General features: G+C 37.5%; 10 protein-coding genes and 1 long non-coding RNA gene across 52 annotated transcripts; 5 read left to right on the top strand and 6 right to left on the bottom strand.

Annotated features, from left to right (window-relative positions):
* The first annotated feature begins 4,806 nt into the window (after nucleotides 1–4,806).
* On the top strand, nucleotides 4,807–13,694 carry LOC125693667 (uncharacterized). The gene is made up of 3 exons (XR_007377204.1): nucleotides 4,807–6,082; nucleotides 10,362–10,411; nucleotides 13,537–13,694. It is a non-coding gene; the product is annotated as an uncharacterized LOC125693667 (long non-coding RNA).
* A 9,847-nt stretch (nucleotides 13,695–23,541) lies between these two features.
* Nucleotides 23,542–38,967, top strand: VCAM1 (vascular cell adhesion molecule 1). The gene is made up of 7 exons (XM_048943890.1): nucleotides 23,542–23,740; nucleotides 24,397–24,672; nucleotides 25,396–25,713; nucleotides 26,461–26,733; nucleotides 28,094–28,360; nucleotides 28,954–29,220; nucleotides 29,969–38,967. Exons 1-7 carry the CDS (start codon nucleotides 23,677–23,679, stop codon nucleotides 30,127–30,129), a joined length of 1,626 nt encoding a protein of 541 aa, XP_048799847.1. The 5' UTR covers nucleotides 23,542–23,676; the 3' UTR covers nucleotides 30,130–38,967.
* An 8,084-nt stretch (nucleotides 38,968–47,051) lies between these two features.
* DBT (dihydrolipoamide branched chain transacylase E2) lies at nucleotides 47,052–68,430 on the top strand. 6 transcript variants are annotated; one of them, XM_048943895.1, is made up of 11 exons: nucleotides 47,052–47,163; nucleotides 50,252–50,335; nucleotides 52,536–52,657; nucleotides 59,598–61,271; nucleotides 62,116–62,243; nucleotides 64,015–64,243; nucleotides 64,733–64,899; nucleotides 65,816–65,893; nucleotides 66,523–66,714; nucleotides 66,885–66,956; nucleotides 67,792–68,430. In XM_048943895.1, exons 4-11 carry the CDS (start codon nucleotides 60,995–60,997, stop codon nucleotides 67,957–67,959), a joined length of 1,311 nt encoding a protein of 436 aa, XP_048799852.1. In that variant the 5' UTR covers nucleotides 47,052–47,163; nucleotides 50,252–50,335; nucleotides 52,536–52,657; nucleotides 59,598–60,994; the 3' UTR covers nucleotides 67,960–68,430. The 6 variants fall into 6 exon arrangements, with proteins under 6 accessions (XP_048799852.1, XP_048799850.1, XP_048799851.1 ...); XM_048943893.1 differs by lacking the exons at nucleotides 47,052–47,163; nucleotides 50,252–50,335; nucleotides 52,536–52,657 and adding an exon at nucleotides 55,569–55,702 and having other exon boundaries at nucleotides 59,598–59,721; nucleotides 59,891–59,966; nucleotides 61,090–61,271; XM_048943894.1 differs by lacking the exons at nucleotides 47,052–47,163; nucleotides 50,252–50,335; nucleotides 52,536–52,657 and adding an exon at nucleotides 55,630–55,702 and having other exon boundaries at nucleotides 56,232–61,271.
* Nucleotides 47,157–55,085, bottom strand: RTCA (RNA 3'-terminal phosphate cyclase). The gene is made up of 11 exons (XM_048943904.1): nucleotides 54,927–55,085; nucleotides 54,750–54,850; nucleotides 53,170–53,313; nucleotides 51,556–51,679; nucleotides 51,056–51,114; nucleotides 50,400–50,541; nucleotides 49,108–49,232; nucleotides 48,900–48,958; nucleotides 48,206–48,300; nucleotides 47,687–47,791; nucleotides 47,157–47,322 (listed from the first exon to the last, which is right to left on the bottom strand). Exons 1-11 carry the CDS (start codon nucleotides 54,969–54,971, stop codon nucleotides 47,224–47,226), a joined length of 1,098 nt encoding a protein of 365 aa, XP_048799861.1. The 5' UTR covers nucleotides 54,972–55,085; the 3' UTR covers nucleotides 47,157–47,223.
* A 115-nt stretch (nucleotides 68,431–68,545) lies between the features above and the next one.
* On the top strand, nucleotides 68,546–81,105 carry LRRC39 (leucine rich repeat containing 39). Of its 4 annotated transcripts, XM_048943917.1 has the most exons (10): nucleotides 68,546–72,362; nucleotides 73,108–73,302; nucleotides 74,181–74,286; nucleotides 75,351–75,507; nucleotides 75,936–76,072; nucleotides 77,753–77,898; nucleotides 78,287–78,439; nucleotides 79,337–79,476; nucleotides 80,152–80,218; nucleotides 81,063–81,105. In XM_048943917.1, exons 2-9 carry the CDS (start codon nucleotides 73,178–73,180, stop codon nucleotides 80,214–80,216), a joined length of 1,029 nt encoding a protein of 342 aa, XP_048799874.1. In that variant the 5' UTR covers nucleotides 68,546–72,362; nucleotides 73,108–73,177; the 3' UTR covers nucleotides 80,217–80,218; nucleotides 81,063–81,105. The 4 variants fall into 4 exon arrangements, with proteins under 4 accessions (XP_048799874.1, XP_048799873.1, XP_048799876.1 ...); XM_048943916.1 differs by lacking the exon at nucleotides 81,063–81,105 and having other exon boundaries at nucleotides 80,152–80,264; XM_048943919.1 differs by lacking the exon at nucleotides 81,063–81,105 and having other exon boundaries at nucleotides 73,080–73,302; nucleotides 80,152–80,264.
* On the bottom strand, nucleotides 80,469–86,592 carry TRMT13 (tRNA methyltransferase 13 homolog). 2 transcript variants are annotated; one of them, XM_048943900.1, is made up of 11 exons: nucleotides 86,386–86,592; nucleotides 86,086–86,132; nucleotides 85,927–85,993; nucleotides 85,104–85,166; nucleotides 84,920–84,989; nucleotides 84,342–84,448; nucleotides 83,672–83,839; nucleotides 83,300–83,372; nucleotides 82,332–82,439; nucleotides 80,969–81,386; nucleotides 80,469–80,652 (listed from the first exon to the last, which is right to left on the bottom strand). In XM_048943900.1, exons 1-11 carry the CDS (start codon nucleotides 86,536–86,538, stop codon nucleotides 80,475–80,477), a joined length of 1,452 nt encoding a protein of 483 aa, XP_048799857.1. In that variant the 5' UTR covers nucleotides 86,539–86,592; the 3' UTR covers nucleotides 80,469–80,474. The 2 variants fall into 2 exon arrangements, with proteins under 2 accessions (XP_048799857.1, XP_048799858.1); XM_048943901.1 differs by having other exon boundaries at nucleotides 82,332–82,406.
* Nucleotides 86,585–99,326, top strand: SASS6 (SAS-6 centriolar assembly protein). 5 transcript variants are annotated; one of them, XM_048943876.1, is made up of 17 exons: nucleotides 86,603–86,695; nucleotides 87,727–87,787; nucleotides 89,471–89,550; nucleotides 90,547–90,651; nucleotides 91,463–91,634; nucleotides 92,531–92,608; nucleotides 93,328–93,447; nucleotides 93,539–93,730; nucleotides 93,938–94,132; nucleotides 94,493–94,582; nucleotides 94,658–94,837; nucleotides 95,449–95,530; nucleotides 95,703–95,812; nucleotides 96,620–96,742; nucleotides 97,013–97,104; nucleotides 97,546–97,637; nucleotides 97,738–99,326. In XM_048943876.1, exons 1-17 carry the CDS (start codon nucleotides 86,628–86,630, stop codon nucleotides 97,818–97,820), a joined length of 1,923 nt encoding a protein of 640 aa, XP_048799833.1. In that variant the 5' UTR covers nucleotides 86,603–86,627; the 3' UTR covers nucleotides 97,821–99,326. The 5 variants fall into 5 exon arrangements, with proteins under 5 accessions (XP_048799836.1, XP_048799833.1, XP_048799835.1 ...); XM_048943878.1 differs by having other exon boundaries at nucleotides 86,643–86,695; nucleotides 89,471–89,554; XM_048943877.1 differs by lacking the exon at nucleotides 86,603–86,695 and adding an exon at nucleotides 87,100–87,435.
* A 1,193-nt stretch (nucleotides 99,327–100,519) lies between these two features.
* MFSD14A (major facilitator superfamily domain containing 14A) lies at nucleotides 100,520–114,531 on the bottom strand. Of its 2 annotated transcripts, none has more exons than XM_048943891.1 (12): nucleotides 114,305–114,531; nucleotides 109,922–110,017; nucleotides 108,410–108,472; nucleotides 107,729–107,856; nucleotides 105,582–105,696; nucleotides 104,259–104,477; nucleotides 103,879–103,992; nucleotides 103,367–103,438; nucleotides 102,824–102,936; nucleotides 102,558–102,655; nucleotides 101,865–102,028; nucleotides 100,520–100,801 (listed from the first exon to the last, which is right to left on the bottom strand). In XM_048943891.1, the coding sequence occupies exons 1-12, from the start codon at nucleotides 114,389–114,391 to the stop codon at nucleotides 100,595–100,597; spliced, it is 1,476 nt and encodes a 491-aa protein (XP_048799848.1). In that variant the 5' UTR covers nucleotides 114,392–114,531; the 3' UTR covers nucleotides 100,520–100,594. The 2 variants fall into 2 exon arrangements, with proteins under 2 accessions (XP_048799848.1, XP_048799849.1); XM_048943892.1 differs by lacking the exon at nucleotides 114,305–114,531 and adding an exon at nucleotides 113,269–114,230.
* A 2,630-nt stretch (nucleotides 114,532–117,161) lies between these two features.
* Nucleotides 117,162–138,266, bottom strand: SLC35A3 (solute carrier family 35 member A3). 4 transcript variants are annotated; one of them, XM_048943913.1, is made up of 8 exons: nucleotides 138,139–138,266; nucleotides 128,154–128,358; nucleotides 126,978–127,132; nucleotides 126,774–126,896; nucleotides 125,480–125,651; nucleotides 123,775–123,893; nucleotides 123,156–123,289; nucleotides 117,162–121,093 (listed from the first exon to the last, which is right to left on the bottom strand). In XM_048943913.1, the coding sequence occupies exons 2-8, from the start codon at nucleotides 128,338–128,340 to the stop codon at nucleotides 121,003–121,005; spliced, it is 981 nt and encodes a 326-aa protein (XP_048799870.1). In that variant the 5' UTR covers nucleotides 128,341–128,358; nucleotides 138,139–138,266; the 3' UTR covers nucleotides 117,162–121,002. The 4 variants fall into 4 exon arrangements, with proteins under 4 accessions (XP_048799870.1, XP_048799871.1, XP_048799869.1 ...); XM_048943914.1 differs by lacking the exon at nucleotides 138,139–138,266 and adding an exon at nucleotides 138,017–138,132; XM_048943912.1 differs by lacking the exon at nucleotides 138,139–138,266 and adding an exon at nucleotides 133,594–134,855.
* Nucleotides 138,267–138,394: 128 nt separating this feature from the next.
* On the bottom strand, nucleotides 138,395–215,015 carry LOC125692836 (hornerin-like). 22 transcript variants are annotated; one of them, XM_048943845.1, is made up of 75 exons: nucleotides 214,107–215,015; nucleotides 187,100–187,295; nucleotides 184,588–184,724; nucleotides 184,305–184,396; nucleotides 183,936–184,044; nucleotides 183,279–183,305; nucleotides 182,898–182,936; nucleotides 182,092–182,136; nucleotides 180,694–180,735; nucleotides 179,348–179,389; nucleotides 178,404–178,439; nucleotides 177,695–177,730; nucleotides 176,602–176,640; nucleotides 175,882–175,899; nucleotides 175,312–175,347; nucleotides 174,793–174,834; nucleotides 173,951–173,992; nucleotides 173,625–173,654; nucleotides 173,290–173,325; nucleotides 172,074–172,109; nucleotides 169,751–169,792; nucleotides 169,424–169,453; nucleotides 169,119–169,154; nucleotides 168,558–168,599; nucleotides 167,317–167,349; nucleotides 166,133–166,156; nucleotides 165,847–165,885; nucleotides 165,691–165,729; nucleotides 165,255–165,290; nucleotides 164,943–164,978; nucleotides 164,788–164,823; nucleotides 164,631–164,666; nucleotides 164,424–164,459; nucleotides 164,260–164,295; nucleotides 164,110–164,145; nucleotides 163,951–163,989; nucleotides 163,571–163,615; nucleotides 163,039–163,068; nucleotides 161,742–161,777; nucleotides 161,077–161,118; nucleotides 160,840–160,881; nucleotides 160,038–160,079; nucleotides 159,492–159,533; nucleotides 158,113–158,154; nucleotides 157,971–158,009; nucleotides 157,547–157,588; nucleotides 157,408–157,446; nucleotides 157,017–157,058; nucleotides 156,882–156,920; nucleotides 156,304–156,342; nucleotides 156,116–156,160; nucleotides 155,551–155,592; nucleotides 154,758–154,796; nucleotides 154,082–154,120; nucleotides 153,339–153,377; nucleotides 153,044–153,082; nucleotides 152,713–152,751; nucleotides 152,441–152,476; nucleotides 151,693–151,722; nucleotides 150,916–150,957; nucleotides 149,154–149,192; nucleotides 148,536–148,574; nucleotides 147,529–147,567; nucleotides 147,204–147,242; nucleotides 146,775–146,813; nucleotides 146,025–146,063; nucleotides 145,137–145,172; nucleotides 144,390–144,419; nucleotides 143,749–143,784; nucleotides 143,197–143,235; nucleotides 142,077–142,115; nucleotides 141,619–141,657; nucleotides 140,446–140,478; nucleotides 139,799–139,828; nucleotides 138,396–139,261 (listed from the first exon to the last, which is right to left on the bottom strand). In XM_048943845.1, exons 2-75 carry the CDS (start codon nucleotides 187,293–187,295, stop codon nucleotides 139,163–139,165), a joined length of 3,222 nt encoding a protein of 1,073 aa, XP_048799802.1. In that variant the 5' UTR covers nucleotides 214,107–215,015; the 3' UTR covers nucleotides 138,396–139,162. The 22 variants fall into 22 exon arrangements, with proteins under 22 accessions (XP_048799812.1, XP_048799819.1, XP_048799802.1 ...); XM_048943847.1 differs by having other exon boundaries at nucleotides 168,558–168,596; XM_048943846.1 differs by lacking the exon at nucleotides 214,107–215,015 and adding an exon at nucleotides 191,486–191,548.
* Nucleotides 215,016–216,485: 1,470 nt separating this feature from the next.
* On the bottom strand, nucleotides 216,486–250,486 carry AGL (amylo-alpha-1, 6-glucosidase, 4-alpha-glucanotransferase). Of its 4 annotated transcripts, none has more exons than XM_048943843.1 (34): nucleotides 250,369–250,486; nucleotides 249,916–250,050; nucleotides 247,436–247,646; nucleotides 246,434–246,600; nucleotides 245,782–245,985; nucleotides 241,009–241,190; nucleotides 240,653–240,764; nucleotides 240,086–240,206; nucleotides 239,830–239,932; nucleotides 239,641–239,738; nucleotides 238,936–239,075; nucleotides 235,636–235,823; nucleotides 234,518–234,641; nucleotides 233,321–233,484; nucleotides 232,705–232,806; nucleotides 232,253–232,405; nucleotides 232,024–232,174; nucleotides 231,215–231,339; nucleotides 230,994–231,106; nucleotides 230,733–230,867; nucleotides 230,335–230,465; nucleotides 229,380–229,516; nucleotides 228,464–228,597; nucleotides 227,261–227,436; nucleotides 225,357–225,459; nucleotides 223,897–224,122; nucleotides 223,402–223,513; nucleotides 222,883–223,018; nucleotides 221,391–221,503; nucleotides 219,288–219,499; nucleotides 218,549–218,646; nucleotides 217,928–218,015; nucleotides 217,708–217,841; nucleotides 216,486–216,642 (listed from the first exon to the last, which is right to left on the bottom strand). In XM_048943843.1, exons 2-34 carry the CDS (start codon nucleotides 249,995–249,997, stop codon nucleotides 216,525–216,527), a joined length of 4,593 nt encoding a protein of 1,530 aa, XP_048799800.1. In that variant the 5' UTR covers nucleotides 249,998–250,050; nucleotides 250,369–250,486; the 3' UTR covers nucleotides 216,486–216,524. The 4 variants fall into 4 exon arrangements, with proteins under 4 accessions (XP_048799800.1, XP_048799797.1, XP_048799798.1 ...); XM_048943840.1 differs by lacking the exon at nucleotides 250,369–250,486 and adding an exon at nucleotides 250,155–250,277; XM_048943841.1 differs by lacking the exons at nucleotides 234,518–234,641; nucleotides 250,369–250,486 and adding exons at nucleotides 234,041–234,164; nucleotides 250,155–250,277.
* Nucleotides 250,487–251,581: the final 1,095 nt, after the last annotated feature.

The following is a 251,581-nucleotide window of genomic DNA, read 5'->3' as shown; positions in this document are numbered from 1 at the left end:
TACAGAGAAATCCATTACCCTAAAAAAGGTTCCTATTTCACACAGCTTGTTACAAGGAGTTACGGTAGATTATTTCATGCCTGCTTTGCAATTCTTGTTAAAAAGCCTTTGTTACTAATGGAAGAGGTACAGATTCCACCCTTCCTCCCCACTTGAGCAGAAAGAGTTTATTTTGTTTTTTCCTTTCTTGGCACGCCAGGGGATCTTTCAGATCTTTTCAAATATTGCTCCTTTGAGAACACAGATTCTTCTTTAAGAGACAGCTGCCTTCAGCCATGTGAAACGATTTAGTAATGTTGCCCCTGATGTCCTGCGAAGTTCGTGTTAGTATTGGTATGGGGCCAGAGCTTCAGCAGAGGCGTGGGTAGTTTGCCTAAGCATTGGTATGGATTTTGGTTTTCAACTTTGGAGGAAAGGAGTAAGATGTGTTCCAAAGCAAAACATACTTTGTCTCCCATTTAAGAATGAATTACCAGAGGAGTTTCTTGAGGAGCGCAGTGAGTAACTCTTCCCCCTTCTTCAGCCGTATGCCTACATAAATAACCAAGGCTATCTTGAAAGTTATATTAATGGCTCCCTGGGACTGGTCAAATGATTGCGCTCAGCACAGATACTGAGGTCAGGAAAAGAGAAGCTAGATGGCGCTGCGGTCCTGAGATCCGTGTGCTGCTGTCGGGGGAGCAAGATGAACCCGTGCAGATTTTCTGGTCTAAAAGCCAGGTATTGTCAAATACAGGGTCAGAATTCCTAAAATGGAAGAACATGATTTCCACTGAGGCAGTTATTTAGCTTTTGGTTTTTAACGTAGACAACAAGTTGAATTGCTTAGGAAACTTAAGATTAAGCATGTGGACAGGAAAGAGAAGACTGTGGGTGTAGATTGGCTTTAAGATTACCTACACAGGTAAAACTGTGAGAAATGTGTTGAGCACCATTCTGACGGCATTCCTTATGCTTATTATTTTAAGCAAATAGTTCTGCTCAAAGATGCAAGTAGGTATGAAAGAAGGTAAACTGTGTGCTGCATTGTGCAGTTAAGGAAAGACATCTGATGTGGTCTGGGAAATTGAAGGGGAAAAAATTAAATCCAGATCCACTTATAAAACTTTCCTTTGAATTTTTAAGAATGGAGATACAGAGACCTCCATTGCTAATTATAAATGTTGTACAAGTAAATATCTGGAGTAGTTACCGTGGGACAATCATTAATTTATCTTTAGATACATATATTTTCACTTTATTTGTTCATTCTTTTCACTATTTATAGAACAATTTCAAAATTAAGTTGCAGTCATTTTTAGTTAGGAAATGCACATCGTTCCTCCATTTATACTTTTATTAGTCAGACAAGAATATATTAATAAATTTGTCATTAAAATTCTAAGGCCAAGCAGAGCTTTGACCTCTTTACCGCTACTTTACCTCTGATTAGTATTTAGGGGTACAGTTGGGCAGAAAGAATGCCAAAGTTATTACAAAAATCAAAACACTTAAAGAAAAATATCCCTAAGCTCTGGAAATCTGAGGAGGTCTTATTTAATATTGAGCTTAGAGCGAGTCTCAGCAGTTGAAAATAAATAACATCCAGGCAGCCAGATAATTTTGAGTTTGTAGTGAAGCCAGCCTCCAGGCTTTGTCAACACTATTATGTTGATCAGCAGTGAGGGGGCCAGCACTGAGACACTGCTGTGTTTGAACTGAGTTCTTCTGCTATAGGAAAAGGTTGTGGGTTTTGTTGTTCTTGTTGTTTTGTTTTTGTTAGGGGTTTTTTTTTTGTTTGCTTGCTTGCTTGTTTTTGTATTTGTTTTTTTTTTTTTTTTTTTTTTTTTTTTAAGGAATTCAGTAGTTAATGTGCAAACATGCACCCGTAACAAAACATGCAATAAATGGCTGATGTAGTATTTTATCATGGCAGAAGGTAGCCATGGGATATTGTACTGTCCCTTCAGTGATAGTAAAGGTGTGGAAAGCTGCATAACAGATTTGGAAGTGCCAGAAATGCTTTGAAGTTAGTCAGTGGTAGAAAGGCCCTTGAGGAACTTCAAGGGAGCCTATAAAAAGGACAAGGAAGATGAAGTGAAAGGCTTAATAGAATGACAGAATTTTAACCCGTACACAACAGTAAGCTTTTCTACAAATAATACCAAGGACTACCAGCTTGAAGAGCAATGGTGCTGAGGAATAAGACTGAAGACAACAAAATGGAGTTGGAAGGAACAGAAGAACAAATCACCTTTTGAGTGTAACTGAGGTGGTAGATGTAACCGAGATGATTGCGGGGAGGCCACAGGAAGGAATTTCATAAGAGATGCTTCAGGGGAGGCTTAACAGGAGAGAATCATCTGTAAACAGAAGGTGTAGTATAGGAAATGGGTTAGTTTGTAGAAAGCCTGCAGAGAAGCAGATCCATATTAATTGGCTGTGAGTTTGGAAGTTTGAAGAACCAGGCTATGAGAGCAAATGTGTTCTTGAATAGCTTTCCCTTGGGCTAGCAGAGACCAAAATCCATTGCTTCAAGTGTGGCACTTTGCTTTAAAATAAATAAATGGATAAAGTGAAATGAATTCCAGAAGAACCATTTCTGAGATCTTCCTCCCATTTCAAAATCCAGTGAATTTACCACTGCCTACTCTATTGTGTATCTGATGATTCAGTTTGTTTTAGCCCCTGTGCTTACTATTAGTGTACTAGGAGGTCATATTGAAGTTTTAGGAGGAAAACTGATGTCTTCTGAAATGGCTAATGGGAGGGATTTAGGAAGAAAATTCAGAATAGATTATAACAGATTACAAAATCTTTTCCTTCTGCCAACAACATGTGAAAAACACCAGTTCTTGTGAGTGCCTTCTTGAAACCCCACAGACTTCCTGCTTTGCCCAGTGTTTGCACTGAATTGAACTGCCATCAATTGCACAGGCACATGAGCATCCTATGGTGATTGATATAATTCCTCCAGTGTTCATTAACACATGGCAGATTGTGAGTCTTGTTCTTAATTAAATACTGCTAATTTGTTAAAGACCATTATTGATTTTTTGGATTTCTTTTTAATCTTATGGGAATCACACAGTTTTCTCTTTCAAGAAGACTGTTCTGTGCAATGCCTTTTGAGAACTGACTTCAGGTTCAAGCCTTCAGAGGCACTAAGGAATGCAATAGTGCTAGTATATTTATAGCTGTAAGTTTTATGCTGTGCTGATTCAGCAATAAGAAGGGCCATTTGCAGAGTACAGTCTGACCTAACAATGCTTCTGTTATTTTCTTTTTTTGTCATTCAAATGCTTTCCTCCAAGAACTCAAGGAAACTCAGAGTTTTTCTTTCTTTTTTTTTTCTGGTGTATCAAATTGTTTTAAAGTAGTGCTGACGTTGGCTGAACCTTCTGCAGGTTCAGTCTCAAATGGATCAACTGAATGGAAGCCCAGAAGTTCTCTAATGCCTACTGTAAGTCAAGGGTCGTGTTGTATATGGGACAAAATACATGCATGGTGACAGGAAGCAGACTCTTCCCTATGTTTTAAATAGACAATAGAGGTCCAATGTCTAGTTATTGGTGATAGGAAAGTCTCCTTGTTCTGATTTCTGTTTCCTGTAACACTGTACATAGTACATCTCCTTCATGTTTGTTGGTATTATTTATATTTAATAAACATGTCATGCAGCAAATTCTTAAAAATAACTGTCAACTTTGTATTTGTTTTTGAGAAACTGCTGATGCTAAACAAAGTACTAATTTTGGATTGCAGCAACTACCCTAAAAAGTACACTCAGCAAGAAATCCCACGTGTTGTTTTTTTTTTAATTTAGTGTTATAGGTGAACAGAATTAAACAAGAGCTGATAAATTCAATGCATTTTACAACTGTGAGAATGCAAAAAAAAAAGTTCTAAAAATTGCTATGCTTTTAAATTTCTTACTTTGCATTGAAAGCTTCTCATTTTAGCTCACTGTCCTTGCACAAATTTATCCGCAAGATTGTTTGTCAAAGCAGCAAATTGGAAGGGGAAACAGCAACATATTTATAAAATACAAATAGTAGGATGGTTACATTTTGAATGCTGCCTATTTGGAGGAAATCCAAACAGGGGCCAGTGAAACAGAAGTGTGGCTTTGTGAGCCTTCTTGCATAGAGACCAAGGGAGTACATGAAAATGCTAACGTTTCAAAAGAGTGTTAATTGCTGTGAATTTGAGCAATTACTAATTATTATGAAAGTACCGTGATTGATAGTAGGAATGTGTTATAAATATGTAACATTGTAGTAGATGGGGTGTTGAAGAGGCTCCTTAGTTGGAGTAGTATTCTTCTACTTACTGATTCTGAGCACTGGTTATTGTAAATGCAACTTTATTGCAGTAGCAACTTTTAAAAATCACTTTTCTGCTTAAAAACCTCCTTCTGTTAATTTTTTTTTTGTTTAACATTTCTGGAAGATGCCAAATTGTGTTGCATTATATTTTTATTTTATTTGTTTTCTTTCAATACTCTGTCAATATTTGATATATTTTTATTTCCTTTGAAAATTAGAGGTTCGCAATGGTACTCAGTATTTCCCTGGATACTTTAACACAGTTGCAGTCATTCAGCTATGCCTTGTCTTCCAGGCTACTTCTGGAGGGAGCCAGGCTGCAGAGAAGAGTGAGAGCTGAGAACTATTTTTCTGCTTGCCTGTTTTGGATGCAGCCTTCGAGTCTACTACTGCAACTGTAGATAAACAGACACTTTGTGGAATGTCACATGTCTTTCTTTTCATCTTCCATTGAAACTTAATTTTGCTGGCTGTAGTAATAGCTTGTATGCACGTCTCCAGTCTGTCTGTCCAAGCATCTCTTTTCTTTACAGCTCTGAAATCAGCCACAGCTTCCTCAACTACCTGGAAGACGCCTTCCTATGAGCAGCAGCCTTCTTTCCAGGGCCTCAAAGTTCCCACTTGTTACTCACTTGTGTTTCACACTCTTTTTCTGTTTTCTCCTCAAGTCTAAGCTCTGAGTGGTTGCGTGCTCTGAACTACAGTATTTCTTTTGTGAGTCCAAGCATCTACAAACAGCTTTACTCCAACACAGGTGAGACCTAAGGAAAAAAGAAGAGAATGTTCCCTCATCAGTAGAACAAGCTGGAGAATGAGCCTCACCTCCACGTGTCTGCTTTGCTGTCTGCAGCATTTGGGTGAGGCAGGTGATAGCCTGGCCATTTTCTTTCAGTCTTACTGTATTCTTGAAAATAAAAGAAAAATTCTGACACTATGGAAGGGATGAACATCTCAAAGAGATTAGGTTTTTTTACTGGGAAAGAATAGTTAAATTATTTTTGGATTTTTGGAATAATACAGGCCCCTTCTGTAAACTTCTTTTTATCTCCACAAAACATCAGAAATTCATTTCTCTGTATTTCTAAACATTCCACTTCATCTGTGACTCTGATGTTAGTTTTATGTAAGTAAATTTATAACGCAGTAGTGGAGTGAAGAAGTGAAGATTTTCTTTTCCTCACTTCTACAAGGGTGATCCCAGTTTCAAACCTCAGTAAATATTTGTCTGCTCTTAGTTCATACAATCAAAACATATGTTCAGAATGATTAAGATGTGATTGATTTAGTAAAAAGCTAGCTAAAATTTTTTGCAGCAAGCCTGTAAGTTACTGAGAACCTGTGACTTCATTATTTAATGCTCCAACAACTGAGAGGAGTGTTTTACAGTATTTTTATAACCTCATGTAGACTTGCTTAGTGATACCATTGACTTCTCGCAAAGCTCTTTAGGCGTATATGAGCCTTTAGCATGTAATAAAATGAAACTAATTCCTTCACTGATTTTATTTGTTCTTTTTCTTTCCTTGTTCTCTCCTTCATTCTTTCGTGGGTTTTTTTTGTTTTTCTATAGAAGTTTTCATACTCGGCATCTTAGATTTTTTTTTGGTTCCAGTTTTCAGTCTCAGTTGGGAGGGCATTTCCAACAGGATTACTGAAAGAAAGAATAGTAGGAAATCTTAATCAACTTAACCATACTATTTTTGTGCTAATGAAGTAGCTGGAATGACAGGAGGAACTCAGCAGGAAGAGAACAATAGCATGTTTACGCAATACTGGTGAGTAATTTAAGACTAAATTTGGGAAGAATTTGGAAGCGAAGAGTTTGAGAATTCAGTACTGGAAGTTATAATAAATGTAAAAAGGTTAAATACCCTCCAATGCTATGCTACGAAATATAGTTATTTTACTATTTGTACCCATTGGAAGTCTTCCAGATACATCAATAGCAGCTTGGACCATTAATGGCTTATGAAAAAGTAGACAGCTGAGTGGTTTTGCTAACACTTCAAGTATAAGTGAGGAAAATTTTACAAAGGAGAAAGAGAGATTTTCGTCAAGCTGAGTGGGAGATTAGCTGCAATTCAAAATTTTGGAAGCTTACTTCTGGTAAGGCGCACTGGAAAAGAAACAAGGGTGTTGTTTCTGTGATCTTGAAAGGACTGGAAAAAGACACAAGATCAGTTATGCTAGCAGAAATTGTGAGAACCACTGGTGTAAAAAATGATCATTAAATTAAAAAACAAGTTTGGCAGAATTTAGAGAAAATAAATATGCAAATGGAATGTGCTGAAACACTAGTATAAGAAGTTGCAGATGGCTTCATAATTAAGGAGAAAGGTAGTCAAACTGCAATGCTGAAAATGAGGTGAAGAATTAAATACCAGCAGGAAGAGGTTTTGAATAACTATTAACTTCCTGATGAACGAAAGGAAATTTTAAAGATGAGAGCCCAGATACCTACAGCGACTCTTCTGCAAGAAACGTTCAGAAGTATGAGTGTGAATGTTAGCTCTTAAAAATGTTATATCAAAAGAGAATAGCCAAGATTTGGTATTACACAGACTTGCTAAGGATAGAATGACAGCTTGCCTTTATCATTTTAGCTTATTGCTGTTTCCTTTGACAAAAGTGCATTTGCTGGGAACCAGAGGCTGCTGAGGCATGCGATAAGTCAAGAAGGAAGTGGTAGTGGAGAAGTTCCTTTGAGCTTGAGAACAATTTTGTGTATATGGAGAAGTATATGCACGTGAGAAGTAGATCTTTCAAGTACTTTTCAAACAGGGCTTCCCCAATTTTAAACTTGCCAAATCAAATTGGGGCATTTGCCATTGCAGTGTTGAAAAACTACTTTGCAGAGGGACACCCCTCTTCCCAGGGGTATATTTCACTTTGTAGCTATCTTTTTGTAAGATTGTTGGTTTGTTTTAAATAAAAACAGGTTAAAATTTGCAGACGTGTGTTTTCAAGAACATCTTAATCCAGAAGGGACTTTGATAATACCAGTGTATTTTATGTAGAATTTGATGAAATACTGACTATGTCTTTTAAAAACTAATATAAGCAGGCTCGAGAAGTTGTGTTTTCAACTGTACTTGTAAAATGCTTATGTATACAGGCATTCATATGCATACAGAAAGATAATGACTCAAAGCTAGAAAATATATCTAAAACTTTCAGAAAATATGAAATGTGATGCTGAGAACTATCAGATTTTATTTAGAAGGCGATCCAAAATGATTACTAAGGAAAATGGTAGCACTAAAAACATAAAATTCAGCAGATTTATTAAGATGCTTTCAAAATAGTGTTTATTGATAGTTTCTCAAAGCCAAAAAGCTTCCATAGGGAAAAATACAGTAATTCCCATCAACCTGCTTGAATTCTTGTACTCTAAATTAGACAGTAAACAGGGGCAGATTAGGATTTATATATTTGAATCAAATTTAATCAACTTATTTATCTTTAGATCGTCACTAGTAGGTGGGGATGTGTGTTCTGGGAAGAATATAGGGATGCTGTCCAGATATGCAGGAGTGGAGTGAGGAAAGCCAAGGTGTGGATGGAATTGAACATGGCAAGAGATGTGGAAAAAAAAGAAGTGATTCTTTAGATACATAAGGCAGAAGAGGCAGGCAAAGGATAGTTTAGCTGCTCTGATAAATGAGAGGGAGAGCCGGCCTCCAATGGACATGGAGAAGGCTGAGGTACTTAAGTTCTTTGGCTCAGTCTTCATGGACAGTCCAGCGTCTCACACCTTTCATGTCCCTGAGCATCTAAGTGAGAGTCACGGGAGAAAAATCCCTCCCAGTGTAAGAGTGGAGCAAGGCCAAGACCACTTTATGAGGCTGAATGTGTACAAGTCTGTAGGGCCAGGTGCCACGTGTCCCTGTGTTGTGAAGGAACTGGCTGATGTGGTTGCCAAGCCACTCTCCATCATATTTGAAAAATCATAGCAGTCAGGCAAAGTCCCCTTTGGCTGGAAAAAGGGAAGCATCACTGCCTTAAAGAAAGGGAGAAAGTAAGACTCAGGGGACTGCAGGCTGGTTGAACCTCATGTCTGTGCCTTGGAAAATCATGGAGCAGATCCTCCTGAGAGAGTTGTTAAGGCAAGATGTGGAGATGATCTGGAACAGCCAGCACAGCTTCACTAAGAGCAGATCATGCCTGACCAATCTGGTGGCCTTCTGTGATGGAGTGACTGCGTCTGTGGAAAAGCAAAGGGCAACTGATGTCATCTACCTGGACTTGTGCCAAGCCTTCGACATGGTCTTGCACCACATCCTTATCTCTAAATTGGAGATATGTGGATTTGAAGGCTGGACTATTAGGTGGATAATTAATTGGCTGGGTTTTTGTAGCCAGAGGTTTTGTCAGTGTCTCTGCTTCCAAGTAGAGTCTGGTCATGAATGGTCATGAGTCCCCTAGAAGATCAGTCTCAGGACTGGTGCTCTTCAGCATTGTTATCAATAACACAGGCAGTGGAATTGAGTGTACCCCCAGCAAGTTTGCTGTTGATGCCAAGCTGAGTGGTGCAGTTGACCCAATAGGAAGGATGGACACCATCCATGGGGACCTGGACACTTGAAAAGTGAGCACATGAGAATCTAATGAGGTTTAACAAGACAATCCCAGATTGTATACAGACTTTGAGAAAAACTTGTTTAGAGCAGCCCTATGAAGAAGACTTGGGAATCCTGTTGGGAAAAAAAAGCTGAATATGGGCCAGCAGTGTGCTCTTGCGGCCAGAAGGCCAGCGGTACCCTGGGCTGCATCAAAAGAGGGGTAGCCAGCAGGGAGAGGGAGGTGATTGCTCCCTCTACTCTGCCTTTGTAAGGCCCCATTTGGAGTCCAAGCCTGCGGACCCTCATACAGGAAGAATGCGGAGCTGTTGGAGCAGGTCCAGAGGAGGGCTGCAGGGATGATCAAAGGGCTGGAGCACCTCTCCTGTGAAGAAAGGTTGAGGAAGTTGGGCTTCTTTAGCTTGGAGAAGAGAAAGCTCCGGGGAGACCTCATTGTGCCCTTCCAGTACTTGAAGGGAACTTAGAAGCAGGAAAGAGTCCGACTCTTTACATGGCCTGACAGTGATAGGACAAGCGAGAAGGACTTTAAATTAAGAGGGGAGATTTAGGTTAGATATTAGAAAGAAACGTTTTACTCTGAGGGTGGTGAGGTGATGGAACAGGTTGTCCAGAGAGGTTGTGGATGCTAGAGACATTCAAGGTCAGTTTGGATAGGACCTTGGGCAGCCTAATATAGTGGTTGGCAAACCTGCCTGTGGCAGAGTGTTTGGAACTAGATGTTCTTTAAGGTTCTTTCCAACATAAACCAGTCCATGATTCAGTGATTAAAGTATAAAGCAGCATAGCCCTAATGAAATTTCCTGCTATTTGAGGCTGCATTTTGAAAACCATTGTGTGAGGACTTTGAAAAGAAATGCAAAAATAAAATTGAAAGATTATAGAGTTTGAAACATATTGAGAACAGTTCTCTTAAACATTTTTATTTTACCCAAAGAAATTTCTGAGACCATTGAAAATTATCCTGAGAGCTTAGACAAAACCTGGGAAAGGTAGTATTTCCTAAAAACTTTGGAAAAAGTGTCTGTTCTCTTGGTTTCATAAAAGCCTGAGTCATTCTCTCTTTACCAGAGAGAGAAAATGGACTAAAACAAGAGATGTACTTTGGAAGGGACCATGAGACAGATTTTGTTTTAACAAGTCGTGTCAGTGCAGAATTTGAATATGTAATTTTTTTTTTTGTTGTTTCTACATATAGCTGTTGCTGTGGGAGTTTCTATGAAACAGTTTTTTTAGCAGTAGTCATATTCGCTAGATCAAGTTTGGAAGTACAAAGCACTTCCATTTTTATTACCAGTACTTGATCCATGACTAATTGCTGTTATCTTATGAGGCTGTGTTTCCGTAAATACACCTGTACGGTTTTAATGAGCATGTTGGAAGTCAAATGCTAACTTTGCATCTGAATGAACATACTCATCAACAGCTAGGAAATGAGTTCAATTTAATGATTTTTTTTTTTTTCTTTTAACCTCAGAAGTTTGGAATGCTATGCAGTGGAAATGAGAAGACAGGTCTTCTGTTCTGGTAAGTTCATATCAGCTTCTGATCTGGTGTGTACGCAATGGTCAATTTGCATAGAATTCATAGCTGCATGGCAGCTTAATTTCAGTGATTGAAAGAGTTTATAAACATGGCGTAGCCTGTAATAAGATGAATTTCATGAAGGCAAGCCCTCTAGTATTTATCAGTTGTTGAAGCCTTGGAAAACAGGGAGCTGGTTCAGAGTGGGGACTCCGAAAGCATCTACTGTTCTTTGACATGGTTCTCTGAGATGCCTCTGCTTCAATGACTGTCACGTAGACATTTGAAGTTCTATATCTTTCTTCCTCAATATTTTAATATTTTGCTGATGTTGATATAACAAACATACTTCTAACATTTTTGAAGCAGACATCAAAATTAAACAAAAACTTGGAAATTACATTAAGCAAGTTACTTGGAAAAATGTTTTCAAGAAAGATGAAAAACATGTTGCTCAAAAAAGCTGTACAAAAAGCCAGGACTAAAATTGTTCTTCTGGGCATTGACTATACATTACTTAGACTTATGTATAAATAATAATTGCCAAGGAATGCATGAGCAATCTCTTTGTGAATGCAGCATGACAGCAAGTTGACTTGCCCCCAAATGTGGCATTCTTCTAACTAAGAAACTTTAAGAAATTCTTAGGAACTGCTCCATTCCACGTACTATGGCATAGTATGGAGTCTTGAAACGTATGAGGTCTTGCAGAATGTGGAATTTTTTCCATATGTTTTGTTAACAAGTGTCATGCATGTATTTTACTAAAACCTATTTTTCTCATTGTGCTTCACATGAACAGTTCATTTTTAATTCCTGAAGCTCATGCTGTGGAATAGTACCAGATATACTGCATGTAATACCAGATATACTGCATGTACTTACGGCTGTCCCCAATCATTTTCTACTACTGTTACTTCAGTTACATTAGGCCTGGAAAATTTTTGTTCAGTTAGGGACGCAGAGTAAAGCTGACTAAAGTGACATATTTCATGAATTAGGAGAACAGATTGTAGCAGCCCTCTGCTGTGTAATAGTATTTAGTTTCCAACTGTCCTAATAATATTTTTCCTTTTAAAAGATACTTTAAATCTTATTTGTTCTTTATTACTTCAAGTGAAAAACATTACCTCCCTGGCCTTCTCAAATGGTTATGTTTAAGAAATATTGGAGGGAAACTTCCAATGACCTGTTGCATTGTTTTAACATTATTTTTTCCCAGCAAAGTCTGTTTCTCTTGGCAGTCATTCACAATTCTGCAGTTCTTCCAGAGGAAGGGAAGGCTTTATCTTCTTTGAAATGGTTTATAATAATATAACTTTACAGGACTCACGTGAAGAAAATCTCCTGAATGTTTGTATGGCCTAATCACTCTGATTATGTGTTTCTCTGTAGAGAAGGAAATACAAAAATGGCATTATGTCTTGATTGCCTTTATTTTTTTTTCTGAATGAGTACTATATCCATTATTATTAATTGGCTAGAATGTGAACTCCCAAAATGAATAACAGCATGACAGAGACTAAAATGCATTATGCGGGGAAAAAAAATCAATTGCATACATGCCTCTTACAGGTACATACACAACAATTATGTCGAAGACAAAGCAATATAAGCATGAATTATTATTTTATGTAATTGAAAATATTCTTCTAACAATTTCTTTTAGAGAAAATTGATACTGAGATTGAGCTGCCTATTTACTTTTATATGGGGTTTATTTGCCCTGTATCTGATATAATACTTCTGAATACTGGCAAAATTCAATGTGCTGGTACATTGGTTCGGCATTTTAGTTGTTTAGAAGGATTCCAGTAAAAATTGGAATGTCATATTGTTTTCTTATTGTTTGAAGGTAGGTCTTTTGTTTTTTGGTTTAGTTCATGTATGGTGAGTATTTTAATCCCAACATGAATAGAGACATATGTTTCCACTGAGCAAAGACAAACAGGGAGTTTCCATTGGAAACAGCACAGACTCCATTTGCATACACACCTACAAGCTGATGACACTGGCACTCAACAGTGAAGTGAAAAAAACATATTTATAAATGAGCATACAATTCAGTGAATCTGAGGTAATTTCAACTATAAATTTCTCGTCTTATGAGGAACAGGACCAATGAACTCATTGTTGTAGTGACCTGAGTTCCTCTTTCTTCCTGTATAATTTCTTAATGGTGAAAAAATAAACACAGACCTAGCACTTACTGTGACACTAGGAAATTAATCATTTATATTTGATGTAGCTTTAGTAGAAGATAACTTATGGGAGGTGGAAAGTCAGTAGTATAGATGTAAATCATTAAGTAAAAACTTACTCCAGAAGAAATTATAATATTTGAAGATTTAGGTGTATATATATATTTTAGTATATTATTATTCAGTACATGTGTGACTTAAACATTAACATCTGTGTAAGTCTCACATAATACAGAACATTTTTACAATATTAGGGCAGGGCTTATAGTAAGGGCATACTGTAAGGGGGAAAGAAAATCTTTGCAAAGGGATATAACATGATAGGATCAAACTGCAGATATAAACACCTAAGTGTAGGATATTTGCAGTATATCTGTTTACTTGTTGGCATCTGCATGGGAGCTCTCACAGTTATTCAAATTCAATAAAACTGTTCTAAATCCTGCTGCTAAATGTAGTGTATGTATGTTAAGTAAACAAAAGGAAAGCACAGCAAGAAAGCCCACAGTTGTTTCATGACAAGTGTTTTATCTTGTAGATTCTCATAAACATTAGGTTTCAATGTTATAAATATCACAGCATAGGTGAAATGAGGAAGATTATTTTTCTTATCTGAAGAGTAGCATGCATTATGCCTTTATCAGTGAGCATTCATCTCATTTCCAGTCAAGAGCTTCACATTTCCTTGTATTAATTGTGTTTTGATTTCATGTAATAATGCTCTATGACTACATGGTACATTTTAGTTGGGAAACTTTCAAGAAACTTCTTGTTTTTTTTCAAAGATAAAATGCTGGATTTTTTTTTCTTTTTTTTCCCACAAATACATATGCTCTTATGTTTACCACTCTTCCTATATATTGTCTACTCTGCATGGATTCTGACTTTTTTTTTCCTTTCCCTCCCCCACCCCCCCCGCTGTTGAAGGAAGAATATTTGCAATAAAATAACAACCTAAAGAAGGAAGTCATATCTCAAGTAACGGTACATGATATCCTGTGTGAATAAGGAAATTATTTGAAGCACTGCATGATAAACTTGGCCTTTTATGTGCAGTCTTCAGCATCCGCTGTTGACTATTACTCCGTGTTAGTAGAGCAATGGTAAGTACTGCTGATGTGGCAAACAATCTGCTCCTCAGGCAATTTTGCCTGAGTATGATATAGTCTGAGACCTGTGGGTCTTTCTGTCCAGGTGCAGTAAACTGATGTTCATTCTTTTCTGTCCCAAAGGAAGTGTGGAGGAGGGAAGATGGCCTTCCTTCCAAAGGATATTTGCCTTTGCCATAGCGATAGACAAAGCTAATGAATAAATCAGCAAGCAAGACAAAAAAAAAAAAAAAGACAAAAAAAAAAAAGAGAGAAAAAAAAAACCCAAACCACAAAAAGAAGTGTCAGAAAACTTATGGCAAAGGAAAAAACAATGAGAATATTGTATATGTCAGGACACTACTTGCCATTTTATAAACAATTTTCTTCCTATCCTTGTATATTTTACTTGGATATCCTGTTTCTTTCTTTATCCACTGTATGACATTAGGATTTCGAAAAGGGCTGAGTCCATAGTAAGGTTTTGCATATGATATAGTTGGAGAATGTGGAGATTTTTATGCTGAAGTTGGGAAATGTTTAAAAAGTGATAATAGTAAAATGGTAAATGATGTTTTTCTTCCAAGAATGGAAAAAAACCACATCATTAAAAAAAAAAAATTGTATGTGTTAGGGATGCACTATTTTCTGTATTTCCTTTGAAACTTTCTTGTATTTTGAGATCAGTGTTAACATGTGTCTTCAAGTTGTATTGCAAAGCTAGCTTTCACTGTTCAGATTTATTCTTTTAAGTATATTTATTATTTGTGATAAATTTTACAAACTTTTGTGCTATGGCAGAGATAGCCTTCTGAACTGCAGCTGTGCTTCATACTTGAGCATGGGCTTAGTGGTCGATTGCACCAGGAGGTCCCCTAAGAAATACTTAGCAATCTTGTTCCTTTTAACTTCAGTTATACAGATCCTTGGCACCAGAGTTGCTCTTCAGTTTTTCTCTGTCTGGTTTCTAATGGGAGTAAGAATGATGCTTTCAATTTTATGAAATCAGTAAGTCATTACACAATGAAAGGGGGGCAATGCGAAGTGCGGTAGCGTCTCTAAAAATTTTTTTATTTGAGTCCATTTGGGTTTTAGATTAGGCCAGAATGGAGTTCCAAGTAAGAAGATGACATGCTTAATTTTCTGAAAGCTTTCCTGCAGATATGGGTGACAGCAGTCAGCGTTATGCAGCATATAGTGTAAAGTCAGCAGAAGCTGCTACACAGAAGAAAGAGCTGAAATATGGATATAAGACTGTGCAGCAGCCTGGAAGTACTGTATTAGCAGCAGCTGATGGACAGTAAGGGTTTGGAAAGCAAAAGTTTGGCAGTCTCTGTAAAACTGAGATGCTCAGAAGAGGTAATTTGATGAAGATCAGTAGCATCCTAAATTCAGAAATGATAAAATTGTTTTGTAGTTGGGTGGAGAATAATTTTTTTATTGTAGGAGTGTAGAGGAGAGCTGTATAAAGTAGCAGCATTTTTTTTCCGACCTATTTACCTTATTTATAGTGTTCTGTGAAGCAATGCTAAGTGATTTCTGAGCAACAAACTGGAATTTGTTGGGAAAGATTTTAAGTTTTAAAGTAAGAAGATTCTCATGGTATTTGTTAGAATTTATTTTAGTGGACTTTCAAGTAACTTTCCATTGTCCAGAGTGTGGATATTTTGTGAAGATGTTAGTGACTGGTTAGTCTGGCATCTTCGCTTACATTAAGCAGAAGATTTTTCAGTATTTATTTCTCTGTAAAGTTCATGGCAAGAATGGTAGATTGCATTCCGCTTTAACAGTGACATTTTACAGCTGCCTTGGGCTCCCGGGCAATTATTCCTTGTTCATTTGGGAATCACAAAGCTGTTCTCACTTGTACTAAACACTTCTGTGTGTTGTAAACTGAGATGTGACAATGCAGGCTACACTCTCTTTCATTCCAGGCTCTTGAAATGCCGTATCCTTAACAGAGCTCTTCAATTAATCTAAACAGCTCTTTTTTGAGAGCCAGCAAGCAGTTAAAGGACAGATAAAACTGGAAGTTCTGTATCACATTACAATTCAGGCTTCCATAGTCTTTCACCTTCGTTGACCTTAAGAAAATGGCTATGAAACTGATTTAGATTGGTCATAATGAGATTACCAAGAAATTACAGTTGACTTCTTGCTTGATTTAATGTCTATTTCTTCTGATCAGATCCTACCAGGATTTCCAGTTATTCACAATGGTTTGTTTAATAGTTGTGTGCCAGAAAAGTCATGTGCAACACGTAATTTTGTCAGTGAAAGCACTGAAATTGATTGTCTGAGGTTTGGTGACTAAAAAAGCTTGGAAGTAAAAAGTGAATCTTCAATGTCTAAATGTGCATTACAAATCCTGGTGAAAGTAGGTGAATACCATAGCAGGAAATATGTTCATTAAAATGTTAATTTTTATAAGGAAGAGTAATAAAATCAAATATCAAGGTAAGTTTACAGGTGATTGAAAAACAAAACAAAACAAAAAACCCAACAACTTTAAAAGGAACATTATACAAAATATTCTTTTATCTCTATCATAATCTGAAACTCTGGTCAAAAATTAATGGTCTTTTTCAATTGTTGTCTACTCCTTTTGATTAGATTGCTAAGAGAGCAATGCTGGCACTCACACTGTAATATTAATGTGATGATCTGGTAGCTACTGGTAGATAGCCTTGCGACTGGTAGATAACCACCTTGCGATAAATTTCTGTTCATTCTTGTAGTCATTCGTTACTAGAAAATGCATCTGAAAAGTTATCTTCCTTTACATTAAATCTGAAAGCCTCATTTTGCTCAATAAATCTTATGAATTCCAATTTACAGGATAAAGGGAAATAATTTTTTCTTAATTTTTCTGTGGTCCTTATTTATTAATAGAATATGCTTCTATTTGCAAACTGTGTTTTCTGAACTCATAAGCTACAGCAGAATCCATACACTGACCTTAAAGTTAGAGTGAACATCTTTGTAGCACAAAATTCAATACAATCCTGGAACAAGACACCTGAGCAATGAGCAAAAAAACCAGTCAGCTGCTGGGTCTTGGCATGACATAAGATGGTTCCGTGTAATAAAATGTAGTAATAAGGATGATAGTTTTATATCAAATACTTTACATCAGTAATACAGAATCACAGAATCATATTATCCTTATAGTTGGAATGGATGTTTTAAAGGTCATCTAGTCCAACTTCCCTGCAATGAACAGGAAACTCTACAGCTAAATCAGGTTGCCCAGGGCTCTTCTCTTGTCCATTGATGCAGTGGCAGCATCATAAAAGACCACCAGGTTGATCAAAAGGGATTTGCCCTTAGTGAAGCCATGCTGGTTCTCCCATATCACCTCTCTATCTTCTCTGTGCCTCTGTTTAGCTTCCAGGAGGATCTGCTCCGTAATCTTTCCTGGCACAGAGGTGAGACTGATGGGACGATAGTTCCCAGGGTCATTCTTTTTACCTTTCTTAAAAATCAGTGTGGTATTATCTTTTTTCCAGTCACCAGGAACTTCACCTGATTGCCATGACTTCAAATATCATGGAGTGTGGCTTGGTGACCACATCAGCCAATTCTCCTAGGACTCTGGAATGCATGTAATCGGGACCTATAGACTTGTGGGTGGTTGTGGTTGTGAGCCTGATCTTTGCTTGCAGTGGGAGGGACGTTGCTTCCCCAGTCCCCTCCTGTCAAAGCAAACATTTGAGGGTTGTGTGGTAAGCAGTTATCAGAGAAGACAGAGGCAAAAAAGTTGTCTGTTGTTACCAACAATTGCTGGAGTATATTTCTTTTCAGTGTAAGATAGCTGTGCTGTATTCATTCACTATAATTTTCTCAAAATCTTAATGAATTAATCTTTGAACATGCCCCTGGAAACTCTTGTGCCCTGAAGTCACCTGGCTTCTGGTCTTTTTGTATTCAGGATATCACTCCAGAAAAATTGTGTAGGTCGAGCATTTGTCTGGAGTTGAACTACTGAAAGAGAGGTACTAATGTCTGTTGCTCATGCTTGAGTTGGTTGTAGTCAGAAACCAAACCAATGGAGACAAAATTTATCCAACAGTCATCTGTTCCTTATGAATTGGTATTTATATATTCTGGAAAATTTCAGGAGGGATCATCGTTTAAGAAGCATGGGAATGCTGAAAGTCAGATATTTCTCAAGTAAATTCAGCACAAAGCTTTATGCTGCCTGACAGCAATTTCAAATATGCATCACATTTCTCCAGTTGCCTCTCTTATCGCTAGAGAGCAATGTGGTCTGTGATAGAAGCTGACACAACTATGAAAGTCATTCTTGCTCAGTTTTCTATCTGAGACACGGATTTGAGCTTTGATACTTTGCCAAGTAATTGTCTTGAAAGGGAAAGTAAATTCAGAAGCTTGCATTCTTACTGTTGTCTATAAAAACTCAGCTGCCAGTGCTTTTTATCACTTGGCCAATCCTACATTAGGGTATTTCTTCCATGAAAGCGTTAACAAAGCAAGTAGCTAAGATGATGCTTACCTCTGGATAGAAAAGAGATAGTGTAAGTAACAAAACAGCATGTTGTTGATTTAGGATAGAGTGCATTCAGGAGCAAATAGGAAGAGTGCGGTATCCTTTACAGACTTGCAACTGGCTTTAAGTGTCATTTTGATACTGTATGTACACACAAACATATTTTATTATTGCAAATAGCAAATATTTCTCAGACATCTAACTTTTTGGCTCGATGAAAGTAAAAATCTGTTCATTTTTTCTTATTTCTATTTGGAGGGTTACTTAATATAGAACTTCCAGTCTATTTCTTGAGAGGGAAAAGTGGCTTTTTCTAGAAAAAAGAAATATATTTGTCAGTTAAATGCAAATAGATTTTGCATCCCCCATCATCTTTCTTACATGGAAGATTTGAGAATGATGATACTCAAATTCTGCAATGTAAAATCATTTAACTGTTTCTGACATCCATGTAATACTTCTATCTGTTAATGAGGCAATCTACTTGTAACTTCAAAGATAACATTTATGTAACATTGCAGCAAAAATGACACCTATACAGCTGAATGCAGCTCTTCAGAATGAGAACCATCATAAGAGAATAAAGAATAGTCTGTGATAGACAAGTTTCAAGATCAGCAGCAGCAGTGCAGCTATCAGTAGGCTGTCTAGGAGAGTCACAATTCTGAATTTATTTTTCATGTGTGCTATCTGGCCTCTGATCCAGCTAGAATGATCTGCTACAGGACTTGTTTTCATTCTCCTTTTCCTTTCTGGCTCCATAGGGACATAGATGTACCCTCATGACTGAGGAGCAAGGAAACGGGAAACAAGAAGTAACTGATTTCCATTTTTGCATTGTACAGTATGTACAAATGCTTTGGAGATGAGCTGCTGGCAAGTAATAACAAAGGTTGGTCGGAAGTTCTCCTCACCCTCTTCTTGATTAGCTTCATCTGATGATGTGAAATGTTGGCCTTAATGAAGTATGCAACAAATTTACTGGTATTGGGGTTTCACATGGAATGTTGAGAGAATTAAGTAACTCAGTCATGTTCTCTAAGTCTTTTCAGTTTACTTTCCATATCCTGGGTCCTACCCAGTGTCTGCACTTTGACCCAAATTCCTCTTTATTTCTTTACTCCGACCATGTTGAATAAATTTTGTCTGAAGAGTTGTGATTCCAGTAAGAGTAACTGACTTGATTGTATCTCAGCCTATTTGGCTCAAAATAAAAATAGGTTTGAGCTCTTGCATCAAAATTCACAAAAAGATTTTGAATACTCCAAATTTCATATTGAATCTGGCTCTTGATACACTTAATATTTGATATTAGAGCACATTTCAGGAAGAAAGCTTTTTTTTTTCCAACATATGTATTTATAAAGACAATAGAAGGTCAGCTACTGTAAGTGGTTTTAAAGGATATAAAATGGTTTCAGTTTTAGATCCAGTACCTCTCCAATGGTATATTCTTTTTTCAGAAATGAAACCTGGAATTTCCACAGCTTGTTTTTTCTTTTCTGCCAGCATGAACTAAGAAAAAAGTAGGGACTTTTTATTAGCTGTTATTTTTTTGATAATGAACTTTTTGCTCCTTCTGTGAAATGAAAGAGACAACGCCTCTGAGTAGAAGTAATAAATCAGCTATTTTGTTGCCTATGCAAGTTATCACACTTCTATATCACATTATCCAGCATTTTATTTGTATTCTGGGTGTCCTCAAATGCTGTGCAGTTAAACTAACCAAACAGGAAATGGCATGCTGGTGAACTGGTGCCTGAGAAAGATCAAGAAGGAAGTATATATAAAGTATTTCAGAAATTCCAGAGAAGAGAAAGAAACATGAGAAATCTTTCTTGTTTCTTTCTTTACCTTTTTTTTTTTCCCAATAGATGACAAGTTACATGTGGAGCACAATTTAAGATGTTATGTGGGTTACAGGATATGTTTGTCTGTGGTTAGAGGAAAGTTACAATACTGGAAGAAGACACAATCCCTCAAACAGACCTGCAGGTAGATCTCATCCTTCCCATCCAGGTGTGAAAATTATAGGGAGACAGTGATGCTCTCCTCCCCAGCTTGGGGCAATGCAGAAATTGTACTATTGTCAGGTGGTAAGAAAGAAGTGGAAGGGAGTTAGAGAAAGAAAAGGGTCAGGGAAGTGCTGAGACTGAAAAATCAGTGGGCACTGAGGAAGGAAAAACAGTATATGACACATGTAGCAGATTGCTGAGTTCATTGTGAACTGAAAAGCTGAGGCTAGCAGATTGTCTGCTGTATAGGGCAGCAATATTAATGCATGTACTCCACGTACGTGATTCCTCATTAAAGGTGCTTGGTAATAAATGTAAATATAACAAATATATTTCTGTGTTGGGGCCCTATGTAGAAGTAATTACTCCAGCAGTAGGTATTTTTAGGAGAAATCACAAAAAGTGACTCAAGATGCTTATATTGGGCTGAAGTGGCATAGACATTTTATTATGGGCATAGGAAATCGGTCTGATTAAGCCATTTTTCTTCTTCTTTTTTTTTTTTTAAATCCCCTCTGCCAGGAGAGCAGGACTGACCCTCTTTTCCATAGGTCCTTGGACATAAATCACAAAAAAATCACAGAAAGAATGGCAAAGGTTTTAAGATACCAAATTCTGCACGGCTTTTAGCCTTTCAGCTTTCAGAATAGCCTCTGGTGCAGGAGATATGAGAAAAGTAGCGAAGAGTGTTTGAAGTGTTAAGTAACTAAAATGTTGCATAATGCACATTTTGTTCGAATAGCTCATTTAAGTCGTCATGAAGTCATGGTTTCTTTTGTCTTTTGCGGAAATTAAGTAAAATTTATCTTAAATATTTAATAGGATTGCAGAAGTATTGAATTAAAGCAAATGCTTATCACAGTTCTGATTAATCACAGTTTTCTTTTACATTCCAGAGCAAGTCTAAGCTAAGTTTCAGTTTCCTGAAGGATGTTTGTATTTTCTGACACCAGGCCAAAAATGATGTGTGCAATATTTTCAAACTGCCTTCTGAGACAATTTTTTTTATCTTGGTTTGTCCACCAAAGCCTGAGAAAAGTCTCTTTTGATTGCTAGATATACTGGAAAGCATGTATTTACATTCCAGTGCTTAAGTCTTTTAATTTCTTGTGCCTTTAATAATTTTTTTTTTGTATTACTGGTTACATTCCAGCATTCACTATGCTCTGCATGCGTCAGAATTTCTTACAGTTGATCCTGTAATACTTGTAAATGTACCTCTATTTTTTATCACCAGCATTGTGCTCTGTGATGTTTGAATAAAAAGCTAGTTTATCTGAACTCTTGTAAATCCCTAAAATTTGTCAGCTGCTTTCTGTTTTTGGATGGGACAGCGAAGCGAATTCTGATTATATCTGAATATCTGATTTCCCATTTGCAAATTGATGCTCAAGATGGTACAGGCAACAGTAAGCGTATGTTCTTTTCAAAGTACTAAGGAGGCTCACATCTGAGATGGGGGAAAGAGCAAATTTTAAGAAATTTCTGAATGTCTTGGGGCATGTATATGTCCTTTAATATGTATGGTCTAATCTTGCTCTTACCTATACTGTTGAAGATAAATCTAACTACTCAGTATAGTGGGGATTCCAACTCCTGTAAAGTTAATGGCAGCTGTCCAGCTTCATTTAGTGGAAGCTGGAACAGAGATATTTCCTGTTCCGTGTTATCTGATGAAGGGTTTGATTGTAGTCTTTTCAACATGCGGATATTGCCTTCTATATTTGTATTTTCTTGTATCTAGAAACCAGCTTCCCAGAAACAGGGAAATTTTGCCTTTTCTCCCTCAGCTTAGATTGTGATTATTGAGCTGTTAAAACAGAGAGAGTGTTAAAAAAAGAGGAGTTTCAACTCTTATTTCTCTCTATCTGTGATTAAAAAGTAATTATTTGCCACTCAACTGGGAGAATGTGCTTCCTTTTAACAAAACCTGATATGTGAAGTGAAATTGCATTCTGTAGTTGCTGTTATCTACTCCAGACAGATTTTGTTGTTGTTGTTGTTTTTTCTGGATTTTATGAACAGTACTATCAGAACAGTGGTTTTCCTGTATTTCATGACAGTTTTGGGAATTATTTTTTTTCCTCTAATAACAACAATAATAATGATAATAAATTAATATCTTATGGGATAATCCATTGTGATAGTTTCAGCTTTAGTGAGTTTTGTTTAGGCTCTCTTAGCTGCTTCATATTTTCCTGTTTTATTTCTTTTAGGTAATTCTTTTGTTCATTTGTTTATTGCTTATATTGAGTACTTTTGTTGCTATTGATTATTATTGTTTTGGAGATATGTTTTCAGCCTGAGATTACAATTTTAACAGTTTTATAATTTTTCCTCAAATCATTACATCTGTTGTATGCGATTATGTTGTGTGTTTAAAAAAAAAAGAAAAGCTTATTATTTTACCTTATCTTTGAGAGAGACATAAACATAATAATCACAATGTGCTTTGCTGTTTCTATAACAGCTTGTACTGCCCAACCATCCTTTGAGGATGAAAATGTAGGGGCAGTTGCAGGACTTCTGTAGTTCTTTCTGGTCCTACTCTCCCCTGTATCTGATATTTTAGAGCTTGTATTAGATTTGACTGTAAAGTCTGCATGGCTCAAAAAATATTAGGTCAGTGTCATGCTAACTTTTCAGCAAGTAAATTTCTTGAGCACTGATGGCATTATTACTTCAGCCTTTATTTTTCCAATGTATTACTCATCTACAAAATAGCAAAAGAAAGCTATGCTCTTTTTAAAATCTGCTTCATGATGATATTTCTTAGATGTCAAATACAGTCAAACTATTATGCCAAGTGATTTTCCTAACACATTCTAAAAGCAAGGATGTTTTGCACTGAATTTCTTGCTGCTTTTATCTAAGTCTGAAGACTTCTGTTAGCTGACTCCATTTTTAGGGATTAAAAATACTTAGCAACATGAGTAACATCACCTCTGAGAGTGGTAGTAGTCTTCAAAGAAAATACTGTGTTAGGGAACATTATTCATAAGATAATATTGTGAACTCTCAAAGCAAACAGTCCTACGAAAATATTTGAACTGAAAGCAAATCTGAATAACATTTCCATCATATAGTCCCATTCAATTACTTATAATTACCCATATCCATTCTCATTATTAAATGTTTGCAGGATCAGATCTTCTCTTACTATTTTTAACTGTACTAAGAACTATATTACAAGTGTTAATATTTGTTATCCTGAACTTTAAATTTTGTATTTAGAAGAAAGGGGAAAAAAAAGCAGCAGAGGGCGCTGAGGCCACCACACTTGGATCTCTTCCTACTCTGGATTTCCCCGTGCAGGGATTTCCCACTCCACTGAAAGAAAAGCCTTTATAAGGAGCACATGCAGCAACTAACAGTTGCAGAGCAGCAGCCTCTCAGTGTACTTCTTTGCAGGAAAGAAAGCAAAGCTTTTGAATCCTAATAACAGCAATCATAAATGTTAAAACAGATGGGAAGAACAAGCCAAACTGTGGTAATTATTTTGTATGTATTAATAACTGGTAAGTTGGGGAGGTTTATTTGCTTCATTTACTTTCAATTTTTATTACATGTAAAGTGAACTACTGTTTTGTTGCTATTTCTCTTTGTTGCGTTTGCTTTTACATTTCAGTGAATACAATGCTAATTAAGTAGTTCTTTCAGAATGTCAAGAAGTTTATTTCTGGCATTTCTTTGTAGCTTTTCTCTGCACGGTCACTTTCTTGTAGAGTTCAACTAAAAGACTGTCTAGGAGACAACTGTATTACATAACTGCATGTTTAGTTTTTACTGTCATCTCTGACAGTATCAGTCAAGTTTGATACCAGATATTCTCTTGAAAGTTACTTATCATCCCTTCCCTTATTTTACAATAAGATCTGCCTGGTTAGAAAAGTTAGATTTTGCCTACAGTTCTATTTTCACTGGCCATATTGATTTATGCATTTCATGCAACAGAAGTGTCTTTTAGGGTCATCTCGGCTGTTAATTTAGGGGGAAAAAAAAAAGCAATTTTTATGGGATATTTTGAAGATATAAATCATTGTGCAATCTGTATTAGTTTAACTTCCACATAAATGTAAACTTGTAAAGTTGTGACCTGATATCACAGTAGGCCATGAGAAAACAAGAATTTTAACAGTGTTGCTGAATTTACGTATATTTCTCCTTGTTGTAGTTAAAGCTTTTGAAATGGAAGTTATACCAGCTGACAGAGTTGTTGCACAGATTGGAGAAACACTGATACTCACATGCAATACTACTGGCTGTGCATTACCAAAGTTTTCATGGAGAACCCAAATGGACTACCCCCTTGGAGGAAAAGTATACAACGACAAGACATACTCTACCTTAACTATGAGTCCAGTTAGTGCTGAAAATAATAATGATTATTTATGTACTGTCATCTGCAATAAAGAGAAAAAAGAGAAGAGTGTCAAAGTTGAACTTTACTGTAAGTAAAAATGCTCTTTAAGTAGTACTCATTTGCTAAATATTATATTTAAAAAATAAATGAATTTTTCCTAGATACTGTAGTTGGCAGTTGTCTGATAGTGCTAGGGTAAGGAGTCTGATATAACTCAACATACATTTCCTTGTAAAGATTCCTTTGTTTGTTTCTTCTCAGCCCCTGTCTGTTTAGCTTTTTACCCCGAAAATACTGTATATTCTCATTCTTCATAATACTTGAAAGCTTGAACATAGACTCCCCCAAATGTTTATAGAAGTCGAACAGAAAGAAACTGTGTGGTTTAGATGGACATAGATGGGAAACCTTCAAGTGCAGAGCACTTAATCAAAGTCTTGGCAGTATGCAGGGTTACAATTCAGATGTCTAAATTTGCCAGTATGAAAAAAGGGATGCTACTAGTGTATCTATCGTTACAGATCCCTCTGCGTATTTAGGTAACTGTGTCACTAATTAGGTGCCTTGCTGGATCTCATTAAATAATTTATGATCATATTCTAAAAAATTGTACAAATGCATTTCTTCTTAGTGTGTGAACTGCTATATATGTTCATATCAAGGTATATCTTGTTATAGAGTTGATATAAAGGTTGATATAAAGTTGTTATGCACCTTTAATCTTGAGTTGTTTAATGTCTGGACCCTGCTCTGATGTTGAGTCTAGGGCCCATCTCTGGTAGTCTAAAAAAGTGTGTTTTGTTCTTTTAGCTTTTCCCAGTGATCCTGTCATTAAGACCACTGCATCTTTAGTTGTTGGAGAAACTGCCACTGTCATCTGTAAAGTGCATGATGTGTTTCCTTCTGATCACCTGGAATTACTCCTAAAGAAAGAGGAACATATTCTTCATAGCAAAACTTTTGAAGGAGATGTCTGCACAAAAGCAGAAACCAAGACTGTGGCATACTCATTTAACCTCACGACTGAAGACAATGGTAAAGAGATTACTTGTGTGGCCAGATTACAAATTGCTGGTATGGACTTTGAGCCCAATGAAAGGTCGACTTCTTTGAAACTGAATGCAAACTGTAAGTGTTTTTTTTATTAGGGCTTTCATATCAAATAGTGTTTTATGCTATGTTTTGTGGAATGGATTTATGAGGTTTGTGCATTTGTAATTTGCATTTTGTATTTACATAATCTATTTTCTGGTATCTATATTTAGATGCAGAAATATCATAAGTAGGATATACCTTTTATTTATTAAATGTTATCTCTAAGCACGATCTTCTAACATCTTTGTGAAACAGATTGTGTTTTCAGGTTTGAAGCCTAGGCCATGTAAGTTAAATGGTTTTATTCAGCAACAGTTAGTGAGAAACCTGTGCACATTGCCTTAGATACCTACTGTTCAGAATTTAGGCTGTCCTGTAAGAATTCATCTGTCACTTTCTTACCTAGGGCTCTGGTACTCAGTCAGAAAGTAAGACCACAAGAACAACAACAATAATATCCAGATAACCAATTATTTTTAAAATTCCCTTGGTATGCTTGGCACTTTCAAGTTTGTAGCCCTAAGCAGTAGGGAGACAAGTGTAAGAGTAAATAGAAAAACAAGTTATTTGTATGCATTGTGCCTAGTTTAGCTTTCAAACCTACAAACTCAGTGTCTTATCACATCTGGAAAAATCATTCCACTGTGTTATTGGTATCCATATGATTCTTTTTTTTTCTTGGTAGTGCATGCAGTACAACTGTAGAGAAGTTAATGTTAAAGATGTGCATATCATTCTCCATTAACATGCTAACCTTATCTTTCTTCTGTTCTTTTCCAGTTGGTCCACAAAATACTTTCATTAGTGCATCTCCGGGAAACTTATCAATGGAAGGACACTCTCTGAAACTTACTTGTGTGACTGAGAGTAATCCACCAGCACAAGTATTTTGGAGAAAACATCTGGCAAAGGAAACCATTCAGCATTTCGTAGAAAACAATGTTCTTTCTATTCCTCATGCCCATTTCACTGACTCAGGACAGTATATCTGTGAAGTAATTAATCCTGTAACTAATAAAACTGAGAAAGCAACTGTGAACATTGTTATAGAAGGTATAAGGCTTGCATTTAACTATTATTCAGTAACTAGTTTGTGGCTGCATATTGAGTTGAAAGTTGCTGAAACACTGATAAATAGGAAATTATTGGCCTTTCCTTTTATGTTTTCAGGATTTAACTTTTGATTCATTGCTGTTCCTTATGGGCTATGGTTTTCATTTCTATGCTTAATTTTCAGATAATTCTCTACTGCTGTGCATGTGTGCTTCTATACTTTTACTACAAAGCAATACTCAAAGCGATTAAGGAACCTGAAGAAATAGTGCTCTGGGGGACAGTTATTCCCTTGAAATGCCAGTGTCCATAGCATAGATTTCATAGGGACATCTCAGTCCCCTGCTTTGGAAAATAATCAAAAGGATTATATTTTGTTGTTGTTGTTATCAGTGTTACTGCTCCTGTTTCTGTAGAGCCAAATGTTTCAGATAGAATCTGGACAAAAACTAAATGACCAAATACTTGGGTGAGCAGTTCCTGATATTTTTAAAACCCTCTAACTTTAGTTCTATTTTATCCTATGCAGAAATAAAGTAACCAATTATTTTAAGTGGTTGGGAACAGCTTATCGACACATCCCACATTGTTATTTCATTTCTCCCATACTTATTTTTACCACATAAAATTTAAAATAAACATAAAATCCGTAATTTAGAACCATCTCAGGTGGAAGGAGGAGAACTCTCTACTCACTATTATGCGTTATGTCCATTCTGTCAAATTTTCTCCTTAAAGCAATCTAAGGAGGGCTTTTTCCAGCAGAGCATTGTGTAGAAACATTTTTCTTGAACTGTTGTAGAAGGTTCAGTGAAGAGTTCTGCAATATTTGGAGCACATGCATAATAAGAGAAAATGGAGTCAAAGGATGGCCCTAGTGCCACTGATATTTAGGTAGCTTTAAATAATAAAGTGTGAAATCTTTAATACAGATAACTTCTATGAAACTGAATTTCTCTCACTCCTTTTAATGGCAAATGTATGCTTGAGGCAAAGAGGCTACGTAGAGGGGTGCCTGTATTCTCTACTGTTGGCATAGCATCCAGTTAAAAGCATACTATATAAACAGAAAATGCATTGTGAAGATTTTCTGTGGAGATTATATTGCATCTTTGTCTTTCTTTTCAGTTACTACTTTGTATCCTGTTCTTGCAGTTTCCATTCAGGTTATGCCAAGTGCTGACTCCTCAACCTATAATCAGTTACAGCAGACTTTCTTTTCAGTAGTAAGCATATTCTTTTGCTTTAGTCCTGCTGCTGCTGTGCTGCTGTTTATTGAATGACAACAGTAATGTTGTGTAGGTGTAAGGCTCATTTCTGGCACTAATCCATCTCTTTAACTTTTTTTTTTTCCTTGTAGCTCCACCAAAAAATACAACACTAACGGTTTTCCCATCGAGTTCAGTGAAAGAAGGAGAAAGTGTTACCATCTCTTGCACAGCCACAGGTGTCCCAGCTGTTCAGATTATCCTAGAAAAGAAAATAGGTGGTGTGATCACAACCCTTAAAACAGAAGATGGCAAATACACCATAGAGAAGGCTCAGCTAAAGGATGCAGGAAAATATGAGTGCACATTCACTAACAAATTTGGAAATCGTTCTCTAGATGTAGAACTTGATGTCAAAGGTCAGTTAAAATAACTATTGTATAGAGTTATTATTTTTTTTTTTAATGGATGAGATGACAATGAAATGTCTTTAAAAATACTGAGATGTGTTGCACAGATTCTTGTGTGATATTAGTAGTTATGAAAACTTCTGTCTCGAATTTCAGAGCACAAAATAATCGCTTTTCCCCCACTTTTCCCCCAGACTCTAAAACAGGATTTAAAATTGTGGAACCAAGTGGAAAGATACTATTTTAGGACTTTCTTTGCCTTTTGTATTTCTTTTCTATTGAGGGAGCACATCAACCTCTGGGTCTGTTGGTCTGTGTCCTTTCATGAACACAAATGATTGAACAGTGAGTTTCAAACCAGAGGTGAAGGCTCAATATTATGTAAAAGATAAGCAAAATACCCCACCAATTTATAAAATGCTATTTCTGTCAGCTGCTGTTGACTGTGCTCTTTTAAGGACAGCTGGTGACAGTCCAAAACTACGCACTTGGAGATTATAGCAAATCCATTAACTGGATTAGTGCTTTGTATATGCAAACTTCATTGGATTGTTTTGTTCTTTTTGCTTCCATTTGTTGCTAAACTTTATGTTTCTTGTCAGTTCCTCCTCAGAATGTTACTGTGTTAGTTTATCCATCGGAAAATGTTAAAGAAGGAGAAAATATCACAATTGTGTGCAGCACATACAGTAACCCACCATCACGGATGATCCTGAAAAAGGTTAATCAAGAGAAAGAAATAATTCTACCAGTAGCCAATGGAACCTTTACGCTCTACAATGTCACCAAAAATGATACAGGCAGATATTTGCTTGATGTTTTCAATGAGGTTGGAAGCAACATCAAAGTGATAGAGATAGCTGTTGTAGGTAGGTAAATCTATTGTCTGAACTTATTTTGTTTGTATGTTCTAGTAGATTTTGTGACAAAGTAGGCAAAACGAGTTCCCGGATAATTTTTGCACAAAAATATTGAAGTTAACCTAAGAAAAAACCCTAAACCAACAACAGGAAAAATAAAACAACACAAAAACATCACAACAAAATGAAACAAAAAAGAATTCAAATGAAATAACAGAGCAACTGATGAGGATCTGCTTTATTTCACCTTCATATAGTCTGGATGTTGTCTCTGTTACATTAGTTGGCGCTGCAGCTCTAGAAAAAAGTGGATTCTAACCATTTTCCTTTGCGTTTTGTGAACAGGGAGGCTAACCCAGAGAGATCTAAATATTGAGCTTGTTAAACATGATCTTCTCCTGAAGCATTATATTTCCAGGAGGTGGAAGTATCCTTACATTGTTTACTGGGTGAAATAGATAGTATTCTTTTGTTATTCTTCAGAAACTCCATGGTATTCTTCATTGATGATATTAAGTGTGTTTGAACTTGTATAGCATGTTCAAGACCCAGATTCTGGCTAAGAATTATAGTGGTACTGTGGAGTTATTAAAGAGTAGAGAAACAGGGAACAGGTTTTGAAATGTGCTCTGTGGAAGAAAACTGAAAAAATGTTCCAGTTAAGGTCACTAAAATAACTCTACTTTTAGTTACACATTAAAATTTGTGTAAAAACTGATTCATATAACTTTTTGTATCCTTTTGTCTTCATTTTCAGGAAAATTGGAAAAACCAGATCAAATTATGCACCTGATTATTGCATTCTCCTGTGTAACAGCAGTAGCTATACCTGTGGTTGCAATTTTGATCTACGTGTCAAGAAAAGCAAAGATAAATGGATCCTACAGTCTTGTTAAAGCATTGAGGCTGAAAGTGTGATTGTGTGAATATATGTCTAAATAGTTCATAATAAGCAATGTTATTTATTGTTGTAACTCTTTCTACGCCTATTCCAAAACATGGTAGCAAACAAGTGATTTGAGAACAGTACTGTGAAATAGCAAATGAAATTTTTGGGGGCTTTAAGAGGTATTTCAGAATTTAAATTAAAGGGAAGGTTAGCAGCCTGTCTTAGGAGTAGGTATAGCACTTCTGCATTGAAGCGTGCTAAACCTAGAGTTCCTTGGAGAACTAGGTTTGTACATAGTGTATAAATTGTTACAAATACAAATAAACTGAATTTCAGTTTGTAAAATTGCAGTCTCTGCAGCTGTACATAGACATGTTGTTAATTCAATAATATAAATAAGCGTTATTTGAACTTACTGATTAATAATATTTTATTTTGTATTATTCTAAAGATTGAATGTTTTTAATATAGTCTTTTTGCTTGTGGCAATGTTTGGAAAATGTTCTCTTCTCACTTATTTTGCTGTAAACTGTGTACCTTCAAAGAAATCACACAATCACTGGGTTATACACATCTGATTATTTTAAATTAACTTAAGACCTCAAGACTCATTTGTGAAGCATTGTATTTTAGTTAGTGAAACATTATTATAAATATTACAGAGGAAGGGGCTGGAATTATAAAATAGATAGTTTTAGGACAGCTGAAGCATTTTTATAAGAATTAGTCATTCATAAATCAGTGACAAAATTCTGCTGCTTCATACTGAACAAATTAGACCCTTTATTTTGAATGTAAGCTGCCAATAAGTATGCTTTAGAGATTTCCACTACAAAATACAGTGTGTTTCTTCTAAATCCCCATAGTGATTCTTGCTTAATATGTTGTCAGAATACCTGCTTTCATACTTTCGTGCTTTCATATCCAGAAATCACCTGCTGTGATTTTGTTAGTTGAAAATGTAGTTACTTTTTACCTGTGGACTTCCTCTGATATTTGTAAACTTAAAGAGATCTTGGCGTAGGTTAGTATTACTAAAGAGAAAGCTTGTGTAGTTCTTAAGCACATTTCTGTAGAAGGAGTTATTGAAAGCTTACTATCCTTAGCAAAAGCAAGTTCTAGAGTCATGGGAAGTCCTGAGGCAAGCAAAGCAAAGGCACAAGCAAAGCAGGCAACCTAAGCAGAGAGAGAATCTATATGACCTCAGCCATGGTGGTGGTTGTTTCCTGAAGCAATGTCCTTCTCAGGCTGCTCACTGTGGAAAACCAAGTCACTTGTCTGACAATCAGTGCCTGTGTGCATTACCCTCCTTCGTGCCTCTTTTCATCACATTCTCTTTCCAGTGCTGGGAAAATGCCTATGAAAATAGTAGGTCTTCTGTGCAGAGGCAAAGATGAGAGGGAATGAGAAGTGGAATTTAATGTTATTCTCTGCTTGCCAGCAGTACTGCTTTGACTCATGTGGTTAGTGATGTTCACTGAAGATAAAACTCTACAAGGTACAAAGCAGTATTAAGTGATCAGGCATTGAGGTGTTGGAGTACTTTTACCCCCAGCTGCCTGGAGCCACTATGTTAGGGCACAACAATGGGGTGCTGGCTGCTCCAAACTTGCATGAAAATGCAAGATCAGAAATACATATATGAAAGGAATTTCTCTGTGTTATTTACTATCTACAAATGGTAGCACCTGCCCCCAACAGCAAAACAAACAGATGTCTTTTGATAGCTAGCTGCAGGATGAGGTGGGGTACAAATCTCTGTGTCTTCTTCATAGCATCTTCAGAAGTGCTTTGTGAACAGTAAATCATTTCATGCAGGGTCCTGTGCTTCTCTTCAGTTGGAATGGGAGCTTCGGAAAGTGAGAGTGTAGTAGAAAAAGAGAAGTATGGACTTGGCTTGAAGGAACATGAGCTTGAAGTAGGAGGGTGAAGAAAAGATTGAAGACAGAGAAGGAGGAGAGCTTTGATGGGCTCATGACATAAATTTCTTGGAGGTAATCCCATGCAGGTTTATTCTAATGTAAGGCATATCTCTCTGCTGACTTGTGAGCAAACCAGAAAGTATGATTTTTTTCCCTGTATGAAACTTCAGTGCATACACATTTTGTCTCCTGGATATAATTCTTGTTGCTGGAAGACCTGGAGAAAAAAAAAAAAGAAAAAAAAAGAAAAAAAAAGAAAAAACGGCATAGGATGTTTCAGTTTGGAGAGAATTCTGAAGAAGGAGAGGATATGACTGAAGTTTTCTAAATTGTGAAAGCAGTTAATAGCAAACAACAAATGCAAAATTTGTTTGCTAACTCATATGATGCCAGGACTGCAGGACCTCTGGACAAGTGGGAGGCTGGTTTAACAGAAATAATTGAAGGCGCTTCTTAATGCTAAATAATTGGAAGCTGCTATTGCTGGAGATTGTGATGGAAGGCAGTATCAATTGGTGTAGAAGGGAAATGGCGAAAAAATTGAGAACTAAAGCTCAAACAAAGCTAAAACAAATACTAAAGGGAATAGGCAAACATTCCTCAGGCCGGTTTTTCATGCTGACCTTAAGCAGTCACTCATAGTCACTCAGTGCTGGAAACATACAGCCATGGTGGAATGATTGGTCAGACCCGGAAAAGTATTTCAGCCTTATGACTTTCTCTGAGAGGGCTTGAGTGAGGTCTGCTTGGGTGAGGGATTTATTAGCTCTTGTGCTGTTTTCCTCTCTTCTGTAGTCTCTGAGAAGGAATAAAAAGAGAAGAGTGGGAGAGAAATACGAATCATCTTGCAACAGCACTTCTGCACTTCTGTATTTTTTCCTGGAAATTCCCCTCAGGTTCCCAGTGTATTTGTGATTTAGATGCACATCTTTATGTCTACATGACTTGTCTGCCCCCTCAGAGTCTCTATACTTAATAGCCAATTATGTCAATAGGGGTTGAACTTTGATTTCAGTAGGCCAGTTTCCATAAACATGAAGTGAGTAAGCAGAGCTTGCAGTGCTCATTTTAGGAGAGGCTTCTCTTGTGTGGGCAGCAAACTTCCTCTCCTTGAAATTATTAGGAACCTTACCAGGGAATCTCCTCCTCTACAGCCTGATTTTTGGTATTTCCCAGTGTGTTTCTTCATTTGGGCAGCAGCTTGTTTTATGGGGGTTGAAAGTTCATTGTCAAGTAACTTAACTTTTTGTTGAAAATCACAGAAGGGTTGTTATTTCTCCCTGTGCTATCTCTCATCATGTGCAAAGCCTCTGCCCTGGCAAAAAGGCATAAACAACAGCTCCAGCCTAGCAAGTGCTTTCAGGAAGGGTCTCGGCTGCCTGGAAGTCTAGGTAAGAGCCCCTGCTATGGGGCTTGCTTTTATGACTGACAGAATAATCTGTAGAGCAGAGGACTGTGAGGTTCACTCAGGTTTTCCCTGTGCAGTTACTTTATAGCTTGTAGAGTTGCCTTTTACCCTGTTGGCCTGTGCTCAAACACACCAGTTGTCCATGTGTTTATCCCAGCAATACTGTGGGACAGTGCTAAATGTTACAGGTAAAATGAGTCTAGATATTTAAAAGTGATTACAAAATCTGATTCCCTATATCCAGTTTGAGACATGCTCCTTTTAAAATGTTCAAATTGAAAAAGGTAACTTTTTAAATGCTTTCAAATGATTTTGTAGATACACTGAAGGGAATGTTTAATTTCTCCCATGGCAGAGGTTTTAGTTCAATTTGTTATCTCTTTGATAAACTAAACAAATTGAGTTGCTATAAGCCTACCTTTCTTTACAAAGTTACTTCTGTGGTGAATAAATAATCCTCACGGTCTTTTCTAAATCCGCTCTACTACTTCAACATACCAATTAACACATTAGCAAAACAGCAGTATATGATCTTGAACACTCCTCCATTTTTTTAGATTGTAAATTTTTTTATTGTTCTTCCATATTTGTTAAGGGCTTACAGTGGTGGAGACTTACTTAGTATATTAGTTGTAACTTTTTTAGTTTATTATTTTAACTGTGTTGTAACCCTGTGACATGGCTACCAGTTAAGCCACAAAGCTCTTTGCTGTAGCTAGTGAAACTTAGTAAATTGAACTAGCTTTTTACATCCTCATGCCTTCTGGTGCACGTGGGAGAAGAAAAAAAAACCAAACCATAGCACTGCATACGTTAGCACTATTTCTAATGTGCAGCTGAAAAGAAAACTTCAGGCTTGAGGTATAATGGCATCATATCTTGACCTCTAGTGTATGGGCTTACCCTCCACAAATAGTAGTTTTCTTGCTTCAATATCAGAAATAAAAATAACATGGAAATAAGGCTGCTTACATTTTTTAAACTGACAATACTTAAAGAAAAAAAAAATGTAAAATTTAGAAATGTATTTTTCCCTCTGTTTATCCAAGTATTGTAACACTAAAGTGAGGTAAAATGGCATAATTCTTTCCAGTTGAATGATTCATTTAAGTACTCCTATCTGAAAAGCATACAGACATAAACATTTTAGGGAGATAATTTATTTTTGTAGTTAAACTCAATGAAAAGGGAAGAAAAAATCCTTCTCATATACAGCATGCAATACTGGCACCACATTGTTGTTCTGTCTTTTGTTCTAGTTTATAATCAAAATGGCCTTCATGCTGATAAATGAACAGGAATGGAGCAGATAGCAAGACTTTGTTTGTGTTGATTAAAGAACGTTGTTTCTTTTGAGAAATTGTGACGGTGTTGGCATAAACCACTCTTTCCAGGTTGTCTAAATTTAAGTAAGAAGCAAGAACATGGGAAAACAGTGCTCTTCGTACTTTGTCTACCAGCCAAAAAAGTAGTATAGCTGTAGAAGAAGCTAAAGAAACGTATAGGATATAAGAGAATTTAGTTCCATGTCTAAAGGGTGGTGGTGGTGGTATTTTGTTTTTTGTTGTTGTTGTTAGCAAAGCCCTCTTGTTCCACAGACAAGTGAATTGGATTGTGATCTAATGGATTATCCATCTGCTCAGTCTTGGGCATGATTGAATAGTGAAGTGAAAGTAAGTACTAGCTGAGACTGATGCAGGCTCATCCCCAAGGTTTCTGCCATTTTCTATGAACATGCACATTTGGAATCAGACCCAGGAAAGGAAGTGACAGAGCAATTCCAGAAAGAGACAGTCAAAGGGAAAATACATAAACTACGACATGGAGTCTAAGAGCAACCACACTAGGTCAAAGCAAGATATTTTAACCAGAAGTGGGTGGAAGTGAATGCCTAAAATGGCTGTGGAAACATGAAGTGTATAGTAACATCTTCTCCAAATGCACTCCACACTTCCAGCTCTTTTGAAACTCAGCCTTATTGAGTTTGCTTCTCTGCATTCAGTGATTCGCAGTGGATTTGTTTTCAGTTTGTTTGTTTTGCCTCTTGATATTATGAAAATTTGCAGCATCCATGGCATCCTTGCTTGTAAGGCAGTAAAACACCACTTTGCAGGGTTCAATGTCCTGTACTGATTATGTCTGAGAGTTTGGAGTTTCTGTTTTATATTTCGGTTTGTCATCTTTTCAAAATGGAGGAAAGCTAGAGAAAGTTTGTGCAGTCTTTCAACACTAAACTATCTAGATTTCTAGATAATGTCATGGACTTAAGAGAATGTAACATGAGGAACTCTGCACAGCATTGCTGCAAGCTGTCAACAGCGGGAGGGAGGGATTTGACAGTGATCCTGCAAAGTATAAGTGGAGGGCTGAATGTGCAATATCTATAAAGGAGTAATTCTCCATGCAGTCTGCATTGCCAATGACTGTAGTTAATGTAGTACAAAAGAGTAATCAGAATTACTTTCACATTTGAAGAATTCTCACTTAGATGTTTAACATTGAAATTGTTTTCTTAAAGCAAATGTAAGCATATTGGATAATTACTTTCAAAAATAAGGTAGCATTTTGTATGATTTATCAAAATGAGTACATGAGTACAATAAACCAACAGCATGCAGCAAAGATGAAACGAGCTCCTTTTGTTGGTGCCTGTTAAGAGCGTGTGATCAGAGCTCAAGTCTGTGACACTTGAAAAGATAAGGTGTCAATTCTGAATCACAAAATTAACATCCCTGCCTGTAGTTAAATGATGAATAACTCTTTTTAGTTGTATCTTTCTTGCAGTTAAACTGTCAAGCACAGAAATCTGGAAAGTGTGTGATTTGAGTGTCTATTAAAAAGATCCATCCTTAAGTTCCAATTTTCTCCTGGAAAGAGACAGAAATCTGCAGTCTAGAGAAATTGAATGTAGTGCTGTGTATCTTCTAGATCATCCTGAGATATATTCCATACAAGAATTGTACACTAAAGCATCTTAAATTTCATATAATATAAATTGTTGATGCAATTCTTGATGATTTTCTAGAAGATATGCTGTAGGATTTACTAACTTTAAAGGCGTCACAATTAGATTGAATTAAAATCATTGATTTTTTGGAGAATATACTGACTAAAGGTTTAAAAGCCAAAGTAGGGGAAACTTTGTGGCTATAGTAGGCCTACTTTTGCATGTCATTTAATCTATTTTGCAACTTGGAGTTTGTAATCTACTAGTATGTTTAAACACTCTCATCAGACAGATAAAAAACACATCTTGGAAGGGCAAAGTGTGTTTTCTGGTCTTATCGCAGTCTTTTTATATTCTTCCACTTACCAGGGCCTAGAGAGAACAGTGTGTTGTCTGCGGTGTACAATAAAAAGACAAGGCATTATATTCAAAAGATACAACAATGAAATTTCCAGTTTTATGTGAGCAACAAATTGTTCATGGTAAGGATGGGTCAGCACCCAGAATGCGTTACTCAGCAGCAGTAGGACTTCTGTCATTGAGGATTTCTGCAGTCAAACTGGATAAGACCAAGGGTGACTTAACGTAACTTTAAATTTAGCTTTGCTTTGAGCAGGGCTGTGGACTTGATGAGGTTCCTGTGGTCACCTCATCTTAATTTTTTCTGAAACTCTGTTACAGAGCCTTCATAAGTTAACTTTGCTTACTTCATAGTGAACAATGTAATTGCCATGCAGGATTAAAAAAACCCATTTGAACAGTTCTTTGTTAATAAGCAGCAACCAAAGTTTCTTAGAAGGATGTGAGAAGCACCCCTGCAGGCAGCCACAGGCTTAAAAGCCGTACGCTTTTAAGGTATTAAGCATCTTTATCTCTCCAATATAAATTGCTTAAGTTTAAGTCTGCAGGCATAAGACTCTCTTCTAAATCACTAGCATTGGACATTTGTCTAAATGTCCAGTCTCTTTATGACTCCTGCTAAAGTACTGTCCTCAATTGCTTCCTGTGCATAACAGAGTTTAATTACATACTTTGTAAGAAGTATTTCCTTTTGTCTGTTTAAGATACTTCTGTCCACTTGTTTCTGAGATGCAATACAGGGAGACAGTAGTTTGTAATCTGCCATTTTTCTACTGTTCATTAATGTATGCAATTCTGTCATTTTCTCAATGAAAAAAAAAACCAACCCACCACTAAAATATCTCTTTTGGGCATTTATGTTGAGAAATGCTTTTCATTTGTCAGTAATTTCTGTAACCCTCTTGAAAACTGTTAGTGTAACTTCACCTTTCATAGTTGATCATCAATCTGGTATTTAGTATTCTAAGTGAAGCCCCATCATTTTTTTACCTTAATGAAATAATAATTTTGTTTGTATTATTCTGCATCTCATTCTTTGTATAACCTCATGTTATGGGATATGGCTGTCTAACGTCAACGAAGTCCAGCTTATACCAAAAGAGGATATTTCATACTTCTCATCCCTGTTCACCTATGGTAGGTGAAACAGAAAGTTGGCTATTACTGAGTATTAATATCTCATGCTCCCAAACCTTTTATTTTTCTTTTCTGTTGGGCTCACTTTTAACTGGGTAAGATCCTGCATCCAACTTGACACGTGGTCTTGTTACTATCTGGGCAAGTGCAGCCAAGTTAGGGGTAGTGATGGTCAGCACAGTGGCAGAGACATCTCTCCCAAACGTGCAGCACTTCACAGTCTCTGAATTCAGCTACTCTTGGTTTTGTGACCTGTTTTTTTAACCACAGATGCACACTCAGCAGAGATCTTTACTGAGCTTAGAACAGTGCTTGTTAATTGCTTATTTAGTAAAATGCATGCTAATCTAATGGCAGATTTTATAAACTCATCTAAACAGTCAGTGTTCAGCATGTCACCCTGAAAAATTTTTTGTAGAAAATCAAAGGCAGTTAGCTTCTTTCTGCAAGTCTTTGATATTTATGAAGCCTGACCTGGATTTTCCAAGTTGACTGTAAAATATTTTCCACTTCCTTGAACATCTTGAATGTATTTGATATCCACACTTAGGACTTCCTTTAGAGTATCCTGGACTGAAAATTGTGTTCAAATGAGAAGCATTGAAGGTTGTCTTAACATTCTCTTAAATGTAAAGACCTGCACTGTATATATAAATTAAATTAAGATGTGATGATGGCTGTCTCTCTCCTACCATTTTTCTGTAGTTCTTGGCATCCGCATCCCTTTTAGGATGCTGTAAATGGCATTTAGGATTAGCTATCCATAAATCACCTGTGTTATCAGAAGCCAGTTAAAATATTTATTTATCACCATGGACTTTTGTATCAACTTTTATTGTGCGAGAAGGTCAGAATGCTTTGTTTTTATAAGAATTGAGCAAAAGGGAAAAGCTTTCTGATACTGATGCATTAGCGCTTTTACACTAGCACTAGCATTCCATATAGAAAACACCTTTTCTACTCCTCTCCTGTTTGAAAGTTCTCACTGTTCTGGATTACCTGTTTTGTAATCACAGCAGTAGCATTCCAGGTGCAGCCCTAAACTCCAGTGTGTACTTCTTTGTGTTACTGATATACCACTTCTTGAATGTGTTCTTCCTCAGCAATGGCATTAACTGAGAGACAAGCTGGATGGAATGACTGGATGCTGGGTACACAGGACTTACCCAAGGCTGTGAGCTTTGTCAGGATGGTTTAATGTTCGTTACCTCTGGAGAAAGCCTGCTGTTTGGATCCTGGTGCTTCTTCCAAGGATTTTGGTGAGTAGATCTAAAACTGTAGATAAAGGTGTTCCCTGAGTTACTTTCAGCAGTTTTGCTGTGTAAGTGAAACATACTGATGTGTCAGCAGCTTCCCAGCATTGTTTTGAAACAGCAAATTGGTTAAGAACACATGCTATTTCTGTCATCCTCTATTCACTCACTGTTCAACAACAAAACAGAAAATTAAAACAAATTGGGTCAAAACCTGTGACACAAGAACATAAATCTACAGATTGCTGCTGCTTGTCTTCCAACATCTTCTCATAAAGAAATTGCTTAGAAAATATTTTGCCTTTGATATCTAAATTCAGCTGTTTTAAACACACATCTGTGTAATATCTAAATTTTTAATGTCAGATGTATCCTCTTAGAGAAATGTGATAATAGTTTGAAATGTCAGCCATACTTGCAGCTATTTAATTCCCTGACTTAAATTTGGGTGTGTGTCACCACCAACAATACTATTATTATTTGTTTCCAAGATTAAATGGGGAAATAATGTCTCTATTTTCTTACAATTGCAAAGCTGTCCCAGAATAGTTTTTAAGGGATCCTGAAACGTAATTTTTGACTCGTATTTTCTAATGCACCTTTTAGAAATTGAACTCAATTTTCTTCTGTATCCTGTCTTGTAACATTGCTTTGTCTTTCAGACGTATAAAAAGCCTTCATTTCTGTAAATCATTTTTTAGGCATTGGGAGAAAGATGATGGGACAGAATAGTGCTCTTCCTCATGCAGTAGCAGTTTGAATGCAGACAGATAAAATATACTTAGGACTTTTTATGCTGGGAAAGAGAATTTTCTGAAAATTAAGAAAGTTTGATCAAGTTTTCTTTAGTCTGTTTTGTGTCTGTGTGTGTGTGCATGAATTTTGCGTGTCATGGTTTAATTGAAGGTCAGTCTTAATTTATGAGAGAAAAGCCAGTTGTGTTATCTCCCCAGATGAAGCTGGAAAACCTCTGTAATGTAATGCAAGTAATTTTGTGAAATTTCCATCAGAGATTCCTAGCTTCAGCAGTTTTTGGCATATTCTGAGCAACACTCTGTCACCTGTACAAGGAAAACTGAATGAAGAACATTCTACTTTGAAAGATGTCTATTGTCTATGGTCCAATAGTTGTTATGCTACAGACTGTGAGGTTGTTCCAAGCCTCCATAAGTTTCCACGTACACAGCGGGGATAGTTTTGCTAGAATGGTGTTTGACTGTGTGTTCTAGACTTTTTTATCTTGCTTGAGCCAGAACTCATACATCATGCACCTACACATTGAATCTCATTTTGTCTAAATTGGTTGAGCCAAAGACGTTCCAGGAGAAGTGACTCAGGCATGAAGACTGCCTGGCTCAAATGAAAATCCTATCCCTCTAGATTTTGTGGGTGCTACTGGCTCCAGACACTCAAGCACAGCTTGAGCAGAAATTCAAGCACAGCTGCAGCATGACATATGCAAGCATGATTTCCTTCAGTTTTATGTGGTTTAAACAACAAATCACTTGATACAGTATATAGATATATCTGTAGGAAAATGTTTTTCTCCTCTGTAAATGGAGAAATAAGGTGAAATCCCATATTGCAATATTTTTTCTATTTCATAACATATCATTTACCGTAGCTCTTTTTGGAAGCATAGGCTAGTGCTTCATTTCTGGGATTCTCTCTCTGTAGAAATGAGCCTCTGTCAGTTACACTATAGAAGAGGCTTGCAGAGATGTCCTTGGATGCTTTTAGCAGCAATTGTTGTAGTTTGCAGGAAGTAAAATAGTTTTGCAAGGACTAAGGCCAGCTGGAGCCAGTCTGCACTTCTAATTCTGCAGTTTAACAATACTATAACATTGTAATGCTTCAGTAAGCTGTTGTGAATGTGAAAGGAGGAAGAAGTTGCGAAATAAAGGTAAATTTGGGGAGACCATGAGAAAAAGCTCACAAAGCAGGAAATAAATTAAGTGAAAGCAATGTATAGCAGATAAAATAGAAAAAAAGAACTGAAAGTACAAAATGTGACTTTTTTTTTTTTTTTTTTAAGTTTGATCCTACTTGTCTTAATTTCACTGTTCTTCTGCAAGTGAGTCTGCAAACTGGAGATGCTTTAATCTCCAGCAAACGGGCAACCAGTTTTTCACTTCTTCTCAGGTTCACATTCTATAGCGAGTGATGCGAAGAAAGTGAATTGTGACTATGGAATGAGAATGAGAAATAAAGAAAGGAGTGTGCCTGAACGAGACCATAATTCACATCTACTACATTTTCAGAATCTTTGTAGTATGTTATAAGATCGCTGCATTTCTTTTTTCAGTTATCCTTATTCTTTTCTGCTGAATTTTGGACTTGTTTATCTTATCCATACTGCTGATGTATCCAGAGCTGGAAACAGTTTGTCAGTGAAACTGGAAATTGCACTTCTTGCAGTGACATAGTGGCAGAAGCAGCTTTAGAGGAGCAATTGGATTGCAGTGGCTGGCTTTGAGACCCAAACTCGTGAGGAGTGAGAGGACTGGGCTTGATCTTGAGGCTTTATTGTGAACCAGGAAACCAGATGAAGTCTTGCTAATTACTACTGAGCCCTAAGTAGGGAACAATAACTGGGTATGTTCAAAACTCAGTTCTTCCTGCAGTCCTGCAGGGACAACTGTCCATCCATTTGTGATCTTGTAATCTGTCAGACCATCAGCCTTTCCATCAGGATAGAAGGAAACTCTTTAAGATCAGGACAAGAAGTGGTAGGTTTTCTTAATTTCTCAATGTGCAAGTTAAAGCACTGTCTGGGAAATAGGAACTTCATGTTTAATTTCTTCCTCTGCCAGAAAGGATTTAAATAGATTTCCAGTCAGTAACCACTACCTATTTATCAGGCTGTGGAAGAGAAGCTCTCTTCTCTTTCTGCATAATTACAGGAACAGCATGGGCATTTATACAAAAGAAAGTTTCATTGGTCCTGTTTGAACATCATTAAATTATCACTGAAAACACACATCTAAATTCTGCCTAAATCTGAGTTTGAGCTTGTCTCCTGATTGAGGGGCAAAGCATTTGAGTTATACTTATTTTAGAGCATGTATTACATAATAAACAGGATACAGAAATCTGGCTTGCAGTCAGAGAACAATAAATCTTTTGATCCTGGAGGTCACTGTCTTCTGGGATGGAAGCAAACAAATGTGCCCACAAGCACAGTTTCAAAATTATTTGTGCTGACTAGCCAAAATATGTTAAAAGCAAACTAGTTCAAAATTGCACTGACCTTTTCTCTATGACAGTTCTTACCATTCTTTTGGTTACTGTTATTGCTTTTTGAAAGTACTAAGGATTAAATATATTTCTGATGTTATAAAGTGTTCTTATTTAGTATATGACTTTTGGAACTATGCTAACCAACTGATAATATTCTATTTCATTACGGCTTATCACATCTGTTTTCAGCTGTGTAGGTTTTGCAGCTGATCAAAAAAAAAAAAGCAAACCTTTAATCTGTTGATGTAGGCAGAAGTAAAATCGTAATGTCAGCATTTTCATACTTTGTAGGGTACCTCAGCTGTAGGGGACTGGGTCGCACTGCAATAGTTGCAAATCTCAATGGGAGCACCAGCAGCCACTTCTAAAAATGAGGCAATACAAGTGTGTACATATATGTATGTCTACGAATGCATTACATCAGCTGTCCTTCTGAAAGGTACAAACTCTTAAAAATTTTGCTTCAGTAGTACGCCAAGTTTGAAAACTTTGTTCCAGCTGTCATTAATGCGGTGAAGGAAATCAGCACACTGAATGATGTCATCAATTAGCCACATAGGTCTTTCCTTAGCCTTCCAGCAAAACCAGCATCTGAAACTGATATTTTCTTTTTTGCATTTGATCTTTTTTTAAAAAATTTAAGCAATTACAAACAAATAAATAATTAAAATTAGACAGTTGAGAATTATTTTCAGAGATTTTTACATTTTTTTAACATTATTTTTTACAGAAAGAGAAAAAAATGATAATATTGTTTAAGTTCAGAAGACAATTGTTGTGTAGCAAAATCACTGGTAAAGTTGAGTAGCTGCAGTTCTAAGTTCAGAGCTATAATGCAGGGGATAATAAAAAGATGAAAGGTTTGAATGGGTGGAAGGCCTGGGATTTGCTGGGTTTTGCAGAATGTAATTATTTTTTAATTCTTCCTTTGAGCTCATACTGTTCGGCTTAACTCTGGTTCTTCCTTTACTGTTTTACATCTGATTATTTGATTATGGAAGCAAACTCTCCCACATAGAAGAGAATGCTAGCAATCTTGTTCTGGTAAGAGGTATTTATACAGCAATACCAAATACTTAAACATAATGGGGCCGCGTGCTTATCCTTGTTTCTGATGTCTTGCCCACTGCCTAAGGTCTGTCAGCACATGTTGATATTCACTGCTCAGTATGGGGCCAGTGCTTTCCAGTGCTGCTTCAAAGTTACTTCTTTGACTTATTTGGATATTCTGTGAATTTAATAGCAATAAACTGAGAATCTATTCAGTTATTATCTGAAAGCAGAATTTTCAATTCAAAGTTTCCTGTTCTAGTAGATAACTTATCATCATAGGATTAGCATACTGGATTTGGAAAGCACTGAGCAGAAAGACTCTTGTGCAGAGGAGAGGCTATAAAACTACCAAGAGGCATCTGGGTGGTACAAAAACTGGAAATCATGCAGCTTATAGTGTGAGCTTCTCCATATTTTTACTCATTAAGGATTTATAGCTTTTAAGTGGACTTACCAGTAGGTTTCCTAAACTCAGGAACTTTGTTCCTGAATGTACCAATAAATACAGGATTAAAGGAAAAATTCTGGTTCTGTTTAATTTTACAGAAGGCTGTGCTCCTAGTTGTTTTAGCTCATCCCTTACAAACTTTTCTGCTGTCAAATATTAGGGAAAGTAGTAGCAATGCTTTTTGATTTACCTATCTTACTTGATTTTTAGGTACTAATTTTACCTCCTATTCTCTCTAATAATGAACATAATGATTTTCTGTGTTTACACTGACTTGTTTTTAATTCAAAAAGATGTAGCACCACCTTGACCCTGATGTCTTATATGAAGGGGTCCAAAACTGGATGCAGCATTTTCAACATGGCCTAGAAAACAGTAAGTACTTTACTAACATCTTAGCGAAGAGACTGAAATCATAAGCTCAGAAGTAGTTACCAGCTGAAATACATTTAAGGATATGAGAACACAAGGTTCAAAGATAGACTTCTTGACAGTAATAGAGTTCAGTCAGAACAGAGTGCAGTATTTTTCGGTTTGTTTGTTGTTATTTTTTGCTTTTTGTAACTGGCTGCATACGATGCCCTTAGTCTTCTGGCTTTGGTCTCTGCATGTCTCAGCATAGTGGCTTTCTCCGATTCTTGCACTCACCTAAACACAAGCCTCTTTCATGTAAATACACTACAGATACAGTCTGAAAGGATTAATCCTGTTTCCTCGTATATAGAACTTCTGAGTCATTGCCACCACTTGTTTAAGCATTATTAAATGTAAGCATCTCAGCTGTATCATAAACACCCACACTGAAGTTTTTATATAAGATTCTAATATGGCCTATTAGCATAAGAAAACCCATGCATATGTGTAGAGCAAGTGAAGCTGTGTCTCATCTCTTCCTGAACAAAAGGCTAATACATTCTTACAAGTGATTTAATTGACCTTATCCCTAAAAACAACATGATTATAGATTGATAGAAAGGAAAACTAAAAGGCTTCAAGTAATGCTCTTTAATCATTAGCTAATATTCATAAAGTGCAGGAAGTTTTAAAAAAATAGTTACCAACTGCATTTAATATGCCTTTCTGTATTAAGCAGCGATATATAACTGTCTATAATTAATTTTTTGTTTAATTTCCTCAGGGTTCTAGGGCTTACTGAAGCTTCCCTGTTCTCAGCTGCCAGACTGACCTGAGGATCTGAGTTTTTCTTGTAAAAGGGGAATTTTCTGAGTAAGGTAGAATTGATTATATTGTTTTCTTCTGAAAGAACTACTGGATACTGATAAATTGCTGTGCACACTTTTCTAATGTTTTCTGTAGCAGAAAGTAACTTCCTTTTAAGAAACAGTCCCTCAGCTTAAGAAAGAAAGAAACAAACAAAAATACTCCTCTTGCCACATTAAATGCCAACCGAGTGCAGTTAAACAGTGTTAACAAGTTGCCCATAAAGGCTGTTGCACCTTCAGCTTGCTAAATATTCAGAACTTGATTGGACAAGGCCCGGAACAACCCAGTTTAGCTTCAAAGTTAGCTTTGATTAGGATGCTGAATTAAATGACACCCAGCTATCCCTTCAGCTGGAATCTCTTCAGGAGAAGGAAAATCAGTCATCAAGTGCAGTAATTCTTTTGAATTAGGAAAACAGGTAAACAGAACAAACAAACAAGCACAGAAAACAACTCTGGGAGCTTTCCTCCACGGTTTTGGTTGTTTTTTTTTTGTTTGTTTGTTTGTGTTGTTTGCTTGTGTTTGTTTAAGATATGTTCTACATTCTTCCTAAAGAAAACACTGAAAATCAGCAGCACAGAGAAGTGATTCAGAGAAGTGCTCTTTTATGAACTAGGGTTGAGAATGTCAGACATAATTCAGTGGGTATCTGCTGCCCCCTTCAGACTATTCTTAGTAAAAACAATTTCCAGATAATATTTTTTAAATCAGAAATTAGTAACGATCATTTTCTGGACTTGAGTGTGGTGGGTAGAGGGGAAGAAATGTAAAAGTAAATAGATATTTAACTAGATTGTTGGTGAACATTTTCTTATACCAGTGGTGGTGAGGTTTTTTGAATTTTTGGGGGGGGGGTTCCACATTCATTCTAATAAGCAAGACAAATCTTAAGCAGCTGGGTTCAATAGTCACAACAGAAAAAAAGATCTTAGAGAAAAGACTGAAAGATGGGGGAAGCCTGGAAATCAATTCAAGCTTCTAGAATGTATTTATGTATTTCTGGTTAAGTCATTCTAACTTGGTGATTCAGTACTTCACATGCAAAACAAATGATGACCCATCTCTCTATCTTCCTTTTAATTCAGAATAAACTTTCTTAGCAAGAATCAAAGCCAGATTGGCAAAAGTTCTTCCTTGCTTAATTCCCAAGCAGAGGATAACACAACTGCGCGTTTACGCCTAAATACACTTGTATGTTCACTGGTGTGTAGAAACATGAATATGTGTACATATACACATAAACATATACAACAGTTCTCTAATCTCATCTGGAATTAAGTACTTTCATTAAGAAGAAACAATAGCTTGATGTAAATGTAAATCTATTACCACTAGTAAGCTAAAAGCAACAGTTGTACATAGAAGAACAGACCATATCATAGTTATTATTTTGTGTTTGTGATGTAACGTGGTACATTTTCTAAACTTGCCTGAGAAGTTCTTTTATAAAACTGATAAGAAGAGAATATGTAAAAGAAAATTTATGCATAGGGTATTCTTACACTACAAAGGAAAAGAAATTACATTCCTGTACAAGTAGTGTCTATCAGTCTCCTAGGAACACAACCTGCTGAGGTAACAGCAAAAATAAATACCAGGCTTTCATGTGCTGCTACTCCTTTATTATTTTCTCATACCCAATTTAAGCAAAATAGTTGAGAACAGAGCTACAGATTTGATAGTGCCCCTTATTCCACATACCTAACATAAAGGATCCAAAAGAATAAAGCGTACACATTTTAAAGGGGAAAGGATACATCATCTATGTATTTTCTCAAAACTGAAATAGTTATTCTCTATTTTGGTGAACCTGAATTCTTGAAGTTTCTAAGTGATGCACTCAGCTGCCCAAATACATACACTATATTCTGTTTGCTGTCCTGTCTGTACTCATTTTATTGATAATAGTAAAAAAGAAGTTTCCATTTCTTACACCGCAGATTTGCTCAGCACAGCAAGGGAAAACTTGCTATCATCCTTGAAGTTAAATCAAATTGGTTGGATGTGATAGAAGGATCCTACTGTTCACATGTTATATGTCCACTGAACTATAGTGCAATGCATTGCTGAGGTATGTTGAGTTTATTTTGCTTTCGAATCTTCCTTCTTTCCTCTTGTTTCTTTTTAGACTCTATAAGTTTGAGTTTATCAGCCCCATTCCTTGGCATTCAATGATGTAGGTATCTTTACTGGGATCTTCCTCTTCTGATTTTGTCACAGTAAATTTGGCCTAAAATAGCATTAGAAACACAAATCACAAATTCAGTTATACATAAGTTTAAATTTTCAACATCTGATGCCCAATGATCACTGTTTGTTTATGCATATTACAGATTGCACTGATTTCATTGAAAAAAATATATTACAGGAGTAGAAGTATCTAAACATTCTAAAGGCATTTAACTAAATATATTCAATTTCTACTGGCAAGCTCTTATATGAACATTGAAGCTGTTATTTTATCCGTGTTAGTCCTCCATGATGAAACTCAGTTCACAGTATCTGTTAAATACAGAGTGAATCTATACAACTGCACCCTTTTTAGTTACTGGATGACAACTGACAGGTGAAACTTCCTGAAGTTTTGGACTCACCTTTGTTAGCTGTTCTGCAAAGTGTATTGCAGTTTGAGTATGAAGTGTAACTGGTCCACTTTTCACTTTAGACACTCCCTTTGCTAATGCCATAAAAATGATCAGCTGAAAAGGGAATGAAATTCTTAAATGAAATTAGGCAAGCAAGATAAACAGCAATACTTCCTAGATATTTGGAATGCTAAATGGAAGCAAATTACTAACTCCTTCTTCCATAAATACTAAGATTTGCAGGAAGGGAAAATGTAAGGATGTGGCACAAAGCCAAAGCATCTGTGGTTGCTAAGGAGCATATGTATTGTATATGTATTTTGCTAGTTGTAGTGAAGTCTGCAACCAGAAACCTCTAAGACATCTGACTGTTCACTAATTCCACCACAGAAGGTCTGTGGAAATACAACCAAATTCTGAAATCTATGTGCCCTTCTTTCACTATTCAGACTTATGTTATTTTCAAGTAATATATATTTAAATGTTCTTGCTACTTCAAGGGAATGTGATGACATATATGATCCTTACTTGGTCTTGTAAAGAATCATCCACAGCTCCACCATGTTTAAGATTCTTAAGCAGTATCTCAGCTGCTTCAATGCCAACCTTGTCAGAATTTTTTCCTAATGGAAATCCAAGAAGTTAGGATGCTATCACTTATTTGTAACATGTTAAAAATACAGAGAAAAAAGCAAACAAACAAAATAAACACACCAACAACAGAAATTATCAACTTTTTAGAACTTATTTCCCTACTTTTGTCTCGAACATCCACTTGAAAAAACTCATGTCACATGATGATATACAGTGCATATCCCCTAAGCAGTGTGAAGCATGTAGCCAGCCACACTTAAAGTCAGATAGACTTTTTAGTCAAATCATTTAGATGAAAAGCACATCTGTTCCTTTAATTTGATAAACATCTAGATTCAGCACTGAACAAAACTTTCACAGGTAAATCACAGAGCATATGTATAAAGTCCAGAAGTATTTTCCACTTTTGTCACTAGGCAGAAGCAGCACAGAAGTACATTGATATGATACATGATGACACAATAATACATGATTTTATTTATAGCTGTTTGTTTTCACTGACCCTTTTTACAGAACAGCATCCACTTAAAAAACAACACTCAAAAGTATCAGATCTTGGAACAGGTTAACAACCTTAATATACTATTATACTTAAGTTAATTCTGAAACAGGCATACTTTGCTCTTACCTCTCCTGCCAAGTGATGACCCAGCTAACAAACAACCTGTTGAAGTCTCTGCAACAATGCTGAACAGAAAAAAACAGAATATGTATTAGGAACAAAATCACTCACATTACAATTTATTTATCAGATAATTAATCAAGATCTAGCTAATCAACCAGCAAAGTAACCAGCAAAGCTACATGTGTTAATAGGAATTATGAGCTCATCTTACATTATTCCACTTCCAGTCCCAAAGGCTTGATCATCAGGTTCTCGAACAGTCTGAATGTTAATGTAAAGATCTCTGATTTCTTTTCTGATGCATCTCACTGCTGCTGCTGACATATCTTTTGCCAGCTAAGAAGATAAAATGTAAAACCATAAATTAATTAAATGATGTAATGATAGCAATACTTTTTCATCATAAGCCTAATTATTAAAGTGGATCTTTTAATAAACAGACTAAAGAGAAAAACAAAGGATTGTTACAATATATCTACAGGCAAGCACTTAGCATCAGTTCTTCTGAGAATTTTTCCCACTGATAATGAATAAATGACAGATTACAGTGCTGTATATAGAAGCTCCAATAGCAGTAGAAATTTCAGTAATTCTTCTCCATATATATGGAGAAAGATTTAATTTAGTCTTGATTTTCTTAAGACCACAGACTGTATAAACAAATTAAATTAACAAAAACAACACAGCAAACTGACAACAATTACTATCCACAGGATATACTCTCTAACAGATAATGTATGAAATAACAATAAAAAATAACAACAAGGCGTGTGGGAGGAGATAAAGCTTATCCCATCCCTGCGATCCAGTGGGAGAAAAAGACTGTAGCCAATATTCATAGGGTTGGAGATCTTAAGATAAAACCACCACTCCGCAGCTCTTCAAAAAGTAACACCCTTTTCCTCTCCCTTCCTCTTGTGCTTCTGAGGCTGTATGTGGGAAGGAACCCTGAGGTGATCCCACTACTTATTCCCTGTAAACATAGACAGGATGGGAATAATGGAAAGAAGGGGTTCAAAGGATCAAATTTATCTGTTTTGTCTTTGGCTAACTTACCCTTAACTAGTTCTGCCTAATTCCATTAACAGTGCTTGAAATGACTGATTCTGTCTGACCTCTCTCTCTTATAATGCATTGTAGTTTACCCACAAATATATGAAAAGCTACTGATTGAGATTTAAGATAATCCACACAAAAGTGAATGATACATAGGTATAAAATGCCCTTCAATACATACTCAATATTTTTTAATAGTTATATGAAGGAAGTTGCTTATAGTGTTCTCCTATTTTAGCTGCTACTGCACTCCTAAGCAATAAGTCCTTTTTAGAAATGTCCAAAATTCTATTTTACAGCCTGATTAAATGAATCCATTTAATACAACTACTTGGCTTGCATGTGGAAGACTGCAGAATACAGGAACAGCAGAAGTATACAAGGTACATTACAATTTTGTATAGATTTATGAAGTTGAATACTACCAAGGCTATTATCAGCACTCACTTTTATAGGCAATGCTCCAGCAACAAATGCTCTTCCATATATCTTTGTCACGGTGCCACGTTCTGTTAAGTCTATTGGACTTAACTCTTTGACTGGTGACATCTGGACTACAACTTCACCACCTCCCTGAGGATAGTAGCCCCTATGTACAAACACGAATCAGACGTAATTAAATGCAAAGATCACAAGGAAACTAAGAAAACAGCTGGGAGTCTCCTCATAAATTTTATGACACATTTTTATGTTCTCTGCTACCATACATATGAATTTTGTTGGTGAGCCTTAGAACTGTTTATAATACAAATTTATTCTTTAATAGCATTATCTCATAGCACCTTATTAACCACCAAACACTAAATGAAACTGGCACCTCAGAAAAAGCTACATAATGGAGTGTCTCTTCAACATGCATTTCCCTTGAGGGGTAATTCATAGGGAACATTAAAACAGCAGCTGAAAATTCAACAGTGAAAAAAAAGACAAGAGAGAACTGTATCACATTCATCATACAGCGATGGTACACACAGGGGCAGCTAATATGCTGTAGTTAATGAATTATAAATTCATCCCACAGGTAGATTCAGGGCACCTTGTGTGCCTCCAGGCTCACACTGGTTCAGTAAGGCCCATTTCTGTCTCATGGCCCTGTAACTTACCTCTTTTTTACGTCACAATTAAATGTGAAATTAAACTTTTCAACTATTGGCTTGAAAACCTGAAATACAAGCAAATATAAAAACACAGAGTGAATCTCTTATGCACTACTGCATTCAGTCTTAAAAAAAAAAAAAAAAGAAAGAAAAAAAAAGTTCAAAACAAACATTTCAATTATGTTATTAAAAAAAAAGTTAATCTCATCCATGCAGCTTATTTGAAGATCCTTATGCTTTATTCAGAATAATATTTTGGATTAAAGGATTCTCTTATGGAAAGAGAAATTCCTAACAATTCACATTTAGTAAATAGCAAAAACAAAAATCTTTGTTTTGGAGTTCCATTATACACTGGTTGCTCTCAACATCCAATTCATACATAGTTTAATACTCTCATGCCTAATTGTGCAATTACAAGTTGAAGTAAGAGCAACAGAAGTACAAAAGTTACGCTGCATACACACACCTGAAAGATGCACCAAGCCAGAGAAATCTTTCCCTACCATGATTGTGTAGTCTATCTGAGGAGCCATCTCAGCGTTTGTCCCACCTTTAAAATGCAGTTCTGATGGGGAAGCAGCAAACAGCACACAGGGCATTGCTACCTGCATCAGCAGACACACGCTCCTAGAAGGAAAGATACTCAAATGTCACACATGTAGAATCCATGTAGAATCACAACGTGCCAAAGGCAAATAAATGACCTCACAGAGCATTTATGTATTTGATTTTTAACATTAACAATAACATTACATATTTAACATTTTAACATTATTTAACATTAATATTTTTAACATTATTATTTTTAACAAAGTAAACATATAATTGTTTAAAATTTGCTAAACTAAAACCTCATATCTCTAGCAACCCTGCATATAAAAGTTTTTGCTTTACAATAATTGTATCTTTAAAATAAAAGTAACATAGCTTACTTAGTATACTGACAGTACTGGGAAAATTGTAGGGTTAGATAGCAGGCAGTAAAACAAGAAGGCTTAAGCATAATTTTAACATTTTCATAATTATTTGGTTATAAAATATATAAAAACCTACCAAATTTCATAGAAGCTGGTCCACATCTCACAGAAGAGAATGCAGGGGCATAGAAAATATGCTTTGAAGTGCATGATTCCTTTATAATTGAATCCTCTATGTTACATATATAATAAAAAACCCCCTTCCAATGTATTTTCTAAAACTAAATTTGATCAACAAAATGAAAGTTATTTCTTAAACACACTCCAAATGTTTGTGAGCCATACTTTATTACACTAATCCTTCTGTATTGCTGCCTACTCCAGCCCTTCTGTGCTGTTTAAGACATAGAAAAGACATCAGCTCGGTTGTTTAAAGTGAAGCAGCTCAGAAACGTGTTTTTCTTAACTTAAAGGAAACTTTCACTTGTGTCTAACCTAGCTTATGCTTCCAAGTTCACACCAGTCTTCTTCCCTAGCTGAACTTATTCCACTAATTTTTGCAACAGGTTCCAAGAACAAATGATCCAACACAGAAATACGGAAGAAACACAGAGACAAAAAAAAAATAGTGGATGGAGCGTATTCCCAGATCCCAAACACCAGTATGCCCTATGGCACCATCATATGAGTAAGTACTACCTTTAAATTGACTTTATTAGATAAAGAGGATCAATTCAATATTATTGTATAATCAATAAATTAATATCAGTATATTTGTTCAACACCAGGTACGTAATGGTTTTACAATTTCATATTTGCAATTTCTAAGATACTGATCTAATTTGATGCATAGACTCAACAGTTGAAGTACAAATGTAAGAAAATAAGATATGTTTTTAAATGCACGGGCATCTGGTTTTTAGTTAACATTAATCAAGTGTTCGACTTATGTATCATTATAACTTCCACTTGTATGTTCTTTATTAATACACATCCTGCTTACAATACTGGTCCTTTGGCCACGCCACAGGTATCAGGTAGCAAAGATATGGCTCATCAACCATGTGTTAGTGTTCTTTTGTTCCTCACTCTTGTGAGATTTTTAAAGTTACCAAAACCTAATTTATCATGATTTTCAATGTTACCAAGAGCAATTAAGAGCAGTTACTTGCCAGTCATTATCCATGTACAAAGACGTACCCTGCTGTTTTGGTATCTGCTATGTGGGTTCCACCTTTGATCTTCCCAGGAGTGAAAGTTATTTCTGTTGAGCCAATTTCTCCGCCCTCCAGGTTCCCTTCACATAAATCTCGAACAATCTCCAATCCAGACAGATGCTGAGGCCTTAACATCACAAATACTAAGTTAAAGATTCATGCAAGCAGACTAAAGTGATGTTTACATTATTAAAAACAAAACAACAAAAACCAAAAACACCGAACATCAACTAATAAGCACAATCGTAGATTTCAAACAAAGATCAGAAATTCAGTCTGGTTCCTACAGTATTTCTCCTGATTTCACAGGTGCCAACAGGGCAGCATTCTGACCATTCTGGAATTTTTAGGATCCTAGTGGGAAGGATACATTAGAGTGGGTCAAGCCAGGCAGATGGGATGCAGGAGTCATTATCTTAATGGGATAAATGCTTGAAAAAGAAATATGGGATAATGGCAAATGGGATAATGGTGGCAATCCTGAACAGCCAAGCTCCATGCTAGGAAAGAGCTAGCAGTTCTACTGTGCATGCACTTCCATTTGTTTGAGTGGTTTAAATAGGAAGAAGAAGAAAAGAAAGAAAAAAAGCAACAATTTGTTGTTTGCTTTCCTTTTTCACTTGTGCACTATTTTGTTATGTTCTGAGGACACCACTAGGACTGTGAGGTATGATTTTGTTCAGTAGCTTCTAACTTTCTCCGGGCTATAGGCTGTTAAGAGACTACAGCAAATTACTAATTGACAGCTAAGCCTGCCTGAACATCTGGATTTCCTTTCACAAGCTCCATTGCAAAATAAACCAAAACCAAGCAAATGTATATACTGCCCTATGGACTGCTTTCAAGTATGTATAAAGCAGTAGCTTAACTAAGCAAGACTTCTTCAGTAAGCTCAAATTAACTGCCTCAGGGCACACGTATCTCCTGGATGTGTTCAAAGCCCAGTGATGTTAGTCAAGAAGCGTGAGAAAATAATGGAGTTAAAGAGGAGCAGTGGCCTATGAAGAAGGAGGTTGATTATTCAGTCAAGATGAGAAACACAACTAATGTGTCTGAAGTGTTTGGTGACATCAAAATGAGAACGACTGCTCTGGGACATACAGACAGCACATGTTTTTAACACAGAATGCCGTATCTCTGCAAGTCATGCCTCAGGGAGGCAATATATGATCTCAACTATACATTGCCTCAGATCATGCGAGCTGTTGGGCAACTTGGAGAACACTTCTCAGACCCGACGGGTGGGGCGCGTTCTGCCCTCCTGGCACAGCCGGCACCGGGGAGGTGCAGGTGCGCTGCCGGCACAGGGAGCGCGCGCAGGGCTGGCTGCGGGCGGCTCTCCTGGGACTCCTCCACACTCTGTCCTCCGTCCTGCCGAGGAAGCGAGCCACAAACAACGCTTTCTGACTGAAAAAGCCCTCTTAGAACATCGGAAATGCACCATTTCTGTCCTCGGAAGCGTTTCGGCGCTCAGACAAGGGGCGGCGGCGCCCCGGCCCGAGGACTGCCGCGCTCCTCCGGGACGGCCCGGGAGGCAGAGCGGGGGCCCGGCAGGGTCGTTACCTGAGGCCGGGCTGGCTCCTCCCGGCGCGGATGTGGCGCACCCTCAGCGGCAGGCCCAGCAGGCAGCTCAGCGCCGTGGACACTCGCAGGATCTGCCCGCCCTGCAAGGAACGACGCTCGTCAGGCACGGCAAGGCAAGGCACGGCCCGCCCGAGCCCAGCGCGGCCCGATGCTCACCCCCTCCATGATGCCGCCGTCTATCTCCACCCTGTCCCCGTCCATGGCTGGCAGCCAGCGGAGCCGTCTCTCGCGGAGGCCCCCGCCGTACAGACGGGATGCGGGCCGGGCCCGGAATACAGCGAGAGCGCAGCGGAGCAGCGCGCTCGTGGAAGCCAAGCGAATCGCGCCGCCGGGTGCCGGTGCCGGGTAGCGGCAGAGCAGGCGCAGAGCGGAGCCTCCCGCCCGCAGTGCGTTGGGGGCGGCACCGCCGCGTGAGGCGCCGCCGGGTCCCACCGCCCGGGCGCCGCGGGAGGGGCAGAAGCCTTCCCGCCCCGCTGCCGGGCCCTGCCTGGAGAAGACCTCTGCCCCGGGTTCGCGGCCTCCCGAAGCAGGAGTGCGGCCGGACCGTAGCCGTCACGTTTGCGAGAACTACGCGGAGGCCAATCGCGGGGCTCTGGGAGCGGCCGGCCCTCGCGCTACTTGCACTCCTCTGCCGCCGAGGCGCGCGGCCGTCGCTCCGTCAGCGGCTTTCCCACGGGACCCCGACAGGTGACGGCCTCCCGCCGCTCCCCGCGGGCGTGTCTCGGCCCCGAGGCGGCGCCGCCGCCGCCGCCCCGCACACAGCCGGGCTCCCGCCGCCGCCCCCCGGCCCGGCTGGTTGGCTGCGGCCGGCGTGGCCGCGCGCGGGTTGGCCGCTCGGTGGGAGGTGTGCGGGGCGTGGGGCTGCCTCTTCCCGGAGGAAGATGGCGGCCGTGACCGCTCTGAGGAGCAGCTGCAGGACCGCGGGGCGCCTGGTAAGGGTAGCGGGGGTCCTGCGGGTGCCGGCTCCGTTCGCCGGCGAAAGCGGTGCGCGGCGTCTGCGCCTCGCCTTCGTTGCGAGTCCCCGCCGCTTCCTACCGGCAGCGAGCGGCAGCCCCCCCTGTACGAACGCGGACAGCGCGGGGACCGGCGGCTCCCCTCAGCCGTGCCCCCGGCGCTGCCCGTGCCCCCGCTGCCCGTCAGCTCGCGAAGCTCGGCCTGATCCCCGCGGTGTCGGGCGTCGCTCATGCCCGCTTCCCCAGGGACTGCCCGCGTTCCCGCACCTCGATGTGTTCCCGCTGGCCGCGTTTCCTGCGAGAAGAGCCCGTGCCTCCCGTGACGGGCCGCTGCCATCCTCTTCTTGCGTTACCTCTCGGTCGTCCGACTATAGCACTGCCCAAACGTTTTGCTGCCTTGCGGCCGTGCATCAGTCCCTTGGTGTAGCGAGGGATCCTTGTATAGAAGGGGAAGCAGGCGTTTCCCCAGAATCCAGCAACCCACGTTCTTGTAAATTAAACTGTGCAGGTGCCTCACCGTGCTTCAGCATGTGAGTCCACTGGTTGTTCTTTTGGATGCTTATAATCTCTAGAGCACGTGCCATCGTGAAGACGTTATTCTTGTAATTACTGGATTTTTGGCTGTGAGTAACTTGCTTTAGAATTTGGAAATGGGAGCTTCTTTTTAGTTTTCTTCTTAGCCAAACCACCTGCTTTTGCATTCAGAGGGTCATTGTGATGAGATGAGAGTGTTCATCTTATCAGTGTGGATGCTGAACAGTGTACTTTGGAGTTGGCCGTTTATGGTAGGCATTTCCAGCAGCACATTGTGATTCTTGCTGAGCACCGGTTCTTGTGACCACCTACTGTGAAGCAGTGTTAACATCCAAGAAATCAGGATGGATGGTTATTGCAATTCTGAAATATTACATTTTTCCTCAGTATTCTTGCAAACCCTTTGAGTGGTGATGGGTGGGAGGATGGGCTGTGGAGGCGTTACATTGTGATGAGGGGAAGAAAGGAGCCTGAGGTTCTTGTGTTACGTGGTGAGGAGAGAACAGTGATCTGGAGAGTATAGCATGGTGGTGTTATGGAAGAGAGGAGGACATTGATTCAGCATATAGGTAACTATATAGTTGGAAGTGGAGAGTATTAGGCAGAACAAATCCAGTGTAAGTAAACAACTCGATATGGAGAGCAAGTCAAAATAGTTCTGTAGAAGATTATCTTTGATGTGGAATCATTGCTTCTGAGCACAATGTACACTGATGGCTGAAGTATGTCTGCGTGTCATAGAATCATAGAATCACCAAGGCTTGGAAAAGATCTACAAGATCATCCAGTCCAAACATCCACCTATCACCAATAGTTCTCAATAAACCATGTCTCTCAATGATATGTCTAAATGTGCCTTGAACACCACCAGGGTCAATGACTCCACCCCCTCTCTGGGCAGCCCATTCCAGCTTTCAGAGTGACATCCAACCTGAATCTCCCCTGGCACAACTTGAAGCCATTCCTTCTAATCCTATTGCTAGTTATGTGGAAGAAGAGGCCAACCCCCAGCTCACTGCAACCTCCCTTCAGGTAGTTACAGGGAGTGATAGCTTCTCCCCTGAGCTTCCTCCTATCCAGACTGACCAATCCCTGCTCCCTCAGTTGCTTCTCATAAGGCTTGTGCTCCAGACCCCTCACCAGCTTCGTTGCCCCTCTGTGGACGCTCTCCAGGGCCTCAATGTCTTTGTTGTAGTAAGGAGCCCAAAAATTGAATGCAGTACTTGAGGTACAGCCTCACCAGTGCTGAGTACAGAGGTACGATTACCTCCCTGCTCCTGCTAGCACTACTATTTCTGATACAAGCCAGGATGCTGTTGGCCTTCTTGGCCACCTGGGCACACTGCTGGCTCATGTTCAGCTGAGCATCAACCAGTATCCCCGGATCCATTTCCTCTTTGCTCTTCCAGCCACTCTGCCCCAAGCTTGTAATGTTGCCTGGCATTGCTATGGCCAAAGTGCAGGACCCAACACTTGGTCTTGTTGAACCTCATCCCTCTGGCTTCAGGCCAGTGATTATCTGACAGCTTCCATGCGTCTCATGCAACTTTCAGTCATTTTTTATAACAAATCTCTCATGTGAGCTGCTTAGTCAAAAAAGATCTGTAACAAAACTGACAATTCTATCAATTCTGTTAAGCTGTACACCCTTATAAAATGTAACACTGACAAGAAAGCTTTGACACACTTACACCTCTAAGCTGGAAGACAGCGGAGTGTTTTACCATGATTTTGGCATTGTATTTCAGCATTCAGAATAGGCAGAGACACAGATCACAATATTACTGAACTACTACAGTCAAGGGTGGACACTCCATCAAGTAATCCATCACCAGTATACTGTGTAACAACATTCTGTGCTGAGTCCTGCAGTCAGTTTTTAGGGTAAGCGATTAAGAAAAGCACAATAAACTTCTTCCCAAGGACACAACTCTGAGTGAACTAAGTGGGCAGCACCAATTATGCCCCGAAAGATTTACTGTTTGTTCATTATAGAAATGAGAAGAATATTTGCTCTAGATCAGAGGATGCAATCTTAGTAGCAGGCAGATGCAAAGTAACTCAGTATTACTGACTTTGCTGTGTCCTTTATGAGAGATTGTTTTGTGTAAATATTTGTTCCTAAAGGAAAGGTGATAGTAAGTATAACTATCAGTGCTAGATGGAATAATATAGAAAACATGTACATAGTCAATTCAGAATTGTACAGCTTTCAGGATAATCTGCACATTAAAAGTATAATATAAAATCAAATAGTTCAACAATGAGGGTTGAGTGGGAGGGGAATCAGCAAGTTTCATGCTCTGAAATTCTTTGAAGGGATATTTAAAAAGTAAGTTAAAATGAACTTTCCCATACAGGTGTCCTGTTTTCTGGCTCATCTGAGAAGATAATTTCTAAATTTTACAGTTTTGAGCTACTGGAGGTACACTGTAGCACCTGTTTTTTATTTTTTTTTTTAATCTCTAAATTAATTAGAGATAGTATCTACAGATCATTTGTTATTTTTATTAACTTGACATCACACAAGGCACCATAACACCAGAATTAAGTGAGATTTAAGAAATATTACTAAATAAGAAAGGGCATGAACTAACTTCTGATGAGATTAATGATAAAATGCTTGTTTATGTCAATGCAAGTGCTACTGCCTTTGTTTTGACCAAGATCACGACCAATTACATGTTTTAAAGCATACAGCTTTGTACCAAGAATCTTTCAGAAAATTCTGATGACCTTTGAAGTTGATTTCTGGATGAATATAATTACAATTGAAGTTACTTAAAGATGCTTATCTCCTTTACATTAACAGAATTAAAAGGATAACTGTGCCCTCTGTTGTGAATTTCCTTTCCCATATTTAATTCTGATCAGCTTTTGATTGGAATAAGAACTGGCAAAGAAAAACATGCTGATTTTTTTTTTCTTGCAGTCTACAGGACTCTACAGCATTCACACTGCATGAGAGTATTTCAGATGCCTAATGTAGTTGATATTATCTATGCTTTTTGTGTGTGTGTCTTGGCTGAACTACTTGTTTACAGAAACTATAGCAATTATGAATCTCTTATCAAATGTTGTAATGATTTTTGTTAATTTCTTATGCTGTTGTGGCTTTAATCTCCTATGTGTTGTGTTAGTAAAAGAAGTTAAAGACATGGCAAAGTTCATGCCAATTTAATGGTTATTATATATTCAGTAATATGCATTTTGATTGTATTTTCCTAAGAAGTTCTCCATAGAAATTACATGTTCTGATAACTACTGTTGCATCATTAATGCTAAGTGAACTCTGTCTTCTCAGCCTAACGTTTTAACACCTGAGACTTTTTTCCCCCAGGTTTGTGTTCACCACGTTAGATCGTGCAGCAGCATCCGCTTTATAAAATCAAAATATGCGTGCGTGTTTGACAAATCTGCCTTCAACTTTAGTCAGCAGCAGCGATTATTCAGAACATCTGCTGGTAATCTTTTTCATAATAAAATATTTCGATTTGCTCTTTTATGAATGTTATGTCAGTGGCTTGAATATAAATGGTATTTAACTATTTTTATTGTGTACGGTTTATTCTGTCTGATGTCTTACACTTAATATTAAGCAAGCTGACTTTCCTTGTTTTTTTGTTCTTTAAGTTTCAAGTGGCCAAATTGTCCAGTTTAAGCTTTCTGATATTGGAGAGGGTATTACAGAGGTGACTGTGAAAGAATGGTAAGCTCAGCTTCCTTAGAAATACATTAAGAAATCAGCAAGTAGTTTAAATACTATCTGTAATTATCAAGTATCAATAATTATTTCAGAGAGTATGTTTTCTATTGAAAGACTATTGAAGTCTTTCAAGTTTTGATTTCCACATTTTGAACCTTTGTATGTAGTGACCTTTACATTTTGTTTATTTGTAATCTGTTACATTTGGGAATAGAAAAGGTAAATGGCATGCCCTAACTGCACTTGTATGTAGGCTTTCTTTCAGTGATTACTGTTTTTAGAGGAGATCTAGGCTGAGCTTTAGAACATTAGAAGAAGTGACAATTCCAGAGAATCCACATGGTTTTGTCCTGTACCCCTTCTCCATTTACTTTCATAGAAAAATGTAAATTGTTCCTAGAAAGGCTGCAAGTAATAGTTTAAGCAAAATCAAAGTGTCAAGTAGAGAAAGACAGTGTTGGAATGCCTTGCTCTTTGTACAAATAGGATCATTAGGAGGCTTGGTTTGGAAGTTACCTTAAAGACTAGCTCTCACCCCCTGCTATGGGCAGGCAGGGCTGCCACCCACCAGATCAGGCTACACAGGGCCCTACCTAACTTGGCCTTGAATGCCTCCAGAGTTGGGGCATCTACAGCTTCTCTGGGCAGCCTGTGCCAGAGTGCCACCACACTGTGAGTAAGGAAGGTAAAATAGGAGAAATATTTCTTTGTATGGGAGATAGTTTCCCACTTCCAGATTTTTTTCTGCAACTGATTATATACTGGTCTTGACAACTTGAAACAGAGACCTTCTTCAGCTTCAAATCAAGTTAGTCTTTTTTTCTTTCTTTTTTCTTTTTTCTTTTTTGAGGTGGTTTATAATCTGTCACAAAAAAATTTTCTTAGCAGAAATAATAGTAAAAATTGTGTATGTGATTGTATTCTGAAATGTGTCATTTCACACAAGTGGTTTTGGAGCAATCTGGTGGAAAGTATATAGCAAATGTATCAGCTGTATTATCTGTCACTTTATCCAGAATGCATTTTGTATTATGAGGATACATCTAACTGAACTTAATCTAAAAAATACACACCATAGGTTTTTATTGTTATATTGTTTTATACTAGCATGTGTCTTTTCTCTTAGGTATATAAAAGAAGGTGATAGTGTTTCTCAGTTTGATAGCATCTGTGAAGTGCAAAGTGATAAAGCTTCTGTTACTATTACTAGTCGTTATGATGGCATCATTAGAAAACTCCATTACAATTTAGATGAAATAGCTTATGTTGGAAAACCACTTGTGGACATTGAAATTGATGCTTCGAAAGGTATCGTAAGCAGTTTTTCTCTTGCATATTTTGTGTTTGTCAGCTAGAGCACATTGCCCAGAACCATGTTCGCATGACTTTGGACATCCCAAAGGGGTGGGACTCCACAGACTCTTTAGGTAGCATGCCCCAGTGCTCAGTTACCCTCACAATGAAAACGTTTTTCCTGTGCACTGACAAAGCTTCCTGTGTTCCAGTTTGTGCCCAGGAGGTATTTCATCCTTACACTGGATGTTGCTGAAAGAGCTTAACTCTGTCTTCTTTACACTCTCTCTTCAAATATTTATAGGCTTTGATGAGATCCACCTATCTAATCAGAGGAACCATCTTTTTCTAGGCTAAACAGTCCCAGCTCTGTCACCCTTTTTTCATAGGAGGAATGCCCCAATCCCTTGATCATCTTTGTTGGCCCTTATCTGAACTCCCTCCATTACCTCCATCTCTCTCTTGTTCTGGGCCTGGGCTGGATACAGTACTTGAGATGTGACTCCACTAGAGCTGGGTAGAGGGAAAAGATCACCTTTCTCAGCCTGCTGGCAGCACTGCTCTAAACAGAGCCCTGGGTAGCGTTAGATACCTTTTCCAGAAAGACTTGTTGCTTACTCGTGTGCAGCCTTTCTTCTGAGAGGCCTATATTTAACTGCATTTGTCTAGAAACACCAAGATAGGTGTTTCTAGCTAATACTTCCTTTGTTAGTTTTTGTAAGAAATTTGAGACTTTGTTCTGCCTTTTTTTTTCAAGTGCCTATTTAACATGTACCTGAGATAGAAACTTTAAAGCAAATTCTGAAATTCAACAAGTATCTGTAACCTAATTAAATTAAACTTTTCTTCTTGCTTTCAGGTGTTGCTCCAGAAGAGGATGTTGTTGAAACACCAGCTATGTCTCATGAGGAACACACACACCAGGAGATAAAAGGTCACAAAACATTAGCAACGCCTGCAGTTCGTCGTCTTGCTATGGAAAACAATGTAAGTTTGCTGAATTACTTCTTGTCACATTTTATCCCTCTTTTATGTACCAGTTTGACTGACTGAGAGGATATGGATTAGAGGATAGTACAGTGAGGGATGTCTTGTTTTTGAATATATTTCAAATGTGTAAACACCATTGTAGAGATGGAGATAATTATGCTTTCTGATGATTATGGCAAGTTAGAAAAGAATTAGTGGGCTTAAAATGCAGCTATGTTACTTTCAGATGGTGGTTTCTAAAAAACAGTGGAAGTATTGGAATGGATCCGTAGGGCAGAGCAGGAAGTAGGGAAAAATTTAATCTCAGATTTAGCTACCATGCTCTGTTCTCCAGACTTATGTAAGAGCAAGTGATGGAATATATGGTCCTTTAAGGACTTTTCTAATTCTTTTTCTGTGTTAATCCTCTGTTTTTTGAAAGCTTATGGTGCATTTTTTTGCGAAAAATAAAACAGCAAATAGAGAAATTTAAATGTCAAATAACTCTCTTCAAATTAATACTTCATTATTGATCCTGTGATAACGAGGTAAGTAGTATTCACTGTTCTTCCTTTAAGTATGCAATTAAGATGTCTTATGAGCCTTTTAGGTGATTCAAACAATGTTGCATACCTAGTAAATCACAGAAGGTGACACCTGATGCTACAAAGGCAGATGGGTTCTTTAGAGATCCTGGGTAGAATGAAGATGCTACTAAGCTGTAATTACAATTAAAGCATTGCTAGTTCACCAAATTTTTGTAATTAGCGTAGCACAGATTTTATTTATTTATTGATTTATTAATAGTGTAGTGTACAGTTACTCAGTATTTGTTCTAATCACCTGGACCATATCAGGCCAAAATAATAATAGTTAGTATGCAATATAACAGTCACAATCTGGATTTGTAGAAGATGTAAAGGAATATGAGTCACTCCCTCCATCCTTGGAGGAAGCATACTGCAGTGGAGCTGTCCCTGAGCCCCAGGGTCACACATTTTGCTGTCCAGCAGTGGATCCATTCCAAATCCCCCCTTAAGACTTGCAGCTGCTTGATTTTACAGGCTGTGCTCTGTGTCCTGTTAAGCTTCCCTGTTCTGTGGTGGCTTTGTTGGGTTCATTTTGGGTGGTTGAGTGCCCAGGACCTTCAAGATGCCAATAGGGAGGGAAAAGTTGTCTAGCTACCTGCAGCCTTCAAAGTCAGTGAGGAGAGGGTGAGCAAGGACTAATACAAGACCCATTTGCTGTAATAGATACTGGATATTTGTCTCATAAAATGTTGTTGCGTTATGCTAACATTCTTTCGTAGAGCCTTTTGTGATAGGACAAGGGGAAGGAAATGCTTTCAAAATAGAAGAGAGGGGATTTAGATTAGATTTAAGGACAGATTTTTTTACAAATAAGAGTGGTGAGGCACTGGAACCTGGAACAGGTTGCCCAGACAGGTGATGGACGCCCTGTCTTTGGAGGCATTCAGAGTCAGGCTGGACCAGGCTCTGAGCAAATTATCTAGCCGTAGATGTCCCTTTTCTTTTTTTTTTTATTGTGGGGGAGTTGGGCTAGGTGGCCTTTATGGATCCTTTCCAACTCAAAAGATTCTGTGATTCCATGCTAACCATATTAACAGGGATTAGGAGCCAGGAGTTCTGGTTCCAGAAAGGGAAATAAAATGGCAGATATGTTGGATCAATAACCGTTAACCATATTTGATAGTATAGGAATACTTATATTGCTGTAAATATGTATATTGCTGTAAAGACAGTGTCATAATTTGTTACATACTTTTCAGATCAAATTGAGTGAAGTTATTGGAACAGGGAAAGATAACAGAATCCTGAAGGAAGACATTCTCAATTTTTTGGCCAAACAAACGGGAGCTATCCTACCTCCATCACCAAAGGCGTTGTCAAAATCAGAGACAGCGCCAACTGCTCCAAAGGACAGAGCGCGCAAAATTCCAACACCTGTTTCCAGACCCATTGTGTTTTCAGGAAAAGATAAAACCGAACCTATAACAGGTAAATCATCAAGTACAAAAATCTTGAGAAATTGTTTGCAGTGCACTGCTGGTGAATGTAACTCAATGAACGTTTGTCTCCATTTGATGGGAGTGTTTCAATTTATTATTTTAAGCGAGAAATAGGAAAACATGCTCTCTGCAAGAAGATGTTGCATAAAGTTATTATTTTCTGATATAATTGTTCCTATTTTGGGTGGATGAAGTTTGGATGCAAGTTGCGCTTGCTCATTTTTAACCCATGTTTCCTCGGATTTATTCTGAAACAGGTTGGAATTCAGAAACACTTGTGAATTTGTTACAGTTTGAGTCATCATGTAATTAGTTGTAAAGTTATTTCTTTCAGAGAAACAATAAAAGACACAGAGATAAGAAAAAATCTCATTGAAAGAGGAAAATAATAGATTTTAATTTTCAAATAATTGGAATTTCACTCTCAGTTCCAAGAAGTTAATTTTGTTCACGTAAGAAGTCAGTGAATATTTTCCAGGTTTTCACAAGGCAATGGTAAAGACTATGAGTGCTGCCTTAAAGATCCCTCACTTTGGTTATTGTGATGAGATTGACTTGACTCACCTTGTTCAGTTGCGAGAAGAGCTCAAACCTTTAGCACGAAGTCGTGGAATTAAGCTTTCCTTTATGCCTTTCTTCATTAAGGTAAGAAATGCAGCAGAACACCATATGGAGTACTAATGCAGATTTTACCAAAATCTTATGATAGATCATTGTTTTAAGTTTGGAGCACACAGATCACAAGAAAAACATCAGCTTTTCTTGTATAATGCATCGTTTATCAATTTACTGTTGGGACTGTAGTTAGGTTAGATAACATGGGAATGGAGAAAAAAGAGCAGATACAGCATGATGCAGTAAGTGAGTAAACATCACTGAGTGTGTAATTTAAACAAAACATATTTTAGAAACAATTGGTAGTTTTGATGACCTTCATTAAAATCAGTCTCACTTAAAATGCCATGTAAGTGTTGTTGCTGGTAGTGAATCCCTCAGATGAATGAATATGTTTATGTTGTTCAGGTGAATTGAACATATGCCTTCTCTGGTTCAAACATGTACTCATGTAGTTGTCATGGTTTCATTTCCAGTTGCTGTCATCACTGGAGGCTGAATGCATAGCTTAATCTAAAATTTCTGATAATGCTATTTCAACTGGAGTGTCAAGTACTTATTTTGCTCACTCTTTTTAGGGGGAATTACTGTTCCCTGCAATAACCAGCTGATTGGAGAGTTTAGAATGAAATTGCTGTGGAATATCCTAACTTTTTTCTTGGGTTATTGAATTCTAATTGTGGAACAGGAAGTAACTTGAGAAATTGATCATTACTTTTTGTATGTCTGTCTGACGTGTGTTTGTTTTTTATAAGTTTTTCCTTCTGTTACTGTGATCATAACAGAATATCAACATGCATAGGAGCATGTAGGAGAGTTGAAGCCACATTTGATTGCATCAAGGAAATCTAGATTATTAGCCTCATTTGTCTCCCAGTGTTCCTTATCCATGCACTTCTCTGAGTTGTTAAGTATAAGAATATATCTTTTTGTTTATGTTTAACAGGCAGCTTCTCTAGGATTATTGCAGTATCCCATTCTTAATGCTTCTTTGGATGAAAACTGTCAGAATGTCACTTACAAGGTTTGTAAACTTTTTGATAAAAGTTGTGAGCTGAAAACCCAAACTAACATTTGATGAGGGCTTTTCAGAATGTCTGAGGCAATGAATATAAAAACTGTGGTGGTGTGCTGGAAAAGAACTCAAGTATCCAGATACTGTCTCAGATTAAATTTCATTCAATATAGATTTTATTTCAGTGTGTTATTTAATTAAAGTCATTTTTTCACTTCAGCTTGCTCTCAAAAATGTGTATTACTACAGTGATTTCCTGTTTTCCCCCTGAAGATAGACCAAGCAATTGTAGTGGTAATATCTAAAATCCAAAGACAGTAATTTTTAGTAATGGCACAGTGACTCTGTTGTTTGGACTGTCAGCTATTATGTACTTAAATCATATTTTAAGCTCAGTTTTGATAAAACTCATTTAATTTTTGTACAAGGTGCTGGCCAAATACTTCTAGAAAGAAGTCTATTTTCTTAAGTGATGTGTATATATGTGTGTGTGTATATATTTACATATAGTTAGTAAAACTTCCTTTTGTGCTGTTTTATCAGTCTCACTCAGATGAATCCTTACATTGTCCTTCTAGCAAGTATGCATGTTGTGTTGACTGCTTCTGTTAATGTCTGGTTAATGAAACTTATTGTAGGCTTCACACAACATTGGAGTTGCTATGGACACAGAACAAGGTTTAATTGTCCCAAATGTGAAAAATGTTCAAGTCAGTAGTATCTTTGAGATTGCTTCTGAATTAAATCGCCTACAAGCCTTGGGCTCTGCCGGCCAGCTGGGAACAAATGACCTCACTGGGGGAACATTCACCCTTTCAAATATTGGCACAGTAAGTACAAGAAAAATGAGAACTTGCATCTGAAAACTGCATTTGAAGTGAACATCTTAATAAAAGTTTGATATGCAGAGAACAAAATGAGCAGTAATTCCTGCAAGAAGCTTTTCAAATAAGCGATACAATTATTTGTTAACTAGTGTCCCCGGCATTTTCTTTTTTAGATTGGTGGTACTTACGCCAAAGCAGTGATTCTACCTCCTGAAGTCGCTATTGGAGCACTTGGAAAGATACAGGTACACTGACTATCTCAGTAATATGTTTAACTCTAGGGAACTAAGGTTGTTTTCAGTGAAAATGTTCTTACGTGTTTCCTTGTTTTTAATATAAACTTGACTTCTTTCTGTTAAATAAGTGCCTTAAAAAACGTTGTGGTATTTTTAGATGGCTAAGCAGAGACACTGAAGTCTTTTATGCCAAAGTTTCAGCTTTTTCTCTAGAATTCTCTAACATTCACTCAGGTCTGTATTTAATCTTCTAGTTATTAGGAAACAACATAAACATTTTTTTGAAGTTTTTGCAACGTGGCAATAGCAGTCTTACTATGATTAAGGAGAAAACTTGAGACTTAAAGTATTTTGATAGTATTTAGCTTTATGAGCCAGATGGCTGAATCTATACAGAACTCTGTGGTCATGGCAGTTTCTTATTTTCTGAACTTTGGTATTTAACTATTTAATGCAGACATTTGAGATCAATGCTGGAAATGACATTAATATCAATTAAAAATACTTTTCACGTGTTCTTCCTATGAGCCTCATTTCAGGAATGCTTTAGCAAAACTGTCATTTTGAGCAGTAAAAGTGCAAGTAATTATTCAGGAGAAAGCTTCTGGGTCAGTGAAAGTTTTCACTACTTCTCTGTATCCAGGATGGTGGAAAGTGGATATCGCTGTTTATTATGTTGGTTCACAGAAACAGCATGGGAAGATCTTTCATTTCTGAATGACACTACTGCTGTCTGTCTGACTTAGCAAAATATTTGAATTTAGATTAACAATAAAAATGTGGTTTTGTTAAAGAAAATATGTAATATTTCTATTTTTATCTTACTCCTTTCACTGGTTTTTAGGTTCTTCCTCGATTTAATGGGAAAGGTGAAGTATTTAAAGCACAGATAATGAATGTGAGCTGGTCAGCTGATCACCGTATTATTGATGGAGCTACAATGGCCCGTTTTTCTAACCTCTGGAAATCTTATTTGGAGAACCCTGCTTCGATGCTGCTAGACCTTAAATAAAGGAAATCATGGCTAGAATATGCCTTTAAACTGTGTTAGACTGAATAACTACAAAAGCTGGCTTTGCTAGCACATGCCCTTTGCTACTCATATTATATAATAACTTTCTGTGGTTAAAAGTTCTCAACAGCTGATATCAGTCTATCAATTAATTGTTACTTCTTTTAATTAGTAGTGCTGTATTTTCTTCTACAGCAGGCTGTCAATAGGTCATGGCACAACTTCTGAACATGGTGATGTTTGATTGTCTTTATTTTGCCTTCTGTAATACATATGATTGTAAGACTGGTGTAAATGAATCACTGATCTACATCTGTCATATTTTTAAACAGGTTAACTCATTTTGAAGGTGAAAACGCACAGTTCTTCTTTGTTGGAAACACATTTATCTTAACAGATAATATCAAAATTTCCAAAAGAAGTTATGCAAAATTAAGTGCAAATAAAATGTCAATTATGCTTCTGCTGTAAGATGTCCAGAGAGCTTTTTGTTGTTTAACAGAGTTAAACTCTCAGGTTTAACTACTAGTCCACTTTTTCCTGGTATTACTTGCACAGGTACTTTATTAAATGATAAAGGGAGAGAGCATATTTATTCAAACATTGCTGATAACATTTACTGATAAATATCAGGGCCTTGAAACTCTCTAGGATATACCGTATTTTTATAGTCTGGAAGTAGTTACAGTCCTTAAATTCCACTATTTTTGTTTCTTAAAAAAAACATCTATTTGTAGAAAAGGAGGATCTCATTAGTTATTGTGACATTAAATAAGTCTGACAGCAAAGAAAATGTACTCTAGAAGTTTGCACCATCGTACATTATTGATGTTCATTTACCAGAACTTGACAGGTTAATCTGATACACCTAAGAATTAGTATTTAATAAAAATATTATGAGGAATAGCTGATACAAGGCAAAGAACGAAGAGGTTCAGGTTAATGTCTTCAGAACAGATTATAATAGTGCTGCTTTAAGGTAAACTTAAGAGATGATGAGGACTGTTGTGGTTATTTGGTAGGAGTTAGAAAATGGTTGAATATAAATGCCTTCTGAAAACATAAGCTTGAAACACGCACAAGAAAAAGCAGTTGTATGACCTTAAAAATGAATTTGCAAGTTTGACGTTTTCTCCTTTCTTTAGAAATATCAAAAACTGTCTTTACAGGAATATTCACCAGCGTTGTAGACCAAAGTAGCCTGATGTGTTTAGCTGTGAAGATGCAAGATGTAAGCTACTGGGGTAGAATCTCTGCTTCCTTGATGCTGAGACTGAGTGAGAGGAAAGGTGGTAATGTAGGTGGGGAGTATACATGTAAGGTGCTATTTGTAATCCTGTAGTGGTATAAGGTGCCTTTATGAAGTCACTTACTGAAGACTTTGACTAATATGTTGTGCATATCACCTATTTCATTTTTATCAGATTTATTTATTCCTAATAAATTTTCTCAAAGGCACAAATAATTGTAGTAATACTGTTTTTATATGTGAATTTATTTCATGCAGGTGATCCTGTACAGGTGGATACATCTTATTTTAAAGAACGTACTGCACTTGAGACTGCTAAAAGGGCACAGCCTAATGGCTACTCTCCTACAAGTCTGTTACTGTGGTAAGGGCTTAGTCTGAATTGTATTTTGTTTTAGTCTTATGGCCATATAAAAAATAAGTTGAGGAAACAAAAGCATATGATAGAAAGTGATAAAGATCTTGAAATATTTTAGAGAAGAATTTTACTCACAAAAGAAGCTTCAAATTTCTTCAACACTCAAAGACCTGGTAAAAGGAAAGATAAAATTCATTTTGGCTTAACTCTAATTATTTGTCTCTTTCAAGAGGGCAGAGCTTATATTTATATTTTAAAAATTAATTAATTAAAAATACTGGGGGTATTGAACCTCAACCAAAACTGAAAGAAGCAATACCTATACCAAAGAGGTCATTTTTACTTTTGCATAACTTTCTCCTTTGCTTCTAACACATCCCCCCTCAAACACAAAAAATGTGCCCTTGAAGATTAAAAACTATAGCAGTTACTGTCTGTTAAAATAGGAATGGGTGTTCATGTTTTAGTTTTTTATTTTTCATTGTTACTGTTGTGGTTTACTTTCCATTATGAAGTTTTGTGTGGTAATGATAGAATTTGAATCAAGCTGATAATGACTAAAAACGTTTTCTACTGTGACCAAATGAGTGCTATTTTTTAAGTTTTGTCTTCATATTTTATATCCTTACAGTGCAGTCCAGGTTGGAACAAGTCAGTTTTATGACTTCTGTTTCAACCAGTATCTTTATGATAATTGCTGCCTCTCTCTTTCTGTCTGAGTGAAGAAAAAGGTATTAAACATAAAAAATAATAACAAAGTTAAAATAGTCTGAATAGTCTGTCATTTGACTTCTAATACTTGTTTACTGTGACAGTTGTTCGCCTTTTATCTTCTCCAATGTCTCTTTGAAGAAATAGAATGTTAAAAATGTTTTATGATTGGAAGCATGTAAAAGGGAGTGGTGAGCAATAACCCCTCTGCATACCATGATAAAAATTACTCTTCTGCCTGGTCTTTGACAATTTACATGGGAATTCTTCATCATGAGCAAAAGCAATGAATAAAATACTTAATTATGTAACACTTCTTCTAGTTTAATTAATCACTGTTACTGATTAATAGCAGTTGTGCAGTACTAAGTATTTTCTGAAGCTCAGTTATCTTGCAGATAAACACTGAAAGAATAAAAAAAAATGCCCAAAGTAACTTACTTGTAGTTTTCATTATGAAGTACAATGAATTTGTTTTTATTCACTGCTATTAACTTTTATTGATCTTATAAGCAGTTTATGGGAGTCCAGTCATGTTCTGCAAACTAGGAAGACATTAAGAATGGTAAATGCCGGGGGTGTTGCAGAAGTGCCTCATGTGATACCTTCTATTCTCAGCATAGGCTAAAATTAGAACTAGAGTGACATTGCACTGGAGTCTGAGTGAGAGTTCCAAATGGTTTTGATAGTACAAGCAAAATTTGTACCTTACCTAGGCTCTTGCACAGAAAGCAATGAGTCATGGAAAATCTTTGAAAGCCAAATATTTGAGGTAAGTTGTTCCAAACTCTCTCAGGTGCTTGGAGGTGATTTTGGGGGGAATTACATGGTAGTAATTTGAGTAATTTGTGTTTATTTTATAGCCACCTTTGGGAATTCACTTCTTAATTGTCAGTGGCAATGTGATTGTTATGTTCTTATTGTTTGTCAAGAAAATATCAAGAAGATTTGGCAGTAACCCTGGTATTATATAATTAAATATCCTTGAAGGTAGAATCATATACTTAGGACCTTCCGTACTTCATGGTTCTAAAGCAGTGTTTTAGAATTGAATTATATGCTGTCCACTTTTTGCTGGGTGTAAGCTTTCACTAAGAATAAGTAATGATTGTGTGGTCTGAGATTGGCTTTAGCAGTGCATGTATGAACGAATTTGTAGAGATTGGAACCTTAATGTATCTTTTCTGTACAACATACTCAAAAGATTTGTAGTTTTCTATCTGAAAATGTCTGAACAACAGGTATGATTGATCAGGTAAATCACTTTTTCTCGATAGAAGACTAATTCTGAAAATAAGACATTTTAAATTGCAGCTGCTAATTGGAGCAAAAAGGCTCATATGGTGTTTTAGTCACTAGTGTTGCATGCTGGGATGAGGAATGGAAAGGTATTTACTAGGAGTACCACTGAAAAAGAAGTTAGTCTTTCAAAGTACAGCAATTAATTGTAATCATATTGATGCAGGGAAGGGAAATATGAAAAAATCTTCTAGTTACAGAGAAGAAAGGATTGAATCCCTAAAAAGGGATTGAATTCCCAATTGAGTGCCAGACAGCATTGTGCCACATTGTGGGATGCCTTTTGTATCACCTGTCAAATCCTGCCACTCTTCCTTAACAAGTAAAGAACGGTTAAGAATTCTTAGTATAGAAGTATTGGACCAGATTCTCTCTCCCTCTCTCTCTCTTTTTTTTTTTTTTTCCTTTGGGAGGGGTGTGGGGGATCAAGCTTTATAAGATGGTTTCATGCTGTCTTTAAAACAGGAATCAATCTTGACAATTTAAAATTAGTGTTTGCTTGGCTGTACCTTTTAAATTGATTTCAATACAATCAGACTTCACAAACAACCGTGTTAGCGAAAGACATGATAAACATAAAATGGCAGTAGAATGTTTTTTTGGAGGGTGTACTTATTGGGATAACAGAGTGTCTTTGCTGCTCTTCAGAAAATTATGTATTAATTATCTCCCTAAGGAAAAGATGATTTCAAAACATTAGCCTGATTTGATTTGGATCTTGACACTCGGGAGGTCTACAAGATGGCGAAAGAGATGTGAAGAGTATGAGAAGTCTTTTTTAAAAAGGTAATGCATTACTAACTGTACACTGTACTGTGAGAGATACTATTAAGAAAAATAATATGAATAAATGCACATGCTAACATGTTTTTAGCAATATATCAATTTCTCTGAAGTGCAAAATTCCTTTCATTGCAAGTATTTATACTACCCAGGATGCAACTCTAATGATTAATTACCTGGAGTCGCACAGAACACTAATTTCTTCCTGGAAGGGGAATTAATTCTTGTACCCACATTTAGTAATGATGGTTGTTCTCAGTCTACAATTGTAATGAACTGAAAGAAACAGTTGTTCTCAAGAAGAATGCAGAAGAGATTGTAAAAAGATCCTTCATACAGGTGCCTTTGGGAAAAAGAAGTTCAAAATTGTACATTCAAGTTAGTATTTAATTTGCTTCCCAAAATGAATGTTGAAATTCCTTATACTTTCTAATTATTTTTCTTTTGTCACTATTTATTTTAGTTGTGTCAACATCTTTGATAACAGTGCTATGGTTTAATGGTCTCCCATGGTAAATTCTCTAGATCATTGCATAATGATTTTGTTGAAAGCCAATTTTTGAAACTAATTTCCATTTTTAGTTGTTTACATTGTATTTTATTTCAGAAAATTTAACTGGGTATAATTATTTTGTACACAGAAAGCAATTGGTAATATTCTGTTAGCCCTACATTAACTATATTCAATGATATAATCAAGGAGATATGTCTGTATTTTAGTTTTCATGTCACTGCCCCCATGCGGTAGGTGATACAAGCACTAAGGCGCTGAAATTCACAGTTGGAGTCCTGTGATTGAACCTGAACATGTAAGAATCATGACTGAAACTGCTGTTTGCATTGGATCATTCACTGCTGTGAAGACACTTTGGGAAGTGAGAATACAGAAGATAAATGAAGAATTACGGAAAGAAAAGGAATTCAGAGAGAGGTCTGCAGGAAGGTAGGTAAACTGTAGATGATATGTGAAAACCTAGACTCTAAGTTACATTGCAGAAGACTGGAAGTAGTCTTTCCAAACTCATCCACAGTCTAATTCTTTAGTCTTTACTGCATAGAACTCCCACTGGTTAGAATCTGGCAATACGTTCAGGTCAATCGATCAGATGTGTTCTGTGATAAAAAATATTAGCATATACACTAAATCTAATTAACACTAGTTTTTTTATTCTCAATGGAAGCATTAACCTTTGTTTGGTCTTCTCTTCTGAGTAGCCAGCAATTTCACAAAATGTGAAGAAATTTAGCATTTTTGGAACCATTCCTCATTTGTGAGATGTTTGAAATGGAATAACAAATTCAGAAGTCACAAATGGAAAATAAAAGCAGAAAAAGAAGTGGGCTAATTATTAAAATTCTTGTTGTGTTGAATTAATAAAAAAAAAAATTCTTTGTTGAAAACAAAGCTAAAAGAATCTCTAGCTGATTGGCCTTGTTTGAGTGAACTTCTATTTGGTGGAACTGAGAGCTTTCTGTCCCACCACGAGATTGTTTCAAAATTTATGACTTTGGGACTGTCACTTTACATGAGTTTACCTTCTATTTCCTGGCTGCAGTGTGATGAAACTGAATAAAGTTTTATTTTCCTTTTGACTGTAAAACTAATCCATGCAGAACTGCAGATGAATAGAGTAACTATAACTCAGTCAAACATTACTTCATGTTCTTATCTTCCCTCAATTGATAATATAATTAACATTCAGAAACAATATTTTTACTCATTCAAAGTACCTGCCTCTTTGTTTTTCCAGTAATACAACGGTTGGTAATTATTGCCTTTATTTACAGCTGCACCACTAATAAATTTTCTTCCCTTTGTAGGTTACTGCTTGTCTGGGAGGAGAGAACCACTTTAGCAAAACTCAAAGAGAAAGTAGTTAATGAAGATGGAAGAGCAGTTTTAAGGATAGAGGAAGAAGAATGGAAGGTATTGTGTATAGGTATTAATATTGCTGAATGAAGACTGAATGACTTGATGCATTTGAAGACTGCTATTTACATCTTTACGCTCGCGGTTTGACTCTTTCTAATCATGACTACTTCTAATCATGAAATGCTCATGTTTTGCTTTGCCAACCATGAATTGAGGTACACTGTTGTGAGAATGTAAAAGCAAGCTGATTTTTTTTAGTTTCAAGTATTAAGCATTCCTCTGCAAAAATAAAGCCCAAAAGGCTTTCTTGCATTAGAAGTGATTTTACATTGCAAAATGTGAGTTTAATTAGGTACATCTTCGTTTTGTTAATGCACCCAAAGCACTGAAATATCTCACGATGAAAAACCTCTGTGCTTAGGTGCACAGATAGATTTTTTTATTGTTACTTACTTTCTGAGTGACAACGGGTGAGTTAGATTCTCAGATTCTCATTTCTAATGTGTGTAGGGAGTTGGCTAACTGTAGAATCAACAACAGAATGGGATCTAGCAGTGAGGACAAGTTACAGAGCTGGTAGTTTTATCAGTGCAGAAATGCAGGTGCCAGTTCGATGAAGAGAATTAGACTATGTTGAGGTCAGTAAGAGTTACAGCCCTGCCAGCAATACTCTGGTGTTCAATATAGGAAAGCTCTGGTTTTTGTTTGGAATTCGTAACTTGCAAAGACTGGAGTGTTTCTATCCTTCAGCTCTTAACAGAACAGGAAATGTTATTTAGATAATCATTTAAAGGCAACAATCCATTTAGAGCAGCTTCATCCTCAGTTATAAAGCCTGAAACCTTTCAAACAAATGGCAGTAGTTCAGATGTCTAAGTCCTGAAAGAGAACAGTCTGCAGATGAAAATGGTGGTTAGAATGACCCACACTGATAGAGTTCTTCTTTGGATGTTATTGTGGAGTTTGAGAAGAAGGAAATATTTATTATTATTATTATTTTTAAATCACAATACAAAATGTTAATGAGAAAACAAAAATCCTACCACCACTTTCTGACTAAACCCATATTCCTGTTTATTAAGCTGAATTTTTTTTTGGATTTATATTTCTTGTCTTAGACATTACCTTCCTGCTTATTGAAATTAGTCCATCTCCAAGAATGGCAGCTTCATAGAACTAGCTTGCAGAAAATTCCTCAGTTTGTTGGAAGATTTCACAATCTTGTTGTTCTCGATCTATCCCGGAATTCAATAGAAAGCATACCTAAAGAAATTGGTGAGCTGTACTTCATTTTGTTTTATATTGCTTTTCTAAGAAAATTAACGCTATACAAGCATGCAATTTCTTGGCATTTTAACTTCCTAAGTTTACAGCTGTGTAGTTAGAAAACATTACTTATATTTGGCACTTAGGTAGAGATCTTAAGGCCACCAATTCCCTATAAACTTTTTTTTTTTAAAGTTCAAGTTCTGAGTTCATGGCGCGAGTTGTTCTTTTCATAAGTTTCTGGATTTTCTGAAGTATTCATCTAGAATTCTGTACTAGAGTCCTGAAATCCTTTCATTTAAATTTTTATTTATTTATGTACTATGAGAACACAGAACTCTTCTATAGCATTACTAGGATAACAGAAAAACATTAATGCTCTATTTCAAATACAATAAATATTCATGTTCATTCTTTCTCATTTGTGCTCTCTGCAGGCCAGCTGACTGGCCTCCAAGAGCTGCTTCTCAGTTACAATAGAATAAAGTCTGTTCCTAAGGAAATAAGTAATTGCATCAGTCTGGAAAGATTGGAACTGGCTGTCAACAGGAATATCAGTGATCTTCCTCTGCAGGTTTTGACTATTCTGATTTATTTGTTTACTTATTTATTTTGTGATGTATATTTTGAATTTACTCTCTGTTCTTATATTTGCTTTAGTATTCTGATGTTATAACTGTTCCATATAAATGCACACATAAACAGTATTCATACCACTAATCCAACTGAAGACACATGACAATCCAACTACCTGAGTAGTTGCAAGAGCTAATCTTTGTCTAGATAAATGAGCATACAGGACAGCAATACACTTGATGTTAGTTTAGGCTGAAGATCTTCACTGATTGATTTACCCCACTGTGGATCTGATACCTTAGCACAGATGAGTTCACTTTTAAGGCTGAGAATGCAAGTTCGTGCCATTTGCCACCGTATAATTGAAAGCATCTTTACCTGGACTTCTAGCTATGAAAAGGTTTTGTGTGATTTAGACAACTGCCAATGTGCAAAAAGTTGAATTAATTTTGTTCTGAGAAGATGCTGAAAGCAATTAAATGAGAATAAAGCAATTGCTTATATACTGTTGAGATTTACTTTGGTCTAAAGTATATGTGAAAGAGACCTCCATCTCCAACTATTAGACCTCCTAGGTACAGAAATGTCAAGTACGTAACCATATTTGCTTCTTCTAGTGTATAAAAAACCACAGTAATGGAGCATTGCAAAATTAAGTCCAAGTGACAATATTCAACAAATCTTCAAATAAAAACATACATGATTAGTCAAAATGCAGAATTTACTAAATCTACGTGGATACAAGTGTAAGATTTAATATAGAGCAACAGCTCTTAAAGTAACAGCTCATAGTAAGCAATAGTAAGTACATAGTTCTTTCCTGTTGAGTTCATCATGTTGCAAACACCTGAGATATTTAGTGTAAATTTAGCTTGGTTCTGTGTACATGCAAGTACTTCATTTGGGCCAGATTTGCCATCAAACATCTTTTCATTGCCTGAAAATTAGAAAAAGCATTTGAATACATGATTCACCAAAGGACTGGGGTGTTGCAGCACTCATTGAGGCTGGGTTTAATTTTTAATGCCTTGCAGTACTAATGGACTTCACAACACTGAAAGTGTCTTAAGTTCCCTCCAAAATACCATCCATGCTATATGAACCACAAAAAACTAAATATTTGCATAATGAAATAGAGCAACTTGCATGGAGAAGCACCAGCTGAGCATAAAATACTAAAGACAGCGATCGTAGAACATAATCACAAACATTTATGTTGGAAAAGACCTTTAAGATCATTTAGTCCAACCCTTAACGTAGCCACTGCCAATTCAACCACTAAAACGTGTCCCTAAGTACCACATCTACACATCTTTTAAATAGCTCCAGGTGATGTCTTTAAAAATCCTTTCCTTATATTTGGGATGTATCTGCATTGTAGTCATGAATTCAGTGTCTCAGCATTTAGGGCGCTCACCCTAAATGAGACAAAGGTGATAAAGTGTAACCACCTGAACAGCTTCAAACCTACATCCCCAGCCTCCAGGTGAGTGCTGTAATTGTACACTGAAATTCAGTTAATGTATCTCAGAAACCATTCTGTGTTTACAAACTCCCAAATGTGTTTTAATGTTAAATTGTTAATTTTAATGTTAAATTTTCTTTTTTTCAGTAAACATGACATGAGTGCTGTAATGGAACATCAATACGAAGTTGTATTAAATCTCTTTCCTTTCAGCTAAGTGATTTAAAGAAGCTTTCACACATAGATTTGTGTATGAATCAGTTCACCACCATCCCTTCAGCTCTTCTGAACATGCCAAATTTAGAATGGTTAGATATGGGAGGAAATCGACTCCAGAAGCTTCCTGATGCTATTGACAGGTAAACACAGCTCAAAGCTCACATCAGTCTGAATAATACTGCATTGAAATTCTATTGGTTAAATCCTGTTTCAAAAGCTATTTCAATATTAACCTGATGGCAAAGTTAAGATTTATTAGCTTTTGTGTGTATTTGGTAAGTTAGAATAATTAATTTTGTAAATAAATAAATAGTACATGTACTGTTACCAAGTTCAATGTTTCTTGCTAATGACATTTTCAAGTAGCAGTTTAGATAGTTATCTTGGATATGGGATTTTCGTAGAGATTTTTATTATTCTTTATGTGAGTCCTTTATGTGGCTGTTAAAAATAATCAGTTTAGAAAATAAATCTTATCATTTATTCAAATTTTCTAAATCTTGACTGAGGAAATACCTACTTTTACAGAATGGAGAATCTCCATACTTTGTGGCTTCAAAGGAATGAAATTAACTCTTTGCCAGAAACCATTGTTAATATGAAAAATCTTAGTACTCTTGTTCTTAGCAACAACAAACTTAAGGATATTCCTTCTTGTATGACACACATGACAAATCTGAGGTAAGAAAAAGCAACAGAAATATAATTACCAGATAAGTTTTAAAGCCTCCCTTAAGTTGTGTATCATAGAGTGATGCTAGGGAAGTGGAAAAGGTGTGTTCATGGTTATACAGCATAATTAGAGATTCACAACATTTGAGAATCTGGTCAAGAAAGCTTTGAGAAGCACAATGCATTTGAAGAGTGTAAGCTATGATAGTTACACTCCCAAAGTTTAAGGAGACTAATACATTTCTGCACATCAGGGGCACGTAAGCTTGTATAAGCTTTAATTTGTAAAGAGAGGTCTGTAGGCTTTATGTATAGTCTCAGTTGTTCGTGGGTAATGGTAGCTATTGTGGGGTGTAATGGTTTGAGGGAGGACTCAGAGGTGACATTCTCTTAAGTAGGGAAATGTCTGTTTTATGGGGTTTATTTGGCCTCCTTCTTCCTACAGCTGTAAGAATATCATGGGCACACTGTAGTATTACCCTAAGGCAAGCATCATAAACGGTCAAGCCATGGTATACATGGAACAAACCATGGGAGTGGACTAAGAATAGACAGACATTGGGTGGACTTACCTTGCAGTGAGAACACAACATTTGCACACTTGTTCTAATCTGCTTATCTAATCTGGATTATGCTGACAACAAAGTGAAACCCATAAAATAAAATAATGAGAACTGCAACGTTTTCTCCCACAACTATCAGCTAGTTATTAGAATTCTTCTTCATTTAGTTATTTGATTCTGCTAGTGCGTTGGTGGTTTCAACTTAAGGCTCATAGCATCTGGAAAAATATCCATAAATTGTTTCTTTTGTTCCAAATATTGGCAGATAAATCTTAATTCAGTTTCAAAAGTTCTCTCTGGTCAAGATGTAATGCAAGCATAACCTTCTCCACTGACCTGACAGATTTGTCAACTTCAGAGACAACCCACTGGAGTTAGAGATAACACTCCCTCCATGTGAGAATACAGAAGAAGAGGAGCAACAGGAAATGTTCGGCATTGAATTCATGCACATGTATATCCAGGAGTCACTGAAGAAAACAGGTATGGTTTTTTGTTAATTCCAGTCCCCCTGGAGTGATGTAACAAAGGGAGGCTAAGCTGGGTAAAAAAAAACTAGAGTACATACACAAATGACACATGAAAAGCCTGGAGTAGTATTTTCCAAAGTCTGCAAGCTGAATTTAAGGAGGAAGGGAAGAATTCTGTCTCTCCCTGACAAAAACCCAGTCTCCTAAGCAAAGCAGCCCGTACACTTTCATCTCACTTCTAAATTGCTATGTCAAAAAACCCTGCTGCTAGTAATGTCAAAGGAAACAGATTAAATTTCTCTGCCTGCTTAATGGCTTCAGTAAAGGATCAAAATATGCACTTCTAAACAGATGTGCAGGTGGCAGCTTTAAAGAATTCCATCCACTGAAGATATAAAAACATTTTCTTTGATCTTCCATTCTGCATGTCTTGAAGGCTTAAAAATGCTCTTCAGAACCCTAAGCTAACTTTTTTCTTATCCACGTTTTATGAATGAATATTTAAATTAACAAGAATACATCAAGTGGTTTAAAAATAAGTTTTATTCTTTAATGAATGCTCCTAGAGCTGATGAAATAAGTACCTAAGAATACTTAAATAACTTAGGAGGAAATACAAAAGTATCCTAACCATCTAATTGGAAACAAATTATGTTAATTTCTCTTATTTTAACCCACTGTCTTTCAGGAAATGTGGAAAGCTGCACTTCTGATGCTTCTCCTATCATAACTGCTAATGATGAAGGAACCTAACTGTAAGTAGAAACTATCAAAAGATGCTTCTTCCTAACAATACGGCTTGCAATTAGTTTCAGGTATTCTTAGGGATTTCATTTTTCTCGTAATGAGAACTGCTTTGCATATTTTTAATTTCCAGTCAAACTGGGAAATATAAAACCTTTTCTTGGGGTAAGAAAGAGTAAAACTGGTTTTCTGTAAGCACCAAATCTGCTTTTTATACAATCCAGATAGATTTTGTAGTTTTTCTGCCAGTTCCAAATCTGCATCTTGTCACGTCGTTGTCTCTGGGACAGCTGTCAACAGGACATTCTCCAAGGACACAGAGGAATCTGTATAGTACTGTAGTGCAGCCTTGTATCCTCGATGTTGCAAATATCTGATCCGTCCGTGATCAATCACAAGTTTACAGAGGGAACCTATCTCCTTCCGCTCTTCAACAGTAAGGAGCCTAGTTTCACAGTGAGGGAAAAAAAAAACACAACAGAATGTGTTAGGAGAATAATTTTGTTAATTAACATTAGCAGTTGAACTTAGAAAGACTACTAAAATCAGTATATTTTCACTTCAAATCAGGCAAGCGTATGTAAATATTTACATTCATGAAAATTCTATTTATAAAGTAGAATGTTTCTATAGAATAAGTAATTATATTGCTTCTGTAAAATGAGTTATTTCAGAGACCCAAACCAATGTCATGTTCCAATATCCATAATTCTGATTTTTCTAAGAGTTTTTATGCTAGAAAAAAAAAAGAAATCACATACCCTTGTAGAGCATCAGAACCAGTCCCTGTTTTACTGTATATTTGGTCATGCTCTTCTGTGTTGGTAGTGTGATCTTCACTTTCTTCATTTGTAGAGGCTTTGGTTATGGTTCCTCTCATGCCACAAGTGGCCCAGCTACTCATCCTTTGAAAATAATGAAATTCTACTGGTCCAAGTCCTACTGATCTAAAGAACTCTCTGCCTACATAATGTGTCCAGTCACATTTGTGATGGCAACACAGCGCAATAACAATTCCAGCTACAGGCTTAAAGTCTTCTTTGTTCCCTTCATTGTCATCATCATTTGAACTGTTAGAAGCTCCTTCTGCCTTATTCTTTGTACGTTTTGGTGCAGGCTCTTCATCTTCTTCATTACAGCAAGTTGCATAACTTTCTACCAAACATCTCAAAGCAAGATCTGGGAAAACAAAAAGAAAAAAAAAGAGAAAGATACAGAAAATAAGAGCAATGAATGTACACCTTGCCTTCACTTACATAGGCTATATGGCTGCTGGGAACATGCTTCCCTCAAAGAACGAAAGTGCATCACAAGCCAAAAAGCAACAACTTTGAGGATAGCTAAAAATAAGCAGCATACTGTGAAAGGATGAAAACTTCATATGCTAAATGAATATTATGAGTCCTGCACAGCTATTAAGTTCTTATTCTCTTCAGTCTTTCTTCTACCCCAATCAAGCTGAAATATTTTGATTACCAGACTGGCATACTTATCCTTCTTTAGAAAGCATGCAAATATTGCTCTAAAAGTTTCACATCCAGGACACACTCTCTTTAATAAATATGCTTCTTAATGTCCAAATGTTTATGCTTCTTAATAATACATATACTTCTTAAATGTTTAACTGTGTCATCTTTGCAACAATACCTACATAAGCTTTATACATGAGAGGTCTTCCTCAACTTAGTTAAGCATGTAACATTAGGAAAAGTGTAATGGTTTAAAATTATCAGGACAGAAATAAAAGTTCTTATTGTTTGCTTGGGATATGCATTCAGACAGAGCCAATATACATTTAGGAAGAAAAATACGTTAGGGTAGAGATGATGGTGCAAAAAAGAACATACTCTCAACCACTGACAAATACATGACCCATGCCCCACACTATCCTTTGGTCTACTCTGTAACAAACTAGAAAGGTTTTGCTTCTGTCTAAAGTAAAACTTGTCTACTGTTATCCATTTTTCTGTTCTATTATAGTTAACAGATATTTAGAATAGAATTTCTGTATTCACCAACAAGTAGTTACAGGGAGAGAAAAGTGTAACTATTTGGAAGATCATTCCCTTTGGGATGTAGGGCTTAATATCCTGTTGTCCTGTGGTTAACACACATCATGCATACCTGTGGCAGCACCACACAAATGTTTCCCAATTCCTACCACTGGTAGTTTTTTCTTCTCTAAAATAGGCACCTTATCTGAAAAATAAACAAAACGAAATACACAATGACCTGTATTATGTTAGTTGGGCAAATACTTGTTCTGGATAATTTTATTTCAGCACATTTAACAAATAAATGTTTACCAGTACTAAAAATGCAGTGGTTTGTACACAGAGTTATAAGCTACTGAAAAGATACTATTTTTAAATGAAAAGCAGCAGATTCTGTGTCTGAGAAGCATATGGTTAGGTTATTCTTTAACATCTCAGCCCTGGCAAAAAGCAAAGAATATATTTTAATGCTGTTAGGAAGCAACACTATTTTCTTCCCAAGCAGCAATAAGCAAGCAGCAGTAAAATGAATACCAGAGAACTCTGGAATTATCTGTGGCTGAGAGATTAGCTCCAGAGAAAAGGTTATTTAAATACTTTGCCTTTTATTAAAATGCAGGATTGGAAATGCAGGATTTTGCATTTAAGCTAAGATAAATTTATCCATTTAACTTCTCCAGTCTTCCCATACTAACTATGAAGTGTGAGCATGACATCAGTGCAGCTCCTGAAGACAGCTGTTCCTACATACTCCATAGTAGTGATTTGAGTATCATGCAGTGATACACACAACTACACATCTTATTTCTTTCTGCACACGTAAGACTAAGGTGTATAAACATGCAACTTCTAAAAAACAACAGTGTATTTCTTATTTTGGTGTTTTCCACCTAGAATTCTAAAAAGCAGAAAATTTCAGATTCTCGCTTAATAATTAAAATTGTTACTTTTAATATATATGCACTGTTGATGTGTCCAAGCAACCACTGAGAACCTGATACACATAAGCATGCTACATACTAACTGACTCGATATCCAGTATTCACTTCTAAAATAAAGCCTCTATTTCAGAGGTATAAAGGTCAAGAAATAACTTACTTAAACATAAATGCTGAATATCAACTTGAAGCCTTTCAAATATAGAATCTCTCTTTTTATGTTTTCCATCCACCTGTGTAAATAAAACAGGATAATTAAATAGGGCTGTCTGCTAATAATGACAGCTTTGCTGCAGCTCTTAGTGACCAGCTTTAGTAACTTTTGAAGTTAATTTCCAACATTAAGACAGCAAGAATTTTTTCTAATAAGTGTACTATTGGCAAAGTATGGAACGCACACAATCACACTTGTAGAACTTGTAATGTTTTAAAGACTTCATGTGATTTTGGAAGATGCAAAGCAAATGTTAACAGCTTTGATGACAACTGTTTAAAAATTATACTCTGCTAATGTGACAATATCCTCTTTTACCTTGAATCTGGTAGTTGCCCTTTCTACAAGCAAAAACTGAATATTTTCAGTATCTTGTAAGGCAATATCAACCCAGTGAGACAGCTTTCCTCGCCCAGCTCCAAACTCAACGAAACATCTTCCTGGACCAAGCAAATGTAATTTTTCCATGTTACCTAAAATAGAAGCCTACAAATATCAAAAGATTATTTATGAGCCATGCAAATATATGATGATGCCTGATTAAAAAAAAATCATTATTCCACCAAACTGCAGAAAACTTTTTCAAGTCCTCCTTCCTGGACAGATTAGGAAAGAGATCCTGTGTGCACACAGGAAAAGAATTATAATTTCTGGCTAATGAGCATTACCCTGCCACAGAACTCCACTCAGTAACTCCAATTTATCTTAAGTCAGTATAAAAATGTATAAATGAAAGCTCAGAAGAACCGCACGTTCTACTTCAGTAGCCTAGTTAGCCATTACTAACACCTACCAAAACAGCTGTTCTTTTATATATATGTGCTAATATTTGAAAAGGTTTATATATATATATATATATATATGCTAGTATTTGAAAAGCAGAGAATTATAAAGCATCAGATTTACTCTATAAAGTATCTAACACTGTGCACATGCAGCCATTAGAACGGTTACACCTTTCTAGAGACATCCATAGCAGTAGCCATACCTGTTGTTTCAAGTGTTTGAAAGCAGAGTCCCCGTTCTTTGGGTCATTTAAGGCTTCCTCTAAAGCCTGGTGAGAGAGTACTTGTTCTTTAAGGTCAAGTTCCAGACCTGCACACCAAGGCAGAATTTTTCAGTATAGGTTTGAAGTGTTTCTGGTTTTGCAACACATATATTTCAAAACTCATGTTCAAGGTATGTTGCCACTCATATTCAGATACAAGCTCAAATTATGGCATATTATATAAAAATAGCCTTTTGGGAGCCTATCACTGTAACTTTGTAACAGAAATATATATTTTTTTATCTGTAGTGGTTTTTGAGCAGAAAACAACAACAACAACAAAAAGCACAGAAGGAAGTGAAAGCAGCTATATGGACAAAAGATCAAAGTTCTATCTTTGCTTCAACCTAGTTTATTCCGCTGAGTAAAATGTAGATATTAGAGGATTGCCTACATCTTAATTACTTCAGATTTGTCCAGTATCAAGTTCATCTCATCTTTTCATAAATATTTAACAGCAAAAATAACAAGGAGACATTTATTCAAAATGTATTATTTTTAGTGTTAGGTGAGCTCACCATTACTTGCTTTTTTCAACTTGATAATTAAGTTCTCAAGCTCTTCTTTGGATAGGGAAGAGAGAGTTACCTTTAAGGAAAAAACACAAAGGCAGGAATTTTTTTTTTGCCAGTTTTTTAATCATACCATAAATGGCAGTATGTTATGTAGGGCAAAAGCTTTAGAACAAATGAATGTACTCACTTGATTTGCCGGTATTTCTGCTACTTCTTTTACACCTGCATTAATATCTTGAACAAAGTAGACCTTTAAAAAGCAAAGAAAACCATTCTGATTCTATTTATTACTCTGAAGCAAAAACTTAATTTCTTCAGTGCTTTCATCATACCATACACAGCAACAGAAATCCACTGCAAAAGAAGAGATTCCAAAGGAAAAAAAACCCTATTTTCCTGAAGTCGAATCCTGAGTCCCCAGCAGAAGTTACTGTTCTAGCACATTTTTACAAGATTAAACATGTTAATAAGAACTAAGCTGTTAATGCTTTCTAGGCTGGTCACAGTGACCACAGCTTTACAACTGCAGCAGTTATTACGTTGTTTTGGAACAGCTGCTGAAACATGCATCCTATCCTATTCATTCTTTTAGCACTGCCTGCATCTGTCAGCCAAGCTTTCCATGACACTGCTAACCTGCACAAAGCTGGCAGGGCTGGGTTAGGAGAGCGCCAGAGGCAAGGAAACATCTATAGCTCCCTTTTAGTTTTGTTTTTCCAAGGCAAAATGAGAGCTGTGCCACTGCGAGAGACCACTCAGAGAACATTTTTTTGTGAAAAAATCCATTCCACGTTTTCATTTATAACTAAGAGAATCTAAAGTTATGCCAAACTACAGTAGAAGGGGATACAGCCGACAGGGAGCAGAAGCGAATTCCATTTCAGATCAACAAGTGCTCTCCTGCCATGCTGTGCTGCCTGCAACCGCTGGGCCTTCCCTTCCCTATGGCACTGCAGGGGCTGCTGCACAAGGCTGTCATGGGCAGGGCTGCACAGCTGACAGACACTCACCGGCTTTGGCTTCTCTCTGGAATTACATTTTTTTAAATGTTTTTGTAGTTGGTCTTCATACACGGTACTGAAATCCAAAGAGAAAGGAAAAGCAAGTCACACCAGTTGTAGTGAGATCTCTGATGTTTAAATATATATATATATTCTGCATATACTTACTGTTTCGGATCAAGAGGGCACGGAATTCTTTTCCTGTCATTTTCTTTCTGGTTAAGAAAGTTTTAAACAACAGGTCAGCGTGCATTCAGTGCTCCTGTCGTACAGAAGCTGCTGAGGAACATCTGAGAATCGCAAACCATCTATTCAGGGGGGTCTGGAGAAACAGGGCGGGAACCGAACGCTCCAGCAGATCCCAGACCCGTAACTGACGGCGACGCCGCCGCAGGGCCGAGCCGGCGGTCCGTCCGTGCGGGACCCGGGTGCCCGGGCTGCCCCTCCCCTCGCCCCGGCACGCGGTACCTCCTGCTGCCCGTGCTCCCCACAAAAGCGTCTCCCGGGCGCCGGGACCATCTTGCAGAAGCGCCTCTTCCTCTGCACGAAGAAGGCGCACCGCCCCGGCAGCGGGCCAGCGCCGGAGCCCGAGCCGCCGCCGGCCGCCTCCCGCTCCGCCATTTCCTTCCCGCCGCACCCCGCGCGCGTTGCCGGGCGCCATCTCGAGGCCCCTCCTCTGCGGGAGCCGAGCGCCAAACTCAAAGCGCAAGATGGCGGCGGAGCTCCTGTTCAACCGCGAGGTGTGCGTGCAGGCGCGGGGCCAGGGCTGCGAGGAAAGGTGAGCGGCGGGCCAGGGGTAGCCGGGCGTCGTCTGTTCGCTGCGGGGAGGTTCTTGTGTCCCTTCTGGAGGAGTTCTCTTTTGGCTTCTCGCTCTCTGTCGTGTCCTAGTGATCGTGGGCTGCGGTCCTGCCGCGAGGCCGCCGATGGGGCCGATGAAGGGAAGGACTCGTCGGGAGCCGGCCTGGAAGCGTTCCGCGGCGTTGGAGCGGCTCTTACGGGCCTCTTAGAGAGACCGGAGCGGCAGCGGGTTGGGGGCGGAGGAGTAACGGCCTGAGAGGCGGCGGGGCCGCGTGGGTTGCGGCCCGAGCCCGGAGCCGTGGGCCTGCCGCCGGGCGGCGTTCAGCGCGTCACCAAGGCGCCGCCGTTACCCCACGGCCGCCCGCCTTCTGCCGGCGCCGCTCCCGCCGCCTCCGGGAGGGTTTCGGCGCCCGCTGCTGCCCGCAGCGCTCGGACAAGGCCGGGCACGACACCCCGTGGTCGGATCGCTTCTGCGCACCGCCGGCGGTTGTTCGGGGCTCCTCAGGGAGCGGCGGTCCGCGCGCGGCCGGATGCGCGGGTTACTTTGCGTGAAATGCGTTGAGACGTAGAGAATTTCCCTGCCCTGAGTCTTAGCCGCGACACGCTGTGCGTGCGGGATCGGAGCGGCTCCGGCCTGAAGCGCTGAGCTGCCGGAGCTGCGTGACGGCGAGGAATCGGGGCTTCAACGGCCGTGCTGCGCTTCTGCGAGCGGCGGTAAATGTAGGCAGGATTTTGCAGAATTGCCGGTTTTGGAAAAAAGGTTCAAAGCTTCTGCACTGCTGCTTGAAGTTTATGGGTAACGAGCAACAAAGCTGCAAACAAAACCGAAAAGCCCTGAGCTGACTGAGGAGCTGTGCTGGTGACTCCCGGGCAGCTCAGAGGCAGTCCTCAGTTCTTGACGTTTCAGCCAAAATGTCTGAATGCCTCCCGATTCCTGCAGCCTAGCTGTGTACTCGTCTTTTGAAGACCGTTTCCTTGGTTTATTAACGAGTTGCACCTTTCTGTACGCAGGAGATTAAATGTTCGAGTGAATATTGAGCTGCTGTCAATTTCTAGCCCTGTTCATAAAAAGGTTTGTGGATTAGTTGTATTTGTGTTTTGCATTGTTTTATCTGTATTGCTTTATATGGTGGGACAAATAGGCAAAGGGAAAGCAGAATAAGATGTTGGTCTGTTTGTCATTTGAGTTCTGTTTTTCAGAAACTTTAAGATTAGAAGCACGTGGGGACCTTGGGAGGAGCTTAAGGGCACGTCTGGCCCTGGCTCTTATTTTGGGGTGTAGGGCACCAGCAATCCTTGCAGAGACCTCTCCTTGACTAATGAGAATGACAACTGCTGTGTGGGTGCAGCATCTTGTTTTGTATCACTATGTGTGCTGCTGTCCTTGAATGCTTGGAATTAATCCAGTGGGGCAGGAAAGAAATAATAAGAAATAATAATTAACACAGTCTTAGGAAGTCAGCAATAAAATAACTCTTGAGGATTATAAAATCTGTTTTATGTCTGATTTGTCACTTCAGCTGTATTTCTACCTATCAGGATGTTTACGAGCGGTCATTAGTTGATGGTAGAGTTAATGAAGAAAGGTTGGTGTGTGAGTGCAGCAATTTATTGTTATTTGTTAAAGCTTTTGCTAATTGCAGCAGTGGTAATGCTGTGAAGAAACTGTTCAGCTAAGAGCTCTGTGCCGTGTCTCAGCTTGTACGAGCGGGAGCCTTGACAGCCTCGTGCACACAGCAACGCTAAGCAGATAATGCCCTGTGCTCGGATCAGTTCATGGCACGTGAAGCCGAGCAGGGTTCTTATCCTTCCCAGCAGCCTGTCCAAGTGGTTGTGTGCTATCAGCAGTTCTAGCTGCTAGCTCACCTGTAATTGCTGAGTTTGTTTTTAAAGCTCCAAGAGCTCTGTTATTGTTAGCAGTACCTGAATTACTGAAATGTATTTCTGTTCTGTGTGTGAGTGATGGTCTCACTGCAGCCCCGTTGGAGGAGCTGATCAGTTTTCTGTTTGTTTGACTTTCTCTCTGTTGGGGCGTATTAAATTCTTCACGTAGGTTTGAGCAGCTGGCAGGTACTGGTTGTACCTGGTGTTTTTTATGGCCCCGGCTTTGTAATGAAAGACTAATGTTGACAGAGAAGGCAGCTCTTCCAAAATGCTGTGTAGATTTCCAGTGAACGGATGAGTTCATTTTTAAAAGCTAAGCAGCATAATGCTGCAATGTTCCCCATGAGTGCGCCAGATTCTAGTGGTACCAATTTTGTTTGCTTTGCTAAGCTCTGTATTCAAACAGAGGGGCTGCTCAGAAGGTGTTGTCTCTAATTGCTAGGAGCAGTGTGAGCTAACAAGCTGGCAGTTATGGGAGTGATTGTGTTTGTGATCAACTGCTCACTCACAAATGGGATCTGCACACTCGTTAATGACGGGAGGAAAAACTGCAAATAATTTGCAAATAATTTTCTTTGTGTAAAATAAGAAGACACGTAGGATTTTGAAATATTGCTGCTGAAAGTTGAATGATTTTTGCGTTATTTTTGTGAGAAGCAGTTTTCCTGAGTTGTTGCTTTTTCCCCACAGTATTATTTAAAATGGAGATCATGTTAAATGTTGATGCTTTCTCCTAAATTAGTTGTCACACTTCTTGTCTTACTTTTAGTTAAAAAGTTTAGGCTGTTTGCAATACTGCTTATAATAATTTAATATTTGAACAGACGGAGTGATGTGTGGAGTTTGACATCGTATTTCACTCTCTTTTCAGGATTTGGCTGTGAGACTGACTGATGATGCTGATCCTTTTTTCCTTTATAACCTTGTCATATCTGAGGAAGATTTTCAAAGGCAGGTGAAGTTGTAATGTTTGTGAGTGCTTAAAAATGGTCATAAAGAATGAAATAAAGCTTTCAGCATGTAAAGATTTGTCTTAAAATTTGATTTCTAGCATTTTTCACTTGTGGATTGCTGCCTGTATTTTGGCAGTGCTGCTCTCTCCTGCTTGTAGAACAGCACAGTGCAGGGCAGTGAGCAGCTCAGCGTGGTGCGGATGTGTCAGAACCGGACACGCAGCTCCCTGCGCGGCTGCGGAGCCGTGGCCCGTCTCGCTCCCTGCCTCTTCTGTCTACCCAGCTGCTGCTTAGAGATTGTTACGTTTGTGTGCTCTCTTAAGAACACATTCCAAGGGGAAAGTATGCTTGCATAAACACAGATGTACAGACTTGAGGCCTTCTGGATTATTATTTTTTTTTTTTTTTGCATTCTAGTTGGGCACCACATGCAAACAGTTGAGGTCCTTTTTCCTTTATAAAAATAGCACACCATATATGCATGTGATCAGTGTGAGGCTCCAAGTAAAAGTTGTTTTTATAGACAGATGAGCAGAATTCATCGTATCATTATTCAGTCGTTTCACAAGGTACGGCTTCTGCACGCACTCTGCAAGTCTTTGAGTTCATTGCATCTGTGGTGAAGGTGTGCAATTAAGCGGGCAAGTGGGCAGGTGGTGTCTGTAGCAGCTGAGCATCCCTACATCTGGGAAGCATTGTCCTTTGGTGCCCCGTGTGCCCCTGTGCTTAAGGAGGACGTGCAGCTGAAGGAACACTTGTTATAACTTTCCTCTGCAGCGCATTTGCAAGAATTCTTGAAGCTAAAAGTATCTTGGATAATAATTAGCAGAGGATGGGATTGCACTTCTTCAGTGATCAGGATTGAAAATAACACGTCAGACATTTATGACATGATCAGAATTGGTTCAATCTACTTGTGTAAACAAGATATTTTATTTTTAGGAAAGAAATTACATTTGGACACATTGCTAATATTTTTTCCCCGTTTATGTAGTTTAAAATCCCAGCAAGGTCTCTTGGTGGATTTCTCTGCTTTCCCACAGAAGTTTATAGATCTGCTTCAACAATGCATTCAAGAACAGAACAAAGATATCCCCAGGTGGGTAATAAGATTACCGTATTACTCTGTGCATGTGTTTTGAGTTTATCATATTTGTCAGTGGAACAGGGATATAATCTAACCTTTCCCTGAAGCATCAGTTGGTTGGGTGTTGCTGACAGAGCCTAAATGTTAAGAAGTCTCAGCAGTGTTGTTGCTGCCTGATGATCGCCTCCTTAGCAGCCTTGGAGCTAGCAGACGTGCAGGGACGCAGCACTGGTGTGCTGGGAAGTGTTGGACAGTAATGGACAGGAGTACAAACAGATCGTCCTCTTTCGCAGGAGAGCAGAGTAACAAGGCATTCTGACAAGAACTTTCTCTTGCTTTCATTTCAGTGTTCAGATATAAAAAGGGAGGGGGCAGACCTGAGGTGCACTCCTGTGTGTCGTGGGCTTTGTGTATGTGGTTTGGCGTGTGGGTGCTGAGGAAGTGCAGTGCAGCACAAGTGGCTCCAGTAGTTAGGGCAGCTCCTGCAGTGCTGTGCAGTGTGAACTTAACTGGCTGATAGGATACCTGAAAGTGAGGGAAAGCCTTTGGGAAAGGCCTGATCTGGTTTTGGAGAGAATCTAAGAGGGGCTTCTGAAAGTTTTCAGAAGCTCAATACTCTTTTTTTTTCCATCTCTTGATAAAATATACAAGCATTCCAGTTGGTAATTATTTATAGGAATTAAATGTCTTTGTCCTTTTCAAAACAAACACAACAGCCTTTTATTGTATGTATAACAATGTATTTTATTTGAAAACAGCTTGTAGTATCTACAGCTTCAGTAACAAAAATGTTACATGTTGGGTTATTTTTGTTTTCCCCCAGGTTTTTGCTGCAGTTAGTTTCTTCAGCATCTGTTCTAGATCACACACCTGTCTCTTTAAATGTAGTGGAGACCAACCCTTTCAAACATCTTACCCATCTCTCGCTAAAATTCCTACCAGGAAATGATGCAGAAATAAAGAAATTTTTAGCCAGCTGCTTGAAGTGCCTGAAGGTAAAGTGAAGATTGCCGTGGCTGCAACAAGGCCTTGATGCTCTGTGTACTTAGGAATGGTTTTTCATATTTTTTTCAGTCTTATTACTTCAAAAGTATGCACAGAACTGTGTAGTTTGATTTGTTTTTTCTTTAACTCAGTTCATGTATGTCACTGCATGCACTTATTTGGCTGCCTGTTATCAAATTAAATTGTTCATTTCACTCTAGCAATGAAAATCTTACATATGCACTCAACCAAGTGCTGTAAGTTAAACTGGCAGAAAATCAGGTGTTTTACAGACACGTGTGCTGCTCAGCTGTTGAATGCTTCATCATCTTGTGCTGATTGCCAGATCAACAGCAGAAGTGCCACCCTGTGAGCTTTCTGCCTCTTCTGCAGCTGAGTGTAGGAAATCACGGGTGTGTGCGCGGCATTCTGAGGCTCCATGGACTTCAGAGGGCTGCTGGCTCTGAGCAGCAACTCAGTGTTGGTGCAGCTGACAGCATGCTACGTCTGAACACAAAATCAGTGATCTCCTATTGTAACTGTTGTCTTTCATAGCCCGGTTCACTGCGCTGTGATGTTGATAGCCACCTAACAAGCCATCTTAACCAATTACATTCTCAGTATTTCACTTATCTATTACTAATAGAACTGCTTTGTAAACAAGTCTTTATAAGATTCTGTTCCCTTATAGAGGCTTGATTGAAAGCATAATGCAGGATGTTTTCCTTGCCTTTTTCTCTTGAATGTACATCTTATGGCTAATTCAGTACAAAGTTTGTTTCATAAGATGCTTTTTCCACACATACTGTGTCTAAGCAGCTACATACCACTGTGTGATGATAAAGTGGAAGCTGAATACTGATATTTTGGGAGCTAAGATTTAGTCTTGATATCGATTTTTACACAGGAGGACAAAATGACATTGGAAGAAAAGCTTAGGAAAACTGAAGAAGATTCTACCAGACAACTGAGCTACACTCAACAGGTAATGTACATTTTAACTGTCTGTGTATTCCGTGAATGGGTGGAAATCCTTAGATTTGCAAAAATTGTGAAACATAACTAAATCAGAAGGCTTGCAGATCATGCTGCTCTGCTTTTTGATTTGTTTTTTCATAGTCAGCTCAGTGGTGGTTTCGCATTTATGCTTTGAAAGGATGATGATAGCTGTGGGTCAGACTGCACAAGTACGAAGGTGGCTTTTTGACCAACATGACACAGGAAAAAAATTCCATTAAAACTCCTATCGTGGAGATTTTTTGTGTAATGGAATACTTACTTACCTCATCTTTGCAGTTTCTGTGCAACTGGGGCTACTAGATGGCTGAATTGGAAGGGAGAATTACAAACTGAAGAGGAAAAGAGAATTCTGATGACCTTGGGGTTTTTTCTCCCTCCCTATGAGAGCAGTTTGTTTAAAACTTCTACAAGATACAGCGCTAGGAACAGCAGCAGATTGTTTTATCACTCCTAAGTTGGAAGAAAATAGAACTGGAAATGAAGGTTACTGTACTCGACAAAGTCAAAAAGCTGCAGTTGAGCTTTTCAGTACCTTGTTTTTCTGTCGATACGACGATACCTTGGCTCTTTCTGCTGAAATACAGACTAAGCAGTAACAGTAAAGAATTGTTTGGTATTTAATGAAAGGCTGTGTTCTTAAAATCTATGACACTTTTTCTAAAATTCTGAACGGTTGTTGAACAGAGCTTGTCAGAGAAGAGCCGAGAACTGGACAAACTGAAAAATGAATGGACATCTTACACTGCTGCTCTGACAAGCAAACACACACAAGAGCTGACAGCTGAGAAGGAAAGAGCTCTCCAGGTATGACAGTGGAAAAGAATTCACAGTATGCTGATGTGAGCAGTTTCTTTGCTTAATCTTCAGTTTCACTGAATGACCGTTCTCATTCTAGGCACAAACTCAGTACCAACAACAGCACGAACAACAGAAAAAGGAATTGGAAAGTTTGCACCAGAGGAGTATTCAACAATTGCAGAACAGACTCTCAGAACTTGAAGTCATCAATAAAGATCTAACAGAAAGGAGATACAAAGGAGACTCTGCGGTCAGAGAACTGAAAGCAAAGCTCTCTGGAGTTGAAGATGTATGGCTTATTAATTTCCCTCACCAAGATGATGATTTTGAGAGCAGTGAGGCTGCCTGCCTCTGCTTGGAATAGAAAATATAGCATATTAAATGTGACTTTTTTCTACTTTATGCTAACTATAATTTATAGATATCTTTTTAGATTTGCTTTCAGCTTATTTTTTTTTTCCAAAGAATGTTAACCAATTCCTTCCCAACATTCCAGGAATGTCAAAGAGCCAAGCAGGAGGTGGTGTCACTGCGTCGAGAGAACAGCACTCTGGATGCTGAATGTCACGAAAAGGAGAAACTCATTAACCAGCTGCAGACACGGGTTGCTGTTCTGGAGCAAGAGATCAAAGACAAAGATCAACTGGTTATCAGAACAAAAGAAGTGCTGGATGCAACACAAGAACAAAAGGTTCCAGTTTCAGAATCATTATTTCTAAAGCTCTGTAGAACCTTGTTAACTGAAGTCTCTCAAGGTTTCTGGATAACCAGACTACTGGTGCAGCAAGGAAGCTTACAAATGTAGTTAAAGATGCTGAATTATGGCATCCAAAGTCTACTGGATTCAGTTTGATGAAGGCGGCTCCTGTTGCAGTATTCTGTGGTACTGCTTGTAAAAGTTATTATTGAGAGACCTCTATGTAATTTAACTAAAAATCATGGACTGATTGTAAAGGAGTTGCTGAGGTTCTATTTACAGTTCTAAGTGGTGTATGTTCCATAATCCATATGGAATTTATATTGTTACAGAACATTTATAATTCTTTTGTAGGCGATACTGGAGGAGAATACAGACAAAAAACGAAGTCATATTGAAAAGCTTGAGACAACAATTAAGTCACTGTCAGCTGAACTTCTTAAGGTTTGTTGGAACTGCCATTCATTTGCTTTGTCTTGCGCTTTCAGGAATTACTTTGAAAATACTCTCTTTTTGTAGGCTAATGAAATTATCAAGAAGTTGCAAGGAGATTTGAAAACCCTAATGAGTAAATTAAAATTGAAAAATACAGTAACAATTCAACAAGAGAAACTATTAGCAGAAAAAGAAGAGAGACTTCAGAAAGAACAGAGAGAACTGCAGGAGGCTGGACAATCTCTTCGAATGAAAGAGGAGGAGGTACTGCGATGGGTTAACCTGCATCCTGCACGTGTTACTGTATGTAGGGCAGTTGGTCGGTGTGTTTAAATCCCTTAAAATATTTGTTAACAGCAATGAGGTCTTAATTTTTTTTTTACATAAGAATTTACTCTTATGCACTTAATGTTTAAGTGCAGAATCAACATTTCATTTTTTTCATGTTAAACTGACTTGCGAGAGAGATTCATCCACATGCAAGAAAATTAAAATCCTATTGTTGGGGGTACAAAGCAACGTATCAGATGGACTGATAGGCTTCAGAAGGTATATTCATGGGAAAAGTTTGTGATGGAGGCCAGAACAGTAACAGAGTGAATTTCTCCCCTGCTCAGGGCCCATTCCTTATTTAAACATGGCAAAATGAAGGTCAGAAAGGTCTCTGGTTGCGGTCTTGTCCTAAGTCCAGCTAGAAACAGTTTATTTCAGAAGAGCTATCACACTGATTCTGCATAAAATTGAGTTCTGACTTCTTTAAGTAACTCTAGAACTTCTCTGATCCTTCATTTCTTATTTGTACGATAATTTTTCTTGAGTTTTTAATGAGCACTACACTTATTGATGGTTTTATAATTAGCATGGTGATATTGCAGGTTTGCAAGTTACAAGAACAGCTGGAAACTACAATACAGAAACTGGAAGAAAGTAAGCAGTTATTGAAAACCAATGAAAACGGTAGGTTGATAGTATTTTATCTGTGAAATGATATGATGATTAAGCTGCTACTGACAAGTAATGGAAGGCGACTTTACTGAGATGTCTGCTTGCTTTGTTGTGAAGAGTCGCGCTTCCCTCACACTGTTGCTTTTCTGTGAGGAAGGGCTTGACCTTTTTTCCATCTCTTCAGTAATCACGTGGCTAAACAAACAGCTGAATGAAGTTCAGATGGTGAAGAAGATGGAGACTCCCAGCAGCACGCACGGTGGCGTTAGGACTGCCCTGTCACCTCACGGCATGGTAAGATACGAGTGCAGATAACACTCCCCATTTCTTCAAATGCATGGCCTAGAAAAAGCCTTTTTTCTTTTAATCCGGTATTGGCAGTTTGTTTTGCTGTTATGACATCAATGGTCCCTTGAGTGCTTGCGGAGGTGCTGGCCCTAGGCGTTATTTTTGAAGCTCTTACTTCTTAAAATTCATCTAGCAATGCTACAGCTAGCTTTGAGAATGTAAAGGTTGGGATGAAAACAAAACAAACCCTCAGTGTTTGTGTTGTGCATGCTTTGAAATCCATACAAAAATCATTAGTGAATTTTAGGTTTGAATTATTTTGGATTTTGGATTGGATTATTAGGGAGATTTACAAATGTGAAAATACAAAATTGAAAAAAAACCACCTCAGACTATTTTTGTTAAGAACAAAGATAGCTTAATGCGTCCTGTACTGTTTTGTCCCTGTGTGTACAATGTCTGTCTGTTAGCAACTAATGAGTTTCTTAGTAATGGAAGGGTATATTCAAGCAAAGTCTGACTTACAGATACATGCCTTCTAATTGGTTAATATGTTAAATATGACTTCTTTTAGCATAAGCTAAAATAGCAGCATAAGTTAAAATAGTAAATATATTACAAGTTTTAAAAAGCTACCGTTTTCCTTAAGAACAGACTCTTGGAAAAGGTTTGTTTTCCCTCTCATTAGAAAGACTAACCTGGTTTAAGTGTTAACTTTGCAGATGTGGCTACTGTTCAGCAAATGCATTCCAGTCATTGTTCTCCTTTACAGATGTATTCTACTTCTCTTACTAATGCATTCTTTCTCCACAGCTTGACCGACCTTCCTTTCCCAGCTCAGGAATCACTCATCCCATTTCTCCCTTCTACGCCTTCCAGAAGCTGGCAGAACCAGCGCGTAACAAAAACAGCAGCCCCCACTGCCCAGTCCCAAAGGTAGGCATTTGGGCTTCTCTGACTGAGAATGTAACAGCTTAAAAGCATCAAAGCTGCTGCTTCTGAATCTTTCTCAGAATGCATTAATACTGTATATCCCAGCCCTGCTTAATAGGGGACAATTACTAGTCAGCATGCTTTTCTGTCCTTCAGTGCTGTTCAAGGTAAGGAGAACTGAATCCTCACAAAGCCTTCTCTGAATACCAGCTGCTGCTGCACCATTGTGTCTGGAGTAGCTCTATGTAACCTGCAATTCCTTTGTTTCTGCAGATCCAATTTAACTCACAGGTCTCAAAAATAGATCAGCATTCAGATGTTCAGGCAGTGACTGCAGCAACTGGCCATCCAGCAAATAAGGAAAAGTAAGTATCATCCGTTACATTTCTAGCTGCTTTTTCCCTCTTTTTTAGTGCCCTTTGTCCTGTGTGGGTATCTGGAATTGTAAAAACACTTCCAGATGTAAAAACACAAGCTCTCTCTTTGAGCTGCTTTTTGTCACTCCCATGTTTATGAATTCGAGTTGTAGTCAACTTCCTGCTCACTAAGCTTGGTTCGTACAACAAATGAAGACTTGCTTTACAGGAGAAGGTCCTGCATCAGTCTGTCCCTTCTGGTGACAAGCCTGTGGCTACCAGCTGATAGTCAGACCACTGGCTGCAGATGGTTCTCATTTGCTCAGTCACAGATAACAGCTGAATGATAAAGTTCATAAAAACTCTAGTTCTACTTCAGTTTTTTGTTGAATGAGCCTCTATCCACCATTGCTGCTCATTTGCTGTTAACTACATTTTGTTTTATTTCAGTGGCAATAACTTGGGGCTGGAATCCAAGTATTTCAAGAAAAAAGAAGACAGCATTCCTTTACGAGGGCTTAGTCAAAACACACTTAACTCAGGTATGTTTGGAAATAGTTAAACAAGACCTTATTTGAGATACTTAGAACCGTAACTATTGTTACCCTTTATGAACACTGTCCTGTTTCTGCTCTTCTACAGAGTACTTGAAACCCTACTTACCCAAAGTCCAGCCATCGCCACCAGCCGCAGTGACAACAGCCTCAGCTTATTTTCCAGGATAGTAGCCAGGGGTATTAAGAATTGTCTTTTAACTGTTTGGGGGATATGAAGATGTCCTACACTGACATTAGTAAAGGTATCAGGGTGAACTGACAGTTTTATCTGAATCCATTTTCTTTGAGAAAGACACCTTATTTGGATGCCTTTTCAGCTGATTCAGAAAAGACAGAGCTTTAAGCAGCCTCAACCTTAATGGTAACACCACTGCACTTCAGTCACTGAATTAAGTGCTGGATTTTTTCCTGGTCTGTAGTCTTCCAGAAAACCCAAGTAAGTGGCACTGGCTTTTTTTGCTATAGTATTTAACAAGTGTGACTCTAACCAAGTGTGTTCTCTGGTATTCCCTGATAGGAAACACGATTCCTTATAAGCTTTCCTCTAGGTCTTTCACAGAAATGATGTTGCAGATAGTTTTCCAGCACTTTCTGGGCTGTGTTTATTTTAATAACAGCCAAGCTTGTGAGTTAGCACAACCCCTTCTTCTCTAGCAGTTTTAATTTTGAAACCTTGCTAATTTGAATTGCATATAAATTTATAAATACTGCAATGGAAGATCCTAAATGATTTATACCTTCAGTGAAAACAAAGGTTTAAGGATCTCAGCCTGGGTTGCCCTAACTTCTTACCCATCTGCCACTATTACATTTCTAACAACCAAGCATTAAATACTGTAAGCCAATGTATCTGAACAGATGAACTAAAGCTGTCTTGTATTTACTGATCCTACTTTACAAACGTAATACTGCACAGAAATCTACTTAAAATATCCTGACATTCAAATTGCAATGGACTAAACCTATTCAGCACATTCTACTATCCAGGTACAAATGCTAGAATCGTGTAACTATATTTCATTCTTAAATATGGCAGGCAAGTACTTGGAACACCCAAAATACACTTTTATTGCAGAGCCTGTCTACATACTTCTGTTTTTAAAGATAACTTCATACCTTCGATATTTAACTGCAGCTGAGGACTGTATATTTAAGTGGTTTGTTTTGCAGTGCAAAATGTGTACATTTGTTTACAATCAGCACCGTGTTTACTTGCATCCATTTGTTTTGAAATGTACAAGCTTCTCTAGAAATATTAAACGCTTATCAAAAACTCTCAAAACATTACTTTTCAGAGTATTGAGTTACCATTTCCAGTACTGGGACGTGCCAAGGTGAGGTGACGCTTTACTCACCTTTCTGTGGCCTTTGCTCCCCACGCACTGCTGCAGTACCGGCCCAGCGCTGTGCTGCACGTAGGGTCCCTGTTTGGCAGCCACCCATTTCTGAGGTGTTGTGTGCTCACACTGCTTGTTCTAGGTCAGCGTTAGTGGGTATAACAAGACTTCAAAGGATGTGAAAAGATGAACAAATTTCAGAACAGGAAAGGCAGAACTGCAGTGCACTGAATGTGAACTGCCTCCATAAGCACCTCTATTGACGTAGATCATATCCATGAGAGTGCTGAGGAACTGAGGGCTGCAGCCAGTTGGTGCTGCTAACCAGAACAAAAAATAGCCGTACACTGAAGGCAGCCTTAGCTAACAAATAGAAACGCTCCAGGCTTTTCTCAGACCTACTGAATAACAAATATGCTGTATGACTTTAAGGTTGCAAATGACATGAACTATTATTTAAAAATTCATTAAAATATTCAGCTTTATTAACAGTATATTTACATATTTTTTCCTGCTCTTGGTCAACCATGGTGAATGTTCAAAGGTAAAAAAGCATTAAGCGATAACCACAAGATGAAAATGTTTTAAACCTATACAATACTTTATACACAAATTTATACAAAGGAACACTTAAATAATACAACTGGACACAAAAATATACACTTTTAGAGAAATTCACATCTGTCATTGTATAAAGCTTTCTTCTGTACTAAGGGGTCCTGAAAATTTAGGACTAAAACATTAGCTCTGTAATGTAAAAGGGTTACTGTGACAGTCCTCAAAGGCCACTATATAGAGCACACTGACGTATTCAAGGCTATCAGCTTATAGTTCAGTCTGTATTCAAGTTTTGAGGTCCTTGTATGATTACACAAACATCAGAAATATAGTGGTATAATAAACGGTATTTATGAAAGCAGAGTTTTAGAGCCCATATTAAAATCTGCAGGCTCAAAACACCCACCTAATATTTAAACAAAAGTTTGATACTACCATTTGTTCAAAAATAGAGTAAATGCACTTACATAAAAATAACTTTCACTGTTCAGCAAGCGTGCTTGTAGTTTTTATATTAGTACAAACTTTAAAAAAAAAAAAAAACAAAAAAAACCCCAACAAATCCATCATATGACTTCTTCAAAATAAATGATACCAGTTCACCTTTTCCCTACTTGAGTACATTTACATTAAGGCTTTGAATCATCTGACCCAAGATTTTACAACATTAAAATGAATGGGTCCGCACGGATGCTCGTCTGTCTCACTGAGACTTAGCATGAGTGGAATTAAAGCTCACCACCTTAAGGAAACAGAAGGACACATGCTCAAACCTTGACTATATTCTTTTGTCTCCAAACTAGAATGTAAAGTTTAATAGTAACAGTATTTCATGGCAAGAGATAAGTACTTAACTTTTAAGAAAGAAAAAGCATATTATTAATGTAATGGCAACATCTTTGGAAGTTTTTTTTTTTAATTTCTATAAATTTCATGCAGAAAGATAATTCTGAAGATTACCTTAAGAAACTCTTTTTGATGGAAGTGGAATGTGTATCCCAAACCGCTGATGGAAAATGTCTAAAAAGTCTTCTAGATTTTTTTTTGTCATACATTTGTGTCTTGTAGTAATGGTTCTTTAGCTTCACCAGGAGCTTGTGGACTGTGGGGATGGCCATGACTGCCACAGTGTTTCTTCCAGTTGCTGGATCGTACAGTGAGGTTGGTGTGTTCAGGAATGAACAAGGCAACAAGCAGTGCCAGCAGCACAGAGCATGCCCCAAATAAGAATGGGGGTCCAGGAATTATAGAATTCTGGAAAAAAGCAAACAGCATCAACACAAGCTATTAAGCCTTTAGATGTGTTAATGTACTAAGATGGCTAAACTACGCATTTTGTAAGTGAAAGCAGCTTTTTTTTCTTGCTACGCGTGGCAAGATGACACTTTGCCTCCATGGGGAATCTTTTAGAAGAAAGCTGGACAGATTACATCTTAGATTTAAGAGAGGGAACATGTGCCATCTACTGCTGCTGCTAACTTCCTGTCCTAGGGCACGTTCTGTGAAAGAAAATAACAGCTGAGCAGTAGGAGATTTTCTGTGCTTTTGGGCATTTGCAGCTGGACATCAGCTTGTAGAGCATGCTTCTTGGGAGGCAGCAGGACAAGATTCAAGTCTAGCATCTTCTCCCTGCTGACCTGAACTCTTGCCTCTCCTCTCAAAGTGCCATTTGCCATCTAGAACTAAAACAGGTGGCAGTGCACACAATGCAACTGTATGAAAGTAGTGCAGAACAAGTTCTGTGGCCTGAACAATGAGCATTTCCGGTCATTGGCTTTCACTGCCATCGAAAAACAGTCTTAAGAAACCACCATTAACAAAAAAGTACCAAAGAAAAAGGAAATGAGGCAGAGATTCTGCTCTAAAATTAACCAGTGAACCAGAGCTAGACAGCACTGAGTGTAACAGCTGGAAATAAGCATTGCCTTATCCTGCTGCAGCCAGTACAGACAGCTGCTCTTTTTTCTTATTATCAGTGAGGAAGTAAAAAACAGAGGGCTTGGCTAAAAGACTAAGGAACACCACAACTACAATGCACAACATGTGAAAAGTAAATACAGTGCTAGGGAACTGCACAGGAGACAAGAAAGCTGCTACTAATCAGTCTATTTTTTCCTTTTCTTTATAAGGTCTGTTGCCTATTGGGTCTCTTTCAAAGAGAAATTAACCACGGTACCTATTTAAAAAAAACAACTCTGTGAGAGTGATTTTAGAAGCTGTTTTTACATGCTTCATTTCCATTCAGCGTGATGAAACGTAGCACAGCATCATACTAAAGAACTAATTCTGGTTTAGGAATCAGTAAGTAAAGGAATACCTGTTGTAAGTGGTATTGTGTGACGACAGTACCTCCTGATGGCGATTCAGGCATAGGGAGTTCATTCAGTTCAACATGAAATATGTAGAATATGAAGCCATAAAGTGCAGGTCCCAAACCATTACATAAGCCTCTAATTCCCGTTATCATCCCTTGAACAACGCCTGAGAACGACAACGTATGCCATCAGCTATTAGTATTCATACGTACATAAACAGTGATTTTAATTAAGCCTTTTAAGCCAATGCAAGTAGGAAAAGTGTCACTGGTGCTGTACCATGGGTAGCGTTAACAAGGGTACAGACAAATGGTCCTATGGTATATTCAAGGCTCTTCTTCCATGTCCCTGCAGGCCTAGAACAGTATTTCCTATGCCATGCCTATTCTGAGACCTTGTTATCAGACTCATAGCAAAGGAAGCACTGGACAACAAAGCTAACTTGCATCAAAGTAATGGAAATAAAGACTGTATTAGTGTCACTAAATATTTTTCTGCTGTTGAGAGTTCCTGAATGTTCTGCCTCTGGGACAGAAGGACTTAAAATGCACACACAGCTTTAACACAGCTTGGATTTTTACAGTTTCTGAGCTAGGCTCAAGTGCATGGGCTACCATGGTAATGGGTGAGCCGCTAGATACATTCGGCTTCATGGATTTCTTTGACTGGAATTCAGAGGGTTAAGGAACACCTACCTTGTTGGTCAGCATCAGCAGTTCGTGACACCAGTGCACTTACAGCTGGGAAAGTAATACTGGACATGGCTGCAACAGCTCCTGCTGCCCACATCATCCTGCAGAAAATAGACTGAGGTAACTACTCCACAGGGACAGAGTCCTGCAGACAGAACATGTACCATGTATCCGTGTATTCGTGCGTACACAGACAAAAGTGTCTCTCTTGGGTAAAGGATAAAATGCAGAACAACATTAATTCAGATGTAAAAATGAAATGTACGTACCAAGGTTCGGACCCAAAGCCGTACCACGCAAGCTGTAGTATTTGAAATCCTAGACCCAGTAGGATGGTGTTTTTATTTCCAATGGACCGCATGAGCAAACTCAAAACTATTGTCTAACAGAGCAGGGAGAAACGTACAAGAAAACAAAAATAACATTTTATTCTAAATGTTAAATACATGCAAATAAATTAATGAATGAAAAAAGCAAAGTTCAAAAGCAGTATTTGCCAAGTAGGAGCCTTGTCTGTACCAAAAAAATCATCTATTAGATGATTAGCAAGTAACATAAGCTCTCTCTTTTTCTAAACAAAAGGATTTTGTTATCCCAACACAAAGCACCTTGCGTAGTAATGAACTACACTCTTATCTGGCAAGCTGTTCATCTAAGTAAGTTAGTTAAAGTAGGAGTGTTATCAACTGTTAGAAGCTTAGAAGAACAGCTACAGAAAAGGCGAGTGAGATTTCTGGATCCAGAACATGGAAGCTCTCCATAGTGCTCAGCTCCTCCCAAGTCGCTCAGTGAAATACTCAGCAGTGACTCACCTGTGCAATAATGGAAAGAATTCCAAGGACTGCTATGAATGCTGCAACACTTTCAGATGAAAATCCCATTATCTAGGTACATAAATAACAAACAATTTGACAATTGAATGTTAAGTGCACATCATGTCATCACACACATCAGTCTAAGAACAGTCAGTGTAGAAGTTACTCAACTCCAGGCTAACTTAATTTTGTTTTTTCCACCAAGTAAAATATAAAAAACTAGAGAGGCACAAACAGAGAACCAGTGAGTGGTTCTGTCATCAATTAACAAAGCAGTCTGACAGAGTGAACTTCATAATCCAAGAATAACATAGTAACAAAATATGAGAAACTGAATGCATTTATTCCTCTGTATCTAAAAACAAAAGAAATCCTATCTGCAGGAGTACTTAACTGCTGCAAGCTTTTAAATTCTATTTGATACCTATGCTTTTTGTGTTGACTCAGCAGCACTGTAACCTGCTGGTAAATTTACTGCCATTCAAATCCGTATCAAAATGTTTGTTTACCTGTCTGAGGTACAGGAAGAAGCTGGAATATTGACCTGCCTCCGGGAGGTAGGAAAGAAAGACTGTGATGCAGATTAGCAGCACTATTGAGTCCTGGCCAACCTTCTTCAAGGACTGCAGCAGGAAAAAACGTGTTGGAAAATATTTAGTTGTCATATTCAGAAAAAGTACACCTGATAAAAGGTACTGAAGAACATGTCAGCTAAGACACCTAACATTTAGCAAGATCACTGGCAAAAGCGTCAGCAGAAGTGCAAGATTAAAGCATAAGCTTTGCTGTTTTTTTTTTTAAGCTTGAAACATAATAAATTCAATCACAGTATTTTCTTAAAAGCTCAGCATTTCCAAATATGACATACTCCATTATTTCACAAACTTACTGCAAAAGGGTCAGCCTGTTCCCAGGAAATGGGCGCTCCCCAGGACGCCGGCCTCATCTTCTCCGGCAGCGACTCTGGTACAGCAACAAGAATAAAACAAATGTCTAACAAGGCTATTGCCGTGGCCAGGACCACAACCAAGCTGTCTCCATAGACCCGACCAAGGTAGGCACCGATGGCAGGGCTGGTAACTAAGCTTGCTGCAAAGGTTGCTGAAACCTGAAACAAAGAACAGTTGGTGAGGGTTTCAGTGATAACATTCAGAAGTGTTATTACTTACTTTCCCTGGCTTTCAGAAGCCTTCCCGTTTTTATCAGGTAGAGATTAAAGAGAACTTTTTCCCTGGGTCTGTGCAGTGTGTATTTCTGACAAAATTTGTGAAGAAAAAGATTTTTTGGCTAACTGGACAGCAGTGTGAAGCTCATGGCACTCTTAAATGTTTTGACATGAAGAGGTTTAATTAATTATGTAGCTGCCTGCTGGTGTCTTTGGGAAGTTGTACTTCATACTGGTGAAATAATATTTCAATTAAAAAAAAAACAAAACAAAAAACCACTAGTAAAAAATACCCATGTTCAAGGCATGTTAAATTTAATATGCTGCTTAACCCAACGCGTTATAATGGAACTCCACAGAGCAGTTTTCAGTTACCTGTCTTTGTGGAAAATGTTACACTGTAAACCTCTGAAGGACCTCCATCAGAATCCCTCAACTCCTGACGCATTCATACAAGAAGAAGCAATTTAGTTCCTTATCCCTCACTTTCAGCTGTCCCTGCTGAGTATCATCAGATTCTGTAGCTCGAACACAAGAAATGATTCTGCTAATCCATAATATATAAGCCCAGGAAGGCTCCCGAGATTTGCAGGTTACTGGGAGAAATGGAGGTGAGTCAAGAAGAACTTAAGACAGATGAGTTACCCGGCTGCATTTTTTTGAATGGAAATATGAATGGAGACAGCAGCAGCAGCAGTCCCAATACTGCAGTGCCACTTCCAAAATGATCCAAGAAAGATACCTACATTTTTTAAAATGACAAGGTAGTTAACACTAATGTGAGCTCCCAAATTACACTGTTAGCACTGATGATAACTCTAAGAAAGAGAGGCTTTAACACAGTCACATTATGTTTAAGGTAGAGTGGAATATTCAAAAGGAGCCACAGAACTGGGTGACTATAATTTAACCCTACTTCAGGCTGAAAATGACTTGCCAAAAAAGAATTGGAAATATCAGTTTTTAAAAGCTTTACTGACTGAAGTGTTAGTACTGAATAAAATACAAACGGAGCAAAAACCCAACCAAACAAAATAGCAACCATACCAAACCATAGGCCATGCTTCTTTCATGTTCTTGGGTTATGTCTGCTACATACGCAAAAACCACAGAAAACGTCACAGCAAAAACTCCAGAGACAGATATAACAGCGAAGTACCACCTGAAAACATGGTAAAAACATCAGTAAATAATCAGAACAGCTAGCTAGGAGCAAAAAGTCTCAAAATCCAAGTACAGCTCAACAGTAACTGTCTTGTCCATCTTTTCCTGACAAATACTACAATGGACTTATAGCAGTTGTACAATTTATACAGTTGGGCAATTTCTTTGTGCACCGACCATAAACAGCATAATTTTGTAACATGTACAAGAAGCTGCTACGATTAAGTTCTTATAGGAAATGAAACGTTGATGCCAATAGCCAAAAGCAAGTCAAGAACTCGAGTATCTTGAGAACTTGGGCAGTAGGAGATGTCAAAAACTAGCCCTATCTTTATGCTAGACGCTATAGACACTAGTAGGATGTCATTAGAAACATTAAGGTACACTTTGAAACAAGCTGCCCCACATAAGGGATGAAGTAGCCACAAAGAACGCGTGTGACCAGAGAGTAAAACTGAAAAGGGGATGGAGCTACCTGAATAGTTGCCTCTGCCCTGGGTCAGTGCAGTCTGTTATTGCAGCTACACCCTGAGGTACGGCACACGGGTAGTCTCCAACACTGAGAATTCTGACTCATGCACTACCTGCAGAATGTATGTGCCAGTTAAGAGCTTACTAAATTTGCAGATGGTGTGAAAGCTGATGGATTTTAAAACTAGAGAAGCAAAACTATAAAACTGCAGTAACAGTTTACAAATGGTTACTTCACGCCTAAGTTTTTCTTTCTTGTAGTCAGTTAATTTCAAGATTAAGTGGCCACAGTAATGACCCATAGTAAGTAGTGGCCAAGCAGGGCAGCAGCTCACACAGGCTACTTCAGTTTGCAAAGTTGGGGGAACTGAGTCAGTCTCCTTCTGTGACTGGGTGACCAACCTGGCGATGAGGGCAGGGCTGTTCATGTAGTCTGCCCAGACTGCACAAAGCCTTTGACACTGTCTGCCACAGTGCTCTCCTGGGGAAGCTTGCAGCTCATGACCTGGACAGATACACTCTGCTGTGTGAAGAACCAGCTGCAGGGCTGGGCCCAAAGTGTGGTGATAAAAGGAGTTAAATCCAGCTGGTGCCTGGTCACAAGTGGTGGTGGTCCCCAGGGGAACATACACCGGCCCATCCTGTTTCTTATCTTTACTGATCATCTGGACAAGGGGATTGAGTGCACCCTCAGTAGAAGTTTGCAGATGGCCAAGACAATCAAGTTAAGAGGAAGTGTTGATGTGCCTGGGGGGAGGAAGGCCCTACAGAGGGACAGCGTGGATCACTGGGCTGAGGTCACAGCACTACAGGCTTGAGGCACAGTGGCTGGAGGACTACAGAGAAAAAGGACCTGGGCATGTTGGTTAATGCTCAGCTGAATGTGAGTCAGCAGTGTGCCCAGGTGTAGTCAGCAGGAGCAGGGAGGTGATCGTCCCACTGTACTCAGCTCTGGTGAGGCTGCACCTCAAATACTGTGATCAGTTTTGGGCCCCTCACTACAAAAAAGACACTGAGGATCTGGAGTGTGTTCAGAGAAGAGCAACAAAGCTTGTGAGGGGTCTGGATCGTAAATCTTATGGGCAATAGCTGAGGAAATTGGGATTGTTTAGCCTGGAGGAGGCTCAGGGGAGACCTTATTGCTCTCTACAACTACCTGCAAGGAGGTTGTGACAAGGTGGGGGTCGGCCTCTTCTCCCAGGTAACTAGGTGATAGGATGAGAAGGAAAGGCCTCAAGTTGCACCAGGGGAGCTTCAGGTTAGACATTACGAAAAACTTATTCTCCAAAAGAGTGGAGTGAACTGGAATGAGCTGCCCAGGGAGGTGGCTGAGTCACTGCTCTGGAGGTGTTCAAGAAATATGTAGATATGGTACTAAGGGCAATGTCAGTAGTAGGTGGACAATTCTATGATTTTATAATACAAAAGCCTTAATGTTACATGGAGCCCAAACACTATTTTAATCAACAATACTAGAAACAAGCATTAACAATACTAGAAACAAGCATTAGATAAGAACCTACACAAGGAACAAATAAAGTGTGAGAGAATTCACTAACCATGGGCTGATCTTCATTAGTGGTATTGGTGCACAGGTGAAAAACACTGTTAGCAGCAGGAAGGACTTTCGTCCCCACACGTCAGACAGGGCACCTATGAGTGGGGCACTGAGGAATGATAATAAGCCCTAAGTGAAACAAAACATTTCAGTTAGAACTGAGCGCTCAGAATCGCGACAGCCATCCATACCACAAACTGATGGCGGAGTTGGCTCTCTTTCTACTACAGTTAACGACTACAATGCAGCAGAAAGGCGGTATGGTCAAGCACTCCTAATCTGTTCCATGTTTGCTAACACGTAAGATAACTTTTAATATCTCAGAGCTACACAAAACTCAAGACAGATGATCCATCAGTACAAGTAGTTTCAGGAACTGTGCTTTGTTTTATTATATTTGGAACTCACATGAGAGTAACTGAAAATACCCTAGCGGAGCACCAAGTTTTAACACCATGTGTGTCATTTGGGATTAGTCAACAACACACACACCAACACACAAAGCAGTACCGTGAGTAAAATGATACACACTAGCTTTGTTGGCAAGACTTTATTCTCACATTCAGTTCATACTACTAAAGCTATACTGAAAAATCTCTGAAATGTTTTTCTCATTGGGTGCAGTCATTTCTAAATCCCACCCATCATTCACCTGAAGTTGTGATTACTTTTGTCAGCCTACCTTTACTCCTTGAATTAGACCATTCATTAGAAATGTGTGTTTTGGGAAGGTTTCGTGCAAAACCTGAAGAAGAAATTTGAACACTGTTGTTCACACAATATTACCAATAAATATTGCTCATCATGCACCCACTTTCTACAGCGTGGCACGCCCACAGCATTTTCTGTTTTCATGGATTATAGAGAGAGATTTTAAACTGTAAGGCAGCCAAACTTATGCAAAATTAATCCACACTAAGGAAAATCAATTCAGTAACCATTATTATCAGGTTCACTATCCAACATCTTAGTTACGAGATATTACTGAAATTACACAGAAAGAATACTCCAAATACATTACACCAGTCACCTCAGATAAGCACAATTTATTGAAGGGGGGAAATAGCTAAATAGCCTCCATTATTGCTTTGCAAGGAACAGCAGGGTAAGCACAATGACAAAAGTGGCCTTTGGGATGCTCTGCGGATATTCTCTGTGCATTACAGAGAAGTGTTAGATACAGTGGGGCCTCCCCCTCAGCAACAGGCACGGTCTATCTGCCTTCTTTTACTTGTAAAACCAAAGTGTGCATTTTTTTCCTGTACTCTGACTTTTGAGGTTTTAGCTTTACTTGATGGAAGCTTCAGTTCTTTCACACTTTGGGAAGCACTCATTTCAGCCAAGCTCAATATCTGAAAACTAAACAGAGTACTGCACAGAAAACCTGGAAACTTATTTCAACTGGCATTCTCTCACACTACTGCTGACTGTGGGCGGATGCACAGGCAGAGGACAACACCATTCTCAAGTGTCTCTCCCAGGTCAGAGACTACAGCTGAGGCAGGCTGGTTAAACAGGCACTGATCTCCAGTCTACTTGTGTTACCCAAGGTGGTTTCCATTCAGTGGCTGACACAAAGTTTGTATCCAACAGACTAGTCATGGTTACCAACAGCTCACAGAACTGCACCAAGATTGCATTTTTAGAGGGGTTTGCTTGGAGATCCATAATCTTTGTTCCATCTAACTAGTAAATACGTGTCACCTAAGAGACCAAATCCGAACAGAGCAACCAACTACACTAGAAAAGAATTTGATACAAACATGCTGCTGTGAATGTTTTCACTAGTCACAGGGAGGCTCCAAAGCTCGTTGAAAGCACAGCTATGTCAGCCAAGAGCTCCCTATACACACACACACCTGCAGAATTTTACCAAATTTCAAGTTGTTTTGTCCTTTAGCTTCCAGCGTGCCCATGTCTTGTAGCCCCTTTCATTGCTGTCCTTCATGTTTTGAGTCAGAAAGCATTTACAAGTAAGTGTTATCAGAGTTCCACATAAACATGTCACAGTGTTATATTGCTTTTAATTAAATAATTTTGGATTTCTGACTCTATATAGAAATCAAAGAACTCTTTTCATATGCATAACAGAGCAGCTCGATGTTGCACAATTTCCATTTAATTCAGGCATTTGAAGCCTTTGCAGTAATACCCAGTAATACCCAGCAAGAAGGAACTTAAGCACATCACTTACCACCAGAGTGGGCGCTGTCAGGAGTCCCCAAGCAAAAAACTCCAAAAATATCACTATCACAGCGTGGTAGACACTGGGTGAGCCTATTCCTTGAGGCTAAAACAAGAGGAAAAGCAGGACATTAAAGCATCTGAGTAACTGTCATAGTTACAAGAAATGCATCTGAGCACTGTAAACAGAAGGGTTAAGAAATGAAACGGAACTCAAAACATCTCAGAGGAGCTGCTCGACCTAATGTGCTGAAGTGCCTGAATGCTTTGTGGAGTACAAAGTGCACTCTCATCTCAAAGAGCAAAATGAAGCACTTACACTGTCAGTCTGGAAAACAAGGCTGCTACTGAAAGCAGAAACACTCTTTGAAGGACTGCATTTTTTTCTTCCTTGAGAAAAACATTTGAGCCCACGCAACGCTGCACGGAAATGAAATTTTCGTAACTTCAGAACACGGCAGAATCCACATTCAGCTACACCAACATCTAATCACCTACTGTGCCAACCAGCATGGGGCATTTCTGTTAATAAAACACACCACGGCCAAGTGCTAAACCTTGACAACTTTGAATCAAGAAAGAAACTGACACAGTGGCTGCCAGAAGCAAATCTCAGGGACAGAACTGATAGTTTTCCAAATACTGCTAGTAATGGGCTTCAAATGTAGGAAGAGGTCTGAAAAACAGGTTTAAAATAAGAAACTTCAAGTTCCTTGGTGATTTGATATAATTAGAAGCAGCTCTGGACGAGAAAAAGAAGAGTGTGGGAGGGAAAACCTGCTCATCTCATATATTCTAAAATACTAACTTGTCAAACAAAATTCTGCATTTGCAAATTGAGAAAACAGTGCACTACATATTTTTATAAGAATTTAGTATAAATAACTCATCAGAAATGTTGAATGTGCTGTATAACCTTAAAATGCAGCCTCAGCATCCACTGTCCCAGCTTCACGTAAAGATGTGTTGCCAGCAGTGGCACTGACTTGATGAGACCCAGCACTGCTACAGAGCAAACAGCCCAAAGTCCTTGGCTCCTTCCTCTAGGAGGCTGAGGGGGACCTCAGCAAGGCGTATGGATGTCCGACGGGAGGAAGGAAAGATGACACACCCTGGTGTTGTCAATATATGCTCAGTGACAAGACTAGAGGCACAAACTAAAATACAGGCAATTGGACTTAAACTTGACACCAAGTGGAAGCAGGTCACCTAGTGAGGTTGTGGAATCCCTGTCCCCACAGCACAGGTGGACACAGCACAGCACACACTGCTCCAGTGACCCTGGCTGCAGGAAGTGGGGGGCAGGCGGATTAGAAATCATCGGAGGTGCCTTCCAACCTCAGGTGCTGTACAATTTGAAGGTCCAGCTAGGTAACATTAGAGTCTTTAATTACAAAATGTACGTAAGTTGTATCCAGCTTTTCTATCTGGATTCCAAGTTATCTCAACAGAAAAAATATAAACCTTCTAAACAACTGCAGGAAATAAATACAGAAAACCACCATTCAGCCCTACAGCTAAATCACAGTTTTTTTAAAAGTAACTGTATCAGTACTCTAAAGGTAAGCTGGAAAAGGCCCTTCATACTGTGCCATTTTTCTTTCCCAAACCCTGTTCAGTAAGTGCTCACCCAGATCTCTGCTATTTTTTCAGTCTTATTCTCTTACTGCAGTAAATTAAGTCTTCATAGGTACAGAAAGTGGCTATAATTACCTTGACTTCCCACCGTTCCTTGCCCTTTCCACCCACAATCCTTATTTTAGTTTTGGATTAAAATTTTATGCGGCTCTGCAGAAACCATAAGAAACAATCTCAGCTGGGTGCCTCAGCCTGCTACAAGAAATCAGGTTCACTCTCATCTTCCCTAGACTGCTTTCAAATTGCCACACCACCACACCAGCTACCATGCTGGGGTGGCAGCAGTGCTGTAACAAACCACCACCTGACCTTCCAAGTACCACAGGTCAGACCTATTCCCATTCTGTCAAAGCAGTGCCCATCACACGTTGCCATTACGGTGGCAGAAGCAAAAATCCAGTGGCATCAAGATCACTGAGTTAAACTGCCTTTCTTTTCTATTGCCAGTGCCCACTTCTCACAGGCACTGTTAGTAGTTCTTATCTACAAAACCAGATGCAATCTAATCACACCTAACTGAGGTGTAACTCTTAATTCATCTAATGAGTACTTAAAAAATACATAATCTTATCCAAGGTGAATTCCAGTAGGTCGTAAAGAAAGGCAAAATTATGAATAGCAAGGAACCCACACAACTGATGTTACCACCTCTCCTTTTGGTCAGCCTGACCACAAACACCACTGCACGCTGCTTTCTGTGATACAGCTACTAAACTGCAAAGAGTAATACAAAAATACCAGTTTTAAAATAACAGTTCTATGGGATACTGCTGGCACAGTCATCCTTGTCAAATTGTAACAGAGAGATTCTGAATCTATTTACTTATAACAGTGGTCAGCCACAGTGTGCTTCCTCCACGAACTTTTATATAATTCATGATGAAGGGAAACAAATCTAATTACCATCACCACAAGCTTAATACTTAAGGAAGAACCATCCTATGCCAAGTACCAAGATGCTGAACGTGCCACTAGCTCCAGCCAGGGCTCAGGACAGAAGCACAAGGCCCAGGGCTGCCTCCATGCCAGGTGCAAGCATCCAACCGGGCTGGCAGGGTTGCTGGCAGCAGGCTGAGCTCTGTGAGAGTGGGCAGGAGACACGCTGTGTGCCAGGAGCACATCACCCAGAGCCCGTGGTGCCTGAACCAGCTGAGTTTACAAAGTCTCTGTATAAGCAATAAGGTGGTGAACACCACAACACAGGAATAATCAAACATACACTCAAACCTGCCCGTGCCAGGAGAGACAAAAGGGGCAGAATCAGCAGGAGGGAGAGGCTGGGGGCTCTGGTCTGCACAGAGGCCAGAGCACAACCAATGAGACCACAAGCAGCACCACAAGCTGCCCCAGCCTGCAGTGCTCAGCACTTCGCTGCATGACCCTGCACAACTGTAGAGCTGGGAGAGGTTCCACAGGGCACTAAGTGGATTCTTCTTCCCCTTTTGCTTTTTCTTTTTTTTTTTTAATCTCTCTCTTTGAACATCAAGATCAGTAAACAGAAGTTACAATAAATTAAGTTCCTCATCAATAAACTATTTACCCTATGACAGTGCTTTATTAGGCAGCTGCATCCCCTTGCAGGCAAAAGTCACTGAGTTTTCTTTGATGTGAAACGGCTTGAAAATAAACCAGTGAGGCTGGAAACTGTTCACTCAGATGCTAGATTAATGACTGGTTTGCTAACCGCACACGTTCAAGACACAAGCCCTTTTCATTTACCTGTTTCCCATCGTGTCCCATAGCACGTTGGGCAGACAAAGAAACCAGGAAGACTGGGCACGGAGGACCTGACAGGATGTTCCAGCACTGAGCAACAGTGGCAATCCAGGCATATTAAGTTCGTGCTGGCATTATAAGGATGTTATACCAGGTAGCTTGAAAGTTTTAAAAACATACAACCCTTTCTGTCTCTTGGCAAATATTAGTTGAACGATGAAGGGCGCTTCAAAACACACTGTATTTTCATCAGTAATTGATGGTTCCAGAGAGAATTCACTCCGAAGCGCACTGTTACGTAACAACCAGCCCCCTGCTCGTTCCAAAAGGCCATCCACTAGCACACGTGCCACGCCAGCACCAGCCCTCACTCCATCACTTCACGCAGAGTTCGAGGAGGCCCCCGGAGGCCGACACGTCCCCGCATTAAAGGCTCTCTTGAAATAAAAACACTGCGTTAGAAGGGTACGCATCCAATCTACAGTACTGCACGGCAGAAAAAAAGACCCACAGGCGACGTGTCGTCAGCAACCACTGACAGATCAAATCAAAGATCGGGCTCCAGCTGCCAAAACGGATGACAGGCCCCTAGAGCCGAGCGCCCGAATAAAGACCGGCACACGGGAGGAGGGCGGGCCGTAGGAGGAGCGGCGGCGCAGGCCGGCACCCACTGCTCCGGAGCTCCGGCCGCTCCCTCACAGTACGGAGCATGCCGCCCAGCTTCGTGCCGCCCCGGCCCCACTCGGCTTCCGCGCGCTCAGCCGCGCGGCGCGACAGCCGCAGGTGTCGCGTTTGCTCCCAGCTCCCGATACGCCGTGCTCAGCGCGCCTGTCGCGACTCCGCGCCACGACTCGCGGCCGTTCCTCGCGCCGAGGGCGCACTACGAGAAGCGCGGCGCGAACCGAGAGCGGGGCCGGGCGCCGTCCCGCCGCACGGCGACTCCGGCCGAGGCTCGAAGCCCGCAGGCCGCCCCGCGCCGCCACCTCCCGTCAGCCTGCCTGCCTCCCCCCTCCCGCCCTCCAGCCCCGCCCGGCCTCACCGTCCCTCCGTCCTTAATGATGATCTTTTTGGCCAGCATGATGCTGCGGTTCACGGCGCGTTTCTTCTTCTTCCCCCCCTGGGTCATTTTACCATCCTCCCCGGGAGGGAGCGGGGGCAGCGCGGACCCTCCCCACAGCCGGGCCTGCCCGTCCCTCCCGCGCGGCCGCCGCCACCCCTCAGGCACGTTCCGCCATCTTGGCCCGCCGCCCCGACGCAGCCGCCGGCCGCCGCGCATCACGCGATCGCCCCATTGGTCGGCACCGATCACGTGAGCGGGGCGCGCCGTCTCGGCTGAGGCGCTCGGAGCCTCACGCAAGCGCCGCGTCCCGGCCGTCGGCGCCCCGCCGCTGCGGCCTTCCGCGCCTGCTGGCGGCGCCGACACTCGCACGCAGCGCCTCGGCGTCGCCTCCCTCTCCCAGCTCCGGCTGCCTCTGCCTCTAGGAGGCCCCGGGGCCCAGCTCCGGGAGCCCGAGGAAAAGGAGCCACCGAAGGTGGTTCTCAGATATGCCCGTCAGGTGTGCGAGGACGCTTCGAGAGCCACAGGATGGAACCAGAGATAACCCGTTTTACAAATCCGACTGCAGGCATTCTGCATTCTCACTGTCAAGTCCTTAACTCTGCTTACAAATGATTTAATAACTGTAAATCAGCAGGCCATCTCGGGCTCCAGCTCAGCACGCTGCCAGCACGGAGTGGGCAGGGCTTGGCCTCCACAGGGCGATACAGTTGCTGCTGGAGAACATAGTTGAGAAACACCTACTGCTATTCTTTACAGCATTTACTGGTCCACAGCTCATCTACCTGCTTGTGTCCGACAGCACAAACAGCACTGCCTACACCGACTGCTACAGGCACACACCCAGGTGCAGCTCTCTGCGGCGCCTCTGTCCCCATACCAGTGTTTCTCCGTGTTCTTCCACGGAGTGCTTTCTCCACTCAGTCCTCCATCTTCCATCCCTATTTCCACATATTGCTGTATCCCCAGCTCCTACAACAGCCTGGTTCCTCTCACAACCATGTTCTTACACTCCCCATCCCCATGACAGCGGCTGCGATGCTGACTGCCACTCAGCACAGCCCTGCACTCTCCCTCAGGTACAGCACGGCAGTGTTAGCAAAGGGCTGCAAATCACCTGCCACCTAAGTTCATCTGGGCTTAAGACAAACCATTAGCCTTAAGATAAAGCATCATGCAGCTTTTATCTTGGTATGCCACGAGGCAAAGCCCTCCTCAGAACCACGGATTTATTCTGGTCTCACACGGAGACACAGGCAAGCAGCAATTCAGATCAAGATACACAGAGAAGACTTACTGGTCCACCACAGAGAGACTGCTATTATCAGACATTTGTTACACGTCTTAATTAAATTATGTTAAGTATGCGACCATTCTGTAGAAAAATCCCATGCTCCATGGTTCACTCCATAGGGACCTAAGATTTTGGCATGGTTTCAAGGCGGCTCCTCAAAAAGAGTGCTGCCACATTTTGGTGGGCAAGTCACATGCAAACACATCATATGGAGGAAATTAAAGGTTAAAAAGGTTACCACAACTAGATGGCAGCAGAGACATTTTGTGACTACACTGATTAAGCAGCTGTTTTTTCGTTCATACATGTCATTAGACCATCCTCTGTTATCCATATCAGTACCCAAAAAATAAAATAAAAAACACCAAGTTTGCTTGGTGTAGACTGACCAGGTGACTTTAGAGAGAATTCCTAGATTTAGAATAAGCTTCAGATAAACACAACTTGCTTTTGCTGTTGTGAATCGCAGCCAGACACATACCTTCAAACTGCAAACTTCACTTTCCTATGTAAGTCCTGACACAACTCACTCTACCACGGATTAAGTGAGACAAACTCCTGACAGACATTTAGTTTCCTGAAGAAAAGAAGCAAGAGTTTTGACTGTTACATCCAAACACCTGCACTGTACTGTTCAACCTTTCATACGAAGTATAAAACTGCTGGAAACACTATATATTAGAATTGTATTCAGTGTAGTTACACACTGATCAACATACAAAAAAAATCCTAACTCTAGCTTAAAAAATTTGCCACAAAGTCTGAATACACGATTTGTATTTGGGCTCATATATTTAAAACTTCGCTTAAAATACATTGACAGGAAAGAAAACTTCAGAAAGCTAATAGAAGAGTTACTTACAACAACAAATATGTTTAGCACATAAGCAATTCTTACTCAGCCATCAATTGCCAAGGAAATGAGAATGGAAGACTACAGGCACAAACCAAAAATGTCATGGCCAAATTCCACTCCTGGATGCAAATATTTAGCAGTCAGTCAAGAACGAACACTGACCTGCAGACTTTTTTTGCTCCTGCAGTTATAAATTCACCTAGCAGGAAATAATTAGGTAATGGTATAAATTTAACTGAACAGGAAATTTGGATTCACAGTAACCTGATCAGAAGTTATCATCTAATTTGTCCCATTTATCTTCTTGCATTTTTTCCATTAAAAAGCCCTCATTCTAGATACCTAAAAATATATAATGAGCTCACCTGAAAAGAGAAGAACTCTTTAGTTCAAATAACTTCCTGTAGGAAAAAAAAAAATCAGCATTAAAAATGCACAGCACAATAAAAGCAGAAGTAAGGGTACACTTGGATTTTCTTACACTCCCAGAGATGTGGTGGCACACCATGCTACAGGTAAACACACCTGTCTGTGCACACACAGCTAACTTGTTACAATAATCTCATTCTTACAAAAGGAAGGAAACAACAATCATCTGCCTCCCTCATAATATCCAGCAAGAAACACACAGTGAGTAACAACTTCAAATCTGTAAGTGACAATTGCTTATATACAACACAACACACACGGTGATACGGAAATATATTAAAAGATGAAAGTTACTGACAATAAAAACCATAAGAAATGCAAAGTCTCATTTATCAATATTAAAACAGTTCAACAAAATCCATTACAGTCTCTCGATTTAGAGCCATAAAACTAAGTCAGGAACACAAAACAATAATATGATCTTAAAAATCTGAAAAAGGACCACATGAATAACTGAAACATAAGTATATGCTAACAAAATATAATCATTTCTTTGAGAAAAAAGTAAAACAAATGTCTTAAAAAGTTATAGTATAAACAGGTATTATTTTGTACAAGCAGGAAATAGAACACGAATCTACCTTTTATTATTAAAGCAAACAAAGAAGTAACTTATGTTGCAGTTTGTCTAAAGCAAAGAACTTTCATAAAACTATACAGTTATCAGAATTCCTTGAGAAAGAGATAACTGGGCACTTGTGGACAGCACAAAATTACAATGGAAAATATTACAAAAGGAACGTTTATCTTACCATGTTAGATTTAAGAGTTTTCACCACTGAACTGATGATTTATTTTGCTTTGAGGAGAGTTCTAATAGCTGACTGGTATTTCACCATTTATCAGGTATCCCAGAGATTAAAACAAACAAACAACCCTACTAAGTATCCAAGAATTCAATAAATACTGGTAATCCCATTATGTAAGCCTTTAAAAAATGACATAATTCAAATTATGCAAATAAATACCTCGTTATAACATTATAAATATTTAAATAAAATTCTGTTGAGTATGGATTAGCCTCCTAAATATACAACTAAACTAAAAAATCCATTGTCTTAAAATCAGAAACATGGATCAGAAGGACAAGATCATTTTTGGAATGTTATACTCCTACAGACCGCTTTTAGGGCAGACTCAAAGCACGCTACTCCCTGCTTCCCAGAGCTCTGTGCCAACTAGCTAAGTTTCTTTGGTTAGTTAATGAACGACAGAAGTAAAACTTCTTTTTCCTCTGATCCAAAAGTACAGCAAAGGGAAACCACACTTATGCTCTCAGATTGATTGATTTCTGTAGCAGTTGCAACCTTCCTCAAATCTTTCACCATCACAAGAAGCATGCAAAGCCTTCCCTCTCTCCAGAATAATGCTTTTCAGCCTGCAGGGCCCTCAGGCTCTGTAAACAGCTGAGGAAAGGCAGCTAAAACTGCAAACTCTTATCTCCTTTACAGTCACAAACATATAAAGAGATTTACCCTTCTGCTAGGAAATTTAATGGACTGGAAATTGACAGTTCTTGATCTACAGACAGAAATTACTGATCCCTAATACAGTACATACATTGTTTTCCAAGGCTGTAAGATGACATCCTATTCAAAAGCAAAGATCACATATTCCTGTTACTTCCTAAAAGCTAACGCTTATAGACAAACTTGATGCACCTGATATATTAAAACTGTGTAATCGTTTGGCCTATTTGTTCCCTTTCAATGCAATTGGTTTTACATTCTGAATTTGCTTCTCCTCATTCTTGAGAAACTCCTCAACAAAGTATCCAGTTATATGACCTGAACATTTCCATTACTGTGATTTGTGATTCATGAAATTAAAAGTATCATTGCTGTGTAGGCCAAATATCACTACACTTGTCAGATTGTTTTGGTCACACATACCTCCCATCCTGCACCAAGCAATGCTCTGCATACATCTGACCTAACGTTGCACTTCAGTGGTGACAGGACTTAATGTCATTTTTCACTTAGGCAGATTGAGGATTATAGGTGAAAGGTTAGTAAAGTAGGATGCTAATTTAGGGTAACATTAGACAATTTTAACTACTGAGTAGCATAGCTCTTGCAATTATGGCATGCTGGGATTCACAGTTCAGAAAGCTTGGTAAGCCCTTGGCATAACTCTGAAATTTCTTCACTGTCTTGCTCTGATGCTACAGACATAATTCATGTAATCAACAACACAGGAAAAGACTATTTTCACTTGGCTGATAAAAGTAGATTTTTTTCCTTTTTTCTTTACAATATTTAATTAAATGTTAATTAAATATTTAATTAAAAATCTCATAGTCCTCTTAGAGAATCCCTCTGTTTGCAATCCACGACTGAGTAGTTGTGGAAAAGGAACGGAGGTACTTTGGTAAAGGTTTTGAAACATCTCTCTCTTCACATCATATTCATCAGCACAAGAAAGAAGTGAGATAGAGCAGAGGGAAAAAAGAACAACAACAACAAAGGTTTTTAACACTTGACTGAATGGGAAGGGACCACTGATATGTTTTTGTACAATGCATACATACAAGTATGTAATGAATAGGTAAGAAGTCACCTACATTAATATCCATTGTGAATAGGTCTCCTAAAACCAAGTGATTTTTAAGCCTTTTCTTTGTTTGTTTACTGTTCTGGCACTGTTTTTGTGTGTTTCTTTCTCAGTTGGCTACATGCAAGTACTTCAACAAACAAAATGTTTGATCTGCATATGTTTCTTCATGAGTTTTTTCTTTTGGTTGAAAACAAAAGAACAGTATGCTTTTATATTTATCTATTGCACAATTCAGTACTTTTTCATTCTCTTTCCTTTTAGAGTAATTCCACTACTAGACTGAACAGCCCCACAGAATCCATTTTGGTCTGTTAGCTCAAAGACTCCCAAAACAAAATTAATAATAATAATGAAAATAAAAAACTCTACTTACGCCATTACATACAAATGTACTGAGACAGACTTTGAGAGTTCATAAGTAAACAACAATTGTTAAAAAAAAAAAAGCCTCTCATAAAATACAGTACAGTACAGAGATAATACACCACAATAGCTCAATCTGGAGCTGCAACAGACAACAACAATGCATTTAAAATATTTATTATGGGCTTTTTTTTTTTTCTTTAATTGCAGGTAAAGAAACATCCTCAGGGGATATTTAAAGCAAAAAGAAAAAAAAAGAAACAAACAAACAAAAAAAGCAAAAAACCCCACTACACTCTACTTTAGAAGTTCTACCAATAAGTTGATTTATGATCAATAAAAATAAAAAACAGTGAACATAACATCTCAGCAAGCACTCCATTATAACCCACCTCATAGTGCCAGATTACTGCAGCAAACTGTGTCCTGTGCTCAGAGTTATTGCATCTGCTGGAACACTACAGGTTATCCTCACGATGGCTGGAGTATCTACACAGATTTCCAGCTTTCATTCTCAGTTTCTCCCTTTGTGTACTGGTGAGAATGTTAACATTCTTACAACAGCTTTATATAAGCAACAGAACACAGATCTCTGTTATTAAATCAGCCTTCTAAAATATAAAAATATTTGTTATTGTGAAAATGTCTTTCAGTCATACTTCAATTTCCATAGTTTTAATAAGGAATACCTAATTAGAACCATCACTTTAGAACTATGATGTGCATTCAGTCGACTTCATGTAAATAGACAAACAGTTAAAAACATGTACTAACATTAAATATAGTCAAATTGCAAAAACATACAATCTGACAATGTTGTCGTGTGCTCTTTCAAAGAGTGCATAGGACAGAGTGCAGCAGTCAATACAGTAAATTCTTTTGATGCAATCCCAGGTCAAAGCTGTAAACATTCCCAATTGCAGTTTCTTGGAAACTTTTTGTTCACTTCAAGTTTTTATTAGCAAGTTGCACTGGGCTTTCCCCTGTCATTTTTTCCACCAGTCCCAGTCAGAATCATCATCCATCTTTAACCCGTTTGGCTGTTCAAAACTACTCATAAAAATTTCTTCACTCGATTCAGGGTAGTCATCCTTCCCTTGCAGTGCACAATGGCACATTCCACATGCCATTTTTAGCAAGGCCCCCAGTGTATGATCTTGAGAAGCAGGTTGAAGTAGTCAGCTATGCCTTAATGGGATTTCCTGCAGGTTTGGGATCATAACCATATAGGAAAGTAGCTGCTATTACAAGGATGGCTCCGAAGAAAAAGACACTGAATAGAATAGGAATGGAAGGAAAAAAATAAAAAGTTAGCTGGTTTTAGTTAATGTGATTGTATGCAGTACAGTCAAAGAAAGGACATCAAACCTGTGGGAATATAGAAAGAATAAATTATATTCATCCCATTTATAATGGAAAAATGTGCACGTATTTCTTGGGGAAGAATGCAGGAAAGTTGAAATCTGTTATCTGCATCCAGGTAAGCAAAATAATCTATAATTATACTGACATTCTGAAAATTAAACGTAGTTTCATGGAATAACTGTCAAAGGTAATCAGACTGACCTTTCATTTCTATTCCTTTTGACTAAAGCTCTATGCAAAATGCAAGCAGAAGCTAAAGAAGTGCAAGTACTGTAGCCACTCAGCTGTTTTTAATATTTGATACACATCATGCCTTTAGAGCTAAACATAGCTTTGAAATCCAAACTTGTGTTAAAACTAGTTTCTGCTGCCCAAGAACCAGTTACAAGTCAGTCTATACTCAGTTTTGGCAGCTATGAGAGTATTTTTATAAGAAAAACATAACAGACACCCTTTGTGTCGTCACAAAGGGGTCTTTCAAATTGTTTCAGTAGTTACCAGTATACCATAAAGAAAAGAACCTCGCTGACAACCTGGTTTTCTGAACACTAAAAAGACTGTGGTACACTACATGATAATACTTCAGAGAATACAGTTTGCTTACTTCAGACACGATCTACTGCAGGACCTTCAAAAGCACTTCAGTATTTTGCATCTATTATCCCAACCAAAAATGCTTGTTCAAGTGAGAGGAACAACTAGGAAGTTCACATAAATTCAGTTGGCATAAGAAAATACTAAAGATTAAGCTTTATTAAATGGGATGGATTCAAATTTTACATCCTGTGAGTTGGCTCTCCTTCATTTAGTTATTCAGCAATTTCTATTTTCACCGTTTGCAGAGGCAGCTAAGTTACTTAATTTCTATTTGAGCACACAGAACTTCTTATACCACTTTCCACATTTATTTTAATAGGAGGCTATTTAGAATTTAAGTCTGACATGTCCCATTTTTAAGCCCCAACAGTTAACTCTAGTTCCTTTTTGGAAAGTTTAAACAAACTCGTGCTTACATTGTGCATACTCCTTCTGGTTAAAAAGTTTTTATCAGAAATATTTTTATACCTTGAATGCGTAGTATATATGTGATCAATTCATGTTCACTATAAGCAAAATCATATTAATATATTTAAAAATTAGAATATTACTTTTACACTCCATACCTTAAGAAGAAAATCACTCTACAATGTATCTTTGTACGAAACACAGCTCCTAAAATGCTGTTCACAAAACTTGGTGTATTGCACCTAGAAGCATACAGCATTTTTCTCTCCTTCTTAGTCAGGTCTTTAATAGAGAATTGTTTAAAAAAACAAAATTAAAAATTAAAAAAAAAAAACCACCCTGGTTTTGGGCTTCTGGGTGCCTGGTAATCACTGCAGTAGAATTTTCTGCGTATGACTGGAACGATACCTTCTAGGGACTGTTTAGAGAGCAGATGAAGAGCAGTACAAATAGATGATCATCACTACTGTTGTTCAGTCATAAGTCATCTTGCAATGAGGTGACTTGTAGAAGATATGTCAGTTTAGGAGACAACTAATGAACAAGAGTAATCGCTTTGTCTCAGCTCTCACTCAGGGACAGCCAGGGAGAAACTGGTTCCAAGAGCAGAGTGAAACACAGTGCAAGGCAGTCATCCGATATAAAGAGGAATAATCTTAACAAACTGAGGGAAAGCAGATGGAAAGAAAATAACATAGAGCCTGGAAGAGAGAGGTCTGTCAAAAGCTGAGACGTGAGATTCAATTATTCCTTATCCGTGGGAGCTCTATCTTACAAAAAAAATCTTGATAACTATAGTACAACATTTTAGTACTAGTTATGTTATGAAACTAAATTTTCTGTGGAAGGTGAATCTAACTATTTTGTAAGGCTGCCTTTCATTTATTTATTGCTGCTGTTATATCTGATAAGCACTACGTTTTCAATCACCGCTTTCTTCTGTACATGTGAAAAATAATTCTTACCTCGTGGGGACAAAATCCTGAAGCCAGAAATAGGAGATCAACGTTGAAAGTATAATAGAAAGAGAAGTTGCAAATCCCTTTAAAATGTTGTCTGCATATTTTATAACAGCAGCAATCACCAGGCCTCCAAGTGCCTGAAAAATATTGAAGGTTGGAATTGCAACACAATAATTCCACTGAGAATATCTATGTTAACAAAACAGTTGTGTTTTAGGAAAAGCCTCTATGTCTAGAAATGTTACAATTGTTTTATGTTACATAAATCCACTTTATTCCCCAGTAGAGAAGTTATCATACTATTAAATACATTATTAAAACATGATTAAAATTAGCAGAAAACATTTGTACTATACGTTTTTAGCTGTGGGAGAAAGTATGTATTTAAAATATATGTATATATTTTTAAGCATTGCAAATGAAATAATTTACAAAATCTTATGTTGCACAACAATCATATACCTGCTCTGAATTTCCAAGTTTTTATTTAGAAGCTTTTTCTAACAGTGCTACATCAGACTTTTGACTATAGACATCCCAGTAGCTTCACCTACATTCATTAATTTCCCCGGCCATTTACAGAAGGGAAATCTCCAAATGACAGGAACATAATATATCTTACCTGTAGAATAACAACTATCCAAGTAAGTTTATTATATCCTTGAAAAAATCCATTTTTGGACAGCTGCTCTCCATCGTATATATATACACCCATCAGACCAAAAATGCTGCCAAAGAATCCTGGAAGTACAAAATTCATTTATAAGTTTCAGGTGAAAAACATGCAGTCAGGTTTCCTGTCCTCAGACTGCTTACACACATCCGATTTTAAAATAGGAATGCTACTTGCAGCATCACATCCAAATGCAATCAGTGTTCAGATAGATAATTTCTTTTAAAAAGCAATTTTCTACACTTATCAGAAGTTCTGTCTGTCTCCACTAGGAGTTTTTCATATGCATATCTTTCATTGCTTTCTACTGAATGAAGAGATTTATCAGTTCACTCAGTTTACCAGTAATGTCAAAAGAAGCAACTGAGATAACACAAGAAGTTTATAATTCAGTGAGTTTTCTACTGTTAGGTTTTCTATTGTTAGGAGGGAAATTTTCTGTAATCCCTCCAGGAATGAAAGTGATGGAGACAATAGGCTCTATTCCTCTCCATTCTGTAAAAAGCTGACCACTATTTTCATTGCATTCCCTTCTGTCTGAAAAGAAGGACATTGTTTTGAGTGAAATAACACCCTCCGCTTGACACAAAATACTTCTTTTTGTACAGGTAATTAAAAGCTCAGATTTGATTCACAATAAACTAATTACTTCCCGTTTTTTTTTCCCCAATTGATCTGCTAAAATAGAGATAAAATAATGAGGTATTGGTACATATTTAAAAAACTACCCAACTTTTATTTCTGATTTTTCTGCAATCTCTAAGATATGAAAATGAAAATTAGGTTTGATGTAAGTTTTTTTTGTTGTTTTGAGTAAAGCTCTATTTCAAAGCTCTTGCTCAGGATTCACTTGCTCCTGAATGACAGTGCCTTAAGCGAGCAGCTATCTGGCACTCACAGGAAGGATACACTGAGGTGTTCTTGAAATTAACTGTGCTGCATTAACACCTAGGCTCTAGAAGATACAGAACAACTTTGGAAAGAGAAGGTATTCCCTTACTGATATCTGCACACTAGGTAAGAACATTAAAAGTTAGGATGAACGTTTGTACATACGTACACAGTTATTTGGTGATTATTCAGACAATTGAAACAAACTGATCTTCATACTGAAATAATCATAAATTCATTACCTCATCTTTTTTCACAAACATGCATGCTTTTTTCTTGTATTAAAATTGCCAACCTATAAAAACTGCCTATCCAGGCAAGATAAAAAAAAATTCTGTTTTAAAATAGGTCTCAAAGCATTTATTTAGGAACATATTTTATTTTAATGTTCCATGTTTAATGTTGCTCTTTCCAAAAAAAAAAAAAAAAAAAATGGAGGAAAGGATACTATATGTACTTATCTGATTAATCTGTGCAAAAGACACACAGGACACGCAAAATCTGCACAAGACAATATTCTTTAGAGCATATTAACTAAAAATCAATTGACAGCTTCCATGCAAACTTACAAACACTATAAAAAAGTTAAATCAAGAACTAGGTTGACAGCAGAAAGCAATTCCTAGAATTCTCTTGTGTACTACTCATTTATTAAGCACATTTATGCAGACCTCTACATTTTTGATATTTCATAGTCCCGCAAATTTATTTTAAATCACAATGCAGTACTCCTGCTCTAAGAGATAACTAAAATTAAACTTACCAAGCTGAATGTTTCTTATCCACACAGACTGCTTAGTTTCCTTTAAAATTTTCTCAAAATAAACGCCTGCAAATCCACTAGAAAAGCAAGCTATAAGAACTGCCATCAGGCCTACAAACTGAGATCCTGCTGAATGCTCCTTAGCAGCTGTTGCTTGAGAGTCTGAAGGCCACTGGATGTAAAAACAGTCATTTTAACAATAAGTTTGAATAAAGTCACGAGCATTTATAGAATGCAAGATATTTTTTTAAGCAACAATAATAATTACTAAATGCAGACAATCATGCAACCTTTTGTATTTTGCATCACCAATGCTTTTAAAGAACTGCAAAGACACAACTTTTCTTACTACATGCTTGTAAGGAGCACAGCTGTGCCTCACCTGGGATAAAATCCATCATCTTAAACAGGCCTAGGATTTTACCTGCCATGTTGCATAAGCCAGCACCAACCCTGAATTCCAGCACTACTCATCTGGTCATTCACTGTCACTGACTTTTGCCATCTGTCAGTTGGTTACCTCCTCTATACACAAGTGCAAGTCAGGACACCACTTAGCCCAGATGCTTTTAAGATGTGATAAACTGTTGTAGGTATGTGAGTCTGTTCATGATTTTGCATACAACTAAAACAAGCTAGATGTTGTGAAGTATCTAATGCTAAGAGAATAAAATGTAGTGCAACAGAAAAAACATACTGAAGATCTGTTAATTTCTGCCAGCATGTTTTGCTCTTATTTTTAGTGATTAAATTGAAAAAAATCAATAAAATTTAATCCTTAGTTTTTCTTTTCATCTTTAAGATTTACAATAAGAATTTCTAGAATACCCTGAAATCTGCTAAAAACTCTTAATCTCTTATGCCACAGTCACTCTAAAAACTACAAATTCCTATATATTCCTCCCATCATTTACAAAAGATTTTGCTCTTGAAAAAATTTAAGTCAATTTGTCATGCTGAAACCATACATCATAAGGTGAGCAGCAGGACTGTGCCATCAGAGATCTGTGAATCCAAACTAATGTCAGAAGTGCACTACAAATACTTTTATAACTGATTTAACTAATTTTCAGGCCAATCCAGAGGCACGAGAACTCAAGAAGAGCTCTTATCTCTTGCTTTTGAACCATTTTTGGTGTCCTCCAGCCATGGTCAGTTGTGGCTTTGTAGCTTCTGCTGTACTCCAGTACCAGTGTGCAGCTGATATGACCAGGAAGCTGCACAATCAGGAAGCTGTACAATCAGTATACAACTCTAATAGTTCCTTGAGTAAACACACATTGCATTTATTTACCTGCACAAATGCCACTCCTGTCATTAAAATTACCAACGACAGCCACTGGTATATACCCAATTTCTTGCTTAACATGGACACGGAAAATAGTGCTGTGGTAAGAATTTTCAGTTGATATGTAACCTAAAAGAACCAGAAGCACTTATTACCACATAATTCATGTTTGGTTTTTGAAACTTACAGAGCAATCCAGATGTACAGTACCTGATATGTGGCTGCATCTAGGTTTGACAATGCTACATAGAGCAAGTTATTCTGAAGAGTGTAAATTCCTGAAGGAATGGCAAGTTTAAGAGTTTCCATGGGCTTATTAAGAATTTCATCATGCAGCACTCTGTTCAGGGTCCGTAAATTGCACTCTACCAAAGAAACACAGAAATAGACTTGTAGACTAAATGGAGAAAAGAAAAAAATAAAGAGCAAAGTTCTGTTCTCCAACACTAATAATTTCCCCCTTTCTATATCTATCACTGCTATCACAAACCCAAAATACTACAGAATAATTGTCTTTCATAAACCTGAAAAAAGTCTTGGTGTCGTCTGGAATATCAGAACTAGAACAAGCTACCTGGGGAAGTGGCTGTGGAACTAAGCTTGCTGAGTTTTAGTAAGCATGTGGACAGTGCACTCAGACATACAAGCTGATTTTTGGGTGGTCCTGTGTGGAACCAGGAGTTGGACTTGATGATCCTTGTATGTCCCTTTCAACTTGGGATATTCTATGATTCCGTGAATTATTCAACTGATGTTAAAATAAAACTTATTCATAGTCATATTGGAAGCTGATAACTTAAAGATACCACCTACAATGCAGATGTTCAGGAGCCTACGGAATCATCAACATTTATGAATACGCAATGTTATTTTTAAACTGTTGAAAACCTAATGCACATGTCAAGGAACTGGGTAAATGCAGTATAAAATGTACAGAATGAAAGTAAATCCAAATTTTTCTTTTGAGCTTAAAACTGCACTTCTTTTTGTATTAATGAAATTGCTATTTCCCTCCTGTATCTGCGTGATTTATTTATAGGCTTCAACACATGCATGCTTCAGACACACAGCTTTTCATTTCGTCACTTTTATTTATAAATTTCTTAAAATATCTGAGCAAAAAACAGCTTCAAGCTGCTAGCAGAAAATTTATTCTCATACACCTTAGCATGCATAGTTGTTTAAAGAGAAATCGCGTCAGCACATGCAATATTCTATTGGTGTGTTGAAAAGTGAAGTATGACTACAGTCTTCCCAAGGCTGTCTCTTTATGAGAAAGCAAAATGCTTTTTTTGTCAGCCTCTACTCACACAGCTGCCTTGCAGTTCCCATTACAATACAGCATATTGATTAAGAAAATTACTTGGTGCAAAACTGAGTACATACTGCTGTCTTTGTAGACCAGTAGAACACAGGACAGAATCTTCAGAAGTTCAGCAAGAACTACTGCAGTAGAGGACAAGTAACGAGGTCCTTCTTCTTTCAGTGTCCGAGAATAACGCATTGTCAACACTAAACTTGTGGTCTGAAAAACCAGGATGCCCAGGGAAAGGTATTTTAAATTGGTAGACATTTCTTTATTACTTTCTTCCTGAAAAAGAAAACAAGTAAACAAACAACAAATCAGGCTTAAAATTTAATACTGCAGATAGACATTTTCATTTGGAATCAGCATATTAAGTTAGCCACAGACCCCTCCAGCAAAGGTAAACAACCAATATTATCTGATATTTCAAGAGAAAAAAGAGATTATCACTTCAAAAATGTTTTTAAATACATGATTAAATATGGGAAAGCATATCTGGACATTAGACGAGGTGGCAGCTACAGAAATATTCCTTTTAATTTCTCATCTGTGAAAAACAAAACAGTCAAATAAGGACTACTAACTTATAGTTACCTTTCCAAATACTGGTTCCACAAAATGAATCTTTAAAGTTAATCCAATCACAGATCTCTTTACACAGAGGAAGGCTCAGAAGATATCTTCAGAATAAAAAATAAAAAGCCCTATACTGCAGAATGCCCAGTATTCCCACAGCAACAAGCTATCCCCAGAATGGAGTGCTTCTCATTCTTCCACCTCCCCAGAGTTTTCCAGGTTGCAATTTCTGCCTTGTCAGATAATACAGCATCAGAATAAGAGTGAGTCAGGGCTGTCCTGACAGGGTTTCCTTTGCACTTTGCTGCCAATTAACACCAAGTAAACGCAAGAAACTAAAAGTATTGCTGCTTTTGGAGACAAAGTTACAAGGCTATGTTACCACTGCTACTCAGAACATTGTATCATTTTTTTCTGCTGTTCTTTATGCATGTTAAGTACAAAGACAACCCGTACACAGAAATGTTCTTCATAAAAAGCTTACTGCCTTCCCTATCCACTTATTCAGAAAACCAAGCACTGTTTTTATAATGCCAAAGCAAAAGAAAACCAGTAATTTCAAGAGAAGTAGTAACAAGTCCACATGTTGCATGCAGTTCTTATTTCCAGAAGCCCAAAGCTGACGTGTGTAGTACATATTGGATGCCTATGCTGTCCCTGTGTATGTATGTTTCACATCTACAGGTACACGGAGCTTGACTCTTAACTACCCACTTTTATACCCACTGCTGAAGCACGTGCTCATACCTCTAACTACTCTGCAGCTGAAAACAAAGCGTTTCCTCACTGACACCACTTCTCTAGTTCAACAAGGATTTTTTCAGAGATCTGTAGAGAAGTGTCATTCAAATATTCCTGACTTGCCCTAACCTGTCTCTAAGCTTCAGGGAATTTTCTCCAGTCAAGCATACAAGGTCACAAGAATATCTGTATAACATCAGTATTTCAGAGACACTGCAGTAACCTGCCAACAACTACTAACTGCCAAGTCACTGAGATGTGAAATATACACTCGTATCCTAACAAATAAAATTGTTTACTTCAGAAATGGTACGGCTGCAAAAACATTTGTAAAAGCTTACTAGCAAAGGAGAAAGAAAAAGAAACAGATGAAGCAATACACAGTAATTCCCTTAAGGAAGCTTAACAGAAGATGCTTTTATAATAACCATGACTTCATTTACCTCACTGAAAACAAATACTGTAAGTGCAGAGGACAGTATAAATCAGACAGAAGTATCAAGATGACAGAGAAACAAACTGCAGCCAAAACTCACTATTTGCTAACTTTTTCCAAATAATGGGTTCCGATGGAATAACCCTTTACATGAAGATAACTGAAATTATGCACACCCAAGAACCAAAAGAAGATCTTTTGGTCAAAGAGAAATACGTTTGGAGCAGGTATTTGCTATAGCTGCAAACAAGGATGAGAAACAGAAGCAGTTTCCCTGAAGAGATGTAGAGGGACATGAAAGGTCAGAGCTCTCACCCTGGAGAAATGCTAACAGAACAGGGAATACAGAGGTAGAAAAGGGAAAAAAAATCCACCAAGAGAAAAGACACAACAGAACTTCATACAAAGGTCCACCTGTGCTACAGGAGAAAGCTGACAGCAAAATGAGCATTTAGATGCCAACACACCATTTCTTCCAGCCATCCCATCTACTCAATCTTTTAGTATTGAGACCTGACAATCTGGATACAGAAAGAACACACAGTGATGATTAACACAAAGTCTCATAAAAGCACACTTACAGATGTTTCTTTTCACTTTTCAAAATACTTCTGAACAAAATACAGATAATGGGAACATATTTGCTGAACTTAGACTAAAATATTTGCATTTTGTGAGCCTGTAAGGTGACAAAATATTTTAGGACTTTCTCAGCACTCAGAATTCAGTAACTTAACTGAAATAGGTGACAAGAATAAAAACTAACACGTGCATTTCTTGTCATACAACCATCTATTTATGCTTACAGTGTGAAGGTGTATCACCATTACATTGCTCATGAGCAATTATCAAAACATTCAGTACGGAAACATAACAACATGCACAGCAGTGTAACAGACCCACCGTTAGGAACACGTACCAAATCATCATCTTGAACTATAGTATTTTCTTGATCAGTAATCATGATTAAAAAAAAAAAAAAAAAAAAAAAAGAACTTCTCCCACAGTAACACTATCAATTTAATCTTGCTTCCAGCAACACAGCCACAAATCCACTTTGTCCTATTCACCGGGCTGCATTCTGAAGCCAGACAACGTATTTCTAAAAAGCACCAGCAGCAGAACACATTCCTTTTCAGCAATTCACCAAAGCAAATCAAGAGTCCAGCTTCATAGATGAACATAGATTACAAGCTCTCTTCTCAGTGGTCAGCATGACACGTTAGCAGGGAACAAGCAGTTTCATGTGGAACTAAAGCTAATTGCTCCACAAAGCAGGAACTGCATACTTCTGAAACCTACGCACACCAATAAAATTACCGCCCTCTGCTGAGCACACACAATACCTTATCATCAATCCTTGTCTCTCTTCTTTTTAAAGGTTGTATAGTAGCTCACAGAACTTGGTGCAAGCTGGGGACTGGATCCCAAAGAGGAGCCAAGTACTGAACCTGACACAGCTGAACTTTGTAACAGCCCACAGCAGGGCTGGATTCACACATCGCTAGCAGGTGAGACACTCACCCAGCTCCTGCTACCCTTATTGCAACAGACTGTGCAGTCATAAACTGAGTTAAACACTGTCTTCAGTAACAGTCCACACCCTGACAGTCTTAAATCAATAATGAGATGAAAGTTCCCAGCACACTGCTTGTACACAGTCACTCCTCCTGACTGATTGCTTACCTGCCTTTGGACAAACTACCCAGCGCTCCGCAGGCCACAAAATCAATTTACACCTGCTAGTTCAAAGGCTGGGAGTCCAGCTGTCACAGTATTTCTCAGGCCTTACTGGGTTCCTTATCTTCCATTTATTAATCCAGGTAAAAGAAAAAAGAAAAGGAACTGCTTCTATGTAGTTAATTGGTATGCCTTGAGACGCACCCTACAGCAACGTGGAACACAGGGGAAGAGGCCAAGGGCAGCCTGTGTGGCAAGTCACTGTGGGTGCTGTGCTCTGCACCAACGTGCAGAGGCAGAGTGCAGAAAGATGCTCCACAAAGAGCTGTTCTCCTCTCAAATGTAAGGGGGAAAGATCAGGAAAAGGATTTACAGCACGAGCAAATGATTTAACAAAAATCAGTACTGTAAGTATTCAGCTCATGAAAAGATCACACTGCATGAAGCTTTAAAAATGTCTTTTAAAAGGAAGCAGATTTTTTTAAAGTGAAAAATCAGCAGTTTCCACTTTGTACCATTAATTCAGACAGAATGAATGAATTTCTGATTTGCAGGTTTCTATTTCCTTCAGTAACTTTCCACAACAGGCTAACATTTCACACTTCAGGTTCTATTTTTCTATCGTCAAAGTTCTCTCAGTGTCCCAAGTTATCTAATGTTCCACATTCTATTTCATGAACTACCTGAAATACTAGAAAGCAGTCACCATACCTGGCTCACTTTTAATTAACTTCATTAAATTTAATTTTCACTGCATTTCTGGAACTTCAAAAGAATATACTAATATACATATAATATATATACTACTATATATCATAGTTTCTACCAGCAGCTAGTTCTTGACTCCTCCCTACCCTTACACCAGGCAAGTTAAATCTGAAAACAAACACACACAAAAAATCCTATGGATTCTTATGCTTCTCATGTTCTCAGTGACGGCACTACACAGACTGCATTCTTCCCAGCCCACCTGTAAAGCATTTATTTTCATGCTGAGAATCCCTCGGCACAGAAGTTACTGCTACAGTTTGCCCTTATTCCACTTTACTATGAGTGAGTTTAAGGTTGCCTAACCAAACAAACAGCACTGGCACTTTATTTACAATACAATAGAATGCTGAGCAGAATGAGACAACCAGACTCTTAAAAATGCAAAGCTCATGAAGTTGTGTGTGCCACTGCACAAGTTCCATGCCTAGGACCTGCCAGAAAGCGACCGCCGACCCTTCCTTCTGTAAGGCAGACTCAGCGCAGAGTTCATGAGCTCGCCCTGGTGAAACAGGCATGGACACATTCTGGCACATTCTCTGAAATCAGGATAGCAGATTAAAGAAACTGGACTGCATTCCCAGAAGAAATTTGAACCCAATACCAATACTACTCCCACACAAATATAATAAGACGTCAACAAAGAGGAAAAGCACAAGAGGAAGGTGGGGTAAGAGCCACCTCACAAAACCTGAAGAAAATATGGGCGTTTTTTTGTTGTTGTTGTTTTGTTTTCCCCCTAAAACTCTGCCTTCTATGCTTTAGTAGTGCAGTGCCTTCTTGTCAGTGCTGACAACATATGTAAAGTGCAGCTTTCTGTAACACAGCTGTACTTCTCAGAGGGAAATTCTACTCCCATACATCTTTTTTTCAGAAGCCAACATTATCTTCTTTACATCTACATCTACAGCTTCTGCAACAAATATTTTACGTATGGAAATAAATATCCCAGATGAAGCAGAGGGTGCAAAGACCATTCAGAATCTACTGAGTGCTGCTCAACTGGTTTCTGAACAGGATTTCACACACACAAATATTTAACCTCTATCATTCAACAGTGCACTTCCATTTTCCCTTTTGCTCCAAATACATAAATCCTTCACACATCAGTCAACGTTCCATTAAAATTAATAACACTGTAAAGCTTTGTATGAACCCCACACCCTCTCACTTTTTGACACCGTTTTCCATCTTCCTCACACCAGGTATGGGTTTCTCTACTGTTCCCCCCATAAGTAAACTGTAACTGTCAGCTCCCTTCCCACACGCATACCACTTTTCAACTAAACCACTGCAAAACACCTCATTTTAATACTTACCCTGCTCTTTCTCTTGCGTTTCAGTTTGTTACTCATTCTCCTTGCTTGATAGTTTACAATGTGTACTATTTTTCTTTTTAGGCGTTACAAAAACTGAATGCACCAGCGCAGTTTTCTCCTGTCTTTTCTAGCAGAAAGTAACAATCTTGTTGTTTTCTTTCTTCTCTCTCTCAAAGGAAGGTTTCATACAGTAGCATTTTCAATTTCTCAATTTACATTTAAAGGGATCTTGTGAAAATAAAAAAGTATTCCTGTATTCAAATAATATTTGATGAGAAGAATACGTCGAGTATGACACAGCAGAACACTGACAGAACTCTGAACCCTGGCTTTCAACAACCACACTGAGACCTTTTAACATCAGCAAGAGCAGATGGGTTACACATTAAAATGTAACTGCTGAAGACCAGCCAGTGATTTCTTCTTAACTTTGGCTAAGGTCAGGAGCAAAGGACCCTGGAAAGCTGTACCAGTGATTCACCGACAGAAAACTGACATTGCCAAGTCCAACAAGGAAGATGCAATTACATATTAACTAACACCTGTTTCCAGATAGTGCTTCAACTTATTTGGGACTCAGGTCAAGTTTTCTTCAATTTGTACTGAAATGCTGATTTTTTTGGACGCCCTACAGAAGAATTTTTGTTTTATTTTTGTATGGAAAAAAAGTTACAATTCTAATCTATGTATAAAAAAGCAAAGTTGGGAACTATGAATCTTAAATGTAATAAAAATCTTCACTGTGGCTAAATACTCTTTAACCCCTCTGTATCTGCCAGTAAACAACAACAACAACAACAACAAAACTAACAGGAACTCCAACCAACACAAACTTCATCCTTCACAGCAAAGCTAAGCACCCAGATATAAGATTTTCTTGGATTGACGAGAATTTAATTAGATGAGTGTTAAATAAATCACATACTGAGCATAAACATTCAGTGCTCCAAGAATGCAGGCCCTCACTGAACTAAACCTAACATCAGTACTGCCTATAAGATAAATGAGTTCTTATATGTGCACAGTAGAGCAATAGTTTTATATTGACTTAGGCTATTACGTCAGCGCCTGCCTGCCAGCGCAGAAATTTGATACAACCTGCCTCTCTTTTTCAAACAGTACACACACTGCATTCATTGTACAGATCACAGTATGGAAAGATCCAGGTAGTGTGCAAGAAGCCATTCAGTTCTGGGTTTTAGCTCAAGTCCTGATTCTTCTGCAAGCACAGGAGTGCAGCATCAGGCTGAGATGAGCCAGGCGCTGCTCTGCTGCAGCTCCTGCAGACGCTCCAAGGCAGTGGCATGGCTCAATGTGAGGTGCTGAGAGTGAGTGCCTAGTACTGCTGGGGTTCAACTGCAGCTCACAGTTCAGCTATTTCTGAATCACTAACCAGGTTTGGGACAATTCCTGGTATTTACACAAACTGGGAGAAGAACCCCCTGAGAGCAGCCTGCAGAGAAGGACTTGGGGGTCCTGGTGGACAAGAAGCTGGACATGAGCCAGCAGTGTGCGCTTGCAGCCCAGAAAGCCAACTGTGTTCTGGGCTGCATTTAAAAAGGGGTGGCCAGCAGGGAGAGGGAGGTGATTGTCCCCCTCTACTCTGCTCTTGTGAGGCCCCATCTGCAGTAGTGTGTCCAGGCCTGGGGCCCCCAGTACACGAAAGACATGGAGCTCTCGGAGCGGGTCCAGAGGAGGGCCACTAAGATGGTCAGAGGGCTGGAGCACCTCTCTTATGAGGAAAGGGTGAGAGAACTGGGATTGTTTAGCTTGGAGAAGAGAAGGGTCCAGGAAGACCTCACTGTGGCCTCCCAATATTTGAAAGGAGCATCTAAACTGGAGGGGGAAAGGCTGTTTACGAGGGAGGATAGTGATAGGACAAGGGGGAATGGTTTTAAACTGAGACAGGGGAGGTTTAGGTTAGATATTAGGAGAAAGTTTTTCACACAGAGGGTGGTGACGCACTGGAACAGGCTGCCCAAGGAGGTTGTGGATGCCCCATCCCTGGGGGCATTCAAGGCCAGGCTGGATGTGGCTCTGGGCAGCCTGGTCTAGAGGCTGACGACCTTGCACACAGCAAGGGGGTTGAAACTATGTGATCATGATTGTTCTTTCCAACCCAAACCATCCTATGATTCTGTGATCTGTGATTTTGTGTGCTACAGGCAATGCAGCCACCTCCAGACACAGCCACATAGCTTGAGTACAGAGTGAAAACAGGTCTGTAGAGTTCTTGCAGAAAGCCAGTCATTACAAATAAGTTTAGACAGCTAAACAGTGAACAGAAAGGGTCTGAGCAGAAGACAAGAAGGTAGAAATTTTCAAACGGAAAAACTCCAATCTCTTGTCCATCTTACATTCTTAAGCTGGTTCCTAAGAGGTACACGTCTTAAGAATCCCCCTCCCCCCAGGCTAACTGTGCAGATCCCTGAGCTCCAGTTGGGGCACTGAGTCCGTGGGAAGCACCACACATACAAGCACAAACTGAGGTAACTGATGAAGAATAAGCCATGGTGGCAAGCAATTGAAGAACAATAAGAGAGAAGAAGATACATCAAGCAAACCCATCCCAAAGATCAAGAATGCGTTGTCCTCATTTAATAAAGCCAAAACCTGAACTATTTTAAGCAGACAAGTGATTTCATTCACCTAGGTAGCTGATTAGGAGCCTGGAGTGTCTCAAGCATGAGGAAAGGCTGAGAGACCTGGGGCTGTTCAGCCTGGAAAGGAAGATCAAGGAGAGATCTTACCTTATAATCTTATAATACCTAATAGATATTTATAATGCTTATAAATATCTACAGGGTGGGTTTCCAGGCGGATAGGGCCAGGCTCTTTTCAGTGGTGCCAAGCAACAGAACTAGGGGCAACAAGCAAAATCTGGAACACAAGAAGTTCCATATAAACATGAGGAAAAGCTTCTTTACTTTGAATGACAGAGGAGTCTCCTTTTCTGGAGATATTCAAAACCCACTTGGGCACCTTCCTATGCAACCTACTGTAGGGAGTACAGTACCCTCTTGCTTCAGCAGAGGGTTGGACTCAATGACCCCAGAGGTCCCACACCTCCAACCTTTGTGATTGTGTGATAACCAAGACAAGGAATTAGGCCATACAGGCAGCCCGTAATGACATAGAGCAGCTTCAAACAATACATTGCTCTAAATAAACCAAATTTATACTTGCAACTACCACAGTCTGTTCTGAAACCTGCATTTTCACTGCACATTCTGCTTCCATGCATCTGAACACCACACACCCAAAACCAGCAAATCCATGTCTCCCAGAACTGTAACTCTTACCACAAGATCACATAATGCCTAGCAATACGTAATGGAACAAAAAATAACAGTTTTCTGAAGGAACAGATTATTGCAAATCAGTTTATCAACAGCTATCCTGTGCTTAATACTCACGCTACAGCCTGTAAAAATTATATGGTGCTGCTTATTCCTATGTAAAAGAAAAGTGCGTACTATTGAGCTACAACCAAGCCCAGTAGAAGTCATCAGGCCAGGCTGCCCCAGCAGATGTCTACACAGCTACAGCTTTTATGGAGTTCTCTGCTGGGAACAATTGAATAGGTGAGGCCCACAGGCACTGCAGCACATGCCAAAAGCAATGTGCAGTGCCTGTGAAGAAGGGCAGCCCCATGGATTTTAGATGAAGCAGTCTATCAACTGACTGTTTGTTCCCAAGCCCACTCTATCAGCCTGCACAAGAGTTCTCTGAGAAGTAAGGGTTACCTTTGATCCCAATCCTTCTACACAGAGGCACTGTACCAGCCCAGCTTTCCACTCTGGTGCTCTTTTGTAGAAGTTTGTTGCATACACTGCTTACACCTCAGATAACACAGCCCTCCACTGTAGAAAGCAGCTTCAATCTCTAGAATTCTACCAAATCAGTTTGCAAAACTCTGCTCCAGGTTCCACCTGTTTGTCACACTTACAACATACTTTACAGAATTCACTAAAATATGACACAACTTGCAGTTAGTACCTTTTGGGGTTTATCTTCCACCTTCCATTCTATTTCATAACACATATCTCATTCATTACTATAGCATTTTAGGGTGTTTTTTTGTTTTGTTTTGTTTTTAATTGAGCCCTGAGCTTTGTACCGCTGAAGCCCTTCTCAAGTCAAACTCCCAGCGCGATGCCACGCACACACCTGAGCGCGCAGCTCTCCCGCCCCGCTGCACCGTAAGGAGCCGGGCAGGTGAGCCGCCCCGCCCCGCCCCGCGGCCAGCTGCCTCCACACAGCCCCACCTTCCTGCTCCCGCCCAGGCCATGCCGCTCACTGACACCTCCCGGTCTCCCCGTCCGTCCCGCTGCTCCCCTCTCTCGCCCCGTCCGGCCCCAGCCCTCCCAACAGCCCGCTTTCCATTCACCCCCCGGCCCAGACGCCTCCCGCTTCCACGCACCCCAGGCCTCCCTCAGGCCTCTGCCCCCAGACCCGTGCAAGTCGGCCCGGCCGGGCTTCCGCCGCCGTTCCCTGACCGAACCTCCCACCCGCGGCCCAGCCGGCTCCCAGCTCGCCCCTCACCGCCGGCCCGGCTCGCCGCAGCCACCGGGCGTTTCCGGGTGCCGTCCCGCAAAGGCTCCGGCTGCAGCCGTGGCCCCGCCCGCTCCGTTCCCAGGGCCGCGGCGTGCCTCCCACCCGGACCCGAGGCGCTCCGGCGGAGCGCGGGAGGGCAGAGCCCGCGCGCAGGGCAGGAGCAGCGCCGCAGCCGCCCTTCGCGGCCCGCCGCCAGCGCAGCGGCCACCTAGCAACGCGGATCGGAACGCACGGGAGCGCTTCCGCCGAGGGTCCTTTGCGTGGGCGCCGCTGCAGCTGCGAGGGACGCGGGGGGTTCGTGTGAAAGCCAGCATCGCTTTATTAAAGAAGTGCAATGCCGGTTCAGAGCAGACGCTTAAATTAAAAGAACGTTAGTGCGTAGACCAAAGAAACAACTGACAACCAAATGGTGAAGATCGTATTGAGGCTTTTTTTTTGCTGTGCAACCTCCATGTTGGGTATGAATTTGTTTACATTCCACTAAAGCCGACAGTATGATATTATTTTAGCATCCTTTTTGCCATCCCATGTAGGATTGCTCACGAGAAGTTAGAGGTCATCTTTATTGTATGCAGCAAGGGGCAGTGACAGTGCTCAAATTAAGTTTTGCAAATAAAACCATTTGTCTGACATTCTGTGTTGGTTACTAACCAAGTATTTTCTAAACAACTGTTTCTCACACTAATCAGTTTTCAGGTAGGTGTTCATCACATTTTCCACTGGACATAAAAATAATTTAATGAAATCATATAGCTAGGGTACAATACGCTCTCTTAAAATGGTGCTTAGAACACTGACAAAAGTAATGATATCTACTAATGACTAAACCCAAAGAAACTAATGAAAGATATGACATAGTAACCAGACATGGAACATGATAGCCCAAGTAACATCTGACAGTTTGACTGCATGGTGTTGTTTTTGTGGTTTTTTTTTCCCCTGACATTAAGTAATTAATCTAATATTACTGCATATAATCCACGTCCAGGATGTCGAGCACATCTTCTGATGTTCAGATAGACCACTTTGATGTTACAGCAGAGAGTGCGAAGGCACTCAAAATGCTAAACAACAGCAGGAGTTGGGGACTGGAGTGTTTCCCAGCAGAGCTCTATAAAAGCAGAGAACAAGCACGATAAGCCAAATTCAAAACAAATCTACTCATTACTATTACTAAAAACAAGTCGGTTTTTAAAAAATCTTGTTACACCCTTCTATTACATAGATACTTCTGACAATAAAAGTCAACAATAAAAGTCTCAATGAATGTTCAGCAAGTGTCAACAATTGTTTGTGTGTGCCATTTTTTCCTCATGGAGAAATTCACTTTTGTTTCCTATGTACTTCCATGGCAGACACCATTCTGTCAGGCTGTCCCTCTGCTGCCATCTGTAACATGGCAATAAAGTGTGACAGAATATTTTTGGGAAGGTTCAACCCTCTACTGCCATACCACCAACACTGCCTCCAACATCAAGGGCCAACATAATTAAATAGGAGGCACTACTTTTGGAGCAGCCCTCCCACATGCTCACATATTCTAAAATACTTACTCACATACAGGAAATTTGACAGATACTTCACAAATATAAACAATACTTAATCTTTCTACAATACAAGTATGAAGACACCAGCAGAAAAAGCTTACCACTTGACTACCCCCTGAGGAAGGTGGTTGCTGCAAACAAACAAATAACAAGTAAGGAAATCTAGAAGCATTACCACTCTGTGTTTCTGAAGACACAGTTTTGTCCATAATCAATAAAATTTTAACAACTTAACCCAGAGCATAGTTTAAGCTGTTTAAGAAGGCAGTAGGTTTAGACAGGTAAAGTACACACTGTAGTTACACATTCTCTTCATCCTGTCTTATACTTGAAATTACAAAGTGCGGGGGAGGAATAAGTGAAATGTCATTGCAAGACTCAAGAATCTGGTTTATTAAAAAAATAAAATAAAAACAACAGTGAAGGATTAACAGAGCAGGGCCTACAAAATCTACTTAGAGAACAGGAATTTAAAATTGGAGGCCAGCAAAATGTAATGGGACCACAAATCACAATGTAAAGCAAGACAGATTCAGACTTAGAATATAATGGATACTCAAATAGTTTTCCCAAGTTAAGGCCATATTTTTCACAGCAGCTTGTTTAAATATTGTTTAATCCAGTAGGAGCTAATATACGATGTTATCTGCATACCAAAGCACTCATAAATTGCTCTATGAACCATCTATCTATTAGGTTCTTTGTTTACCAAGAAAAGAAGAAAACGCTGTGATGAAAGCTTTCTTACCTGCTTTCCAGAATAAGTGCTTCCTGAGAATCCCTGTAAAGTAATAATAATGAGCCATTTAGTTCTATTGTAATAGACTCCTCATGAGCTGTGTTTGAAGAACACACATTAGCCTTGAAAATGCCCTAGTTTTGTTACTGATTTTCATTTTACATTTTTCCTTGCAGCTTTTTTCAAGTGAATGGTATCATATAAGTACAGCTACCCTGTTTTTAATTCTATTAGCAGTTTCAGAGGATTTGCAAAGCAATGCATCATTCTGGCTGAACTACACAATTTGAAACTGAAATAGTTACCCTAATATTGAAATATATCACTTGTAATAAAATTATCCAATCAAATTTATTCAAACAAGTACAGAGATATCTTTGCTAGAGGGAAGAATGAAAACATCTTCATCCTAAGGTTCAAGATTAAACAATATTTTCCAATTTTAATTTATTATCTGGTTTTCTCAGGCATTTAACATTAGCATTGTGCTCCAGTTCTGCTTGAAGAAAGCTTTAAGAAGGAATCTAACTGGAAAAAAAAAAGTGAACACTGAAAAGCTAGATATTCTGCAAGGGTCTTAACAAGTTTTCTGGTGAAGCAGTTCTGCTTATTTGAATAAAACTGCCAACACAAAATCTCACAACCACTGACTTGTAAGAAATGCCATCTAATATGGTACACAAGATGTCTCCCCTTTGTGATTCAGGTGGAATAAAATGTAGCCATTGTGTCCCCATGTTAACCAACAGGTGGATGTATCTTACTTTCTATAAGAAAAACTAACTCTTTGCATCTCCTACCACACAATGACAAGATCTAAATTAAGTGGTTGAAAAGCTTAAAATGAAAATATGAATATACATGTAATAAAGTAGCAACTATTATGACATTCAAAAAGAAAATACTTTTTCCCAAGAAAGGCAAGAATACTCACAGACAAATGCATATGAAATAATGGAAAAAGTGAACACAAAGTTTACTGAGTGAATTCAAAGATTGCTGAATTTAAACAGAAATAACTGTTCTGAAGAAGTGTCTTATTAAAACTAAAGATCTCATTCTGTAATTACTAAAAAAGAAATTTAGAGAATGACAGAAGAAGTCCACTTACAGAGTAAAATGATGACTAAATACTTTTCTTTTGAGAAAAATATAAGGCAAACTTGACAAGTTTTTACTTACTGGTTTACCATGTTGTCGGCCTCCAGAATATGATGAGCCCTGTAAGAAAAAAATAAAACACCTTTTATTAGAATCCAAAACATTTTATCACTATCTTCAGGCCATTCAGACATGTGCCATACTTAGCACAAACTAATTTGACTGCTGTTTGAACAAAATGTGATTGGGATACTTAAAGCTACAGCCATCCACTACACATCAAAACAACAGCAATATATAATTCTGAATCAAGAAAGCAGTGTTTTGAAACACTGCTTGAAAGAAATGCTTTACACAGAGGAGCAATCAATTGATTCTAACCAATTACTTTATTCAACTTGCTTAAACTACTTTAATCAAATTTTTAATATCCATTTACCTCAAAGGCTCAGGAAAATGAATACAGATTTCAGCATCAAATAACTGACTCAGACAGTAAACAAAAAGCATTAGGAGTGATGGGAAGAGAACTCACTTACCTGCCCACCATACTGGCTGCTTCCTGAGTAAGAAGATCCCTATTAAGAAGAGAAGAAAAAGAAAACACAAAACCAGAGGAAACTTAAGTATTTGCAGAATAACAATGGTTACTCTTTTCTGCTGCACAGAATGAAACATCACAGAAAGACCTTGTGACTGAGATAACAGCAGGAATGTGGAAAGTGTATTAATCTAAGAAGATGCAATGAATCACTTCTGACATAATTCTTCTATATTGCTGAACAGCTGAAAGTAGTAGATTTGGCAATCACAAAGATCTGCTAAGAGTAGTCTTTGAGAAATATCTGGACATAAAACATCCTTCTGGATGGTTCTTTGCAAGGGAAGAGAAATTCTATTTTATCTGTGAATCTCTCCTAGGTGAGGTGTGCATTCAGAGAACTTTGTGTGGATTTTTTTCCTAATTATTTCGAATTAGCAATGAAGAAGAAAAATGAAATTGGACTATTTTTTAGTATAATTGGATGAAACTTTGGAATCACAGTAGTATCAATGGAAAATATATTCCAATTTCTTATTAGGTAGCTAACAAATATAATGGATGCCTATTTGGGGCAGTAAAACTTCTCATTCTGTGACAAACTACTAAGCCACAAAAGATATATAAGGAGATGCTTACAGTAAGAGATTTGAATTGCAGCTGAAGATGAGCAAAGTATTATTATTATGGGGAACACACACAAATTTCTATTTTTAAAGCAACATATATTGGTCTGTTTTGCATCATATTTCTGTGTATTAAATCTAAACAAATGCAAAAATTATTACTAATTAATACAATTGAAAAATAACACAGAAAATAGCTTTTGAATTTGGTGCTATAGCCATGTGAAAATGAAACATGAAAATGGGTATTTAAATTATCACTTAAAGTAGCACTCCAGAGTTAAACAACTGAAATTGCAATTTATAGAGTTACTTTTCATTAAAGTTTATCAGCACCATTTCATGTTTGTTACTAACAGTCCCTGCTTTCAGACACCTAGTGAGCATAAAATGACTGACTGAAAAACTTTCTGGCAGTTAAATGCACAGCATAATATTTTTCATTTAATAAGTAACAGGTAGGAAGAACATTTTGAAAGAGGAGTTGCTTGCCTGTCCTCCATACTGATTGCTTCCAGAATAAGAAGAACCCTGTAAAAGAAAAGTGAAACTCACACCTTTTGTTAGGCCTTTTTTTTTTTTTTTTTTTCTTTTTAATACTACCTGGCACCAAAAAGTTAAACCTAATCTAACAAATATTTACAGCACCAATTAACCAGAAGAACATTACATAGTCATTAACGGAGGGGCAAATAGCTCTTTAATCAACACACCATATTAGTAGTTTATGCAAAGAGATGAACCCTGTGAAATATTATTTCAATTACTTTTTCAAAGTAAGCAGGCTTCTAAAACTACAGTTTTGCCTACTACTAAAATTTTGTTTTCAATCAAGTCAACAGATATTTATTAAAAAATATAACAGAAATGTAAAGGGACTGATTTAATAAAAAGCCAGATACACTTTATGGAAAGCACTGTTCCTATTTCTGTGACTAAGCTCAGTATTCAATTGCTTCTGGGAAAACATTGCAAAACTGAGCCACACTTACTTATCTAATCTGTATCAGTGAGAAACAAACAAACAAAAAAATGCTTACTTACCTGTCCACCATGGTAGTTGCTTCCTCCAAAAGAGCCCTGTATTTAACAAAAAATAGCAATAGTTACTTCATTAAAAAATCAGTTTCAGGTAGAGTAAAACCATAGGAGAACATCTTGACCTAGCACACCGAGGAAGTTATTTGCACTGGTTACTAGCATACTTTTCTACTTTGCTGATCAAACAAGTAAAGGATTTCATGTCAGCTAGTCCTTATTCTCTCATATTGCTTGCAAAAAGAAATAAGCTGACAGTTTATGTGCTGTTTTCAACAATTCTAATACTCGGTGGTATAATCATGGCATGTTCTTGCTTGATTTCATAATCTGAGAAAGGGAATAAATTTTGACAAAAGATAACTGAAAATTTCAACAAGGCAGGTATGTTGTTTTATTTTTTAATATTTACAAAAGTATGACAAATACAGAATCATAGCATCCTCTGAGTTGGAAGGGATCTCTGAAAGCCATCTAGTCCAATTTCCACCTACTAAGTGAACAGAAACAGGACAATATCTCTAATTTTTTAAACAGGTTGCACTTGCATAAATTCCTGGAAAAAGTTAATTGGAGAAAGGTGGTTCCTTGGGAACTTCCTAGTTACACATTACTCTGAAAGTTATAGAAAGACAAAGAATACTTACCGGGCTCCCATCAGGACAATGACATCCGCCCTGTATTACATACAAAACAAACAAACTTATTTTCTAGAAATTATATGAACGTAAGAAGATTCTGAATTAAGTCAAACACTTATTTTGCTATTGCAAGAAAATTAACTTAAAACAGACTCACACTACACCCTCTGAAAATTAGCTTCTTTTTCTTTCTATTGTCCCTTCAGGCAAACTGTGCGCTTGCTAATTGATAGTTTTTTGTTTGCTTGTTTTAATTTAGTCCAAGTTGTTACTTAAGTTTATAATAAAAATCACACCAAAATTGTGAGTAAAAAAATTCTGAGCAGCACTACAGAAAAATAATTTGTTGTTTCCCTCCCCTAAAGGAAGCTAAAGTAGCTGGAATACATGCAGTACTCATACATGCTACAGATGTTATGGAAAACACTAAGGATTACTTTCAGTGGAGGCCTGCAAGATGCTCTAATCTGATAAAAACAAGACATGGCTGAGGTTTGCCATTCGGTGTCTCAAATGCAACATGGATGAAGAGGGCATGAAGATAAAGACAACTGACATTCAGACAGATGGCTACTCTGAGCCTCTGGGATCTCTGAGTGACATGTCAGAAGAGAACAGCATACTACTTAGGCTGTGGGCAAGAAGGACAAGCAGTGAGGAAAAGCACTTCTTGTGAAGCAAAGCTACAGAAGGTAAACTGAGAGTGCCTGTAATACTAGCAGGGCTGAATGGTGTTGAGAACATAAAGCATACCTGTCCACCAGATTGGCTGCCTCTTGAAGGTGAGCCCTGGAATTAAAATAAAAAAAGAAACAAATTATTTCTGTGTTACTGAATAACATTCTCACTTATCGTAACTGGTCCTTCATCTTTTAAATCACTTCTGTTTAAAAACTGTAATAAAAAATTATCATTTGAACAAATCAGCTTAAGGAAGCATTTCCAATGCAGCAAAGCAGACCCTTAAAGCATTCTCTCATATCATCACATTTCACACAGATCTATTCTTCACAATCCTTAATTAATTTGGCTTAAAGCTACTTTGTCTCAGAATGTTGTTTTACTTCCCCGCTCAAAAAGAAGTACAGAACAGTCAGTTTTCTTACTGAACTGTTTACCAAATTGCAAATACTATGAAGGTATAAGTTTTACTTGTCTGCTACACTGTCTATTGCAATAGACAGTTCCTGTTGGAGCCAAACCATAAAGAAACAGGAAAGCATTAGTATTTATTGCATGTTCTTAAATGTATAGCCTGTTATTGAAAAATGCAATTTTATTTGTTCTCTGTGGATTTAAATACTACTGGAATAAGAATTCTTTCTTTAAAGCTATTTTAAAATATTGACTTATTGTTTAAAATTGCTACACAGTTTAAAATAGGACAAGAAAGTTTAAATTAAAGGCAGCTTCAGGCAACTGTGCATGGCCCATCTGCAAGTGACTCACTGCTCAGGGCAGATTTGTGTGTTTCATTTTCCTGCATGGGCTGTCACAGAAGGTGTCACATTCACCCATTCTGCCTGAACAGTGCCTTGCTTTAAGCCAAGCCTTTACAAAGGACCTTGTTTTTCCACAGAAAAGAAGAGAGAAAGATGAACAACTGAACAACAATCCACATGTAGGAAAAACAGTTCTCACCTGTCCTCCATACTGGCTGCCACCTGAGGAAGATGGACCCTGACACAAAGAAACCAATTATTTCTATCAAAAGGGCTCTTTGAGAATTTTTGAAAGAAAGGCTACTTTCTTTCTCTGTTGTACAATGAAAAATTATAGAAAAGCAATCATATTATTATTTTTTGGGTCCTATGTCAATTAGGGTCTGTCTGTAATGTATGAATCTCCTATAACACTGATAGCACAGGTGACCATGAGCTATTATTATTCTATACATAGTTGCATTTTGAGGGAAATTACTTGGCTGAAAATTTTTAACTTCTAATTCCCTTTCCAATAAATCTGACAAGAAATATTTGCAGAAGCCAAGTGCCAGTTTGATGAGGATCTTGCTGTATAAGAAAGGCTACACCACAAGACAACACTAGGATCCCTCTCAATCCTCTTTCACCCCGTAAGAGCATAGACCACCTTCCCTTAACAACACAGCCTGCCCCTCTGTTCCCTTCCTGAGGCACATCACTTCTCTGATGCCAGCTCTCTCTCAGCTCTGAGAGAAGTGAGGCATTTCATTGGTTGAGGTAGAGGAGAAATATAACCCACTTCCAGCTGCTCCTTACTATTAGAGAGCTAAGGAACCACGACAGTAGCAGAAGACAAGTAGGTTCTAGAATGAGGAGAGTAAGTCAGAAGGTAGAACAAGGCTAAAAGTGTATTTAAGGTGACACAATGGAAGTACTGGCCCATCACAGTTTTTGTACTTTTTCTCACCCGTCCTCCATACTGGCTGCCTCCTGAGTAAGGTGAACCCTGAACATCAACAAAAAAGAAACTGAAACTTCTTTTCATCCATATCGTGAGGCTTTAAATGTTTTTCATCAGCCTCATGAAGTACTAACTTATTTCAGAGAGATGTGACACATTACTCCAAGGAATGTATTCACACACAATTTTGTGACCTAGTTCTGCAAGTGTCAGGAGCCAACTGAGTCAACCACATGATTTACTCTCTATTCCTTCTTAATCTTAAATATCTTAATCTAAGCTTATTTTGTTTCATCATGGTAGCAACCACAATGCTAAAATAATGGTTTACTTAAGACTAACTTACATTAAGTTAAGGTAGACAGGTGGGTAGACAATCAATGCACTGAAGTTATGCATAGGTAAAAAATATTTAAGGGGACTATTAATGCTTACTTGTCCACCATAATGGCTGCTTCCATAAGATGGTGATCCCTGGAAAAATATTAAAAATCTTTTTTTTCTGTTTCACATGGCATAGATGATTGATGGATATCAGAAGCAAAAATATCAGTATTTTGTTATTTCATTGTGGGTTTTTTTTTTGTAATCTTCACAGAATAAACTTCGCATTTTGTCTTGAATACACTACAGAGAATACATCACTATAAGGCCTTCCCAACACTAAACTGAGATATTTATCTTGATAATGTTTTACTCCATAAGAATAAAATATTGGTAAAATACACATCATACAGAAATATTGAAAGTAAGAGCTTACTTGTCCACCATATTGACTAGCTCCAGAAGAATATGACTCCTGTAAAAAAATGCCAAAGACATGGAGTTATCTGCTGTAGGATTTCTTAAATTAAAACATGATTCTCAACAGGAGCAAGATAGCAAGATAAGAGTGAAGACAACTAGCAAGACTTTCAGCATACTTTAATTACTAGATTTCAAGGCTCATGCTATCACTTCAGGAATTGAATTGCCAACTCATACTGTTTGTTACTCTTGTATTTTAAGAGCTTCTGTTTTTCTTGATAACTATACAATACGATGTCATTGTAATCCTGACAGCACTTGATCTATTGCTACCCAGCTATAATAAGGAGACTTCACTGTCTTTGTAAATATCATGATGAAAGTTACCTTCTACCTTGCTGCTCCAGATTCCCCGTTTCTCTCAAAGAGAAACAACAAAAAATTATTTGCGCATAATCTAGCACATGCCCCTACATACCTCTGAGGCAAGTGCTAACCTGATGAAAGATAATCTACTGGAGAAAAATCACATATCCAAATGAAATTCTACCTGCAGATAGTGTAGAGTAAAACAAAATATTATTCAGCCTAAATCAAGTTTCTTTACCACCAAGCCGAATAGCATGGCTCCACAAACAAAGCCTTTTTGCCTTGACATGGGTTGTTTTCTGTTTTTCATGCTTTTTTTCCACGAATCAAATTCTTTATTTCTGGTAAATCACCATATGTCACTGCTAATTATCAAGCTCAGTATTATCCTCACCTCTTCCATGTCACTGTGCTTGTAATTTTGAGTCAGAAATTCAAGTAGTACTCTTTAGCCATCAGTTAGGATTCTTCACGGTACTCAAACACTTCAGCCATAGTCTCATTCCCTCTGTGCCTTAGCGTGAGGACTTTCTACCCTACACTGAAAGCTGCCATATCAGCTTCCACACAAGTTGTAATTGAAGTGGCCAGTATTTGTCAGTCCTTAAAAGCATTGGGGCAGAGAACACAGTAACATGAAGAAGTGCTTACCCGTTCATTCTGACGGTTGTAAGATGGCGAGGTGGAATCCTGTAAAATATTAGAATCCAGATATTTCATGGTAAATATTTCAATTTTGTCTAAGCAGAAGGCAATGAAAACTACTGCTTTGTGTGACTTGTTGGGACAGTTAAATTTGGAGGCCGTGGGATAAAGCAGCATTCCTTCAAGGTCTGTCTTTGCTCACTTCTGGGAGAGTGGCATTGATTTATTTGGAAACCTGGATGTCAAGGCCAAAGTTAGCCAGAAAGGGTTGGCTAATTAAGGGATCTCTGAAAATCAAATCAAGTAATTTTATTGACACGTCAGACAGCAAGAAATCTCCTTGAAGAGGGAAGAATGGATTTATCTTTTCTTTTTCTTAATGAAAGAAAGTTGACTTGAGATCTAAAATGCTGTATTTCCATTCATTATTTACCACATCTGTTTTTTTTTTTTGTATTAGCTACAGTAGGCAAGTTCCACAAAAATAAAGGCAACTATTTGGCATATCAAACTCAATGACAAATTTCATTAACTGAGTTTTTGTTCTTCAAACAAAGTTCCCACATCAAAACCAAAACTTCTTCAAAATGGCAAGCTGGCTCTTCTTTCAAAACGATTACTTACATAGCTACTGTAACGGCTTCCTCCAGAATAAGATGTGTCCTGAGAAAAATAAATCAGTTATTTTTCCATAACAGAAGTTTTTTGAAGGAAGGCTTCTTGAAGGACAGTAGTACATACATCTTTCTAATACATCTAGAATTTTATGTGCCCCTATCCACCAGAATGGCTGCCTCCACAGTCCCTTTGAAAAAAATCAGTTATTTTCCTTCAAAGAATCTGACTGGAAGATAGGTAGCTTATGCCTTTCAGTTTAAAATTAGTGAACGTGCTAAAGAACAACATACTCGCAAAAATCTTTTAATATCCATTCTTGCAGAGTTGTATTTTGAGTACTGCTGCTTTTCCACAAGATCTATTAAGCTCACTAAGGAATGAGACAGTTTTGTGGCTAGTACATCATGCTAAGCGCTTATCAATAATGTATACTTAATAAGGAATCCTTAGTCTGCAAAATGGCTTTCCAATTGCACTGTAAAGAAGATACTAAGAGACAACATTCTGAGATAGACTGCAACATACATTCCGGGGAGATCTAAGCTCTATATTAAGTACACATAAGCCACTTTTCCCTGCTGAGGTACTGGGAACATCTATACATTGTAGTCTGGATCAGGAGCGCAACTTTGACACAATATTCCTGATAGTTTCTAGTTGCTGCAATTTTGATTGCATCAGGAAGAGTACTCAGAGGCAATAAATTGGATGCTGTTCAGATAACATTAAATTTCAGCACGTTCTCTAGGGTTGCCTTCCCATAGTAAACTGACATTTGGATTCATTGGATCAGATCTAACTTCCTGAGTCATGTGAACATCAGTTTCTGAGCAATCACTATTCCACTCTGTAGACCCATTTCCATAAATCTGCAGTACTTGTTGATACGTAGCCACTATGTTCCCTCGTTCCTTATACACAATACCTGATTCAGGACTGACATCTGAAGATGGCCAAGTCAGTATAAAAGTGCCTCAGACCCAACAGGTAGTTCCATAGAAAACACATCTCACCATCAATAATATGAAGGGTAAGAATTATTTTCTGACTGTAGATATAAACACATTCTTCCTTCTTGCAAGAAAGCATAAGGCTAGTTTTATTTATCACACAGTATTAATTCTGTACGGTGCACTCATGTAGCTGAGTCTAATCTGGCTTTATATCAACTAGCAGTCTGAAAATAATGACACAGATTTCAGTGCTAGGTACAGAAAGATCCAAGTGCTTTTTCTCCTTTAAGTGCCATGCATATGGAGCCAGTAATGTACTGGTGTGACTTTCTAAAGCATGAGGAACAGAACAGATTCTGAAGATTCTTAAACAGGTCTCTCCTGTAAAAGAGTTCTCATTTGTACGAGGAGGTTAACATTAAGAAATTGCTGACTTATGAAATGCTAATCTTTTTCTTGCAATGAATGACGGAAAAGGAATACAAACAAAAATCTGTGTCCATAAGACATGATTTGACATGATTTCAAAGAAGGCAGTAGTACTGATTCCCTAAATACATAATTATATTGACATGCACCTGTGTTTCTGCCAAACATTTTTCATTCAAAGACTTCTACTTGAATGAATATTATTTCAGATTGAAAGACAAGCTGAGATGCAAAAATGTCCTGTGTATATTTTTTTATAGTAACTAAAGTGGGTTATTTTTTAGAAGTGTATGACTATTCAATGCTAACTCTTTTTAATCTCTCTAACTATTATACTGACAAAACAAACGCAGGGTACCCTTAAAAGGCTGATAAATACTGCTTACATTAGAAGAGGAATTACTTCTGAGTGAGGAAGATGATCCACTCTGTAAGGGAGGAGAAAAATAAAACAACAACAAAAGCAACAACAGAAAAAGTTAGCCCTTGTCTTTGATCAAACAAAAAATGAAACAAAACCTTAGAATGTCTCTTCTGTGCTTCTTTAAAGAAAGAACACGACAATCTGAACTTGAGTTACACTTAAATTTCACTTTCAGTAACTTTCCAAGATAACCAATAGTCTTTCTGCGGCCTGTAAGACTGTAAATCACAAAGAACTGCTTCGTATCTACCCATGACTGATTCTACCCAAAGTGTGCGAATGTCCTTTATATAAAGCAGGATGATTGACCACATACTACTTGCTTTGAAAACCATATATTACTGTATTTAACAGATTTCAAATACTCTAGAGGAAAATCATTACTACCTTTAAAATATTTAGTTATTTATTTTGGAGAAGTATATATACGTTTCTATAAATACTTTCATAGCAATAGACAGCCATTTTTCAGAGAATACATCATGCTGTCAGCTGCAGACATGTGAAATCTCTGCATAAGAAACAGACTCTATCATGTCAGTGATGCATATTGTTACCAAAGGAATAATGAATATAAATTTGAACAGTACATTCAAATAGATAATTAAATAACTTAAAAATGAATAGGCCTACAGATAATTTTCCAAATCATGTAAACATTCTCTTACACATACATGTACGTATAAAAACATAACAATAAAAAAAAAAAAAAAACATAGAATAAATAAATAACACTTACAGAACTTACACCAGAGCAATCACATCCACCCTGTAAAGAATGCAGAAAATATTTTAAGTTCTCAAGAGCAGTACCAAAATGGACTCTGGTTACAATTCAAGTTATTTCTGCAAATCCAGTTATGCAAACAATAAAGTTACATTCAGATCTGCTCAAGTGCTTTCTAGAACATAGTCTATTTTTATTCTTTTCATTGTCTGCAACTTTTCCTGCACTTACTGCTCTGATGGGGTAAAACTTTCTAATTTTATCTTTAAATTTGTTATCTACAATCATTACCTTATGAACTGAACTCGTCAAAAGGGAAATGAAAAAGTTTGAGTTCTACAGAAAAATTGTTGGTTATTACCCTCCCCTAAAGGAAGCTAAAGTAGCTGGAATACATGCAGTACTCATACATGCTACAGATGTTATGGAAAACACTAAGGATTACTTTCAGTGGAGGCCTGCAAGATGCTCTAATCTGATAAAAACAAGACATGGCTGAGGTTTGCCATTCGGTGTCTCAAATGCAACATGGATGAAGAGGGTATGGAGATAAAGACAACTGACATTCAGACAGATGGCTACTCTGAGCCTCTGGGATCTCTGAGTGACATGTCAGAAGAGAACAGCATACTACTTAGGCTGTGGGCAAGAAGGACAGCGGTGAGGAAAAGCACTTCTTGTGAAGCAAAGCTACAGAAGGTAAACTGAGAGTGCCTGTAATACTAGCAGGGCTGAATGGTGTTGAGAACATAAAGCATACCTGTCCACCAGATTGGCTGCCTCTTGAAGGTGAACCCTGTAAAATGGTTATATTTTTATTTATATGATCATCTTTAAATTTGACTTGTCTGTTTGACCAAAATATATTATCTTTTACTCTACAAACTGTGTTTGAAATAATCTATAAGATTATGAATCTACTCTTGTCTACAGAAAAAAAAAAAAAAAAGAACAAGAAATTGGGCATTATCAATTCTACAATATTTTCTTGAAACATGTACTGGGGGAGATTAAAAAAAATAAATTTCCCACCTGCCCACCATACTGATTGGTTCCTGATGAGAATGAGCCCTGGAAAAAATAAAAATATTTACTTTCTATGTTAAAGATGCACATTATAAATAATATTTATTACTTTCATTTGTTTCTTAACATCAGAATGCCATTTATTCCATGTTAGCATTTTGAACACTCTGCTTACACTTGGATATATATATAAAGCTATACAAGGAAGAAGTATTTAAACACCAAAAACAAAAAAAATATATTCCTCATAAAAAAATTTTCTGTAATGCAGAATAATCTTTTTATGTGTGTGTGCAACAGATACTTCAAGTGAAAAATACAGAATGTTAGTATTTACCTGTCCACCAGAATAGCCACCACCTTGAGAAGATAATCCCTGCAAAAATAGACCCTATTTATTTCTGTTCATAATGGCTTCTAGAAAACAAGACTGTGTTGCTGAATACTTGTATACACATTTTTATAAAATAGTTTTTCATAAAATTTATCATTTCTTTCACAAGATATGATTACAGATGTCATGAGAAATTCTAGAAGTAGACAAATAGGCATAATTTACTTGTCAGGATCACTTTTAATAGAACTGCCACTTGGGGAGGGAACTGCAAATAATGAATAAAATAGATGCTTACATGTCCACCTGACTGGCTGCCTCCAGGGGAATAAAAATCCTGGAAAAATGTATTGAAAGTACATGAAAAAAAACCAAGACTTCCTTTCTTTTGTATTATGGAAAGATCATGATGGAAGCTGAATGTTCTTTCTTATGTCTCCACATTCCTTAATTTTCTCTCATGGACTGTTCAAGAAAAAGAAAAATTTCTTTCTGCATAGAACAGCACATGCCTCTTTGTCCCTGTTATTAAATGGTCTTTTGGTGACAAGATATTTTTGGCACAATGACAATTTCTTGTACATCCATCAAAATCATTTCCCAGTCACTAAATTCTCATATGAATTAATAAAGTGAGTGCCAAGTAAAAATGGGAGGAAAATGGAAGTCCTCATAAAACAGCATGAAGCATGAGAAAGCACAGGGTTTTGCATAGAATAAATGCTGGACATGCTATAGTATGGAAGCCTTTTGCAGCAAGACCATGAGCAAAAATGCACAGGAACCTGAACAAGTAAATTGTGGCATAGTGTTTGTAGTGGTGAGTCTGAGATTCAAGAGTACACCTCAGCCATCAGCTGGGATTTTTCATAGTCCTTAGCCACTTCAACCCTAGCCTCATTCCCTCTGTGCCTTAGCTTGAGGACTTTGTCTGAAGACTGCCATATCAGCTTCCACACAAGCTGTAATTCAAGTAGCCAGTACTTGCCAGTCCTTAAAAGCATTGGGGCAGAGAACACGGTAACATGAAGAAGTGCTTACCCGTTCACTCTGACGGTTGTAAGATGGTGAGGTGGAATCCTGTAAAATATTAGAATCCAGATTTTTCATGCAAATACTTCAGTTTTGTTTACGTAGAAGGTGACGAAAACTACTGCTTTGTTTGTGTGACTTGTTGGGACAGTTAAATTTGGAGGCTGTAGAATAAGCAGCATTCTTTCACTGTCTGTTCAATTCTGGGAGTGGCATTTATTTTTTCTCAGATATTCAATACAGAGTAATAAAGAAATGAGGTCTTATTATAATCCATTGTTTTTGGTTGTTTTGTATATTGTGAGCATATACTAATGTGGAACTTTGTCAGAAAACATGAAATAAAGGAAAAGAGGTTCCCTAGCACATGCTACTTCTAATAAGCAATATAAAAAAAATGTATGATTGTTACAAATCAGAACTGTTGTAAAGTTCATGTGTCAAGTCCTTAACATACTTTAAAATAAGAAAAAGACATAAAAGAAAATGGAATTCTAAATAATCTATAGAGACAATAATTATTTCAAGAAGTTCTTACAGAAATTTACTAATCAACAAAGATTATTAGAATATGCTGTAAAAGAACTCTTGAAAGTTATGAGATAGGTAAAGGTCCACATAAGCACCTAGTGAATTCAAAAGGCAGTAAATTTTGAGATTGATTTACTTGAGTAGGATTGCTTACACTGTAATCAGATTCACTAACTCCCATGGCAGGTGAGTCCTGCAAAATAGTAGAAACATGTTAAAAGAAAATTAAAAGATATACTGCTTTAAACAGAGAAGGTTAAGAAACAACAATAACACACGCATACAAGAACAGAATAAAACCTTCTTGTCAATATGTTCTCTTTCAGGAAACATTTTAGATAAAGTTGATTTGTGAAATAAACTATTCTTTACATTCAAAAAACTCATTTTCTATGATTTGTTTGTAGGATCTACAATATAAGTAGCAATAAAAAAAATCTTTTCAAGAAAAACACCTAGATTATGTCTTATTTTTAAATAAATGATTTTACACGTCTTTGGGTGGTTAAAATGTATTGCTTACCAAAAAAAAAAAAAAGTAGTCCCTACGAAATGGTTTTATAATAAAGTCCACATCAATAAATACAGACTTATAAACAGTATGTCCATTCCCCTTGGGCTTCTGCACAATATGGTGTGTCAAGTAAATTCACAAATTAATTTTTCCTTTGAATGAGCTGATGCAAAAACATTAAGACAAAAAAAAAAAGTACTAATAAGAGGACTGACAGTAGCATATTAAGGAGGAGAGTGCATATAGCATATAGTGCACCACCTTTCCTCCCTTATTGAAAATATTAGGAGTTGTAGATAAGTAAATCAAAGTAAAAGAGAAACAGAAAGTATCAGACAGTCATCACTAAAAATAATTGAAATACAGAAGGCAGTACACGTAAGAACCAGCAACCAACCTTCAGCTTTTGATGCATAAAATAAATTATATTTACCTGACCATAAGGTCCAATGCCACCATATGCAGAAGATCCATCCTGTCCAGATAACACAAATCATTTTCATATTGCAAACAGAGATTTCATTGTAGAAGCATACAACTGTAGGCATCTTTTTCTGGGGAGATTTAAAATCTACAAATACTTACTGAGTTCTCAGAATGCATATTGAGCAACTCAGTCATATATCCCTGTAAGAAACTAATTTTAACATACTAATTTAGCAAATTCTTAGAACTAACTGTATTTCCAATTTGGCAGAGACTTTCATCTGGCTGATAACTCAAAGTTCATAGAATGGCTTGGGCTGGAAGGAACATTAAAGGTCATCCAGTTCCAAATCCTCTGTCATATGCAAAGTTAAAGTTAGTTATGTTGTGATCAAGCTGCAACCATTGGAAGCACCTCACTTTTTGCATACTCTCCTGTAAACTTCCAGGATATAGAGTATATGTAATTTCACTCCTTAAAAAAAAATATATCTTTGTTAAAATATGAGAGCCAAAATATAGAATATATATATAATATATTTAAAAAAAAAAAAAAAAGAAAGAGGATTTACCTGACCATAGGATTCACTTCCGTTATCACTGACAGAAGAACCTCCCTGAACAGAAAACAAAAAGTGAAATCTTTTTAATCTCAGACTTATGGAAGTCTGCACTGACTGGACAGTAGGACTCCATGATCTCTTTTAGTCCCTTCCAATTCTGCAATTCTATGACTTTACAAGAGAGGAAGAAATCTTACCTGTCCGTAAGATCCACCAGGAGAGTAGGAAGACCCTCCCTGTACAGAAAACATTAAGTTATTGTTTTGTAGTTTAAATGTCTGATCAGTAAAGATGCTTAGACTTCTCCCATGCTGGTACAGCAACCAGAATATTTATCTGGTTTCCAGAATAAGAGCTGTGGGAATAATCTGGGCCTCCCTGAAAGGAAAACAACAGACCAGCTATTTTCTTGCAGGCAAGATGAATGCACCTGATTTTCATTTTATACTCTTTCTCCTAGTTTTGAATTAATCTTTAGTATCTAAATGAAAATTAAGACCAATATTATTAAAATAGAAGAAATCTTCTGGCAGCAATTTTTGCAACCTAATAAAATATGATTTCTGCAAGAAACTGCACATACTGTTCTGTATTGCATACTATTCTGTCAAACTTCACACTGCTAGGTGCTTTAGGGTTGATGCAACTTAGCCTCTCTAAAAGACAACTGTCTGGTCTGTGAATACAATATTCTGCAGCTCCCATGGTACTGGTAGTCTAGAAATCAAGATAATGGGGATCTGGGTTATCCTAACAAGGGTAGATGAACAACTACCTGTCCATAGGATCCTCCATGGTAGAAGGAAGATCCCCCCTGTGCAGAAGAGGACAGAATGCGTTACTAGTTTATGTTTGTCTACTCCTTCCGGAAAGGTCTGAGATGGATAGGGTGCTTAATCTGAATGTTTACCTGGTTACCAGAATATGCACTGTGTGAAGAACTTGGGAATCTCTGAAAAGAAAGTATGGACCACCTATTTTCTTGCAAATAGGATGCTACAAATAAATGTACCTGATCTTCAATTTAGGATAAAATTGTTAAAGAACAAGAAACTTTATAGCAATAATATTCTCAGCAAAATGAGACAACTCTTAGGAATTTCTAAACACAATTTAGTTTTGTTTCTGTTGTTGTTGTTGTTTTTGTTTTCCCTGGCAGACTTCATGTTGCAGTTTACATTATGGTTGATTAATTTGTTGGGAATTCAGTAGGGTGTTTCCTGACAGTCTCTACACATGGGGAGCATAGGAATGAAGATACTGAGTCTGTGTTGACTTCACAAATGAGGAAGAAATCTTACCTGTCCGTAAGATCCACCAGGAGAGTAGGAAGACCCTCCCTGTACAGAAAACATTAAGTTATTGTTTTGTAGTTTAAATGTCTGATCAGTAAAGATGCTTAGACTTCTCCCATGCTGATACAGCAACCAGAATGTTTACCTGGTTTCCAGAATAAGAGCTGTGGGAATAACCTGGGCCTCCCTGAAAGGAAAACAACAGACCAGCTATTTTCTTGCAGGCAAGATGAATGCACCTGATTTTCATTTTATACCCTTTCTCCTAGTTTTGAATTAATCTTTAGTATCTAAATGAAAATTAAGACCAATATTATTAAAATAGAAGAAATCTTCTGGCAGCAATTTTTGCAACCTAATAAAATATGATTTCTGCAAGAAACTGCACATACTGTTCTGTACTGCATACTATTCTGTCAAACTTCACACTGCTAGGTGCTTTAGGGTTGATGCAACTTAGCCTGTCCGGTCTGTGAATACAATATTCTGCAGCTCCCATGGTACTGGTAGACTAGAAATCAGAATAATGGGGATCTGGGTTATCCTAACAAGGTTAGATGAACAACTACCTGTCCATAGGATCCTCCATGGTAGAAGGAAGATCCCCCCTGTGCAGAAGAGGACAGAATGGGTACTGGTTAATATTTGCTACTGCTTTTGGAAAGGTTTGATATGAAGCTTCTGAATTGGATGCTTAATCTGAATGTTTACCTGGTTACCAGAATATGTGCTGTACGAAGACCCAGGGGCTCCCTGAAGGGAAAATAACAAAAACAAAAAAAAAGACAAGTTATTTTTATTGCAAACAGACATTCAAGTAAATGAGTCTAATTCTTGGTTTCTCTTCTTCCAAAATATTTTCTCTCCAAAGGAACATTTCTGCAATTATTAAAAGAGAAGGCTGATAATTTTCATTAGTAATGAAGAAACCTGTTCCTGGGTCTTTTCAGGTTAAATGACCTGTAAAAAGTAATACCTTTTCATCTAAGTCTTTCTACCTGTAGAATAGTATGTTATGCCTGGTAGACTTTACACTGTTATAGATCATGGCCCTGACCATATCTTTGGTATTTGCTAATATATTTAGCTTCCGAAGTGTAAACAGAATATTGATCAGATTTTTCAGCTCACCACTTAAATGACAAACACTATTTACCAGTACATTGTATCTATTATTATTTATACATTTGCTTCATGTGCTGAACAGACAAGAAAATTATGGTTGGGCTGCTTCCTCAGAGAATTTGTAGACTGAGTTCTTGTCTTTAGAAAAACTACGGAGAAAAAGTGGGATAACTGCAGCATGACAAGTTTTCTAGTCCACATAAGAAAAACCATTATTTCCCTTGGAGAGAGGGAAAAAAAAAAAAAAAGTATTTACATTTAAACCTTAATAAATTTCTTTTTAAAAAATTCATTAAAATGTGCCTATTCTTTACCTCTTATTACTTGTTTTATACTGCTCCACTTGTATTTGGAGAACAAGAGCTGAAAGTACACTTCACTGACAAAGAACTTTCACCTGCACTATGAAACCAGTTCAGCCATAATATCCATTTAATTCCTAGGTTAAATTCCTAGTCTTTTCCTGACGCAAAGGCACTGCCTGAGAGACAAGTGCCACTGAATGTGAAGTTGCAGTGATTCTCTTTATGAGAAAGAATTGCTTCAAATATTGATTTAAGAGATGAACATTTGAAATATTTATCAATTTTTGACATTTTTTCCACAATATTTTATTAGGTAAGTGAGAAGTACAAGGAATCTAATCTGAATGCGATTAATTCTTGTGGTTACTATGGGACATACTGACATGGTTTTTTGACAGTAATGTAAAATTAGCACGTAGCAGCCAACAGACAGCATTTGTATTACAAAGTACAGATAAAAAAAGTTAGTGGCCAAATGGTAATTACATACTTAAAGTAAAAGCCACTTTTATAACAAAAGTTACATTTCATTGTATATAATTCTATCTATACTTAGGAAATCATCAATAATTGTTTTTACCTGTGTCCATAATTACAAGGTGATTAATTTAAAATATTCTATTATATAGATGTAAGTATAAATTAAGGAAAAAGAATCACCTGTCTAACACCACTGCTTCCATCAGGACAAATGCAACCACCCTATAAATAAAAACAATGAAACTGTTGCTGATGTATGCAAATTTGAAATGATGCCTTACTTCATATGCCAAACTATATTTAGAGGAAGAACGATCAGAGGACTGCAAATTAACTGTGACTTTCCTACAACTGAAAAGAATAAGAGGGCTGCATAGTTTTAGATATTTAATGCTAGCTTTAGAAGTTAAACTGACATGACATCTCTCAGTGCTATCTCAATTTTAGATGCTTCATCAAGAGAGAGCAATCTGGGAAGTCAAGAGTACCAACATTCATTTACTGATAAGCCATGTGTGAAATTTAAAGTGTTAAAAAGCAATTTCATGGAGCCATTTCAAATAAATGTAATCTGAACAGGGTCATTTAATTTACAATTTAATCTGTAACATAACCAAAGTTCCATTGCAAAATTAGCGCACTTAAGCTTTGACTCCTGAGTTTAATTAGTTAAATTACCAGGAAGATATCTGGACAACACCAGATAACAATAGAGAAATATCTAACCTGACCACTTGATCCACCACCAGTTGCAATGAACGATCCACCCTGTGAAGAAAACAATCATTTTTATAGAAGCATTTCATCAGATCTAAAGTATGTCTAGGAGAAGAATTCAATGACTTAAAAATACTGCAGTGAGATGTAAGGCCACAACCTTTGTATGACTTCCCCACACTAAACAAAATTATCCATTCAGAACTTTGGAACATTACAAAAATGTAAATTTTCACATTTATATTAATGTTTCTCAATTAAATTTCACAAATAAATTATTTAGTGACTGGGTAAAATACATACCAAATGGATGCCAGGGAAACTAATGAAAAAGAAGTACTACTCATTGGAACTCATGGATCAACTTAAATTCTTTGAAACAAAGGACTATGCTAATGTTATATCTATTTAGTGCTGGGCACAGTGGGAATACAGACCTCTAAGAAACTGATAGATAGCACTACAAAACACGAAGACTTTCGCAACAGAAGTCACAACATGTATCTTGTTACCAAATTCCAGATGAAACATGAATATATATCTGACCATTATCCTTCACTAGTTTTTGTTTCTAAAAATCAGATTTTGAAACTTTTTATTTTGCATAAGGATTAATTATTTATTAAGTGTAGGAACACAGAAGGTGTTCTATTCTGGGCCCTTTATCATTATTCATTTCTGTAAAATTCTAACAGCATGGAAAAAAATTGCCAAATACAGATAAATTAGTGGAAATCAATTTTCAGAAATTGAAATATAATTTATGAGGAAGATTCCTGCAATAAGATGACGCAGTAGACACTGTTATTACCTGGTAGTTAGTGTGGCTGTTGTTTGAAGTAGAGGATTCATTCTGTAAAGTAATGAGAAATTACTCATTTTTCAGTGAGGGTAATAAAGTAAAATACACAGTTCTACTGGAAAAGAACTACCTAACTCTAAACAGAATAGTCTGTTAGAAAAGCTGAATTTTTATGCGTCTTTTGTATGTACATTAAAGTAGCTGTAACACCAGTAGTATTTCATAAAAAGTAATGAGTATGGTTACCTGGACATCATAGTCTCTTCTGCTTAAAACATGTGACGTATCCTGTAAGAAGAGAGACATTTGATATTAAGAGCCTAGCCATAAGCCTTTTTTTTTTCCTGTACTCATTATTTATAATTACTCCAGATCAGTAATGCACATATTGAGTAGAAATGCCTTATTATAAAAGATAATTTGCTCAATTTTTGTAGACTACTGCAATACGACTGGAAGGTATATAATACTGTATCTGTATGTCCTTCATATAACAGAAAGCACAACAAATTTCCAAGCACTATGTTTTTACTTCATTATTATATCTTCAGCTATGTCTTGACTGCCCTCTATTTGCAAAACTCATTAATTTCAACTAATCATAGCTCGGAGGAATTCTGTATGTGCTTCTTGAAGGACAGAAATTTGAGTTGCCCTGTATCTCATAACAAGTTTCCATGTCAGGTATTTTTTTCATATTATATATATGATAGGCATGTATACACACGCACCTTAAAATAAGACACCCAAAAAGAGCAAATGGACAAGCTCTTTTATTTTAGTTTATCTTTAAACACAAGAACATTAATTAGGTCAAACACAATTTGGGAAAAAAATAGGGATAATTATGACAAATTAGGCATAATTTGGATAATAATCCTGCAAAGCAGTGGAAGAAAAGGGTTACTTACTCTGACAACAACTTTCCTCTTCACACAGCTAGAACTCTGCAATGAAATCAGAAGCTATTTATTGTTTTATAGATGGAGATATCCCCACAAAGTACTTTCTGTAAGATTCTATCTAAAAATGTCAAAAACAACATATTTAGGGAAAGGAAAATGTCTTCCTTGAAAACGACATTTTGGTTGGCCTCATTTTCAATAGATGATACAGTGGTAAATATTTGTATCAGATAGTTTTATTTTCAAATAACTTTAACATTCGTAGATTAGCTTTGGAGCAAGAGAGGAAAACATCATTTATCTTCCAAAATCATTGTAATGTAAAAATAGGAATGCAAAGCTCATCTGTGTATTTCTTCCTCTGCAACCAGTTTCAATTCAGACCTAGCTGCACCATAATGCATGCCTAATAAACAGTGAGATAGAAAAGTCTGTTTTTAGTGTGGCATCATGTCCCTCCTCCACTAAATTCAGTATATTTGAAGAATCACAGAATTGTAGGGGTTGGAAGTGATTTTGAAGATAAACTACTTCATTGCCCCTGCTAAAGCAGGTTCCATTCAACATGTTCACAGGAAAGCAAAGAGCAATTCCAGTTTTGAGTATATTTGCCTGAACAGCAACAAAATCAGAAATTACTAATGTAATAGAAAGGAAAAATAGGGAAAAGACTGAAGCGGTTGAGCACATGGCTGACAACTGAAGAGAAGGAAAGTAGATGATGACAGAAGATTTCTTTAGATGGCAGTTTTAAAAAAGGAAAAAATGAGTTTCTATGAACGGAAGGCATGAAATAATTGCTTGGTCAATCTATCCACTTAAGTCACTGTTCCTGCTTGCAGGACAGAAGGAGCAGTCAAGACAAGGAGTATCCCAGAAGACTATCAGAAGACTATCCCAGAAGACATATATGCAAGTTTAAATTAAAACTAGTGGCAAAAGATTGAGACAGCGACATGTCTCGCATATACAGATAGCTAATTCCAAAATAACTATCCAGTCAAAGTGCTGAATGGGCTATATCCTGAAGGGCCTAATAAAAACTCTAGTGTACATTCTTACAAGTATTGTGCAGTTTTAGAAGATTGTGCAGCAGCCTGGAGAACTAACAGAAGGAATTGAGTACAGAGAAATATAACATCAAACAATCTCACTCCTTGATTGTTTTTATAATACCCTTCATAAAGTTAATTAATCATTCACTACAAGTAGAGACACATAGATCCAAAGTAGAAGTGATCAGTTACTAACACTGTCCTCAATCACAAGAATAACAACACCATAGGTGAAGAAAAACCCTTACCCGACTATTAGCACTATATGTAGTGTCATTCTGGAAAAGAGAAAGATCAATTATTTAAATACAGCAAGCTCACAGAAACTCAATTCTTTCTAATGTTGTGTACAGACTTAAAATAATTTAGCACTAAACTTAAATTGGTAATAATAGAAAGTGAAAATCATGTTGTCTCTTCATCTCTTTTCCATCTTTCAAGATATGCATTCAAAACTTGTCTATGGAATTTTTAATTATTTTTATAGTTGTTTAATTAGTGTAAAGTGTATCCTTACATTTTGGGAAAAAAAACATCTGTGCAAAGCAATGGAAATCGTTTTATTCATTTCATTAAGGTAAATGCATTTAAAAGTACAAAATGCATCAGTAAGCACAGGTTTTCAGTAAGAAAATATGCAGCTGCTAAAGCAGCTATCCATGCGAAGACTAAATATTCCCTCCAGTAAATCTGTTCACAAGACTGCATCTCATAGCGCAATATTTTCTCATCTATATGAATAGAGTTGTGAGGAAAATATATTAGAGAAAGCATACTCACATCATCACAGGCATTGGGATTATCATCTGAGAAATCCTGGGAATCCTACATTGACATCAGATATCCAGTTATTTCCTCAGTAAAATGGATAGTTAAAAAGGTATTTGATCTTGCACTCAGCAAGACAGAATCAAGGCTCATGAAAACAAAAAACTGCTTGCTGAGTTAAAGTTTCTAATAAGAAAAATGGTCAAGTACATGGTTGTAATAGTTGCTGACAGAGAACATTCCACTCTTCAGAAGAAGAAAAATGAGAAAGAAATAAGAAGAGCATAGAAATTATTACACTTTATTAGATCTAAGAGAAGATGACACAATAAAGTAGGATCTACAAAAATCTGCACGAAATAATACATAAGAAGAAAGAAAGAAGTAGTTACCTGACTATCATAATAGCTGTCGGAGGAGGATGATCCACCCTTTAAAACATATGAAACAAAAAACATCAGAGAAAACTAGGTTACAGAAAACCCAATTTTGAGCAGAAGCTCAAGTTTGTAAGGACTGATGTATAAAAAGAGAAATAAAGCGCTACTTACTTGGCCACCACCATAGTTTTGTGAGTATGATCCACCCTTTAAAATTAACCAATAAAAATCAGAGAAAATAATGATACAGAAAATCTAATTTTTAGCAGCGGCTAAAGCTTGTAGGATGTGATTTATAAGTATGGAAGTAAAGTAACTTACCTGACTGCCACCATAGTTTTGAGAAGATGATCCACCCTTTAAAGCAAACCAACCGACAAACATGAGAGAAAGTTACATTACAGAGAAAAATACAAAACAATTTTAAGCAGAAGCTAAAGCTTGTAGGAAGTAGTGTGTAATTGGTGAAATAAAGCACTACTTACTCGGCCACCACCGTAGTTCTGTGAGTATGATCCACCCTTTAAAAACAAAAGCAAAAAAAAACCCAATAAAATAAAAACAACAGGAAAAAAAAAAAGGAAACAACCAACCAGCATCAGAGATCATTAGGATACAGGAAACATAATTTTGAGCATAGGCTGAAGCTTGTAGAATGTGATGTGTAAGTAAGGAAATAAAGCATAACTTACTTGGCCACCACCATAGTTTTGTGAATATGATCCACCCTTTAAAATAAACCAACGAACAAACATCAGAGAAAGTTACAATAATTTAAAAAAAAATTTAAGCAGAGGCTAAAGCTGGTAGGATGCAATATATAAGTATAGAAATATAATGTTCACTTACTTGGCCACCACCATAGTTTTGTGAGTATGATTCACCCTTTAAAATAAAGCAACAACCAAGTTCAGAGAAAACAAACATACAGAAACCTCAATTTGAGCAGAGGCCAAAGCTTGTAGGATGCAATATATAAATAGAAAAACGAAGCATTCACTCACTTTGCCACTACCATAGTTTTGTGAGTATGATCCACCCTTTAAAACAAACAAACCAACTAAAATCAGAGAACATTGCGATACAGAAAACCCATTTTTGAGCAGAGGCTAAAGCTTGTAGGAAGTGACATGTAATTGGTGAAATAAAGTGTTATTTACTTGGCCACCACCACAGTTTTGTGAGGAAGACCCACCCTTTAAAATAAACCAATCAATCAACACCAGAGAATATTAGGATACAGAAAACTTGCTTTTGAGAAGAAGCTTAAGCTCATAGGAAATAATTTGTAATTGGTGAAATAAAACACTACTTACTTGGCCGCCACCATAGTTTTGTGAATACGATCCACCCTTTAAAACAAACCAACCAATCAAAATCAGAGAATACTGGGATACAGAAAACCTGATTTCATGAAGAGGCTAAAACTTGTAGGACGTAATTTGTAATTGGTAAAATAAAGCACTACTTGGCCACTACCATAGCTTTGTGATCCTCCCTTTAAAATAACAAATGCAAAACCAATGTCAGAAGAAATTGTGATTTCATTTGGGGATTGTAAAGCTATAATAAACAATTGCTGGAGATTATTTTAAACAGTTACAACATTCTAGATGACAGTAACTGCAATTCCAGCATTTTAATCAAGCATGGTACAGAACAGCCATTTAAGAATGCAGAACAAATCTGGCGAAAATTTCTTATCAGATATGATAACAACTTTTGACATAAGGAAAATCAATTTCTTCCTACCTGGTTGCCACCATAATTTTGAGAGGATGATGATCCACCCTGCCAATAACAACAAAATTTGAGTATTACAACATAACAGATACAATATTGATCAGAGCTTATGGGATCTGTGTGAAATAAAGCCTCATTGAGAAGAAATAATAACCTAGTACTTACTTGGCTACCATCATAGCTTTGTGAGGAGTATGATCCACCCTATGAAAACAATGCAGCAACAGATATTACACTTGTAGAGCTGAACCATGTAACAATGCAGAGTTAGCTTTATGAGGTTATAGAGTCCTTTCTATGTAAGTTTCAGTGTTGATATAAAGCACTGGGGATTAATTAAAGGAGATGGGGAGGTTATGCAATAATCCACACCCTCATAAATAACAAAATTATACTATGGATTAGAACTTATTAGACAGTTTTGATCAGTGGATAATAGGAAGCAGCCTACCTGGCTACCACTCTGAGATCCATCCTGTAAATTAAACAAAAAATTATGCATAATTTTTACACTTATTGTTTGACTACAGATTTAATGAAACTTATAATATTTTTTCTTTCAGAGGAAGAAAAAGCATAGGCAAATATGCAATGAAGGTATGATTTCTAACTTAGTAAGCGTGGATTGTTAAGACTGCAAAAGTAAGTACACCATGAGACACATGGCAAGGTAGCACAAACGTGTTCTTAGTTAATTCCTACTAGTGGTATGTTTCATTCAGAACAGTTTCTAGAGAACGCAATATTTTCTTCTCCTGTAGAAAACCTTATTTACATGTATGGAATAAAAAATTCCTCTAACAGCATTAGTACATAGGAAGCTTCAAGATATAGGGGCTTTGAGGAAAAGGATTTAAATAAAACACTCTGTATGTTTCAACACAACCCCTTTAAAAAGGGATATAACTTCTCAAAGTGAAGTAAGAAATGAAAGTAGAATATTTGCCATTTGGTAAAATGGGGCTGAGACTTCATCGAGAAAAAGCAAGAGGAAGCAAACCAAAGAAGTTCTATATTTCAATGTCTAGCAATTTTTAGAAGGCACAAAATTTAAGTAATTACTTTAGTTTTAGAAATAAATAACTTCTCTTTATAAAAAAGTTTGAAAAATTCTTATTAAAAATTTATAACAAAAATAAAAAAGGAATTAAAAAAATATTGTTTTTTTTTACAGATTTTTAGCATTCACATAAATGACTTCTCGAAAATGAAAGAAATCTTACAGGATAGTGATTTTGGGTGTTCCAGCAGTAAAAAATCATAACAAATACACACTATCTACCAATATCTCACTGCACAAAATCAGTGAAGAGTTGAAGTACTCTCACAAAATTCAAATGGCACTCCTAAAATGTGTTCTCAGAACTATGAGCTTCACCCTTCATTTACATAATGTCTCGAGCAGCTCTGAAGTTGATTCAGACATAATGTTAGGGGAAAAAGAAAAAAGAAGGGGATAGGAAAATGGACACGAAGTTCCTGTGGTGCTCCCGCGTATAGGAAGTCAGCTCTAATCCCACAGTAAGTAAAGATTGCATGGATTTGCACTCCATGAATCTGAGGTCAGTACCAGCTGAGTCAGCAGCAAAACTAATTTTGGATATGATTTAAAATTAGAGGAAGAAGTCTATTTACCTGGTGGCAGGGATTGCTATCATACGAAGTACCCTGTCAAAAAAAAAAAAAAAAAAGTAGCTTTCTTGTTAAAGTTCCTAACAAAACAAAAAGTTAACGGAGTTTAATGAGTTTAATTTTATTTAACCCACTCAGTCAGTGGCTCTATCCTCTTTCTATTCCATATCCACCTACTTATAAGCATCAAAACACAGATAATGAAAGCAGGATTATTTGGTTGCAATGTGGAAAAATGAGGTAGTTTTTTGACTGATGCTTCTGTTAACTTATCTAAGTTCTTCTTGATTGGCAAATATTAACATCAAAGATTACATTGGGTAATCCGTTTAGGAGCCAACAGTCAATGCTGTGTGACCCCCTACCTCAGAATCTTTCTAGATTCACTCATTATAGACCTTAGGTAAAGCTACTGCCTTTCATTTCCCTGTTTTGGGTGTGTTTTGGCTGCATGCATCCTTCTCGGAATTGCAAGGTGTGAAGCAGTACAATGTGTTCTACTCTGGTTGCTGCCCTCCCGTTATTAAAAGCACAGCTTTTCTGCTAAGTCATCTGTGATTCAGCTTTAGTGGAAGCAACACTTTCTTCAGCGTTTCTTCACATTTCTTCAATTTCATTGCTGTTACTGTATCCTTGCCCATTGATACATATCACCACTACTCTTGTATTGCTTCTTATGCTTTCATCCATGCATTTCCATTCATATTTTAGTCGTACTAATCTTAATACTTTCGCTAGAGGTTTCGGTACTTATCTCTATTAGTCTCACTGCTTTCCTCAATGTATTCATCTGGACTTCAATTTACTGTCAAGGCTGCATCCATGCCCTGTTCTTCACCTAGGATCTTATCACTGGTAACAGACTTTACACTGCTGTAAGAATACGAGTTGAAATGAAACCAGGATATCAACTACTGACCTAACAAGTCACCTTCTTTACCTATTTCATCCTACATACAGAAACATCCAAAACCCACTCTAAAACAGTTACATCTGTCTGCTCAGTAGGCAAATGTTCTTCTACTTGTTCATCTTGCATGTACTTGTATATAGGAGAAGCCACTTCTTTTTGGTTACAATGATCAACAAATCTCTTGTAGACCTCTAATATTTTAAGATATTTTCATGTACCAGCAAAAGCAAAAGACTCCTACTAACAGACATTACATAGTTTCTTGAAAAATGTTACTAATATATAGAAAGCAGAGTCTAGTTTTGAAACACCTTGGAGAAAGGGCACTTACTTGTCCACAACCTCCACTGCCACCTGAAGAAGACCCACTCTGCTGGGGAGAAAAAAAAACACAAAACACCTCAGTAATTCAAATATGATTTTTCCTCATTTTAAATAAAGAAATAAATTTTAAAAGTAATTCAGCTGTCTGTCTGCTTAAAAGAATGAAGACTAGCTATGAACTGCTGTGAATTTCCTTGTAAAATCTTGTGAAGGTAAGGTGACTACAGGTACTCCTTTCTATGTGAGAAAGACCTTAGTCTTTCTGTAGTTACTGTTGAGCCTGTTGTTCCCAGACCCATATTAAAAAAAAAAATCTCACTTTTAATGACAACTTAGTCTGTTACTTCAAGAAACAAACCTCATGAAAATCTCAATGTACATATGAGGACAACACATGTATGCATTACATTTCAGTGCAATGTAACTATTATATGAAAATGAACTTTACACTCAAGAAGAAAATTTCCTTTAAATTACATATTCTGAATGACAGCTAAATGCTTTTGCAGAGCCATGGCACTTCACTTCACAAATGCTGTATCCTGGCCAGTAATTAATTGCTACTTACCTGTCCATAGGAGGTGCCACCTTGTGGCTGATAGACCTGTAAGAAAAGCAAGAACCCATTAATAAACTAAGCTGTACTCTTCAAACCACACAGAAAAGCTGTGTACTTTTTACTATGTGGTATCTTGGGATGACCAAAAAACTGGGAATATCTTGCAACAGCGACGAGGAATAAAACCAAAACTAAATAAACAAAAGGTAAACATTACACACACACACACACAAACCTCAAGCCAACAATGAATGTTCTTTTGAAAGGCAGATCCCTATAGAAAAGTTCAATATATTTCAGAAAAAAAGCCTCACCTGGCCATAGGACTGGCTGCCTCGGGAACCCTTTAAGAAAGAGCAGAAAATGACCACCTCGTCCAAGAACGTCATTGTTTTATAAGGCTTTTATAAAGTGCTTAATGATTACGCAAATACAGCTGGACAAAGGTTTCCCAACAAGGCTCCTCCTGAGCCAAAGGAGACAGAGTAGTACGCTATCAACCCTGCTATGTATCATCCTACTATGGCAAAAGCCATAACTCAAACTGGGACTGCCAAAGGAAACACTGAAGAATCTGTCAGTGCCACTGATCACAAGAGAGATCAGCGAAGAACTTTAGAGAACACATGCAGTTTGCTTACCTGTCCATACGAACTGCTGCTGATAGTGTAGGTTGGCCCACCCTAGCACAAGGAAACCATTTGGTTAGTATCCTTTCATAAGAGACCATTTCTGCTTTAGCAAAAGCAAATAGCTACATCCTAAACCAGTGCAGGGCAGAATGAAGAGCCATGACTTCCTCCTGGACATCACAATCATAGAATCATAGAATCATTAGAGTTGGAAGTGACCTCTGAAGGCCATCTAGTCCTACTCTCCTGCAACAAACAAGGACACCACAGCTAGACCAGGTTTCTCAGAGCCTCATCCAGCCATGCCTTGAAAGTTTCCAGGGACAGGACATCAACCACAACACTAGGTAACCTGTTCCAGTCCTTCATCATGCTTCTTGTAAAAGATTTTTTCCCTTATATTTAACCTACATCTACCCTCCCTGAGCTTGAAGGCATTTCCTCTTGTTCTATCACCACAGACCCTGCTAAAGAGCCTATCCACTATTTTTCTGTAGCTCCCCTTTAGATACTGAAAGGCTGCTACCAAGTCATCTGGCAGCTTTCTCTTCTCCAGGCTGAAGAGCCCCAGCTCTCTCAGCTTGTTCTCATAGGAGAGTTGTTCCATTCCATGGATCACTTTTGTGGTCTTTTTCTAGATGCGCTCCAACAGATCTAAATCTCTCCTGTACTGAGGACTCCACATCTGGATGCAGTACTCCAGGTGAGGCCACACCAATCCAGAGTAGAGGGGCAGGATCACCTCCCCTGACCTGCTGATCATACATCTTTTGATGCAGTCCTGGATGGCTTTCTGGGCTACCAGGGCACATTGCTGGCTCATGTCAGCTTTCCATACACCATTACCCCCAGGTCTTTTTTAGCAGGGCTGCTCTCAATCCTTTTATCCACAGTATATACTGGTAATGGGGGTTGTCTTGAGCCAGGTGCTTGTATTCAGATTTGTTGAACCTCAGAAGGTTCACCTGGGCCCACTGTTCAAGTCAGCCTAGGTCGCTCTGAATGGCAACCCATCCCTCTGGTGTGTTGACTGCACCCCACAACTTGGTATCATCAGCAAACTTGTGGTGTGTGCACTCAACCCCATTGTCGATGATGCTGATGGAGATATTAAACAGTTTTGGCCCCAGCAGCAACCCCTGGGGGATACCACACATCATCAGTCTCCATCCAGACATGGAGCCATCAACCAACTCTCTCTGGACTCATTCCTTCAGTTAGTCCTTCGGACATCAAATAGTCCATCCATCAAGTCCATATCTTTCCAATTTGGAGAGAAAGATGTTGTAGGGTACTGTGTCAAAGGCCTTATTGAAATTGAGACAAATGACAACAGTGGCTCTTCCCCTGTCCTTTAAAGCAGTGACACCATCATAAAAGGCCACTCAGATTGATCAAACAGGATTTGTCCTTGGTGAAGCCATGCTGGTTCTCCTGTATCACCTCCCTACCTTCCATGTGCCTTAGCATAGCTTCCAGGAGGATCTGTTCCATGATTTTCCCCAGCACAGAGGTGAGACTGACAGGTCAGTAGTACCCAGGGTCATATTTTTTACCCTTTTTAGAAATGGGTATGCTGCTTCCATTTTTCCAGTCACTAGGGACTTCACTCATTTCCCATGATTTTTTAAAAGTCATAAAGAGTGGCTTGGCAACCACATCAGCCAATTCCCCTAGGACTCTGGAATGCATCTCACTGGGACCCATAGCCCTGTGGATGTTCAGATTCCTCAGGTGGTCATGAACCTGATCTTCACTTACAGTGGGAGGGAACGTTACTTCCCCAATCTCCTCCAACCACACCAAATGTTTGAGGGCCATGCGACAAGCAGTTATCGAGGAAAATGGAGGCAAAAAAGTTGTTAAGTACATCAGCCTTTTCCTTGTCTGCTGTTACCAGCCTGTCTGTGCCACTCACTGGGGGGAATACAACTTCCTGGACTTTCCTTTTCTAATTGAGGCACCTGTAGAAGTCTTCCTTGTTCTTTTTGGCATCCCTAGCGAAGCTCAGTTCAAGCTGGGTCTTGGCTTTCCTGACCCTACCCCTAAACAGCCTAGCAGCTTCCTTACACTCTTTCCACAATATCTGTCCTTGTTTCCACTGCCTGTGAATTTTTTTCTTACTGTTCAGCTTGACCAGCACAATGATGCTGAATGAGATGATTTCAGATGCCAGAATTCCATACAAATAAATAGCATGTAGATAATTTATAAACGTAAGAACACACTATCAGAGAAAAAGTTGAAATTCTGAGTGATTGGTAATGCTTTTGCAGTGCCATAGAACTCAATTGTCTTAGATGCTGTATACTGGCTGATTGTCTATGCTTACCTGGCCATAGGAAGTACCTCCTTGCGGCTGGAAGACCTGTAATTAAAGAAATCAATTCAAAATTATTTTATTTGTGAGGTAGATGCATCTTTCACTTTTATCTCTTCTATGAAAAAGGAAAAGAATAAGACAGAATTTACTGTTTCTGAACTAGAATTATTTTGATGTATGTTATTCGGGATTAATTTCCCAGCATACTTTACGTATATAACAACAATCACGGATTAGTTTTACATCTCAGATGAGGTGCTAGGCTTGTGGAATCTTTTCAGGACGTTTAAAGGGTGCAACACTTTCTGGATGCTTCTTTTGCCTGTTGATTCTCAGAAGCTTTTCTTAGATGGCCAATGGTAGCCGCAATGCTGACACGTTCGGATTTTTGATGGGGCTGTGTTGTATAATTCCCTTCCTTTTTGGGAAATGAAGGTGGCATATTTGGAATTACCAAAAATTCCATTAAAAATATAGATTAATATAAAAAAAAACAAAATGATGTAATAAAAGTAGCAGGTCAAAGAAATTAGTCAAGGCTGCTAATATCCTATAAAAAACTTTTAGTAACAAAGACACCAAATAATTATTAGCTGCTCACGTAATCTACCTTCAATACAGTGTCATAAAAGAGGAAATGTTTCATATACGAGCACAGCTGTTCCACAGCTGTCTGGGAGAGTTACGAAGACAAGAACTGACAAAAAAGATTTGAATCACCTTCTATATTTCTTCTACTTTGACATAAATTGTAGGAAAATTTATATCTACCTTACAATGCTTTAATTCACATATTAACAATAAAAGGACATATCTTAGAGCTGAAGACTATAAGATCAAGTCTGCCTGCAGTGGAGAACCTCAACCAATATTTTTTTTAACTCCTTAAACACTTTGTTATGTGATTGAAGCGGACAATGAAGAACTGACTATAAGTTTGTTTTACCATATCAATCAACTGGAAGAGAAACAGCACTGAGGAAAATATTTCTACCATAAATTTTCAAATTTCATGTCCTTTTTAACAAAGGAGACAGGAACACATGCTTTTGCAGATATCTACTGAAAAAAATACAACTATCATTTTCGCAATAAAAGTTTTGAAATGGATTTGGAGATTTGTTTTAGAACTCAAACAGAGAAGAAACATCATTTGAAGTGATGTTAAGTTCTGCAGTGCCTGAGACACTGCTTTCTCAAATGCTATATACTGACTAATTCTTACCTGGCCATAAGAACTGCCAGGTTGAAGCCGAGAGATCTGTAACAAAAGCAACAATCCATTTGTAAGTAAAGCCGTAGATTTAGCAAAGCTATGGCAAAAAAAAATAAAAACATTGCCCAATAGATTTCCTCCATTCTATATTCTGTTTTCCTATATGGTAATCCTATGAGATGACCAAAAACCAGGAACTACCCTGAAATACCAAGAAGGAAAAAACAAGCAAGTTTGCAAACAAACAAAAGAAAAAAAACGCTCAGACCAACAAACAACAAATGTTCTTTTGAAAGGCAGATCCCTATAGAAAAGTTCAATGTATTTCAGAAAAAAAGCCTCACCTGGCCATAGGACTGGCTGCCTCGGGAACCCTTTAAGAAAGAGCAGAAAATGACCACCTCGTCCAAGAACGTCATTGTTTTATAAGGCTTTTATAAAGTGCTTAATGATTACGCAAATACAGCTGGACAAAGGTTTTCCAACAAAGCTCCTCCTGAGCCAAAGGAGACAGAGTAGTATGCTATCAACCCTACGACGTATCATCCTACTATGGCAAAAGCCATAACTCAAACTGGGACTGCCAAAGGAAACACTGAAGAATCTGTCAGTGCCACTGATCACAGAGAGATCAGTGAAGAACTTTAGAGAACACATGCAGTTTGCTTACCTGTCCGTACGAACTGCTGCTGATAGTGTAGGTTGGCCCACCCTAGCACAAGGAAACCATTTGGTTAGTATCCTTTCATAAGAGACCATTCTGCTTTAGCAAAATTGGGGAGCCTGGCCCACACTAAGATAGCCTTATGGTTGTGCTATCTGTGATGTCTGTGGCACTGAGCTCCAGAAGTCAGAGCTATCCTTGGTCAAACTTCTCACTACTTGCAATGGTATAGATAATCCTGACAATTTTTTCCCTCCCTGTCCTCCCTCACCACCACTGCCCAAGAAATTGGAATACTTCAACCTTTTGTTGACACCAAGAATATTCTCATGCATTACTCCACAATCAAGTTTTTTTTATCATTGTGTTAATATTTTAACCCATTTATTCTTCCTACGAGTAGCTTGAAGTAAGGCTGAAATACCTTGTTGCACATAAGCATGGAGTTATGATTCACTATCATTCTTCACCCTTCACAACTTATGGAGATTTGTGGTCTAATATACATGGGGTCTGCATCTACCAGTATAGGATTCTTCTTGCAATGCTGAGCCTAGAAACACTTCTGACATGGTATTATGACTTTTCTACAGATTTTAAAGGACACATTGTGATGAACAGTCATTTCACTTCAACTAATGACATACAGAAATACATTTATGAATATTTTAACCAAAAGGGGCTAAATCAATAACTACAGCCAAAAAAAAAGAAAACCAAAACCCAAAGCAACTTAAGTACCTGCAACCTGTGAAATACATTTATATATATGTGTAGGAAGATATCATTATTCTGAGCCTATTTTAGTGAAATCTAGAGGCATATTTCTACTTTTCAATCTCACTTACCTGAACATAAGTAGCACCGCTGCTTTGCTGCCTTTGTCCACTCTATACAGGACAAAAAATAATGTTATTCATTTTAAAGAGGAATTGCTTATGTACCATGACTAAGACACTATTTTTAAACCTACAGGACAGTTTGAGTGAGTTTATGTCTTTCCTTGCTTTATTTATGCCATCTCAATGTGCCACAGTGATAAATACTTTGGCATACAAAGATACTTCACGATGACAATTATTTATATAATACATTATGTCACTTTGTGGTAGTTCTGGGAAATTATAATACAGAGGTTTTCATGTTTTGTACTTACAGAACACAGTTGCAATGACTGTTAATTAACAACCAAAAAGTACAATCACTTTTTTTTAAGTGCAGAAACACATCTACTTTATCACTGTAGTTTGTGTACCATTGATTTAAGATATTCATACTCATTTATCCCCAAATACATGAGTCATTGCGTAGTTTACTGAGGCAGAGCTTGAGATAAAGCACAAAGACCATGCAGAAAGAACATCTACCTGTACTATGATCCTAGTAGCAGAATTGCCCAAACTCTGTAAAACAGAACAGGAAAGAAAAGAAATTTGATTTGTTAAACAGAAAATTTCCAGTTCTACTACTTTGCTTGGGATAATAAAGGAAAGGGGAGCACATATAATGTATTAAGCATTGTATTCTGAAAACCCAGTACTAAACTAGTTTAAAAACTAGATAAACTAGTTTATCCTCAGCTCAGAAGGGGAAGGAGCCCCACACTACTGAAGTAATTTCCTATGCCTAAATCTCCTTCCAGAAGAACTCTTGAAAGAGCACAGGCTACAGGTTTTTGCAGTACCAGTTAGCACAGTTTTTCCAAATTGGGTGAGTGAAGCTGAGACATCATCACCAATCAAATACCTCACAATCACCTGTACATCAACACATACCTGAATTCAGTTTCTGTCTAAGTCAATTACTGTGATCAGTTTTGAGTTATGAGGGACAAACTTAAATGGGTAGTAGACACCATTTCAAAGTAACAGGTTTGACCCCACAAGGCATATGTCACCATTAGAGAAATCATTTAAAAAAAAGAAAAGTATGCTTACCTGGGGATAAGTATGACGCTGCAAATGAAAACAAAAATCTTTAAGTATTCTGCACAAAGGCTTGTCTAAGCAAGATTTTACAGCACAAAAAGGGCCCTGTCTTTTAGGTGCAATACACGACCAAACGTGGAAGAAAGATATAGGAAGGATAATTGATTAGCAATTGATTTTAATATTCATTCAGGTTGGAACAAGTTTGAGTAGGAAGAGGACAGATGAAAAAAACCACACATATGTATCAATTTTGACATACAAACTCACTTTAACCACATTAAAGAAAAACTTTCTTTTGGCTGATTATGAGCCAGTAAGTGAAATGGAAATTTACTACTTTAAAAATAAGAATAGAAGTGAATTTACAAAAAAAAAAAAAAAAAAAAAAATTGCAGTAGAAGCAGAAAATCAAAACTACTCAGAAACATGGATATTATATATATCAAGACACGTGGAATCTGAACTTAATCAAATATCTCTGGAAGTGGTAAAAGCAATCATAGAATCATGACTCAGGTCAAACACTCGGCCTGTCGTATCATGTAGATGCAGTTACTATCTCTCTATTGTCTTTCCCCAGAAGTAATTATGATCCTAGGATTAAACCCTGTGTGAGAAAGATTTGTCTCCATATGCATGAGAAATCTTTCTGACAAATTAAAACATGAAGCTACTTAAATGCTTTCTGAGTCAAAGCTTTGAGAGTGGTAGAGAGAAACTGCTTACCACAGGCGGAAATGGGTTGCTGTTGGGGATGACCACTATCTGCAGACAGAATGGAGAGAGCTGTTTGTTTACTCATCACAGGCTTTCTTTAAATACGTTAGAAAAACAAAAAATGCTGAATTCTCTAAATTTACAAGCATAGATAATAGCACTATGGATGATCACCTTTACAAAGTATTACTGTTTTTAACAAAAATTCTTAATGTACACTAGCAATGAAAGAAGAATGTATACACATGCGGAGCATACGGAGATTTGCTTCCATTCAGACAGTGACTCAGCTGTAAAGGCTGTAATGTACTACAACCACTGGCTTATACACACATATATGATGTTTTTTACTGTCCACCAAGAGGTGGAAGACCAATCCAGTTATATTCAGTGTTCCACTACAGGAGTAATATTGGTTTCATTTTTTTAATAACTTTGAATGCAATAGTAGTGCCTTCTGCTTAGGTATTCATGTTTTCCAATCAGAAGCTTTTCTTTTTTTAACTGAAAACAATATCATCCAGTGGTGTAGAAAGGAAGAGCTGATGTTATCACAAGAATTCTAACATAAAGGAGGCAGAATTTCTTGAAATGTAAATTATCAAAGAATATCAGTACAGTTTGAAAGGAAGAGGAAATGTAAATGCAACGAAATTAACTGTGAAGACAAATGGTCACAGTGTATGTTTATTGGTCGTAGCTCTGAGCTTTCTGGGGAATGGACTGAGAGGAATAGTCTATGTAAATATTAAGAGACAAATACATGAATTCTTATTGATTTCATTTTCTCAGACTTACCTTAAAAATCATTAGAAATCTGTACCCTTAAAAGGTCCATTTACATCACAATCAAAACCCTATTTTTTAAATTAAAAAATATCTACAAAAAATTGTGAAATTTTAACATTTTAGATACAGGTAAGTCAACTGTCAACAAAAGCACTGCTGCACAGAGAAGCAGCATATGGCAATGAAGAATCAAACTGATTCCACTCATACAAATCAAAAATTTCTAATAGTACCACAAAAATAAAGAAGTCGTGCCAAGTTACAACCATACGAATTCTTTCTCTTTTGAATTAAAAAGAAAAGGCACTCTTACCTTCTTACTGGAATCTGAACTACTTGCAGGAACAGACTGTAAAGAATACAGGAAGACATATTTTGCTTAGGTTTGTTTGACAAATTAAATACAGCACAATACTTGCACAAGAATGTTACAGATAATTACAGTATTTTCCTAGATTCCTAAACAAAATAACATTTTGAAGGAAAATAAGAACGTACAGGTAACTGACAAATGAACAACAGAAGTAAGACACTTGTTTTATTTCTTTTCTCAAACACTAAAATGATTTTTGGTAATAAAAATAACTGCTGGTAGAAAAAAATGAATCTCTTTTACTAAACTTCATCGAAAAAAAGCAAAATAAAATAAAATAAAATAAAACAGCCACTGAAAAAATAATCTACTGTTGAAACACAAGCTGGTATAAATAGGAAACACCATAAGAATACAAATGTTTCAAATGGAGCATAACATAACATAACATGCAAATTCTTCTATTTTATCAAACCACAAATACAATTGCATAGGTAAAGCCACAAAACAAAGGTAAATATCTTCTAACAGGTATGATATTGCAGTGTACTCTAAATGTATAAACCGTTTATTGAAGTCATTTCCAGATAGAATAGGTAACTATTTGAAGACCCTTTTTCCCTTCCATATATTTTATTATTATTCAGGGGAAGTTGACTGCAGCTGCTTAATATGCTGACAATGAAAGCATGTTGGAGAGCACAGTTACCTGGCCGTAGGTAAGACTGCCATATGAGGATGCACTCTGAAAACAAAACATAAATCAGTTCTGTATTTCCACAATCATTGGCTAACTATATCCTGAAGTCATTGCTTTTCTCCTTAGAGTATTTACACTTCAAGTGAACTTAATTTTAAATACTTAACAAATCAAAGGTAACACAAAATTATTCTGAAATTGCTTGACAATTACAGCAGTAAAGTTTTTCAAGCATTCTAATAGTCACAAAATTAATGTTACTATATCACAAATGAAATTTATTTATACTTGCATATTAAACAAAGATAATAATTTAATAAGTATAATAACAATTTAATATTCCAGAGTTAATATAACAAATCTTACACCTAAAGTTAAGCACATGATTGTGTGTTTTTCTTAGCTAAGGTTTCATTTCAAAACAGGCAGTATAAAATGTATCATATTTCTGACAGACTCTTTACATCCTTTCATTATTTTTAAAATAGAAAATAAGAGTTAAAAATACTTTTTTCCCTAAACTGAGAAGGAAAGAAATGACATTGATTATGTTCAAATCCCTACTAAATATAGAGTTGTTGGATTTAAACACAAAGATCATTTAAGAAAAATTACAGGACTTACTATGCAATATCTGATCAGATTTGCACTAATAGATGACACGCATTAAGAACTAAGAAGGAATTCTAAAATTTTGGTAGACTAACAAGATTTCATTGAGACAGTGAATGTGCAATACTTTTAATTCTTGCTACGAGTTTCAGAATAGTACCTGAGATCACCAACATTTTCTTTAATATGTTTAGGAACAATAATCTACCTCCATATAAGTAAATGTACTGCAATCCGCAATCAGGAGGTGAGTGAATAAGTACAAGCATAGTAATAAGTAATTAGTAAATAAATAAGCAAAAAAGTACAAGTAAAAATAAGTAAACTTATAAGCAGCTTACATCTTTACACGCATTCTGGCTATACGCATTGGCAGCACCTCCCTAGGGAGAAAACAGACCAAGCAGTTATTTCTCTGCCATATCTACCTTACCTTCAGACAATCTCAGTTTTAACTGATCCTTACATGGAATTTGTAAGGAACAGATGATAAGGAGAATACAGTTAATACTGTTAATGTGTGAACACCCACACATCATAGGTAAGAGCAAGGCACACTATCACTTTACATATTAGGGAACATACAGTGGAATTCAAGAAATATTTTAAAACTCCCACTATTGGGAAATTAATAGAAATAAATGGTAAGGATTTTAAAAAATGCTTGGAATTCAAACATTGACCATGTAATATATACCTACAGAGAGATGGGAAAATTAGGCATCTGAAACTAAATATAAGGAAGAGGAAACTCTTTCCTTATTCAGAGACAATGAAATATAAAAATAAGAAGGTCCAGCATATATAGTAATAGTTCCCATTATAAAGCAAGTCTCCTATTATTAATAAATGCAATAACTCTCACAAAACTTTATTCTGTTTTTCCTTTGTAAAACTCCAATACACTCCAAAACATATTTTGTTTTACAAGAACTAATGACATGAATGTTTCACACTTTTGGAAACTGTCCTTATTGGTGCTGAGCAGTCTCAACTACTGTACTGTGAGTGCTTAGCATTACAACTACAATGGCCATAATATGATAAACAAAATATAAAGCAAGAAAAATAAAGATCTTATTTTGTAAATGCTGAAAGGAAATCAAAATTTCCACTATTTGGCATAAAAATATTTTAGCCTGTATGACCACAGTCATCATCTCGATACAAATGCTTCTGAGAAGTGTTTGAGCTGCTCAGCAACATGTTACAGCACTCTGCCATCTCTGACTGATTTCTGAAAGAATTAATAAATTCACAAGTGCCCATGCCACACATGAGATTAAATGGCCTTAGTTATTGTAGATATCTGTATCATGAATTCCAAGAAGAGGAACAATTTAGAATGCGTAGACCAATTTCAACCAGTCTTGTCTACTGAAAACAGAGAACTTGTCTGATGAGCATTACTTCAGTTCTAAACAATAACCCCTCAGTGCAAAACGTAACCCTTCCAGTCCTTTTTTTCCCCTAAAAGCAATACATTTCTAGAAAGCTTTGTAACACCCCAGTTTCCCAACTACTTCATACCACTGAATAAACCATAACATTTTTCTTCTAGCTTTCTCCATTATTTTCCTCCTGAAACAGAAATTTCTAAAGAATACTTACATAAATAACATAATTTAAGTTTCTATAAATATAGTTACATCGGCTACAATAAAGTAAATATGAGATCAGTTCTTACTGGGACACATCCACTCTTGCTTATTGTGTAGACTGTTCCACTCTGAAGAAAAAAACAACAAACACCAAAGAGTAAATTATTCCTATGATTAAAAAAAAAAAAAAAAAGCAGGCAGAAAAGTTTGGTCAAAAAAAAAAAAAAAAAAAAGAAGAAAAAACAACAGAAAAACTCCTGATGTTTATGGCACAAAAAGCCAAGCAGCTGAAAATGTGCACAAACATCTTGTCCCGTGGGACAAGGAAATGCAGAAGTTACCTGTTCAATCACAACTGTCTGGAACACTTATTTTATTTTGAAACATTAGCCATCTTCTGGGTTTCATATAACACTGTCATTGGTCAGGCAGCCTTTCAAAGTTCATGGGTGTTATACTAAGTAACTCATATTTTAGAATAAAAATAATAACTTCAGGCAGTTATATGACAAGATGAAAAAAATAGCCTTTAGAAAAGAGAATGTATTATGAATGAAAGAAACACAATGCAGAAAAGTCTGAATTTAGCACATAAGTCAAAGTAATCTCTCCGAGTCTGGTAATTCCCCTTACAAGTAATGGAAATGGCCAAATTTACAGATAATTCACTAATAAATATAATTACTGGTAAGTAGTTAGAAATACATCCTTGGGAAGCTCAGTTCAAGAAATTTAGAGACACGTCAGAAAGCATTTGACAATACAAACAGGCATGTAATGTAAAAACACAATCACCCTGATCTGACTATACATTTATCTGACTGAAAAAAATTCAAGTGATCAGCAAGAATACAGATGTATTTATGTCAGAAGTTTTGAAAGGCTAACCAGGCAGTGAAATCCCTGAACATTCAACTGCAAATACAAACCTGTGAAACAAGTGATGTAGACATTATACTGGCATTTTAACACACACATGAACATCTCACAAAGTTTTGAGAAATTTTGCAAATTGTAGAGAAGACTGTGAAAGTACAATTGCTCCTTTTGATTACCAAAATATGAAATTAGAAAAATGCCCAACAAATCAATTAAAAACAAGTACATTTTCATTAAACCAGATGTCTCTAAAATATGGATGTTCAAAGTTTGCATTTCGATGAACATGCATATGCACAGGTAGGAATCCTATAGAAATATGGAAGAAATTTTTCCTTCTCCCATGGGTCAGGCTAATGCTCAGTAAATTTGGTTAATGCTTGAAATCAGAGGTGGTGAAACAGCTAATAGGTCAAAATGCTGTCAGCAAACTATTGAGTTCCACAGCGCAGCCTAGTCCAGATACTGCACATACATTTGACTGGAAGAACAACTTCGGCCTTCTCTTAACTAGCAGAGGCATTTTATCACCTCAGTAGTGTTTTCAAGCTTTATTTGTTCAAGGTTACTGAAGGAAAATGTACATTGGAAATTAGGATCCTTACCTGACCACTAGAATAGCTGCTTTGAGAGGAACCGGAAGGTTGAACCTGTAAAGAAATCAAAACGTTACTTTCATTCAAGGAAATTGATTTTCATATAAATCACTTTTAGGAAAGAAAGATCTACCTTGTGAAAAAGGAGAAAACACAAAGTAGTTTTACTGTGACTTTATTCTTTCAATACTATTATAATGATTTCAGAGATCTTTAAAACCAATCTATTCAATTGGTATAAATTAATATAATTCTACTGCTTGCTGTAGAACACTCCCACATCACCTCTTTTTTAACCTGTCCTCATACAGCATATCCATCATTGAGAAGCAGGTCTCAACTGGTAAGATCATTAGTGTCAAATTATGCAACATTCAAATGAAAACTTTTTAGTGATATGACTACATAATCATTAGACACTACGAAATGCAGAGCATGTTTTCTGTGAGGAGGGAAAGAAGTGAAAGAGGTTTTTTCACTGAGCTGAATGACAATTTTCAGGGGAAAAAATCAAATAGGTTGTATATATCTATATGATGATTTGAAGAGTATGATGAGCCATTTAGAGCCATTAAAATAAACAATAGTAAAAAGATGCATAAACAAAGAAGTAGTACAACTATCAAGATAGGGCAAAAATAAATTGAACTACCAAGGGATAAAGATGTGATGAGAAGCAGCTTTTGTCTAGGTTTTTATATATATACATATATATATGTATATACACACACATCCCTGCACACAATTGTGTTTTCTTTTTTTTTTTTTTTAAACAAGTAGCAGTAAATTGATATCTTTACAAAAATAATACCTACCACAACACATCCACCTTGCCTGGTGTACGTCCCTCCACGCTGTAAGAAATTACAGGTTCAAGTTACTGTTTGATGATTCTTTTACAAATACCAAGTGATTTCTAAAAAGAAACTAAACAGAATTCACATTTGTGGCCTGAGTCAGTTCTTGATTGCTTATAATACCTTACCTGTTGTAATTATCTCATTTGATATTTAACATTATCTCACTAAAATAGTTCCAAAATTAAGTACAAAAATGTAAAGTTCTCTCTAGGAAAATAATTTGGATACTATGATAAAACCTTTATGCTGCAACTATGAAATAACTGGACCAACAAGACAGGAATCCCAAAACTGAGGTAACGGAAATCTGTGAAATTGTAAATACTTTGTTCTTACCTTGCTGCATTCAATTTCTATCATTAGCTGGGAAAAAAAAAAAAAAGGAAAAAAGAGGAAACAGTTACAAGTTAAGGAAAAAAAAGATTATCTGAACTAACATTTGGTCAAGCAAAAGATGATAGGATAAGTGTTCAGGCAGAGTTAAACCATAAGATGACATAAATCAGGGCTGCTCCAGTCAAGACCAACATTACAGAGTTGAAAACATTTTGTTTACTTAAGCTGCTTATCTTGTTTAAGATGCACAATATAAACAATTCCTGGTCCATAATAAATAAATGAGCAAATAAATTTATAATAATATTTATTTATGGCTATAGTTCCAGGAACAGAGGCAGCAGGAGCGTATATAACAAAAGAAAAGCAGAAGAAAAGCAGAGTCCTTTTTATCACCACCTTTCCTTTTTCTCTGTGACGTGTATTATTTTGATAACTAGATTATTTGCTTCTTTGCTTCTATGGGAGATAGAACTATATCACTATAAATTTTTTGTCAATTTAGTAAGAAGATTAAGCAGTTAAAAGCATTGAAAACATCTAATGATTACGGCCATCTTAATGAACACCTGACATCAAATGTATACCTGGCATCAAGTCAGAGATATTTTAACTGATTGTAGAAATTTCTAGTATGTGAATGAACTCAAAACTTACCTTCCTTTTACTTTTTCCTGTCCCATTAACTGACTTAGAATGCGTGGATATGAGAGTTTTGCTTTCAATTCCAACCCAAAATTTCTCTAGATCTTGAACAACAGTTGCACTGCAAAGGAAATAAAGCTATTTACTTATCTTTTAACAAAAAATCTTCAGAATAAAATAGCAATAAATGCTTTTTTTTCCTCCCTCAGTCAAAATAATCTATATCAATTTTTAGAGCCATGGAGAAGTTTGAAAAGAATGGAATCATTTTCCAGAACACTTATGACAAACTATGGAACAAAAATGCCTGTGACAAAAAAAGGATGTCAGAATCCACATAGAAATAAATTTTAAAGGCAAAGAAAAAGAAATATTATTTACATGAACTGAAGTTCTTTAACATCATTTGGAGCAATCCATGTTGTTGTAATTTTCTGCTTCAGATCAGAATTTGCATGACTTACTGCTGAATTCTGCAATTAAAAAGAAATTATAATTATATAAGAGAAAAGTGATTTTTATCTATACTTGGGTAACTGTCTTTACTACATCAGGTAATGCTGATGTCCTTCTAATTGTCCTTCTATTTATTGTCAGATAGTTCTTATGTTTGGTTTTTATGAGTCTTTCTCCATTAAAACTTTTGCCAAGAGCAAACACATACCGTGATGTTATGACATTCCAAGCCTTTTGTGTTTGGATCTGTAATCTTGAAAGTACCAACAGGAACATCTCCTCCTGTTTCTCGAGCTTGTAGATTAAATTCTTTAAATCCAACATCTTTGAGGGCTTCTAGGGTCACTGTGATAAAAGACATTTTGAGAAATTTAAGCTTCATATATTATCAATACCACTTTTATGTTTAACATTTAATTTCCCCCACCCTCCAGAACATGACCGAACGTACAGAAGTTAACTTCTTCTTAAAAGTTAAAATCTTTTACAATTCTCAAAAAAAAAAAATTAAGACTTATCATAGTTCTTGTTGATTGTCAAGACTAACAACAAAGGGAAAGAAAGAAGTTTGAAGAAGCATTTGAGTGTAACTAAGTGTATTAGAAAGTAATGGGAAAACTACCGACAATTTTAAGAAGTAATTCTGCCCTACTAAATGACCAGACCTTTCTTATTAATTTGATTTGCTCCCCTGTGTACCACAATGAGGGTCCTGATGACTAGAAATTTATTTATTTCCTGTCTAATTAAGCCCACAAAAGTCAACATTGAGAAAGAGCATTGCATTTTTTCTACCTCTTTTAAAAAACAAAACAAACAAAAAAATGTTTGCCTAGTTTGAATTGCAAAACCTTCTTTTTTGATGTATTAAAACTGGAAAAAATGAAAGCTAAACAATTTGTCTCTCCTAGTTCAAAATGAAAAATCAATAATTACACACAATTTTACTGCTGAAGGAACTGAAATGAAAACACAGAAACTGCAGAAAAGGGCAGTTCCACATTATGAGTATCCAAACTGAAACTAAGTTTTAAGAAGCAATATCAGAATTGCTATGACGTATCATAAACGTGCTCAGATAATGCCAGTATTAGGCACTTTCACAAATAAAATCAGAACAATCCTTTGACTATGTAGATGCGTGGTACTCCTTAAAAATGAGTGTCAGTAGATAAGAACAGATAAACTGGGACAGTCAAAGCAGAGATCAATCATATCTAAACAATTCCACATTTCAAAACACCTGTATAATTAGCCTTTTAATTTGCCATCAATTTCAGTCCTAACTCACTGCACAGGTGGGATGGCACCCAACACTTTAAAGGAAGCACAGATGCAACTGTACGTTTTGCCATATGGCCTGTCATGGGTGCAATAGGAGCAATACACTCATTGGAAGGGCAGCCTACTGAAAATAAGTATGGGATGCTTACAACTTGATGCAATAGAATCATACGATGGCTTGGGTTGAAAAGGACCTTAAGGATCATCTAGTTTCAACCCTCCTGCTGTGGGCAGGGTTCCCAACCACCAGGTTGCCCAGAGCCACATCCAGGCTGGCCTTGAATGCCTGCAGGGATGGGGCATCCACAACCTCTCTGGGCAACCTGTTCCAGTGCGTCACCACCTTGTGAGTAAAAAACTTAATTATGTGGTGCTAAAGTGTCTTTAGCCTTTTTTTTTTTTTTTTTTTGTCTAACCACACATCAAAACTAGTAGCATTTGGGATTTAATATCTTAGTCTCACTAGATCTAGTATAACCTCACAGAACAGTCTGCATACATTTAAAGTCTATCCACCATTCTGTTGGCAATAGTGTTTTAGAAACAGCTTTCAGTAATCAAACAGCAATCCTATTCTTAAAGGAGTTATTCAAATGTATTTTTCCAAGAATGAGAGTTATAATAGGACTCTAGTCCTCCATTCCTATCCCTAGCTATCATTTGCCATAGACACCTGTCTGTGTACAGAGATCAGGCAAAATAGAAGCCCAGCAGAGCAACTGCTATGAACAATGCTTACAGAGATCCAACAATGAAAATGAGATACATTATAACTCACTTCTGCCTCTGTATTTGTTATACCAAATGATTAAAGAAGCACTCTCACGTCACTAAAGCATGACAGCACCATGAGATGGCAGCATAGTGTGGAGAAATAAGGCTGTCCAGAGAGTAACTCAGATTAGGAAGATAAAAAGCCAAAATAGCCCCACCTCCTGCAACTTGATAAAATCTGGGATGTGACTCTTACAAGCATGACTCAAAGCATTTCACTCTTGAGTTGTCATAGACAGTATCCTGAGTTTTTATTTTCTTTTAAGTTCACAGCATGACCATCACCCCTAGGATCTCTTTGCATTGCACACAGCTGATACAACTGCAAATGCCCAAACAGAATGTTAGACAGCAACAATTTATTAGTCCAGTTTGACCAGCTGTCTCATAGGATTTTAATTCTGTCACAAAACTTACAACGTGAAGTAAAAATACAGTTATCAGAGAGGGAAAAGAAAAAAATTGAGAATATAGTTTTGATTATATAAATGTGAAAACATATATATACATGAAACATTAAAAAAAAGAAACATCTCAAATACAGATGAATAAGATTGAAATAAAAAAATAATTAGATACATCAAGAGAGAAATGGGGCAATCCTGGTTAAGATTGGTAGTTCTAGAAGACACAAAGATTTTAGGTCATTCAGACTATTTTACCTTGGATTTCATTTCCTGGTTCAAAGCTATCAAAAGATACAGCAATAATATATGGTGGTGGAGATGTCTGTGGTTCATCTTCATAGTTTGGTAACAGAGAGTCACAATCAATTGAAGTATTTGCATGTGGAAAACCAAAGATTCTGGGCAGAAATATCCCACAGAACAAAAAAACTAAGCAGAAGCGTCTCCTCATCTGTGGAAAAGAAGAAAAGATTATAGCAGCTGCTTTTTAGTAGTTGCTAACAAATACCTGCCCTTCTCCAAAGTAAGAAGAAGAAGAAACCTAGGTAGTTTGGCTTTGTTGCATTCATATACTTGGAAGAAAATAAATTAAGTACATGTAGACCTTGACAAAACAGTGCAATAAATGAATGAGTGCTTTCATTTTAAAACACTGAATTATTAACTGAACCTTAAATTCTCTGGTCACATGACAGCAATCCGTAACTGCATTATGGCTTAAGAGTCAAAAAGGACTTACACAAACTTCCAGATTGTTGAGCTGGCAGATTTAGCCCAGATCTTCAGACAAGAATTAAAATTTAAGTCTTGTTCTCTCAAGCTGTTTTTTGTAGCGATAACCATGACTAACAAGCTCTATTTTGACTGCTTTGCCTATTCCCATTTCAAACAACAGCCAAGAAATCTACAGTTAAATGCCATGGAGAACTCCAAAATAATTGTTTCCTGAAGGGTTTAACATAAGACCTTACAGTTCTTTGGAAGCATTTCAAACACAACATATGAGATGTAGCCAATTCGTAACATCTTCCTGTGCATCTTAACTCGTGCATGAGCACATAAGATCATTTGGCTTTGTATGAGCTATCTCAAACAAAGAACAGAATAACCAGGAAGAGCGTGGGTGGAAATCATCAAAACAAATTTTATTTTTGCTCTTATCTCTGAAGTGAACTTAATTTTTAAAAAGCCTGTGAATCAACAGACTGAAGCTTTAAAAGATTTCCTACAAGAAGATGATAAAGGTTTGCATGGTGTCACAATCAATAAGTGCAGCAATCAGTAAAGTTATATATGCTGGTTATCATGTCTTTAAAGCAGATGGAGCATACCCCTCCCTAAGTTCTCCTGAAAATATCATTTAAATAGGACCCTTGTAAGCATTTTTTCCTGGTATCGCAGTCTGCTGGGTGCGGCTGTCCAATTTCTTGCAACTATTTTAACATAGTCCACCTCTAATTAAATTTTAAGTACAGTACGTAGGTGCTATTATATTAATAGATGTGGTAAACAGTGATTTAATATGAGCTAGAGTACGTGTTGTTGAAATCTTTCTCTGACTCATGCTTAAGATGGAAAAAATCTGTTTTTAACTAGATGTTCTACTTCAAAGCAGAGAGTTCTTAGCTGGGATTGGAAAAATCCAGAGCTGCACTCTTCCTTGAAAGGAAACTTCTGAAACCTCTTCTTTCTCCTTTTTCTGGTAATACATCCAGAAACAAAAGCAGATGAAAAATGGCTGACTTGTCTTCTCTTTGCATTAGCTGTCTGTGTAAAGAATTAAGAGGGCTACCCTAAAAGTCCCATGATATCATCTTTTGGAACTGAGAATGAGATGAGGAAGAGATGTTAGCATTTTACAAAATTCCAAGTCCAGACTTGAATTCCAGTACCTATTCAATGAAGTTATGGTATCTTCCAACAAAACTGTACATATTTTAAACAGAAAAATGCTAAAAAAAAAAAAATAAAGTGGATGGTAATTATTTATTAAATAAAAGCATGGAATTCAAGGAAAAAAAATATTTTCAAGATTCTAACTATCTTAATGAGAAAAAATAACTGGTTCTTTCAGGTATACATGGTCAATTCCATCTGAATATTCTTATCTGAGTTGCCTTCATAACATGGAAAAATTCTAATTCTTTTTAAAATCACAGATACAGTTTCATCTTCCCATCAGCCTTTACGACTCCCATCTCTGCAGCATTTGAGAGATGCTACATTAAGAATCCTCGTCTTCATTTAGTCGAATATGACTTCAGGTCAACAATTAAATCTGAGTGGTATTTAGTTTGCTACTGCATTCAAAATCTAGTGGACCTGGGAAGAGACGCTTTGGTGGTTTTGCCTTGGGCAAACTTCTGCACTGAAACAAAAGTTGTTTTAAAAGCCCTTAAACATAGAGGATTTCACTAATAAGATAAATTCTTTTTGTGTCATTTGAAAAAAAACAACAGTTCTGACACATCTATACCGCCAGCACTTCAAGACTTGGTCCCATATGTCCTTTCCAACTGATTCTTTATGAGTATTTTTCTCCTTTCTTTTCTCCTAAACATTCCTGGTAAGCCGTAGCCTTTAGCCGCTGAGAAGAACCCTGACCAGTTGGTGTGCACCCTGTCTACCACATCCCCAGCAACACACCTTATCAATCAAGCGCTGATGTGTGGGCATCCTCCGGTCCCTCAGAGGTCAGCGTGGATGAGATGCAGCTCAGGAGCACGGGTGCTCAGCAAGATGAGAGAGAGGAGGTGACTGGCTTGGCCAATCCCTGGCAAGGCAGGGAGCCGATGTAGCCAATCGTGCCTCTGTCTGGAAATTAGGACACCGCAGGTGGGACTCTCCTGCCCAGATGGGGCGATGACAACACACCTCATGGATGAATCATGCCCCCTCTGACCTTTAACTAGGCATTAGGGACAGGTAAGGCTTCTGAAGGCTGGCAACCAACTAATATGTTGATTAAAATCTGCAAAATTGTGCTATACAAAAGCCTTACTAATATTTCATGAGCAGCTTGAGTAAAATATTCTATGCTAGTCTATTTTGTTTGACCTCAGAGCATCCTGCTGCTAGCTTTTCACATTCTTACTGCTTTCTTTTCATTGCAAAAGACATGGAAAAATTCAATTCATTGTAGTGATGCCAAGTGTTTTTTCATAGCAAATAGTAAATGAGGCTGTTTTTATCGTGTCTCTTGAAGAAAGGATCTGAAGCTATAGTGTCTGACATGTACTGAAAACTAAACAGACTTCATAAGTATTTTCACTATCTCTCAGCTGAAGATTAGAAAAAGTCCAGAATCAGAACAATGCATAGCAGACACTTTCATTCAACCAGGGAATACCATGAAATCCATGAGGCGAAAGCTGTTTGCATGAAAATTCTTCAATTTCTTCATGTTTGTGCATTTAAAATACATTTATAATTCAAAATGCTGATGACATTTGAAGAACATTACCTATTTTTAAAAATCAGCATATTTAACTGTATTCTTCTCTTGTTAATCACCTTTAATTAATTTATTTATATTATTTCATTATGAAAGACACTACTTCCTATCTACTACTGTCCACTGAGGAAAAGATCACAATCTTCCACTCCTTACTGTACCACAAAACTTACCGATGTTATAAATAGTCATGAAAATGCATGCTAGACACCACAAATACAACAGCATACTGCCAACACAGTCAAACTAATGACACAACAAAGAAATGTCAGTTGATAGAACTAGAGACAAATAAACACAGAGGTGAGATATTACAAATGTATATGTTCAAGACCTTTCATGTATGAAACACTCGGGCCTCTCCAAAGACTAAACCTCAGCAGAAATACTGCAGTGCCTTCACCACCAGCCAGATACTGACGGCTGACCAGAGCCACCAGAACTATTTCTCCTTGTAGCTATGCACAAGACTGAGTACTCAATGAACACTGTGTTTGGCAGGCAGATTTACAAATGCCAGACAACGAATTGCTGCAATCTTGATAACATTATGAAAAGGCATAGATAAGACAAGTAGTATGCTTATTTTGGCTCTAGCACTAACAAAATACTGTATTGTGTAAGCTGGTAAAATCTCAGACCATTCGTTTACAATGTGACAGTTGTAAACTTGGTCTTCCAGCCCCTATACAACATTATTGCTTGTGATTTAATTAAAAACAAATAATCAAAAACAAACAGTATTTTCACTGCTTCAAACATGGGACTTCATTCAGTAATAACTTACCTGTACTCCAAAACTGACACTGAAAAGAAAGTCTTTCTCAGGTCTCCATACTTGAAAGGACAATTTTGAGCTCATCTGCTGACTGAACTAGTGGTGGCTTCCTCACTCTGGTGAAACTGTGACTGCAAAGTGTGCTATGTACCGAAGCTACAGTGAAAGTGCAGATCAACTCTATGCTGTATGCATGTGGACTTCCCTGGTGTTTGGAATGCATATCCTTTCTTTAGAGTAATGACATTAGATGTGTGACACCAAGGGTGCGTCAATTCATTTTTCAAACTAGTTGATCAACAGGAGAGAGGGGTCAGAGTCCAGCAAACTGGGAGGAAGGATCCCTGCCAGACAATGGGTAAAAATTTTAAACGATACATGATGGACAAAAGGGAAACCATCTACTCACTCAGCCAAGTGTTATCTCCTTGATACATGCAAACAGCAGCATTGTCTTGTTTCTCTCAAAAGCTGTTCACACAAAATCAGACTAAAGCAGCCTGTTTCCTCTTCTTCACTGACATCAGGACCTCCAACTGTCCCTTTATTGATGAAATGAAGATAACAATCTCCAGCATGCTCTGCAGAGTGTGCACCAAAGATTAATTCTGAGCTGGCAAAATATACTGCAGCCAAAAATGCTAGAAAGAGTAACAAAGTTTTATCTATAGTCAACACAGGTATATAAATAACAAGGTAAAAAATGTAAGGGTTATTTTCATCAGGCAGGGTCTGGTATCCTTACTGAATTGCTTTGGTATTTCCAGTATGCAGTATTGATAAATCACTGCATCTTAGACTTTGCAGCAGAACTGAGAATCTGTTTGCTTATATACCTCAGGTGTGCTAGCAGATGAAGCAAGGCAACAAGTAACTACTCCAAAATTTTTCAAGAGGAAATGCTTATAAAAAGTGCAAACTCTCAACTGTGATTTGTAAGATGACAAGTATGCACTGCGCCAAGAATAGGGCTCTATCAACTGTGCAAATCAAGCAACATATAAATCACTTACTATGCATCATGTTACTAAAGGTCAGGTCTATGGATATGAAGATGTGAGATTGTAACAAGTCATCTTTCACGGAGAACTCTGAACTGATTCTACAAAATAATAAAATAAGCAGGAAGGGAGAGAAACTCCCCACACACTGTTCTTCACAATTCTGACACAGAAAAAAATACTACTGAACATACTTTTCTCCTCTGAGTTGCCAGATGCCCTTCAAAGATCTTCCAGAACTTTTCTTTACTCCCTTCTCGCTCAGAAAGGGAAGGTCAAGAAAAATTCCTATAAACGTTAAAAATAAAATTTGCTTTCCTAATGCTTACTTCAAAAATGAAATTTCTGCAATTTAAACGAAAATATCATACATGTCCAATCAAAATGAAAATGGTTTGCACAATATTTATGCTGTTAAGACAATGTTACCCGAGCTGCAATCCTACAACACACTTTCAGTAACTGGAAAGTGCTCAACTGAAGTTTAAAAATGCACTTTTGTGATCTAAATTTACTGTTGAGCCTTCTTAAGCTATGTGAATTATGTCATAATGAATATGAAGACATATTTATTTACATTTTATTTACAAACAGTATTTTTCTTCCTTGCCACTCTTCAAAGCCTGTTTCCAAGGCCTCTAAATACTCCCACATTTATTTTGTTTATAGATAAACATACTTCCTATATTGCAGTTATTCCGTTCTTAAATATCCACCGACACATGATACAGTAGAATTCCATACTGCTCCTAAGGAAATACATTAAATGTACTCTTGATAAATCTGTAACCGATAATTTAGCAAAACAGTAATTAATACTTTTCAGAAATAAATATTAAAACTGCTATTTCTCACATATTAAAATTCCTTGTTCACTTTAATGTATTTATTGCCTTTTCTCATGTTAGCACTTTTCTGGTCTGACTTAAACCCAACCAACATTAATGTAAGCCTGGTACTCTGTAGGTAACAATAATGGCCTACACCCTGAAATTCTTCGTTAGATGATGTCAGAATTAGTGACTAAAAAAACAGTTTCACTTGACTACAAAAGAATAGAAATGGAGTGATCAAACAAACCACTTCTACTGATTTATTTTTTTGACACAGCAGAATAAGGGTGAAAAAGACTGGGTTACTGATGGCACACGGTTATGTGTTTCTCAGGGGAAACACCTGATGTGGACAGCATATACAACAGCAATGACATATGAACATTGCATCACCTTATCGTGTGTTGTGCAAGCTACCAAATGGTATTGTCCCTATGTACTTTTAAGGTGAGTCTTTGGGTGTAGCTGCAAGCTTATGCAATACTTCATACAAATGACAGTAAGTAGAACCATTTGTGATTTACCAGACCTTATCTTCAGATTGAAGAAAAGAATTTAATGGGAGTCATCTGCAGTTAATGCACTGTGCATATATGTAGCATATATGCACGTATTGCCCTTTCATGAGTGAGCAGCAAGGATTTGGTGATGATCAGCTTTAGAGAGCTTTGCAATCCAACAGTACGGGGTCAAAAATAGCATAGCTACATGGCGCAAAGCACAGGTGGGTATAACCTTATTTTGATAACGCACATTCATCAACAAGTTTTGACTGTTTGTGCTAATTGAGTTTTGGGTTACTAGACAAAAAAGGAATTGTATATCTGTAACTTATCACCCTGACATTTGCACAACTACATGACCAGATATAGCATTTGGTATTAATAATCATGTAACTCACTCTTAGCCCAAGAAGGAGATTGTCACAATAGCGGATGTCCTTTTGGTTTTCCAAATTGATGTAGACCCCTAGAATCTACTTCTACAACGTTGTAACCACCAGGACATTTATTATTCATCTTTACGCCAAACCAATACAGGATGCCCTTTTGTACGAGAATGTGATTTTAGCTTCAGAGGTCTAAGGTCCATCACTTACAAAAGCCAAAAAGCAGACATCACAGAAACATGCATACTTTCCTGTAGGCAGAGAAGCTGTCTAATTTCACCTAATAACGAGTGCCAAATTACTTGAACATGAATGTATAAAGGAAGCAGAGGCACGAGGGAAGATATGATGGACTTACATGGTTTCTGAAAATATCAACTTGCCAAGCAAAAGCCATTTAACAACATATATTTTCAGGATTTCATTAATGCATTATTTGATTTTGTACAAGTTTCCAGTAACAAACATTAACACTTACATTGTATCCTTTCTATTCACCTTTGAACACACCTTTCAAACAATAATGAGGTAATTCTCAGAGCTCCTTCTGAGGCAAGGAAGTAATATTATCACTATCTAACTTTACAGATGAGGAAATCAAGACACAAAGGGATTAAGTGACTTGGTCAAGGTCATACAGAAAGTCTGCTGCCATACATGGTGTGCGTCAGTCTTTGTCAGCACTTAGTGACACTCCCTGAGCAGTTCACTCAACTCCTTTCCCTTCGTAGAGGGAGAACCTGTAAGATTTCATAAGTATCATCTTCTAACCCAATCTTGACTAAAAGAAACATAGCCAGTCTTGGTGAGAATCATGACAAGCAAGATTTCAGTTAATGACTTTTCTGTTATTTCATTCAAGAATCTTGATTATCTCCTGGATTGTACCTTGCTTTCATCTCTGCCAAGAATTCCTCCTAATGGACACCTCTAATTTAAAACTTCGTAGCTAGGCAGGATAATGTTGCACAAACAGACTATACAGTAAATATATAAGGTAATTATTTTATACATGAATATGTATAAATTTCTCTCAGAACATATTTGAAATTCAGAACTCCCAGTTTCTAAAAAAGAAAAAACAATTTTCCTTCTTTATGTAATATACATCAGACAAGTAGACAGATAGCGCGTTCTCTTCACACTCTGTACACAAATAAATGTATTTATACACATACAGGGAGAAGTCACAAATAGCAGAATACCCCCTGTATAGGTGGTTACACTACAGAGCTAAATCTGTAAGCACATAATCCTCATAGTCAATAAGAGCAAGGGTAATATAAAAAATTAAAACCCATATGTTGAAGATTTTCACTTTTATGGCAATTTTCAAGCTAAATGCTGACTTTTTTCGTAAGATCAACCTGACAGACAATAAATAGAGTAACCAATTCTGTGAAATAAAAAGAAGAGGTCAGTAACAGATAGTCAATGTGGATTTTGGAAGAACGTGATTAAACTATAAGCAGAAATTAGTTGTGCTGCACAGAGAAACATCACTCTTTTATCTGTGGTAAGGTGTAAATTGAGAAACTGAACATAGCCCCGTGAGTCAGCAATTAAACATTGGCCTCATCATGTACAGCAAAGGAATTTCTGGATGGGCAAAGACATGATCTCTGCTTTTTTCCCCACAGGGTAGTTGAGAAAACAACATCAAATCCTGTGCGCCCATACAATGAAGACTGCGTTTTCCTCACCTGAAACAAAGATGCTGAAATACAGCCACAGCCAAATTGAGGAGCTCAAGAATGAATTGGCATGCTCAAGACTCAAGACCAGATTAATAGCTGTTTCTCCACTGCTGGTCACACTCAATTGCTGGGGGCTGGTGTTACACCAAACTGCTGAAAACACCCTTTCCCTTCCTCACTTTCTTCAAATTCAGGTTCAGATTAGTGCAACCTTTACAATCTGTCATTACTTATAACATAATTCCTATGCCTCTATAGCTCCATTCCTCCATTATATTAGAAGTAGAGCTGCTGCTATTTTCTTATGTCACTGACTCAGTAGTCCAACTTCTCAGTTCGAGCATTAGCAGTGCTGCTACAAAATCAGGAATGCCTTTTTCGGGGGGCCAGAAGAGCCATTTTGTGAATGAAACAGTGGGCATAAGAGCTGGGGGAGCTGCCATCTATTGCTCTGTCACCAATTTCCTGTGACTCTAGCAAGCCATTAATCTCTACATGCCTCACCTAGAAAATGGGATAATAATATTCACCTATTTCACTGGGAGGCTTAATGGTTGTGAAATGTGCTGAGCTCCTTGGATAGAAGGAAGCTGCTGTTGGAATAAACAGTAATAGCATGATTACGGTTGGTGAGAAGGTGGTAGGAGAGTCACTTCGTAACATCAATATCATAATTATGCATTACACATACAAGACTGGCTAATCAAGTGAATCAGTTACCAAGAAATTTGTGGTTTACTTCAGTTAAGGCATCTATGCACACTATGGAATCCCAAGGTGAAAAGTTAACACCTAAGCCTGTGAAAAGAGGTACCTTCTTCAGAGGACGACGCATTCTTTTCTCTACTCCTGGAATCCAACTGAAAGCACCAGCCTACAAAAGGCTTAGAAACACGTCTAAGGGCTCTGAAACTTGCTCCAGACAAGTATGTGTCATTCTATGACAAAACAGTCGTAGACGATAGAACAGGTATTAGTTCCTTGTTGGTATTTTTCTTTCATATTTTAGATAACATTGTGCTTTGAACTCAATCTGCCTTTCCCATACTCTTAAGTGAGAACACAGCCATGGATTCTGCAAACCTATGTGGAAAACTGTCTAATCCACGAAGTCAGTGGGAAATGTAGATGCTCAGCATCTCAACAAAAGTAACACAACAGTTTTTAGAACTTTTCTGTGGATGTGGGTACCAAATGTAAGACATGCATACTGGGCAGCTCAAACATCTCCAAGGCTCTCCTTTTCAGTGACTCACCTTCACTCTCTTACTAATATTCAAGTCTTACTGTCGTTCTTTTGTTCATTTATTTTTTAAAGGTTTTAGGTTTACTTTCCTTTAATTCAGAAAAGAACGTGACATCAGTTAACTTTCATGCACCCTTTGGCCAGCATCACACAAACAATATCATAATTATCTCCTACTAATTCAAATAACGAATTCTGACAAAATAACTGACACATTGTTCAGGGGCAACAATTTGAAATTTTTGCTTCTGTTTCCGTAGCAATCCTCAGTTTGTTAGTGATAAGGAGCTAGCTCTCGTCAGCTAAATCATCTCTTTTGCTATGATGCTGATAGAACATCAGTGAAAGTGTAGCTATCCTCTTCAAATTAGAAGGTAAGTATGTTTATACACATAGTTGGTAAATAAGTATTTCCTGATACCAGCTGATACCTTTTAAAAAAAAGATATCCACAAGCAATACCCACCATACCTTGTCTACAAGAAATAGGCAAATCTTTTCTTCAACTTGAAAAAGGATCTCCATTCACTTTCACCTAACACATGTTTCTGAATAATAAGCAGTTAGAACTGTATTATGTAGCAGAGAAAACAGTATGCAAGGGAAATTATTTTCTAGAGAATACATTCTTGAAGGTTCTTATGGCTCTAACAGGATTACATTGCAGATAAAGAATCTTGTAATATTAAGTGGCACTAGAAACTCCCTATTAAAGCAATAAAGCTCACAGTGCCTTAGCACTTCAACTGAATTTCTTCTAGGAAGCATCTGTACACAGGATACTAATATTTAGTTTAAAAAATCCTGAAAGTTCAAATATTCTGTCAAACACATGACAATTACGTATCTAATTGATTCTTAAAATTACACCATTCTGCAACCTCCTCAGCAGCACAGCTGAAAAAGTCATATTTTGGTTACATTTTTTAATGATCAGGAGATCCCACATCATGTCAGTGCGTATTAAACTGCTGTCTGATTGCAAAGTGATCGATTCTGAGTGAAGCCAAAAGATGTCATTTAAATGGATTTGTAAGTAGCTGCACTTTTGAATTCTATCAACAAAATGACTTGATTCATGTCAACCCAACTAGAACAGGAGACCTGTTATAAATTGGAAGTGGTCAGCAGCCCAACAGGTTAGAATATTCATTCGACCACCAGCACCTTGGGAAACACACGTGAAATAGTCAAGCCCCAAAAGAAGAAAAAGTTACCATTTACAATACAGTTTTCAATAACTCAGCCATAAATGAGCACTGAAATAGGAATTTGTAACACAGGACTGCTATGGTTGTTATTGCTTGTAGTATCTGAATAAAGCAAGTTCTATTAGTAGCAACATTGAGCATTGTAAGCAAAAGACAATTACGAACGATTAAGTTAAATTAGATGTAGAAATATCTGAAGGGACTGCGGCTGTTTTCTGCTTTTTTTTTCTGTGCTCTGAAAAGACTATGACAAGAATCTGTTTAATATACATGCTTTTTGAAATGCTCAGTTATCTTGCCTGACAAACCTTAGCAGATATGCCACAGGAGAGAGCATTAAACCCATGAAAAGCCCTCACATTAACTGTTTTTCAGGAGCAACCTGCTTTGCAAACTGTCATAAAATAGGTGCACTGAGACAAGTCTTATCCAATATCTGAAATCAAACATCCACCAAAGCTAGGGATTGTCTTCCATGAATTTAGAATCTACAGCTCTGAAGTGAAATCATATCATACAAGCTCCAAACATTCGCTTCCAGCACAAGGAATGCACCAACAATGATGTATAAACAGACATCACTAACAGATTTGTACAAGCCTAGAGCTGCTTACTACGATAACAGACATTTTGAACTGAGAATGAGCCTTGCTTTTGACTCAGTAGGCAGTGCCTGTCATCAGGGCCTACCAATCAGCACAGAAAAATGTGAGCTTGGCATGACTGAGGTTGCATTTCCACAGCTAGAGTGGAAAAACCAGAATGGGCAAGGTGGAGACTATTAAATTCTGGCCTATTTCTTCTACTGAAATTCTCAAAGAAGGATTTTACAGGGATGAGGTAGCATACAATTAGCATGTAAAAATAGTAAAAATACATAACTCTTCTCAAAAAAATGTTAGGAAGGAGAATGCGTATGACAAGTTTCGCGAATTTGGATTTCATAAAACTTGGGAAAATGTGAAGAGGCATCTAAGAAACTAAAGAAAAAATTGATTTTGCCCTAAATCTTGCTCTTGACATTCATATCCAGCTATACGAGTGGAGGAGAGGATACAATATTGTATATGCTGCCCAGCTCATTCTCACACTCTCCAGTTGGTTCTCTTTTCTAATGTCAATTATAAGAACTTAGTAAGAGTATACCATACCTTGTCACTACAGAAACTATTATGCCAGCACTGTAGAACTCTTATAATGCATAAACTCTATGACTTGCTCAAATGTATAAAGCGATTTAAATATGAAAAGTAAAAGATGAAAATTGGAGCTGGTGAAGCAAGTAATCTGCAAGTCCTCCAGTGGACTGAGTCCCAGGAATGAGAACTGTAAGCAGCAAGGAATTTCCAGTTTAGTATTCTTAAAGCTTCAAGACCGTGTGACCAAATCAGCACTACAAGACTGAGAATCCTACTGTCTTCAAACACAACTCTTTCACATTCACCTTTCAGTACAACAAGCAGGTCTTTGAAAATCATCAACTTTCCACCTTTCTCCCAATGCAAAGCCTCAACGCAGACAGTTGCAAAGGCAAATCATATGTAACAATATGATCGTTGACCTAAACTGCTGTTTGAATGAAGCCTACTCCTTTTGTCCTGCAATCACACTGAGTGTTCAGTAGGTAACCATAGGAAAGTAATAATATCACATTACAAAAACTACATTTCATTGTTAATCATATTTGTGATGTAAGATAATAAAAATTTTAAAGTAGGAAAATTAATATGCTTTACAATTCACATATAAAACAAATCTGAAAAGGTGATGTTTGTGTGGTTAGCCGCAAGCTATTTAAAGTTTTGTATGTTTATAATTTATACTTTAGAAGCGTTCAAATGACTTTTATTTGCAAAGCGCTGCTTTGTTGGAAGGGTGCAACCCGAAATCCAATGGCTGACCCTGACCTGTGTGGTGATGAGTTGGAGCCCTAGGGAACTGGGATGTCCCTTAAATTATTATGATGCTGGCTGAGACATCACAGGATTTTATGACCTCTTAGTTAAGGTAAACTTTGTCCTCATTCCCTCAGTACAGAAACATAGCATTAGTATATACACTTTCCCCAGGATACTGTAGCAGACTTATGCAAATAAACTGGAATGGAAAAAAAAAAACAATCAACCAGAAAATTCAAATTAATTTGGTGGCTTTTGCAAAATAAATTTTTAAAAAAGTATTTTAAGAAACACAGTATTGTCAGTTCTCATAATTCAACAGTGAATCTCTTTAGGCTGAGAAGTGATTGTATAAGAATATCAACTTTCGTCTTTTAATTCTAGTTATATAAAAAGAAATAGAAAATTTTATCTGTTTTTTAAAGACTGAGGACAGAAACTACTGTTTTTAAGCCTCGTATATTTAAGGCTAAATTTGCAATCCTTGACATCACCTCATCGCTTTTGCTTCGCTAGCAAGAGTCGACTCTCCTGCTGCAAAACCCGCTCACAATAGATAGGAGACCGGGCAAAAATGTAATTGTGGAAATGACAACCTGAACAACTTCTAAGCGGCTGAGAGAACTCTTTCAAACAACTATGTAGTAATTTCCTATAATTGTTACTATATTTAAGAAATGCAAACAATGGTAAATTAGAGAAATGTCTTCTGTGTGCCGCTAGCACAGAAAGTACATGTTCAAACATTTCCAAGCACAAACATCTAGGTAGATTCTTATTTTAATCAGCCTTTTTCTTTCTGAAACGTGAGCACTATCAGACCCAGATTGTGTACACAGGATGCAGTGTAGCTGAGTTAGACATTTTTTACCATGGTACAAAGTCTGGAATACAGAGCTACTGTGAGTTGTTATTGCAACATGGGAGCAGGTTTAACCCTTCCGCTCCTGAAGAAATAATGGTCCAGTACAATCCTGATTTTCTACTAAAGCAAACAGGAATGGTGGAAAACATTTTAGTGTCTAAAATCAGAAAAAGGACGAAAAGATGGGAGGCACATAAAAAATAACATCTATGTAAGGCTCAGTCTTCAGTATTTAACAACTACAGCAACCCAGAAACTAAACCCTAGTGGCATTCTGATTCCAAAACATCACAGCACATTTATTCTGACTCTACACGTAGGTGGAAGGGGGAGGGATTCAGTAGGGAGGGATTTGTGAGAGGGAGTGCTTTGTGTTGAAAACAGGATATGGCGAAACAGCTTCATTAGGCTTACCCTATAATTAATTTTAGGAGCACATTGGGCAGCACCCTAAGGACATTGATATCTACTCTTTCCTGGCTTTGTGCTCCAGAAGCTCCCACTGAACTATTATGATTCTAGACCACAAACTTTTCCAAGCCCTTCAAGGTCAATAAAGCAAGTTATTCACTGCATTGCAGAGTTCTAGACCAAAGTATTCATCTTGAAGTGGACTGATGTGGACTTTATAACACACCTTGGTAACCTGAATTACTTCCCAACTAATGACCTATCACCTATTAATATTATTTTGGAGTTTAGGATAGGAAAAAATGAACAATTGGTTTGCTTGATATGTGGAAAACCAGTGAAACCTACCAATTTATAGCGTTAATGAAGAATAAAAATTAAAAGCATGACATACACTCTAAGATGGTCTAATGTAATTTCAGTTAGGAAGACTGGAAATCACTAATAACCTGTAGAAAAGTTCAGTAAAAAGCAACACTGGTATTAGAACAAAGATTAGAAGCAAATTTAAAGGTACAGAATCTTCAGATACCTCTTATTTTTCCCCAGTAAAAGAGTTACTAAAAAATAATTAAAGGTTAAACAACCTGAGAGAAAGTGTATCATTAACTGATGGTGTCCTTTTTCTGGTACTCAAAACCAGGTTCCAAAAATGAAGCTTGGGAACAAGTAGCAGCAATGCCACTGCTAGTACTGAAACAGTGATGACACTTCCAACTTGTAAGCACATCAAAGTGGGACACAGTATTGTGATAATGAGAGGGCATCCGCCTCAATCTGTCTGTCAGTCTACATGAAGGACCCTTCTATGCTTACAATTACTGGAACAGGAGAGGTGTGGATAAACTTTCACATGCAAAGACTATTTACTGATGTGGTCTGGGAAACAAAAGTTAGGTGTGACAGGCTTGAGCAATGCCTGTTACCATTTCTGCAGATAGCTTGCTGCACTGAAATCAGTCCTGTGATGCATATTTCCAAGGGCTTGATTGGGTGGAGTTGCATTGTAACTCATTTTCAACTTTGCACCCAAACTATTTTTGCAGTTCCAAAAGCAGTTTTATCCAAAGCAGCTGACAGTTATATGACAGGAAATGTATTTTTAAAAAAATGATGAGGAAGAACACAAACGACACAGGAAGAGTCAAGTTACAGTGCAAATGCTGTGCTTATTCTCTATTGATCATCTACGATAAGTGTGCTGCATACCAATGCCTGCACATGATGAGATTGGTAGCTGTCAATAACAATCTGCACTTGTTTCTTCTGAAGCAGCAGAAGAAAAAACTGGCTGGCACAACCAACTCAGTTATACAGTTGAAGATTTCTGAAAGACCTGGAACTAGAACTATTTCTTGAGCGTAAGCTATTTCAAACTTTCACATTTAGACGTGAGTGCATCTCAGATAGCTAAAATTTGTTATTGCTGACAGTCAGTACTTTCCTCACACCCTTAACCTGTGATAGTTGTAGTCTGTGCAAGGGAGCATCACTGCATAAGCAATCATACGACCCTGACACTAACACCAATTTTACGTACTTTTAAAACAAATGTACAAAATCAACAGTCAGGAAATGCAATTTCTACCTGAATCTTCACTAAGCTTTTCAAAGTCATATAGAATTCAAATTTGCAGAACTTTTTACAGTGACTATTGTTGGATTACTCCTAGATTTTTTGACATTTCTGAGATTACATAATCTGACTTTATTTCACCATTTTAATACATGATAATCAGTATGACGGATCTTACCACAGAAATGCAGCAATTAGAACCACAGAAGAAAAGAATAACAAAAGAAAACATGTTTATTATGGCCTCTTTTCTCAGAGGTGTTCGATTCTCACTGTACTGAATGTATTTTCAGAAAAAAAATAAAAATAAAACCCAAACCATTGACAACAAAGTAGTGAAAGAAAGATAGCAACCAGAAAAGACATGGCTGTGTTTTTAAGATTTTGGAAACATTACCATCATGAGTCTGGTTATTTTTGAGAAATAAATTACATATCCCAGCTTCACTGTCTTCAAAAAAGAGATCTGTATTCACATTTTGCATAAATGTGCATGAGTTCAGATTTTTTCAAAGTCTGGAAGTTGTTTCATTAATTGGTCTGAAGCTCACTTGGGTGACTTCTTGAAGTGAAAAATTTCTGTTTCATATTTCTTTGGAGAAGGCTATTGATAAATTACAGTGAGGGGGTACCATGGAGATGTTACACGTATCTATTGGGCTGTGCTTCCACTAGAATGACTATTTTAAAGAATTTTAAATTTCATGGGATAAAGAATTAACATTTTCAACATTAACGTTTTGTTTAGATTCTTTAAGTCAGCAACAATAAGAAGAAATCTTTAAGTAAATAAAAATGACATGTGCTATTATGACTGCTTACGCTGAGGACAAGAACACCTGGGGGCTTTCACATACTACCTTAACACAAATACATTAGTGTTCAGATTTGGACTTGCAAGGCATAAGACAACCCAAAAAATAATCTGTTTAGTTACAGACTTTCTCAGTAGAATCAGCTGCTCTTTGTTGTTTAATGTTTAAGGGTCTCCTACTGATATGCCAGAACCGGGATGAGAGTCAACCAGTTAATCAGTCTAGAGAGTTCCACATGTATTTTTTGACTGCTTACCAAGATCTTCCATTCAGTCCACATAGCAGTGAGAAGTCACCACAAGATGTGCTCTAATGATGCTGTATAATTAGGATTGCATGGAGTTTTCACTTTCAAGGGCAGAAGCAGGTGAAGTTCCACCCCTTCATTAAGGGAATACCAACACAACAATTTCTATTCAGAATTCTTAACATATTTTTTCACAATGAATTTGAAATCTCTCTACCAAAAGGAAAAAAGTAACCTACTTACTACAGTCAGTTCCCCAAGATTGGAACAGTCTTCCATTTTGTTTTAAAATACTAAGCAAAGCTGGAATCATATCTGAAATAAATAAAAAAGTGAAACACGCATGACGAGTCAAGCACAGATTCATTTTGCTTAGAAATCCCTGTAGGACTATCCTGGAATATGATGAAACCTCTCATTTACTTCACTTATTTACTTAATGTAAAAAATATATAGTATTTATTATTATTACTAATTAATAATACTATTATTATTACAGTAAATATAAAAATATTCAGTGCACCTATTTTTATTTTTTTTTTAATTCCTATAGCAATAGGTAGTAGTGGAGCAACAGATGGAAGTATTACAGAATCACAGAATAATTCAGATGGCAAAGGATTGCGGGCAATTAGTAATCCAATGCCATGTGCATCTGTTGGATTACAGGTGTGAAGTCAAATCTCACATAACCTATATCTAGTTGGTGTCAAAAACCTTCAAGGATAGAGATTGTGCAACCTCTTTGAGAAAACTCTTCCAGTACCTGCATACGCCTCTATCTTTATTTTAGGAGAACTCAGCTTATTTTCTGGAAGTTATATACATACATACAGAACTTTTTTTTTCTTGAAATTGGCCTCAGAATTTTGACTCAGAAAATGATTGCTTCTTCTGAGATTGGAAAACAGGAAAGAATACAAGAAACGTATAACATAATACAAGAAAAGTATAACATGAAACATGAGCTTGACTGTGATGTTTTGAAGACATCTTTGAAGTTTGAAAATGAATAATTACATTGCACTGGAGTACTGACTAAAGGCTGAAACACCTAAATTTAATCAAATTGGAATTAAATGCTAGCAAAATATAGGCTTCATCTATTAGGCACACAGAGTTGATTTACACTTCTCTCTATATTTCAGTGGTATATGACATTTTGTTTTGATAGAAATGTTTTATCACTCTTGCAGTACTATTTAGACAAAGAGACAGCTGAGTTCATGTATTTCATATAAAGATGTTAATAATAAGGTAGTTCCTAAACCTTACTTTCAAGTGCTATATTTTTGCTTTGAGTTTGGATCCAATGTTATCCTGGGTTTTAAAATAACACTCAAGTCTAATTGTATGCCTAATGCCTACAGCATTTAACTTTTATCATACAAGTTAGCCTTGTCTTTTTCTCAAACAACATGCTTAACTTGACGGCACTAATTTATCTCTGTATGCTTGAGGCACTAATGGTTACAATTTTATAGGTCTAGGGAAAAACTGCTGATAGAGGAGGCAAGAGCATTCCTTGCTTTATTTAGTACAGTTACACTTTCAGACACACGCGTACTTACCAATCTGCAATTGTTTGATTGGGATATAGTCTGTTAATGCCTACCAATATTATCCCAAGCCCGCCCATCACTTCATCGTCATAACAAAAGCATCTAACTTCTGTTAGTCATTCTCACTGAACGGCAATCAATACATATCATACAACCTGTTTTGGAGGATAGAGCCTGTTTACAGGAAAGCACGACTCATAGGGAAACTTCCTGTGAAACTGAGGAAGCTTGTGAGGAAGGTATGCATAAAACAGCCCATTTGCAAGAGTGGTGAAATGTACATGCTCTGTACATTGGATAAATACAGCCGTCCTTAAAAGTTTTCAGAAATAGACAAGTAAAGTATTTCACACTAGCAGCACTTGCTCTCATATATCCTTCATAAAAATTGTTTGAATTCAGAGTTTACTTTATTACAAACATCTAACAAGTTAACCAAGGTAAAGACTGTGGTTTAGTGTTGTTGGCTTATTTTCTGTTTGTTTGTTTGTAAGTGGCCACTCTTCTTCCATCCAATTGTCCCCTTGTCTCTTGCTATCACTTGCTATGCCTAAACATATGATTATCACCTTCTGGAGGCAGACACAAGGTATTTTGTCTTTGAAGCACAATGAATCCTAATTAGGTATAATCAATAGTAATTACAGTTATGTAATGGAAAACAAGATGAGGAAAAGGAAACAGCTGACATCATAACAATTACTTTGTCTTATGACTGGTAGGGAAAAGTGTGAGAAGCCAGCCACTCATGGAAGCAAGTGCTTATTTATTTGGCTTTCCAGTGGAGTAGAAAAAGCAAAGTTCAAGTGCATTAAGTGTCACTAAACATGATTTATAACTTTAGTGTTTACAAGCTCTGAAGTGAAGCTACGCTTTCTCTTCACCTGAGGTACAAGCAAGTACCTCCCTGAGTTTGCTGCTGTAATCTCTTTGGTATGCAGCAATTACTACTTACGCGTCAGATTGTAAGTGTTGCATTCCTCTGCTAATAATCCTCTCCTCTATTTAGCCAGAGGACAGGGAGGAGGAGGAGGTGACTCCAATGGAAAGAACAGTCAGAGCCACCCAGCGTTCCAGTGGAAGAGTGAAGAAGCACCAGGTGTTAACCTCTCTGAGTATGACTTAAAAGCTCTCCACATAGCGTGTAAAAGCCTTCTACACCCATGAGATGCAAGACAAATTGCTGAAAAATTGAATGGAGCTCCATGACACGCTTTATATTTATACAAAGCACAAAATTTGGCATTCCCAGAAACATTGCACAATGCTGTCTTGCTAACACAAATCAGTTTTTTTAAATTTTGTTTTCTGACAGGCTCACATTTAAATGCCACACACCCGAAAGATAATTACATGCTACAGCTATTTTTTGCTTTACAGACCGTGGAGAAGTCATGCTAAGTCTGTATAATGGTATCAGCAAACACACACGGGTATGCATTTATGCATACATATAAATACATACATATATTTGCTAGTATGTATCATCACAACACTAGCATTTCAGAAAATCAATAAATAAAAACATGTTTTATCTACGTAGCTAAGGATAAAAGAATTTCAAAACAGATCAGTAGTTTAAAGGAAAATAAAGTAATGTACAGGTAGAAGTTTAAGTTATTTTAAGATTCTTAAGTTAAGAATAGACAACTGCGTTGTTCTGAACGAGATGGCAGAGCTGGGCAACCTTCATATTTGATCTTCCCAGTCCAGTTAAAACGAGACAATACATGGGAATCTCATCTTCTTAGTTGCTGTTCAGCAGCCTTATGCAATCTTCAAGACCAAGCAAAACTGCTTTTAGTTCTCTAATTTGATGACTATATTTAAATCACTATTAAAAAAAAAACCAACCCTGTCAGAGCTATGTTTTCTCCATTGTCTTTACTACTGTTGGCTCATATTCTGCTCTTATGCTAACAAAGAAGTACTCACGTTAATTTAAAAAAGCTTGCTTAGAATAAGCTTTCTCTATTGCACAAATTCCTGCACTTGCTGCAACTTGTAGAGTTATATAAATGCTAAACACAGTATTGTGAAGACCTAGAAATACCAGACTCAGTTCTGAATAGGTATAAGAGATGCTGCAGAACATGGTGTCAAGGAAGACTAGATGATCTTAAAGGTCCCTTCCAATCCGAACCATTCTATGATTCTATGAATACTGATTAGTTAATTGTTCCACAGAAAATCTGCTGACCATGGAGGCTGATGGTACAGGGTTTCAGACAGCTATGCTAGATCTGTGGTGTGTCAGCTTATAACAAAAATCAGGGTAATAAGTTAGTGTGGGGAAAGTTGGCCACTCCAGGTTTTAGATCCTCTTCCAGAACTGCCTTGTGTTTTTGCTCTGCAATAATAATCTACTGTCCAGCCTTCTCCAGGCCATCAGATCACTGCAATCAGGTAAAGGTTTAGCTCGAAAGGACTTGGAAATCAACTTTGAGTTCTCCCGGTCTGATGTTCCATCTATTAAACAGACCCTTTAGAGAATGATTTTTTTTTTTTTGCAGAAAGTTTGAATGCAAGTGTATGATGTGGCATACACAGCCTAACTGATATCCTAAATGATGGTTACAGTGCCACACTATGTTGAGTACAAGGTGTAATTGCACAGTCCTCCTTATGAAGAAGTATTCATCTAAGCTAGTATTTCAAAGACTTTCACGCTTAGTATGAGTTTATTGAACAAAAGGATAGCATCCTTTTAGGAACTGTAACAAGAAAGAGTAAAATAAACATTCTTCATATGTCTTTTAAATAGGTTTAAGAAGTGAAAATATTTGAGAGAGTCAATGAATGGTCAGATATCTAAGGACCTCCTATCAGTGATTTATCATCCTACAGCAATTCACAGATTGAGAATTTCTGCAAAAACTCAACTATTAGCTATAGCTCCATACTCCTGCCTGTTTGTATAACCTATGCATAAATATGCCTGCTTGAAAGGCTTAAACCATGTCCAGATCCGCAGTGTGTGATATTAATTACATACTTGAAACTAGGTCACTGCCTATAGCTTTCAACAACAATTCAAACTAAGTACGAATAAAAGGATAAAAGAAATGAATAATGGGATCTGAAAAGGTAAAGAGGAAAACATTTAATAAACGTGTCTCAAGTCAGAAAGAAACAATGAAGTAGTCTTGTAGTTGGGTAAGCCACAGGATTCAGCTGTGGAGCCAGACACTCAACTTCATATCTGTGGTCACAAATTTCAGGCTTCAGCTTTAATTTATGAGGATTTTTTTTTGTTTGTTTGTTCGTTTTCCAACCATTCCTCCATCAATGTGAAATCAAAAGAGCCAAGATGAGCTTGTTGCTTCCAGTAATATCAATATAACTATTATTATTATTATTATTATTGTTTCAGAATACATAAACCTGTTGTCTACCGACATAAATTATGGAATTATCTTTAAAAAAAAAATTATTCCAGCCACACTGAAGTGAAGTATAAATTTCATACAACAGCCCCTTACATGCCAGAAATTATCTACAGAATGCAGCAGGACAAATAACATCACAAAGTCATCTGATGAGCGTTTGAGGACTTCATCAGATACTGCCATCCAACAATCAAGAGACAGACCAGTTCTGGACCTTCAGAAAACTATGTGACATTTCACAACTCAGCCAGATTGTGTCCCACAGTCCGATCAGCTGTATGGACATGACAGGATACAAGAGCAAAGCAGCTGTAAATTGTAAGAGAGCAAGAGTTAGTTCTATAGAGTTGGTTAAGTCATTAACTATAGGCAATGATCTAAAGACATCCACAAGTGGACCTCAAGACCTACTGCAAAGCAAAACGTGAGATTGGGCATGGTGTAAACTGCTGCATAATCTTGCTGTCCACCTGCCAGGGATTACACATGAGGCACATGCAGAGGGTGTACCCAAGGTCTCAGCGCTTCTTATGATAATCCTGCTAATAGCACAGATATAAGTAACTCCTGATGAGTATAGCTCATAGAAAAATATACTGGTATTACTGATACGTTGTTGGGCATGATCTGAGCAGGCAGAATTGAAACTGTACTGCAAATTAAATCTTGACATTCTGTTTTTAAATGTTTGAGTTCTGCTGAACTTAACACTGTATATTACCTACAAACTCATTAATATGAGGTACAACATGACAACAAAAGCAAAACATTTGCTGTTAATTATACCACTGGCAACAGAAGCAGCAATATTTAGAGATCCTAACCAGGAGCAGCAAGAGTGATAGTTCTTTGCTTGCAAAAAGACTACATCTTTTTGGCCAAGCAGCAGTTTGGCTAGGAGTATTATTTTAGTCACCAGAAAAGGATTACTGATTAACTGAGAGGGACAGTGAAAATGATGGAGATGTAGAACCGAATCAAAACTGCTCCCAAAGAAGTACTTTAACCAGCTAGCACAGCTGCTACACACTTCCAGATGTCCTGAGGACACCAGAAGTTTTCAGGGTGCAACAGCCACAGTTTTCCAAGAAAGAAAACTTATGCTGCAGAGACGCCTAACGTATTGTGCAAGCATCTCTTCAGGTAATTTATGTCAAAACATAAGTTAACCTTAACTAATGAAAATAAACTAGTGTTAGCGGTATGTACTAATTACTGTCACAGCTACTTAGCATTTCAAAGCTTTCTCTGAGTTTCATACCAAATTTATAATGTAATATAACATACAGTAAAGCATTGATACTAAAAAATGCTTACAATGTTGTATCCATCACTTCTATTTTTTTCCCCCTCGTGTTTGAAAGCATGTACACCACACGTTGAAAGAGTATATTTATTACCATCAAGTATATAATCATAAATGAAACACGAAGTTAATTCTGAACATTCTCTAAGACAAAAGTTACTATTATTGTAATTAGTATTGTGAGTCACTTTTGTGTATGACATTAAGAGACTCTAAAATGGGAAGTTCAAGCACATGAAACCCTAGGGTTTGACGTAGCACTTATGTCTTCACATAGTTCAATGATTTGTGGGAGAAATTCATAGGAGTAAATTTACTATAACAAAGGGTGAAGTGAAGGGTAGATAAATTGAGAGTCCAATAAAATATCACAGTGAACTAACTGAAGAGCTTGAAATAGAGCTTAGAAAATAATACAGTTTTGACCACATTCAGGTGGAAAATCTTTTTTTCAGCCTCTACAGCTCCTTTTCTCCTGAACTTCCAACAGGAAAGTACCTATTTTTCAAGGATGAAAATCATTTTACAATTGAAGCAAGTTTGGAAATGCACCTAGATTATAATGACTTTAGCATAAGTAAAACCAGAAAAAGAAACCTTAACTTATTTCCTAACCATACTAAAAAATATAATTAAAGTTTAAAAATTGTTGAAAAAAGTTTCTTTGCAAGGTTTTCTCATAAGCTGTAACCCAAGCTCCATCTTTTTGTATTCAGATGCCTCATGTCAGAATTCATCTCTACAAATCCCCCCCCTCAAAAAAAACCCTCAACGATAACAAAGCAATATTAAAGAGATTATTTCAAAGAAACATTAAAACAAGTCAAGCAACACCAGCTCAACAGTTTCAGTGAGACTACACAATGAACGAGGAGCTAAATATGAAATGCTAATTTACATGCCAAAATCATTCTAATGAAAGCCTTTCGAGCATGAAACTAAAAGCAGAGTTCTTATCTATTAGAAACCGCTAAGCATTTTCATTCATACAACATGAATGTGACAATCCAAAATGCTACCACACAGTTAAAAACACAAGTAATGTGGAAGATAAAATGCCCTTTTATTTTCAAGGCACCTATGATACGATAAGCCATTGCTGTAATCCTGCTAAACAACAGGCTGCAAAACAGAATCACAGAATCACAGAATCACAGAATTGTAGGGGTTGGAAGGGACCTCCAGAGATCATCGAGTCCAACCCCCCTGCCAAAGCAGGACACCAGGTTTGCCTCCTTCCTGCTTCCTCCATTTGAAACACTCTGGAGCTAAGCCAACATCCTCCTGATCCCTCCTTGCTATCCTCATAGGCCTTTCTCTTGTATCCTGCCCTAACCATCACCTCATCTCTCTCTATCCAGAAGGATTTGCTGACCATCAAGCAAAAGGCCGCTCTGCAGAGAAGCAGTCCAGATTAAAACAGAGGTTCCATCTCCCAAGAGATTTTAACAAATCCCTTTCAATTAGCAATTCTGCACCTCTCCCTCCCAACAGCAACAATGAAAAACCAAGTGCTTCCTTCATAATTTGAACTCAGGCACCAAAAGTGGAACACAACAGACACCCCAATTAAATGGGGCCTTTTATGCTAAATGAAGAAAGAGAGGAGGAAGAAGAAACGGAGCTCTGAATTTCCACATCACAGCAACTTTCAGTTTAGAGCAGTTAATTCATCACAGATACAAAATATGCATCAAAATTTGAGGTTTAATTGCCTGCCTCAAAGCTTCAGCTGCCAGACTAAAACCCTTCTTTTTTTGAATGTTTTCAACTTTTAACCTTCTCTAGTCAACCTTCCAGCAGAAACAACAAAACTTCCCAACAACAGCAGAGCAAAACTTTTAACACTTACACCTCATTACCAACTAACTTTTAATATTCTTACAGAGAATGTTTTTTCCAATTTGGTAAATGCACAGTATGAAATCTTTTGGGAACACATCAGAATACACCATCTGTTCGTTAGACTCCCCTGAGGAACTGACCTTTCACTTCATGGAAGGAAAAACCAGCTGTACAGGCCTACTTTAAAGAACCTACCATGACAATGCACCTGATCACAATGCAGGCTCCAAGCCTGGAGCCAACAATAGCTTGTAGTCTTAATACTTCTGTTTTCTACTGTAAGCACTGTTTGTAAAGGTGCCTAAAGCCAAATCATACAAAAGTCAATCTGCAATAACTCATGAGCTGAATGCCATAAAAAAAAAATCTGCATAGCAAAATACTTAGGTTAGAATTACCACTGTTATTATGAAAGATCTTCAATGTATAATTATTTTCAGGTTTCATATTAAGTATGTTTATATATAAACAAAACATCTAAGAAGACACATGAATGTAAGCAATTACAGAATAATTTGATGAACTACAGAGCAAACAAATTAAACGTGTAATGTATGTCTGGCTTTAAAACCAAGCATTTCCCACTCTGTAAACAGATTCATGGACTTCGTGACAAAACAAATAAGCAATTTCCTGATCTTTTTAAACCAAAACCTCTTCATTATCTTCAATCAATACTTTAAAACATCAAATCAAAGACGTAAAGCTTTTCTCATCCCCTATATAGAAATTTATTACTGAAACATTTTCTAAGCATATAAAAATTACGATAATCTTGAACTGGGGGAGCAGGAACAGAGACATCAGACATTACATTACAGACAGGCATACATGGCTGTACAGAAGCATGGAGTCTTTCTCAGACGAAGAGCTGGAGAACTGAATTGCACAAGACTTCGCAATGGAGTGCTGCAAACTGGCACCACCTTCTGATATAAAGCAGGAAATGCTATTTTTTCAGCTGTGATAAAATTTCATGTAATTCTTAATATATACACCATTCCCAATTTTCTATTGAGAGATTTACTTCCAGCCAGCCCGAAGTTTTAGTCTCTAGGTTACCATATTTTCAAGAGAGATGGTTTCTAAAATGTCACCCACAACACTGAAGCCATTCATCAATATCTCCAAAATTTATTTATCAATTTCTTTAAAAATCACATTTATTCCAAGATGTTTTCAGAACGATACTATAAAGCATTTTGACAACTGTTAAGCTACTAATGCCCTTTGACCCACTACTCCTGCTAAATCAATGCAATCTCATTATTTTCATACACTTCAGAGCATTATGGTAGGAGCCATAAGTCCACCTCCTAAGCCCCCTATTTCACACCTATCTTTCACTATATGTTATTAAAGCAGATGCCCCTCTCCATACATAGGCTGCACGTAGGGCTCTTACAGACAAGATCTATGTGATGTAATTTCATAGTACAAAAAAAACTTTCCCAGTGTACCCTTGAAAAGAGCAGTGTATAACAAGACCCAATCTCTCCTCCTATAGAAGATAAATAATTTTATCAAAACATCAAATCTACATTTCACGTTAAAAAAAGAAAAAAGGAATGGATCGGTATTGTCTAGATAGGAAGTGATAGTAGGCACTCTTTTACCTATAGTGCTACATTCCATGCAAATGAATCACACTACTCAGAAAGGCATATGATTGTACAAAAGTGCATTTCTTTTTCGAAGAAGCCTATGGATAGCAGCAGTCCAGAAGGTTCCAATAGAACGAGAATGTGAAACGTCAGATCCAGACACACTCCTGAAGCTCTGCTTTGAGTCACAGCTGTGCCTACAGTCTGTGGAGAAATTGTAAACAACTGCTTCAGAAATGCAGGTTGAAAAGCACGGGGTGTATTTTCGTGGAAGCTCGGCCGTGTGAAACGGACCTTTCCCACAGCTGTGCCGTTGCACAAGAGCTGACAAGCTGCAGCTTTGCTTACTAAGAACCTCTGCGAAACACAGACCGCATGGTAAATCTTACAGACCAGAAGCAGCAGTCCTATTCGCTGCCGCGTTAACCAACAGGTGCGTAAGCTCCAACGTTTGCACATCAAGCCAAATATTCACAGGCAAAAGCAAAAACCAGACCACTTCCAACACACCACACTCCCGCACACCGCGGCCCCGCCAGTTGTCCCTGCTGAGGCAGCTGAGCCTCCCCGCGGCCGGACGGGGCGGTGCGAGCCACGGAACGCCGGCCAGGAACGACGTTTCCGCAGCGACTTACCGCACGGCCGCTCTAAGAGGTGGATACGGGTGCGTGCCGCCTGGAGTTTTAGCGCTTACCGCCCGCCCGGCACCGGCTCCGAGGCGCTGCCATGGCTGCCCTGCCGCCGCCGAGGCAGGAGGCGGGCAGCCGTGCCCCAGCTCGCGCTCGTGCTCCCGCGCTTCCCGCCCTCAGCGGCCCCCTTGGAAAGCATCGCTAGTGATGGAAATGGTGCACAGAGAGCTAACGCCTGTGCTGCGCTACAACAGCTGTTAGTCAGTCGATGGGTGGAAAAAGGAAAAAGACAAACGCTCAGACATAATCTTAACTCTTCTTCTGTTGCTGCTATACATTGATTTTCCTTCATATTAAAGCACTTTTCTATGACTAGAGCTATATTTACCAGTGCAAAAACAATATAATAAACAAGAATATATCCCGCATGTATCTGCGTACGCAGGTAATTTTATCTTTTAAAATATTACTATTACATTAGAAAATAAACTAGCAGAGACAAATAGACACTCTTTCAGGAGAGGAGTTTGCACTGCAGTGAAGTTTCCTGTAGCACCATAGGGACGTTTTGATGAGCAAGTTCCCAACACAGAGCATTACTGACAACGTATGTAAGCTGACATCTTGCAGATTGCTTTTCAGTCACAGCTCTTCAGATGCACTTCTCATTTTTAAGCATATCCATCAGATAAGAACAATTTATTGTGCCAGAGAAGCTAAAAAACATACCTTGATGTAACGAAGGAAATATTACCTGGGAAAACTGCAAATTCTAGTGACATAGTAAGAAATAAACCTCAATATGATTAACAAGAATTTTGTAAAGATCACTTTTTTGTGTGTGTAAGAGGCAAAGAGGCATATAAAACATTTCTCATAATCCGTTCCTGACATTTTAGTAAATTTTTTCCATCAACAGACAGCTATCATGGATTATGCCAATAAAAGTCTCCTGTACCATGCATCGCAGCAGCTCAACACCTGAGATGTAATATACTCCATCTTCAATCATAATTTCAAGTACTGAACACTTTGGCAAGGGAGTTCATAAGTTTATTAACCTTTCAAAGTGCAAATATAGCCAGCTCTTACAGTTCATTTGTCTTCAGTCTAACTTGCCCTTAAATCCATCTGGAACATCTCCCTGATGAAGGCAGCACACCTGTACTCTACTTCAGACAGCATAAACAAACTTAAAACACAGATAAAATATTTTCCTATAATAGTTTGTTTCAATTACATCCTGTGTATATTTTATTTTCAGAATGTTGTTCAACAGCAAGAAATACATCATCAATTTTGCTCTTTCCCTTTATCATAAAAGAAGCAGTGTAACCTTCTGCCTGTTTTTGTCATTAATCACCAGAGAGATGGTAATTTCTGCTGCACTTCTGCCACACACCCCCTCAGACTGGGAACAACGAACAGAAGTCAGTAAGGGTGTCAAAATAATTAATAACGTATGTGTGTTGCAACTTGTTTGGGAATAGCTTATAGTGAACAACTACATACAGTTAGCTTGCTTATTCTTACTGGTGACATTTAAAGAGGTCTAGAAACCTCATTTTCTCCAGGGGTAGGTTAATATCTTTTCCTACTGACCTTAACTCCACTTGCTTCAGAGCCAGGATTTTACTAAGAATCAAGGACTGAAGTGACCATGTATCTTCAGTAACAGAAGATATGTAGCCATCTTCGACATGCAGGCAGTGCATTTTATGCACATGCATGTTTCTTATGTTCATATAGTGAAAAACAGATTTAAATTAAGAAATGTTGAAATGTTTGCTGCTTGGCCCACAGCATATAAATCAATTTATCAGTGGATTATCACAGGATACCTCATCACTGCTCAAGAGTTAACTCAAGAGCAGTTTAAGATTTTTAAAATATATATTTAACTGCAAAAGTTCACATGTGTAATCTTCTTTCTGTAGTTGCATGATGGAGCGTTCAACTGAACACGTACAAAAAGCCCATCCCTAATGCAGTTGAACAGACAAAGTAGTCTGCCTTTATTAATGTACGGTGCTGTAGCTCAATGCATACCAAATTCAGAAAGGTTCGTCTTTAAGCGTGCATTTGCAAACATCCATTTAATCTTAGACAAAGAAAAAAAAACAAAAACAAAACATGAGCACTCTTCCTCATACATTCAGCTCAGTAAAGAACCACTTCAGTTTGCTACGTGTAAGATTTTGATTTGACAAGTCTAAAAATCATAGCTACCTAAAGTAAGTTTGTGCATAATTAGTCAGCATAGGAGCCAGTGACTATCAGCATTTTTTCTAGTCCAGATGCAGTTTAAGTGATAGTGCAAGCAGGACATTTCTGTTGCTATGTAAGCAAAATGTTCGTTTATGCCCCGTGATGACAAGACCACAGAAGTTTCATGAAAAAAAAAAAATCAATCAAAATAAACTTCTACAAGTCATAAAGAATTTCAAGGATAACACTAATAGACCAGGCCTGAGTTTCACAGCTAAAAGGACAATACTGCCCATTTTCATTGGTCAGTTCTGGGAGCCCTTTCCAGGATGATCTGATAAAAGAAAGAAAAACAAACAAACAAACAAACAAAACCAAGAGTATTGTTGTTAGATTACACATTGAAACAAACATTACATTGTAAAAGTTTTAAGAATAGTATTTCAGTAGGAAACTTAAACAATATCTGTATTCCTACAGTCACAGTATGTTATTTAATAACTAAGATCCAACTCAATTACTTATGCTGCAGAAAACTGCAGATTTCTGTGAGAATGTAGATTCTCTGACAGTAATGCCTGAAGTTATGCTACTAGAATGATACTTCTGTTTCCCATTCAGTAGCTTGAAGTACCAGTTTGAAGTACCTATGTTATCTTTGAGATAACAAATTAACTGGATTACCTATCCAGTTTCAAACTATACTTGAAACTTGATTATGGTGCTAAAAAGTGATGAAGGTTGGAAGATAGTGTGAAACCATAAACCTTCCTCCTCCCCACAGATTTGTTTATGTACAAATCCCTTTTCTTCCTTACATGATTAGCTAGACAAACCCTTCCATCATAGACTACTGAATCCAATTGATTGTACCCCTCTTAGGGGTACAAATGAATGCATGTTTGATGTACTACAAGAACAGATTGTATCGAAGGGTTATCAAGGGGAAGACTTTTGTTTTTGTCTCAAATTCTTAAGAATTAACAATATAATAGAAAAAGCAATTTGTTTATTTTAAGAAGGAAACCTCAAAATGCAAAGGAACATTTCTGTTGTGAATTCCTCTGTCTTCTTGGAACACCAATATTATTAAGTTATTGAAGTGGACAGACTAACATATTAGATCTTCCACAAAATTAGTTTTCTCCAGTCTTCACGTGGGTAAATATTATTGATTCCAAGTATCTATGAACAGCACTAGATCTCAATTGTACTTTAAACCTGACTTGAGATCTGCAATAGTATTCATAGTGGCCAACTTTGTATGTAGAAAACAGATGCTATTTATGTTATAGTCTTTGATGTAGTAAAAATAAGTAGTATATTACTGTACATGCAATCAGGTAGCAGACACCACCAGTCACTGAATATTTTGAATCTATCTTAGATGGTATTTTACCTTTCAAGGTGAACATAGTGGCGAGAAAGGACGTTCTTTATCATAACCACAGTTTTTGCATATATCTCTGGACCAATCAACTTTGAGAAGTACAATTTGGCACGAAGAAAATATCCAATCGGCCATACCCATTCCTAAGCAAAGATAGGAGATGATTATTATGGCTGTCAGTTTCAAGGAATGTCAGCACTTATTTTTAAATTCAAGAAACAGCTCTTACAGGCCCTTGGTGGTAATTAAAACCTCTGGCTACATTATAGTTGTCATTGTCAAGAGCATTATCATATACTCCGCAGTACACCATATCACTGCAAGAAAAACAAACAAACATAAGCAAAACATTAACAGAAATAGTGTACACAATGCATAGCAGAAATGAGCCAAAAATTTTTCATGGGATTTACATCTAATAGGGGTTTGGTCAGGCAGGTCCCAAAATTCTACATTTTGCATAACAATAGAATTCCAAATACTATTCCAAATACTGTACTAACTAGGGGGAAAATTGTTAAAATTTTCAGATGACTTCTATAATTTCACTCCTATGTTTTTATTCAAATTGTAATGCTACGCACTGTATGATACTGAATTTGCATTTTGATGCCTACTCGTATATTTTGTGATAACAAATTTGAATTGCTTGCTACATGGCATCCAAAAACACCTGGAAATTGCCTACATAAATAAAATCAACTGCATGGAGTTTTAGAACAGTAAAATACTCATTTCTTGAGTATTTATTGCAGCCTTATTTCACAACTATATACAGGGATTTTAACAAAACATAACTCCCCAGATCATAATTTCTACTGCCACTTATTCTTATGTTTCTTATACTTACTCTGGATCTAAAGTTTTCATGCCCAATGGACCAAGTAGTTTTTCCTCTGCTATCCTCAGAGCTTTCCAAGCTCTCTCAGGTGTGAACAACTCAGGGGCCTAATAAAACAGAGATTTACTGAATTCTGCATAGGTACGCACACAAGACTATGCATATGAATGTTGAGGATGACAAAAACCTCTCATATTACTGAGTGAAAATACAATTACACTTCCAGAAACTAGAGACAGAGTAACCAAGAGAAAAGCTATAAGTTACTTTGGGTTTTATTATCTATTTTAAGTAGACTTGAAAAACATTTTTATAAAAATAAACAATCCATGCATTTTAGCTAATCTGAGGGGAATTCATTAGCAGGGGGTTGGATTTGATGATCTCCAGAGGTCCCTTCCAACCCGTGCAATTCTTGATTCCTCGAGTCTGTGACTCCCCTCCCCTGATCTAACCTAAAACAGATAACCTGAACTCTCTGAAAATACCAAACTCTGCAAATTTATCCCAGTGATAAATTTCAACAGCAGTTTCATATAGGTAAGTTCTGGCAAAGTTACACTTTTATCAGATATTCTAATATGGGCCAATATTAAAAGCAAAGACAAGAAAAAACACTTTCAAAATTTCTTCTAAGCAGTATTTATTCCTGATATAGTGCCATGCAGCTGAGTCTTATAATACATGTTTAGTTCAAGAATAAAATAATTTTAAGGGTAAATGCTTCTTACTCACTACTCTTACTTACCACAACCATTGCTATGGTAAAATTTGGCCTGAGTTGGTAATCACACCATGGACTTGAAGCTCCATAGCTGTCTTTATAAATCCCACGTTTGTGAACTAGATTTGGATGTTTTTCATTTTGATCTGCAGGGTTCTCAGAGACAAAGAAGAGTCTTTCAAAGTGTCCTTGAATTTTTCTGTTCCATTCATCATATGTGATGGTCTCCTCCCTTCCTGCAAAATATTACACAAAGATTTTCTTCAAACCCCCAACAGATGCTTATGGCCAGCTCTGCTTACTACTGTTTTACTTAATATATTCCTAACACAAGCAAGGCCATAGAAGCACTGCAAAAAAAACTGAAATTGAATTATGCTGCAGATCAACTCTGTCACCCGCACAATTTCTTAGAACACAGCTCTTCCTCACTTCTTTTAACTAGCCAAAAATGAACAGTATGAGTTATTATGAACTACAGTAAATATTTAATTGACTAAGTCTAAAGTTTACGTTCAACATTTTCAGCATGATACCATGCCATCTTTTCTGTAGTAGCTTGTATACATACTCTAGGAGACTACAAAAGGAATATCAAATCATCGGTACAAGTGTCCCTTTTAAAAGCTCTCGCCTTCTGAATTCCTGGCACTTAATGTAAGAGGAGCACACCTTGTCACCTCTCTCCACCTGGTGGTTCTCCATGTCAGGTGAATTCTACAGCTCATAAAAGCAGCTCACTGTAGTTTCAAACAAGACTAGAAAGGTGTCTAGAAAACACCAGACAGCAACTGCTTGCAGGAACACTGAAACAGCATCTCCTTATTTAAGCACGATTAAGATTCATTTTCAGTAGACCGGCACCACATAGCACAGGTGGATTGCACTGTGAGACACCAATGCAGAAGTTCCATATCTAATTCTTAATTTTAAGTTAACATAGCCATCCAGAAATATTGTGTTTGCAACACAGATAACAGAAACAAACACAGAGTTCAAACAAACAATAAAATGGTTTAGTATGGGAAAGTAAAGAAAGTATGATTATCATTACTTCTACTACATTTTAATAAAAACTAACACTAGTATTAGGAAACTGAGATGTACATTTATTTTTGAAAAATTTAAATTCCTCTTACTTTTTCAGATGTTAGCCTGCAGACCTGTGCTAGGAATATCCTTCCAATTGAGATACACGTACATCTTAGATAAACAGGTATATCAAAAAGGACAATACTACTAGATATGGTATGCCAGAAGACAAAAGCAAGCAAAACAAACCACAACTAGAAACTCCAGTGCTAAGCCTGCTATTATGAGCCAATAGAATGTAAGTCAGTTTTAAAATGGATTAATCAGTTAATGAATTAAATTTAAACTTAAAGAAAATGAAAGACAGTAGGGAACACACAAGCATCAAATTCAATCTAGAAAAGTCACTTACAATTCTGGGATAATAGGAAGAAGTCTGTATCTACACATCATAATAATGCCTTCACGCTGAGCCCTGAATTGTCTTTCAGATTTTAAGATATTTTGAAGTGACAGGTAAGTTCATGACCTAAGAATCTGGGTGTATAGGAGAAAGCCCTGTACTCACATTTTCTAATATAGAATAAGAGAACCATTCAGTGAAATGTTTTCAAGATTAACTTTGACTGAATGGTAGAACAGCTTTAGAAGTCATTTATATTCATCTGAGCCCCATAAACTCACTGAAGTAACTCAGATCAGAGCAGCATCCCTATGAAACAGAGGGGACATCTAAAGATACTTAGGTCTTGTGTCATTTTAGTTCTCTTCCTTGAATGATGTGCACCATTACGATACATAATGATCACATCACCAATATCCACTTGAGAAACATGATTTAGGCTCATTCTTTCAAAATTCTTTTGAAATCCACACCATATTATATGCAATAAAACTTTTCATACATTGATCGATAATCGACTCCTAGTAATTTTAGTAACAAAAGAGGTGACTTATACAAAATACTTTACTCAAGTTTGTTTTTTCCCTTTCATGAATAGTTTTGATAATCATTCCTGATGTAATATGGCCACCAGCTCATATGACTTATTTTCATACTCCCATAATAGATTCATGACATCTGTTCAATTTTACCGTATTTTTTAATGGTGACGCCATGGAACGGATATTCATTTTTCCTAGACAAATCCAGCAACCAGCGAACAGCCGACTTGCACAAGCCAACAATCTCCACAGCAGAGCCATCTCTAAAACAATGTTTTAAAAGTCCAAGAATTACTTTAAGAAGGCTATTTAACATACAGATTTTTTTCAGTTACTTGCAGAACTTTAAGCACCTTATTTAAGTAGTGTATTTTTTTCCCCACTGGTTATGCACATTGTTTTTTATTTTAAAAAAAATATATATATATTTTTAATTTTGCCTCAAAACTGCATACCACATGTATGAAGAACTGGCACGTGCATCCCCAACATCATCTCCAGACATTTTCCAGTACATTATGATATTTTAACACAATTTTTTCATCACGTTTTCCTTGCTATTACTTAAAGACTTCCAAGAATCTGATAACCTAAACTAACTTTTATTAGTAAGTAGTCACAAGCCATTCACAGCATCATTCACTTTCAGTTTTCTCCTACTATCTTGGAATACATATTTAATGAAGAGGGCTAGAAGGGAGAAAAAAAAACCATAAAAACTACAATTTAGAGGAAGACAAAGTGTACAATATGAGAATCCAAAAGGAAAATGGTATTTCCAATCCAGTCCCTCTTACTACAGCCACAGCCTGTAGTAAAGCATAAACCTGAATGCTGAAAACTGGTCTATGCAAATAAGCAAAGTAAATGCTTGCATTGAAGATATTATGTATTAATAAAATGAAACTTAATACAAATATTAGGTGATATTGCAAGTCTGCAAAAATATTGCACTAAGCTTGCAAAAAATGTCATTAATAAACACAAAGGCATGCATTAGAAATATACTAATAGTCACTAAGACTACCACAAGAGCTTGTGCTTTTATTTCAACACTGTTACCACGAAGAACTGTTTCCCAGAGGAAACCTAACATAGATTCTTTATGAAAAAAGACAATGACACTTTACTGCTTATAACCCAAGTAAAAGTTTACAAATCACACAAGAAAAAAAAAAAAAAAAAAAAAAAAAAGCCAGAAACAGGGAAACAGCAGCACTAGACTGCTTTAAATCAGTCTGTTTGGATATATAATTTGCATACCACATACTTGCATACCACACTGCCACACTATTTCTCCCTATCTTATAATCTTATATAGACTTTTGCCATCAGTATAAAGCAAGAAAATCACAGGGTTTGTTTCACTAATCACGTCATATCCATAGAGTTGCTTACAGAAGAGCTTGATTTCTAAATATTTTACCCTTCATTTTAAGCTTTAAATATTGCAGATATTCTTATATTTAAAAAAATTATTATATTATTATTATATATTATTGCAAGTATACAAGTTTTCCTAAATTGTTTTACTACTTGACGTTCAAAGTTTACTCTTTACAAGGAGTGAAGTCCGTGCTGGAAGATGAGCACTGCCCCCACTTAAAAAAAAAAAAAAAAGCAAGAAGGCTGGGTTTTGCACCTTGGAGTAGCAGGGATTCCTTTGTTGCGAGCTCTGTCGCTCTCTCCCATTTTATCCATCCAAGTGCCGCAATTGAAGCGGTTCCCTCCGAAGACAAAGCCAGTTTCACGGTCAACACCTGCTACTATATTAAAACCTGCCAAGCAAAAATATCACGTGTGAAACCTATATGCTAAGAAAACACAAAACCCCAAGTGTCTGCCCCAGCACAAAGATCCTACAAAAACAAAAACCCTGCAGAAAAGAGAGATCAGAGGTGAGTTTTCACAGGCAGCTGCACTTTTTGTGTGAACCTCTAAAATACCTTATCACAATTGCTGAAAGCAAACAAGCACTTTCTAAGCATTAAGTGCACTTATAGTAGTATTAGAAATTAAGAAATTTCCATTAAGAAAACCATCACTTTTTCAAAAGTAAACTCAATAGCTTAATGTAAAATAATCAGATGCAATATTCATAGTTTGAACTGCATAGCAAACGTGCTATATACACACTTTTTTTTTTTTTTTTTTTTTTTACCTTCATCTCTCATGTTTTGATCTATTTGTGGACCAGCATTTCTTTCTCTGAAACTTATGCCTTCCATGTGTCGTTGCATTGCCTCCTGTATTACTTCATAGAGCGGCTGATCCTAAATTGGTTGGCATAGAGAAAGGTAAGATCAACAGACCTAGCAAAAAGGCTCTATATAATGTGCAAACAGTAGCAATCCTTAGCCACTATGATACTTAAAAAGAACAGCATCTAGATTTTCAGCAGCATCTTTATCAATATGATACACTAAAAATAATTTTTAGAATTGTGCAATTATTAACATTAAATTCTTTTCAAAACTGAAAGCAAATAAAAATGTAGAATATATTTTTTCCATACTCCCACCTCACATCTGTCTAATCAAGTAATGCAAACGTAGTGGAAAGTATCCAAGACATAATTCTTGTAGATAGATAAGCTATAATCTTTCATAAAAATTACAGCTGTGTTACAGACTTTAAAATCAGAAGTCATCTTTACCACAGTGCCTGCAGGCTGAGGAGAAGAATCATCTCTTGGGTACATCCTAGAAACGGGACACCTGAGAATGTCTAATCCATTAGGAACAATCTTACAGTAGTCCTGGATACACTGAAGCCACCACCACACAGCATCACGGCAGTTGTATCTGGCATGTGTTCCTTGGCCAAGCAGGTTAGGAATGAGACCATGTCTTAAAGTCCCACCAAATGCCAGAATTATGTTTCTAAAAAGAAGAGAACAATCTTAAGTTACTTCCAGGCAATTAATGGACCAAAGATTAATTACAAAGCATACAAGTTTATCTCAATAGCAAAGTTAAAGAGAAAAACAGTATCTTAAAGACAGATTTGTAGCTTCCAACAAAATGTTTCGGCATGACTTCATTCAGTGTATACTTCATTAACAATAATAATAATAAAAAAAAAATCATTACTTTAGAAACTTCCCAATACTTTTTTCTTTCTTTTTTTTTTTTTTTTTGAAGATGAAATATGTAACTCCTAATATGGTAAAGGTAATTTCCTTTTTCATGGGTTTGCCTCCTTTGATGTCACAGAGAAAGGTTTCAAATGGCATTTGTTGTTTTTTATTGTCATTTATTATCTTTGTATCGATTCAGGTGGAAGTGGGAAGTAAGGGAGAGCAGGATCAAATGGGAGATTCCTATTAAAATACAAAGAGGAACCAGAAACTGAGGTTTTGAGAAGTTTTTATGCTTTGCATAAAAGATGAACTCCATCTGGCTTTAAATTACAAGATAAACATACTTGAAGACTACAGATGTAACTGCAGACAGGCAGTATTAGTTGATCAAGTGTACAGCAGCATAAATACATGCTAATTTAAACCAACTAAATTCTATATCCATATCCTGTGGAGTGCTGCACCCAAATTAAAAAGATTAATGCAAGATTAATGAAAATTGTCAGCTCAGTAAGTCTGGCTTATATCTGACTCATTTATCAGGTTAAACATTTGCATCTCACACACAGATATCAGATAATAACAATCCACAGTTAGCTGATTTCCAGTATTAGACTAGATTAGCAGTCACCAAACAAAGAGTTATGACAGACAGGAAATAGTATCTTTCTGATCACAATGGAAATCCCTTGCTACTTCAAATTTTTAAATAAGTTACTGCCCAGCAACAATACTTGAAATAATCTCGTGGTCTAAGGACAAGCGGGAGTGTTATGGGTTAGAATTGCCTTATCTATATTGAGCATCAGCTGAAATACCAGTGCTCAGGATGCAGAACAAAGCAATATAAAGTATTTTTCATTTCATTTACAAAGAACTCACAAATCCACCTGGGGCCACAGAAATTTTATACAGTACATCAACTGTTTCTAACAGCTTCCATGTTCTCTAGGGTTTTGAGAGCATGTCTTTTTCCTAAACACCTGCAAAACTACTTCTATCAGCAGAAAGAACTAAGCACCAGATGCTCTTACCTTGCTTCTATATAACGTCCCGTAAGTAACATTAGGCCTCTAAGTGCAATAAAGGTGTCCCTTCCCCAAGAACGGAAGATTCCAGAAGAGAAGTGAGGTAAACCTAATGAGAAATGCTGTTAATCTCATTTACAGATGGGACAAAAATCTCCAGCAGACATGTCTAACATGTATACAGAAAACAGAAGTAAAAATATATCCGTGTGCAACTGTAGATTTTTCCTAGAATTGTTCTAAGAAGAGTTTGTTGTATTCTACAGCTTTAAAATCATGCAATAGACTATCCTAATTGATAACAGTCACATTCAGTTGCTGTTTTTTATTTTGTTTACACACTACATAGTATAACCAAATGCCATCTTTTAATTAAAATAACGCCACCACAAAAAAAAAAAAGCCATAACCAGAAAAGGAACAAACAAAAAGCCAGAACAGTGACATGATATATAATGCTTTGTTGGCAAGAATTTACGTTCAAAAGCCATGTCACTTCAGTAGTATAAAGGGAATGACTAGAGAGCTATGAATTTCTTCAGCCTAGAAATACTCTCAGTCACTATAAAAGGAATCCTGCTTCTCTTTTGGAGCGATTCCTAGAACTACATTTTACAGCAGACATTATGACATAACTTTATGCTTTAACTGTAAAATTTCTTTTCTTAATTGCAACAGTTAAAGTACATTTTTTGTCTTTTCTTCTATTTGTTAGCTTTCCCAATCTAACAAACAAGAAATGCACTATGGTGGTAAAGGTTCAAAACAATAGCCTGCTGTACATGCTTGCTTAAACAAAACTGTGGCTTCTGTCACTAGATCACCTACTGTATTTGCTAATGCTCCAATACAGCCTCTGCACATCTGTAATTTTACAGAATATGGCAACAGCAGCTTGAGAACGATGATCCATTTACGAGTTAAAAGTATCACAGGCTCAAATATGTGATGAGAATATTTAAGACCAAGTCCGTCTGTATAATTAATGTCTGTGATTAAATTAAGTGAGCTGTGCTTGTCTGTGCTTCCAGGCAACACTAAAACAGCCAAATGGAATGTTACTCGAAACCAGAAACTAAAAGCAGTACAATTCTATGGAAAAGACATACAGCAGAAAGAGCAGGAAAGGAAACCCAGCCAGCCAGGGGCCATGGAACCTGCAGATGCTAAAAGTTTCTATGGTTTAAATTAAAAAAAAAAAAAAAAAAAAAAAAAAAAAAGGGCCAATTTGGAGAAAAAAATTAAAAGCCACTAAACACAGTAAATAATACTTCTGGCACAGCAAAGTGCCCACTTCCAAGACGTGCTGGCAGAACATTTGGAGAAATAAAATGCATCTACTGCCTGCTTTTATGGTCTTTCCTAAGCAACTATTGTTGCCCCTTTTGGAGAGAGCTCAAGACCAGAGATTCTTTTGGTCCATTAATAGCTCTCATGTCACTCCTAAAAACTTGTAAGCAGTAAATCCTCGCTTGCAATTCATTACAACTCAGTTCTTAAATTAACATTTTAAAACAAACTAGAACCTATTATGGGAAGCATTATTATCCCAATCAAGTCTTTTGGACAGAAAGAAAACATGCTTGTGGATCTCCGTAAATGGAAAAACTGGATAAGTTAGAAGTGTTTTAACAAAATACTGAGAAGCTTTTTTTCCCCCTGAGAGCAAAAGTAAAATTGTTATCCCCCAGAAGTACTGCTAGACAAAACTCCATTCTTTTTAAACAGAGAAACATTTAACTTAAAGGCAAGTTAAAACACAGGGGAAGTAAGGACAAAAACAACATTTGAAATACAGCTTCTGGCATTTAGATCCCAAAGGTAGTGAAAGCAACTCCGATAGTTTCGAAATAAATATAACTGTTCTATAGGAATTTATTTTTCTTGATGTAAATGTTGGTCTCACTTACCAGCTGCTAAAGTAACACAGCACTGTTCTTTCTTATTTGTAATCTCATTCAGCCTATAGGGAACATCATGTAAGGAAGGAGACAGATCTGGCAGACATGCATATTTTCCTATCCCACACATCTGGATTGAGCCCAGGGAAAGGTGTTTAACAAATGTTGATCCATTCTGCACAAAGCTGTAATACAATATAATCAAATTAAGAAATATGTGCATACAAAAATATCAGTGCCCTTTTTTCATTTGCAGAAAAGTAAAACAAAGGTTATACACAATATTATAAAGTGACAGAATCAATTAGTGTATTATGCATTAACTTTGCACATAAGATTTAATTTTTAATTTACTTTTTTTCCAAACTAGCTGTCCAAAGTTAGCCTTAAATATTTAACTTATTAATGCAAATGGGAGTGTTTACATGTAGAATACTTTTAGGGAAAGGTGCAGCAAAGTGAAATTGATTTAATTTATTTGATGCCTACATATTGATCTCAGACCACAAAATAGGAGAGAATATTTTTAAAAAGCATTTTTAAAGACCTTTATATCTCTCTCTCTCTCTCTCTCTCTATATATATATATATATATATTCTTCTCACATAATAGAATCCTAAGTCATGAACTCATTTAGCATATTGGCTAATATAACACAGCCCGCAATCCTGACTTTTTTCATAAAATACACACTGTTTTCCACATGGTATCACAGCAATACCAAATCCAACATCATTACTTTTCATGAAATTATTTGTTGAGAATATTCACACCTAGAATAGAGCTGTCATTAAATTGATCTTCCTTCCTTTTCCAGGAAAGGGCACTGATAATTTCCAGAACTAAGGGCAAAAGAAACATTGAACGAAGCACTAGAAGAAGTGCAATCTCTTTCTCCCAGAAAGCACTGCAGCTTCACTAAAAGCAGCACCAAGATAACCTCTGCAATGCTTCAGAAAATGCTTGTTATAAGGTTTTATCATCCAACAGTACAATGCCAGCAATAGTTATAAATCCAAATCCAGGATAGAAATAGCAATTAAGCCTTCCAAACCATCGCAGCTAAAAGACTGATTTGATTTTCACTACCAACAAATATTGCCATCTTCCATTGGACAGCACAAATACAAAAACAATATTTAAATGTCATTCTTCAACAGATCAAACATAAAAGTTGCAATATCTCTACATCACTGACATGCCAAGCATACCTAGACATCTGATGCCACCCCACATCCAGAAGAGTTGTGTATGCACCCACTAAAATGGCATCAAAGTAACATGGAATAAGGTAACGTGGAATTTTCTTCAAATACACAAACATGGCCTTCAACCATTTACCAACCTATTAAAATATAACACTGTTAGAAGTTGACAACACTGGAGTTCAAAAACAGTGCTTACAGGATATATTTGGTTAAAGCATTTATTAGATTTTTAACAGATATGAGAATGCTACAGTCTTTCTTACTACATTAATTACCTGAGTTACCCAAATAAAATCTTGTGAAATGAATAAAGCAATTCTCTTGTAGGAAAGTAAAGATGTTTTGTAATGTGGGTATGCAGGTAACTTGAATCTCAGTGCTTGATGGGGCAAATCTTACTTTAACTGCATCATAATCATGTATGCCTCAGTAGTATTTAGAGCCCTTTCTGAAAGAACTCGCTTAAAAAGATGGCCACTTCATTTTTATTTGATGGGAAGTAATAAACAGGGAAGGAGGCTTTCAAGCTTTTATGTAAGAGCTAAAAAAAACTCTCCATGCCCTACATATATTCTCCAGCTCTCTTTTGTAATGTATTCTTAAATAAGTTCAGTGCAAAGTAAGAAAACCACATTATTGTCTTAGTGTCCCAGAAGAAACTGCCTAGAGAAGTAATATTTTATCGACAGACTGAATCTGAAGGGCAGGTTGGATCTGGCCCTGGGCTGCCTGGTCTAATATTAAATGTGGAGGCTGGCAGCTCTGCCTGTGGCAGGTGGGTGGGAGTCTGATGATCCTCAAGGTCCCTCCCAACCCAAGCCATTCTATGATTCTATGAACTTGTTAACAGTAATAATGAAAAACAAAGCAAAACAGTCATTTGAAACACCAAAATCATGAAATATATATTTTTACTCACTTCTGCACAGGCTCCTGCACGTGAAATCAGACGATTACTGACATAATCAATCATCCAGTCTCCAGATCTTAAATTATTACAGAATGGATGTCCCAGATCATTCTTTGGTCTAATGTCTGCCATTACTGACATTAACCCTGAAGAGATAAATCCAACACAGTATTATAGGACATATAAATAACACAAACAGAAATTATGTTTCCAAGAGGAAAAGTTACAAAGCAACAGATAACATTAATTGGCTCTAACTACAATACTTCTCTTGATTTGCAGAGAGAGTTAGGATACAACTCATTTGCTGTTTCCTCAAAGTATATCCTACACAGTCACAAAAACCCCCATGGAATAAATGTTGCTTGATGAAATTCATGCTTGATAAATGACTGACACTCCTTAGTTATCCACTAGTGCCTCTGGTTTAATAAATGACTTCTCATATTAGTTTCACATACGTTATATGCATTTGCTGTTTGTTTTAAATGCCAGAGACTGGTGTTTAAAACATATTGAAATTAATTTTTTAGTCAGAGGGTGGTGAGGCACTGGCACAGGTTGCCCAGAGAAACTGGATGCCCCACCACACCTTGGGGTGGGTTCAAAGCCAAGTTGGATGGGGCCCTGGGCAGACTTATCTGATGGCTGGCAGCCCTGCTCATGGCAAGGAGGGTTGAAACTAGATGATCTTTTAAGTCCATTCTAATCCAAGCTAATCTATGCTAATTTTATGATTAATTTTGAATTCTAGAATACTGGGAAAAAGTTTTAGTTCAATTATGTTTCTACAATTTGATTCCCTGGGTTAAAACACTGATTAACATGATGAAGCAGAAAGCACATATTTTTTGTCTAAGCAGTAGCACTAGCCATTAAATAGTATTAAAGAATGATCTAGAGGGAGGAGCTCTATTTTATCCATTTCCCTAACAGAAAAAAAAAAGAATTCTGAAACTATTACCTTGGAGACCTGCATACTTCAGGGATGACCAGTTTGGTATATTGTAACAACCTCCACCATCTTCTTGTTCTTCTGACTCACACCTATACAGCACTTGATTTAAGTCAGCCAAAGTTAGTTTAGATGCAATTCTGGAAAAGCAGAAACAAACAACAAAACACAACACGCTCCACATTAGGAAGTCTACTTTAAGTCACTATTACACAGAACAACAATGAAAGAGCCTGGAAACCTTTTAAGTATCAATTCTGTTCAGTATTATACATATGAAAAGAAAATCTCAGTTTTATAACAATCCAAAAATCCAACCATAAAAACAGCAACAAATCCTTTCTTTAAATTTTCAGACATTTTTACTCTTACTGTGGTTCTCCTTTAGAAACCCAAAGAATACTTACGAAGAAAATAATGTTTTTAATATAGGTGCTGAATGATCATCAGGAAGACTCCCAGATTTAAAGTGAGGACTGAACTGAATCAGATGATTGCGAAGTACACCAACAGCTTCTTGTGCCTTTGGATCAAGACTAACTCTGAAATATGAATGTATAATTTACAGAATGAAGTACTTATCATAACCATTTCCCAAATCTCAAAAACAAAGAATCCTAATATTCTATTTTAACTAGTACAGCCATTTAGCAATTAGTAAAACGTACCTGAATACTATTACACTTCCTGGTGTTAAATTTTCAAATTCTATTTCTTGGACAAATTCATTTGGCCCTTTTATGGCAGTTCCAGCTTGCTTTATAATTTTACTGTCTTTAATCTTAGAAAAGAGAACATATTCATAACTGAAAATCAATGTCTTTTTTCTAAGGTAAAAAAAATCATAACAAGATATTACATTAGAACACAGATGAATAAGGATAATTACCTGGATATGCTCTCTGAGGTCCACTGTGAAATTAGGCAATCCATTTATGAAATGTTCATCTTTTTTGTAAGGACTAGTGCTTTTCTCTATAGTTCTAGCCTCAAATACTACTTCTTCAATTTTTCCTAAGAAAAGCAAAACCATGTTGCAGCTATTAATATGGATTAAATGAGAGCTAACACTTTTGAATACGTGAACTAAAAAAATCAAGAACTAAAAAACTAAATATGTAAAATGCAAGCCTCTATGGTACAACAAAAGACTAGCTAACAAAACACATGGGAAGTGCTATAAATAACCCATAAAGCATTCATTACACACTCATCAACTACCTTATTTTAAAATTGCATTTCTTTTCATTCTATAATAAAATAAACCATTAAATCAATTATCAAATGGTGAACTAGAACTTGTTATTTTATTGTTGTTTTTTAAAGCATTAGACTAGTTTCCAAGCTACAGATATGGATGGTGTATTTTCAATGAGTAACAACTTACATTTACGAACAGTAATTCCTTCCAGCACCCTGTACAGCTAATCAACTTCCTCTTTTCTTACCATTTCATAAACACAGATAAGTGGGGAAGTTACAGCAGAAAGTTGTATGAAAATATGAAAACCTTTGAAAATCCCAAGCAAGTTTGTTGTTATTTCTTTAACCACCTTTGGTGCACACAGATTAGTACCACAAAAGTAGTGTTATATACTGAAAATTGTCACATTAAGTTTGTGTGTTAAAAAAAGAATAGGAATACCTTGAATTAATACACACACACACACATTATTGCTCGCAAAGAAATCTGATTACCTGGGATACACATTTCAGGTACTTCTTTACTGTAGAAGGAAGTCTTTGGATCCCTGAAAGCAGTTCTGCTTACAGCCACAACAGACTGGTGGGTGTTAGGGCAATGTCGCGTCACTGCCACTATGTCTTCATCAACTTGATCTACATACACCTAGAAAAGACATATCATTACAAACAGGCTCATTCAAAATATAAATATAGAAAATCAAATTGTTACCCCGTGTCTTGCCTGATTGAAGCCTTTAGTTCCCAGCTCCTGATGCAGTCTGTTTATGGCTAGCCTTCCAGCTAGAATTCCTGTCTGGAAATTAACTTCACCAGAATTCAGGTGTGCTTGTGGATTCCAGTTTGAATAAAATCTCTCTTCAGATACTACGGAAATCTGTAGGGAAATTAACTTTTTGCAAATATCAACTACACTTAAAAACAAACAAATGGCGATTCCAATTATGTAATCAATTCAGATTTCATATGAAATTAGACAACCCAAGGAATGCTAACTAGTTAACTGCTTGGAATTTAAAACCAAAATAAAAACATGCTAAAAACGAACAAACGGATCCATGAAAAACAAAAACCAAAAGCTCACAAACCGATACCAGAAAAAACTCAGTATTAAAATACTTAGAATCAAATATATGTTTTTAAAAGTAATTTAGAAGCTAAGCTGTAAACACAGACCTGGTGTGGTACTAGTTCATCATAACCTTTGGTGCTTCCTGTAGCACAACACGCCATGGAAACAATCATTGCACTTGGAAGTGCATCAAACGCAGATCGGTGCTAGGATTAAAAAAATAAAATAAAATCACATACAAAACAAGTAAGATATATAATTGATCCCTCCTGATTCAGCAAATAGAAGATAAACTCAGTTTAGTAGAGGAACTAATTACTTACCACGTGCTTATAATTTTCTCAATAACAGATTTATTGATGACGTACTACAAAAGCACTAGCAAAAGCAACGTAAGAGCAATTCTCAAATATAAGCATTTCAGTTCACACCATTCTCTCTCTCATCCTCTCCTGGAAAACAGGAGTGTAGGAGAACAGATGAACTATCATACAAAACCAATTAGCAGCTGGAATGAAAGAACCAAAACAGCTCACTGAATAGTCAGTAGGACTTTTGTTTTTCACGTTTTCACGTTTTCACCTCCAGTGAATCAGTTTTCTAAATATTGCTGAGAAGGGAAAAGAAAAAGCATGCAGACTGCAACAAGCCCTCCCATCATTCAAAAACATCAATTTAGAAAAGAATAAACAAACTCTGGTTTCCAATTTACATGCTTACCTGAATTGGACACTCATTGTCATGTGTAATATCCATGAAGAGCGCATGCGCTATTCCTGGCACCAAAGGCCGCAAACGTGGCTGAACAAAAGAGCCAACAGGCTCACCTCCAAAACGATAAACCAGCCTTCCCTCTTCATGGCTATTATAAGCTGTCATGGCCTCTACAGAACAAAATAGATAAGTGTTTGCACAAGAGTTGCTACCATACAGCACAGCGGGCACAGATGTTAAATGCAGAATTTTACATTTTTTATTTTGGTGCGTTCAAATATCACATTAAAACTTTTTTCTCCAATATGGATACACAAACTTGAAGTACTCTGTTTACTATAGTGCATAAAAGTAGGAAAGGGACAAAAGATCTTTTTTTCCCCTCTCTGGTTTCCCCAGAGGACTTAGGAAACTCATGCAATAAAAGTCAGATCTGATGCAGCACTTGCACAGCGGAGCTGTGCTACAGTTTCTTTTCTCCCTCACTGTAACAGAAGTGAAATATTTAACCTCCAGTTAATACTGTAATGTTTTGGGGTTTTTTTTTTGTTCTAGGTTTTGTTTTGTTTTTGCTGAGAATCAAATACATTACATTGAATATGAAATTAGAAGCATGTAATCCAGAAAGAATCTTTTAATTGAAGAAAATCCCAATCCCATTCTCTATAATCTCCAGCTGGAAAGTTCACACCAATTTCTTGCATTGCACATGCACAGCAAGCCTACCTCTTATTAAGGAGGTAATGCCCAGACTATTCACAAAGATATTGTCCAGCTCCTCATTTCCTGTGAACAGTTCAGCCACTACAAACAAATCAGCTCGCAACTTTCTAGCTGTGTCCAGCATGTACTGCAAAAAGCACAGCCAAAAAAGCCACAGAAAGGGGAAAGGTAGACATAAAAGAGGACAAATTTCAAAGCTAGGCAGGGATTGAAATAGGAAAATGCCATGCAGCAAGGATAAATAGAAAGCCAAAATTAAGTAATTTAAATAACAGTTGAGGATGACACAAACATAAGCAAAAATTAAGGTTTAAGGTTCAACAGAGGAGGAATTAAGTACAACATGAAGAAGAGAAGATAATTGCATAAGCAAAGAACATAAATATGTAAGAGAAAAAAAAGCATATCAATGTTAGTTTCACATTAAAAACTCCAAACCATACATAACAACCCTCTACAACTTTCAACTGCTTATTGTACCTCTAATCAGGCTGGTAATTCCCAGGCGGTTGACAAAAATATTGTCAATGTACTCACTGCCCGTGAAGAGTTCAGCTATCACATAAAGATTAGGTCTGACTGATCTGGCTGTAGCTAGCATCTCCTATAGATCATAATACATTTTTAATGGAAGTCATCCATTGTCAGCTACGTACAGGCAATCATCAGTGTGAATGTTAACCAAATATAAGTGCGTTCTTCATACATGCGATTCATGAAAATAGTCATAACAGGTAGCATTCATAAAGTTGTTTTTATTCTGTGGAAATTTACAAATTAACTAAATAATTCTAGAAAATATCCTGAAGATTTTAAGCCAATTACAACTTTGTTTTTAAATAAATGGTGCAAATGCAAGAACAGGATGGAAAAGATCTAGTAAGCCTTCAAAAGTTACTATTCAAAAAATAGTAATAAGTGTACAAATGATGTAAGTGTTTAAAAAGCTGCATTTTAGAATCACAACTTCCGTGCACACACATCAGCTAATTTGAGTTCTTCACAGATCTAGGTAAGCTCTGTGCTAAAGCTAAGACATGGCACAGCAAACTACACAACTCAAACCTGTGTAAAACTACTTTACTAGTTAAGTACAATTTCTGGATGTAGTCAGCTCCATAGGGAGCAAGCACTAAATCTAAGCAATAAGCCTGAGTAAACTTTCTGCTGATGTTTTTGCCAACATTTGAATTATGAAATGTAGAAACCTTCCGGTCTAATTCAGCAACAGTGAAACACATATGGCAAATAAACACTAATAATGTTTACCAAGTCTTAGAAATGACCATGACTAGAACTGACATACTAGATACTAGCAGTGATTGCATTTCAGTCTGCAGCTGCATGAGAGAAGTTTCCCATACCCATCACTGCCTTTGGTGTTTCAGCTGAAATGGAGAATGAAAACATACAATAGCTACACCATTTTGCTAACTGTTCAGAGTAACTAGAATTACATCTAAATATTGCCAGTCAAAAACACTGTCTACACTGAGGAAGCTTTATTCACACAAACCCTGTAGATTTTGTATAAGCAGAGGACAACTTATTTCCCATTCAGAAGCTGCTTTACCATCAGTGTGCTTAGTTTCACGTACCTCAGCTACATGAATAGGTGTTGAGTGACAGTTGTCAAGACGAACGCCATGGAAATATTTGGCAGTGATTTCAGTGTATTTTTTCATATGTGCCCAGAGGTACGGGCAGTCTTCGGGTTTGTTACCATACCGCAGTTTCACACTGTCTCCCCAGCAAATAAGCTCTCTTCTCAAGTACACATTTGAACCTGAAAGGGAAATAAATGCACTGTAGTATACATATTGGATCGAATGTGTACCAAAAGATGTGGCATTCTGTCTTCTACTGCTTAAGAGTAGAAGGATGCTGTGATTATGAGTAAAAATTCTAACAACAACCACATTAACTCAGAATCTATATACCTTCTACCACTGTATAATTTCAGACCACTCCAATGGAATAATTGAATTCAGTAGTAATACTGAAATTCTCAAGACTGACACTAAATTACATTTATTTCTTTAAATATGGCAGTTGTACTCAAGAAAAAGAGCAATGAACGTGGTGAATTCAACAGCATAATACTTCATTTCCAGAAACTTTACAAAGTTAGTCATTTATAAAACAGCATACATATGAACAGAATCACTAGTTTGGATGTCTATGCTGGTCAAACTCTAAAAAGCACTTCACTTGTCATAAACAAACTGCCACAGCCACAGTTCAGAATATAATCTTTTGCTAACAGCAGATTGCAATGTCATAAGCCAAATTTCTTTAGTACTCAGGTGGATAGGTAACTTAAACGGACGAGGTCTCTAGAATATTTATCCTCCACAGAACCTAGTTTTATTTTACCTTCTTTTTTTTGTTTTAACTTCTTTTTGATGTAATCTACTAAAAGAAAAATAACCAACACTGTATAAATTGGAGTTCAAGTGTATATAGAATAAACCTCAATTTATGCCAGAGTTTTAACTGTGGCAAAGACTTAAACAGTCTTATCTAAAAAAGTGACTTCTCTCCCATATAAAACAGGTATTTGACATGGCAGTATCGAGATATTTTTTCAATGTTATTTGCAACAAGTAATATCTGAGCACAATAAAATGGAGTTTTCAATAATTAAAGCGCAGCAGGAGAAATACTGTTGTCTTTGAGCCATCAGTCTTCTGAAAGTCTGTTTATATTCACTGTATCAAAGCCCAATCAAAGCATGAATAAGCTCAGCATTATTCTGGATAGCTAAGACAGAGCTGCTGCATCGCTCTCAGCTATTTCCAGATTAGCTATACTGATATTACTTTAGTGGTTGAACCTTGGATAAGATAGGAAACTTATTCATCCAAAAAGCAATCCTGCCTTAGCAAAGAGATCATCATTCAGTCAGACTAATTCCATAAGGCTCATGTCATGGGCGTATCCAATGACAGATACATAATAAGAACAAGCAGCTAGCAGGAAGAAAGCAGGGATTTTAAGATGCTTCTGCTACCAAAAATGTTAATTTAGGCACAGTCTACACTACAGTATCACAGTCTTGACATAGAAACTTAAACAGAAAAAACAATTTTCTTCGGATATACACTAAGCTTGTTTAAGTTACAAAACTAGCTGCATTTCAATTGCTGTACTCATGCCCTTATGTATCATCTCCTTACACTGCTTTATGGTACACACTATTCCTAGTGAGACTAAACGTGGGACACAGGTATATGAAACACAAAAAGCCATAGATCAATTCAGAGACAACACAATAACAAATCACTAAAAACAGTGGCCAAAAGAAAAAAAATTGCCCAGGATTACCCAGAAAAGGCAACAGAAAAACACATACAAAACACTTATTATCTTTACTGATGCGTAAAGGAAAAAACTAATAGAAGGCAGTGAAATGGCTACAGATTATATTGCAAACATAAGGTTCCACTGGCACATTTCATTGTGGATTATCAAGTGGATTATCTTCTAAAGCAGACACAGCAAAATCCGCCTTTTTTGAAATTTAATTAAACTGGCCATTGTTTGATTCAGTTTACAAATAGCATTGCTATCCCCGAAGAAGTTAGTATGCATTTTCCTGAATGGTAAATAAATACCCTGTGATACCTTTACAAGTAATCCACATACTTAGGTGGATTAATTTTCTTGACAATGCCTGCATAAACAGGTATTACGAACCACACACTGAAGGTGCCCCTAATGCAGAGCTGACAAATACCTAGAATGAACTTAAGTCAGGGACAGAAAGAACACTGTTAGCAGTTAGCTTTTAACACCAACATCAATATTTTCAGTTCAGTCACTAGCAATCCTTCACTTTGTGAGCATAAGGATGGTCCTTTCTGTTCTGATGCAGAATATGGGCTACAAAGAATAGAAAATAAATGGATCAACACAGTCTCTGCAGAGAAAGACTGTTCTGTCATCAATAGAAACTGAAGTTTGACATAAAGTACTACCTAATCTCATTCTCCTCCCAGTAAATACTGGGGTTTTTTTTAAAGACATCTTTATTAAAAAAATATAATCGCTAAATGTCCAACTTCATAATAGTTAAGTGTTATTTTCAACAACCTCGCCCTCCTACTGCCCTAAAATCAACCCAACAAAAATACTCACCAGTATTCTTCATTCATTTTTTTAAATGTAATTGAGGGTTTTGAAGAAATTATCTGTGAGCTAGTATTTCAGAAATTAACTATACAGCCTTTCCTTTAGATTGTAACTACCAGCAATTTTGCAATGACACACCGATGTTTTTTTTCAGTGTGGTTCTACTTACACAGTTATGCCGAGAGACTTCACAATATACCAGTCACACAGGGAGCAAAGGTGACCTGTTCCTTTGCCACTGATGCTAAGATGGGAGAAACGAGTCCCTCTCCGCCATCCATCCCAACATCATCTCAATTGCTCACCTCTCAACTGCCTGACTGGTGCACAATGGATATTTCAAAAAGTGTTTTTGCTCACTAATGCAACGTACTAATATTCATGATTCCATCACGTTACTTTTCTACTGCCTCATGGAAGTGCCAACAAGTAGCAGTGTTGGAAAAGAGCACAGGGTAATCAGCAACAGAAATAGGGGAGGAAAGATGTCCTTATTTCAGTGGCAGAAAGCTGGTAATTTCTGTCTGAAATCTTGTGAAATGGTATCTCAAATCTATTTTCATAGTTACTCCTATCATGCTGAATAGAAATAGAAGTGCTATAATTAAGAGTATCTGCCTGCCATTTGGCTTGTTGTAACTTTATAGGAATATTTGTGGAAAAAAAGTAGACTAAATAAAGTAGACTAAGCATTTAGCCTATTTGTTATGCTTTAGCTAGAATATTAAAAGGTTAACAAGACTGTTCAAATTTATTTTACAAACCTGGTTCTGCAAAGTTTCTAAGAGGATCATCACCCATAACCCATCCGTTATGGGCCATGAAATAACAAGCTTTATCTGGCTGATGCATCATACTTTGTTCTTCCTCCACAGTCAGGTCTTTGAATGGATAAGTAAAATACCTATGGAATTGACAGGCAATTTAAAAAAAATGCGTTAACTGAAATCCACTGTCTTAAAAATTAAAATATCTGCTATCAACTGACTCGAAGACAAAAAAATACAACTAGCTGTTGTTAGAAAAGTCACTATTGTTTATTGTTTTTTTTTGGTTTTTTTTTTGGTTTTTTATTTTTAATCATGTTTTGAAGGACAAAGGATGGAGGCAGTCACTATCTTGGTGTGAAGTGGTAGGGTAAGATTAAAGTCACAGCCCTTCAGATACATTAGTGGCACCAAGTGCATCAGACTTCAACCTTTCTAGTTCCACTCCTTTTCCACCTAGAAGAGCAATTGGCACTACATAAGGTTCTACTGCGCTCTGAGCACATTTAACACCCTCCAACATCACATCTGTTTTTTAAATCTTTTTTCTTTAAAATGTAGTCAGTTTATTAATGAAGTAACACTTGTCTATGGGAGAGAAAAGACATAATTGTATTTACAAATGTTTACTGTTAGTGAACTTTACATTCACATTCCCTGAATAGATTCTAATAGTTTTTTAGCAAAAAAAAAAAATAATACCTGGTAACTAGAGGATATTTTCTACTGATAGGGCCTAGTTTAGGACCATGACCAGCCAGACGTTCATACACCACCGTTCCTGCAAGACAGTTGACAGCCTAGAAATAATTAGATTATGCATTATTAGAATGCCTAAATGTATTTGCAATGCAAAACAACTCAGCATTTAAAACACAGAAGCTGTAAAACCTGCTCTTGATGATGATGAATCTGCCTGTATTGCTCAGCATTCAGTTCCTCAATTCTCTTGCGAAACCAGTTACAACATTCTTCTATTGCACCTGGTCCGTTGCTTAGCAGAAAGAAAGAGCAGAGAGCAATTAGAATAATTTAGTTTAAAAACAAGTAACTGAAATGAAGCAAGATGTTTATCTCTGATTTTTTTTTTTTTTTTGTAAATTTAACTTTACAAGTAAATTTTAACTTGTGGTTAACAATACAATACCTGTGTGGTATGAACGTTGCCAGTGCTATGTTCATATCTACAGTACAACCAAATCGTCTATAATCAGGGTCTTGAACTATTTGAAGATGTTGATTCGGATCAGACTTAGTGCCTATTTTGCCTGAGGACAAAAAGAAAACAGTATCAATAAAATAGAAATTACATATAGAAGACAGAGAACTTACACTGTTCAAGCACAAGCAATATATGGGTAGACAAAAAACTTTGAAGGAATAAAGAGAAGAATATTTAAGGTATGACAGAGTTGGCTACTCAAAAATATTTGTGCTCAGTTACAATATTGGATTCTGATGAAAACAGTAATTTATATATTTTTTAATTCTCCTCTTTTCTACTGAAACTGCTTCCCAGACTAAGCATAGTCTTCAAAGACTTTACCAGGACTCAAAAAATCCTCATATGTTTAGATCAGCATGGTAGATTTTTCACATAACAACAAGCAGGATTACTTAGTTTTCCAGCTTGGGCCTTTTAGAGTTTACCCATAAATTTTCTTGAAATGTAAATAAAGAATCTGCCTGCTCCAGCAACACACTCTTCCTTTACCTTTAGTTAGAAGGGTTCTAAATTGCTGCACAGCTTTATTAACATCCACTTGGAAAAATTCCCACAGTTTAATTTTTGGATATATATCTTCCCAAATGATTTTACGGATACACTGTAAAAATAAAAACTGTGTCAGTTGAGGCTAATGATTAATATAACCAAAGAAAAGCTAAATGCTCGTATGAATCAATCAGAGGGAAAAAATACAGGAATAAAGATTTGTTTTGTTAAATATACCTGCAAAGTACATTTGCTGTGTGTTTCCACAACAGGATCGTGGATTGGTAATTCAGATTGGTAAAGGATTCTGATATTTACAATGTTCATTAGCTTACATTTAATTCTCATTTACTTACATTCAGGTGATGATCATTTTCTATCAAGGGAGGGACTCCTTTATCAATACACCTTCCATCAGCCACCATACAGCTCAGGTGCCACAGAGCTCTGTCTAAGACCCAGGCTGGCTTCAGGTGAGGAGAATTTACAAGGTTGTAGCCACATTCTGGATGCATCCTGAGCCACTCACTGTTAGCAGCTTATTCAACAAAGGGAGGAAGGAAAAAGTACACATGCTGAATACTTAGTTATTTTATGCAGAAATCTTAACAGAAAGCTAAGCTACTGCAGTATGTTTAAATAGCTCACATTTCAGTTCAAGTTTTCCATGCTAATAGACAATAGCATCTTAAGCAGATCTGTGCATCACTGATAGCTATTTGTACCATAACACAGTTGCAGAGATTGCACAGAATCTTTTTGTTATATCAAAATATGTAACAATATCAGCAATTCTAAACCAGTAAGGAAAGAAGTCACATTTGTTTTGCTGGAAATAAATCAAATAAAAGATCTGAAACTCCCATTCTGTGTTGAAAGTAAAATTTACATCCCAAATCAAGATTTATAATGGCTTAAGGTGTTACATATGTTTTCATTCTTACTCTTATCTGATGCTACACATGCACAAGCACGCACAGCAAGACATAGGAACATACACATCCCTCCAGAAATAATCAAAGTATATAAAGATGGACTTGTAAGAATGGATTAGCTTGTGTTACTAATCAAAAGCAGCTTGTGTAAATAAATGAAAGTATAGTGGTGGGAAGGGATGCCAGAGCATCTCACACTGTCTGTACAAGGCAAACTGAACTCTAGTTCAGATCAAACATGAATGTGTCTATTTTCTGATTGTATCCAGTGGCATCCACAAGTACCATTAGGTATGAACTCAAAGTTAAGGAATCTTAACTTGAAACTGAGTGTGAAATTCTGATGTAATTGTATGCATACAACAATAGGAAGTTAAAGCATACAGAGCAACAGGAACTTTAATTCTTGAAATATGACAAAGAAGAAAAAGGTTTCAATGATTAATTTCTATTTTTAAAACCGTTCTAGTCATATAGCTTAACTGAAAAAAATTTCAATGCACTTTTTGAATGAATCTCTGCAACTTAAAAACAACGTATGCAAAAAAATAGGTGGTGTGTAACAAAAAGTTGCTGCTCATGTTTTCCGAGACTTTTTAAATCATTCATCATAGAAGACATCTTAATAACACAATAGGTTAGAAAAGCAGATAAAGTATCAAATAGAAGAAATAAAGTAATTATTACATTGAAAACAGAAATAGTAAATAACATGCCCCAAATCGTAGCAGAAAAATTAACAACTAAAAAACCAGTTTGCTTACTTCCAAGTCCAAACAAAAAAAAAATTCAAAAGTAAAGAAATGAATGTACTTCCCCACTCCGTAGTTTAGAAGAGCTATTCATACACCCTCCTGCATTACATTTCAAGACCATTACAAAGATGGCAAAATTCCATGTTTATAAGGTCAAACTACTTCTGGAAGCTAAGATCTTCTTGGTTTAAAATGTCACGTACAACTAACAGCACTGTACTTAATTTAAAGCTACATAAAGTAGTGATAAATTCATGCTGATAAAAAATATTCTGGGCCAATCAGATCACTTTTTTTTTTTAAATAAAGTATACGTACAATTTGAAAAGCAAACAAACAAAGTGACCTCACCCTCAAAAGCCCAAACTATCCTAGTCTGCTCTTTCAGCAAGAACCACAGTTTATTACAAAGGACTTTCATGAGTAAATACAAGGAGTTCTAAAAAGGCAGTACAGTCTAAATCTACTATGATCCTACTGGGGGGGAAAAAAAGTCAACAGGCCTTCTACTAATTCTGATGCATAGAGCTACATTTTGTGATAAGAAGAAATGCCATCTGGTTATGCCAAAAAAGGCTTTGATGGAGTATCAGGTAGCATTTCTTTACAGAAAAGTAGTTAGGTATCGGAAGAGTCTGCCCAGGGAAGTGATAGAGCTGCCATCCCTGGAGGCATTTAAGAGATGTGTGGATGTGTCTATTAGGGAAATGGCTTAGCAGTGGACTTGGTGGTGATAGTTGGACTTGATATTCTTATGGATCTTTTCCAGCATAAATGACTGTATGATTTATAGCATCAAAAAAAAAAAAAAGTCTGCTTCTGGAGAAAAAAACTGCACAAAGCAAAGCTTGTGATTACATTTGTTACAGATAGCAACAATACTCACAAACAAGTACAAAAAAAAAAATTCAATAGGAAGATGGAGAATTAGAGAAAACAAGTTCTAAAAGTCAATACATCTTTATGTAAAGAGCATTACCCTATTTCATGCTGCTCAAAAGACACATTTATTGTTATATAAACTAAACAGAAACAAGGTCTGGTAGTGATGCTCACTGCCTAGGACTTGTTTTTCCCTTTATGAAGCCAAACAAAGGTGGTGTTTGATGTCACTGGCCAAGGACTTGGAAGTAAGATTTACAGAAGTGTTAAATTATTGCATTTAGACAACAGTAGCCTCTTCTGAAAGAAAGAAATGTTTTTCTTCAGCTCAGAAAAGAATTATCCTTTTTCTATCTCTTGGAAAAAAGTAAATGCAGGTGAATACAGTATTCTTATTTCAGGTTGCTTGTTCAAATACACTGAAGGGAAAACGATCAGCAGGGCTCATCTAGTCAGTTACCAGGCAAAGGTTATGAGTTTATCTATGACATTCCAACTAACGTGCCAAAAGTGCATTCATCTACATCACACATACGGTCAGGCCATGGTTGCTGCTTTCAATAGAAAATAACAGAGACATTAACATAAAAAACTGACTCCTACCACTCTCTATTATAGAAACATTCTATACCTCTTCCCAGTGGAAGAAAAAACACAGACATTTAAGCTTAGCCACTTCATAATGAAACTCAGTTGGCTGACTGTACAGTAGGAACAGTGGGGAAGCACTGACATTTTATACAGCAGTCTTAGCTAGAAAGAAGAAACTACCACAGGTACTGACTGCTGTAAGGTGACAGCTCATGAGCTGTGTTACAGCTTGAGAGGATTTGTCATGAGACAACTCTGTGCTTTAGGCCTTTAATGCAGCCATACTGTGGAACTAATAACTGATGTGTAGTATTCATAATCCACTCAAAATAACTGACTATACATTTTATGTCCTTCATGTCCAAATAAATGTGAAACATTTTATAGTTAAATTATCAAAAAAACAAAGTCAAATTTCCTTCTGATCAAGTTGTACATAAAGAGCATCCTAAGTACTTATTTTTGCATTTCAGAAGCACCTAAAATATCTACCTCCACCTGCATGTGCAAAACTACAGCTTTAGCAGTCAGTGATCATTTACACACGTTTCTGCTCATGCTAAATCTGGCACTTAACTAAGTTGGTAGTCAGCTGCAAACCAAGAGGTTCTGATAGTTAACAACCAAAAGGGGAAAAAAAAAAACCATTCAATTCTCATTGTGAGTTCAGAAGCTTGAAGCTAAATACAGTTTGATTAATAACTTAAGACAGAATCTTGGTCATTTCAAGACACTCAAACATCCATGCACCACAGTATAATTTTAAAAATAGTTTACTCATCCATCCCATCAATGAAAAATAATATGGACTCTGCTCGAAAACTGACAAAGTCCTTCTGCTAATGTAACCAAGTAACAATGTGACTGCTTTCAAGTATATACTGAAGTTCAATAATTAGTTTTGACTTAAATATTTCTGTCCACAAAAACATTTTCCTTGGTAGCACACAAATACACAGGATCTCAAGCACGTGTGAGACAAACTAAATTCTTTGTTAGTTGTTAAAGTGAAAGAAACTTTTTTTTTCCTGATGAGAATGTCAAAAACCAGATTCCCTTCAGACACAGGGTTAATCACACTCAGAGTAGCATTTCAACAAACAGACAGGGCAAACAACAGGGCCCGTTTTACATTGCTGACTGATTGGCTAAGAATGTTTAGCAACAGTCAACACCAAAGAACTAAAGCAAATAAAAGCTTGTAATTCACAGAAATCTATGATTCAGGGTTTTGTTTTTTTAAACATCAGAGGACAGCGACATGAATGTTAACAGAAACTTGTTGCTTTCTCATGTCACAAGAATACTAATCACTGCAGTCCTCAAGAGTGTAAGATGAAAAGTGCATTTTAAACATAATAAAAATTCTTGTAATCCAAATAACTAAACTTACAGATAACAAAATACTATGACTGACTTCTCAAGTTTGAGAACAATCTCGCTGTCCCTCTCTGCAGGGCAGACAATGTTAGCTACAAACAGCAGTTAGATGCAAGACTTCAGTGCACCAGCACATTTATGCTTAAAAAACAAAACAACAAAACTATCTACTTCACCACCAACACACAGCCGTAACATTTCCTCCACTGCTTAATCCTAGTCCCTTGTCTCTATTCTGATTGTTTTCCATGCATTTGAAACAATTAGAGCAGTAAAAAAAAATAAATAAATAGCAGTAGTAATAATTCTGCTATCAAGAAAGTAGTCAGTTTAAGCTTGTTACATTCATTTTATAGGCTGAAAGCTGCACAGCATAGATCATAAGCATGGTATGAAAAATACAGACACACACAGTTCTTTAATTCCATCTAAGAAAGGCTCTATTCAACTCAAGCAGCAATACAAAATACTCTTACATCTGTTATGGAGACTATGTAATATCAGTGATTTTTTGAGGGGGAAAAGTTAAAAGAAATAACAAAATAAAATTACAGGACAAACTTGGTTATTCACATAGAAATCATACCAGTATGATTGTAGACTACATCTGTGATGCAAAGCATATTCCATTCATTTTTCATTTTTTCCACAAGAGCTCCTATATCATTCCACGTGCATTTTTTGTTATGGCTTGAAAATTCAGGATTAACTTCTAACTGATCAGCCAGTGAATAGCATGATCTAGACAGTCCAAGCTTCTGCAATGGTGTAAAATGGATCATGTTGTAACCTATGAAATAAGAAACCATTGATATCATAAGAAAAATCAAATTTCAATATAAAAAGTTAACAGACAGATGCATAAGTTAGTTATAGCATATACATAAGCCTAGCATTTGAAATAGCCAGTATAAATTAAATCTGAATCTTTACTTTAAAATTCTAAATAGCAGTTTAAAAAATTATCCTCTAATTTCTACAAACTTCATATCTATCTGAAATCAACAGAATACAATAAAAGTATTAGGAAATCCTGATTTTTTGCACTGCTGCAAATACTTAAATTTGATTACTTAAATCTACTGACTTAATCTGTTAATTAAAATTAAATTTGGGGGAAGATATTTGATCTACAAACTAAAGGACTAATTAACTGTGAACTCAGTTTAACTTTGTTTTCTTGTCACAAGAGTAATAAAAAAAAAAAGTGCATCTTTTGATATCTATATTGGCATTACCTGTTTCTTTTGCAACTTTAAGCCTATTTTCCCATTCATGGAATGGTCCCAGACACTTAGCGAGGAATGTCTGGAGTGTAACACAGTCCAAAGGCAACACATGGTTATCGGCTCCAACACGCAGAATAGGATCCACAACTATGTAACCTCCACCACTTTTCTCATTTCTAGGAGAAATAATTTTCATTGGTATGATAAACACATTGCACCAGTCAGTTTCAGAAACAAAATCCAACAAGCACAACTATTTCAAATGCACAGTAACTCAGAGTGGCTCGGGAGAAAGGATTGCAGGTGGAGTAAGCAGAAACACTGGAGAGAGGTTGATCTCCTAGGCAGCATCTCTCTATTGGGCTTACAACAGCTGCTAATAAGAACACCATTAGCACACAGTTTTAAACTCTATGCAAGTAAGATAACTTTGTTACCTGGGGAGACAGAATACTGCTCCATCTTTTAGAATATGGATGGAAACAGGACTGCCTATCTTTTACATAAAGACCTCCATTTGGAGCATTATCCTGGGAAAGAGATCTGAGCTAAGGGTCCTTTTAAGCCAGAGGGAATCTAACCACCAGCTATCTTACAGGAGCTCAGAGTACTAGGCCATTACAGTTAACCTCCTCTGTTGAAACAAAGAAGGAAGTAAATAACGTGAAGTAAAGAATAACAGAGCCTTTATGCTAGAAAGATAGAGAACAACCTCCCATTAAGTGAAAAAAGTACAAAGTAATCACTTATGTTTAAAAATCTGATGACTGAAATCTGGTAAAACTGTTCTGCTTTTCCAATATTCACAGCTGCAAATTCTCCAGAACATATTTGTATCAGAAATTTTTCAACAACCTCAACAGCCGTTGCTATTGAGCAGATTCAGATAGATTTAATTGTATATTAAAACGCACAGAAAAAACTATGATTTTATTCTTAATAGCAATTTCTTCAGGTTCAAACAAACCAAAGGAGCAGATTGCATTATGGCTGTAAGCATAGTTCACTTACCCAAGACTAAAATAGTACTGATAGGACCCAGAAATTTGGAGATCTAACTTGCAATATTTGTCAGAGTCATCCTCTTTTCCTGTGGGATTGTGCCATGATAATGTTCTGAACTTGTGGCGATCAAATACTTCTCCAGAAGCTGGATAGTTTGTACACACAGTAACATGCTTGCCTTGAAGAGTTGGGCCCAATCGAAACTGGAGTTCAAACCCTCAAGAAAAAAAGAAAAATCTCATCAGGAGGACTGGACATTCCTACTCTCTAATAACAAACTCTACTTCGGTTTTATGTTAAGAAGAAAATGCACTAGCATATCTGCCAAGACCTTTTGCAGAATGGTATATTTCTACAGCATCTTTTCCTCCTGCTTTCCAAGTTTTTTTCTTTGCACTCTCCATTGAAGTCTCATTTCTTACTGAGCACTTTTTGTCTCCTATTCAATTTGTTCTGCTTTGCTTTATAAAAAGTGTTGGAAATAAAACGCAACAGAAGTCACAGTCATCAGACTACATACAATTTTAGGCAGGCTGTAGCACTGTGGAAAAAAAACAAACAAACTAAAACGTAAAATTCAAGTTTACCAAGTCTATATATTAAGTTGATTCATGAAAATATTTGGAAAAAAGGAACAAATTTGAAACCATAATAATTCAATTTCCTTCATTCTCTACTGAGAGAATTCACTGAAGTCTACATTCCTTACGGTTTAACTGCAAGGTGATGGATATCTGCTTGTAATCTACAGGGTACATACCATTAAACAGAGCTCAGCAAGTTTAAGTGAGCTTTGTATACATGCTGCAACTCACGCACACTTCAGGGAGAGCTGTATTTACAATAAAGATACCCATGATAAAGGCACTACAATTAAGTTCAAAATATTATAATGTTAAAACTCGCTGTAGTCTGTTCAGCTGGCTATGAAGAATACAGTTTAGCTAGCAGGTTTCAGAGTTGGTCTTACTTGAAGGTATGAGAGCTTCTTACCATGTACCTAGCTAGTCACAGGGTCCTTTCAAGTGACTGACAGAGGTACAAGTGTATGCACTCTGCTGCTGACTTTTACTGAATTACACACCAGTCATGAAGGTGGCTGTAATAACACTGGTAGCTACTAGCCCTAATGGTCTATAAAATTGTAATTTTAAGTAAAAGAAATTTGTGTATTTGTAAAAAGAGAAATCTTTTAAATAATGAATTTAAAAGATTGAACAGTCCTAGAACATGCTATCTTAAATTGGAGCAAAGTAAAACAGACAAACCAACCCAAATAAGCGCTCATCGTATAGAATCCTAGCAGATCTAATATGAGAATTCAATCTCTGAGTAGATGTAAATCAAAGTCTGACCAAGCTTACACCTTCTCTTATTAACAACTACTACACCAAGAACTTCAGGTAAAACCAGTGGTTTTAGGATCAGAATGTCTGATGTCACGTAAAATGAAGCTCATTTTATTGCCAACAAAAACAAATCTTCCATGAAAAAAATCACTTCTGAAGGCTTAGTGCACTCCCTCTGGTACAGTCCTGACATTTTATTGCAGGGATGACTAAAATTAGAGCACAGGGATATATGGCATCAATATCTAATTTCCTGTAACAGTTATACTGATATGAAGAACGCCGTGCTCAAAATTAGCCATGCCCTCTCAGAGACTGTCAGCAGCAGAGGTGTTCTGAATGTTTGATAGGAGTGCATTGCCGAGTCCCTCTGACAGAACTTACGCAACTGGGAGGAAGATAATAAGGGTTGGGGCCAGCACTACACTTCTTCCCTAATGACATTTTTAGATCATGCTGTCAGAAAGTTTTAAAACTGATATACTTGAAGGGAGTTCTTATTCCCAAGAGTCAAATCTCCATCCTCCTTACTGAAGTACTTAAACATGAGACTCCAACATAAAGTGAAAATAAGCAAAAGAGTTTCATGAGCAATAACAGTTGCATCATGAGAAAAAGGTTGCTAAATAGACTGGCTTTGACTTTAGAACCTGAATTCGCTGACCAGCATAATAATACACCAGTTCTAGGTGGGATTGTCACAGGGAATATGCTTAAGAACACTTTCAAAGAGAAATATCAAGTTCATATTAGTATGCAGCCAGAACACCAATGCAGCACAGGCTCAGGAAATCTGACAGGCAAGATAAGATTTAGGGTCCTGTATTCTCAAACGTTGCCTCGAGCATTACAAAAGGTTTCTATCTTTACTCTGTTTCAATATTATTGTATTAAAGACGAGGTGTTGCATAACACAGCACAGATTAACGCTACAGTTTGATTTATGAGGACGTTTCAGGGTCAGTACAGTCTGTTCGTGCAGGGAGAGCCTCGGTCCCACAGGGGCCGCATAAAAAAACATTAGAAGAGGGAGAAGCGCAAACAGAGCCCTACCACAAACCAGCCCCGGCCTCCCCCCCTTTCTCGCTGCCCGAGGGCGGCGGACAGCCCCCGCCGACCTCCCACAACCCGGCCCACCTTGCTCCAGCCTGAAGAGGGTCTTGTCCAGCTTCTCCATCTCGTTGAGGTGCAGCACCCGCGTCTCCTTATGGCTCGGCATGGCTGCCGGCGGCCGCTCGCGGCAGGCTCAGCGCGGGCGAAAAGCGGCGAGCCCTGCCGGGAGAACACACACAGACACACACAGCCCCGGTCAGCGGGCACCCAGCAGGCAAGCGGCCGGCCGCTGGGGAACGCCTCCCGCCTCCGGGCCAGCTTACATCTTCCCTAGCCCCGGGGCGAGAGGAGACGGGGCGCGGGCAGGGAGGAGGAAGGGAGCACCCCGCCCTCCCCCGAACGGCGGCACCCGAGAGCGGTTCTGACCCCGCAGCTGCCGCGGCCGCCCCCGGGAGGGGGAGCCTGGCACCTGTCACTCCTGCCCGCTGGGCCCCTCACGCAGCCCTGCCCGCGCGCCCCGGCGCCTTCCATACTCACGAGCGGCCCGCAGCGGCGCGCGCGCGGCTCCCGGTGAAGGCTGCGGCGGACAGGGTCGGGACAGCGCAACCGCTCGCGGTCCGCAGCTCCGGGCCGGGCGGCCGCTCGCGCAGCCCCTAAAAGCGGCGACAAACGCCCTCAGAGCGCCTTTCCCCCGCCCCTTTTCTTGCTTTTCTGAAATAAACTTTACCGGTTCCGCCCGGCCCCGCTCCGAGGCAGGCGGTGCCGGCACGGCTCGCGCGAGAGCGATGTTCCCGCCCCGAGGCTGCGGCCGGGCCCGCCCCGCGCTGCGGATGGAGCCGGAGCCGCCGATCGAGGCTCAAGGAGCGCGAGGTGGCGGCGCTCTATTTTGCAGCCGGGACTCCCGGCGGTGCCTCTTTCGTACGGTGCGAGCGAACGAGCACGAGAGGCTGCCCGGCGGGGAGCTCGGGCTCTGGAAACAAAAGTCTGCGCGGTGTGAAGGGCATTAATGACCGCCTGGACACCCGGCGCGGCTGCCGCGGTTTGCTCCCCGAGCGCCGCCGCCTTACAGCCCGCCCCGCCGTAGGGGAGCCCGGCGCCGAACGGCGTGCAAAGCGCTGTACGTAGCGTGTGCCGAGGGCTGCCAGCTCTAGACAGCTTTCGCTAATCCAACGCGAGATGTTTTCGAAGAACGCTGTTGCCCGAACGGCTGTCAGCAGGCGGCCCCGCGGCGTAGCGGCTGCCTCGGCCCTGACGCCGTGAGCTGCTCCCGCTGAAAGGTCAGCCTCGCATTTTTGAAAGGTCAGTCTATTTTTATGGTCTAGAACTGCATTAAAAAAAAATTGCTTCTCGATTTACAGCCCCTTCGCTATACTGTTTACTTCCAAAGATAGTGTACTTAGGGAACTAGAAGTCTGCAAGACCATTTAGATTTCACCATTTGCTTCCAGTCACCCAGTACACCTCACACCTGTGTCTTGCTGCAGGGCATTCCTCCTGCTTCACTGCCCCTAACTGAGTTTGCTAAACAGGCACATTCTACATGCAGGATGACTTGCTGAAGCAGAAGCACAGTTCTATGCACACCCTGTTCTCTCTGCATTGGAGTAGTCCTAGCAAAGACACAATGTAGCCTTTGAGTGCTTACAGGGGATTTTTATGAAAGAGTGCAACTTCCTTATACCAGCAGATAGCAATAGGACAAGAGAAAATGAAGGGAAGTTTAGGTTAGGTGTTAAGAGAGATTCATTAT

Source organism: Lagopus muta, chromosome 5 (genome assembly GCF_023343835.1).
Source record: "Lagopus muta isolate bLagMut1 chromosome 5, bLagMut1 primary, whole genome shotgun sequence".
Classification (NCBI taxonomy): Eukaryota; Metazoa; Chordata; class Aves; order Galliformes; family Phasianidae; genus Lagopus; species Lagopus muta.
Note: the sequence above shows the minus strand (reverse complement) of the source record. Positions and strands in the feature narration are given on the sequence as shown.

What these genes read in the sequence shown, in the direction of transcription:
- RTCA (XM_048943904.1), bottom strand. Translation starts at nt 54,971, where the DNA reads ATGGACGGGGACAGGGTGGAGATAGACGGCGGCATCATGGAGGGG. An exon ending in CTGGAGCATTGCCTATAAAA is followed by an intron (nt 49,233 to 50,399) that starts GTGAGTGCTGAT and finishes TTATCTTCTTAG; the next exon opens with CTGGCAAAAGATATGTCAGC. An exon ending in ATGATTCTTTACAAGACCAA is followed by an intron (nt 47,792 to 48,205) that starts GTAAGGATCATA and finishes TTCCCTTTTCAG; the next exon opens with CTGATCATTTTTATGGCATT.
- SLC35A3 (XM_048943912.1), bottom strand. Translation starts at nt 133,629, where the DNA reads ATGAGTAACAAACTGAAACGCAAGAGAAAGAGCAGG. An exon ending in TAGATGCAGCCACATATCAG is followed by an intron (nt 126,897 to 126,977) that starts GTACTGTACATC and finishes TGGTTCTTTTAG; the next exon opens with GTTACATATCAACTGAAAAT. An exon ending in GGATAGTTGTTATTCTACAG is followed by an intron (nt 123,290 to 123,774) that starts GTAAGATATATT and finishes AATATTTTTCAG; the next exon opens with GCACTTGGAGGCCTGGTGAT.
- MFSD14A (XM_048943891.1), bottom strand. Translation starts at nt 114,391, where the DNA reads ATGACCCAGGGGGGGAAGAAGAAGAAACGCGCCGTGAACCGCAGCATC. An exon ending in TCATTAAGGACGGAGGGACG is followed by an intron (nt 110,018 to 114,304) that starts GTGAGGCCGGGC and finishes CTCTTGTTTTAG; the next exon opens with CCTCAAGGAATAGGCTCACC. An exon ending in CACAATACCACTTACAACAG is followed by an intron (nt 100,802 to 101,864) that starts GTATTCCTTTAC and finishes GCTTTTTTCCAG; the next exon opens with AATTCTATAATTCCTGGACC.
- LRRC39 (XM_048943917.1), top strand. Translation starts at nt 73,178, where the DNA reads ATGACTGAAACTGCTGTTTGCATTGGATCATTCACTGCTGTGAAGACA. An exon ending in AGAGAGAGGTCTGCAGGAAG is followed by an intron (nt 73,303 to 74,180) that starts GTAGGTAAACTG and finishes TTCCCTTTGTAG; the next exon opens with GTTACTGCTTGTCTGGGAGG. An exon ending in ACACACATGACAAATCTGAG is followed by an intron (nt 78,440 to 79,336) that starts GTAAGAAAAAGC and finishes CTGACCTGACAG; the next exon opens with ATTTGTCAACTTCAGAGACA.
- SASS6 (XM_048943876.1), top strand. Translation starts at nt 86,628, where the DNA reads ATGGCGGCGGAGCTCCTGTTCAACCGCGAGGTGTGCGTGCAGGCGCGG. An exon ending in GCTGCTTGAAGTGCCTGAAG is followed by an intron (nt 91,635 to 92,530) that starts GTAAAGTGAAGA and finishes ATTTTTACACAG; the next exon opens with GAGGACAAAATGACATTGGA. An exon ending in AGAAGGAAAGAGCTCTCCAG is followed by an intron (nt 93,448 to 93,538) that starts GTATGACAGTGG and finishes TTCTCATTCTAG; the next exon opens with GCACAAACTCAGTACCAACA.
- VCAM1 (XM_048943890.1), top strand. Translation starts at nt 23,677, where the DNA reads ATGTTAAAACAGATGGGAAGAACAAGCCAAACTGTGGTAATTATTTTG. An exon ending in TGTCAAAGTTGAACTTTACT is followed by an intron (nt 24,673 to 25,395) that starts GTAAGTAAAAAT and finishes TTGTTCTTTTAG; the next exon opens with CTTTTCCCAGTGATCCTGTC. An exon ending in GATAGAGATAGCTGTTGTAG is followed by an intron (nt 29,221 to 29,968) that starts GTAGGTAAATCT and finishes CTTCATTTTCAG; the next exon opens with GAAAATTGGAAAAACCAGAT.
- DBT (XM_048943893.1), top strand. Translation starts at nt 55,652, where the DNA reads ATGGCGGCCGTGACCGCTCTGAGGAGCAGCTGCAGGACCGCGGGGCGC. An exon ending in GAGGTGACTGTGAAAGAATG is followed by an intron (nt 59,967 to 61,089) that starts GTAAGCTCAGCT and finishes CTTTTCTCTTAG; the next exon opens with GTATATAAAAGAAGGTGATA. An exon ending in GTCAGAATGTCACTTACAAG is followed by an intron (nt 65,894 to 66,522) that starts GTTTGTAAACTT and finishes AACTTATTGTAG; the next exon opens with GCTTCACACAACATTGGAGT.
- TRMT13 (XM_048943900.1), bottom strand. Translation starts at nt 86,538, where the DNA reads ATGGCGGAGCGGGAGGCGGCCGGCGGCGGCTCGGGCTCCGGCGCTGGC. An exon ending in TCAAACACTTGAAACAACAG is followed by an intron (nt 83,840 to 84,341) that starts GTATGGCTACTG and finishes TGATATTTGTAG; the next exon opens with GCTTCTATTTTAGGTAACAT. An exon ending in GGGCAACTACCAGATTCAAG is followed by an intron (nt 83,373 to 83,671) that starts GTAAAAGAGGAT and finishes TTATTTACACAG; the next exon opens with GTGGATGGAAAACATAAAAA.
- AGL (XM_048943843.1), bottom strand. Translation starts at nt 249,997, where the DNA reads ATGCCGAGCCATAAGGAGACGCGGGTGCTGCACCTCAACGAGATGGAG. An exon ending in AAAATGATCATCACCTGAAT is followed by an intron (nt 240,765 to 241,008) that starts GTAAGTAAATGA and finishes TTATTTTTACAG; the next exon opens with TGTATCCGTAAAATCATTTG. An exon ending in AAATATCCTCTAGTTACCAG is followed by an intron (nt 239,076 to 239,640) that starts GTATTATTTTTT and finishes TCAATTCCATAG; the next exon opens with GTATTTTACTTATCCATTCA.
- LOC125692836 (XM_048943845.1), bottom strand. Translation starts at nt 187,295, where the DNA reads ATGAGGAGACGCTTCTGCTTAGTTTTTTTGTTCTGTGGGATATTTCTG. An exon ending in GCAGTCTTACCTACGGCCAG is followed by an intron (nt 177,731 to 178,403) that starts GTAACTGTGCTC and finishes TATTCTTTACAG; the next exon opens with TCTGTTCCTGCAAGTAGTTC. An exon ending in GCAGCCAGTATGGAGGACAG is followed by an intron (nt 145,173 to 146,024) that starts GTGAGAACTGTT and finishes TTTTAATTCCAG; the next exon opens with GGCTCACCTTCAAGAGGCAG.